A 288,358-nucleotide genomic window follows, 5' to 3' on the forward strand; every position below is an offset into this window, starting at 1 on the left:
AGTCTTTTTCTCAGACCCGACTTGGATCAATATTGGACTCGACTCAAAATTTTCTTTAATGACTTGGACTTGACTCGGACTTGAACACTGGGGACTCGAGACTGGACTCGGACTCGAGGTTTAGTGACTTGACTACAACACTGTCTGGTGGTGGTGCTTGTCGTACCTTGTCACACTTTGTTTCAGGGTAACTCAGACATCATTGGTCCCCATCTGCACTCAGTTCTTACCTGTGGCTCCAAGTAGCTGTTTCCATGCAACAGCAGCCACACCCTGGGCAACAGCTTCGACAGGCTTGCTAAACCAGGTGAGGGTAGCCGACGGGTCTTCAACCTGCGGTGAGTTAGGGTCTTGCTCATCCTAGTATGTGAAGACTGTTTCAGTATATTGAGCGGAAGAAATCAGCTGATTTAACGGTCAAGATGGTGTAACTGGAGTGCATAGGGCATGTCAGAGCACAAAAGAAGACCTGGCCATCCACTGCAGCCAAAGAAGTTTCCAGTTGTAACGTTTCATCATGCCACTGGACCTTTGACTTCTGTGGTCAAGAGGGTGGTGTTGCTCCAGTGCAACAGTTTCCCCACCTGGAAAGAAGTTCTAATGTCTCATTGTGCCACTGGACCTTTGACTTCTGCAGTTGAGAGAGTGGGGTGGCTCCAGTGCAATAGTTTCCCCACCATAAACCAACTCATGGGCAGCATGATGGTGTAGTGGTTAGCACTGTCGCCTCACAGCAAAGAAGTTCTGGGTTCGAGCCCAGTGGCCAACAGGAGACTTTCTGCGTGGAGTTTGCATGTTCTCTTTGTGTCTGCGTGGGTTTCCTCCGGGTGCTCCAGTTAGCTCACTGTCCAAAGATATGCAGCTAGGTTAACTGGGTACTCTAAATTGTCCATAGTTGTGAATGGTTGAGAGGAGCAAACCTCTATACAGTAAATAATCCAGTAGAAGGCAATGGGAAACCACTACTGTTATCCTTCCCTAGAAACTTGGACCTGCCATCAGGCAGAACCTGAAAAAAAACCCCTCACACATAGGTTATTGTTGTGCTTTACCTTTCACTTCTGCCCCTGAGTGTGCGGTTCCTGTCACACCCAGTCACACCGATCACATTAGCAAAAGCAGCACAACTGGCATTATCGGACCTGATAGTCATGATGTACAATATTTATGTTTTCTTAAAGTAGAGGTGACAAAGTATGATACAAGCAGAAAAAAATTTTATTTGGCAAATTTTTTGGTGGTGTGACAAAGTTCTGCAACATGCAGCTGACAGTTGATAAATATTATTTCATTATGTTATCCTCTCGAGACCCAAACTTTCCAGTAATGTTGTGTGCCCTTTAATATTTCGTCATTATTTCAGGTTATTAGGGCCTGACAACTTTGAAAATTACTCAATGTCTCCACCCAGGAAAAAGTTTGTGAAAAGAGTAATACCAGGAGTAAATCTTGAATACTTTGGATAGAGTTCAGCCAGTACAGACTACTGGGAAGTGAGACTATGAATCTATGGGCTCAGAGTGGCATAATAGCCTTTCTGCCCATCATCAGTTCCACTGACTCATCACATTCACTAGTGCTCAGGGAGCCTTGGGGGCAGTTTATAAGTCCTTCCAATCTTAATGAGCGGAAGTGCAATATATGCTGAGGCCTTCCTGAGCACAGAAGATGAGATAACATGCTTTCACCTGGGACTTTGCTACAGCGGGAGTAAATGATCCAGTCAAAGAGGGTTCTTAAGAAGCTGTCTAGCTAGATCAGGGCAGGGCTTAATTTGAGCCGGAACATGACGGAACAAGATCCGTAACCTCCGTCGTCGGATCCGACAGCTATTTTCATTTCATTCGGTGTTCCGGCAGCTATTTAAATGGATCAGATCACCTCCGTGACCATCACAAAGGGAAAAAAAATCAAACAATAAATTAAATAAATAAGTAAATAAAAATTTGTTTAGTGTTCGGTTTTGATTTTGATATCTGTTGTTGATTTCTCTCCTATGACATCCACAAAATCTATGCGAAAGGGGAAGGGGGGGGACATGGGGTGTATACTTCCACTCAATAGAACACCGGGTTTTTTGTAGCCGTTAGCTTGTGCTGTGGAAAAAATGGCAAAAAAACAAGAAAGCTTACTAAAATTTTTCAAAGTCCCAGGACAGCTGGATCCTAAACGACCTAAAATGGACGACGTTGGACACAGTGACGCTGCACCAGCACCTGCTGCAAGTGTACCAGTCCGCAGGAACGATCAAAAAGAAGACGAGAATAATGATGATGGCGGTGAAGCTAGAAGTGTTAGCGCACCGACCGCAAAGCAAAGCCTTTTCACAAAGAACATGGCAAAAAGGGAAAAAAGGTGACTGGTAGGCTACCGTACATTTCAGCAGGAATGGACAGAGGAATTCGCCTTTGTGGGGTGAGAGGGTTCTGCTTTGTGTCCAATAAGCCTATACAATGACAAGATTGCATCGATGAAACAATGAAATAAAGTGGCACTTCGAAACACGCCAAGCTACGTTTGCGTCAAAATATTCAGCGGGGGACAGGAGGAAGACGGCATGTCAAGAGCCTCTTCATTATGAAAAAGAATATATTACACTCAAATTGTTGGTCATATGTAAAAATGCATTTTAGTTGTATTCAGCGTCACTTTTTATATATGGCTCTCATGAAAATGTATTTGAAAATATGTGGCTTTCATGGCTCTCTCGGCCAAAAAGGTTCCCGACCCCTGCCTTAACGTATGTGTGGAGAGCGAGAGTGAACTTGAGTGCCTGTTTGGAGAACATTCTGAGCGTTGTCCATTGTTGTCCAGGATTTGATAACTGGTGCTGTTGCAATACATGTCATGCAATAGGCATGTGTGTGTAAAGTTATAGTAAACCGGCCCCCGCTTTTTTTTTTTTGAGTCGCCAGACCCACCCACCTCCTGCGTTCTGGGACCTCCCACTTCACAAATTAAGCACTGGATCAGGGGTATTCAGCTAAAACATGTGAAGGTCCAGTTTCATAAAATTAGTTTCTTACAAGAGTGTGGAGAAGCAACTCTCACCCTGTGTCAGCTGAAATTGGCTCCAGTTCATCCGCAACCCACAATGGATAAGCAGTATAGAAAATATGTATGGATGAATGACTCATCAATTTGAAGTGGTATTTCACAGCTGAGATACATCACTTTTGCACTTGAAATAGGGAAACTAATCTTTTCTATCCTTTGTCTTTAAACATGCTGTTTTCATTGTTGACTCTCTCTCCCTCTCTCTTTCTCTTAAACAAACCATATTATCCATCCATTATCCATAACCGCTTATCCTATGCAGGGTCGCAGGCAAGCTGGAGCCTATCCCAGCTGACTACGGGCGAGAGGCTGGGTACACCCTGGACAAGTCGCCAGGTTATCGCAGGGCTGACACATAGAGACAAACAACCATTTACACTCACATTCACACCTATGGTGAATTTAGAGCCACCAGTTAGCCTAACCTGCATGTCTTTGGACTGTGGGGGAAAGCAGAGCACCCGGAGGAAACCTACGTGGACACGGGGAGAACATGCAAACTCCATACAGAAAGGCCCCCATCAGCCACTGGGCTCGAACCCGGACCTTCTTGCTGTAAGGCAACAGTGCTAAACACTACATTACCATGCCGCCCCAAACCATCTTATCACTTTACTAATCAGAGCAGAGAGCACAAATGAAATGAAAAATATATGAAAATCAGTGCAAATTTCATGCTGTTTTATGTTTAGAGAATTGGATTTGCTGAACTACAGTCAGTCTTTTTCTTACATCAGTTGATCAGATCTCCTACAGTACTTTTCAATATTTTTCAGGTCTGCTAAAATACTATGCTGGATCCACAAACCACCAGTTGACAACCCCTGGGTCAGACCATAGCTATAAAACAACCTAAATCTAATTTATGAACAGTTTTGCCCTCTTGGAGAGGCAATGTTTCTGATAAATGAATTCAGAGAGTCCAAAACGATTTTTGTGAAAATATCAGTGTGCAGAATTTGGATGTAAGAGTCATTTGACACTTCAAAGCAAGAGATCAGAGAATGACTTTTAATAGGAGGAAGCTCAGAGAATACCTGAGTATTCAGTACCAGGCAAAAGTTTGTACACCCCTACCCTACTCATTCATAGGTTTTTCTGTATGTTGACTATTTTCTACATTGTAGAAAATAGTCAACATCTATCCATCCATTATCTGTAACTGCTCATCCTGTCCTACAGGGTCGCAGACAAGCTGGAGCCTATCCAAGCTGATTATGGGCAAGAGGCGGGGTACACCCTGGAAAGTCACCAGGTTATTGCAAGGCTGACACATAGAGACAAACAACCATTCACACTCATGGTCAATTTAGAGCCAGCAATTAGCCTAACCTGCATGTTTTTTGGGGAAACCGGAGCACCCAGACACGAGGAGAACATGTAAGCTACACACAGAAAGGCCCCCGTCACCGTCCACTGGACTCGAACCCAGGACCTTCTAGCTGTGAGGTGACAGAGCTAACCAACTGCACCATCGTGCCGCCCCCATTGTAGAACAATGCTGAAGATATCAAAACTATGAAATAACAAATGGAACATATATGGCATTATGTGGTAAACAAAAAAAAAGTATTTAAAAAACCCCAAAGTGTTTGATGTTTTCTTCAAGGTAGCCACCGTTTCCCTTGATGACACTTTGCACACTATTGGCAGTATCTTAACCAGCTTCATGAGGTAGTCACCTGGAATGCTTTTCAATTAACAGGTGTGTCTCATCAAAAGTTAATTAGTGCAATTTCTTGCCTTTTTAATGCATCTGAGATTCAATAGTGAATAATAAAAATACAGTAAATAGCTCTTTTCAACACCACAACTGTAGTAATCCATATTATGTCAAGAACCACTCAACTAAGTAAAGAGACACAACATCCATCATTACTTTAAGACAAAGTGTTTTTTATAAATAAAAATAAAGAAAAAACATTGAATTAGAAGATGTATCCAAAATTTTGTCTCATACTGTCTGTCTGTTTTTATTTTATGAGGGATTTATCAGGGGCTTGTTAGTTACAGTGGTGCTTGAAAGTTTGTGAACCCTTTAGAATTTTCTATGTTTCTGCATAAATATGACCTAAAACATCATCAGATTTTCCCACAAGTCCTAAAAGTAGATAAAGAGAACCCAGTTAAACAACTGAGACAAAATATTATACTTGATCATTTCTTTATTGAGGAAAATGATCCAATATTACATATCTGTGAGTGGCAAAAGTATGTGAACCTTTGCTTTCAGTATCTGGTGTGACCCCCTTGTGCAGCAATAACTGCAACTAAACATTTCCAGTAACTGTTGATCAGTCCTGCACACCGGCTTGGAGGAATTTTAGCCCATTCCTCCGTACAGAACAGCTTCAACTCTGGGATGTTGGTGGGTTTCCTCATATGAACTGCTCACTTCAGGTCCTTCCACAACATTTCAATTGGATTAAGGTCAGGACTTTGACTTGGCCATTCCAAAACCTTAACTTTATTCTTCTTTAACCATTCTTTGTTTGAACAACTTGTGTGCGTTGGGTCATTGTCTTGCTGCATGATCCACCTTCTCTTGAGATTCAGTTCATGGACAGATATCCTGACATTTTCCTTTAGAATTTTCTGGTATAATTCAAAATTCATTGTTCCATCAATAATGGCAAGCCGTCCTGGCCCAGATGCAGCAAAACAGGCCCAAACCATGATACTACCACCACCATGTTTCACAGATGGAAAAACACTGGAATGCAGTGTTTTCCTTTCTCCAAACACAATGCTTCTCATTTAAACCAAAAAGTTCTATTTTGGTCTCATCCATCCACAAAACATTTTTCCAATAGTCTTCTGGTTTGTCCACGTGCTCTTTAGCAAACTGCAGGTGAGGAGCAATGTTCTTTTTGGAGAGTAGTGGCTTGTGCCATGCCATGCACACCATTGTTGTTCAGTGTTCTCCTGATGGTGGACTCGTGAACATTACCATTAGCCAATGTGAGAGAGGCCTTCAGTTGCTTAGAAGTTACCCTGGGGTCCTTTGTGACCTTGCTGACTATTACATGCCTTGCTCTTGGAGTGATCTTTGTTGGTCGACCACTCCTGGGGAGGATAACAATGATCTTGAATTTCATCCATTTGTACACAATCTGTCTGACTGTGGATTGGTGGAGTCCAAACTCTTTAGAGATGGTTTTGTAACCTTTTCCAGCCTGATGAGCATCAACAATGCTTTTTCTGAGGTCCTCAGAAATCTCCTTTGTTCGTGCCATGATACACTTCCACAAACGTGTTGTGCAGATCAGACTTTGATAGATCCCTGTTCTTTAAATAAAACAGGGTGCCCACTCACATATCCCATTGATTGAAAACACCTGACTCTAATTTCATCTTCAAATTACCTGCTAATCCTAGAGGTTCACATACTTTTGCCACTCACAGATATCAGGAGATATTGGATCATTTTCCTCAATAAATAAATGACCAAGTATAATATTTTTGTCTCATTTGTTTAATTGGGTTCTCTTTATCTACTTTTAGGACTTGTGTGAAAATCTGATGGTGTTATAGGTCATATTTATGCAGAAATATAGAAAATTCTAAAGGATTCACAAACTTTCAAGCACCACTGTAAACCTGTTGAAGATACAGTATAACAAGTTACAGCTGAGTTTATCCGCTCCATAACCATAAACATGCATGAGCTTATGATCGATTCTAGCGCCTGCTAATGTGACGGTGACTTTGATGTATGAATGTGGATAATGTGCCATCTACATTTCCTATATCTATGGGTTAGATATCACAGACAGCAGCCATAAGGCTCATTCATAAGACAGAGTGAAAGTATTTACTTAAAGTCACAAATCTACCAGAAAGAAAAATGTGCTGCCTGAAAACAGTGATGGAGTCGAAATGGCATATGACCAAGCCAGTTTTCTGACATTTTCCCCCGAGAGGCCAAATTGTCATGGATGATAAATGAGTAGTTGTAATGTATTTTCTGATGTTAAAGGGCCCGCCTGTAACCCTGGCCGCAAGAGCACAAAACCTGCAAGGCATAAGGGACATTTCAACCCTACCGTGTGCTCTGCGTTTCTATAAGCAGCTCTGGCCTCTGACCGAGAGCTTTTAGAGATTGAGAAGTGTCACTGCACTGCTGCACCTCACTGTCAGCACAGTCACTTAACAGATACAGATGTATTGCAGTGAGCAGTGAAGGACTGTCTGAGGTAGTTTAGTGCTACTTCGAAGTGCCCAGATTTATCACTCAGTCATGAGATGAAGAGAAAGATAGAGAGAGTGAGAGAGAAGGTGAGAGAGAGCAAGAAAAGTGAGAGAGGAAGAGAGAATGACTCTTGTGCTAGGCATGTATATTTAGAGCTGCCACGTTGAATTTTTATCTGAGATTATGATGAGGTTTACTGGGAATACTGATGGCACATCACTGTCAAAAAGAAGCAAAGCGTTCCCAGGTCTTCAGCTAGGGAAAAATGCTTAAGGGTTATAAAGACAATGTGAGATGGAAATGGTGGCACTTTGGGTTAAACAGGCTCAGCATTTTTACTCCATAAAAACATGACATGATGTTATTCCCAGTGACTTCTGACCTGAGACGTCCATGGATGCCCATTACTGTACCTGACCCAAGCTGGATCATGTTATGGGTCTTTCTTTGGTCAATCTTGGTCCACCTTGATTTGGTGAAATCTAGATTGTACGTCTTCCTCTGCATCTTTCTGAATAAATGAAGAGAGTAATTACATCCCTAATTTTGCTCTCTCTGACTCCCAGCCATAGATGGCTGTGAAATCATTAGGATTCAAACCTGAATCTTCAGATGACAAGATGAGCACTTTTCTACAGATATATAGTGCTGTGCAAAAGTCTTAGGCACCCTATTTTTCATACAAACTTTGTTATAGATTTCTATTTTATGATTGTCGAGTCAGTACAAAAATATTTTAGAGTCCAAACGTTCGTTTTCCAGCACAAAATTAAATGTTACAAAAAAAAGTTTGTATCTGAGCAGCATATTACATAAGAGGCCACTTTTTAGATTAAAAAAGAAAACATAATGAAGGCTGCTGGGTTTTGGTGCAAAATGAAGAAGTGAGTGCGACAGTCAAAGTGTCCAGAAGAACTGCGGCTGGTTCTGTAAGATGCTCAGTAAACCCTACAGCTCATTTCCGCATAAAACTGCACTCATTGTACCTGAGACTCATCTCATCTCATCTCATTATCTCTAGCCGCTTTATCCTTCTACAGGGTCGCAGGCAAGCTGGAGCCTATCCCAGCTGACTACGGGCGAAAGGCGGGGTACACCCTGGACAAGTCGCCAGGTCATCACAGGGCTGACACATAGACACAGACAACCATTCACACTCACATTCACACCTACGGTCAATTTAGAGTCACCAGTTAACCTAACCTGCATGTCTTTGGACTGTGGGGGAAACCGGAGCACCCGGAGGAAACCCACGCGGACACGGGGAGAACATGCAAACTCCGCACAGAAAGGCCCTCGCCGGCCCCGGGGCTCGAACCCAGGACCTTCTTGCTGTGAGGCGACAGCGCTAACCACTACACCACCGTGCCGCCCCGTACCTGAGACTACAATTTTTAATTTTTTTAAGCAAAGGGTCGACTCGTCTCACACCAAATATTGACTTTGTTTCATTTATTATGGCTTACTGCTTATAGTATTTTTTTAAATGTTGAAACATTTAATTTCATTATTTTTAAGCCATTTTGGGTCTACAGCATTTCTTTCCGTGTGCCTAAGACTTTTGCACAGTACCGTATTTTTAAACATCTTGGTATTCACTGGTTTGGCTAATCGTATTAATTTCTCCACTAATGTGTGAATTGCGACTCAAAAATCAGAATATGTTTCAAGGTGAGGAAATATTGCGAAATCAATATAACACTAATAAAAGATGATGAAAAATCTCTCTATAACTATGTGTGTTGCCTCCGGACTTTCCGATTTTTTCCCCACCTCCCAAAAACATGCAGGAATGTAGATATCAGAGGGGAACCGTCAGGGCCTTCTAGGCCTTCAGAAAAGGCCCAAACATATGAGCATTTCAAATGTTATATTTAATTTCTTTCATTCTTTAATTGTTTTCATTCTTTCATCATTTCATGATAATTATTCTCTTCTAATTCTAATTTGGTCTCATTTTCTAGCAGATTTGCTTCAGAAATGAAAGGGTCACTGTCCTGAAAACATTAAAATCGAGTTATCCAATGAGTTTTTTTTGTTTCTTGTGTCTAGGCTGAGAAGAGTTTAGAGCTGCAAACTCATTGGTTAGGACTTCATTGCCGGGACAGAAGGCCATGGCGGTATATGTTTATGTAGGAAGTGACAGATGAATTGACCAATGAGATTTTGATTTATAGTGGGAGGGACCAAAAATTGATCACCCTAGGCCTTCTCGAAGGCCAACGCTAGTTTAACCATGACTTGGCGCAGTCAGCGCAGCAATGAAGTCACCTTCCAGCTGGTGTAGCATTCATCAGTAGCGTTAGCAAATGCTAACAAAGCGGTCAAGCCAGTGCTATCGAGAGCAAGTAGCACAGGCTAACGACTGAGGAACTAAGATTTCTGTCTCCAGACTCTTCTTCCACGCTGCACGCTTGCTACAGTATTTTTCATTCAGACTCAAGTATTCATTTCCCTGTGTAATTTAATTAGTTACTTTTTAAATTAACATTGACAGCTACACACAAAGTGGTTAGCGGTGTCGCTTCACAGCAACAACGTCCGGGTTCGAGCCCTGTGGCCGGCGAGGGCCTTTCTGTGTGGAGTTTGCATGTTCTCCCCGTGTCCGTGTGGGTTTCCTCCGGGTGCTCCGGTTTCCCCCACAGTCCAAAGACATGCAGGTTAGGTTAACTGGTGAATTGACTGTAGGTGTGAATGTGAGTGTGAATGGTTGTCTGTGTCTATGTGTCAGCCCTGTGATGACCTGGCGACTTGTCCAGGGTGTACCCCGCCTTTCGCCCGTAGTCAGCTGGGATAGGCTCCAGCTTGCCTGCGACCCTGTAGAACAGGACAAAGCGGCTAGAGATAATGAGATGAGATGAGCTACACACAAGAGTGGCACGGTGGTGTAGTGGTTAGCGCTGTCGCCTCACAGCAAGAAGGTCCGGGTTCGAGACCCGTGGCCGGCGAGGGCCTTTCTGTGTGGAGTTTGCATGTTCTCCCAGTGTCCGCGTGGGTTTCCTCCGGGTGCTCCAGTTTCCCCCACAGTCCAAAGACATGCAGGTTAGGTTAACTGGTGACTCTAAATTGACCGTAGGTGTGAATGTGAGTGTGAATGGTTGTCTGTGTCTATGTGTCAGTCCTGTGATGACCTGGTGACTTGTCCAGGGTGTACCCCGCCTCTCGCCCGTAGTCAGCTGGGATAGGCTCCAGCTTGCCTGCGACCCTGTAGAACAGGATAAAGTGGCTAGAGATAATGAGATGAGATGAGCTACACACAACGGCGCAACCTGGCAGCCTGCCGCTAATCCCTTGCAAAATCCTTTGCCCTGTTGCTTTTTTGGTGGGCCTGGCTCAGTTTTGGCTGAGCTCAAGTCCCAGCTCTAATAGTAACAGTTTGCCACTGGTAGATATGCTATGCTAATTTGCCCTGAAGTGTGAACGAGTGTGTGTGCATGGTGCCCTGTGATGGATAGGTGATTAATCCAGGATGCATTCCCACCTTACACCCAGTGTTCCCAGGATAGGCTCTGAATCCACTGTGGCCATGACCAAGATGAGATGGTTAACAAAGATACATGATGATACTATATCCTAAAATCTCAAGGGCAAATGATCATTCATAATGATTTTCTAACCAGGTAATACAGTATAATAGGATTATTTTTTAATTCCTGATTTATTTTTTTTTACATTTCAGCTGATGGTATAGATGGTAAAGGTATGATTACACATGAAGTGAGCTGTTTATTAAAAGGAAAGCAAGCGAACTGGATAAAACTGGGGGAAAAAGAGCAGCATCCCTCATTCCTACTCTGAGATGGGGCGAGACACCTCTGAGGCGTCTTTATGTGGAATTACAATTAGATGCAGGCAAACATGCACACATCAAAGCTGTGATGGAGTTAGACTGGTCCACAGGAGATAAGCGAGCTAAACAGAGCTGGTCCAGCTTTCACAAACATGTAGTGAGTAATGTAATCATGTTACTGGTTTTATGTGTAAAAACTGAGCATGGTGTTATCTACAGAAATAATAAGCTATGTATTCAATTATTTTCATACAAGCTATAAACGCACGATGTATACACGTACATATTGCGTTAGATATTTCATTTTTACTAACACAGCATTTTAATGCACCTTGGTGTGCATTTAGAGTCCATAACAATGTCCTGTCCTTGTATAGTAGCCAGAAAATAATAGACGCAGATCTGATTTTTGCCCTGTACAATAAACAAGCTCATTTAGTACACAGTCTATTTGTTGTAGACTGATGTTATATGTGGCCTAATTTTCTGGTCTACATTCCTATTCACCAGTGAAGGCGTTTCCCTGAAGGAAACAAGAACACTCCATGGAAATCATTGGAAATCCGGAGGGAATTGGAGCAGATTAATCATTTCACAAATCTGTTTAGTGTTGATGTCATTGTGGGTGGTTTTCTAATTGTGCAAGCTAATCAGCCCTAACCCATGGCACGGATAAGAGGAGGGTGATTACTGCTTTGGTTTTGTCACTTTCCTGACCCCGCCCCTCTTTCTTTCTTTTCTTAAAAGCAACAAAAATAGATGAGCTCCTGAGGCATGGAGGCAGCTGGCTCGTAGGTGTGTTTGTGTCTGCGTGTCCTATATTTAGGTTTCTCTGCATATGTTCCTATTCAGACAGCTGTGTGTGTGTGTGTGTGTGTGTGTGTGTGTGTGTGTGTGTGAGAGAGAGAGAGAGTTTTCAGGGGAATTGAATGCAAGCCCCTATAAGGCCAGGATATTTTATGCCTCCTATTTCGTCACTACACCTCATGGACCAGACTTCCAGATGCTGATTAAGGCTTGAACTATCCATCCATCCATCCATTATCTGTAACCGCTTATCCTGTACAGGGTCACAGGCAAGCTGGAGCCTATCCCAGCTGACTACGGGCGAAAGGCAGGGTACACCCTGGACAAGTCGCCAGGTCATCACAGAGCCGACACAGAGACACAGACAACCATTCACACTCACATTCACACCTACGGTCAATTTAGAGTCACCAGTTAACCTAACCTGCATGTCTTTGGACTGTGGGGGAAACCGGAGCACCCGGAGGAAACCCATGCGGACACGGGGAGAACATGCAAACTCCGCACAGAAAAGCCCTCGTCGGCCGCTGGGCTCAAACCCAGAAACTTCTTGCTGTGAGGCGACAGTGCTAACCACTACACCACCGTGCCGCCCGGCTTGAACTATAAAGGCATAATTTAGCTTCAGGCTAAACTACTCTGTAAATCCTGCTCAGCTCAAGATCAGGTTTTAATCAGTGCCCATAAAAAAGAGCTGTTGGGTAATTTTTCCAGGCTAAGTTCAATCTCAGATGATGGCGATCACAAATAAAAGAACAGATGGATTACTAAAAGTTCATTTTCAAATATGGAGAGGAAGGGGAAAAGTTTTTTTATTAAAGATTGATTCAGCATTTCTTCTGACTCTCAAGTGCATAAAATAGAATAAAGGAAAGTAATAAAGAAAGAGTGATGGCAGAGCTCATATTAAAGCCTCAGTGGTCATAGGAAGCACTGGGAGCAGTGATTAAGCAGATTTATCAGATCTCAATTCTTAACACAGAACAACATGCTGTAATTATGCAATTAAATTAGATTAGAATTGAATGCAAATGAGATTAAATTGGAGACAATTGCTCCAGTAGCTTCCAAAAAGTTGCTATACAGTGAACAGCTACAGTAGTATATTGAAATAAAATTCTGCTTTCATTCATCTTCAGTAACTGGTTTATTCTGGTCAGGGTCAGGGTGGTGGATCTGCAGAGTGGACAGATGGATACATTCACACCTAGGAGAAATTTAGTATAGCCGATACAGGGTTCTACGGTAACTAGGCCTTTTTAGCGTATCGGGCCGATACGTAATGTTTTCTTACCGCTACACCCACAATATTGTCGACACGCCTGTAAAAGTTGCTGCTACATTAATAAAAGACTTGTCAATCTTGAAAATGTGGTCTTCTGTTTAATTTTCTCTTGTTATCCACACGCAGCAGTGACGGCGCGCTGCCATGTGAATGTTTGGCATGCAGACATACTCCACTCCCCATCCATGTAAGCGCCCAGTGCAGAGCTGCCTGAGTAGTTCTGTGTGGAGATTGTCACTGATCATCCTTGTCCGGTTTACCTCCTTCCTTATGCTGTGTTTGCGGTAAAGTGCCATCCGTGTTAAGAGGTGCTTACGCGCCATACACGTAATACGTGCCGATCCCTGAGTTAGATCTGGATAGTCATGTATTGTAATTGAATGGCTGAAGCTGAAAATAAAGCTGACACTTGGTGAACATCAACTGGTTGTTTCATTCTTATTCCATAAATATGTCATTAATGTAGTTGAATATTAATTATAATAAGTCTTCAATCAATCACAGCAACTTTTGGCAAAAAAAAAAACCTCATTAATATTACCAAAAAAGAGTGAATTTCAGGGAGGCCTGCAAGTACCAGGAAATGCACTAGAATGCATCTCTGAGCATGTAGAACCCGTGAACTTTCGGGGGCCTAAGGCAGCCCCTGAACCCCCGGCTATTATGACTGGTGCCACTACGCTGATATTTTCCTCTAGTTAGAACCCTGCCGATCTACCTACTGGCGCATTTGAGAGGAAACCAGAGAACCCAGAGGAAGCCCACATGTACATGGGGAGAACATGCAAACCCTGGCACTAGCAACTTCAGTGCAAAATGGTTTCACTTTTGCATATTTATCCGACACAATTTTGCATGAAAATGAAGTTTTATTTAAAAAGCATATTTGAACCACAGTGTTGTAAATACAACTGCAGCAAGCATAAAAAAAAAAAAAACACTATGAGTTTGAGATATAATTTAAAAATTGTACCAGTGGGAGCAAACATAATGCTAAGCTCTTCTACAGTCTCAGGACAGTGAGTATTGGACTGAACCACCAAACAACCTATAAAGCATGAAGATCTCAGAGATGTGAGGGCAAAATACTGTATCAGTGATGTAGAGAAGGCTTTAAAAACAAATAAAAGAATCCTAAACTGGATCCTGTGATGGACAGGCCATTTCTTTTTATGGTGGTTAGGGTTATGGGACAGGACAGCATTTGTACCTTTTTGAAAAGGCGCAAATGTAAACCCTGCATCCAACTTACCTGTATAGTCTCCTCCAAATGTATTGGAGCAGAAAAGGCCAATTCTTTTATTTTTTGCTACATATTAAAAGACATTTGGGTTTGAGATCAAAAGATGAATATGAGATGATAGATCAGGATTACAGCTTTCATATTTTTACATCTAGATGTGTCAAACAACTTACAACATGGCGCCTTTGGTGCAAGACCACACAAACTTTAGGTGAGCAAAAGTATTGAAACAGATATTCTTAAAGTAAATTAAATAACACTTAATATTTGGTATATCCTTTTCTTGCAAAAACTGCATGAAGCCGGTGATGAACATCACCAAACTGTTGCATTCTTCTTTTGTGGTGCTTTCCCAGGCTTGTACTACAGGTTCTTTCAGTTTTTGTTTGTTTTAGGGAGTTTCTCCCTTCAGTCTCCTCTTCAGGAGATAAAATACATGCTCAAATTGACTTAAGGTCTGGTGATTGACTTGGCCAGTCTAAAACCTTCCACATTTTCCCCTTGTGTTGTCAATGTGTTGTGTCATTGTCTTGCTACATGATGAAGTTCCTCCCAATTAGTTTGGATGCATTTTTCTGCAAATAGGAATACAGAATGTTTCTGTTGACTTCTGAATTCATTCTGCTGCTACCTTCATCAATAAAGATTAGTGAACCTGATCCAGAAGGAACCGTGCAAGTCCAAGCCATTACACTACTGCCATCAGGCTTGACCAATGAGCTTGGCCTTTCCATCACTTTGGTTGAAGTTAATCTTGGTTCAGAACTTTTGTTGCTCATCTCTGTATTTCTTTGTGAATTCAAATCTGGCCTTTGGATTCCTACTATTGTTGAGTGGTTTGCATCTTGTGGTATGGCCTCGATAGGTCTGTTCTTGTAGACTTCTTCGAAGGTTGTTGATGATGACACTGACTGTTGTTTTTGGGATTTTCTTCACCACTGTCACAATGTTTCTGTCATCAACTGCTGTTATTTTCCTTGCTTGACCTGTTCAATGTCTGGTTGTTAGTACACTTCTTTTTCTTTTTCAGGACATTCCATATTGCTCTATTGGCTATGCCCAAAGTTTGTACAATGACTCTGATTTAATTTTCCCTCTTTTCTCAGCATCAAAATGGCTTGTTTTTCTCCCATAGGCAACTCTCTGGTCTTCCTGTTGGTTTTCCCTTTTTAATAACAAATTCAGTCTTTACAGGCAAAACCCACAGCAGAAAAAACAACAGTACACATTCAGAGCTATTAAATGTTGGGCAACAAAACAACACCAGTCAGTCATGCTCCAGTATTTTTGATCACTTGAAAAATGGGTGGGTTCAAACATGAGGCACCATGTTCTAAGTCATTTAACCCCTGTAGATGTAAATATCAGGAAATGAAAGCTGAAATTCTGATCTATCATCTCATAGACATATTTTGATCTCAAAACCAAAATGTCTTCAGTAGATAGCAAAAATAACAGAACTGGCTTTGCTGTTCCAATACTTTTGTATGTAACTGTATTATAACAAATTGTGTCTTGTTAATTGTAATGGGAAAGGTTCATTCATATCAAATTGAAACACACACACAAGGAAGATACTGTTGTATCCTGTGCATTGCTCATGCTAACTACTGTTGAGTGTTCTGCATGGTGTATCAAGTATCTAGTGCACGTCCTTCTGTGATGTATTGTTAATGCACTAGCACAGGTGGAAGAATGCATTGAAATGCATATTGCTATAGATCTTTATGATCTTTATCTTATCTTATCTGTAAAGTTCAGCACCATCCCTCATTCCAAGGTGCACATTTGGGCTTCAAAGGAATGTCACAAAGACACAAAAACCCAAAAGAAATAAAGTTGTGTGGAGATGTGTGAAGATAATGGTGAATATACTAAAGTATATTCATGCATATACCCCAGTGCTGTTGACGTCTTGATTCTGATTGATGCTGATTAATTTTTTTTTTTATGACAGCAGCTCTGAAAGTAGGGATCTACTGTATATTAATGCACTTGTGCTTCTAGTGCTTTATTGTTTCTTGAGTAAACAACTTACACTGGAATATATGTAGTGGACATAGCACATTTTATTTTCACTTTGTAACAGTCAGGGGTAAATCTGTCTCTGCTGACAGAGGATATTGCACTTTACAGTTTCTTTATAACATGACAAGCTACTTTTTTGTTTTATTAAATTAAAGAGAAAAATGGTAGTGCAGTGGTTAGCACTGCTGCCTCATAGCAAAAAGGTTCTAGGTTCAAACCTCACGGCCAGTGGGGACCTTTCTGTATGGAGTTTGCATGTTCTCCCTGTGTCTGCGTGGGTTTCCTCTGAGTGGTCTAGTTTCCTTCACAGTTCAAATATATGCAGATTAGGTAAAATACTCAGCCATTGGGGTTGCACAAGCCAGTGCATAGCCAGTGTTGGTCCCAAGCCTGGATAGATTGTGGAAGGTTGCGTCAGGAAGGGCATCCGGTGTAAAACCTATGCCAAATCAAAGATGCGGGAAAAAGATCCACTGTGGCAACTCCTAACGGGAGCAGCTGAAAGTAGAAGAAAAAAAATTAAGAGAGAAACGAGAACTAACTTCCACAACATTACATGTAACGATCCAACCACTTACACTGGTCAACAATTTTTCAGAAGTTGTCTGGTTCAGAGATGAAATTGGCTGTTTGTTATGAAATTTGGCATTTTGAATTCAAATATGACAATTAAAACAGCTGATTGGCTATGGTTCCAGGATATTTAAGATTTTACATTTTATACTTATGTACATTATGTAGATAGTAATTTTTAAGTATAAATTGTAAACCTAGGTCTCTTTCTGTGTTTATGGTTGGTTTACATGATATTTCACCTGTTCTCTTTATGTAACACTAGAAAATCAGCAAAAACGTTTATATAAATAAAATGTATTATGAACCAAATGGGCTGCACGGTGGTGTAGTGGTTAGCACTGTCGCCTCACAGCAAGAAGGTCCTGGGTTCGAGCCCCGGGGCTGGCGAGGGCCTTTCTGTGTGGAGTTTGCATGTTCTCCCCGTGTCCGCGTGGGTTTCCTCCGGGTGCTCCGGTTTCCCCCACAGTCCAAAGACATGCAGGTTAGGTTAACTGGTGACTCTAAATTGAGCGTAGGTGTGAATGTGAGTGTGAATGGTTGTCTGTGTCTATGTGTCAGCCCTGTGATGACCTGGCGACTTGTCCAGGGTGTACCCCGCCTTTCGCCCGTAGTCAGCTGGGATAGGCTCCAGCTTGCCTGCGACCCTGTAGAAGGATAAAGCGGCATGAGATAATGAACCAAATGGCAAAAAACAATTATGTATAAGTACTGAATAGGTTTAGTCCTTATTCAGTGTGTACTCAGTGCTTTTTGGCAGCTTGTCTCTTGTATTCATGAAACGGAGCCTCTCTTGTCAAGCTTCTATGGATCACCTTCCATGAGGAGAATGGGGCAAGATCCTTTTGACAGTCACAGAACATGAAAACACTAACATCGCCTACCAGGAGATTCCATTGTTGTAATCTGAAGCTCAGAAGCTCTGCCTTACTCTTGGGTAGTTTTGAATTCCTGACAAGGTCATTCAATTCATGCTGTGTTGTCAGGTGTGGTTCAGAGGAGGAGGATGGGAGAAAATCTGGATCATGTGACGTTGATGGTTCAGGACCAGAAGTTTCACACTCTTCTTCTTCATCTGACTCAAGTAAGAATGATTATGGTGCATTAAGAACAGACGTGCTTTTCTGGCGTACTGGGCGTATAGCTGATGGAATGTTTGGATACTCTACAGTTCACTTTTTCTTCTTTGACAAACCTTTCCCAACTGGGGCAAATTGTTGATATGATCAGTTGGTTCTATCCTAGACACTGGCCCTGTAGAAGGCATGGATTTCCTTTTCCTGTTCAACCACTGGCAAAGATTTTTTGCACAGGTGTTACAGCATGCGTGTGGGGGCCCAACTCTTGTCCTGATCTCCAGTTTTGTAACCAAAATATAAAAGTGGTAGGCTTTCTTGATTACAGCAGTTCTACTGTACTTTTGTGATGCAAAAGTCACTTTGCCACAAACATAGCAGAAGTTATCTGCATTGTTCATATAATTATGAGGCATCCCTGCTCACTTTGCCGAAACAGATAAATCAACGAGTTAATCTCAAGTGCATAGCACTGTATGATTTTTTTTTTAGCTTATATAGGGCAATTTGTTCAGCGGAGTGATGTAAGTTGACTTATGATTGCCTCATCAGTGACGTCTAGGAATAACTTGATATCATGTGTGATGCAATACTGGCTTCAGATTGCATCATTCATTGTTTTGTCAAAAAAGTAAGTACTATCCAAACCCAAACTTAGATTTCTTCATAGAGCCAATCTTGAAAACTAGAGCCAATGAACAATTTTAAGTTTCATTTTCATTCTCAGCAACCCAGAATTAGTAAAGTTTGACTATATTTATTTCGGAAGCATTTTGGCTGTAGACCAGTGTTATCTAACATAGAGATGAACAAACATTAACACTCACATTCATTCACACCTATGGGAAATTAAGGCCAAGTTTACATTAGACCGTATCTGTCTCGTTTTCTTTGCGGATGCACTGTCCGTTTACATTAAACCGCCTGGAAACGCCGGGAAACGGGAATCCGCCAGGGTCCACGTATTCAATCCAGATCGTGTCAGCTCCAGTGCTGTGTAAACATTGAGATACGTGGATACGCTGTGCTGAGCTCTAGCTGGTGTCGTCATTGGACAACGTCACTGTGACATCCACCTTCCTGATTCGCTGGCGTTGGTCATGTGACGCGACTGCTGAAAAACGGCGCGGACTTCCGCCTTGTATCACCTTTCATTAAAGAGTATAAAAGTATGAAAATACTGCAAATACTGATGCAAATACTGCCCATTGTGTAGTTATGATTGTCTTTAGGCTTGCCATCCTTCCACTTGCAAGTGGTAAGTGATATGCACTGGGATCACACACACAGCGGCTCAGTCCCGAATCACAGCTCGTGCACTCCACTCGCACGCTCTGTGAGCTGCGCAGGGCCGGAGTGCGCACCCTCCAGAGGGCACTCGCTGTTCAGGGCGGAGTGATTTGGAGTGCAGGATGCCTGCGGAGCCGAGCATATCCGTGTATTGGCGTTGCTGTGTGCACGCAAATCGTGTATTGGTGTTGCTGTGTGCACACTAATTGTTTTAAAAACGTTAATCTGATGATCCGCTGATACGGTCTAATGTAAACATGGGCTTAGAGTAGCCAGTTGACCTAATCCACATGTCTTTGGATGGTAGGAGGAAACCGGAGCACCCCGAGGAAACCCATGTAGGCATCGGGACAATGTGTCAGCCACTCAGCCTCAAGGTATGAATCCATAACTTTCTTCCTGTGTGGTGACCATGCTAACCACTGCACAACCATGCAGTGCCGCTCTACATGTAACTAAGAATGGATAAAACACATGCCATGTTGGCCTTTAATCAATAAAATTTGCTATCATTGGTAAATTTCTGGTGGCACGGTGGTGTAGTGGTTGCCTCACAGCAAGAAGGCTCTGGGTTTGAGCCCAGTGGCTGATGGGGGCCTTTCTGTGTGGAGTTTGCATGTTCTCCCCGTATCTGCACAGGTTTCCTCTGGGTGCGCCGGTTTCCCCCACAGTCCAAAGACATGCAGGTTAGGCTAATTGGTGTCTCTAAATTGACCGTAGGTGTGAATGTGAGTGTGAATTCAGCCAAAGTTTTTCTGGAAGAGTTTGGTGAATTGTTGTCAGTCATTTGCTTAGAGTTTGACTGTCTTATTATATCTGGGGATTTTAACTTGCATGTAGATAATCCTGAAAACACTTATGCCAGAGAACTACTTGCACTTATTGACAACTTCAACCTAGTACAACATGTACAGGGGCTGACCAACTCTCGTGGTCATACCCTTGACCTCGTCATCACAAAGGGTCTTACTGTTTCTACTACTGTTGTTGACCTGGCCTTATCTGATAATTTCTGTGTTTTCTCTGATGTTTCTATGTCTCCTCACATTCAGAACAGCTCAACGACTATGGGTAGGAGAGTCATAAACAACAACACGTGTTCTCTTTGAGCAAGCTCTCTCTCGGATCTCAACTAAAATGTCAGACTCTGTAGACGACTTACTGGAAATATTTAATTTAAATATGACCCAAATTATGGATGATATTGCTCCATTCAAAATCAAAAGAGTCAATGACAAGCAGAAAGCACCATGGAAGCAATACCCAGCTGTTAAATTGCTAAAGAGAGAATGTAGGAAGACTGAAAGAAAATGGCGCAAATCTAAACTTCACATCCATTATCAAATCCATAAAGAGATGCTTTGTAAATATAATTATGCAATTGGTAAAGCAAGACAGTCTTTCTTCTCCAACATCATCAACAGGAATATGAACAATGCCTGTGTGCTATTTTCAACAGTAGAGAAGCTAACTAATCCCCCACCACAATTAGCACCTGAACTTCTCTCAGTTAATAAATGCAATGAGTTTGCATCCTTCTTCAAAGGTAAAATTTATAAAATACGGCAGAATATTGCTCATAATATATCTCAGTTGCAAATAACTGAAAAGCTGCAATCACCAGTGACACAGACAGACAATTTCAACACAATGTCAGAATTTTGTTTGATTGATTATGAGATTCTTGAAACAACTGTACAAAATCTCAGTTCCTCAACATCTGAATTGGACATTCTGCCCACCAACTTTTTTAAGTCTGTTCTTCACCTCATAATTACAGATGTGCTTCAAATCATAAATACATCCCTAGAGACTGGCATTGTTCTTGTGTCCCTGAAAAAAGCCGTTGTAAAGCCCCTACTTAAAAAGAATAATCTGGATGCTTCAGTATTGAACAACTACAGGCCAATATCAAATCTACCATTCATCGGGAAAATCCTTGAAAAAGTTGTCTTCAATCAATTAACTGCCTTCTTGATATCAAACAGCTGTTTTGATAACTTTCAGTCAGGATTTCGTGCCAATCATAGCACTGAAACAGCGCTGATTAAAGTTATAAATGACATACGTCTTAATACTGATGCAGGCAAAACATCGGTCCTGGTGTTACTGGATCTCAGTGCAGCTTTTGATACTGTTGATCACAACATACTGCTATATCGACTTGAACACTGGGTTGGGTTGACTGGTAAAATTATCAATTGGTTAAAATCATACTTAAAAGATAGAAGCTTCTTTGTTACCATGGGAAATTGTACCTCAAGATCAATGTCCTTGACCTGTGGTGTCCCCCAGGGGTCGATCCTTGGACCATTACTATTCAACCTTTATATGCTTCCACTTGGACAAATGATCAAGAACAACTCAATTTTGTATCACTGCTATGCAGATGACACCCAAATTTATTTTGCTCTATCACCTAATGATTATGCCCCCCTTGAATGTCTCTACCAGTGTATCGACCAAATCAACAACTGGATGTCACAGAATTTTCTTCAGCTGAACACAGATAAAACAGAAGTAATTCTATTTGGGAAAAAAGATGAAAGACTCAGGATTACCACTATTCTTGACACAAAGGGGATTAAAACAAAAGATATGGTTAAAAATCTTGGTGTTTTCATTGACAGCGAGCTAAACTTTGACAGTCACATGAAAGCAATCACTAAATCGGCATTTTATCACCTAAAAAACATTTCCAAACTAAGAGGACTTATGTCAAAAAATGATCTGGAAAAACTTATACATGCCTTCATCTCTAGTAGGGTTGATTACTGCAATGGCCTTTTCACAGGCCTGCCAAAAATGACCATCAAACGACTTCAGGTGATTCAAAATGCAGCGGCAAGGGTTCTCACACGAACAAAAAGAACAGAGCACATTACTCCAATTCTAAGGTCCCTTCACTGGCTTCCAGTAAGCTACAGAATTGACTTTAAAGTATTGCTGCTGGTGTACAAATCTCTAAATGGTACAGGGCCCAATTACCTCTCTGATATGTTGCAGCTGCCTAACCCAATCAGATCTACCAGATCGCAGCAGCAAAATTTACTGGTAAAACCTGTTGTTAAAACAAAGTGTGGTGAAGCAGCTTTTAACTACTATGCAGTGCAGCTATGGAACCAACTGCCAGAGGACATCAAAAATGCTCCTGCTGTTGGCAGCTTCAAATCTAGATTAAAGACCAAGCTGTTCTCAGATGCTTTCTGCTAACTGATAAATATTATCTTTACATGTTTTAAACTTTACTTAACTTTTACAGTCTCTGCATGTTTTGAACTTTACTTAACATTTATTCTATTTTATTCTACTGTTTTTTTACTGAACTTTTACTTCATTTTATTATTTTATTTCTACTATTGTTTAATTCTTATTATTTTTTTCTCTCTTCTTCCCCCTTTATTTTATGTAATTATATTTTCTATTGTTTACTGTTTTGCTTTTACCTCTGTAAAGCACATTGAACTGCCACGGTGTATGAAATGCGCTATATAAATAAACTCGCCTTGCCTTGCCTTGAATGTCTATGTGTCAGCCCTGCGATGATCTGGTAACTTGTCCAGGGTGTACCTCGCCTCTCACCCATAGTCATCTGGGATAGGCTCCAGCTTGCCCGTGACCCTGCACAAGATAAGCAGTTACGGATAATGGATGGGTGGTGAATTTCTGTGGTATAAGAGAAATAAAACTCTTCAGGACCCTGTTGTTTACTATTTTCCAATAACCGAATATCCTAAAGTGTTTAATTCCTTACTTACTGTATGATAACATTAATGGACATCAGGAACAAATTAACAAATGAAAGTATTTTCACACTTCAAAACTCTCACATTTGTTCTGTTGGTGTGGAAGTTAGACATGGTTAGGTGGTCCACTCATACTTACAGCCAGCACATATCAGATCGTGTTTGTGTGAATAACCAGGATGGAGGTAGTTGAGGGTTATGTGTGATGATGGCCTGTCAGTACCAGAGAGGCAGCTATGGGCACAGTAGAGCAGCCCAGTGTTCACAGGGAGTGTCATCACAGTCTCACAGCCATGACCATGACAGTTGAATAAGAGCCACCATGCAGGATTCCCTTCAGGCTGAAGCACACAAGCTCCTTGGTGCATAGAACTTCATAGACATCCATTTTGGCATAAGTGTCATCCTGGTGCATATATAATCCAGATTGATATTCTTATAAAAAGAGGGCTGTTGTAAGGTTGTCATGTAGAAACACTACAACCCATTCAGCATGTTGTGGCTGGTTTACTAAAAATACAAGGAAAGCTATTTTGCCAATATTAAATGGGTACGTGAGCCAATAATTGTTCAAGGTGCTTGTCATTCAATAATGAGACTGTCAATGACGATGTAGCTCACTCCGGCCCCGTCTAGTCCAGAAGGAACAATCTAAAGCGGGCCACCTTGCACAATAAATGTTGCAAGCTATATACACTATATACAAGCTATATATATATAGAAGCTGTATACACCCTAGGAATACTGACCTATTTGCCAGAAAGAATCCAAAACGGCAAGGAATTGATCGAGAAGAAGCGATTTGTGTGGAAACTGCTCATTAGGGCTTAATTACTCCATATCTTCATTATTAGTTGTAATTATGCAAATTTGGGTAGAAGCTATATGCACTGTCAGACCTACAGTGGTGCTTGAAAGTTTGTGAACCCTTTAGAATTTTCTATGTTTCTGTATAAATATGACCTAAAACGTCATCAGATTTTCACACAAGTCCTAAAAGTAGATAAAGAGAACCCAGTTAAACAAATGAGACAAAAATATTATACTTGGCCATTTATTTATTGAGGAAAATGATCCAATATTACATATCTGTGAGTGGCAAAAGTATGTGAACCTTTGCTTTCAGTATCTGGTGTGACCCCCTTGTGCAGCAATAACTGCAACTAAACGTTTCTGGTAACTGTTGATCAGTCCTGCACACCGGCTTGGAGGAATTTTAGCCCATTCCTCCGTACAGAACAACTTCAGCTCTGGGATGTTGGTGGGTTTCCTCACATGAACTGCTCGCTTCAGGTCCTTCCACAACATTTCCATTGGATTAAGGTCAGGACTTTGACTTGGCCATTCCAAAACATTGACTTTATTCTTCTTTAACCATTCTTTGGTAGAACGACTTGTGTGCTTAGGGTCGTTGTCTTGCTGCATGACCCACCTTCTCTTGAGATTCAGTTCATGGACAGATGTCCTGACATTTTCCTTTAGAATTCACTGGTATAATTCAAAATTCATTGTTCCATCAATGATGGGAAGCTGTCCTAGCCCAGATGCAGCAAAACAGGCCCAAACCATGATACTACCACCACCATGTTTCACAGATGGGATAAGGTTCTTATGCTGGAATGCAGTGCTTTCCTTTCTCCAAACATAATGCTTCTCATTTAAACCAAAAAAGTTCTATTTTGGTCTCATCCATCCACAAAACATTTTTCCAATAGCCTTCTGGCTTGTCCACGTGATCTTTAGCAAACTGCAGACGAGGAGCAATGTTCTTTTTGGAGAGCAGTGGCTCTCTCTTTGCGACCCTGCCATGCACACCATTGTTGTTCACTGTTCTCCTGATGGTGGACTCATGAACATTGTAGGACTTTGAGCTGGTGGGTGGAGCACAGAAGTACGGCAGGCCAGAACTAAGTTACCAAAACTCTTTATTGTGACACTTTTCAGTCGACCACAAACTCCCAGCCACACAGACACGCACACACACATCAGTCGTCTGGTTGGGGAGAGAACTCTCTTCCTCTGCTCTCTCTCTCCTTTTATAGGGCGCGGTCACTGGGGAAGACACACCAACTCAGGTTAACTAACATCAGGTGTAGTGATTCTGCCACTTACCTTCCCTGACTCCGCCCTCCGTTCACAGACCGATGCTTGACCACGCCCCCGCTGCCACAAACATTAACATTAGCCAATGTGAGAGAGGCCTTCAGTTGCTTAGAAGTTACCCTGGGGTCCTTTGTGACCTCGCCGACTATTACACGCCTTGCTCTTGGAGTGATCTTTGTTGGTTGACCACTCCTGGGGAGGGTAACAATGGTCTTGAATTTCCTCCATTTGTACACAATCTGTCTGACTGTGGATTGGTGGAGTCCAAACTCTTTAGAGATGGTTTTGTTACCTTTTCCAGCCTGCTGAGCATCAACAATGCTTTTTCTGAGGTCTTCAGAAATCTCCTTTGTTCATGCCATGATACACTTCCACAAATATGTGTTGTGAAGATCAGACTTTGATAGATCTCTGTTCTTTAAATAAAACAGGGTGCCCACTCACACCTGATTGTCATCCCATTGATTGAAAACACCTGACTCTAATTTCACCTTCAAATGAACTGCTAATCATAGAGGTTCACATACTTTTGCAACTCACAGATATGTAATATTGGTTCATTTTCCTCAATAAATAACTGACCAAGTATAATATTTTTGTCTCATTTGTTTAACTGGGTTCTCTTTATCTACTTTTAGGACTTGTGTGAAAATCTGATGATGTTTTGGGTAATATTTATGCAGAAATATAGAAAATTCTAAAGGGTTCACAAACTTTCAGGCACCACTGTACCTTCTTGCCAAAAAGAATAAAAACTGGTGAAGAATTGAGAGAGAAGAAGCAATTTTCATGAAATGTGGAGGATGCCAGACGGACACCGGACGACGGACCGACAATAGACAAAACATGATGGCATAAGCTCATCGCCCATTGGCTGGAGGAGCTAATAATTAATTAAAATACCGGAATTTCTCTGGTGACCTGTAGAGAACAACCCAGGTGCAGGTTGAATTAGAAAGCAGGTCTTCTGCAAATGGATGTTAAAGATGTTTGGCAGGAGACCACCTGCTGTGAAGCCTGCTAACATTTGGATTCCAAATTAGATTCATAGCTTTTGGACAAGGAACAGTGAGTTGATAGAATATGACATTGTTTTGTCAAACAGCAGCTGTGTTTTCCCCCCCAAGAGCTACAGAATAAGTTAAAAATGCTGATATTCAGGTGGGTTTTGCTCTCCTGGTTCTTGTTGAATCAAGAAGCACAAGGGCGAAAAACCTCTTTAAATGGAGAGATGATATTTATGGGACTATTGCTCTCACTCTAATGGGTTTTTAATAAATAAAGATAAATTAGCATCATCTGGGATACACATACAAACTTACTAAAATGGAAACTTTGGAAAAGGTCCTCCCAAGACAGATGAGGTCCTTTTGACACAGCAGGATAATTAAATAGAGTTGCTGTACATAAAATACAATTAGATTTGCTGTTAATCTTTGCACAAACAGGATATTCACCATAAAAGCCTGCACTGACAAGTTTAATACGCTTAATTGTTATTGGTTACAGCCAGAGAAGAAAATGGACGCATATGCTTTTGATAAACAGCCAAGGAATAATGACAGGAAGTAATGATAGGCATATATAATAAGCTCGTGAATAATTGATAGGCTGTAATGGAAAACCACAAAAAAGCATTTTCACAGAACACACTTTAGATTGGGTATTTTAAGTGACCAGTGTGGTTACTATTAAATCAAACAACACAGTTAGGAAGCAGGGTGATACAGTGGTGCAATCGGTCCCCAGTTTGATCCCGAGCTCTGGTTACTGGTTTTGTGGAGTTTCACAATGCGTATTCTTTTTTGCCGGCTGCATGGGCTGCACGGTGGTCGCCTCACAGCAAGAAGGTTCTGGGTTCAGGCCCAGTGGCTGACGGAGGCCTTTCTGTGTGGAGTTTGCATGTTCTCCCTGTGTCTGTATGGGTTTCCTCTGGGTGCTCTCGTTTCCTCCACAGTCCAAAGACATGCAGGTTAGGCTAATTGGTGGCTCTAAATTGACCGTAGGTGTGAATGTGAGTGTGAATGGTTGTTTGTCTCTATGTGTCAGCCCTGCGATGACCTGGCGACTTGTCCAGGGTGTACCCCACCTCTCGCCCGTAGTCAGCTGGGATAGGCTCCAGCTCGCCTGTGACCCTGCACAGGATAAGTGGTTACAGATCATGGATGGATATTCTTTTTTGCGTGGGTTTCCTGAGTTTTCTGATTCCCTCTTAACTCTCCAAAACGTACCACTAGGTGGGATTGACAATATTAAATTGCCGCTAGACGTGCAAGTGTGTATGTTCAGGATTCTCCACCATGAACCAACATTCCACCCAGGGGGTATTCCTGCCTCATGGCCAGTGTCCCTGAGTGGGTGGTAAGAAATACTCTTTGCCATTAGTTTTTATGAAGAAATGCAAACTGCACCATCTGCTGGACAGATTTCTCTCTCTCTCTCTCTCTCTCTCTCTCTCTCTCTCTCTTTTAGAGCCTTAATGAGTGCTCAGGCCTCTCCCTGATCCAGTAAAATTTCACTCAGTGTCAAGCTCACATTCATCGCTCCTGGCTTCCACAGAAATACGGTGTCTAGACTTGGCTATAAGTCGAACACATGATAGCAGCAGATGAGAAAGTACTCAAATGGAGGCAGGATTGCAGATTCCAGTCATCAAATATTCAGCACCGAGTTTGTAGACTCCATTAACCTATAACTATTTAAAGAATCGTACTGTACAGTCATACTATTAAAAAGCTATTAGGCTTTCTCCTATCATCCACTGATCCTAAAAATCATTTTGAAAGTTAGATAATAATAATAATAATAATAATAATAATAATACACTTTACATAATAATCAAAATCAAATCAAATCAAGTTTATTTGTATAGCGCTTTTAACAATAAACACTGTCGCAAAGCAGCTTTACAGAATTTGAACGACTTAAAACATGAGCTAATTTTATCCCCAATGAGCAAGCCTGTGGTGATGGTGGCAAGGAAAAATTCCCTCAGACGACATGAGGAAGAAACCTCGAGAGGAACCAGACTCAAAAGGGAACCCATCCTCATTTGGGCAACAACAGACAGCCTGACTATAATATTAACAGTTTTAACAGGTATAACCCTCAACTGTCCTCATGGGGGCGTCCTTCACAGGAGCGGTGCGATAAAACTCCGACCAGACACAGGGCACCAGGATGGATCAAGCAGGTCCGAGGGGCAGAAGAGGCCAGCATCTCAATCCCAGGACCAACATGTAACTCAGAGGGACAGATTGGGGGGGGGGAAGAGAGAGAGAAAGAAAACACATGTTGTTAGGTATGCTCTAAAAATGACGAGTATTAAATCTGTGTGGTAGGCTCGCAGAGACGAGAGTCTTTACATCAGGCATAACACACAACAATGGCATGTTAATATGGTAAAAAATATCATGACCTGCTCTGGCTGGATGCTTGATTGGGTGATGGGAGCACACTCCTCAGCAATGATGAGATACAGATGGGACCCTTAGGGCTGGCCAAGACAATTCAGTTACATAATAATAATAATAATAATAACAACAACAACAACAACAACACATAATTATTTTGTAGATGAAAGCATACAGTTGTAAATAATTTCCTTAACAGTCATCACAAAAAGCCCATATTCGGCAGACATGCATTTAAAAGTTTTATGTTTGCTTTGAAAAATTGAAATGAATGTCCTCAGCTTGTGGAGAAGGGAGAGGCAATTCAAATAAATTATTCAACTCTGAGATGTCTGAGGAATGTTGTGCTTTTGAGGCGTACGAAACCAAAATCCAGGAATGGATTTAAGGCGTGTCAGATGACTAAGAGCTCAAAATATCTGTCAGAGTAGCCGATATGTGATTTTATATTATGCAGTACTGTGCAAAAGTCTTAGGCATGTGCAATGAAAGGCTTTAGAACAAAGATGCCTCCAAAAATAATGAAATGTTTCTAGATTTTAAAAATACCATAAAGGTCAGTGAGCAGTAATGCATGAAAAAAGTCAACGTTTGATCTGACAACCCTTTGCTTAAAAAATAAAGTACAGTGAGTGCAGTTTTATAAGAAATGAGCTGTAGGTTTTACTGAGCACCTTATAGAACCAGCCACGGTTCTTCTGGACACTTTGACTGTCACACTCGCTTCTTCATTTTGCACCAAAACCCAGAAGCCTTCATTATGTTTTCTTTTTTAATCTGAGGCGTGTAGCACTGAGTTGGTTATAAACCATGTATGATGAGATTGAATGGAATAATTGTTTTATTCTATCCACATTCACTGGATTTTGAGAAACAGGGCATTTTTATTTTTTTGCAAATTCGACAAATAAAAGCTTTTTCAAAATGTCTGACAAAATCATTTCCACTTAGAATGTAAACAATTTGTGAAAAATGCTATAATCATTCTTGAAAATTTAAAAAAATATACGTTCTTACCATCAACTACTTTTATTCTGTATTTTGTTGCTTTTTTTAATTTGCTGGGGTTTTGTTTTCGAGTAGAGTTTTTATTTCGTCCTTGGTTGGTTCAGCAACATGCGCCGCCATTTTGTTTTTGTCTACTCACAGTATATGAGCTGATAGCCTAGTAGTAGAGTAACCAATCAGAGCGTGTGACTGCTCATATCCAATGAATGTGGATAGAGAAATAGCTATTATCTGATTAGCTTGTCACTTGAATTGTATGTGTTTAATCCAAACCTTGATAACTCAGAAACTAGTAAACTAATAAATAATTTAACTTGTCCCTAAAGTGTTCTGTTCATGGAAAGTTCAGGACAACAAAGCTCTATGGGTCCAATAAATAACCAAAAATATTACTGTACTGTATTCCACAGGTAATACACTGTATTAGCACTGTTGCCTCACAGCAAGAAGGTTCTGGGTTCGAACCTTGTGCTGACTGGGGCCCTATTGTGTGGAGTTTGCATGTTCTTCCAATGCCTGTATGGTGCTTTGGTTTCCTCTGACAGTCCATAAACATACAGATTAGGTCAACTGGCTACTCTAAATTGCCCCTAGGTGTGAATGTGAGTGTGAATGGTTGTTTGTCTCTGTGTTATCCCTGAGATAGACCGGTGACTTGCTCAGGATGTACGGTACCCTGCCTCTCACCTGAAGTCAACTGGAATTGTCTGACCCTGTGACCCTGACAGATAAGATATAGTGTATGGATAGATTAATGTACACATTTAAATAATTGGCTCGAAAATATTTATGAACCACTCTTTCCATCCATCCATTATCTGTAGCTGCTTATCCTGTTCTACAGGGTCGCAGGCAAGCTGGAGCCTATCCCAGCTGACTATGGGTGAGAGGCGGGGTACACCCTGGACAAGTCACCAGGTTATCGCAGGGCTGACACATACAGACAAACAACCATTCATGCTCACATTCACACCTATGGTTCATTTAGAGCCATCAGTTAGCCTAACCTGCATGTCTCTGGACTGTAGGGGAAACCGGAGCACCCGGAGGAAACCCGCGTGGACATGGGGAGAACATGCAAACTCCACACAGAAAGGCCTTTGCCAGCTGCTGGGCTCAAACCCAGGACTTTCTTGCTGTGGGGCGACAGTGCTAACCACTACACCACTGTGCTGCCTGAACCACTCTTTTATGGTACTAATTAATATAATTTTTATAGTATGGATCATAGATATCTGTTATTACAGGCAGCATACCATTTTGAAATGTGGTTTAGTGGTAGATGGTTTGGGGGGAAAAGTCGATACCAATCAAGGAGTGGATATATATATATATATATATATATATATATATATATACACACAACGAACCCTTCAGGAAGTCATTTCCTCCCCATGTGAGCCTATGAGCCTCTATTATATAGGACTGTTGAATTATTAATTTTTGTTGAGCAAGATTTCATTACCTAGCTATTTGCAATTACTGCATTTTCCCAGCAAAGTAACACAATTATCTTCAGTACCATCATTTCGAGTAGGCAGCGGAAAAGCATGACTGTACTACACATTTTACTATCATGTCATATTTAAGGGTAGGTGGACTACTTATTTGACGTGGCTGGACAATGTGAGCTGATTCATTAGTACACCACTAGAGGGAAATCTTATTCCATTATTAGGCAAAAGGGCAGGAGCACAACTTGTATAAATCAGCTAGTGTGTGTGTGAGAGAGAGAGAACTATGAATGGTATTACCTTTCAAATTAAAATTCAGATAAATGTATTTAATGTGAATAAAATATTTCAAAATACAGTGCAATTGTAAAATATATCCTACTGTGCTATTTTGGGATTAAGCACGGCTAGATAAACAGTGTTGAGTCAACTCATAGCATTGAATTTATCTCATCTCATTATCTCTAGCCGCTTTATCCTTCTACAGGGTCGCAGGCGAGCTGGAGCCTATCCCAGCTGACTACGGGCGAAAGGCGGGGTACACCCTGGACAAGTCGCCAGGTCATCACAGGGCTGACACATAGACACAGACAACCATTCACACTCACACCTACAGTCAATTTAGAGTCACCAGTTAACCTAACCTGCATGTCTTTGGACTGTGGGGGAAACCGGAGCACCCGGAGGAAACCCACGCGGACACGGGGAGAACATGCAAACTCCACACAGAAAGGCCCTCGCCGGCCCCGGGGCTCGAACCCAGGACCTTCTTGCTGTGAGGCGACAGTGCTAACCACTACACCACCGTGCCGCCAGCATTGAATTTGTCTGGGGAAAAAAATGTGGAATTGCACATACTGATTGATTGATTGCTGAATACTTGCATTACAGTGGTGCTTGAAAGTTTGTGAACCCTTTAGAATTTTCTATATTTCTGCATAAATATGACCTAAAACATCATCAGATTTTCACACAAGTCCTAAAAGTAGATAAAGAGAACCCAGTTAAACAAATGAGACAAAAATATTATACTTGGTCATTTATTTATTGAGGAAAATGATCTAATATTATGTATCTGTGAGTGGCAAAAGTATGTGAACCTTTGCTTTCAGTATCTGGTGTGACCCCTTTGTGCAGCAATAACTGCAACTGAACGTTTGCGGTAACTGTTGATCAGTCCTGCACACCGGCTTGGAGGAATTTTAGCCCATTCCTCCGTACAGAACAGCTTCAACTCTGGGATGATGGTGGGTTTCAGCACATGAACTGCTCGCTTCAGGTCCTTCCACAACATTTCGATTGGATTAAGGTCAGGACTTTGACTTGGCCATTCCAAAACATTCACTTTATTCTTCTTTAACCATTCTTTGGTAGAACGACTTGTGTGCTTAGGGTCGCTGTCTTGCTGCATGACCCACCTTCTCTTGAGATTCAGTTCATGGACAGATGTCCTGACATTTTCCTTTAGAATTCACTGGTATAATTCAGAATTCATTGTTCCATCAATAATGGCAAGCCTTGCTCTTGGAGTGATCTTTGTTGGTCGACCACTCCTGGGGAGGGTAACAATGATCTTGAATTTCCTCCATTTGCACACAATCTGTCTGACTGTGGATTGGTGGAGTCCAAACTCTTTAGAGATGGTTTTGTAACCTTTTCCAGCCTGATGAGCATCAACATCGCTTTTTCTGAGGTCCTCAGAAATCTCCTTTGTTCGTGCCATGATACACTTCCACAAACATGTGTTGTGAAGATCAGACTTTGATAGATCCCTGTTCTTTAAATAAAACAGGGTGCCCACTCACACCTGATTGTCATCCCATTGATTGAAAACACCTGACTCTAATTTCACCTTCAAATTTACTGCTAATGCTAGAGGTTCACATACTTTTGCCACTCACAGATGTGTAATATTGGTTCATTTTCCTCAATAAATAAATGGCCAAGTATAATATTTTTGTCTCATTTGTTTAACTGGGTTCTCTTTATCTACTTTTAGGACTTGTGTGAAAATCTGATGATGTTTAAGGTCATATTTATGCAGAAATATAGAACCCTGTAGTCTGTGAACCCTTTAGAATTTTCTATATTTCTTAGACTTAGACAAAACTTTATTTATCCCCGAAGGGCAATTAGAAGGGCGAAGAGCGGTACATTAAAAGAGCAAGAAAATAAAATCACAAAAAGAATAAAATCACAAAAATGGGTGGGGAAAAAAACAGCATATTATGTGCAATGTACAATGGCAGGCCTGTTGCCAGTAACAAAGTAAAAAAAAAAAAAAGATGGCAAATAAATAAAATGACATGTGGATAAAATTAAAATGACAATATGATTAGAGTGACATTGTAGTTAAAGTGCAAGTGCAAGCAGTGCTGCGAGTCTCAGCGAGAATGAGCAGTGAGTCTCAGCGAGAGTGAGTCACAGTGAGAGCGAGCAGTGCCGCGAGTCTCAGCGAGAGTGAGAAGTGAGTCTCAGAAAGAGCAAGCCATGAGTCGCAGCGAGAGCAAGCAGTGAGTCACAGTGAGAGCGAGCAGTGCTGTGAGTGTCAGTGAGAGCGAGCAGTATCATGAGTCTCAATGAGGCTTAATCTCATCTCATCATCTCTAGCCGCTTTATCCTGTACTACAGGGTCGCAGGCAAGCTGGAGCCTATCCCAGCTGACTACGGGCGAAAGGCGGGGTACACCCTGGACAAGTCGCCAGGTCATCACAGGGCTGACACATAGACACAGACAACCATTCACACTCACATTCACACCTACGGTCAATTTAGAGCCACCAGTTAACCTAACCTGCATGTCTTTGGACTGTGGGGGAAACCGGAGCACCCGGAGGAAACCCACGCGGACACGGGGAGAACATGCAAACTCCGCACAGAAAGGCCCTCGTCGGCCACGGGGCTCGAACCCGGACCTTCTTGCTGTGAGGCGACAGCGCTAACCACTACACCACCATGCCGCCGAGGCTTAATCTTAGGTAGTTACTTGCTGAATCTTAGTGAGTGTGAACAGTGCAGTGAGTCTCAGTGAAAATGCTGGTGAACCGTGTAGTGAATCCCAGTCAGAGTGAATTCTTAGGTATCTTGGTGAGTAAACTGTGCACTGAATTATTCAGTTATGTTGGTGAGTGTAAAATAATGCCATGAATCCCAGTGAGAGTGCAGTGTGCAGTGAGTGAGAGTGCAGTGTGACACTGAGCATGACCCCTGCCGGCTGAAAGCTGAGCCGTGTCACTGCACCACACTATCGTGCGATCAGGAACTAGTTTGGTCTGTTCAGAGCTGCTATGTTTCCCTTATTCTCGGTTGGACTATATGGAAATTAAGGTACGTAAATAAGATTTTTAAGTTTCAGAATTGATTTGCTGTAACCATTCCGGCTTCTACAGCTCTGAGTGTGGAATATAAGCGCAGTAGCGTGTGTTTAGTGAGGCGCTGTGTGTTTGTTCCGCACTTCCTGATTGCGCCAGGTGCTCGGGGGAGGTTTCACTCCCTCTCTGCTGTCGGGCTCCTCTTCAGAGCCCCGCAAACACAGCACAGAGCCGGCAGAGCCACGCAGCTCGGGCTTTCTCACCCAGGAACAGAGAGACACCAGCAAAGCACAAACTAACGAGGGGTGTCTTTAAGGGACCGTCTACAAAGTGCACACCCAGGACTAGGGTGTTTATTATTATTATTATTATTATTATTATTATATAACCCCATGTATCTAAAGATGGAAATAAGTGTCAGTAGAGTATATATCTCGGACAAGCCACATATTATCAACATCATAATCAAATCACTTGAACTTAGGATAATACTAAAGCTATACACCAAATTTCATCCAAATTTGAATCAATTGCTCCTTGGTGGTGTAGTGGTTAGCGCTGTTGTCTCACAGCAAGAAGGTCCGGGTTCGAGCCCCGGGGCCGGCGAGGGCCTTTCTGTGTGGAGTTTGCATGTTCTCCCCGTGTCTGCGTGGGTTTCCTCCGGGTGCTCCGGTTTCCCCCACAGTCCAAAGACATGCAGGTTAGGTTAACTGGTGACTCTAAATTGAGCGTAGGTGTGAATGTGAGTGTGAATGGTTGTCTGTGTCTATGTGTCAGCCCTGTGATGACCTGGCGACTTGTCCAGGGTGTACCCCACCTTTTGCCCGTAGTCAGCTGGGATAGGCTCCAGCTTGCCTGCGACCCTGTAGAACAGGATAAAGCGGCTGCAGATAATGGATGGATGTATCTAAAGATGAAAATAAGTGTCAGTAGAGTATATACCTCGGACAAGCTACATATTATCAACATCATAATCAAATCACTTGAACTTAGGATAATACTAAAGCTATACACCAAATTTCATCCAAATCTGTTCACTATTTTTTGAGTTACGTTGGGAACAGACAAAAAAAAGTCCTGGATCCACATACATATCCAGATTTGAATCAATTGCTCCTTGGAGGCAACACAGTGGTGTAGTGGTTAGCACTGTCGCCTCACAGCAAGAAGGTCCTGGGTTCGAGCCCCGTGGCCGGCGAGGGCCTTTCTATGTGGAGTTTGCATGTTCTTCCCGTGTCTGCATGGGTTTCCTCCGGGTGCTCCGGTTTCCCCCACAGTCCAAAGACATGCAGGTTAGGTTAATTGGTGGCTCTAAATTGACCATAGGTGTGAGTGTGAATGGTTGTTTGTCTCTGTGTCAGTCCTGCGATAACCTGGTGACTTGTCCAGGGTGTACCCCACCTCTCACCCATAGTCATCTGGGATAGGCTGCAGCCTGCCGGAGACCCTGTAGAACAGGATAAGCGGCTACAGATAATGGATGGATTGTTCCTTGGCCCATGGCCCACCTTTCCTCAAAATCCATTCACTACTTTTTGAGTTACGTTTAGAACGGGTAAAAAAAAAAAAAATCCTGGGTCCTCATGCATATCTGGATCCTGTGTCTATATACATATCTGGATCTGCATACATATCCAGATTTGCATCAAAATCTAATCATTTGTTCCTTGGGCCATGGCTCATCTTTCCTCTAAATTTCATTGAAATCTGTTCACAACATTTTGAGTTATGTTTAGAACGGGTAAAAAAAAAATCCTGGCTCCGCATGCATATCTGGATCTGCATACATATCCGGATTTGCATCAAAACGTAATCCATTGTTCCTTGGCCCATGGCTCACCTTTCCTCCAAATTTCATCAAAATCTGTTCACTACATTTTGAGTTACATTTAGAATGGGTAAAAAAGAAAATCCTGGATCTGCATGCATATCTGGATCCTGGATCTGTGTACATATCTGGATTTGAATCAAAATCTAATCAATTGTTCCTTGGCCCATGGCCCACCTTTCCTCACAGTTTCATCAAAATCCACTTACTATTTTTTGAGTTACGTTTAGAACAGGCAAAAAAAAAAAAAACATGGGTCTGCATGCATATCTGGATCCTGGGTCTACATAGATATCCTGATTTGAATCAAAATCTAATCAATTGTTCCGTGGCCCATGCCTGAGCTTTCCTCCAAATTTCATCACAATCCTTTCACTATTTGAGTTACGTTGGGAACAAACAAACAAACAAATGGAGGCGACAACATAACCTCCTCCAACAAATTTGGCGGAGGTAAACATTGCTTTTAGTGAAGTGTGGCTATTTTTTAATATACCGTAATTTTAATTTCCAAATGTTGTCATGTGGGTTACTCTTACAAGTATAAAACCTGTTTCTGTTATCTTGGAAATGAATGATATCCGAGGGTCAGATTGACCTGTCGGATTCATTCATTCATTCATTCATTCATTCAATCGTTTTCTATACTGCTATTCCATTACGGGCCACAAGTGAGTTGGAGTCAATCCCAGGTGACATCAGGCAAGAGGCAGGGTACGTCCTGGACAGGTCGCCAATGTATCATGGGACTAACACAGACAGACAGACAGACAGCTATTCACACCTATGGGTGATTTCAGGTAGCCAATTAATCTTAATCAAATCCGCATGTCTTTGGACTGTAGAAGAAAACCTGGAATACCTCGAGGTATTCTCCATGCAAGCACAGGGAAAACATGCAAACTCTATACAGAAAGGGCCTGGGCAAATGGCAGATTTGACTTGTACAGTTTAATACATTTAACAACAAGCAAAAAATGACTTCAAAACAGCAATAGAAAATATCATTTGATCTGAAACACAGCAGATAACAAGGATACATTAGATAACGCAGTAGATAATATATTTCCTTTGTAATTTCTCTCACTGGATCTATATACACACACTCACCGGCAACTTTATTCGGACCACTCATACCCCTGCTGTTTTATGCAGTTCTCTAATCAGCCAATCCCTTGACAGCAGCACAATGCATCAAATCATGCAGATACAAATCAAGAGCTTCAATAATGTTCACTTCAAACATCAGAATGGGAAAAATTGTGATCTCAAAGTGTGACTTTCACTTGGTGCCAGACAGACTGGTTTGAGTGTTTCAGAAACTGCTGATCTCCTGGGGTTTTCACACACAACAGTCTCTAGAGTTTACACAGAATGGTACGAAAAACAAAAAAAAACATTGAGTGAGGGACAGTTCTGTGGGTGGAAACAAACACCTTGTTGGTCAGAGGAAAATGGCCAGATTGGTTCGAACTGCCAGGAAGGATATAGCAAGTCTGTACGACCGTTGTGAGCAGAAAAGCATCTCAGCATGCAACAGCAGAAGACCACATTGGGTTCCACTCCTGCCAGCCAAGAACAGGAATCTTAGAATCAAGAACAAGTTCCTATTAAAGTGGCCGGTGAATGTATATCTATCACTGGGAACATCTTGTACAGGGGATCTTTTCCTTTTCTTGCCGTCATCAATGTCTATCAGATCCAGTGCTGGTTTGCTGGTTGTGGCCTGGATACTCCGACCTGAATATTCTAAAAAACAGGTAGAGCTGCTTGGGCTCGAGGTGGATGGGTTCATCTTTGGAACTTGAGAGTGTAGACCCTGGATATATTTTGATTATATTGGAGGTTGATAGTCTGCTTCAGACTGTTTTGATGCAATACATTTTCACGGCCCTGAGGATGGTTACTGTGTCCCATCATTTCAAGGATGCTGTGGCAAACAATTCCTCTGAATTCTTTTCATCTGAAGATTCAGAATCTGGATTGTCCAATTGCTTGTCCTCTGTCTCAGAAACATCTCCTTTAATTTTGCTATTGTGGTCTAAAAACTGGGCGGCACGGTGGTGTAGTGGTTAGCGCTGTCGCCTCACAGCAAGAAGGTCCGGGTTCGAGCCCCGTGGCCGGCGAGGGCCTTTCTGTGCGGAGTTTGCATGTTCTCCCCGTGTCCGCGTGGGTTTCCTCCGGGTGCTCCGGTTTCACCCACAGTCCAAAGACATGCAGGTTAGGTTAACTGGTGACTCTAAATTGACCGTAGGTGTGAATGTGAGTGTGAGTGGTTGTCTGTGTCTATGTGTCAGCCCTGTGATGACCTGGCGACTTGTCCAGGGTGTACCCCGCCTTTCGGCTGTAGTCAGCTGGGATAGGCTCCAGCTTGCCTGCGACCCTGTAGAACAGGATAAAGCGGCTAGAGATGGTCTAAAAGCTGTGATAGGAACTCTTTGTCAGTCTTTAGCCTCTAAGACTGAGAAGGTCTGTTGCAGTCGAAAAAAGCTTTGGAAAGCTCTTTTTTACCCCCTGAGCAGGTCTAGTCAGACTCAGTCAAAACAATGAAATCAGTGAAAATATTAGTTTCCATCAAAGACCGGTTGATTTTGGGTCTGTTCAGTTATCTTTGTACTTGAACGCATCTTCTTCTTCTTCTTTTGGCTGCTTCCAATTATGGGTCGCCACAGCGGATCTTTCATCTCCATTGCTCCCTGTCTTCCGCATCCTTCTCTACCACACCTGCCACTTTCATGCCCTCTCTCACCACATCCATGTATCTCCTCTTTGGCCTTCCTCGTTTTCGTGTGCCTGGCAGCTCCATCCTCAACATTCTCCTTCCAACATGCTCTGCACCTCTTCTCAGGATGTGCCCAGACCATCTCAGTCTCATCTCTCTTAGCTTCATTCCCAAGCTCTCCACATGTGCTGTCCCTCTGATGTGCTCGTTTCTTATCCTGTCCAACCTCCCGTCGCAAACCTTAACATCCTCAACTCCGCCACCTCCAACTTTGCCTCCTGTCTCTTCGTTAAGCGTACGGTCTCCAATCCGTACATCACAGCTGGACTCACTACTGTCTTATACATCTTACCTTTCATCTTACCTTTGTACTTGAACGCATATGGGTCAAAATTACCCACATCATCATTTATGTATACAAATTGTGTACAGACTTTTCATAACACATTAGTGTGTTTACATTTCATTTTGCACACGAGGCATAATGTGCAAAATGAGGAAAAGAGAACCAGTTTCTCTGACAACTCAGAAATAGCTATCCACAACAAAACAGGAATCATTTATAATAAATGAGAGTGATCTTTTAGAGGCTGTTAAATCTTTCAGCTATTCAAAAATGTTCACTGTTTAATTTTAATGAACATTTTATTCGTCATCTCAGTGTTATTGTGCCTTAGACATTAGACTTGGAAAGGAAGCAACTGAAATGATGAATCTTAAAAATATGAAAGACAGTGGCATCCTATAAGACATCCTCTGAGACAATTACAGCTTTCAGTTTTCTAAAGGTTTACAGTAATACAGTATGTGGAACATTGCACACAGCGCACGTGTGTATATAAGCCTCGGTCACAACTGGCCGTACGTGCTCCTACGGCCGGTCTACGTGCAAAAAACACAAGAAACGCACGGAGGGAGCACGTGAAACGCACGGAGGGCGCGTGTGTGACGTGCTGATTTTCGAGCCGTAGACTGGCCGCAGAGGTTCTTTGTCATGTCAAACAAACTCTACGGGCACTTACGTTTTTTTCAGGCTGCAAGACAAACTGACGGCCAACATGCGTCTTTCTCCACGAACAAAAAAAACACAGCGATTTGGGAAATGCCAAAAATCGCACAGCCAAAAAATTGTATATCCGGTTGTGACCTAGGCTATATACTGTATATTTTTGTCCTTTTTTTCTCTATTACCATAGCACTATTCCTCCCCCACAATCTGCATTATTATCATGTACCATGTCACATGCTGCACCACTATAGTTACAGTTCCACCTCACTTCACTGTCTAACTTTATCTGGCTCTACGCCACTAGTTTACGCACACCACTAGTGGATGTAGTGCCGTGACCAATTCTTGTTGTTTGTTGCTGTCTTTTGTGAGCAATTATCCATATTTAGCTCTGTCTTTATTCTATTTTATTTTATATCCCGGCGGCATGGTGGTGTAGTGGTTAGCGCTGTCGCCTCACAGCAAGAAGGTCCTGGGTTCGAGCCCCGTGGCCGGCGAGGGCCTTTCTGTGTGGAGTTTGCATGTTCTCCCCGTGTCTGCGTGGGTTTCCTCCGGGTGCTCTGGTTTCCCCCACAGTCCAAAGACATGCAGGTTAGGTTAACTGCGCTACGTTCACACTGCAAGGCTTAATGCTCAATTCCGATTTTTTTGTGAAATCCGATTTTTTTGTGAGGTCGTTCACATTAACAAATATATGCGACTTGTATGTGATCCTCAGTATGAATGAAAAGCGACCTAAAAGTGTTCCGCATGCGCATTGCAGGATACGACGACGTCACACGCAGTGAGCATGGCCAGTGTTTACGGAAGTAAAACCGCCCGGTTGCGGTATGACTCATCCAATCTAGCTTGAATAGCTGCATCCCCCCAAATGGAAATCAGCTCCCTAACCTCTGCGTCCTTCCATTGAGAAGATTCAGAACCTTCACAGCCCGAAGCGTCCCTCGCATTGATGTCATGCGCAGGGGCGCAGATACGTTTTTTGAACTGGGGGGGGACAAAAAACTGGGGGGGGGGGGCAAAGCTGCCAGCAAACCAACCCCAACCCCGATATGCCTGTCAAACTTGTTGTGGGTTACTATAGCAACCAAGCTCGAGCTCGCAACCTGTGCAGTCTGCGCAGCTCAACCAACCGAATATCAGTCTTTGTTTTGTTTTATGTGAGTTGTTGCAACTATGTATACACTGCTGTGCACCTCAATAAACCGAATGGATAATTAGTCTTTTGATTTTTCCGTGAGGTTTGCCTTATGCAAAGTGGGGGGGACCGAACGAAGTGAATTTAAATCTGGGTGGGACGAATCCCACCCGTCCCACCCTCTATCTGCGCCCGTGATTATGCGCCATGTTGTTGTAACTTTTTTTGAGAGACCCGCCGCCTACTTCAGCGCAGAATAGTGACGTTTGTGGCTTGTTGATGACGTGTAAGTCGGATGAATGCGACCTGGCGGTTCAGACTGAAGTCGCATATGAAAAGAGCGGATAGGAATCGGAATTAGGACCACATATCCAAACGGCCTGGGTCGGATTTGAAAAAATCGGATCTGTGTCGTTCATATTGTCAATAAAAGATCGGATACAGGTCACATATGGGCGAAAAGATCGGATTTGAGTCACTTCAGCCTGCAGTGTGAACGTAGCCCAGGTGACTCTAAATTGACTGTAGGTGTGAGTGTGAATGGTTGTCTGTGTCTATGTGTCAGCCCTGTGATGACCTGGCGACTTGTCCAGGGTGTACCCCGCCTTTCGCCCGTAGTCAGCTGGGATAGGCTCCAGCTTGCCTGCGACCCTGTAGAAGGATAAAGCGGCTAGAGATAATGAGATGAGATGAGATTTTATATCCTTCATCAAAAAAATTCCCATGCAGTGATTGGCCAAGGATGGCTCACGTGACATAAAATAATTCCACCATTGATTAAGCAATGTATCTCATGATGTCAAAAATAAATAAATAAAAAAATGGATATGGTGTGAGCCAGTCATGGTATATCCTGGATATACCATGAACTGACGTCACAATTTCAAGCTATACGGCTGACTCGAGTCACAGCTGTACCGCCGCGAGCATTTCTATGTGTGTAGCTCTACGTATCGTGATCAGGCAAGGCAGGTGATAGCATGGTACATTGCACATGTGCAGGTCGAAGGTCGCTCTGATGTAAACAAGAAAACATGGCTGACTCCAGTGAGTTTACGGCGAGATTCAATCTTAACACTTTTAGTTTGGAATTTTTTGATGAGGGATATAAATCAAATATACCATGTACTGGAGGCTCCGGTAATTATGGATTCTCTTCTGTTACTGGTATCGTACTATTTTCTTTGGGGCTGCAACCCTCAATTACCTCAGAGAATCCGTAATTTCAACCAGAGCCTCTCGGTGCATGGTATATTTGATTACTATTCTATTTTATTATATTCTATTATACAGTGGTGTTTGAAAGTTTGTGAACCCTTTAGAATTTTCTATATTTCTGTATAAATATGACCTTAAACATCATCAGATTTTCACACAAGTCCTAAAAGTAGATAAAGAGAACTCAGTTAAACAAATGAGACAAAAATATTATACTTGGTCATTTATTTATTGAGGAAAATGATCCAATATTACATATCTGTGAGTGGCAAAAGTATGTGAACCTTTGCTTTCAGTATCTGGTGTGACCCCTTTGTGCAGCAATAACTGCAACTAAACGTTTCTGGTAACTATTGATCAGTCCTGCACACCGGCTTGGAGGAATTTTAGCCCATTCCTCCGTACAGAACAGCTTCAACTTTGGGATGTTGGTGGGTTTCCTCACATGAACTGCTCGCTTCAGGTCCTTCTACAACATTTCAATTGGATTAAGGTCAGGACTTTGACTTGGCCATTCCAAAACATTAACTTTATTCTTCTTTAACCATTCTTTGGTTGAATGACTTCTGTGCTTTGGGTCGTTGTCTTGCTGCATGACCCGCCTTCTCTTGAGATTCAGTTCATGGACAGATGTCCTGACATTTTCCTTTAGAATTCGCTGGTATAATTCAGAATTCAATGTTCCATCAATGATGGCAAGCCGTCCTGGCCCAGATGCAGCAAAACAGGCCCAAACCATGATACGACCACCACCATGTTTCACAGATGGGGTAAGGTTCTTATGCTGGAATGCAGTGTTTTCTTTTCTCCAAACATAACGCTTCTCATTTAAACCAGAAAGTTCTATTCTGGTCTCATCCGTCCACAAAACATTTTTCCAATAGCCTTCTGGCTTGTCCACGTGATCTTTAGCAAACTGCAGACGAGCAGCAATGTTCTTTTTGGAGAGCAGTGGCTCTCTCCTTGCAACCCTGCCATGCACACCATTGTTGTTCAGTGTTCTCCTGATGGTGGACTCATGAACATTAACATTAGCCAATGTGAGAGATGCCGTCAGTTGCTTAGAAGTTACCCTGGGGTGCTTTGTGACTTCACTGACTATTACACGCCTTGCTCTTGGAGTGATCTTTGTTGGTCGACCACTCCTGGGGAGGGTAACAATGGTCTTGAATTTCCTCCATTTGTACACAATCGGTCTGACTGTGGATTGGTGGAGTCCAAACTCTTTAGAGATGGTTTTGTTACCTTTTCCAGCCTGATGGGCATCAACAACACTTTTTCTGAGGTCCTCAGAAATCTCCTTTATTCGTGCCATGATACACTTCCACAAACATGTGTTGTGAAGATCAGACTTTGATAGATCCCTGTTCTTTAAATAAAACAGGGTGCCCACTCACACCTGATTGTCGTCCCATTGATTGAAAACACCTGACTCTAATTTCACCCTCAAATTAACTGTTAATGCTAGAGGTTCACTTACTTTTGCCACTCACAGATATGTAATATTGGATCATTTTCCTCAATAAATAAATGACCAAGTATAATATTTTTGTCTCGTTTGTTTAACTGGGTTCTCTTTATCTACTTTTAGGACTTGTGTGAAAATCTGATGATGCTTTAGGTCATATTTTTGCAGAAATATAGACAATTCTAAAGGGTTCAGAAACTTTCAAGCACCACTGTATCTGTCTTCATTCTACTATATTTTGTTCTTTTTTCCAACTTATTCTACTCTGTACTTGAGCTGCTGCAGCACCTGAGTTTCCCCTCATGGGGATCAATAAAGGAATATCTTATCTCATCTCATTATCTGTAGCCGCTTTATCCTGTTCTACAGGGTCGCAGGCAAGCTGGAGCCTATCCCAGCTGACTACGGGCGAAAGGCGGGGTACACCCTGGACAAGTCGCCAGGTCATCACAGGGCTGACACATAGACACAGACAACCATTCACACTCACATCTACGGTCAATTTAGAGTCACCAGTTAACCTAACCTGCATGTCTTTGGACTGTGGGGGAAACCGGAGAACCTGGAGGAAACCCACGCGGACACGGGGAGAACATGCAAACTCCACACAGAAAGGCCCTCGCCGGCCACTGGGCTCGAACCCAGACCTTCTTGCTGTGAGGCGACAGCGCTAACCACTACACCACCGTGCCGTCTATCTTATCTTAACAGAATTGTATTTAACATTATTCATTTACATTAACTTCTGTACCTTATTCAGGCTTGCATTAGGTCTGGAGCCAGTCTAGTTAACACTCGGTGGAAAGCGGGAAAATTCACCCCAAATGGGATGCTAATCCATTTCAGGGCACCATTTAGATGTACGTTCATACCTGGGGCAACTTACTCTCATGTCGCTTGTTGTTTGTCTCTTGTGAGCGTGGACTAATTGCTGTTGTCTCTCATGGGCATAAATCATCCATCCAGAGATTTTAGCTCTGATGAGAGAGAGTAGAGGCCAAAATGTAGCTTAGAGTACGATTTACTATTGAATACAATATATTTGTCTGTAAAATGTATTTAAAATTTATTCCATTTTTTTTAAAGTGTGAAAATTTGTTCTTTGATGTATGTTACTTGCCAGTAGGGCTGAACGATATATCGTTATCGCATCTATATCTAGATATGAACATTCAAGATATTAATATCAAAAAAGCAACGATATAGACGATATAGATTTCCCCTCCCCGCGCTCGCCCTGCATGTGCAGCTCTGCCAGTCACAACAAACATCATTTTTATGATTGCCCTTGAATGCACCGCTAAGGCCAGCCAACCACAAACCTTATTTCATGCTTGCTGTGGATCGACAGCTGAAGCCAACCAATGACAAACATATGAGGGCGGGAGTGAGGGAGACGGAGACCGATGCGCACACACACTACAGACACAGTGGAGAAATTAAAAAGAAAGAAAGAAAATGAGTGCGGAAGATAATGCAGCCGGTGGAGGCGCAGAATCTGACTTGGTGCCAAAACATAAATCATCCTCCATTATTTGGAGGTATTTTGGATTCAAAAAGGACGATGTTAACCAGAGTGAGGTGCTGTGCAGGTCGTGCTTAGCAAAAATTGTGACGGAGCAAGGTAGCACAACAAACGTTTCACCACCTGAAACAACACCATCGCGTGCTGCACGAACAGTGTATGACAATGAGAGAAACACCGGGGACTTCTCAGTCATCCCAAAATAAGCCAAAGCAAAGTTTGATTGCTGATGCGTTCAGTAGCGTTACACCATACGAGTCGACGTCCACCAGACATAAAGAAATTACAGACGCTATAACATACCACATTGCAAAAGACATGGTACCTGTGTACACAGTCTCGAAAGAGGGCTTTAAAAAAATGGTTCGGATGCTGGACAAGCGTTATAAAATACCATCCCGAACACGTTTTAATCAAGTGTCCATTCCGAAACTTTATAATGAGTGTAAAATGAATGTTGAATCCGAGCTCCGTGAAATTGATCATTTTGCCACAACCACGGACCTACTGTTAAAGCAGAGCTGCAGTAAAATGTTTGATTTGTAATTTATTTATTCATAATTTATGTTAATGTTGATGACTGGCAGTGAGTTCTTAAAAATAAAACTGCATTTTCCACATTTTTTTGTATTATGATGTTTTTATTTTTCTGAAAAATGCTTGGTTTTCACCGAACCCGTAGTCATATCGTATCGATATCGAGATATCTATGGAATCAATTTTGTGCCAAAATGTTCATACAATACTTTTGAAATATCAAACAAAAACGACAAATCAAAATACAAAAAAAAGTCAATTTTTTTAGACTGGCAAACAAATTGTGTAATCGTGCAAAATATCAGTCTAATGCCGCTTTTCCACTACCAACGCGGCTGAGTCGGGCTGAGCCGTGCCGTGCTGAGTCGAGCTGAGCGGGGCTGTTGGAGTTGCATTTCGACTACAACCGCGCTGAACCGTGCTGGCTGGAAGTGGGTGGACACATTGGGTGGAGTTAGCGAAAGTGGGTGGACGTCACGTGATGTCATTAGGCGGCGCAAACAGTGACATCAGTGACCTTTTAAGCGGTAGTCTGACGACCCGGATAGTAAACAATAAACATGGAGGACATGGAGTCGTTAGTGTTGCTGGTCTTGGTGCTGTGGCTTGTTGTCACCGACAACGCCAACAGATACTGGCAAGAGCGTATAGATGAGGCGAGGCACATAAGGCTTCAGAAATTCTCGTAATTCGTAATTCTTCTTCCGGGTTTACGGTGTTTACAGATCCCAGCGTGCTCGCGGGGCGTGTGTGGGCATGTGAGGACACTCCTCCTCACCAATCAGTGCACAGGGGAGTGTATCCTCATGCCCCTAGCCCCACTCTGCTCGGTTTGGCTCGCTTCAGCCCCACTCCAAAACCGTGCGAGTTTTGGGTGCTGAGTAGGGCTGAAGCGAGCTGAGTCGTGCTGCTCTAAGGTAGTCAAAACGCGAGCCGTGTCGGGCTGAAGTGAGCTGAAAAAGGGTAGTGGTAAAGGGCCATAATGCTCTTCAGAAACCTTTTATTTTTGTTCCGCGTCTTTCTCAGTTTTGTTTGACGTAATTTATTTTGGTTGCGATTCCAGCTTTCTGGTTTGCGCTCCCTGACTTTTTGCTTGCAGTTTTGGCACAAACTTCACGTGTGGGTGGGCTGTCCAGGAATGCATTCCCATTGGCTAACTTGTGTTTGACTGACAGCTACGCTCAGCCATTCCCTACTCGGATTCTGGCGGACTGTTTGACGAGTGACCGATCCATTGACAGTAAACAAGGATCGAGTGGACTTCAGTGGCGACTATGATATTGAATTTACACTTTGTTGAATTAATTCAATATCATAGTCGCCACTGAAGTCCACTCGATCCTTGTTTACCGTCAATGGATCGGTCACTCGTCAAACAGTCCGCCAGAATCTGAGTAGGAAATGGCCGCAACAGCCTCCGGGGGAATCGCTGAGCGTAGCTGTCAGTCAAACACAAGTTAGCCAATGGGAATGCATTTCTGGACAGCCCACCCACACGTGAAGTTTGTGCCAAAACTGCAAGCAAAAAGTCAGGGAGCGCAAACGAGAAAGCTGGAATCGCAACCAAAATAAATTACGTCAAACAAAACTGAGAAAGACGCGGAACAAAAATAAAAGGTTTCTGAAGAGTAATAGACTGATATTTTGCACGATTACACGAATAATTTGTTTTCCAGTCTAAAAAAATTGACTTTTTTTTTTTTTTTGTATTTTGATTTGTCGTTTTTGTTTGATATTTCAAAAGTATTGTATGAACATTTTGGCACAAAATTGATTCCATACATATCTGGCATGAATATCGAGATATGAAATTTTGTCCATATCGTTCAGCCCTGCTTGTCAGGCTTCGCATTAGCCTTGTTAGCAGCGCAAGCTAAACGTAGTAGCGACATACACTCACCACAGGCACCACTAAATGACTGTCTATTTATATCTTCTTTTAATTACTAAAACACAAATTAAAATAATACGCTAATCAGTGTGAAAATTGGTTGTTTGATTGACATGTTTATGAAGCACGCACCAGGCTTCGGATTAGCATTGGAAGCTAGTTGTACTAACACTCTCCAGAGATACCAGTGATCTCTACTATTTCATTCAAAGCTTTATTTTCTAACTTTTTTCCAAGTCAAGCAGTACATATGAACTATTGCAAGCAGGAAGTAAAGTTGTGAGAGGGAAATGGAAAAAATGTTCTACCATGTGTGCCATAGGATTGAGCCAAGGAATCTTTTGAGCCAATGTTTTGGATTTGTCGCTTAATCACCTCACAGCTAATTTGCATAAAGTTTATAAAACCTCAACTGGCAGGTTGTCTGTCTTCTGTTGTTTGCAGCTGTTGCTGAAATCGTAGCTCTGTGTCACACATTTGCATAAAAATAAATGGCTACCTGTCACTTTGTCACTCACGAATGTGAACATTCCTTTAGTGTAGCCAATCTGCCCATCTGCATGTTTTTGGACAATGGGAGGAAACTGAAGAAACCGAAGTGCAAACGCCAGAAACAACATGCTCTGCCCAAGTAACCGGGGCTCAGGAAATAACTCATGAACGGTGAGGTAGTAACGCTACCCACTGCATGGCCATGCTTCCAATAATAATAAATCATCATCAAGGGGAGAGCGGGCAGACTCGGAACAAATTTTCAGCTTTTGTAGATTGTGTGAAATTCTCTGCAGGTAGCATCACATTCATATTGCGTTAGAGAATATTTACTATACCCTCTTACCGCAATATTCATTTCTCAGCTTGTCACATATGCTGCTTTTCCACTACCAACGCGGCTGAGTCGGGCTGAGCCGTGCGGTGCTGAGTTGAGCTGAGTCGAGCTGAGCGGGGCTGTTGGAGTTGCATTTCGACTACAACCGTGCTGAACCGTGCTGGCTGGAAGTGGGTGGACACATTGGGTGGAGTTAGCGAAAGTGGGTGGACGTCACGTGATGTCGTTAGGCGGCGCAAACAGTGACATCAGTGACCTTTTAAGCGGTAGTCTCACGACCCGGATAGTAAACAATAAACATGGAGTCGTTAGTGTTGCTGGTCTTGGTGCTGTGGCTTGTTGTCACCGACAACGCCAACAGATACTGGCAAGAGCGTATAGATGAGGCGAGGCGCATAAGGCTTCAGAAATTCTCGTAATTCTTAATTCTTCTTCTTCCAGGTTTACGGTGTTTACAGATCCCAGTGTGCTCGCGGGGCGTGTGTGGGCATGTGAGGACACTCCTCCTCACCAATCAGTGCACAGGGGAGTGTCTGCTCACGCCCCTAGCCCCACTCGGCTTGGTTTGGCTCGCTTCAGCCCCACTCCAAAACCGTGTGAGTTTTGGGGGCTGAGTAGGGCTGAAGCGAGCTGAGTCGTGCTGTTCTGAGGTAGTCGAAACGCGAGCTGTGTCGGGCTGAAGTGAGCTGAAGTGAGCTGAAAAAGGGTAGTGGAAAAGGGCCAATATACTGTCCTTCAGGCCAGTGGTTTTCAAAGTGGGGGCTGCGGCCCCCTGGGGGGCTGCCAGGGGGGCCTCAGAAAGTTGGAGGGACGATAACAAAAAAAATTGCGAAAAAAAATACTTTTTTAAAATAATTATTAAATATATTGTAATTAGTTTTTTAATCCTTATTATAAAATATAATTATTAATAATAATACATCATACGTTGTTTGCCATGCTCATCTCTCCGATTGCCTGTGACGTTGCGGTTTGCGCCATTTATCAAGCTGCTTTGCTCCTCAAGCTAGCGTATTGCTAGCACAAAATGGACAGGTTTTTGAAGAAGAGACCGAAGGAACAAACCAACAGCCCTGCTGTGGAGGACACTGCTGCGAAAAAAACTAAGAAGTCCTGGCCAACTAAAATCCGAAAATATGAGGCAGCATACATTAAGTATGGCTTTACAGCCATACAGAAAAATGGCCATGATTGCCCGAAATGCGTCCTCTGTCTGGAGACCCTGTCAAACGAGTGCTTAAAACCTTCGAAACTTCAGCGTCACTTGGTACAAAAACATCCGACAGATGCTGAAAAAAACAGTAGATTTCTTCAGACGCAAAGAAGAGCATTTGGTCAGGCAATCTGCTGCATTCACCCAGCAAGCTACTGTCCCCGAGCGGGCCCTGAAGGCATCATTTTTAGCCTCGTACCACATTGCTCGTGCTAAAAAAACCTCACTCAATTGGAGAAGATTTGATTTTACCAGCCACCAAAGACATTGTCCGAGAATTGCTTGGTGAGGATGCTGCCAAAAAAATCGATGCTGTCCCACTCTCTGATAATACCGTGAGCCGACGGATTGGTGACATGGCTCAAGACGTATCTGCTCAGCTGTTGGAGCAGGTGAGAGCCAGCGAATACTTCGCACTTCAGCTGGATGAGAGCACAGATTTATCCAATGAGGCCCAACTGCTTGTGTACATCAGATTTATTTCACAGGAAAGATTTGTGGAGGAAATACTATTTTGTAAAGCACTTGAAAGAAGAACTACTGGGAAAGACATTTTTCAAGTTTTGGACGATTACATCGAGCCTAACGGATTGGACTGGACCCGTTGTGTGGGGGTGTGTTCGGACGGAGCCGCGGCAATGACCGGGAAGATCAGTGGAGTGACCGCACTCATTAAGCAGAAGGCCCCGCATGTAGTGGCCACACACTGCAGGCTCCATCGCGAGGCACTGGTCGCAAAAAGGATGGGTAACGAGTTGAATCAGGTACTACAGGAGGTTATACAGTTTATTGTTCAGTGCAAAAATATTTGTGTTGAAAACATGTTAGTTAATAATATTCTTATGCTAAACAAATGTAACAATTATTGACTATTGAATAAAAGTAAGAGAAAACATTCTAAAAGTTGATCTTTCTTTACATATTTTGTAGCATTGTCTGTGGGTTTGCAAAGGGGGCCCCTGGCCAGAAGCTAATGCTGTTTGGGGGGCCTTGGCATGGAAAAGTTTGGGAACCCCTGCTTCAGGCTTCACTTTTTCTGTCATTATTTTTTGCAGGGAGACATGAGACATGATGTTGGGAGATTTGGGACATAGTGGGGAGACATGGAACAAAAATAAAATACCTTGGCCTACATGTTTTAATTTTTATTAATCATCAAAACATAACATATGAATACACAATGCTGGTACAGCGATAGAAAAATGTCAGTTTACACAAAACCTGACTCAATAAAACAGTTCCATTCTGAAGAAGGAATGAAATAAGCTTCATCCTCATGCAGGGACACGCCCACATTTTTAACAACAATCTTTAAAGAATTTTATATTTGTAAACCACAAGAAAAAAACTGGAACGTGAACTGTCCCAACTCTCCCAATCTGGCCATTTTGGAGAAAAAAAAATTAAATGTTTTTTTTTCTACCCAGAATGTAAGTTTAATAAATAATACTATTTATTTTTTTCGCGGTCCGGTTTCCATCAAATCCTGCGCTCTGATTGGCTGGCGAGTTACGGACCTCTGGCGACTTGCTCGTTCACAACAACAAACATAGTAGCAATTTTTGTTAAAGGTCCCATGGCATGAAATTTTCACTTTCTGAGGTTTTTTAATGTTAAAATGAGTTCCTCTGACCTTCTTAAGTCACCCCAGTGGCTAGAAATGTCATAATGTGTAAACCAAACTATGCCCACCCTTTGTCAACATTTGAGAATGGCGCGTCAAAATGGCGCGTTGATAGGCTCTTCCCTTTACTACGTCAGCAAGGGAGATGATCCCCACGCCCCCCCCTCTGGATTCCCACCCACTGTATGGATTGCCCGCCCAGCTCAAAAGTTGCCACCATAGATACGTCACTTCAATTTTGTAGTGAAGAGACCATAGAGGACACAACAACATGGCACCACCTAAGCGAGCGAAACATGGAAATTGCGCTGTACATGGATGTGACAACACAGAAAGGAGTCTGTTTTTACTGCTGACGGGAGAGCCCCTGAAGACGCAGTGGCTTAATTTTATTTACTCCAATAATACGCCATCGAGTCTACCTAAGACGGTGTATGTTTGTCGGAAGCATTTTCCTGAGGAATGTTTCCACAACTTGGCACAGTACAGGGCAGGTTTTGCACATCAACTGTCACTGAAGCCTGGGTCCGTACCAAGCATCCCTGCCACATCAGCCACAAACACCGAACAAGTAAGTGTATAACTGTTAAGTCGTTTTGCCGTGTTTTAAAATCGGTGCGTTAGCCTTGCAATGGCTACATTAGCTGTGCAGCTAACCGCTTCCTGCAGTTAGCCAGGTACTCTGCGCTACAAAACCAAAAAGCATGCAGCATGCTCTGTTAAACTGAGTTTAGTCTGGAAATTGACTGTAACTTATGAGCTTATGTTTGACTATTGCTCTGCAATGCATGTCTTCTGTTGGATAAGCGATATGTTGCTGTAGTTGCTGCTTCTATCCTCTTTGGTTATGGAGTGCGTGTTCAAGCCTAGGGTATTATACGTTCGTAAACTACCACTCCGAAAACTCTCACACTCTGTTCTCTGTCACGTTGAGTTTACGAAAGGAGTCCGAGGGAGAACGGGGTTTTGTCTTAGCAGCGTGGCTACAGGCGCTGATAGCAGCGAGTATGTGTGTGCGCAGCTTGGTCAAGCCCCTCCCCCTCCCCCCATGGCCCGCCCCACCCTCTACCCTTCCCCGCCTCCTGCTTCTCATTAGCAAAACGACGCACTGGGAAAAGCGCTGAAATGGGGCTTTCTCCCAGGAGGCTATATTTACGTGCCGAGGGTTCATTTCGAGAAAGGCTGCGGATATAACATCCGGAAACCTCCACGAGCCCGTTTAAAGCATCAGCAAACCACCATGCCATGGGACCTTTAATGTTTATCTTTTTTTTAATAAGATTTATTTATAAGATTTTTATCAAAAATCTTATAAATTTTTGCCAGCATTTCAGGAGAATAGCATTAATTTTACAGCATGGATAAAGATGACAGTGTTCACAGCGAAAGCGAGTTTTACTACCCTGAGAAAGAAGCAATAAAAGAAAACATTTCAGGAGAAAGCTAAAAACCTCTAACTGTTGCTAACGCCGAGCAAAAACATGGCTGAATCCTGAATGACTCAATTTTGTATAAATAGGGGACTACATAGGTGGCAAAATGTAGTTTTTTTTCTGCCATGGAAGTGCACTTGTATACCGAGGAGGAAGCAATTTGCATTACAGCCGTGAACGAGGATTCAAAATGGCGGCTCGGCTCGGTTTTCCCTTTCGGGTGCTCTCATTTTCTGTTAGAATTTGGTAAAGAAAAAATAAATATATTATTTACCAGCTTAAGGTCGGTCTGTATGGTGAAATACCGTGACCTCGGCCTTGAATACTGACCTCGGCCCAGAGGGCCTCGCTCAGTACTTTCAAGACCTCGGTCACGGTATTTCACGATGCAGACCTCCCAGCTAGTAAATAACATATATAGTATTATATAGAGTCTTTTACTGGGAAATACACCACTCCATATTTTTTCATATGAACTACATCCAGGACATTGAGTCACATATATTTTCCATTATCGTCACTTGTAAGGAAATCGATTCATTGTTTTGATTAACTTGTGTAGATTGTTAGTGAATGTGTCTATACACTATAAAGAAAAATCACACGTTGGCTTGAAGATATGAAGTTTATCTTCTTGTGTTGAAAAACTTGCATTTTTCATATGAAATATGTCATGGATCTGAGTGACATATTTTCCGATATCTTCACTCCTGAGGATATCAATGACGTCACTCCCAGTGTTTTCCTGTTGACTAGACGTGTGTTGTCAAAATGGCGAACCGGTTGAAAATTAAAATTCTTTTTATTAACTTGCATATTTTTTGTGGATGTGTCCATATAATATAAAGAACATTACATGGTGGTGCGAATATATGAAGTTTATCTTCTTGTGTTGAAAATGTTTCACTTATTCCCTTCGCTCACTCGTGAAATATATTCACCCCTTGAAGATAAACTTCACATCTTTGCGCAACCGTGTAGTATCCTCTATATATTGTAACTCTGGGCTATATACTTTAATTGCTAACAAATCCTGACTTCACCAGCGAACATTACACCATAGAATGGAGATGGAGGCGACGTATCCATTATCTGTAGCCGCTTATCCTGTTCTACAGGGTCGCAGGCAAGCTGGAGCCTATCCCAGCTGACTATGGGTGAGAGGCGGGGTACACCCTGGACAAGTCGCCAGGTCATCACAGGGCTGACACATAGACACAGACAACCATTCACACTCACATTCACACCTACGGTCAATTTAGAGTCACCAATTAACCTAACCTGCATGTCTTTGGACTGTGGGGGAAACCGGAGCACCCGGAGAGAACATGCAAACTCCATACAGAAAGGCCCCCGCCAGCCGCTGGGCTCGAACCCAGAACCTTCTAGCTGTGAGGCAACCATGCTAACTACTTACACCACCATTCCGCCTAAGGGTAGTATCTTACTGGGCTGTGACAGCCTGTGACTAGTTGGAGACACAACAATTGCGAGAAAATATGCAATGAAACCCGAGTACACCTGGGCGGACACGCAAGCTCCACACAGAAAGGTCGTTGCTGGGCTCGAACCCAGGACCTTCTTGCTGTGAGGCAACAGTGCTAACCACTACACCACTGTACCGCCTAAGGGACAACATCTAATTTCTGATGTCAAGTCAAGTTTATTTGTATAGCGCTTTTAACAATAAACATTGTCGCAAAGCAGCTTTACAGAATTTGAACGACTTAAAACATGAGCTAATTTTGTCCCTAATCTATCCCCAATGAGCAAGCCTGTAGCGACGGTGGCAAGGAAAAACTCCCTCAGATGACATGAGGAAGAAACCTCGAGAGGAACCAGACTCAAAAGGGAACCCATCCTCATCCGGGCAACAACAGACAACATGACTATAACATTAACAATTTTAACATAAAGTCAGCTTCGTTGATGCTATAAACCCCCCCGCTGATGGAAACCTGAGCGCAAAACCGTTCACGACAACCGCAGTCCCAAAGTCAGCAAGTCAACCGCAGTCCCAAAGTCAGCAAGTCAACTGCAGTCCCCAGCCACAAAAGCACCACTGCAAGAGTCCAGAGCGTCCTCCAGGCGCGACCCCCAACTGTCCACATGGGGCCGCCCTCCACAGGAGCGACGCGATGAGACTCCAACCAGACACAGGGCACCAGGATGGATCAGGAAGGTCCGAGGAGCATTGATTTAGACAATGTCATCTGAAAGCTGATTGGTTGAAATTAATTTATGGGAATACAAACTGTCCCAGGTCTCCCCCATCCCAAGTTTCCCCGCTCTCCCTTGATCATTATACGTTGAAAAAAGGCGTAGCAATAAAAATATTCCTTATAATTTAGTAAGGCCCATTTTAAAAAAAGGAATATTTAGGAGGATTAATGAATGGCATTTCTTAGCTTGGCGGCACGGTGGTGTAGTGGTTAGTGCTGTCGCTTCACAGCAAGAAGGTCCGGGTTCGAGCCCCGTGGCCGGCAAGGGTCTTTCTGTGTGGAGTTTGCATGTTGTCCGTGTGGGTTTCCTCCGGGTGCTCCGGTTTCCCCCACAGTCCAAAGACATGCAGGTTAGGTTAACTGGTGACTCTAAATTGACCGTAGGTGTGAATGTGAGTGTGAATGGTTGTCTGTGTCTATGTGTCAGCCCTGTGATGACCTGGCGACTTGTCCAGGGTGTACCCCGCCTTTCGCCCGTAGTCAGCTGGGATAGGCTCCAACTCGCCTGCGACCCTGTAGAACAAGATAAAGCGGCTAGAGATAATGAGATGAGATGTAGTTTGTCTAACAAACTGTGGAAAAGCTGTTGAAAGTGTATTTTGTGCACTTTTTAGATGCTCCCTTAATGTCTCCCTGACAATTCAAGTGTCTTTTCTAAATTATTATCTTCACAAAACAGTTGTTAAAAACAACAGCATGAAATATACGCCTTTGAGCAGTTTTGGACTTGTGTAATAGGAGGAGAAAAAGAAGAGGCAACTCTTTGAGCCTGTGTTTGTTGTGTTAAAGAGGCGGAGTGACTGATAATCCGGTTGCGCCAGCTGTTTAGTGCCAGAGTTACCTGTGAGAAAGCCGGAAGGGCGTCATCCTTTACCTGAGCAGGCTGAAACATAACAGCAGGGCGGGTTTATTTTCATATATATATATATATATATATATATATATATATATATATATAATATATAATATAATATATATATATAATATAAAAGTAAATATATTTGTCTGAAGTTTTTATGAACACGCAGTGTTGCCTTTTTAAAGAGTAGCAAAACAACAGCACTGAAGAGGAAAGTATGAGGAGCGGGTGGACACCGAGGACTTCCTCGCTGTAAAGAGGGACATGGACAGGTCTGGAGGGGTGAGACATTTGGAAAACCGTAAAATATCACGATACTGGAAGGTTTTTCCACGGTACGCCTGATGATATTAAGGTTTACTCACAAGTCCATACTTGCCAACTTTTCAAAATTCTCCTGGGGGAGAAAAGTGCATGAAGGACATTTTCAACTGGATGAGGGTCTGATGCAAAGTTGAAATAATAAAAACAGTGGATCCCAGTTAATTGCAAACCATTTGAAATGTATACAATTAAAGCGTTTTTGAATTGTTGATGATGTTCTATCAGTTACTCTCAGTTATGGGATTCACGTATCAGGCATGAGCGAGCTCAGAGTGAAAAATCTGAAATAATACTCTTGTCATGAATTTTAATATAATAACAATGAACGGGAAGTCTTAAATCTGATTTTTAGCTGAAAAAAATCTCATGCCTGAATATTGTCTACATACAGAGACCCACAGAAAATAACACAAGTGATGCTTTAGGAGAATGTTTGTCATTTCTTAAAGGTGCCCTTCCACCAAAAACGTTTAATACTGGCTCTTTTTGAAATACCATAGTTCACGCCGAGTTGCATATGCATGCTGCATGTGAAAATGTAATTCTACTCCCATTCCCTGTATTAGCTTATGAAAGAAAATAGTCGGAAAAACGAGCGAATCTGAAAAAGCCCTACGAACTTGCGTAAGTTCGAAAATTAGTATTCATGGCCTCGCCCACCTTGGCTTGTGACCGCCCACAGGAAGAAAGTTCGGATTTAAGCGCGAGGAGAGATAGCAGAGTCCATCTTGTTAGTAGCTAACGAAGAGGACCTAACAGCAAGTTGAAAACATGGCTGAACAAGTTCGTGCCTGTGTTATTTGTGGCAGTAACACATCAACGTTGCATTTCTTGCCCAAGATAGAAGAGCTGAAGAAGAAATGGTTGGAATTTATGTTTGGAACACCACTAGTGAAGTATAATGCAGCGTTAGTACTGTGTTCTGATCATTTCAACCACAGTGACCTTTCAAACTTCGGTGCCTTCAGTAGTGGTTTTGCTTCGAGGTTGTATTTAATACCTGGATCTGTACCGTCAAGACGATCGACCACCAGCTCACAAGCTGTAAGTAAAACATGAACTTTTTGTTCGAAGGTTTTTGTTACAAAATAGCATGTTCATATTCTCCACGTTAGCATGCCTGACATGGTCACAAGCTAGGCAGGGATGAGAGTTTTCCGCTTTTCGGCGGATTTCCGCTTTTTCTGAGTAAAAAACGACCTTTTTATATTATGCCAAATCCGTTGAGAATTTTTTTTTATCAATTTCGGGGGGTTGGGGTATGTTCCTTCATGCTGTTCAAACTTTATTAACTCCAACGATGTTTACACATTTATTTGTAAGTCGCCATCTTTAGTCTCGTTTAAATCTTGTTGAATGTGATGTAAAATTCGTGTTATCTACATTGTTATTGGTCAAAACATCGATGTCGAGACCATAATAGCCAATCAAAACAGTTTTTACAAAGACGCCCACATCCGCTTGTTCTGACCCACTGGAGGTAGCGTCACAGTACTGTTAGCCAATCAGAGGTAACACGTTTACATGCCATGAATATTAATAAGTAAGAGCTGAAATCCTGTCATTCTCCCGCCACCCACTCCTCCACCAAACTAGAACAGCCTGAAACAGGAGAACCACAGCATTTTTTTCACCAAAACCGGCTCACGGCATTCATTCATACTAGAGACCACCGCACAATTACTGAAAAAACGATGCAAGGAGACCTTTAAAATAGTCCCAGTGAATGAAAGTATTATTGGATTGCATCAAATGTGTTTTCCTTCTGTAAGCTCATATAAAAATACACAACTATAATATCATATATAAATTAAATTTAAGGGCGGCACGGTGGTGTAGTGGTTAGCACTGTTGCCTCACAGCAAGAAGGTCTGGGTTCGAGCCCCGTGGCCGGCGAGGGCCTTTCTGTGCGGAGTTTGCATGTTCTCCCCGTGTCCGCGTGGGTTTCCTCCGGGTGCTCTGGTTTCCCCCACAGTCCAAAGACATGCAGGTTAGGTTAACTGGTGACTCTAAATTGAGCGTAGGTGTGAATGTGAGTGTGAATGGTTGTCTGTGTCTATGTGTCAGCCCTGTGATGACCTGGCGACTTGTCCAGGGTGTACCCCGCCTTTCGCCCGTAGTCAGCTGGGATAGGCTCCAGCTTGCCTGCGACCCTGTAGAACAGGATAAAGCGGCTACAGATAATGAGATGAGAGAGACTAGAAATATGATCCAAATCCTATCAGAATGCATCAAAGGAATTCTCTCATTTGCAAACTTTGACTGAAAGTTCTCATCTCATTATCTCTAGCCGCTTTATCCTGTTCTACAGGGTCGCAGGCAAGCTGGAGCCTATCCCAGCTGACTACGGGCGAAAGGCGGGGTACACCCTGGACAAGTCGCCAGGTCATCACAGGGCTGACACATAGACACAGACAACCATTCACACTCACATTCACACCTACGGTCAATTTAGAGTCACCAGTTAACCTAACCTGCATGTCTTTGGACTGTGGGGGAAACCGGAGCACCCGGAGGAAACCCACGCGGACACGCGGACAACATGCAAACTCCACACAGAAAGGCCCTCGCCGGCCGCTGGGCTCGAACCCAGGACCTTCTTGCTACTGTATGAGGCAACAGCGCTAACCACTACACCACCGTGCCGCCCCTTGACTGAATTTTAACAATGGCACTACAAATACTACCATACTACCAAAATACACTCACTAGCAATCTTTCACTTAAAACCTCAAAACTCTGTCAAAATCAGTCACTTTCCAGATAATTCACTTGTAAACTTTCACTTAAAACTTTCAAACATAAATTCAAAATAGCACTAAGACACTACCACACTATTCAAATACGCTCATCAAACAAATTCTCTGCATGCAAAATTTCACTAAACACTTTAGAAGTTGTACAGTTTGTTTCTGAAATGGTATGGAAGACTAGTTTAATTTCACACTCAAATGCCAATTATATTCTGATTTAAGGTATCTCATCTCATCTCATCTCATCTCATCTCATTATCTCTAGCCGCTTTATCCTGTTCTACAGGGTCGCAGGTAAGCTGGAGCCTATCCCAGCTGACTACGGGCGAAAGGCGGGGTACACCCTGGACAAGTCGCCAGGTCATCACAGGGCTGACACATAGACACAGACAACCATTCACACTCACATTCACACCTACGCTCAATTTAGAGTCACCAGTTAACCTAACCTGCATGTCTTTGGACTGTGGGGGAAACCGGAGCACCCGGAGGAAACCCACGCAGACACGCGGACAACATGCAAACTCCACACAGAAAGGCCCTCGCCGGCCCTGGGGCTCGAACCCAGGACCTTCTTGCTGTGAGGCGACAGCGCTAGATTTAAGGTATCTTTACCTTAAAATGTGTAACTGGCTGGTCGAACATTTGCTTATCCATGGAAATTCATTCTCCCATGCAACCTGGTATTTGCATTCATATTTTTGCCATTTGGTATTGGGTTTAGTGGCAATGATGAATGACTGCTTGTAAAAAATGTCGGACAGCCTGGGTGAATCCTACATTACGGAAGCGACTGTCGTTCTGTTCGTTGATTGGTTAAAAATCAGTTGACGTCAGCAGTGTTTCTCATACCATTCTGATTGGACACAATCGGGAGTATTTTTAACTTGGTGGTAGGGATTTCCCAAAACTGGGCGATTATCCAGTTTTTAACAAATACGATCGGGAGATGGGAGACGGAGGCTAAAATCGAGAGCCTCCCGCCGAAATCGGGAGGGTTGGCAAGTATGCAAGTCAAGGAAAAGAAACAATGAAAAAGTAGTGTCACAGGTTATACATGATTAGGACTGAAGTGTTTTTGTTCTTACAAAAAGTAACAAAGTTAATATCCAGTCTGCTGCTGCTTTTAGTTTTAATTTGACTACTACAGTTTATTATAGTCCAGCAGGGATAAACCCCCTGTCTTTCAAATATTGAAAAAAGACATCCGACAGATTTTGATATTCAAGGATTTATCCATCCATCCATTATCCGTAACCGCTTATCCTGTTCTACAGGGTCGCAGGCAAGCTGGAGCCTATCCCAGCTGACTATGGGCGAAAGGCGGGGTACACCCTGGACAAGTCGCCAGGTCATCACAGGGCTGACACATAGACACAGACAACCATTCACACTCACATTCACACCTACGGTCAATTTAGAGTCACCAGTTAACCTAACCTGCATGTCTTTGGACTGTGGGGGAAACCGGAGCACCCGGAGGAAACCCACGCGGACACGGGGAGAACATGCAAACTCCGCACAGAAAGGCCTCCGTCAGCCACTGGGCTTGAATCCAGAACCTTCTTGCTGTGAGGCAGCCGTGCTAACAACTTCACCACTGTGCCACTGTGTTGAGCGGTATATCACAGTGTTTTCCCCAGAAAAAAATTTAAAGCCCTAAATTCTGGCATGATAATACACAGACAATTGAGCGCAAACGGCACGAAAGCGAGCACCAAAGGCGCAAAGCGAAACTAGGACGAAATTTTTTTGAAAATCGATGCATTTTCAGGGTCTCTGAGAGGTTTTAGATCCATGATTATAGGATAGATTTTACCAGTGTTTCAATGATTTCTGACCTAAATAGTATTAATGTATACACATTAGAAATTTCACCTTAAAGTTCAACATGCAAGTTACACTGTTTTGTTATAGATTACTGAGGTATATGATCGATGGAAAATCTACAAGGATCCCTTAATTATCTATCATCAAGTAGTGTTGTAACAAAAACGTGCATGAAAATATGACCAGTGGTTTGCTCCGTCTTCTGCAGTCCAATGAAGAGAATCGATCATCATGACCTCCTGTTGATCACAAAGGGATCTGAACTTAAGAACTGCCACCTTAAAATAAGTCGCTGTATTACTGTAACTGTAATGATTTAGAATGTTTCTGATGCAATTACCGTAATATATGTAGAACTAAGATGCACTGAAAAGAAAAGTAAGGCGACTGCATATTATAAAGTTTAAATTTTGGCACTTTATTAAATGGACTAGATTAAGATTAAAACATATTTAAAGGAAAAGAAAACTTAATTCATACATTTAAGTTTGCAGAAAGATTATGTACTTATAAATACATCTCATCTCATTATCTCTAGCCACTTTATCCTGTCCTACAGGGTCGCAGGCAAGCTGGAGCCTATCCCAGCTGACTACGGGCGAAAGGCGGGGTACACCCTGGACAAGTCGCCAGGTCATCACAGGGCTGACACATAGACACAGACAACCATTCACACTCACATTCATACCTACGGTCAATTTAGAGTCACCAGTTAACCTAACCTGCATGTCTTTGGACTGTGAGGGAAACCGGAGCACCCGGAGGAAACCCACGCGGACACGGGGAGAACATGCAAACTCCGCACAGAAAGGCCCTCGCCGGGCACAGGGCTCGAACCCGGACCTTCTTGCTGTGAGGCAACAGCGCTAACCACTACACCACCGTGCCGCCCTATAAATACATTCATGAAGAACATTTATTGTCAAATGTAGCATAATTTTGAATAATAACGATAAGCATATTTGGCAGTGTGAGGTCACTGTGAGCCTTTAACAAAAGAATAATCCGGAGCCGCCTTTTGTTAAATGGATCCCAGTGACATCACACTGCCAAAAATGCTTATGATTATTATTTGAAATTATGCTGTATTTGACACATTTGGACAACTTCACTTGGTTAGTGTGTTTATAAGTACATAATCTTTCTGCAAACCCAAACTAATGAATTAAGTTTTCTACTCCTTTAAAGCAGATTAATTCTCCTCGGCTTTTGCTTGGCCCAATGTTGGGCAACCCTCTCATAGTCCGTCTTGCTGTCATCCATGCTGATGTGGATCAAATTGTCCAGCGAGTGCTTTTTGAGCCAGTCGCTGTGATCAGAATTGACATTTTCGTTGTCATGACAGTTGTCTGGTTTTGTGTGTCATCACTCACGTGGGTTTGCTGATGTTTAGTCGACCAATCTTTGATCGAAGCCATAATGATAATAGACTAGGTCAAACTTTTGTGATTAAAATCAGTCGGCTTTGTCCGTCTGATTGGGGACGACATCGGCAGCCAATGAAATCGCTTATAATGAATCGGAAAATTCTGGGATGTCTGACGTTTTCTTTCGATATTTTTATTGGACGGTTTGAACACGTGATCTTGACACAGCCAACAGATTACAGTTTGTTTACATCATACCACGCGGACATATTACTTTGAGAGAATCAACACAAACATTGGAAAAAAGACCGCTTGTTTAACACAAATATCAATCAATATGTAAATGGATCTGTTATTTGCTCTCCTATGTGTAGGTGCAATTTGTAATTAAGTGGTCAATCTCATTAAATCAGTCTCATTTAAATCATTAAATCAGTCTCATTAATTAATCTCATTAAATCAGTCTCATTGAATCAGTCTCATTAATTAATACCATTAATTTTGGTGCTTAATAATAAATTACCAAACAGCTAAATTATGGTATATTCCAAATTATTATGATCACTTACCGTATTACACAACTCATATGCACCTTGGAATTCTTTGAGATTGGGTACTTCAAAAATATCGGTACAACAAATAAACACACAGTTTCAATAATAATTGAATTTATTATAACAAAGATAAAAATGAATAATAGCAGTTGGAATCATTATATACAAATATGATATGGTCATATACTTGAGCGTGTGTGTGCGTGCGTGATAAAAAATTAAATATTAGCAATTGAAATACATTCAAATATGATATGGTCATATACTTGAGGAGCGTGTGTTTGTGTGTGGGGGAGGTGACCACGTGTTTCTAAGTAGTACAAAAGAGTTAGCTTTGGTTGCTAGCTAAGATGTGTTTGTGTGTGTGTGGCCACGTGTGGAGATAAAGATTAGCCTTGTGTTGCTAGCCAAGATGTGTTTGTGTGTATGTGGCCACGTGTGGAGATAAAGATTAGCCTTGTGTTGCTAGCTAAGATGTGTTTGTGTGTGTGTGGCCACGTGTGGAGATAAAGATTAGCCTTGTGTTGCTAGCCAAGATGTGTTTGTGTGTATGTGGCCACGTGTGGAGATAAAGATTAGCCTTGTGTTGCTAGCTAAGATGTGTTTGTGTGTGTGTGGCCACGTGTGGAGATAAAGATTAGCCTTGTGTTGCTAGCCAAGATGTGTTTGTGTGTATGTGGCCACGTGTGGAGATAAAGATTAGCCTTGTGTTGCTAGCTAAGATGTGTTTGTGTGTGGTGTGTGTGGCCACGTGTGGAGATAAAGATTAGCCTTGTGTTGCTAGCTAAGATGTGTTTGTGTGTGTGTGGCCACGTGTGGAGATAAAGATTAGCCTTGTGTTGCTAGCTAAGATGTGTTTGTGTGTGTGTGGCCACGTGTGGAGATAAAGATTAGCCTTGTGTTGCTAGCTAAGATGTGTTTGTGTGTGTGTGGCCACGTGTGGAGATAAAGATTAGCCTTGTGTTGTTAGCTAAGATGTGTTTGTGTGTGTGTGGCCACGTGTGGAGATAAAGATTAGCCTTGTGTTGCTAGCTAAGGTGTGTTTGTGTGTGTGTGGCCACGTGTGGAGATAAAGATTAGCCTTGTGTTGCTAGCTAAGACAAAGGAATGCTAGCTAAGGTGTGTTTGTGAGGCCTGTGGCCTAAACAAAAAGAATTAACTCTGGATGAGTGTGACCACGTGGTGGGAACAAAATAATTAGCTCTGGTTTGCTAGCTAAGGTGTGTTGTGAGGCCTGTGGCCTAAACAAAAAGAATTAACTCTAGGTGAGTGTGACCACGTGTTCCTAGGTAGGACAAAGAATTAGCCGATAGCTAACCCACTAGCTCATAACATTACTAAATCCACTGAAATCTTGATGAGGTCAAAATATGTGTAAGAATGAAATTAAGAGTGTTAGGAAGGAATAGAAGAAGCATGCAAAACCTATCTATTAAACACAACTGAGAGATCAAAACAAAATAGAACTATCATCAATTCAACACCCTAAGTGTTTACAGTGTACACAGTTAAACCGTTCCTGAGTTTAAATTCACACTGCTTCATAAAACTAATTCCTAAGACTAGTCTTTTTGCCCAAAAATGCCAGTCTTACTTCAGTATCTCGCTTATAGTGCAAGATTATGGAGATATGTTCCGAGACTTTTGGAGTTTCACAGTTGTGGAGGCCTCCGTGAAGCGCAGAGAATTTCTTGGTCCGACGCGTGGTCGCTCGTGATGAAAAGAAGTCTCTGATCAAACAATGTGCACAGCGCTTTAATTAGAAGGAATCCGGTCGCTTCTAACTTTAAATTAACTGCTTTGGGCTGCAGTCGTGCGTACTTATAATGAACAAATGAAACCGGTTGTATTTCAATCTGAGTTAGAATCACACGATTCTAGAGTTTACCGTGGCCAAAGGTAAGTAAAAGAAAAGCGCTAAATTCTCATTCTTGCCAGAAAGACGTCTTTATCTGGGTTGCTCGGCCGAGCGGATCTTTTTGTGCCTGCAGACGGCTGGTCCAGACAGGAGAGAGACAGCCTCTTTATGTCAGTGTGACCTGAGTCACATCCGCGCCAAAAGAAGGAGAACGGAAGTTTGCTCAGTTACTTATGGCTTCCTGGAGGATGTGACGTAGGTGATCCCGCCCAGGCGTGACGTAGGTCAACGCGGAAGTTGGTTGATGGGAAATGTAGTCCTTAGACGGACTGACTGTGTGCCTACATATGTATCTAGTTACTTGTGGGTAGGAAATTTAACGTATCGGTATAAATCTAAGCGTATCGGATTTTAACTAAAGCGACTAAGCGTATCGGCAGGCAGAGCAAGCGTATCGGGCCCGATACGCTAAAACGCTTTGGGGAAAACCATGTATCGGATATATGCCATTCCTGAATGAAATGTCTGATATTGCAAAAATATTCAGCCATTATTATTATTATTATTATTATTATTATTATTATACATTCCTTTCGGATGTTCAGCGCGTCTTTCTCCTTCAAAATTCTCTCAAAAGCTTCCGTATTTAACAAATCAAACCTGGCGGCCATTTTTGTTTACAAATTGCCACAGTCGCTTTGCTAGCACAGAAGTTTTACATCTCCAACGTGTGATGTCATGTTGTCTTGACAACCATGCAATATTGTAAACCATATTCAATGCTCATTCTCCATTGGGTAGAGTGGCGTAACACACGTAGGTTAAGCGATATGCTAACAACATTGCATGCTATCAAACCAAATGAATGAAACCTGCTAGAAGGGAATAGAACACATGTTTTTATTCCATCGGAATAGTGTTCTGTATGGATAATAATGACTGATATTACACAACAAAAACAAAGATTTTTCCTAACATTTGTTATGTGTAGTTATTTAAGAGATCTCACCAGGATAACACGACATGATGCAGTTTAAAAATAAACTTGATTTGGACGTGTCAAGTTCCTCCTGCGGCATGTATGAAAGCTTCTGGGGAATCTGGCGAGCCCAGGACTCAGAAGCCTGACGGACGAAGATAAGATCAATACCAGGGTTAGAAGAAGTTTACAAGCGAACAGAGTCAGTCTCTCTCTGTCCTAATCATCGATCGTCAACTACGCATCCTTGGCCATGCCCTGCGGAGACCCACAAAAGATTTGGTGTCAAAGTATGCTTTATACTCTCCAACTCATGGGACCACATCAAGAGAAAGACCAAAGTTGGAGTTCAACATATCTCACCTGCTGCGTAATGAACATGAGATGAGTTCAGAAGAGATCAGGAATGCTGCCCAAGATCGTGTTGGTTGGAGAAGATTCACCAAGGCTGCTTGCTGTTGTTCGCCCAAAGAATGACGCAACTGACATAGTTTTATCATCATAAATGGTACGATACAACCCTGCTATCTATAACGGACTCTTTGGGGGATGTCCAAATTGTTTGTTATACCAAAAAGTTCGTAATACTAAATTGGACCCACTTGACCCACCAAACACTCACTCTTACGTAAAGCAAGGCCAACTGTGTTTAATTTATATTTACGCTTAATTCGCTTCCATAAAGGGATCAATAAAGCTTTATCTAATCTAATCTAATCTAATCTAATCTAATCTAATCTAATCTAATCTAATCTATATTTACGAAGTAAAGGAAATAAGTCACTCTTGCCATCATTTGCTTGCTGGATCTTCTTTCTTTTCAGCCCATCCTGCTGATGGCAGTTATGGACAAATTCTTGGAGCTCTTTTTCTTTAAAAATTGAAACTGAATTTTTCGGGATACCATATTCTTTAGACAAATTCGCTGCTTTCTCACCACGCTGTAGATGGTCCAGGATAGGAAGTCTGTCCTTGACGGATAGTATCTTACGTTTACGAGTGTCATGTAATGGATGCAGATGACAGATATAATTGCAGGAAGAGTGTTTGTTTAAAAACTGGCAGGCAAAGAGTTCAAAAACAGAAGACAAAGGCAGGGTTATGGAACAGGCAATGGTTGAGTAAGGCACAAACAGAATATCAGGTAATCACAAAGGCAAAGTCCAAAATAGCAAAGCGATTCAAAACCAGTAAAGCAATACACAGTACAAAGGCTTGGTAATACGAGACACCAGGTACAGCATGTATACTTCGCAAAGTCTGTGTGTTTAGGGAGTCCTGATAAACGCGCTGTGATTGCGCTCTAATCCAGAACAGGTGCATGGTAATTAGTCCTAATGGCACTGTGCGCTCAAAGTGTGTGGACGTGATGATGAGTAGCCATGACAACAGTGCTTACAGGGTAAAGACTTGAGTAAAACTGCTTTTAGCTGAAAATAATTGTTTGAAGTCTATGATTGCCATTCTCGATAATTGTTAGTGATCGACACCTAAGCGAGACTAGTTAAGCTTTTGTTTTATGGCGTTAACGCGTATTGTTAACTTGACTGCGGACTCGATAACTTATTGTTTGTCTCTGCTGGGAAGAGAAGCATATGCCTCATTTTTTTTAAAGACTCTGATTCATTGTTATTAAAGGAGAACTGAAGGCAAATTTTTTATAATCAAAATTCTGTTTATCTCATTTTATTAAATACAGGAATGCATTTTTGATCGCTATTTTGTTGCTGCTACAGCAAGTTCTGATGTTTGAAATATGCTCTGTAATATATCAGTCCATGTGTCAAAGCGATGGCCGTAAACGAGATTCGTTGAGACCTGTGCGAGACATCGTAGGACGGAAGTAAAACGTACAGCGGAAATCAAAGCGACCGACATCTGCCAACGTCGTCAAAAGACACGCGCGCCCTCTTTCGAATGCTGATGTGATCAAGCCGGAAGTTTTGTTTGTTTTGATAGCAAAGTTTGTAGGCAGTAATCGTCATTTAAACTTGTTTTTGTGCAATATTTTGTTTGGAAAACAGTTTTCAAAATGGCGGCACTGACACCTGGCTGACACTTCTTTACGTTTCGAAGTCTCACACAAGTCTCGTGAAAATCGCGCGGATAAGCGACGCCTGCCGCGGACCAAACGAACTAAATTCAACACAGCTAAAAAACGAATAGGCCGATAAGTATAATATTTAATTGCAATTAGCTGCCAATATGAGTCACGATATAAGGTTACTAAAAGCGAAAACGTAATTGAATAACGCGTTAATTAAGAAATAAAGCAAGTTTAAAAATGACTTTGGTTCTCCTTTAAAGGCTGGGGGGACAAGCTTAGTTCGTTATATGTGAACATTTGTCGTAAGAGTTCATTATAGCGGTGTTTCAGTGTACTTTGAACAAAAGTAAAGCAAAATATATTGAAGTTTTGATGAAAAAAAAAAGATTCTGCTCGATTCTGCTTGGGTCGGCTGATTGTTGTGATTTATGGCATTCCAAACACGTGTGTTGCCAATAGTGAAGGTGCACTCTCCCCTCTGGTGGACAAACTACACAACAGCAACACTCATGGTTGAAGGATCCATCTTCTGTCTCTCCGTTTCTTTTTTTTGGCATCTCAGCCGTTACAAATGCACATACTGATTTATCAGCAATTAGCTCATATCGGCATGATGGTTTATCGGATGGGCTCTAGTATCCACGTTAGATTATCCCCCCTTTTTTTAAAGATGTGTATGGAACCAGTAATGAATGAATGGTATGAAAAAGTGTTTGGGGCTGATCTCTTTTCTAGATTCATTCAGGTGATTGAACAGAGAGAAACACCCCTTAGATGTGAGCTTCTTTTGGGCAGATAGTTTTCATCTTGCTTCACTGACACATCAGCGACCCATTAATAGCAGTGATTTGAGAAGGCAAAAGCGAAATACAGTTGCAGGTGCACTGATTGCGAACATGGTGAATTATTAGCTTATCCGGCTGACAGGCGAGAAGCTTATGCCATCATGTGATATCTGTCCGGCGTCGTCCACATTTCACGAAAATCGCTTCTTCTCTCTCAATTCTTCACCGAATTTTATTCTTTTTGGCAGGAAGGTAGGTCTGCCTGGGGTGCATATAGCATTGACCCAAATTTGCATAATTGCAATTAATAATGAAGATATGGAGTAATTAAGCCCTAACGAGCAGTTTCCACACAACTCGCTTCTTCTCCCTCAATTCTTCACTGATTTTGATTCTTTCTGGCATGAAGGTAGGGGTACCTAGGGTGCATGTACCTTCTACCCAGATTTACTTACAATTATTAATGAAGTTCTGGACTAATTAAGGCTTAATGAGCAGTTCAACAAAAATCACTTCTTCTCGATCAATTCCTCACTGTTTTGGATTCTTTCTGGCAAATAGATCGGTATTCCTAGGGTGTATATAGCTTGTGTGTGTGTATAGCTTGCAACATTTATTGCGCAAGGTGGCCCACTTTAGATCGTTCCTTCTGGACTAGACGGGACCAGAGTGAGCTACGCTGTCATTGACGGTCTCATTTATTCTGTCATACTTTTTTTTGTGCGAATGCCTTTGGAGAAGAAACTGAAATAAATGGACACTTGTTCAAATTATACAAAACGACACATGATAGATCTGTCGATTTAGGAATTTTGGTGTGAATGAAAGGGTTACAGCTTTGTTTATCATGTTTGTTATTCAGAAAAAAACATGATAAACACAGTGAAGCATTACAGAATTAGAAAAAAATAGAAATGATTTCTATCTTTCTGTAAATGCATGTGTATGTGTGTGCGCACCAAATCTTATTATGCCATTAGTGAGACCTCATCATAGCATGCATTGCTCCACGCTAATAGTTTAATTATTAAGTTATTTATAAATATTGGATATTAGCCCTGTTCTCACAACCAGACGCTTAATCTGTATTTCGTGAGAGTTGCAGCCTGGTAATGATTTAGATCAGTTGTTCCAACCCTGATCCTGATGTATTGTTTTTCTTTCTCAAACACACCCATGTTGATTCAGCAGTGGCCTTTTATTTATCTGGGCTGAGTTTCCAAAATGCATCAACAGCCATTGTAAAATGGTGCAAGCTTTACCCTAACATCTGAGTCTCTCTCTCTCTCTCTCGTTGGACAAAAATTAAACATTTCTAAAAGCACGTCCTAGGAGATTGAGTGTTTGAATCCCACTGCCACCTGTGGACGGAAGTCTGTGAGGTCGTAACTGGGTTAGCTGGGCAGGAAGAAAGGCGTCTACACACATACAATACCTGTCAAAAGTTTGGACACACCTTCTAGTTCAATGTTGTTGTTTTTTTCTTTTCTTTATTTTTTATGAATTAAAAGACACTTCATGTCTTAAAGTAATGATGGATGCCATTTCTCTTTACTTAGTTGAGCGGTTCTTGACATAATATGGATTATTAGAGTTGTGGAATAGGGCTATTTACTGTATATCGTTTACTATTTACTGTTTGATCTCAAATGCATTAAGAAGGGAAGAAATTGCACTAATTAACTTTTGACGAGGCACACCTGTTAACCCCGATGACTTCCTCATGAAGCTGGTGACACACCCCGGCGACTTCCTCATGAAGCTGGTGACACACCCCGGCGACTTCCTCATGAAGCTGGTTAAGAGAATGCCAGTAGCGTGCAAAGCGTCAAGGGAAACGCTGGCTATTTTGAAGAATCTAAATCTCAATATGAAACCCATTTTAACACTTTTGTTTCCTACATAATTACATATATGTTCTATATGGTAATTCATAGTTTTGATGTCTTCAATATTGAAAATAGTCAAAATACAGAAAGATCATTTGAATGTGTCCTTCAAGTGTGTTTAGCTGACCTGTTTATCTCATCTCATTATCTCTAGCCGCTTTATCCTTCTACAGGGTCGCAGGCGAGCTGGAGCCTATCCCAGCTGACTACGGGCGAAAGGCGGGGTACACCCTGGACAAGTCGCCAGGTCATCACAGGGCTGACACATAGACACAGACAACCATTCACACTCACATTCACACCTACGGTCAATTTAGAGTCACCAGTTAACCTAACCTGCATGTCTTTGGACTGTGGGGGAAACCAGAGCACCCGGAGGAAACCCACGCGGACACGGGGAGAACATGCAAACTCCACACAGAAAGGCCCTCGCCGGCCCCGGGGCTCGAACCCAGGACCTTCTTACTGTGAGGCGACAGCGCTAACCACTACACCACCGTGCCGCCTGACCTGTTTATATTTATAAATAATAAAAAAAAGGGTAGCTTCATGAGTCTCATAGGACGTACATCGGCCTTTATACTTAATGTAATGCAATAGGGAAGAACTACTAGTGCATCTCAAAAAATTAGAATATTGTGAAAAAGTTCAATATTTTCCATCAGTTATTTAAGAAAGTGAAAATGTTATATATTATCGACTCATTACACATAAACTAAAATGTTTCAAGCATTTTTCTATTTTAATTTTAATCAATATGGCATACAGTACAAAAACATAAAAAAACCCATCTCAAAATATTAGAATATTTCATTTCGAGTTTGAGTAAAACAGTATGAACACAGTGTATCTCTCGGTCTAGTTCAGTACACACAACCACAATCATGGGGAAGACTGCTGACTTGACTGTTGTCCAGAAGATGATCACTGATGCCCTCCACAAGGAGAGTAAGCCACAAAAGGTCATTGCTGAAAAGGGTGGCTGGAAAAGGTGCACAAGCAACAGGGATGGCCGCAGTCTTGAGAGGATTGTCAAGAAAAGTTGATTCAAGAACTTGGGAGAGCTTCACAAGGAGTGGACTGAGACTGGTGTCAGTGTATCAAGACCCATCACGAACAGACATCTTCAAGAAAGGGGATACAACTTTCGCATTCCTAATATCAAGCTACTCCTGAGCCAGAGGCAATGTCAGAAGTGTCTTATCTGGGCTAAGGAGAGAAAGAAATGGACTGTTGCTCAGTGGTCCAAAGTCCTCTTTTCAGTTGAAAGTACATTTTGCATTTAATTTGGAAATCACGGTTCTAGAGTCTGGAGGAAGAGTGGAGAGGCACAGAATCCAAGGTGTTTGAAGTCCAGTGTGAAGTTTCCACAGTCTGTGATGATTTGGGGTGCCATGTCATCTGCTGGTGTTGGTCCACTGTATTTTATCAAGTCCAAAGTCAACACAGCCATCTACCAGGAGATTTTAGAGCACTGCATGCTTCCATCTGCTGACGAGCTTTTTGGAGATGCTGATTTCCTTTTCCAGCAGGACTTAGCACCTACCCACAGTGCCAAAACTACTACCAAATTGTTTGCTGACCATGATATTACTGTGTTTGATTGGCCAGCCAACTTGCCTGACCTGAATCCCATAGAGAATCTATGGGGTATTGTCAAGAGGAAGATGAGAAACACCCGACCCAAAAATACAGATACGCTGAAGGCCACTATCAAAGCAACCTGGGCTTCAATAACACCTCAGCAGTGTCACAGACTGATCACCTCCATACCACACCGCATTGATACAGTAATTCATGGTAAAGGAGCCCCAACCAAGTATTGAGTGTATAAATGAATATACTTTTCAGAAGTTGGACATTTCTGTATTGTAAATCCTTTTTTTGATTGATCTTAGGGAATATTCTAATAATTTGAGATACTGGATTTCTGATTTTCATGAGCTATAAGCCATAATCATCAAAATTAAAACAAAAAAGGCTTTAAATATTTCACTTTACATGTAATGAATATAGAATATATGAAAGCTTACCTTTTTGAATTAAATTATGAAAAAAGGAACTTTTTCATGGTATTCTAATTTTTTGAGATGCACTAGTATATAGTCTTGTCTATAACAACTTTTTTTGTGAGGTACAATCTCTCAATAATCATGTACAAATATAGATATAACAAAAATGATTAGACATGCCACCACACCCAGTTTAAATGTTGGGGCAAGACAGTTCATGTGTAGTGCCTGAGGTTAGCTGCCTTTTTTTTTTGGAAGCTAGCCCATTGCATCCTTTCAAACTGCTGCTCATGTCAGGGGTGGCATGTTGGAGGAAAGCGCTATCCGCCCACCTCCGCACACACGCCCACGTTTGGCTAACGTCACTGTAATTGACAGGTAAAAGCACTTGGGCTGTTTCACAGTCAGAGGACTAAAGTGGATTATATGGAATGGATCAAGTATTACTGAAGTACAATAAGTACTTGTGAAGTGAGGATTAGGTCTGCACGAAGAACTAATACCATCCCACCTGCAAATTAGCAATTCATTTAAGCACATGCACATGCCAGCCTGACATACTGTTAAGTAACCCCATTTTTGACCATTTTTTTTATGTTTCAGCTTTATTTGGTCTAGTTTGAAGAGGTTGCCAATCCTAATATGAAGCTTTCTTGCGGCCCCTGAATAGTTTAGTTGGAGCGTCATTTCGTACTTGAAGAATTATTGCCAACAAAGTTGACTACAAATGGATTTAATAAGGTAACTTGTCTGTCAGAAATGTCCTCTCCGGTAATGTGGTCCTTATTAAAGTTAAAAAAAAAAAAGTTCTTGGACAAGTAGTTTATGATTCTGAAAGTCCAGGTCCGTATAAGTACTGGCACCTAAGGCTTCTTAAAATGATCTACAATGGTTACCAACAACAACAACAAAAAAAAACTATGATGTTTGTCTGTCAAAAAAATGTCCTCTCCGGAAAAAGAATGATGCTCTCAGCGTTAGTATAGATAATCGTATGGGGCCGAATAAAATTAAGGATTAATTTCACGAGTTATTTCAAAGTTTTTCGCAACTCGAGCAATTTCAAAACTTTGAAATCAACAAGTGAAATTGATCCTTAATTTAACGAGGAACCATACGATTACTTGTTTATAATATACAGGGCCAAAGTCATACTTCGGAAGCCATTCAAGTTCACAACGTTTTGTCATTCACGTTTTCTGAATCAATCGGGGCGTGAGACTATCTTGCACATTTGAATCAGTTTCTAAAGCGTCTTTCATCATGACACGGCGACACGACACGAGGATTTTGAAAGCGGTTTACAACATTTTACTGGACCTTCTTTACAAAAGCCATTTTGTTGACAAAATTTGCTCATTTTTGTAACCGTAACCAAGCAACGAACTAGCCAATAGCATTTCAGAAATACGGCCCCGTGTTAAGGAAAAAAGCCCTCCTTGATTGACCAATCAGAATTGAGTAATTTGGCACTATGTATTATAAGCCAGGTAACAACACGATGCTGTTTGTATTCTCGCTACAAATTCTTGCCACTGACAGCATTCAGCAGAAAATAAATTTCCATCAAGGGCCTCATTTAGTTCAGAAACTGTGCCAAAAAAATTTACTTGATTTTTTAAAAAATATTAATTACACAAACTGAGGCGGCACGGTGGTGTAGTGGTTAGCGCTGTCGCCTCACAGCAAGAAGGTCTGGGTTCGAGCCCCGTGGCCGGTGAGGGCCTTTCTGTGTGGAGTTTGCATGTTCTCCCCGTGTCCGCGTGGGTTTCCTCCGGGTGCTCCGGTTTCCCCCACAGTCCAAAGACATGCAGGTTAGGTTAACTGGTGACTCTAAATTGACTGTAGGTGTGAATGTGAGTGTGAATGGTTGTCTGTGTCTATGTGTCAGCCCTGTGATGACCTGGCGACTTGTCCAGGGTGTACCCCGCCTTTTGCCCGTAGTCAGCTGGGATAGGCGCCAGCTTGCCTGCGACCCTGTAGAACAGGATAAAGCGGCTAGAGATAATGAGATGAGATACTTGTGCTATGGTTTAATCCTTTGTATTTCATCACATTTTACATTTATTTGTACCAGAAAATAAAAAAAAATTGACCATTTGCTTTTTTTTTTTTAAATTGACTTCCAAATATCTCTGTTGAGACAAGAAATCAACAGTGGTGAACAGGGCAAAGGATTTTGCAAGGGATTAGCGGCAGGTTTCCAGGTCGCTCCGTTGTGTGTAGTTATTGATGTTGATTTTAAAAGTAACTCAGTAAGTTACACAGGGAAATGAATACTTGAGTCTGAGTGAAAAATACTGTAGCGAGCGTGCAGAGTCTGGAGACAGAAATCTTAGTTTCTCGGTCGTTAGCCTGTACTACTTGCTCTCGATAGCACTGGCTTGACCGCTTTATTAGCATCCGTTAACACTACTGATGAACGCTACACCGGCTGGAAGGTGACTTCGCTGCTGCGCTGACAGTGCTGACTCGTGGTTAACCCTGTAGGGTTGAGAGCTTCGCCAGCGAAGCTTGGCAGGTTTAGAATGAGTAGGTCATGTACTGAGAGAAAAAACTCGAAGATTTTTATCATACAAGCATGATAAACATATAGACAGAAACTTTACATTCCTATGTGCCCACTGGCAAATAATATTATAGTTTTTAAATTGCCTAAATTAGATGAAACATAAAACTTGTCTCCTTCGTCAGTCACACTGGAGTTGGAACGCTGAGCACACACGCATTCATAAAAGACTATTCACATGGTAACGCCATGATAATCACTTTCACTCTTTCGGTTTCCATTGGTCTCTCTTTTGTGGTGGGATTGCCAGTCGTAAACAGGATAAAATCTGTCAGACATAGTTTAGCTTATTTGGAGGTAAAACTTGTTGCGAGATGGCATGTGGATTTTATGCGCTTTGGATGATTCAGTACAGTGAATCAATTCACGATTCGTTTCACAATTCAGGACAGCAATTCAGTTCATGATTCAGGACAGCGATTCGGTTCAATCTTGAGAACTGCAACACTGATGATGAACGTGCCTCCCCCCCAACCCCAAACCCTTGACTCGATCCAGCCAAAGATCAACTTGAGTAAGTGTAAATATATCTTCTATTTCTGATGAGCAGATTGGTTGATGTGCGTGCGCTATAGTGCATACACAGGAAAAATGGCAGCAATTTTATCCAGAGTTTAAAGTATTTTCCTCAAAATGGTTAATTTTGCTCTGTTTTAAGTTTAGAGAGTAAAATTTGGAGTTGGAGTGGGAGCAAAATTACAGAGTAATTGTGTAAGAGTTGATTGTGACTCTGAACTGAGTAAAATAGTACAAGAGTTAATTTCAAGACACACTGAATAGAGTCAAATGCCAAAATAAAGTCAAAGAATGGATAAATGAAGGTGTTGTAAAAATCAGTTTTAGAACCGTTGGAATGTGTGAAAAACATGACCTTACCCATTGTGACTTGACCTGATGGGATTAAGAGTTGGCAGTGGGTGGGGTTTTCACTCTTCTCATTGAATGAATGGAAATTTGTTAAACTTCTCATTAAATACCCCTCCCACTGCCAACCCTTTATCCCAGAACAATAGGACATACATTTTTTCGATGGCCAGTTACTTGTGCAAATCAGTGGAACAGATTTAAGTTTTTGTGTTTGATCCATTCCTCAGACTGAACAGAATCGCCTCAAGTGACCAGAACGTTCCGACAGAATGTTTCGCACATCTCATCTCATCATCTCTAGCCACTTTATCCTGTTCTACAGGGTCGTAGGCAAGCTGGAGCCTATCCCAGCTGACTATGGGCGAAAGGCGGGGTACACCCTGGACAAGTCGCCAGGTCATCACAGGGCTGACACATAGACACAGACAACCATTCACACTCACATTCACACCTACCTGTACGGTCAATTTAGAGTCACCAGTTAGCCTAACCTGCATGTCTTTGGACTGTGGGGGAAACCGGAGCACCCGGAGGAAACCCACGCGGACACGGGGAGAACATGCAAACTCCGCACAGAAAGGCCCTCGCCGGCCACGGGGCTCGAACCCGGACCTTCTTGCTGTGAGGCGACAGCGCTAACCACTACACCACCGTGCCGCCCAGTTTAGTAATTTGAGTAGGGAAAAATGTAATTCCACAAACCCAACTAAACATGATGATAATAATAATCAGTTGAATTTATATCGCGTCTTTCTGATACCCAAGATCGCTTTACAGTTGGGGGGGGAGTCCAACAAAAGGAGGTCAGGATGTCATTCCAGTGGTGTAGCTGCCACAGTCCCACGAAGATAAGTCCCACACCGCCTGCACAGCTGCCATGACTCCGCCAGGCAACATTTCTCGGAACACCACGCCATGGATCCACAAAGCGAGCACAGACGCACCGCCATGCAGAGCGCTGGTATGTCCCAAATCAGCTGCCGCGATGCCACCGAGCAACATCGCTCGGAACACCACGCCAAGCACTAAAACACCGCCGCACAGAGCGCTGGACAACCATGATGTTAAAAGAGCAGCGAGCTCACTGCAGTCCATAGCGAGGAGCACAGGCATCACCCACGGCGAACCAAGGCCTGGAGGGAACTGACGCCCAAAACCGGGTCCGGAGCTACACCACAACCGGCGGACAAAACACCCAAACAAACATCAAACTACACAAAAACAAAAAGGGAAAAAAAAATAAATAAATAAAAAGCTCCGGTGAGAAGCAGCAGCCAGAATGCATACAGCGTACTCTCAACCGGAAACAGGAAAGAGAAAAAAAAATGATGACCCCACTGCAAACCCCAAGCCTTAACCACACTAAAATTGTATTTGTAGGACTTTTTGTAATGTTTGAACATGCTATTATCTTAGTAATATGCGTACATGTAATATACAGTTAGGTCCATAAATATTTGGACAGAGGCAACATTTTTCTAATTTTGGTTCTGTACATTACCACAATGAATTTTGAACAAAACAATTCAGATGCAGTTGAAGTTCAGACTTTCAGCTTTAATTCAGTGGGTTGAACAAAATGATTGCATAAAAATGTGAGGAACTAAAGCATTTTTTAAACACAATCCCTTCATTTCTGGGGCTCAAAAGTAATTGGACAAATTAAATAATTGTAAATCAAATGTTCATTTCTAATACTTGGTTGAAAACCCTTTGTTGGCAATGACTGCCTGAAGTCTTGAACTCATGGACATCACCAGACGCTGTGTTTCCTCCTTTTTAATGCTCTGCCAGGCCTTTACTGCAGCGGTTTTCAGTTGCTGTTTGTTTGTGGGCCTTTCTGTCTGAAGTTTGGTCTTTAACAAGTGAAATGCATGCTCAACTGGGTTGATCAGGTGACTGACTTGGCCATTCAAGAATATTCCACTTCTTTGCTTTAATAAACTCCTGGGTTGCTTTGGCTTTATGTTTTGGGTCATTGTCCATCTGTATTATGAAACGCCGACCAATCAGTTTGGCTGGATTTGAGCACACAGTATGTCTCTGAATACCTCAGAATTCATCCGGCTGCTTCTGTCCTGTGTCACATCATCAATAAACACTAGTGACCCAGTGCCACTGGCAGCCATGCATGCCCAAGCCATCACACTGCCTCCGCCGTGTTTTACAGATGATGTGGTATGCTTTGGATCATGAGCTGTACCACACCTTCGCCATACTTTTTTCTTTCCATCATTCTGGTAGAGGTTGATCTTGGTTTCATCTGTCCAAAGAATGTTCTTGCAGAACTGTGCTGGCTTTTTTAGATGTTTTTTAGCAAAGTCCAATCTAGCCTTTTTATTCTTGAGGCTTATGAGTGGCTTTCACCGTGCAGTGAACCCTCTGTATTTACTTTCATGCAGTCTTCTCTTTATGGTAGATTTGGATATTGATACACCTACCTCCTGGAGAGTGTTGTTCACTTGGTTGGCTGTTGTGAAGGGGTTTCTCTTCACCATGGAAATTATTCTGTGATCATCCACCACTGTTGTCTTCTGTGGGCGTCCAGGTCTTTTTGCATTGATGAGTTCACCAGTGCTTTCTTTCTTTCTCAGGATGTAACAAACTGTAGATTTTGCCACTCCTAATATTATAGCAATTTCTCAGATGGGTTTTTTTTTTCGCAGCTTAAGGATGGCTTGTTTCACCTGCATGGAGAGCTCCTTTGATTGCATGTTTTCTTCACAGCAAAATCTTCCAAATGCAAGCACCACACCTCAAATCAACTCCAGGCCTTTTATCTGCTTAATTGAGAATGACATAACGAAGGAATTGCCCACACCTGCTCATGAAATAGCCTTTGAGTCAATTGTCCAATTACTTTTGGTCCCTTTAAAAACAGGGTGGCACATGTTAAGGAGCTGAAACTCCTAAACCCTTCATCCAATTTTAATGTGGATACCCTCAAATGGAAGCTGAAAGTCTGGACTTTATATCCATGCCCATTATATAACTATAACTTGAATATGTTTCAGTAAACAGGTAAAAAAACAAAATTTGTGTCAGTGTCCAAATATATATGGACCCAACTGTAAGTAACTAAACACTAGAAAACAAGACTAGATGTCCATCAGGTTTCCAAGTTGAACTGTAAAATGTTTCGTGATTTCATGCACAGTGATGTTAATAAACACACTGCTGAGCACTGGCTTTCTAAAACTTTCCACCATTATCGTAATTGTTTTCATGGGCTGGTAGGCAAAACAGAGCTCTCGTTTGAAGGTTTTTAACATTCAAATATTAACTGTAATAGGAAAACTAGTTAGTGTTAGTACACAGTGAAGGTCTAGAATAACACATAAGTATGCGATTTGAGACACGTCTCTAGTTAATGTTGTTGTAAGTTTGTAAATTGCCGCTGTATAAAAGGAATAAAACACTTAACGATGTGCTGTTATTGGAAAATTATCAACTTCAGACGGACCTCATCCTTTAACCGCATGTCCTGTCTTTACATCAAGCTGTTTTCCAGCCTCACCTGTGAATAGTTGTGTGAAGTCTGTTTTTATTCATTTCAGTCCTCAGATTTTATACAACTTTGATACAACTAATTAGCAACTCATATCATTAATGCTGAAGGTTCTTGTATCTTTGCAAATAATAAATAATCATTGATTATTAACAGTATTAAATGAATAAAGAGTAAGCATTATCTATACAGAACAGCAGCGACAGGGTGCTCCAGGCAGTGTAACAGACTGTTTGTGTCTGAGCAAAATAAAAAATAGGAGTACATAAGGAATATGCGTAAGAAAACACAGCACCTGGAAAGATGGATGTTAATGCTAAATTATGTAAATATGAAATATTGTTTCACAAAAATGGAAGAAATGCTTGATTATGTCGCTCAATTTTCCAGTCGCAATCAGGAAATTTAGCAACTAAATACACATGAAACAACCTTTTCACACTGAACATTATAAGCCTGTGATATCTAAATCTTTGAATCCAAAAATACTGCTCTGTGATGATTTTACTGTTAAATATATATATTATTTACCAGCTGGGAGGTCCGTATTAGGGCTGGGTATCACCAGATACCTCACGATACGATACTATGGCGATATTTTGCCCACGATAACGATAATATCACAGTACAGCGATTCTGCGATAATCGATATATTGCAAGAAATTTCAACCACATCACAATATCTGTGTCACTGAAGAAAATCAGAATTTATTGACCACTGTAAAATTACATTTCACATACATAACTACACACTCTTGCCAGACATATATTTGTCTCTGTTCTACTGCTGGCAAAACCAAGAGTTGCTTCACTACAACATACAGAAAATTCCCATTTCTGTGCTAGTATTATCAACTTTTCTGTAAGCATGGACACATCAGTGCTGCTTAACAAGCAGAATCAAATTGTTTTATGAAAACTTAAAACTTGCACTGCAGACTGCACATACATTTCAGTGCTAACACTAATATCAGTTTGTTCTTTGTAAACTTGAGAACATATACCGGAGAACATTTAACTTGTGCTTATTTTGCAGGAACAATACACTGTCTGAAACACATTGAAAAGTGCAGTGGGCATCTTAATTGGAGCATCTTAATTTAATTGGAGCGAAACAGGTTTTGCAAAGTGCATTCTCTTTGTCCGTCTCACTGTTTTTTTTCTCCTTTCCTTTGGAATCCAAAGTGCCTCCAAACATCTGCCTTAAAGTTCGGCGGCGTCTCAAGGTTTATGTTAACAGCCATACTTGCCTGTTTTTTTTTCCTCAATGCAACCGCCGGGGAAAAAAGAGAAGACGAAGAGTGCCTTGCAGTGAGGTAGCGGCACAGCGACACCTCGCGGAGCGGAGGTGCGGAAGTCGTACTGGATTTACAACCCGTCTGAAACATGATTTTATTATTTGAAAAAATATCGATATTCAAATTTTGAGTATCGATATTGAATCGGAAGACAAAGTATCGCGATATATCGCCGTATCGATATTTTTGCACACCCCTAGTCCATATGGTGAAATACTGTGACCGAGGTCTTGAAAGTACTGAGCGAGGTCTTCTGGGCCGAGGTCAGTATTCAAGGCCGAGGTCACGGTATTTCACCATATGGACCGACCTTAAGATGGTAAATAATATATTTAAATATATTTATTTTTTTCTTTACCAAATTCTAACAGAAAACGAGAGCGCCCGGAAGGGAAAACCGAGCCGAGCCGCTATTTTGAATCCTCATTCACGGCTGTAATGCAAATTGCTTCCTCCTCGGTATACAAGTGCACTTCCATGGCAGGAAAAAAAACCCCTACATTTTGCCGCCTATGTAGTCCCCTATTTATACAAAATTGAGTCATTCAGGATTCAGCCATGTTTTTGCTTGGTTTTAGCAAATTACAGGTTTTTAGCTTTCTCTTGAAATGTTTTCTTTTATTCCTTCTTCCTCAGGGGAGCAAAACTCGCTTTCGCTGTGAACACTGTTGTTATCGCTATCCATGCTGTAAAATTAATGCTATTCTCCTGAGAAATGCTGGCAAAAATTTATAAGATTTTTGATAATCTCATCTCATCTCATCTCATTATCTCTAGCCGCTTTATCCTTCTACAGGGTCGCAGGCAAGCTGGAGCCTATCCCAGCTGACTACGGGCGAAAGGCGGGGTACACCCTGGACAAGTCGCCAGGTCATCACAGGGCTCACACATAGACACAGACAACCATTCACACTCACATTCACACCTACGGTCAATTTAGAGTCACCAGTTAACCTAACCTGCATGTCTTTGGACTGTGGGGGAAACCGGAGCACCTGGAGGAAACCCACGCGGACACGGGGAGAACATGCAAACTCCACACAGAAAGGCCCTCGCCGGCCCTGGGGCTCGAACCCAGGACCTTCTTGCTGTGAGGCGACAGCGCTAACCACTACACCACCGTGCCACCCCTTTTTGATAATCTTATAAATAAATCTTATAAAAAAAGATAAATGTTGACAAAAAATGCTGCTATGTTTGTTGTTGTTGTGAACGAGCGAGTCGCCAGAGGTCCATAACTGGGGTCCATACCGTAGGATACGGACCCGCTCGCCAGCCAATCAGAGCACAGGATTTGGACCACGAAAAAAATAAATATATATGTTATTTCCCAGCTGGGAGGTCCGTATGGTGAAATACTGTGACCGAGGTCTTGAAAGTACTGAGCGAGGCCCTCTGGGCCGAGGTCAGTATTCAAGGCCGAGGTCACGGTATTTCACCATACGGACCGACCTTAAGCTGGTAAATAATATATTTATTTTTTTCTTTACCAAATTCTAACAGAAAACGAGAGCACCCGAAAGGGAAAACCGAGCCGAGCCGCCATTTTGAATCCTCATTCACGGCTGTAATGCAAATTGCTTCCTCCTCGGTATACAAGTGCACTTCCATGGCAGGAAAAAACCTACATTTTGCCGCCTGTGTAGTCCCCTATTTATACAAAATTGAGTCATTCAGGATTCAGCCATGTTTTTGCTTGGTTTTAGCAAATTACAGGTTTTTAGCTTTCTCCTGAAATGTTTTATTTCTTCTTCCTCAGGGTAGTAAAACTCACTTTTGCTGTGAACACTGTCGTTATCGCTGTCCATGATGTAAAATTAATGCTATTCTCCTGAGAAATGCGAAAATAAATGTTAACAAAAATTGCTACAGTGTTTGTTATTGTGAACGAGCAAGTCGCCAGAGGTCCGTAACTGTGGTCCATATCATAGGATACGGACCTGCTCACCAGCCATTCAGAGTGCAGGATTTGATGGAAACCAGACCACGAAAAAAATAATTAAGTTATTCCATGAAATTGAGTCATACATGAGCTGATAGCCGATGAGGCTTGTAGCGCCGAGTTGGCTATAAGCCATGTATGACAAGATTGAGTGGAATAATTGTTTTATTATATCCACATTCACTGGGTTTTGAGAAATGGAGCATTTTTATTTTTTGCAAATTCGATAAATAAAAACTTTATACAAAACGTCCGACAAAATCATTTCCACTTCGGCGGACTTCTTATAAACCTATCTGGCAGCACGAATTGACTTTAATGTTTTTTTTTTTGTAGAAAGTGCCATCTTGCTGTCGTGCCAAGGTATAGAATAGCTTTCGACACTTATTTAACTCTTCCTTGAACATTTCAGTTCTGTAATTTTCAAACTTCTTTGAGCTTTTCTCATCTCATTATCTCTAGCCGCTTTATCCTGTTCTACAGGGTCGCAGGCAAGCTGGAGCCTATCCCAGCTGACTACGGGTGAAAGGCGGGGTACACCCTGGACAAGTCGCCAGGTCATCACTGGGCTGACACATAGACACAGACAACCATTCACATTCACTTTAGAGTCACCAGTTAACCTAACCTGCATGTCTTTGGACTGTGGGGGAAACCGGAGCACCCGGAGGAAACCCACGCGGACACGGGGAGAACATGCAGACTCCACACAGAAAGGCCCTCGCCGGCCACGGGGCTCGAACCCGGACCTTCTTGCTGTGAGGCGACAGCGCTAACCACTACACCACCATACTGCCCCTCTTTATGCAGCGATATATGTTAAAATATACAGTATATCATAGTGTGGTGTGGAAGCCGCTCTGCTTGGGACAGGAAGGCTCTCCAGTGGGTGATTAAATCTGCACAATTCATCTCTGGAACAGTCTTCTCTTCACTCCAGGATATTTACACCACCAGGGTCATCAGGAGGACCCACAGTGTTATTAAGGACAGTACACATCCACAATATGGTCTCTTCACACATCTGCCGTCAGGGAGACGCTACAGGAGTGTGAAATCAAGGACAAGAAGACTCAAACAGCTTCTACCCACAGGCCATCAGACTCATGAACAATACGTTCAACACTGTCCCTCCACTCTCCATCACTCTCATTGATTGTTGCCTTATCTGTAGCATGAGACACAGAACACTTAACTTTTTAAACTCAGGTTCAACTCGGGTGTTTGTATTGTAAGGTTTTTTTTTTTTAATATTATTGTGTGTTGTTTTTCTGTAAAGGAAGAACGGCAAAGTAAGAATTTAATTCCATTGTCTGAACTGCTGTGCATATGACAATAAATGTCTTGAATCTATATAAATGAGAAACATGTAGTCAACTAGAAGGGCACTTGGTAGAGTGCATACCTCTGCCAAGCCACGTAATCGGATTTGCATCAAAATCAAATCAACTCTTTCTTGGACCATGGCCCATCTTTCCTCAAAATTTCATCAAAATCCGTTCACTTCTTTTTGAATTACATGGGGGAAAGACAAAAGAAAATCCTCGATCTGCATACATATCCGTATTTGCATCAAGATCTAATCAGTCGTTCCTTGGACCATGGCCCACCTTTCTCACAATTGCATCAAAAGCCGTTCACTACTTTTTGAGTTACAGTGAGGACAAACAAACAAAGGCGAAAACATAACCTCCTCCAACAAAGTTGGCAGAGGTAATAACTCGTATATAATTTTAGCCAGTTAAAAGAGAACTGAAGTCATTTTAAAACTTGGTTTACTTCTTAATTAACGTGTTCTTCAATTAAGTTTTCGGTTTTAGTAACCTTATATCATGACTCGTATTGGCAACTAATTGCAATTAAATATTATATTTATCGGCCTATTCGGTTTTTAGCCGTGTTGAATTGAGTTCGTTTGGTCCACGGCAGGCGTCGCTTATCCACGCGATCTTCACGAGACTTGTGCGAGACTTCGAAATGTGACGTGTCAGCCAGGTGTCAGTGCCGCCATTTTGAAAATTGTTTTCCAAACGAAGTATTGCACAAAAACGAGTTTAAATGACGATTACTGCCTACTTTTTTCAAACTTTCCTGATTGCTATCAAAACAAACAAAACTTCCATCTTGACTACGTCAGCATTCGAAAGAGGGCGCGCACGTCTTTTGACAACGTTGGCGGATGTCGGTCGCTTTGATTTCCGCTGTATGTTTTACTTCTGTCCTACGATGTCTCGCACAGGTCTCAACGAATCTCGTTTACAGCCATTGCTTTGACATATGGACTGATATATTACAGAGCATATTTCAAACACTCAGAACTTGCTATAGCAGCGACAAAATAGCGATCAAAAATGCGTTCCTATATTTAATAAAACGAGAGAAATAGAATTTTGATGATTAAAAAAAAATTGCCTTCAGTTCTCCTTTAAATCCAGCCAGTCAGTAAAGTCAAACAATACTTGTACAGAATGTTTTATTAATGGTTTTTCTTTTTCATAATATACTACTCATGTTTCTTGACTTTTTCTTGCCCTTCATTCATCTGTCTTATCTGTATTATCTATATTTGTTTTTCCAGCTGCTGGCTAAAGCTTTGTACGATTACCAGGGCAATGGACCCGGAGAGCTCACCATGAAATCCGGCGATATGGTTGGCCTGCGCTGGAGAGTGGATGACAATTGGTATTATGGTGATATTAAAGGGAGCAGTGGACTTGTACCCGTCAGCATGGTGCAGGTCCTTGGCGATCAAACGCAGCCTGTGCCTTTGTGCCGCGCTCTCTACGACTTCAACCTGAACAGGCTGGATCCAGATGACAGGAAGGAGTGTCTGGCTTTTATGAAGGTCTGTGTGCATGATTTTCTCAACAATACCCAACAGGGGTGAAAAATATTTGATGAACTCCACTTCATTACGATACTAAAGAATTGAGTGTTTTTGAAGTTGAATATGCTTGCTTAATTACATCTCCAAGAAAACCATACTTTGTATGTATAACTGTATGCTATACGTGAATAGAATGGGGCCCTGCTTGCAATTTCAACTTATATAGATGAAAGTCTTCTGGATTTACCCGGAAATCCGGATATTTGTCAAAACTCTTGAAAAACTCTGGTTTTCCGAATGGAGAAATTTATTTTTCGGATTTTTCACGTTCCTAGACGCGGTGTAATACTTCGCATCATCCTTGCATGGGCGCGGTCCTTAAATAGCCCAAACATAGTTCATTGATTAAAGACAGGTGTTCTTTGTTAACGGCATGCATGCCGGAGCTCATTAGGCGCACATGCTAAGGTGCGCAGGACTGACACCGTTCTGCGCAAGCGCAACACAATCGCACTAGAAAGCATGTTCAAGCTGCCAGTGTAGCTGCAGTCTTTTTAGTTGCGAATTACAAGTATTTCCTCTTGTTAATAATTCGCCATGTCAAAACAAGCAAAACTTTCCTCCTCCTTTCGACGTGAAGAGAGGTAAGCAATTTATTATATAGTTTTTCCATCAAAGTTGCATTTTGTGGCTTCGAAGCTAAGGTTTAGTGCCGTTTCTAGAACACAACATCAAGAAAACGTGGAAGAAACAGCAATAATGGAAGAGCCGGTTTCTATGCTGCCTAAAACTAGCAATGGTAATTTATTTTTTGTTACATAATGTACTCAGGCTGCCAGTCAGTGTGTGACACCCTGAAAAATCCTAGCGACGCCCCTGATTTACATGAGAAATTTGGTATTCATTGGTGTGTTTAAATTTACAGACAATACAAACTAATGCAAACAATTGGCTTCAACTCGCATAAATATGCCTTGTCTCGTCTTCATCCGCTTATCCGGGGCCGGGTCGCGGAGGCAGCAGTCTGAGCATGGAAGCCCAAACTTCCCTTTCCCCAGACACCTCAGACAGCTCCTCAGGAAGAACGCCGAGGCGTTCCCAGGCCAGCCAAGAGACATAGTCCCTCCAGCGTGTCCTGGGTCTTCCCCAGGGCCTCCTCCTGGGGGGATATGCCTGGAACACCTCCCCAGGGAGACGTCCAGGAGGCATCCGAAAGAGATGCCCGAGCCACCTCAGCTGATTCCTCTCGATGTGGAGGAGCAGCGGCTCTACTCTGAGCTCCTCCCGAGTGACTGTGCTTCTCACCCTATCTCTAAGGGAGCGCCCAGCCACCCTGCGAAGGAAACTCATTTCGGCTGCTTGTATCTGCGATCTTGTTCTTTCGGTCATTACCCAAAGCTCATGACCATAGGTGAGAGTCAGAACGTAGATCGACCGGTAAATCAAGAGCTTCGCCTTTTGGCTCAGCTCCTCCTTCACCACGACGGACTGGTAAAGCGACCACATCACTGCGGAGGCCGCACCGATCCGCCTGTCAATCTCACACGCTATCCTTCCCTCACTCGTGAACAAGATCCCGAGATACTTAAACTCCTCCACTTGAGGCAGGACTTCTCCACCAACCTGGAGAGGGCAAGCCACCCTTTTCCGGTCGAGAACCATGGCCTCGGACTTGGAGGTGCTGATTCTCATCCCAGCCGCTTCACACTCGACTGCAAACTGCCCCAGTGCATGCTGAAGGTCCTGGTTTGAAGCCAACAGGACAACATCATCTGCAAAAAGCAGAGATGAAATCCTGTGGTTCCCAAACAGGATTCCTTCCGGCCCCTGGCTGCGCCTAGAAATTCTGTCCATAAAAATTATGACCGGAACCGGTGACAAAGGGCAGCCCTGCCGGAGTCCAACATGCGCTGGGAACAGGTCTGACTTACTGCCGGCAATGCGAACCAGACTCCTGCTCCGTTCGTACAGGGACCGGACAGCCCTTAGCAAAGAGCCCCGAACCCCATCCTCCCAAAGCACCCCCCACAGAATACCATGAGGGACACGGTCGAATGCCTTCTCCAGATCCACAAGGCACATGTGGACTGGTTGGGCAAACTCCCATGAACCCTCGAGCACCCTATGAAGGGTATAGAGCTGGTCCAGTGTTCCGCGGCCAGGACAAAAACCACATTGTTCTTCCTGGAGCCGAGCTTCGACTATTGGCCGGGTTCTCCTCTCCAGTACCCTGGAGTAAACCTTCCCGGGGAGGCGGAGAAGTATGATTCCCCTATAATTGGAGCACACGCTCTGGTCCCCTTTCTTAAAAAGAGGGACCACCACCCCAGTCTGCCACTCCAGAGGCACGCATAAATATGAATTGGAAATTTTTAGTTCACGTTAGCTTCTGCAAACACACAACTCTACTAAAAGATTGATAAACGAGGCTCAATGTCCCCAACAGTGAAACCTGAAAGCTTTAGAAACTCTAACAGACCTTTACTTTTTAACAGTGCTGTTTTGGGATTTTGCTGAATTTACCTTCAACTGTCTGTCTGATATTTTTCAAAGTAATGAACTGTGTAGCAGGAAAATCACCGCGTTTTCTGAATGCACTCTTGAAAATTACTCATTAACTATGGGAATTAAATTTGATATTTTTGACATGTTAATCATTAATGTACATGAAAGAAAAAGGCTTAAAAGTTATAACTTGTTTTAGTGAAAATAAGTACTAAAATGCACTAGAATGCAGGGTTTTGCGTGTTATATTAAAATTTTTTCGGGGGACATTGCCCCCCCCCCCCCCCCCCCCCCATCTTAGTTTGACTTTCAAAAGTTCAGGATTTTTTTCTTTGCTCTACTTTCATCTCTAAATTTAGCATCCAATCAAATGTTCGTCAGTGTAGAAAAAGCTATCAATAATCTCGAGGTGACGTTCTCATGCTACACAATGTAGTTATCACACACTACAGCTATCTCTGTGTCTGAATATGGCTATATGGACTGCATTTTTGAAAATGAGGACGAGTGCCTTGGCTCTACTTCAGGAACATGTTTTGGTAAGTAAAGACTGGGGTAAATAAAATGAGGTGTCATCTTTGACTCCCTATAAAGCATGATGAACTGCATCTAAAGGAAAGTTTCAAATTTGCCAGTCTTAGCTAGCTATCGTAACGAAGTTAGCCTGGTTTCTTTGCTAACGCCAGGTTAGACTAACACCAGTTCTTGGAGTGAACATAAGCTAGTTAGACAGGAAGTTTAATTCTATCTCATGGTAAATATTGCTTATTTGCATGATATTTAGCTGCTGATTAATTTATTAACAAATTATGTAGCATTAGTTAAAAGTAGACGGCCTTTCGATTTCATAAAACCGGTGAAATTTAGTTCCCTCTGAAATTTGGTCATTGTGATGTATGTTTATTTCTGTAATATCTTTAAAAAAAAAAAAGGCCATTCTGTGGCTGCGAAGTTATTTAATCTGAGGGGATTTGGTTGCAAATAATGTGCATGAAATCATGTGCTTCGTGCAGTCAAGCAGACAGAGGAAGTCCGTGTGTGTGTGCACGCATGTGTAGGTTTACCTTTGACGTGCACTGACGGTTACATCATCCCGTTGTTAAACGAACAGCTAATCACACCGAAGTGCTCGCTGACCGCCGATATTTAGTTTGGTCCTGCGTTTCCTTTCCTTCACAACATAACATCTGTTTCTTCTCTCTTTCCATTACTGTAGTCAGTCTTTCACGTGTCATTCGCACACTCACATCCGCCATTGTTCTCTCCTGTTTCAAATTTGCATCCCATAATGCTTTGCGCGAATGGGGAAAGCCCACCACGTCATGCATGACATAGTATCTTGTATTGTGTCATGGTGAAGCAAGAAAAAATAGCAGAGAATTTAGGGCCATGTGGCCTTAAATTCATTAATTGTTCTATTTAAAAAAAAAAAACGAATGAAATCGAAAGCCTGTGATTTGAATTCAGTAGTTTTCGGTCCGCTAAACAAAAATAATCGTGCGTCAGGGAAACTTCTTTTTATGACCTCCACTTGAAAAATCTGAAAGGCAGTCTAGCTTTAAGTACATGAACAACAAATGTACAGAGATTGAATGATGTTTTCAGGCAAAACGGAATAGTTTTAGATCAACGAGAGAACTTAATTTTGCGAGAGGAACCAAGTTCAAATCCCGGATGAGCCCCCGTTATTTTACGACCCGACTCAAGACCGTAACAGAAGAGGAGGGGACACGCCTTTTAAATTAGAAAACTCAAGGATTTATTGAAATAAACAAAACTTAAACTGAAAAAAAGAGTTAAAGGCAAGCAAAATAAGCAAACGGGTCAGTACGGATCGTCAGCAATCCGTCGTGGAAGGAAAGTGTCTGAATGTGTGGAACATAAGGTGCGGTGCCATGTAAAAATACACTACCGTTCAAAAGTTTGGGGTCACCCAGACAATTTTGTGTTTTTCCATGAAAAGTCACACTTTTATTTCCCACCATAAGTTGTAAAATGAATAGAAAATATAGTCGAGACATTTTTCTGGCCATTTTGAGCATTTAATCGACCCCACAAATGTGATGCTCCAGAAACTCAATCTGCTCAAAGGAAGGTCAGTTTTATAGCTTCTCTAAAGAGCTCAACTGTTGTCAGCTGTGCTAACATGATTGTACAAGGGTTTTCTAATCATCCATTAGCCTTCTGAGGCAATGAGCAAACACATTGTACCATTAGAACACTGGAGTGAGAGTTGCTGGAAATGGGCCTCTATACACCTATGGAGATATTGCACCAAAAACCAGACATTTGCAGCTAGAATAGTCATTTACCACATTAGCAATGTATAGAGTGGATTTCTGATTAGTTTAAAGTGATCTTCATTGAAAAGAACAGTGCTTTTCTTTCAAAAATAAGGACATTTCAAAGTGACCCCAAACTTTTGAACGGTAGTGTAATGCAACAAAAAAAACCCCACAAACCAAGAAGGTCCAAAAAGGACAGCAGCCACCGTTTCTCTGTGCCTCTGGTGTCTGCCAAACTGATCTTACATAGAGGCTGACCCAGGTGAGACCGGCCTCAGGTGGGAGGAAGCAGATTCTACCGTAACTGGATCCATTAACCACTTGCCCACAAAATAAGAAATTTTTCTTGTCCTTTTTTCAGTGAGGTAATATTTTCAAGATTGAAAATATGGTCGGGCGGCACGGTGGTGTAGTGGTTAGCGCTGTCGCCTCACAGCAAGAAGGTCCTGGGTTCGAGCCCCGTGGCCGGCGAGGGCCTTTCTGTGCGGAGTTTGCATGTTCTCCCCGTGTCCGCGTGGGTTTCCTCCGGGTGCTCCGGTTTCCCCCACAGTCCAAAGACATGCAGGTTAGGTTAACTGGTGGCTCTAAATTGACCGTAGGTGTGAATGTGAGTGTGAATGGTTGTCTGTGTCTATGTGTCAGCCCTGTGATGACCTGGCGACTTGTCCAGGGTGTACCCCGCCTTTCGCCCGTAGTCAGCTGGGATAGGCTCCAGCTTGCCTGCGACCCTGTAGAAGGATAAAGCGGCTAGAGATAATGTGATGTGTGTGTGTGTGTGTGAAAATATGGTATTTGGTCTTCTAAAACAGCACGTCATTTAAAAATACACTGAGTATATCAATAAAAGATTTTTAAAGAATAAAGTTCTATTTCTTTGACATATCTGACAGACATAACTCCCATTTTAAAAATCACTTTCATTATCCCTGTTCCTATCGTCAGTGAATTTCTGTCAGATGACCTGACGATAGACTCGGCCATTATGGATCTTTGGTAGTTATCGTGTGGAAGCAGGCTTTATCATTTTTGGGTGTCAACAGATAGAGTTGAAATAGATTAACAGTGAAAAAACTATTTCGTTCACGAAAGAAGCCCACAGTTATTTTTAAAAAATGCTATCGTCAGTCTGTCAGTCAAATGCACCTGACGATAGCAAAATTCAAGCCCTCACCACGCACATGTTGACTGACGCAAAGAGGAAATTCTACTGCGCATGATTTTTGTGACAGCAGACATTTACTTCCGGGCAAGACTTGGAGTTCTGACAGCTAGATTTCATCAAATAAATCAAGGTAAGATTTTCAGTCAGCTATCCTGACGATAGAAATTTTTGACGATAGAAACATTGAGAATATATTTGTGCATTCGTATTTAAATTTTTCTGGAGGAAAACTATCGTAAGTTGAGATAAATCAGAGCCACTTGCGACCCTTTCAGCCGACAGGCCATTTCAAAGTGTTATTTCCCCGCGAAAGTGACACAGTCGTGTCTTTCGTCACTGTTCTGACAGACTATGAGATTGCTATCGTTAGTATATGACCGACAGGTGTGTGCTATCGTCACAAAAATGACAGACCTTGTAAAGTGTGATAGCACACACCTGTCGGTCATATACTAACGATAGCAATCTCAGGTGGGGTTTACATTAGACCGTATCAGCGGATCATCAGATTAACGTTTTTAAAACAATTAGTGTGCACACAGCAACACCAATACACGATTTGCGTGCACACAGCAACACCAATACACGGATACGCTCGGCTCCGCAGGCATCCTGCGCTCCAAATCACTCCGCCCTGAACAGCAAGTGCCCTCTGGAGGGTGCGCACTCCGGCCCTGCGCAGCTCACAGAGCGCGCGAGTGAAGTGCACGAGCAGTGATTCGGGACTGAGCCGCTGTGTGTGTGATCCCAGCGCATATCACTTACCACTTGCAAGTGGAAGGATGGCAAGCCTAAAGACAATCATAACTACACAGTGGACAGTATTTGCATCAGTATTTGCAGTATTTTCATACTTTTATACTCTTTAATGAAAGGTGATACAAGGCGGAAGTCCGCGCCGTTTTTCAGCAGTCGCGTCACATGACCAACGCCAGCGAATCAGGAAGGTGGATGTCACAGTGACGTTGTCCAATGACGACGCCAGCTAGAGCTCAGCTCAGTGTATCCGCGTATTCTCAATGTTTACACAGCACCGGACCAGACACGATCTAGATTGAATACATGGACCCTGGCGGATTCCCGTTTCCCGGCGTTTCCAGGCGTTTTAATGTAAATGGACAGTGCATCCGCGAAGAAAACGAGACAGATACGGTCTAATGTAAACTTGGCCTCATAGTCTGTCAGAACAGTGATGATAGACACGACTGTGTCACTTTCGCGGGGAAATAACACATTGAAATGGCCTGTCGGCTGAAAGGGTTGCCAACCGTCCCGATTTGCCTGGGACGTCCCGAATTTTAGGTGAATTTAATTAGTCCCGCAAGGAACAGCTCCCGTCCCGTATTCCAATCGCAGTCGCAGTTTTTGATGAAATATGGATGAAATATTTTGTCCAATAGTAGCAGACTGGTGATTGATGACACATTGAACCCTTCAACTAAACCGTCCGTTTGTGGGTGATACACGCTGGTGCGGATCGGCTTAATCCCTAATAACCTATACAGTTCGTTCAGTGTCCGTGACATAAACGAGGTGCCTTGATCAGTCAGAATCTCTTTTGATAATCAGTAGAGTTACCCACATTAAATATCCAAAACGAGAAAAGAATTTCAAAGGAAGAAGGAATGGTTGGAAATTTAATTTAGCCACATTTTGTATGAATGAATTCTGTTATGTATAATAATATAGCCTTGTTTAAGGCCTGTATTTTTATGCTACAAACATAATTTCTGATTGAAAAGAATATATGTATAATGTAATGTTATTTCATGTAATTTCCACAATACTGGTATTTTACAATTATTGTTGATATTTCAATTTTGAAAATAAATTTTATCTTTTTTATTTCAATATTTTATTTTATTATTTGGTTCTAGTGATGAGGTATTTAATATTATTACTAAATTTGTCAGATTAATAATGTAAGAAACAGTTTTGTTGCTATTGTCATCTAGAGTGTCTGTCAGAATATGATGGTAGACGTTAGTTTGTCTGTCAGATTTTGATGATAGAAACCGATGTGTTTCTATTGCCATTTTGCATGTCTGTCAGAAATGACAATAGAAATGGTGGTTTTCAAAGAGATAAACTTTTTTTTTTAAATTGTGGAACATATATTTGCTTCATATGATTATACGTATCATACTCTGGCAGACATTCTATATGATTTTCATGACTTTCCTCCATGAAAAAGATTCAAAATTGTGGGAGAGTGTCTGTCAGATAAAGACTGATTTTGTCTGTCAGAATGATGGTAGAGGGCGGCACGGTGGTGTAGTGGTTAGCGCTGTCGCCTCACAGCAAGAAGGTCCTGGGTTCGAGCCCCGGGGCCGGCGAGGGCCTTTCTGTGTGGAGTTTGCATGTTCTCCCCGTGTCCGCGTGGGTTTCCTCCGGGTGCTGCGGTTTCCCCCACAGTCCAAAGACATGCAGGTTAGCTTAACTGGTGACTCTAAATTGACCGTAGGTGTGAATGTGAGTGTGAATGGTTGTCTGTGTCTATGTGTCAGCCCTGTGATGACCTGGCGACTTGTCCAGGGTGTACCCCGCCTTTCGCCCGTAGTCAGCTGGGATAGGCTCCAGCTTGCCTGCGACCCTGTAGAAGGATAAAGCGGCTAGAGATAATGAGATGAGAATGAGAATGATGGTAGAAACACGGGTTAATTAAAACGGCTTTTATTAATTAGTTACCAGGACTACTGTCCTAAAATTTACTATGAATGTCCAAGACCCCAAATGCTACTAGAAAAACTTAATAGAATGATCAAAATAATCAATTCAGCAATTTAAGGAGATGGGATTTAACTGGCCTCTGTTATGGTAGAATCTGCCAGGAGCCAACACAAAACGGGCAAACCAAACGAGCCCAGGGATCGATACGCACGTGAAAAAATGATATTAACATAATTTCATCATTTAAAACGTTTAATTTTTACATTGTGATACTCGAGTACATTTAAAAGTAGCAACTTTTTTTTTTTACTTGCACTTTTCGCTCAAGTTCCACTTTTAATTAATTGAGTAAGATTTCGGCACATTATCACTCAAGTATACTGTAATTTCTCGGTACTTCTTCCACCCCCCGGTACCAGATCACTGCACTGCTGTACCGTTTGTATTTATTCACACAGAAAACTTGGCTCTTGTTCTTGGTAATCAGTCGAAAGCTAATTTCTGATGCATATGTATGGATGTAGTGGGATTTACCAAGGTACTGGTAAAACTTCTAATTGAACACAAGCGTATTAAATCACCTCAGTAATAATGCATGATGCTTTTATACACCGCTGACTTGTGCCTTATAAATGAGTAAGGTTTTGGCAGTAATGGGATTTGGCCTTAGTTTCCCTACAGTCACACACGCCGAGACTGTTTCAGAGGATGTTATGTAACAGCTGTGACTCTGTGGAGTCCATTAAAGAGCTTCCATGTGTGTGTGTGTATGTGGGTGTTTTTTTTTTTTTTTTTTGTGAGACCAGATGGGTTAAATGGGTTTTGAATAGAGTTCAAGGAAAGGAGTTTGGGGCCTGCAGACACATGTCTTCAGCTCAGTAATTACAGCTAAGTAAAGCTGTTCAGGGACACCCCTGCATCACATTCGCCTCACATACTGCTTGTCTCACGCTGTCTCTGTGTGTCTTTTTCCTTGTCTCATTTGCATTCAGGGAGACGTCATTACCGTGATTAAGCGAGTGGATGAGAACTGGGGTGAAGGGAAGCTGGGAGACAAGATTGGAATCTTTCCTTTGCACTTTACAGAGGTGAGTCTGTTTCACGTTTACAAGGCAAAACATCGGAGAACTTTGTTGAAGGTTTCTGCAGGTTTATTCAATAGTGCTTTTGCATGTGGGATGATTATTTTGGTCTTTTAAGGTGTAACGAGTGAGTTTGCGTAGCCACTCTTCCCTCCCTGAGAGAGCAGGCCAGTTTTGCTCTCCTGGGCTCCCAGCTATGGATGGCTGTGGCATTATTGGGATTCGAATTAAGAATCTCTGGATGATTGAGCAAACACTTTTTTTTTTTTCTATTTCCAGCATAGAACACTTAAATAATATTGGTTGGCGTTGAGTGGTATATCGGATATATTCCATTCAGCTCGCATAATACTGAACGAGTTGAAGACGAGTATATATCTGATATACCGTGAAAAAAAGGCCAATATTATTATTATTGTTATTATTAGACATTCCTTTTGACTGTTCAACATGTCTTTCTTTTTCAAAATTCTCTCAAAATCTTCCATATTTAATGCCGCAAACCTGGCAGCCATGTTTGTTTGCAAATTGTCACAGTCGCTCGCTAGTGCGGAAGTTTTACATCTCTGATGTGTGACGTCGTCTTGACAACCATGTAATATCGTAAACCATATTCAGCGCTCATTCTCCATTGGGTAGAGTGACGTAATACACATAGGATAAGCGATACGCTAACAATATTACATGCTATCAAACCAAAGGAATGAAACCCACTAGAAGGGAATAGAACACATTTTTATTCCATCGCAAAAGTGTCCTGTATGGATAATAATTAAAGGATAGCGTACTGTAAAAAGAGTGGCTTCTTGAGACGCTTCCTTGTACCTCCTTGGTGTGGTCCAAATTATTTGTTTTTTTCCCCCCCTCTATTTACAAATCCGGCGGGAACATCATGACTGCTGTGTACAGAGCTTTTAGATTCTGTGTAGAGATAGTCTGGAAGTATTTCTCAATTGACTGAAGCAAAGCTACTCTATGAAAATATCACAAGCATCTTCTTGCACTCCAGCAGGCCTGATACAGTTAGGTCCATATATATTTGGACACTGACACAAATATTGTTTTTTTGCCTGTTTCCTGAAACATATTCAAGTTATAGTTATATAATGGACATGGACATAAAGTCCAGACTTTCAGCTTTCATTTGAGGGTATCCACATTAAAACTGGATGAAGGGTTTAGGAGTTTCAGCTCCTTAACATGTGCCACCCTGTTTTTAAAAGGACCAAAAGTAATTGGACAATTGACTCAAAGGCTATTTCATGGGCAGGTGTGGGCAATTCCTTCGTTATGTCATTCTCAATTAAGCAGATAAAAGGCCTGGAGTTGATTTGAGGTGTGGTGCTTGCATTTGGAAGATTCTGCTGTGAAGAAAACATGCAGTCAAAGGAGCTCTCCATGCAGGTGAAACAAGCCATCCTTAAGCTGCGAAAACAGAAAAAACCCCATCCGAGAAATTGCTACAATATTAGGAGTGGCAAAATCTACAGTTTGGTACATCCTGAGAAAGAAAGAAAGCACTGGTGAACTCATCAATGCAAAAAGACCTGGACGCCCACAGAAGACAACAGTGGTGGATGATCGCAGAATAATTTCCATGGTGAAGAGAAACCCCTTCACAACAGCCAACCAAGTGAACAACACTCTCCAGGAGGTAGGCGTATCAATATCCAAATCTACCATAAAGAGAAGACTGCATGAAAGTAAATACAGAGGGTTCACTGCACGGTGCAAGCCACTCATAAGCCTCAAGAATAAAAAGGCTAGATTGGACTTTGCTAAAAAAACATCTAAAAAAGCCAGCACAGTTCTGGAAGAACATTCTTTGGACAGATGAAACCAAGATCAACCTCTACCAGAATGATGGAAAGAAAAAAAGTATGGTGAAGGCGTGGTACAGCTCATGATCCAAAGCATAGCACATCATCTGTAAAACACGGCGGAGGCAGTGTGATGGCTTGGGCATGCATAGCTGCCAGTGGCACTGGGTCACTAGTGTTTATTGATGATGTGACACAGGACAGAAGCAGCCGGATGAATTCTGAGGTATTCAGAGACATACTGTGTGCTCAAATCCAGCCAAACTGATTGGTCGGCATTTCATAATACAGATGGACAATGACCCAAAACATAAAGCCAAAGCAACCCAGGAGTTTATTAAAGCAAAGAAGTGGAATATTCTTGAATGGCCAAGTCAGTCACCTGATCTCAACCCAATTGAGCATGCATTTCACTTGTTAAAGACTAAACTTCAGACAGAAAGGCCCACAAACAAACAGCAACTGAAAACCGCTGCAGTAAAGGCCTGGCAGAGCATTAAAAAGGAGGAAACACAGCGTCTGGTGATGCCCATAAGTTCAAGACTTCAGGCAGTCATTGCCAACAAAGGGTTTTCAACCGAGTATTAGAAATGAACATTTTATTTACAATTATTTAATTTGTCCAATTACTTTTGAGCCCCTGAAATGAAGGGATTGTGTTTAAAAAATGCTTTAGTTCCTCACATTTTTATGCAATCATTTTGTTCAACCCACTGAATTAAAGCTGAAAGTCTGAACTTCAACTGCATCTGAATTGTTTTGTTCAAAATTCATTGTGGTAATGTACAGAACCAAAATTAGAAAAATGTTGTCTCTGTCCAAATATTTATGGACCTAACTGTAAAACATCTTACAGCATTTAAAAAGTATCTTTAATACAGAGTATAAGGATGACTATCCTGAGCACCTAGGACAGTTTCTGAGACTGCAGCCATGCCATGAACGCTAGATGCCATGACTTGCTTGCCCACTAAGGTATCCATGAGCACAGAGCAGTGAAGTGAGCATCCGGAGAAACTATTACTCTTGAGAACACCAGTTCTATGAACACTAAGCATCAAGACTTTGGCCAGTCACCAGGAGTAGGAACACAAGGAGTTACCAACATAAACAGAGCTAAATAAAACATTAACAAAGTGTTACAGATTGATCGATTAATACTAAGCAGATTACTCATTTCAGCATCAAGATCGTTAACAGCGAGTACCATAATTAGTCTGAAAACAATGACACTGACGCATCCCAACTTCTGAGCTAATGTTTTATTCACAGTTGCAAAAAGTATTCGCACTTACAAATGTCTAACCCCTGGTCTACGTTATAAATAAAATAATATCTCGTGAAACAGGGAATGCATTTGCTTTGTTTGTTTGTTTTCTTCTTCTTCTATTTTTATTGTAAACTTTGTAATGGAATTATGGGAGGTTGCCTGTGGGAGTCAACCAGGCCAAAATAATAAAACAAAGTCAAAACTATGGGGATGTGTAAACAGAACTACGTCAGCTTCCTTAATGGAATATTCCAGCCTTTTTTTTTCTTCTAGGCTAGATGTTGGGAAAGTGAACAAGTGCCTGTCCCCCCCCCACTACCGGGAAATATCAATTCCTGTCGGTTGTAACCACACATACACTCCAACTATTCTTTTACAAATGTTTGTCTCCTCTCATCTCATCATCTCTAGCCACTTTATCCTGTCCTACAGGGTCGCAGGCAAGCTGGAGCCTATCCCAGCTGACTACGGGCGAAAGGCGGGGTACACCCTGGACAAGTCGCCAGGTCATCACAGGGCTGACACATAGACACAGACAACCATTCACACTCACATTCACACCTACGGTCAATTTAGAGTCACCAGTTAACCTAACCTGCATGTCTTTGGCCTGTGGGGGAAACCGGAGCACCCGGAGGAAACCCACGCGGACACGGGGAGAACATGCAAACTCCGCACAGAAAGGCCCTCGCCGGCCACGGGTCTCGAACCCAGACCTTCTTGCTGTGAAGCGACAGCGCTAACCACTACACCACCGTGCCGCCCCTACAAATGTTTGTATGTTTTGCAAATATATTTAGCTTATAGACAAGTTATATACAGTACAGAGTTAAAGCGAGAGTAGGCAATTTTTAGAAACATTTTTGTGATAGTTCTTGAAATTCTCTTTACATCCTGAGAGAAATGAATACATCAAATGCTCTGACGAGAGAAAGGAAAAAAAAAATCCATCATCTGTGGCAGTCACAGGACTGTAAAAAGCCCATCCAATCATTTCATTCAGACCTGCCTGTCTTACATGTGAATGAGACATGAGGTAGTTGGAAATGCGCCCCTCGCAAACCCCCAATGCTTGGACGTGTCCTGCAGCCATAATCAGGCACTGCATGTTCAGGCGTTTTGGAGCATCGGCTTTGGAGAGATTTTTTGCTTGGATGCTTTCAAAATCTAGCTTCCTCTTGCTGGTTTCTCCAAAATTATTTACCCTAGCTTTAACCAGAGTCAACAGTAGTAGTAGTGGTAGGTAAACATGTCAAAATGGAGGGCATGCAGAGGGTCATTTGATAAAAATAGGAACAAGAACAATTCAAAGAAATCGAAATAGTGAAAGCCCAATATTGCCATGACTTTCATGTCCATGATGACATTCATGCTGATATTTGTAAAAGTCTGACAGCAACTGTACATAATTGAGTAACATGTAGAACCCCCTTTTCTCTAGGAGTTAATTAGTCTCAAAGTTTTGACACATTCTTCTGAACAACGTTGCTTCAGTTCACTGATGTTTGAAGGCACTCATTTATGCACAGCTCTTTTAAGATCCCACCACAGCATCTCGATGGGATTGAGGTCTGGACTTTGACTTGCCCATTCCAATACCTTGATTTTTCTTCTACTTTAGCCATTCAGATGTCCATTCGCTGGTGTGCTTAGGATCATTCCCAGATCCTGTGGCTGCAAAACAAGTCCAAATCACCACCATGCTTGATAGTCAGTTTTGGTTTTTGCCAAGAATGGTGCTGTGAATGATGTCCAAACATCTCCACTTTGGTCTGAACAGCCTCAGGATATTGTTCCAGAATTGTTGTGGTTTGTTCAGATATAATTTTACAAAACTAAGTTGTGCTCCCGGTGGTATAGTGGTTAGCGCCGTCGCCTCACAGCAAAAAGGTTCGGGTTCGAGCCCCGTGGCCGGCGAGGGCCTTTCTGTGCGGAGTTTCCATGTTCTCCCCATGTCCGCGTGGGTTTCCTCCGGGTGCTCCGGTTTCCCCCACAGTCCAAAGACATGCAGGTTAGGTTAACTGGTGACTCTAAATTGACCGTAGGTGTGAATGTGAGTGTGAATGGTTGTCTGTGTCTATGTGTCAGCCCTGTGATGACCTGGCGACTTGTCCAGGGTGTATCCCGCCTTTTGCCCGTAGTCAGCTGGGATAGGCTCCAGCTTGCCTGCGACCCTGTAGAACAGGATAAAGTGGCTAGAGATAATGAGATGAGATGAGAAGTTGTGCTCCATTGCTCCATATTCTTTTCGGAGAGAAAGGTCTCTTTCCTAGCCACCCTTCCATGAAAGCCTTCAGTCTTTTTCTGATTGTGCTGTCAGAAACATAAAAATTTAATGTCCTTGCAGAGGCCTGTAGGTCACATTACATTACATTAATGGCCTTTAGCAGATGCTCTTATCCAGAGTGACGTACAACATATCCAGAGCAGTCACAGGAGAAGTTGGGGGTTAGGTGCCTTGCCATTAGGTTAGGGCACTTCAGCCATTTCTGCTGGTCCAGGGAATAAAACCAGTGACCTGTTGGTCCCAAAGCTGCTTATCTAATCATTAGGTCACATGAGCTCTTTGGGTTTTCTTTATATCTCTGAGTGTTAAATGGTCTTAGGTTGGACTGAATTTCCTCAGACAACCACTCCTGGGAAGATTGGCGACTGTCTTGAAGGCTCTTCAATTGTAAACAGTCCCTCTCACTGTAGAATGGTGAATTTCAAATTGTTTGGAGATGGCCTTATAACCCTTCCCAAAACGATTAGCAGCACAAGTTCATGATTGTTGTCCTTTCTTCTTGGCATGATGTAAACACACACCTGAATGCCACGGAACACCGATCTGACAATGATTTTATAGAGGAAGTCACACATCTTGATGATTAACCAATCTTGTGCATTTCATGAGAAACCCCTGGCTACTACTTACTTTCTTAATGATTGTAGATGTTGGAAGGGTGTACTTATTTCTCCCCACTTGGTTTCTGAATGTCGCTTTGCGTTTTGGGGAGAATGACGACATTGTGGAGGATGTTAAGGTTTGCAATGGGAGTGACAAGGTTGGACAGGATAAGGAACGAGCACATCAGAGGGACAGCACATGTGGAGAGCTCGGGAATGAAGCTAAGAGAGATGAGACTGAGATGGTGAGAATGTTGAGGATGGAGCTGCCAGGCACACGAAAACGAGGAAGGCCAAAGAGGAGATTCAACCCCGATTCCAAAAAAGTTGGGACAAAGTACAAATTGTAAATAAAAACGGAATGCAATAATTTACAAATCTCAAAAACTGATATTGTATTCACAATAGAACATAGACAACATATCAAATGTCGAAAGTGAGACATTTTGAAATTTCATGCCAAATATTGGCTCATTTGAAATTTCATGACAGGAAAACATCTCAAAAAAGTTGGGACAGGGGCAATAAGAGGCTGGAAAAGTTAAAGGTACAAAAAAGGAACAGCTGGAGGACCAAATTGAAACTCATTAGGTCAATTGGCAATAGGTCATTAACATGACTGGGTATAAAAAGAGCATCTTGGAGTGGCAGCGGCTCTCAGAAGTAAAGATGGGAAGAGGATCACCAATCCCCCTAATTCTGCACCGACAAATAGTGGAGCAATATCAGAAAGGAGTTCGACAGTGTAAAATTGCAAAGAGTTTGAACATATCATCATCTACAGTGCATAATATCATCAAAAGATTCAGAGAATCTGGAAGAATCTCTGTGCGTAAGGGTCAAGGCCGGAAAACTATACTGGGTGCCCGTGATCTTCGGGCCCTTAGACGGCACTGCGTCACATACAGGCATGCTTCTGTATTGGAAATCACAAAATGGGCTCAGGAATATTTCCAGAGAACATTATCTGTGAACACAATTCACCGTGCCATCCGCCGTTGCCAGCTAAAACTCTATAGTTCAAAGAAGAAGCCGTATCTAAACATGATCCAGAAGCGCAGACGTCTTCTCTGGGCCGAGGCTCATTTAAAATGGACTGTGGCAAAGTGGAAAACTGTTCTGTGGTCAGACGAATCAAAATTTGAAGTTCTTTATGGAAATCAGGGACGCCGTGTCATTCGGACTAAAGAGGAGAAGGACGACCCAAGCTGTTATCAGCGCTCAGTTCAGAAGCCTGCATCTCTGATGGTATGGGGTTGCATTAGTGCGTGTGGCATGGGCAGTTTACACATCTGGAAAGACACCATCAGTGCTGAAAGGTACCGTATATCCAGGTTCTAGAGCAGCATATGCTCCCATCCAGACGACGTCTCTTTCAGGGAAGACCTTGCATTTTCCATCATGACAATGCCAAACCACATACTGCATCAATTACAGCATCATGGCTGTGTAGAAGAAGGGTCCGGGTACTGAACTGGCCAGCCTGCAGTCCAGATCTTTCACCCATAGAAAACATTTGGCGCATCATAAAACGGAAGATACGACAAAAAAGCCCTAAGACAGTTGAGCAACTAGAATCCTACATTAGACAAGAATGGGTTAACATTCCTATCCCTAAACTTGAGCAACTTGTCTCCTCAGTCCCCAGACGTTTACAGACTGTTGTAAAGAGAAAAGGGGATGTCTCACAGTGGGAAACATGGCCTTGTCCCAACTTTTTTGAGATGTGTTGCTGTCATGAAATTTAAAATCACCTAATTTTTCTCTTTAAATGATACATTTTCTCAGTTTAAACATTTGATATGTCATCTATGTTCTATTCTGAATAAAATATGGAATTTTGAAACTTCCACATCATTGCATTCCGTTTTTATTTACAATTTGTACTTTGTCCCAACTTTTTTGGAATCGGGGTTGTACATGGATGTGGTGAGAGAGGACATGAAAGTGGCAGGTGTGGTAGAGAAGGATGCGGAAGACAGGGAGCAATGGAGACGAAAGATCCGCTGTAGCGACCCCTAATCGGGAGCAGCCAAAAGAAGAAGAAGATTGAACTACATTGTGGGTTTTTTTTTGTCCTCTGAGGTTATTTGTTTGTTTATAGAAGTTGGTGAGGACCACACTATATTGTTATTTAGACCATGGTTAATAAAAAACTAGAGCTGAAGGAGGGTATGCTTTCCGTTTCCCATGACTGTATAATTTAAAACCAAATCAACTTTTGTGAGTGTCTCACAAGCTTTGGTGTGTGTGTACTAGTTTTCTAGTAAATGTTTTCACCACAAACACAGTGCCTTGTTTTGTATGCTCTCTGTGGTTTAAATTGGCTTCTGATAGCGATGGATATTTTCATTACTCTCTTGTTGGGACAGTATGAAGAGAGATAAATATAAACACTGTCCCTGTCTGTTGTACAGGATTTATTTAGTTTATAAGTGTCACTATAATTGGACAGTGACACAACTTTTATTCTTTTGGCTCCAGGACGGTGAATGTGAAATGAACCAGCTGTATGGGGGTGAGCCAGCCAGGAATCAAAGCTTGTTTTCTACACAGAAGTTAATGGCCAGTTGTGTTTTTTGTTGGTTTTGGCCAGCTGTGTGTTGTTGCTTCATTAGGTTTAGAGTTGATTCTAAATGTGGCATTAAGACCTGGAGTCTGTTATCATTGTCTGTCCGCAAGAGAAATAACAAAGCGATGATGCCAGTAAAGGAAGCTCTTATGATGCTGATAAAATTAGAAAGAAATCAATTGCACACATGGCAAAAAAAAAAGAATCAGCATTTACCGTTTATGATGCAAGAAGGGACCAGTAAGCTGAGTAATAGTCTAGTCTAGTTGAGAATCTTTTTTTAAAAACTCATCATTGTATTGTTGCATACAGTGTGACCGTGTGGGAAATAAGGAATTTTAAGCAGACTGTCACAGGACAGACAAGTCTGAAATGTTGTCTGTCCGTCCAAATTTCAGCCTGTCTGAATGACTGGCCAAAAACAATGTGGCTGGGGGTCCGGGGCCCGCCTTAGGGCCCCAGAAGCTGAAGGGCTTTAGGTGCCTGGAGATGCTTCTCAGCTATTTCCAGGCACGTTTTTGTGATCTTCAAAGGCCAAATTACACTACAAATTGAATATAATTTACAAGAAAATGTCAGAAGATTCAAGAAAAACATGTTTAACCCTTTGATGCAAAGCATATGCATACCCCTTCTAATGCACAACATGGGTCAAAAATGACCCGCATTCATTTTCCAGGTTATTTCATGCTGACTGAGTTTTTCTTTGCTCTATCTTTTGAAATCAATTTATTTTATGATTGAATATTCCAAGTATTCTTTAAATATCTTGTTTATAATTACCACAAATCATTAATTTAATTTTTTCTTTCCTACTTTATGAACAAAAATACTTTTTTATATTACTACACATGGGTCATCCAAGTGTGATTTAAAATTAAATGTCTTAATACGGGTGGCACGGTGGTGTAGTGGTTAGCGCTGTCGCCTCACAATAAGAAGGTCCAGGTTCGAGTCCCGTGGCCGGCGAGGGCCTTTCTGTGCAGAGTTTGCATGTTCTCCCCGTGTCCGCGTGGGTTTCCTCTGGGTGCTCCGGTTTCCCCCACAGTCCAAAGACATGCAGGTTAGGTTAACTGGTGACTCTAAATTGAGCGTAGGTGTGAATGTGAGTGTGAATGGTTGTCTGTGTCTATGTGTCAGCCCTGTGATGACCTGGCGACTTGTCCAGGGTGTACCCCGCCTTTCACCCGTAGTCAGCTGGGATAGGCTCCAGCTTGCCTGCGACCCTGTAGAACAGGATAAAGCGGCTAGAGATAATGAGATGAGATGAGATGTCTTAATACTATAATAATAATTTGTTTCAAGTAATTACTTTAGCAGTGAATGGGGCCAGTTATTTATTAACTATGTAGTTAGCTAAGCCAACTACAATAAAATTAGCTAACTAAAGTAGAATATGTCAACAGCTCGGTAGCTAATAGTAATTACTTATAACTTTCTGACAAGTAATCTACTCACTCTCAAGGTAACCTAAACATAATCAATTTTTTTCTAAGGTAATGTTAGAACAATTGAAACGTTACTTCCATGTATTAGATGGGCAAAGGGCGCTGTGCTGAGCTGTGAAATGTCTGACACAAGCACAATTCACAGTTCCCACCAAACTCTGGAGTAAATGCATGCGGGTCGGTTCTGACCCATGCGTGTAAACTTGATGTATAATTACAAAAGCAGTGCTTGTTCATAACTTAAGAAAGGAAAAATAAAAATGATGATTTGTGCTAAACAAAAACAAGATATTTACTGCATATTTGGAAAAGTAAATGACAAAATGAATTGATTTCAAAAGTATATCATAGAAACACTCAGCCATACATGAAATAACCTGGAAAATGAATGCAGGTCGTTTTTGACCCACGTTGTGCATTAGAAGGGTAGTGATACAAAAAGGGTTTTTATTCAAAAAGTAAGAAAGGAAAAAAATAAAATAAGGATGTATGATGATCAAAAACAAGTTAATTGAGGAATACCTTGAATACTGAATGATGGAATTAATTTATTGCAAAGATATAGAAGATAAAAACTCAGCCGGGTCACTTTTGACCCATGTTTTGCATCAAAGGGTTAAAGTTCTACCCAAGAACAAGGTCGGTTCCATGTCTAGAAAAAAGTATGGGGGGACCAAAGATGTTCCAGTTGGTTACAACTTACTGGTACTCGTACTGTATATAAGTACTATAATAACACACGAAACATTGTCAACCATGACTATTTTTATACTATGTTTATAATAAGTCTATAAGAAATTTAGTAATTAACAATACAACTATTCTTACATAGAGTTAAAATTTTGAGTATGAGATTCCAGGTAACTTGTAACAAAATGACTTTTTAAATGACTCAAAACGAGACACGGTAATATCGTTTGGCATTCAGACTAAAATCTGCTGCACTAGAGCTGAGAAAATAGAAGAAAATAAAAACTCTATTCAAGTATAAATCTAAAGCATATGACTATGACTGCCATTCTTATTATGAATTAAAAAAAATGCACATCATAACATAACCATTGATTGGCAGCTTGACACTTAGAATACTGTACTGCAAAGTTTCATGTAAACTGAACTCTTAATCATCTGACTGGATCAATCAGATACCGTCAACCCTAAAACACTAGTTCAACTGCATCGTGCAATAAAAACAGTGAATACTGAGTGTATTATTATTGCCTTATTTAGTGTGCCACTCGGTGAGAGGGCGGTGCCTGTAAATTTTGGCGGGGCTAGGACCGTCGGTGGCCAAGTTATGAATTTTTAAATGCCCCCGCACACGCGAGCAGCTGGAGCCAGGGCTTATGCTAAAGCTTTCCGCAAGCCACGCTCACTCCTGATGTCGGATCGGGCCGTGCCTGGACTCGTTTGAAAGGGCTCAGAGAGAGGGAGGCACCTGTGAAGTTTGGCAGGGCTGGGCCATTCGGTGGCTGAGTTATGAATTTTTAAATGCTGTCTCCAGCCAGGGCTCATATTAAAGTTTTTGGCGAGCAGCGCTTGCATGGGGGTTTCACGGGCGAATAACGGGCCAAGGCAGTGTCATAGCGAGGATGTTCCTGGGCTGGTTCGAAAGGGCTCGGGGCAAGGGAGGTGCCTGTAAATTTTGGCAGGGCTAGGCCCTTCGGTGGCCGAGTTATGAATTTTTAAAGTCGCGACCGCGGGGCTATCGTTTCACAGGCCGTGTTGTGACATAATGCATTCGCCTGGTGTAACATTTGGAATACAATTGGAAGTAGATTAGACCCATATCTTTACAGTTTTCATGGGCCATCCGGTTTGAAGCTTTTGAAATACAGACGGACACACTCGAATTATTTATTTTTTATCGGCCATCTGGTCCGATGCTTTTGAAATACAGATGGACAAATGCGAAAATTACCTCCGGTCCGGCCTTATTTCCCACGCTGGTGTGACATAATATATAGACACACCCCAGGATCACACGGCTACACAACATGGCAAAAAGTGCAAAACTACACTTCTAATCTATTGCACAGTGCAATAAACACAGAACAGTGTAGAAAACTGTAAAGAACACCGCTAGTACAGCAGAACAATCATTAAAATAAGCTAAGCAGCATAATTATACTGACGGTTTATTCTAGAGGGTAAAACGTTTTCTCAAAATCATAATTGAATCACTGAAGTCAGGACACGGCAGCGCAAAGCTTTAACACTGGCATGCATATGCATGTTAAAAGAGAGAGAGAGAGTGAGAGAGAGTGTCTGTAATCTATCCAACAGTGCACAGAACCAGAACCGTTCCCTGTACAGTACTTTGTGCTGGCTCGTGCTGAAACAGGATGCCGCACCGCTCTGATTTAGAGTACCTGTGTTGTAGAAAGCGGATCGGGCACCTTCTTTTAAACAAAATGATATTTTAAAAAAAAATGTAATTTTAACAAATGATCCTTCTTCATGCGTCACGCCTGGCTCATTTCCCTGATGACCAGTTGGTCGCTAGTATTCATAATATCACAGGGCCTGAATTTCATTTTTCAGAATGGGGGGGAATTCTCCCCCTCAGTGACTCAAATGGGGGGGATTTACACAGTTTGTGGGGAATGCTACTTGTGGGCTTAAATAGCTTAGGTCTTACCTTCTGCCACTACTCAGATTGAAGATCTCTACAGTATGTAACCTTTTGTCACCATTTGAGGTATGCTTTTTAGTAGACTGTTCATTTTGATATCTCCAAATTTGGATAGCATTGTCAGACAAAGGGTGGATAAACGCAAGTATTATTCCCACCAGCCGTCTAAGATATGGACTGTTCAGTTTCGGGTGGAGGGTAGAAAACCACCACAAAATGAAAGAGATCCTTTACAGCATGACATTGCTGACTGACTGTATTATGCCATCAAACACCAATAGCCTTTTTCTAGCAGTGCGAGTAAGGCTCTAGGAAGAGTTTGGAAGGTTGTGTGCCTTTTAGTTAAGCTCATTTTACAACCCCCTTAGTGTTGCTTTACACAGCTGCTTCTTCCTCATCGTCATGCACTATTCTTTAAGTGTCACTGCTTCGTTTAATTACAAAAAAAGAAAAAATTAGTCTGTTCTTAATAGCACTCAATGAATTTATTGACACAACAAGTCTAACTCAAACCAGTCTGCTGACTTTTCAGGATTCTCTTAACTATGTTTGTGTTATTTGTCTCTTCTTTTAGTGGCCATCTCTTTAATCAGTGGCCTTTGCTTTTTCCTTTTATAACATTTTTTATATCATCTTTTTTTATCAACTTTTATATCATTTTTCTACAACCCCGATTCCAAAAAAGTTGGGACAAAGTACAAATTGTAAATAAAAACGGAATGCAATGATGTGGAAGTTTCAAAATTCCATATTTTATTCAGAATAGAACATAGATGACATATCAAATGTTTAAACTGAGAAAATGTATCATTTAAAGAGAAAAATTAGGTGATTTTAAATTTCATGACAACAACACATCTTAAAAAAGTTGGGACAAGGCCATGTTTGCCACTGTGAGACATCCCCTTTTCTCTTTACAACAGTCTGTAAACGTCTGGGGACTGAGGAGACAAGTTGCTCAAGTTTAGGGATAGGAATGTTAACCTAATGTAGGATTCTAGTTGCTCAACTGTCTTAGGTCTTTTTTGTCGTATCTTCCGTTTTATGATGTGCCAAATGTTTTCTATGGGTGAAAGATCAGGACTGCAGGCTGGCCAGTTCAGTACCCGGACCCTTCTTCTACGCAGCCATGATGATGTAATTGATGCAGTATGTGGTTTGGCATTGTCATGTTGGAAAATGCAAGGTCTTCCCTGAAAGAGACGTCGTCTGGATGGGAGCATATGTTGCTCTAGAACCTGGATATACCTTTCAGCATTGATGGTGTCTTTCCAGATGTGTAAGCTGCCCATGCCACACGCACTAATGCAACCCCATACCATCAGAGATGCAGGCTTCTGAACTGAGCGCTGATAACAACTTGGGTCGTCCTTCTCCTCTTTAGTCCGAATGACACGGCGTCCCTGATTTCCATAAAGAACTTCACATTTTGATTCATCTGACCACAGAAGAGTTTTCCACTTTGCCACAGTCCATTTTAAATGAGCCTTGGCCCAGAGAAGACGTCTGCGCTTCTGGATCATGTTTAGATACGGCTTCTTCTTTGAACTATAGAGTTTTAGCTGGCAACGGCGGATGGCACGGTGAATTGTGTTCACAGATAATGTTCTCTGGAAATATTCCTGAGCCCATTTTGTGATTTCCAATACAGAAGCATGCCTGTATGTGACGCAGTGCCGTCTAAGGGCCCGAAGATCACGGGCACCCAGTATGGTTTTCCGGCCTTGACCCTTACGCACAGAGATTCTTCCAGATTCTCTGAATCTTTTGATGATATTATGCACTGTAGATGATGATATGTTCAAACTCTTTGCAATTTTACACTGTCGAACTCCTTTCTGATATTGCTCCACTATTTGTCGGCACAGAATTAGGGGGATTGGTGATCCTCTTCCCATCTTTACTTCTGAGAGCCACTGCCACTCCAAGATGCTCTTTTTATACCCAGTCATGTTAATGACCTATTGCCAATTGACCTAATGAGTTGCAATTTGGTCCTCTGGCTGTTCCTTTTTTGTACCTTTAACTTTTCCAGCCTCTTATTGCCCCTGTCCCAACTTTTTTGAGATGTGTTGCTGTCATGAAATTTCAAATGAGCCAATATTTGGCATGAAATTTCAAAATGTCTCACTTTCGACATTTGATATGTTGTCTATGTTCTATTGTGAATACAATATCAGTTTTTGAGATTTGTAAATTATTGCATTCCGTTTTTATTTACAATTTGTACTTTGTCCCAACTGTTTTGGAATCGGGGTTGTATTCTCATGTCTGATCTGATCATCCCTGTCCTCTGTTTAATGTCTACAATTAAAATAAGAAAACACTATCAAACTGTTCTTAACACTGAATGAATTTACAAACTTTGTTTCAGTCCACATATAGAACGTTAACATGACAACAGTCTTTGTTGACTTTTCAGGATTCTCTTATACCATATAGCCCTGTCTCCTGTGTCATATGCCATCTTTAATTTAAAAAAAAATCTAATTGTTCTCAACACTGAACAATTCATCTTTGCTGAGTGCAGGATTCTTGTACATATGTAAGTCTTTCCTACTCTTTCTCCTAGTGGTCATCCCTTTTGTCAGCATCAGCGTCCTTTGCTTTTCCTTGTAAATACTTTTTTCTTATAGCCATGCTCTGATCTAATCACCTTCGCAATGTCGACGTTAACATTAGCTGTCTCATCCTGTGTATTCTCAACGGTATCACTCACACTGCTATTACCACCATCGGATTCAGGAGTTTTCCTCTTAGCAGGGGAAACTTCTGCCACTGCACTTGTACGTTTTAGCCAGCGGTCCAGGTTTGTTTTACAACTAAAGTCCGAGAGAGGAAGAGTGCGCGCGCTGTATCTGTGTGTGTGTGAACTGTCTGTGTCTGCTGTTTTTTTTTCTGAGTAGGCTACGGGGGGAGAGGGGGGTCAGTCAGTAAAAGAAGGGTTCAATTCAAGTAACCTTGAGAACAGAAGGTAGTCGCGCATTCACACTGATCCATTATTAGATTGACGTTGTCAGGCAATGCAGTAATGTGTGCGGGAATCTCTCGCATTAGAATCGTTAAAGGTGCGGGAATTTAAAAAAATATGCGCGATACCCGCAATCCCGCGCCCAAATTACGGCCCTGTATCAGCACGTTATCAGTTCCATGTGCTTACACAGCATGGATATGATGTAAAAAGGCAGCGGACTTTGTTGTCTATTCTTAAAGAAGTAAGCAAAAGTGACAAGACAGACCATTCTCATCTCATCTCAATATCTCTAGCCGCTTTATCCTGTTCTACAGGGTCGCAGGCAAGCTGGAGCCTATCCCAGCTGACTACGGGCGAAAGGCGGGGTACACCCTGGACAAGTCGCCAGGTCATCACAGGGCTGACACATAGACACAGACAACCATTCACACTCACATTCACACCTACGGTCAATTTAGAGTCACCAGTTAACCTAACCTGCATGTCTTTGGACTGTGGGGGAAACCGGAGCACCCGGAGGAAACCCACGCGGACACGGGGAGAACATGCAAACTCCACACAGAAAGGCCCTCGCCGGCCACGGGGCTCGAACCCAGGACCTTCTTGCTGTGAGGCGACAGCGCTAACCACTACACCACCGTGCCGCCACGAGACAGACCAAGATGCTAAAAATAAAACGTAGGCGTTTTTGTTTCACTCACAAAATTCAACCTTATGCCAGATACTTTTGGGCTTCTTAAAGACGTAAAATTGCCACGGATGAGCAGAACGAATCGAGACATTGGAAGAAAACCGTAAGTTTCATCTCTGTGTTGTGGAGTAATTTAAAGAATTAGGCAAGATATGAAAGTATTTTTGCAATGATGGTTTTCATGTTAATGTACAGTACTGTGCAAAAGTCTTTGGCACCTCATACAAACTTTTATAGATTTCGATTTGATGACTTCTACATTATCGAGTCAGGACAAAAACATTTTAGAGTCCAAACGTTCGTTTTCCAGCACAAAATTAAATGTTACAGAAAAAAAAAGTTTGTATCTGAGCAGCATATTACATAAGAGGCCACTTTTCAGATTAAAAAAGAAAACATAATGAAGGCTGCTGGGTTTTGGTGCAAAATGAAGACGCGAGTGTGACAGTCAAAGTGTCCAGAAGAACTGTTGCTTGTTCTGGAAGATGCTCAGTAAAACCGACAGCTCATTTCCACATAAAACTGCACTCGCTGTACCGGAGACTACTAGTTTTTTTTTGTTGTTGTTGTTTACTGTTGTACCGTTGTACACGGTGGTGTAGTGGTTAGCACGGTTGCCTCATAGCAAGAAGGTTCCGGGTTTGAGCCCAGCGGCCGGCGAGGGCCTTTCTGTGTGGAGTTTGCATGTTCTCTCCGTGTCTGTGTGGGTTTCCTCCGGGTGCTCCAGTTTCCCCCACAGTCCAAAGACATGCAGTTAGGGTAACGTGGGGCGGCCTTGGGCTGAGGTGCCCTTGAGCAAGGTACCGAACCCCTGACTGCTCCCCAGGCGCTCTGGTGTGGCTGCCCACTGCTCTGGGTGTGTGTGCGCGTGTTCGCTGCTTCAGATGGGTTAAATGCAGAGGATGAATTTCACTGCTTGAAGTGTGCATGTGACGAATTTACTAAGGCTTACTGTTTTGTTTCATTTCATTATTTTTTTAACCTAGTTTTTGTCTTCAGCCAGGGGTCGAAATTAAGTATGTACCGACGGACATGGGCAAGTCATTCTCATACTCGGGCAACAATAAAATCATCACTAGTTGTCCGTCGGACAACTGTGTTTGAATGTCTATTTTACCAAGAAAAATTAAGTTGTTGTGATTCCTAACAGAAACAGAACGAAAACTTTATTTTTCCCGTCTTCTCTTTCGTTTGTCCTTGACTTCGGTTCGTTGCAGTAGTTGACGCTTACATTCGCGAGATGGCGCTATATGATATTATGATTATTCACACGAGGCGCCACCGTCACGTAGGCTAGAACGAACGAAGCGTCTCAAACACGTGGCTGCTTCAAACAACTGCGAGGATGTTGAGGTACTTGATAGACAAGAAATCACAAAAAAAAGACCCCAAAAGCAGCACCAGTGAAGGTATGCTGGATAGGTTAACAACAGTAACAAATATTTATCTTATAAATTCTCAACAATAGCAATAAATTGACCATGATGACATGATGTTTTCTGACTGTTTAACATGTTTAATAGAAGATACTAGTAGTTGTACCTACACTGCCGTTCAAAAGTTTGGGGTCACTTTGAAATGTCCTTATTTTTGAAAGAAAAGCACTGTTCTTTTCAATGAAGATCACTTTAAACTAATCAGAAATCCACTCTATACATTGCTAATGTGGTAAATGACTATTCTAGCTGCAAATGTCTGGTTTTTGGTGCAATATCTCCATAGGTGTATAGAGGCCCATTTCCAGCAACTCTCACTCCAGTGTTCTAATGGTACAATGTGTTTGCTCATTGCCTCAGAAGGCTAATGGATGATTAGAAAACCCTTGTACAATCATGTTAGCACAGCTGAAAACAGTTGAGCTCTTTAGAGAAGCTATAAAACTGACCTTCCTTTGAGCAGATTGAGGCTACATCCACACGACAACGGCAACGAGATGTTATTTAAAAAAAATATCGCGTCCAAATTGGCAACGATCAGTAAAATATCAGGTCCATATGGCAATGCAACGCTTGCTGAAAACGATGCAATACACATGCCACACCTCTACGGGCGCTGTAAGACGGTCCCTTCGGAGACACCAGAACAATAGAAGAAGTAAGGACGCATGCACATAAACTATTATGCGCGAGACTTCATATTAGCCACAAAGTCAGAAAAATCTGTTCGTAAAATTACATTATAATGACCAAATACAATGAAAAGTATTTTTCCAGTCTCACCTGTGAAAGGTAATCCCATGTGATCTCGTTTGGACGGCAAACCTGTTGGTACAGTTAAACGCAGCACATGAATGAGGCATCTTTATTCTCTGCTTTGACCTATCCAATATGGCGGCGAGGATGACGTATGACTCTACGCGGAAGGCGGCGTCTTTAATGGTCCGGAATAAATTGAATGCTGCACGTTGATGGATTAATTTGTTCTTCTATGCCCTTTTTGAGGAATGTATTGTAGGACTTAAACCAACATCTGAAGAGGTGAGATCGCTCCTTTTTTTCCCTATTTTTGCTGGCGGGATTGACTCTGCCCTAAGAGCTATTCTCTCTCTCTCTCTCTCTCTCTCTCTCTCACTTTGCACCATTACACAATAAATATTCACAGTGAAAATATTTTGTAAGCGCGTTTCATGAACCAAGTTATAGGATTTGTTGACAACTCGGATCGAGTTCGTTACACTTCTACCCGGCGTGAAGCACTCACAGTCATGTGGTTGTGACGTCATCGTAAACAAATCCGTTCTACTCATCCAGACGACTTCGCAACGGCAACGTTGCCAGATCTTTCCACTCTGGAACCCGTTCTCAAAAGATTTCGTTTTGGGGCACCCAAAACGCCAGTGCCGAGTGGACGCCAGGCCAAAATGATAAACAATTGTATCGGATTCACCTGAATCCATTGCCGTGTGGACAGGGCCTGAGTTTCTGGAGCATCACATTTTTGGGGTCGATTAAATGCTCAAAATGGCCAGAAAAATGTCTTGACTATATTTTCTATTCATTTTACAACTTATGGTGGTAAATAAAAGTGTGACTTTTCATGGAAAACACAAAATTGTCTGCGTGACCCCAAACTTTTGAATGGTAGTGTAGTTGTTTTACTGTTCATCATGATGAAATAAACACCAAACACATATGAGTGTTATAACTTTATTTCTATCAATCAGTAATCAAACAATAGCAAAACAAGTTGAAATATTTTATTGCATACTCTTTAATATACATCCAGATTGCTTTTTATGCAAATTACTTACCCAGTCAACCTGCAAAAAAGTAGGGCAACTGATACATGCATGCGGGCAAGTAAATTTTTGGGGTTGGTTGCCCTGAGGGCAAGTACATTCAAAAGTTAATTTCGACCCCTGTTCAGCTTTTCTTTACACGTACCTAAGACATTTTTGCACAGGACTGTATTTGTGTTATGTTGTTTAAAGGGCATAATGCACTTTTATAGACCCAGTGTTCCGAGCCAAATGTTTAGTTGATGTTTAGTCCAGTTCTCCGACAGTATCACTGAAATGTTAGGTGCAATCTCTCATTGTACTGCAGTCATCACGTGTATGCTATTGGCCTGAAGTCTATGGCAACATTCCACATTACTGCATTACATGAAGCATTTGAAATGCTGTTATCTGTATATTCTGGGAACTTTCCCTCCCTGTACACTCGTCTCAACTCTCTCTGTGGGAGCCTGAGTGTACAGGGTGTATCGCTTCTTAATTCGTAATCTTATTTTGCAAACTGGGGGAAAAACATGTTACCATCCTCCACTCATCCAGTTCTGTCATTTATTTTCTTTTTATTCATCGACGAAGTCTCATCTATTTTGAGAATTATCATTTAGTTATATTTTAGATTTTGTCGACATTTTTCAGATTAGTTGTCATCAATAAAATAAACACTGATTCAACCCAAGCATATTGCGTCAACTCATCATAGGGCAAGGATGTTTTTCCGAGCCAAAAAGTGGAATGTTGCTGATTAGCACATCCTGAAACCAGTATTTTACACTACAACCTTGCTATCTATAATGAACTCCTTGAGGAGCGTCCAAATAGTTTGTTATACTGAAAAGTACATGATTCTGAAATTCTCCTTATCACAAATTTCTCCTTCTGACTCAGTCTATCGCAGTTCATTGACTGAGTTAAAGGATCACGAACGGATGCGATTTCTTTGTCTGTTATGGAAATGACGGAGGTTACCGGTGTATCGTTGTCAATGTCCACCCAATGATTTCTAAATATTCACCATTCAGCTCATTCATGTGTTGCAAATCACCAATGTCAGGCTGCAGGGCGGGGCTGGGCTGGGTGGGGGGTATAAAAACACTGTTGGTACGTTTTAACTAGGTGTTATCAGCACTCGTTTTGTCCTTTTTATTGATCCTTTGATCACTGTTCTCGATAATTGTTAATGATTGATACCGTGTTTGATGGCATTAACACACATTGATAACTTGACTGCGGACTTGATAACTTATTGTTTGTCTCTGGTGGGAAGACGAACGCATGGCTCAGCACATCATGTAAGCAGGCGAATGACGGATGTAATTGCAGGAAGTGTTTGTTTGTTTGCCTGCCTGTTTTGTAAATAGTTCAAAAAAGTAAGACAAAGGCAAGGTCATGAAACGAGCAATGGTCAAGCGAGGCACAAACAGAATAACGGCAGCAAAGATGAAAGGCACAAATACACAAAACAAAGTCAAAACCAGAAAGGCAGTACACAGATACAAGACTGGGTAATGCGAGACGCTAGGTACAACTCGGACCAAGTCCGTGTGTTTAGAGAGTCTTTATACCGTAAGCACACGCTGTGATTGCACACCAATCTAGAACAGGTGCATGTAATGAAATTAGTCCTAATGATGCTGCATACTCCGAGTGTCAACATGCGTAGACATGACATGGTGATGTTTTTTTTTTTAAATTATTTATTTTTTTCCTGAAGACTCCGATTCATTGTCACTAAAGGTGGGGGGACAAACTTGGTTCGTTATATGCGAAAGTTCGTAGGAAAAGAGTTCGTTATAACGGGGTTGTAGCGTATGCATTTTATGAAATCGGTGCATCACCAGTAAAGTTCGCAATCATCTCCAGACGTATATGAGAAATGGACACATGGCTATCAGAAATGCGACCGATGTTAAGTGCCATTTCTAAGCCGTTTCCATATCATATCATTTATCATTTCAAAGATACCTTATATTACCTTGGTGATTTTCAGTATAGCCATGATTGCTTGTTGTTTGGCGGCACGGTGGTGTAGTGGTTATCACTGTTGCCTCACAGCAAGAAGGTTCCGGGTTCGAACCTCGTGGCCGACAGAGGCTTTTCTGTGTGGAGTTTGCATGTTGTGCGGGTGCTCCGGTGCTTTTGCCCATTCTTCTTTGCAAAATAGCTGAAGATCAGCCAGATTGGATGGAGAGCATCTGTGAACAGCAATTTTCAAGTCTTGCCACAGATGCTCAATGGGATTTAGGTCTGGACTTTGACTGGGCCATTCTAACACATGAATATTCTTTGATCTAAACCATTCCATTGTAGCTCTGGCTGTATGTTTAGGGTCATTGTCTTGCTGGAAGGTGAATCTCCTTCCCAGTCTCAAGTCTTTTGCAGCCTCCAACAGGTTTTCTTCCAGGATTGCCCTGTATTTAGCTCCATCCATCTTCCCATCAACACTGACCAGCTTCCCTGTCCCTGCTGAAGAAAAGCATCCCCACAGCATGATGCTGCCACCACCATGTTTCACAGTGGTTATGGTGTGTGCAGGGTGATGAGCAGTGTTAGTTTTCCGCCACACATAGCGCTTTGCATTTAGGCCAAAAAGTTCAACTTTGGTCTCATCTGACCAAAGCACCTTCTTCCACATGTTTGTTTGCTGTGTCCCCTACATGGCTTCTTATGCCTGTCTTTCAACAATGGCTTTCTTCTTGCCACTCTTCCAAAAAGGCCAGATTTGTGGAGTGTACGACTTATAGTTGTCCTGTGCACAGATTCTCCCACCTGAGCTGTGGATTTCTGCAGCTCCTCCAGAGTGATCATGGGCCTCTCGGCTGCTTCTCTGACCAGTGCTCTCCTTGCTCGCTCTGTCAGTTTAGGTGGACGGCCATGTCTTGGTAGGTTTGCAGTTGTGCCATACTTTTCCCATTTTTGAATGATGGATTGAACAGTGCTTCTTGAGATGTTCAGAGCTTGGGATATTTTTTTATAACCTAACCCTGCTTTAAACTTCTCCAGAACTTTATCCCTGACCTGTCTGGTGAGTTCTTTGGTCTTCATGATGCTGTTTGTTCTTCAGTGTTCTCTAACAAACCACTGAGGCCTTCACAGAACAAGTGTATTTATGCTGAGAGTACCGTAAATTACACACAGTAGGACTCTATTAACTAATTAGATGACTTCTGAAGGCAATTGATTGCACTGGATTGTATTTAGAGGTATCAGAGTACAGGGGACCGAATACTAATGCACACCACATTTTTCAGATTTTTATTTGTTTAAAATTTTGAAGACCATTTATCATTTTCGTTTCACTTCGCAATTATGTGCTACTCTGTGTTGGTCTATCACATAAAATCTCAATAAAAAACTTTTAAGTTCGTGGTTGTAAGGTGGAAAAATGTGAAAAAGTTCAAGGGGTATGAATACTTTTTCAAGGCACTGTATATATAAAAAAACAGCTGTGACCTTTATATGGTTTACACCTCCTAGTCGTGATTTCATTCTCATGGTTTTTAAAATCACTTATTTACCGTTTTCGCTGTTAGTCAAATAAGTTTTTAGTCTTCTTGCACTCTGTCCTCCTGGCAAACTTTGTCTTGGTGCTGACCAGTCAGCCGTGAAGGCGCAGTAATGTTTCCTTTGCTTTGGTGGCTTAACAGCACATCACTGTAGGGGGAGAGGGAACATCAATCGTAGCTGTGTAGTGCTGCAGCTCTCTCTCTCTCTCCCTCTCTCTCTCTTTCTCTCTCTCTCTCGTGCTCACACACATACTCTCTTCTGAAACTCGGAGCAGCTCACAGCAGGGCACATCAGAAAGAGCAGGGCACTCACCCAGACGTGACTAATGGCTTTGTGCTGTCGTCTTACTTATTGAAAGAAAACTTCATGCTGGATAGAGATTTTAGCAGGTGAACCAGCCTGGGCAGAAACTCAGTACTGTATCTCAGCACATTCACTTCCATCCCCTCTCTCTCTCTCTCTCTCTCTCTCTCTCTCTCTCTCCACTCCCACCCCCCCACCTGCTTTTAACATTTCTGCTTCTTTTTTTTCCTCCTCAAGCCAAATCCGACTGCGATCAAACTCCTGGCGAGTGATTTGGCAGAATTTCATCCACGGAACGTGAGAGAGAGCAGCAGGAGGGTGAGCCTAGATGCAGGCAGCCACAGACGGCTCTCCAGGACGCAGGCGAGCGCGGCCAGGCCTCCCGATGTCAACGTCCTGAACACTCTGAACCACGGTCAGATCCAGAGCTCAACAGCTCCTAGTGCTCCTCTAAAGCCCGGCCGAACCTCCACCGTCTCCAAACTGCGCTCTGGAAACACTCGGAGAAGCCTGTCAAAGGTGAGGAAGCAGCGTGTGAGCGAGTTTGCGTGGGAATGCATGCGCCACCTGTTTGTTTTTGTTTCAGATCAGTTTGAACGTTTAAATCTTATTTTCGGCATGTAGTTCATTTCAGAGTGGTAGTGTCTTCCGTTAGATTGAACACATCTGTGAAAGGCGATCGAGCATGGTCAAATATCATGATAATGAGTTGTTACACGGTGCCAAGTAAATGGTGCACGAGTAGTGGGTTGTTTATTAAAAGTCTTTGAATTTGGCTCATTAAATCTATTTTATAGCCAAAATCACATTAAGTAGATCATTTTCAAAAGCGTAATTTTTACATTGTAGTAAGTCTGTTTTATCGACTGGAGCTATGATTTATGACATCTGATTTTATGTTGGATTGAAATTCAGATCCAGGCCAGGTGCTTTAAACAGTGTGTGTCCTTTTAACTTGCTTTAAAGATAAGTCCTGAGCTGTTGATGATTCAGCTCGTGCTCAGCGTTTGAAACCAGTTTCATGCTTTCGCTGTTATTTTTTCTCGCATGATGCCTAAAAAAATTTTACTGTATGAAATGTGCCACTGTTTTGTTATATTTTTTTCTAGTTATAGAGCCAAAAAAAATCCCCTTTTCTCTCTTGCTACTTTGTAATCTCATGACTCATGTGGTTACGTAACACCCCCTTCTTATCTGGTTGAAAGGCTTATTTCTCCCGCCTGAGCAGTGACTCCCTCCTCTCGCCCCTTCTTCCTTGTACTTTCCTTCCCTCCCTCCTTCATCTCGTGCATGGGGCGCTCCATTAATAGATGATCGTGCAATTACAGAGCTCATCATCACACATAGAGGACTCAATCTGCCTCCAACTTTGACGTGCACGTAGGCTGAGTCATGCTTACTTGAATCTCTCTCTGAAACATCTCCTGGTCTTTGTCTTTTCTGATTGTTGGAACTCAGGCTGCTCAATTAGAATTTAAAGGAGCAGTCTGGCTTTTTATTTTTTATTTTTTTTATTTTTTTAAGTTCTTTGCTTGCCACTGAAGTCAGATCCCACCTTTTATGTATGCCTCAAGCAAAACAGTGCCAGGCCTAATGAGCGGGTGCATCTGATTTCTGGCCCAGAAAAATGTAAATAGAAGTTTTGGTTAAAAGCAAATCTAGGCAGAGGCCTTTGCATGGTGATGTTGTAAGGTGCATTTGAAACAGCGTAATTGATGTATTTAGGTTCCGGAAGAATTTTAAATATTACAAACTGTACCTTTAAAATTGTATAGATTCCTATCATTCATCTAGATATTTTTAGGGTTGGATTGTATGACAATAGGATACCAATGTTGGTACTGTAATCTTAAAACAGTCATGAGAGAACTGTGGGAGTATTATGGTTTATTTTTGTACAAATATATATATATATATATATATATATATATATATATATATATATATATATATATATATATATATTTCACTTTTAATTTTTGCAATTGCAAAAGGAAACATTGCAATAACGAAATATTATGGTAGGTATGATGCCTAAACACTTTTTCATGATACATACAGTCATGCAGTAATGATGATGATGATGATGATGATGATGATTATTTTCATTTATTTTTGTTTCCTCAACTCAAATGTTTCCCATTTTAGTCATCTTCTCACCTACCTCCTGACTCTCATGGAGTGCGTGTCAGCTGTAGCAGAGTAGGAGGCTGAAGGTTGCACACGCCTCCTCTAATGCAAATTCTACTTCAGGCCTCACACAGAGATAAAAAAAAGAGAGAGAGAGAGAGAGCGCATTCAGCAGACCTGGTCATGATCTCTACATAACACAGCTGAGATTCCGTTGTGAAAGCAGTGGCAGGGCTTCATTTCTGCACCACTAAGCTGTGAAATTATCAATTGAGTCACTGAAACTCTTCAAAATACGCCTTAAAGCATACCTGTTTTCCCAGGGCTTTTAACTATTGTAGTGTAAAAATAACCACTGCGTGTTCACTCAAAACGGCATTAAATGACAGCCGTCTAACAGGAGCCAAGCAAATGAAAATAAGATAAAATCCGCACCTTGTTAGGCACTCATTAACCCCTTATTATGTAGTAGTTCTTCTCAAAGTGCGTTATTGAGTAACTAGAGTAAAGATGATAAGAATGGTATGTTATTACCAAAGTGAAGTGATCAGTCCTGTGAGTTTAATATTTGCCCATTCTTGACAGTTTCAGACCTGTTTTTTAGCTTTTAATCATCTTTTAACTCATACCAACCAAGAGTTAGCCATAAACCGCCAGATATCACACAATAACGCCCGTCAGGACCGAAACTATCGCGTAGTTCCCCGATATGTACAGCGTAGTTCCTCGATATGCACACAAAATCATGCAGATACAAATCAGTTAATGTTCACGTCTTCAAATATCAGAATGGGGAAAAATTGTGGTCTCAAAGTGTGACTTTCACTTGGCGCCGGATGGACCGGTTCGAGCATTTCAGAAACTGCTGATCTCCTGGGGTTTTCACACACAACCGTGTCGAGTTCACACAGAATGGTGTGAAAAACAAAAAACATCAAGTGAGCGACAGTTCTGTGGCTGGAAACAAACGCCTTGTTGATAAGAGCGGTCAGAAGAAAATGGCAATTGGTTCGAGCTGCTATGAAGAATATAGCAACTCATATAATCACTCTTTACAACCACGGTGAACAGAAAAGCATCTCAGCATGCAACAGAAGACGACCACATTGGGTTCCACTCCTGCCAGTCAAGAACAGGAATCTTAGAATCAAGAACAAGTTCCTATTAAAGTGGCCGGTGAGTGTATATTGTACAACAGGACTGTTAAATGCTCAACTCTGATTGGTCAGAAGGCGTTGATTTAATTTTCTATAACAGAAGCTTTGTCAGGGCGGCACGGTGGTGTAGTGGTTAGCGCTGTCGCCTCACAGCAAGAAGGTCCTGGGTTCGAGCCCCGGGGCCGGCGAGGGCCTTTCTGTGTGGAGTTTGCATGTTCTCCCCGTGTCCGCGTGGGTTTCCTCCGGGTGCTCCGGTTTCCCCCACAGTCCAAAGACATGCAGGTTAGGTTAACTGGTGACTCTAAATTGACCGTAGGTGTGAATGTGAGTGTGAATGGTTGTCTGTGTCTATGTGTCAGCCCTGTGATGACCTGGCGACTTGTCCAGGGTGTACCCCGCCTTTCGCCCGTAGTCAGCTGGGATAGGCTCCAGCTTGCCTGCGACCCTGTAGAAGGATAAAGCGGCTTGAGATAATGAGATGAGATGAGAAGCTTTGTCAGTAGTTCAGGCTCATTATGATACTTTGTTTCTCTAACGGTTAACAGCTTACACAGGGACTCGGATGGCAGACACAACACATAAACAAATACGTAAATCTGTGTATAAATATACCTTTAATTTAACCTTGAGGAAAGGAGTCTCCAGCGTCAGAACTTTTGTAATAGTGCGTTCAGACCAAATCTGACGAGAGCGTCAAAATTCACTCTGGCTGCCCTGCCAATGACGCTGTCGAAATTCATCGACGCTCTGTGATGTACACTACCGTTCAAAAGTTTGGGGTCACCCAGACAATTTTGTGTTTTCCATGAAAAGTCACACTTTTATTTACCACCATAAGTTGTAAAATGAATAGAAAATATAGTCAAGACATTTTTCTGACCATTTTGAGCATTTAATCAACCCTGTTTTTTAGCTTTTAATCATCTTTTAACTCATACCAACCAAGAGTTAGCCATAAACCGCCAGATATCACACAATAACGCCCATCAGGACCGAAACTATCGCGTAGTTCCCCAATATGTACAGCGTAGTTCCTCGATATGCACACACAATCATGCAGATACAAATCAGTTAATGTTCACGTCTTCAAATATCAGAATGGGGAAAAATTGTGGTCTCAAAGTGTGACTTTCACTTGGCGCCGGATGGACCGGTTCGAGCATTTCAGAAACTGCTGATCTCCTGGGGTTTTCACACACAACCGTATCGAGTTCACACAGAATGGTGTGAAAAACAAAAAACATTGAGTGAGCGACAGTTCTGTGGGTGGAAACAAACGCCTTGTTGATAAGAGAGGTCAGAAGAAAATGGCAATTGGTTCGAGCTGCTATGAAGAATATAGCAACTCATATAATCACTCTTTACAACCACGGTGAACAGAAAAGCATCTCAGCATGCAACAGAAGACGACCACATTGGGTTCCACTCCTGCCAGTCAAGAACAGGAATCTTAGAATCAAGAACAAGTTCCTATTAAAGTGGCCGGTGAGTGTATATTGTACAACAGGACTGTTGAATGCTCAACTCTGATTGGTCAGAAGGCGTTGATTTAATTTTCTATAACAGAAGCTTTGTCAGTAGTTCGGGCTCATTATGATACTTTGTTTCTCTAACGGTTAACAGCTTACACGGGGACTCGGATGGCAGACACAACACATAAACAAATACGTAAATCTGTGTATAAATATACCTTTAATTTAACCTTGAGGAAAGGAGTCTCCAGCGTCAGAACTTTTGTAATAGTGCGTTCAGACCAAATCTGACGAGAGCGTCAAAATTCACTCTGGCTGCCCTGCCAATGACGCTGTCGAAATTCATCGACGCTCTGTGATGTACACTACCGTTCAAAAGTTTGGGGTCACCCAGACAATTTTGTGTTTTCCATGAAAAGTCACACTTTTATTTACCACCATAAGTTGTAAAATGAATAGAAAATATAGTCAAGACATTTTTCTGGCCGTTTTGAGCATTTAATCGACCCCACAAATGTGATGCTCCAGAAACTCAATCTGCTCAAAGGAAGGTCAGTTTTATAGCTTCTCTAAAGAGCTCAACTGTTTTCAGCTGTGCTAACATGATTGTACAAGGGTTTTCTAATCATCCATTAGCCTTCTGAGGCAATGAGCAAACACATTGTACCATTAGAACACTGGAGTGAGAGTTGCTGGAAATGGGCCTCTATACACCTATGGAGATATTGCACCAAAAACCAGACATTTGCAGCTAGAATAGTCATTTACCACATTAGCAATGTATAGAGTGGATTTCTGATTAGTTTAAAGTGATCTTCATTGAAAAGAACAGTGCTTTTCTTTCAAAAATAAGGACATTTCAAAGTGACCCAAACTTTTGAACGGTAGTATAGATGAAATGGACACCTATGAGTTCATTCAGAACGCTTGGTCTTGCAAACCTTATTTAAAGGAGCCACAAAGCAAACAAACATCAGCCGTCATCTTGGTACCAACTGGTCATTAATATAAAGGTAAGAAATCGAGCGATGAAGGAAAATAATGAACAATTCTGAAGACACGTTTGGTAAGAGAAACTAATTAAAAGCCATTTGTGTGGTGTGACTTTTGTGTTGGTGCTAGGTGCGAAGTTATATTTCAACATGCAGTTTATGGGACATGTTTACTAGCCTTGGTCTTTAATTAACACTAATGTTACTTGGTGTGTAGACTGCATTAAAGTAACTGTGGTCCTGCTGCTGGTGGAAGGGTAGTGGCTAATTACTGTAATTTTGTCAAATTGGTGGTGTTTTGAGCCAATTAATTGTCCTGGTCTGTCCTGGTTCCCCGTTGGTGGAATGACCTTCCCATTGAGGTCAGAACTGCCGACTTTCTGACCACCTTCAAACGCAGATTGAAGACTCTCACGTTTTCAGGCTGCGCCTCTCCGCTGCTTCCCTGCCCACTGTACAACTGCGTATTGGTCTCACCCAACCCAGGCTGTGTACAGTCTAGCCTGGGGTTAACCATTTGGGTTCTCTATTTAGTTGAACTTTTTTTACACAAAGTATTATTCTGTCACTTGTTCAGTTGACACTAGAACTTTCTTGTCTAGAAGTTCAGCACCTTGTGTACCTGACTTTTGCACTCGTTGTAAGTCACTAAATGCTATATAATGTAATGTAATTGTATTCCTGCTTCAAAATAAGTGTTCTAGAGCCTGTAAATAGCATTGCAAACAGGAACACATCATAAATAATTGGGAAACCCACCACCACGGTTATTAATTTCTCCTCCATTGTACTTGAACAGTTTGAACGGAACCAAAATTTACATAATTTATTCTTTCGAGCTGAGCACTTCACAACTCCAACTGGTTTTCGCCAAACTGCATCATAGGCCATTATCCTAAATTTGCCTAGACTTCAACTTTACTCTGACGCCCCTACGTACCACCCAACAATACTCAAGCCATCCTGGCTTACATAGAAAATGAAAGACTTGTGGTCACTTTGACGCTCTTGATACTTTTGGTTTGAACATACCATAAGAGTCAGAGTTAAAGCCATAAGATTAAGTTTTCCAAAACAGGAAAGATTTTAGGTCAGAGGACTTTGCACTTTGAGGTTTATCACGAACATGACAAGTAATTTTGTAGTAATAAATAGAATGAAATATGAGAGGCTGAAAAGTGAATAGATGTTTTTATTCTATACACATTCACTGGATATGAGCAATCGTGCGCTCTGATTGGCTACTCTACTACTAGGCTGTCGGCTCATATACCGGGAGTAGAAAAGAAACAAAATGTTGGAGCGCGTTGCTCAATCAGCCGAGGATGAAATAAAAACTCTACTTGAAAACAACCCCCCCCCAAAAAAAATACAAAAAAAAGCAACAAAATATGTAATAAAAATATTTGATGGTAAGAACGTATCTTTAAAAAAAAATCAAGAATTATTATTATTATTATACATAGGGCTAAATTACTCAATTCTGATTGGTCAATCAAAGAGGGCTTTTTTCCTTAACACGGGGCCGTATTTCTGAAATGCTATTGGCTAGTTCGTTGCTTGGTTACGGTTACAAAAACGAGCAAATTTTGTCAACAAAATGGCTTTTGTAAAGAAGGTCCAGTAAAATGTTGTAAACCGCTTTCAAAATCCTCGTGTCGTGTCGCCGTGTCATGATGAAAGATGCTTTAGAAACTGATTCAAACGTGCAAGATAGTCTCACGCCCTGATTGGTTCAGAAAACGTGAAATGACAAATGTTGTGAACTTGAATGGCTTCCGAAGTATGACTTTGGCCCTGTATATTATAAACAAGTAATCGTATGGTTCCTCGTAAAATTAAGGATCAATTTCACGTGTGATTTCAAAGTTTTGAATTTTCAAAACTTCGAAATCACTTGTGAAATTAATCCTTAATTTTACTCGGCCCCATATGATTACCTATACTTTATTATTATAAACTCATTCATCTCATTATCTCTAGTCGCTTTATCCTGTTCTACAGGGTCGCAGGCAAGCTGGAGCCTATCCCAGCTGACTACGGGCGAAAGGCGGGGTACACCCTGGACAAGTCGCCAGGTCATCACGGGGCAAAATGTACAACCCCGATTCCAAAAAAGTTGGGACAAAGTACAAATTGTAAATAAAAACGGAATGCAATGATGTGGAAGTTTCAAAATTCCATATTTTATTCAGAATAGAACATAGATGACATATCAAATGTTTAAACTGAGAAAATGTATCATTTAAAGAGAAAAATTAGGTGATTTTAAATTTCATGACAACAACACATCTCAAAAAAGTTGGGACAAGGCCATGTTTACCACTGTGAGACATCCCCTTTTCTCTTTACAACAGTCTGTAAACGTCTGGGGACTGAGGAGACAAGTTGCTCAAGTTTAGGGATAGGAATGTTAACCCATTCTTGTCTAATGTAGGATTCTAGTTGCTCAACTGTCTTAGGGCTTTTTTGTCGTATCTTCCGTTTTATGATGCGCCAAATGTTTTCTATGGGTGAAAGATCTGGACTGCAGGCTGGCCAGTTCAGTACCCGGACCCTTCTTCTACGCAGCCATGATCATACATGAAAATCCCTCACCTTTCGGCGAAATTCGCCGTTTTGAAACCAAAATGGGTGACCTACGTGAATTGTGTAGATCCGATGAGAAAAAAAAAATTTGGGGGGGGGGGGGGGGGTGATATTGACCCAAAGGGCAAGGAGGTCGCGTCGCACCCATAGACAGTTCGTGCCGGTTTGCGCCTCCTCCTCCTGCTTTGATATTGACGCCATAGTGACGAGTACATCTCGCTGCGAAGGGCAAGCAGCATCATTTCGCGCCTCTTCTCCTGCTGGCCAGAGCGTGCACACATCAGTCAGAGTGCAAACCAGACCGCTGGAAGCTGGATTGAGTCATCGGACTGAATTTCCTACTTTTTTCAAACTTTCCTGATCGCTATCAAAACAAACAAAACTTCCGGCTTGATTACGTCAGCATTCGAAAGAGGGCGCGTGCGTCTTTTGACAATCCCTGTGTCCGAAATTGCTCGCTACTCACTATATAGGGCACTGTATAGTGGAGACACCATTTTGTAGTGCTGTCCGTGCTGAAAGAAATCAAATTAAAAGTCTCAAATTTGATTTAATAAAAGACAGCAGCAAAGAAGAAAGTATTCAGCCTTGATTTAAAAAGAACTGAAAGCTGCAGGTACTTCCATATCTCGGCAGGCTGAGTGGTATGCTGGGGCACCTCTTGCCAGCAGACCAGGATATCCAGAGGGAACTTGTGCGGTTCAGTGTTGACCTGACCATCCCCAGCTTCAAGGAGGGAGAGAGCATCGTGGAGTGGTGGGGTCATGTCTTCGACAAACCAGACAAGTGCCCCTCCCTGGGTGCACTGGTTAAGTGTTGCCTCTCCATCTTTCATGGACCTAGAGTCAAGTCCTCATTTAGTCTGATGAATGATGTAACTGATCAGAGGAGTGACAACATGAATGTGGAAACATTTAATGCAATACAGACGGTCAAGTACACGCTGACGTCCAGGGGGAAGACAGCTATGCAGCTCTTTAGAAGGGAGGACGTGAAGTTTGGGGAAGTGGACAGAACATTGTGCAAGAACATTAACTCTGCAGCAGCCACATACAAACACCAGCAGAGGGTGAACAAGGAGGAAAAGCAGCAGCAGCAGAGCAAGTATGGCTCTCAAGCAACTTGCAGTGCTCAGCAGGCAAAGAAACAGACTGCTGAAGCAGAGAAGCAGGCAAGGCTGAAACATGTGGCAACTCAGCGAAAACGGGCCATGGAGACACTGGTGGTCCAGGCAAATAAAAGGAAAAAATTACTGTATCACTATTCCTTGTGTGTTCTCCACTTTCTTCGTTCTATTATTCACATTTTTTTCCAGGGCATAATTTCACTATAACTACATGTATTTGAATTTGTATTTGTACTGTATGTCCTTGTGCAAATGTCAATACAGTATACTTAGTAAGGAGGCTATAATATTTATTCTGGGGGAGGACCCCCCAAACAAAATAAAACAACACCAGAACCCACGTCACCACTCGTGCACCCTTCTCACCTTTTTCACCCCTGACCCATTTTCATGCCTGCATGATGCTGTAATTGATGCAGTATGTGGTTTGGCATTGTCACGTTGGAAAATGCAAGGTCTTCCCTGAAAGAGACGTCGTCTGGATGGGAGCATATGTTGCTCTAGAACCTGGATATACTTTTCAGCATTGATGGTGTCTTTCCAGATGTGTAAGCTGCCCATGCCACAAGCACTAATGCAACCCCATACCATCAGAGATGCAGGCTTCTGAACTGAGCGCTGATAACAACTTGGGTCGTCCTCCTCCTCTTTAGTCCGAATGACACGGCATCCCTGATTTCCATAAAGAACTTCAAATTTTGATTCGTCTGACCACAGAACAGTTTTCCACTTTGCCACAGTCCATTTTAAACGAGCCTTGGCCCAGAGAAGACGTCTGCGCTTCTGGATCATGTTTAGATACGGCTTCTTCTTTGAACTATAGAGTTTTAGCTGGCAACGGCGGATGGCACGGTGAATTGTATTCACAGATAATGTTCTCTGGAAATATTCCTGAGCCCATTTTGTGATTTCCAATACAGAAGAACTGTAAAGTACTTTTGCCGAGTACGAGTATTATACGAGTAATACGAGTCAATATCTGTGCTCGGACTGAATGAAAATCCTCACACAGCATCACAGCGCCCCTCCCCTACACACACCGCTCTGCTCACTCACACAGAGAACAGCTCTCTGTCTCTACCTTAGTCACTCAGGTGACGTTTCGGGTTTCTTCAGCTTCAAGTTTGTTTTTATTTCAGTTTGTACTTACTTATAACCAGTAGAGTTCTGGTAAACGTGGGTTTGTTCAGACGTGGTGCATGGTAGAAAGCGACTCGCTTTGCGTCTCTGCCTGTCGGAGATTTTTTTTTCTTTTTTTAACTGTTGGTTAAAAACAGTTTTTTTTACTTCACGCATTGAGTGTCTGACAGTTTCTTGCTGTAATTCATGTAAAAATAAATGTAGTAGTGGTATAAGTATTACAAATTAAGCTACACACACTCTCTCTCTCTCTCTCTCTCTCTCTCTCTCTCTGCCGGTTGTCGGAGTTTTTTTTTTTTAAACCATCAGTTGGCTCTAACCAGTTTTATTTTATTTCACGCACTGAGTGTCTGACACTTTCTAGGTAGTAGTGGTATAAATAATATTACAAATTAAGCTACACACACACACACACACACACACACACACACACACACACACACACACACCTGGTGTGGAAATAAAAAAAAGAAAAAAGAACCAAAAAAAATTAAAAAATCACACTGATCATAAAAAAAATTAAAAGTTAAAAAAAGAAAGTTATGTTGAGTATGAAAACTCTTGTTCATTACATTACATTTCATTTCATAATTGCAACCGCGTGTGTGATCATTGTTGCAAAACTTGTTCTGTAAATAGTTCGTTTGCGATCGTGATCAAAACCATTGATCTGAAGCTCAATGCTGATGCTGTCCTGTAAATAGTTTTCTAATCAGCAATAAATATAACAATTTCTGATCAACCCATATCACTTGCATGCTTAAAATAACATACTGGTTAAAGCCCCGCCCGTTTCAAGACAACCAGACCCACTTCCGGGTTAGGCCCCGCCCACTCCGAGTACGGATACGGATACAGATAATTCATATGGTTAACAGATACAGATCATGCTGTACTCGCTCATCCATAGTGAATACAATATCAGTTTTTGAGATTTGTAAATTATTGCGTTCCGTTTTTATTGACAATTTGTACTTTGTCCCAACTTTTTTGGAATCGGGGTTGTACAATATGTCATTCTTTAATAAATTAAAAACATTTCTCATTGGCAAATTGGAAAAATAAAACACTTCCCGCTGTGAAGTTATTGAAAAATTATTAACTTTTGGGTGGTTACAGTAACTTGGCTTCACACTGGGCCACATCTTACCACTGTGTTGTTTATTTTTTTTCCTATAACAGCATGCCCTGTTTTGTTCCTCAGGCAGAGATACACCATGGATGATCGATCACAGGGCAACACTCAGTCACGTACCCATTCACACCTAGTGCCAGTTGAGAGTCCCCAATCCACTGTGTGCCAGCATGCCACCCAATCCAGTTTTATAATTATTATGAATCGTTATGAATGTCATCACACCACTAATGTATCAGGAACATGCACAGCATGCTGCTGCTGTTAATGAAGAGCACGCATTAAAGTCACAAACATCTTCACATATTCTCAGCTGGGTTTGAGGATGAACGTCAACAGTCAAAGTACAAACAGCAGCAGGTCTGACGGCTCATCTGAATAAGACAGTGTATGATTAACAGGGTCGTCTGTGTCTGTTCAGATTATACTGTAACCACGTTACACTCTGTCACTCATTTCTGATCATAACATCAGTCATTTTTCTTAACAAGGTGAGCTCTGGGTACAGGCTGAATTGGCATTATTGTCTCCAAACACAAAGAACGGTGTGTTCAAGATCACTCCTAGAGTCTGTATTTCTAGTTTCTCTGAAACAAAGTCAAGTAACCTCATTATCATTCCTTCCGCTTTCACAATTGTCATTTCTTTCCAGCATAGGAAGCTCTGTGTTCCACTGCGATTACTTCAGGTCTGTTGAACTTTTACACTTTTGCTCTTTAAGCCATTTCACGTCGTGAGCCATTACTGGACGAACCGCTTGCAAATTGTACAAGCAATAATGCATAATGACATGATGCAAGAGCTTGTGAAAGGCCCAGACAGGCTATCAGATTAGCTCCTGCTTGCATCAGGAACACAGCAGTGATCATTCTCGAGTTGGGTTCTGTGGAAATATGCAGCTCAGATCTGAGTCACTAAAAAATACCCATGACTCAAACACTGTTTTTAACCCTGATGAGAGTTTACACCTCAGGAGAGGCCACACTCTGGGTTGTTCCCTGGTTGAGTCAGAGCTGTCACTGACATGCTAAGTGTTTTCTTATGTAACTAAACAGTTCCTCTTGAGAATGAAACATCATAGGTTACAAATAAAGCAGTGCATGGATGGAAACTATTTTGCCAGTGATGTATTAGACAACGAAGCATCGATTTGCTCTTTATTACTACAACTCCGATTCCAAAAAAGTTGGGACAAAGTACAAATTGTAAATAAAAACGGAATGCAGTGATGTGGAAGTTTCAAAATTCCATATTTTATTCAGAATAGAACATAGATGACATATCAAATGTTTAAACTGAGAAAATGTATCATTTAAAGAGAAAAATTAGGTGATTTTAAATTTCATGACAACAACACATCTCAAAAAAGTTGGGACAAGGCCATGTTTACCACTGTGAGACATCCCCTTTTCTCTTTACAACAGTCTGTAAACGTCTGGGGACTGAGGAGACAAGTTGCTCAAGTTTAGGGATAGGAATGTTAACCCATTCTTGTCTAATGTAGGATTCTAGTTGCTCAACTGTCTTAGGGCTTTTTTGTCGTATCTTCCGTTTTATGATGCGCCAAATGTTTTCTATGGGTGAAAGATCTGGACTGCAGGCTGGCCAGTTCAGTACCCGGACCCTTCTTCTACGCAGCCATGATGCTGTAATTGATGCAGTATGTGGTTTGGCATTGTCATGTTGGAAAATGCAAGGCCTTCCCTGAAAGAGATGTCGTCTGGATGGGAGCATATGTTGCTCTAGAACCTGGATATACCTTTTAGCATTGATGGTGTCTTTCCAGATGTGTAAGCTGCCCATGCCACACGCACTAATGCAACCCCATACCATCAGAGATGCAGGCTTCTGAACTGAGCGCTGATAACAACTTGGGTCGTCCTTCTCCTCTTTAGTCCGAATGACACAGCGTCCCTGATTTCCATAAAGAACTTCACATTTTGATTCGTCTGACCACAGAACAGTTTTCCACTTTGCCACAGTCCATTTTAAATGAGCCTTGGCCCAGAGAAGACGTCTGCGCTTCTGGATCATGTTTAGATACGGCTTCTTCTTTGAACTATAGAGTTTTAGCTGGCAACGGCGGATGGCACGGTGAATTGTGTTCACAGATAATGTTCTCTGGAAATATTCCTGAGCCCATTTTGTGATTTCCAATACAGAAGCATGCCTGTATGTGATGCAGTGCCGTCTAAGGGCCCGAAGATCACGGGCACCCAGTATGGTTTTCCGGCCTTGACCCTTACGCACAGAGATTCTTCCAGATTCTCTGAATCTTTTGATGATATTATGCACTGTAGATGATGATATGTTCAAACTCTTTGCAATTTTACACTGTGGAACTCCTTTCTGATATTGCTCCACTATTTGTCGGCGCAGAATTAGGGGGATTGGTGATCCTCTTCCCATCTTTACTTCTGAGAGCCGCTGCCACTCCAAGATGCTCTTTTTATACCCAGTCATGTTAATGACCTATTGCCAATTGACCTAATGAGTTGCAATTTGGTCCTCCAGCTGTTCCTTTTTTGTACCTTTAACTTTTCCAGACTCTTATTGCCCCTGTCCCAACTTTTTTGAGATGTGTTGCTGTCATGAAATTACAAATGAGCCAATATTTGGCATGAAATTTCAAAACGTCTCACTTTCGACATTTGATATGATGTCTGTGTTCTATTGTGAATACAATATCAGTTTTTGAGATTTGTAAATTATTGCATTCTGTTTTTATTTACAATTTGTACTTTGTCCCAACTTTTTTGGAATCGGGGTTGTAAGAATTCGAATAGGATGGTGATTTCTGCCTGATAATAGCACTGTTGTTTCATGCGATACTGGAAGGGATGGTGTGGTTTAGAAAGTGTTTTCAAGCTACAGAGGTCATACAACTCATCAGAAACATGTCTGTGAAGATTCTCAGTCATTCAGGTCATAGTAACTGTGGGTGGTAAAAGAGAACAACTGGACTTGCTTGAAGATTCGTGAAGACGCTTCACCTCTCATCTGAAAGGCTTCTTCAGTTCTGTCTAACTAATAGGGAGTATCAGGTATTTATCCTCTCATGTCCCTTTTCCACCAAAGCAGTTCCAGGGCTGGTTCGGGGCCAGTGCTTAGTTTGGAACCGGGTTTTCTGTTTCCACTGACAAAGAACTGGCTATGGGGCCAGAAAAACCGGTTCCAGGCTAGCACCAACTCTCTACTGGGCCAGAGGAAAGAACCGCTTACGTCAGCGGGGGGGCGGAGTTGTTAAGACCAACAACAATAACAAGACCGCGAAAGATTGCCATTTTTAAGCGACAAGAAGCAGCAGCTGTACAAACGCGAAGTCATCCATTATTATTGTTGTTGTTGTTGCTGCTGCTGCTGCTTCTTCCGTGTTGTTTTTGCTTCGATATTCGCGCCAAGGTTTATGCAAACCTTGATAAGATGAAGATAGATGAAGATTAAGATGAAGATAGACAGCAGAGTCCAGGCCTGAGGAACTGGCTCTCCTGTGCTGAGCCATGCGCCTGTGAAGCGGTTGTTTTGTTTCCCCAATATACGAGTCCGCGCATTCCTGACTGCACTGAATTGCATACACTACGTTGTCCTGTTTGTGTCTTCTGTCCTTAGGGTGGACCAGTTTCTGCTTCAGGGTGTTACTGGGTCTGAAATGTACCAGAATGTTGTGTTTGTAGAAGATCCTCCTGAGTTTCTCAGATAGACCAGAAATGTAGGGAATGACAATGTTCTTGTGTTTGTTCCTGTTGTCCTCCTTGTCCGTTATGTTCCTTTTTCTGCTCTTGAAGAAAGCCCAGTTGGAATACCCGCAGTTCTGAAGTGCTTTCTTGATGTGATTCTGCTCCTTCTCTTTTCCCTCTACCATTGTAGGAATGTTCTGAGCCCTGTGTTGCAAGGTCCTAATGCAACCGCTTCACAGGCGCATGGCTGAACACAGGAGAGCCAGTTCCTCACGCCAGGACTCTGCTGTCTATCTTCGTCTTAACAACAAAGGACATTCATTTCAGGATTACAACGTACGCATTTTAGCCAGAGAGGATCGCTGGTATGAGCGAGGAGTTAAAGAAGCCATTTTTGTCAACCTGGAACGGCCATCACTGAACAGAGGTGGTGGTCTAAGACATAATTTATCAGCCACCTACAATGCAGTCCTTGGCACACTTCCCAGACAACTGAATGCACACCAAAACCCAGCTGTTTTCAGTGACTCACAAGAGGACAGAGAGAACCAGCAATCCATTGATCACCCCAACAACTCTCTAGGCCGTTCACACCCGGCCCCCAGTGACCCGCACCAACAGGATGACTCAACGACACCTTAGGATTGCTTTTCATCCATGAGAGGATAAATACCTGAATACTCCCTATTAGTCAGACAGAACTGAAGAAGCCTTTTGGATGAGAGGTGAAACGTCTTCAAAAGCAAGTCCAGTTGCTCTCTTTTACCACCCACAACTCATCAGAAAACTATACAAGAGATGATCGAATCTATCCATCCATCTCATTATCTGTAGCCGGTTATCCTGACCTACAGGGTCGCAGGCAAGCTGGAGCCTATCCCAGCTGACTACGGGCGAAAGGCGGGGTACACCCTGGACAAGTCGCCAGGTCATCACAGGGCTGACACAGAGATAAACAACCATTCACACTCACATTCACACCTACGGTCAATTTAGAGTCACCAGTTAGCCTAACCTGCATGTCTTTGGACTGTGGGGGAAACCGGAGCACCCGGAGGAAACCCACGCGGACACGGGGAGAACATGCAAACTCCACACAGAAAGGCCCTCGCCGGCCACGGGGCTCGAACCCAGACCTTCTTGCTGTGAGGCAACTGGGCTAACCACTACACCCTGTGATCGAGTCTAGACTTGATTAATATGTTAAATATGAAAAGTAGTGCTTATGCAGCACTTCTGAGTAATTAAAAAATAATTACAATGCTTCTACACATTAAACATTTATGTCTTGTTCTCCCATCTGGCCATAAGGCCGACGAGCTGTTGCCATGGCGTGGTGTCCGTCGTCCACAATTCGGTTAAACAGTATCTCCTCCGTCAGTTCTCCACAGATTCCCATCCTGATTGTTTTGTTTGAAAGAAGTCATCACTCCGCACAAAACTTGGTCATTGTTTTTTGTCGAATGTTTTGCTAATTAGGCCAAATTAACGAATTTTCCAGGCCTCTGACTAGAATTGTATCTCCTCTCGCAGTTCTCACCCAATTCCAGTTCTGATTGATATTTTTGGTAGATCTTCCCTTGCGGAACAAAACTTGGTTGTTTTGTTTATTGATTTTTCCTGTTGTAAACAATTTGTTGACAACTTTGTTTATTTTCAGTTAAATCGTATCTCCGCCCTCAATTCTGAGTGGATTTCAGTTCTGATTGTTTTGGTTGAAAGAACTAGTCCTTCTGAACAGCACTTGGTCATTGTATTGACAATTTTTTTATTTATTATTTTTTTATACCCCCGCTCCGGGGGTGGGGTGGGGGATACTGTTTTTTTTGTTTTGCTTTGTGTTTTTAACCTCTGTCCGTATCTTTGTCTGTCCAAAACACCCTTTTTCTCAGCAACCACAAATCATACCCTCTTGGTACCAAACTTCAGCTTGGGGTTCTATACCCTGTATACCATTTTCAGGTCTGTTGTACATCAACTTCCTGTTTACCGACTGAATATGTTTACGAAACCTATAGCATGGATTTTGATGCTATTTTAAGAAGCAAAATGCTATTTCAAAATGCCAGTTTAGCAGAATGCTATTTGAAATCCCTGGGGAGAGACACTGCTCTTTACTTACTTGTTTCAGGGTTCATTATTTGTTGAAGTCAACATTCATAATAAGTGTCCTATTCCTTCGATCGCTTGCATTCTGATATAAGCGAGAGCGGTGGGGGGATACGTAAGTAAGCAGTAACTCTTAGTTGATCTTGTTTGCTAACAAATTAGTAATTAGGTCAACTTAACACATTTTCTTCTGACTAGAATCTTATCTCCTCCCTCATTTCCCATCTGATTCCAGTTCCGATCGATGTTTTGGGTAGATCTTCTCTTGGGGAATAAAATTTAGTCCTTTGTTGATTTTCCTGTTGTAAACAGTTTGTCGTGGAGGTTGGTCCTCTCTCACATTGTCACATTTCAGTTCTGTTTGATCTTTTGGTCGTCATGGTCGTTTTGATGGCAGGTCAGATGAACTACTACGGTACATCCTTGACATTCCAGTTTACATACATCTCAATCACAAGTATAGTTCTGGCATTTCAAAAACGCGTTTCAAAACACCAATTTGTCTAAAAGCGATTTATATTTATTGGTTATATTTACATTTAATTTAAAATCATAATAAATTTATACAAAATGGAACGGAGGCCATGAAAACTATCTCGATCATTACAGCAGCCATAAGCTCTTTTATGAGGCCTTAATAATGCTGATGTCATCTCTGTATTATTTAATTTGGAATTATTAATCTGCTTTAATATTAGATTAGATATTAGATCTACACTTGTACCTGAATCTACTTATGGGAAAAAAAAAAACGACAATGCTGTGGAACTGTTGATTCAACTAAGAATGATACGATTACAATGGGAAATTAGTTCTCACTTTAGTTATCAGCATCATCCACATCAGTCTCCGTTTCATCACCTGCGGTAAAAGTCACTCATGGATTTTAAAGTGCATATCCTGGACCAATTTCGTGTTTTTTTTTTATATGAAAGTATGTCCCTTTACACACTCATCCAGAAGGGTAATTTTGCACAAGGCCATCTGTCTACAGCAGAAAAAAATAAAATAACAAAACGCGTCTGGAAAAATCCCAAGGGAGTCTGGAGTCAGATTCGTGACGTCACGTGCGGAAGCGCCAGCAGGCTGTGCGAGCTTGAACGGTTTCAGTGCACAGCCTGTGTAGACCAAGTTTAGCAGCTAGCGATTTTGCATTGAAATATGGAATTGTCACCTGAGCTTCTAAACCCATGGATTCATGTATCAGTGCTCATCTATCTATTGTTACATAAATCATATTTTTTCTAATCACTATTATGTATTTATATATTTCTTCATTTAGAAGAGTACTGGCTACTGTAGGAGAAAGATTTCATAAGCTACACACATGGAATCGGCTAAGCAGGGTTGTAGATACATTTAATGTGTTTGGCAGGTCCCAAGATCTCAAGCCCTGACACGCATATCCCTTGATGCATGTGAAGTAAAATGTAAAGAAAATGTGACCTTGGGCGCTGTGTGAGACGGCTGCCTCTCCAGTAGCTCTGTAGTTTTTAGCTCTTTAAACCTCTTTTTTCCACCTTTTTACTTTTCTGCTCTTCTTATGAAGACACAGTGTGTTTTTCTTCATATCCCATGGATATTTTTAACTTTAACACGCAACCAGGAGCCAGTTTTCTCGCTTATTCGAGAGGAGCTGCTGGCCCTGGAAACAATGAGACAAGCCGGGATACGACACCCCAATCCCGGCTGAGCTGAGGAGGAAACCCAGGGGCTGCAAAGCCGGGGCTAAGCTAAAGGCTAGGCTAGTGGTGCTACAAACCATCCATTCCCTCCATTATCATGGGGAATTTGAACTCACTGCTGAATAAGGTGGACGAGCTATCCGCACTGAACAACCGGCGGATTTACCGGGAGAGCAGCTTATTTATTTTTACGGAGACATGGCTAACACACCTTGTACTGGATGCTAACGTGGACTGCTAGCTGCTAGCATCACCATCTGTGTTTACATCCCTCCGAGGGCAAACGCAGCCACTGCATGTGAGGGGATTCACTCTGTCACAGCAAGGCTACTTATACCCCTTTTCCACCAAATCAGTTCCAGGGCTGGTTCGGAGTCAGTGCTGGTGCTGGTTCACAACTCGTTCAACTCGCGAGCCAGCTGAGAACCGGTTTGCTTTTCCCTCGCTCGCAGTGCTAAGAGAAGACACGTCATTACGTCGCTGTATACGTCAGTTGCGTCGTTGTATACGTCATTACGTCGCTGTATACATCAGTTACGTCGCTACGTTTGCATAAACCTTGGCGCGAATATCAAAGCAAAAACAACGCGGAAGAAGCAGCAGCAGCAACAACAACAACAATAATAATGGATGACTTCGCGTTTGTACAGCTGCTGCTTCTCGTCGCTTAAAAATGGCGATCTTTCGCGGTCTTGTTATTGTTGTTGGTCTTAACAACTCTGCCCCCCCCCCCCGACGTAAGCGGTTCTTTCCTCTGGCCCAGCAGAGAGTTGGTGCTAGCCTGGAACCGGTTTTTCTGGCCCCATAGCCAGTTCTTTGTCAGTGGAAACAGAAAACCCGGTTCCAAACTAAGCACTGGCCCCGAACCAGCCCTGGAACTGCTTTGGTGGAAAAGGGGCACCAGATACTTTGGCTGCTTTTTACCAGGCTGTGGACAGTATCTTTTTAATTTCCCTGAGGGAACCCTCCCAAAGGGATCAATAAAGTTCCATCTAATCTAATCTAATCTAATCTAATCTAATCTAATCTAATCTAAGTAAGTGCATTATCGCCCAGCACTTTTGTGGTGTTTACTTTTGTGTGTGTCAATAAATAACATTATCCGTGTACCACACAAACACAGGAACACCTAATTTAGAGTACAGTCTCTCTTATTTCTTACCCTGGCAACAGTCAACTTGTGAATCGCCGATTTTGTTGGTCATCGGCTGCTTCCGGGCGCCTCGCACGAAGCGCTCCCATTTCTCTCTCGTTGTCCGGTCTTTTGGAAAACGATGAGTACTAATCCCATGAAGATTGGTGTTGCTACCGTACACCCTCCTACGATACATCTGTTAACCGTTTTAATAATTACGCGATAACGTTGAAGAAATTTGCAGAAAACCACCAGGTCGTTTTCTCATAAACAAACCAGCGCTGAGATAGGATTCAGAAGGAGGCGTCCCGCATGTGACATCACGAAAATCAATGTTTCCCAGGAAATCCAAATGCCAAGTTTTTTCAGAGGCGGACCAATTCGCCTCAAATGGCTTGATTGCAACTGAATTTTTCTGGTATTGCACAAGGTAAAAAAAAATGCACAAAATGCAAAATGTGACAGATATTTGACCAAAGTTTAATATAAAATAGGAGAATTGCATTGATCTTGCTCCTGAATTTACCTGTGATATGCACTTTAAACACAAGCCTCGCCATCGTATCTTTGACTTGACTTATCTATGCCAATGATAACATCAATGGGGAAATAATCACTGATTCATAAAGTCAGCTGTTCTTGCAACATGTTTTATTAGGTTATTTAAACATTAAAAAAAATTCTGTCGACAGGGTGTTTCTCTGTTTTGATAATGTGACAGAGCAGGAGAGTCACAGTCATGCTGACAGCTATTGTCTGTCCTCAGTTTTAGTCAAACCAGTTTTTTTGGTTTTTCATTTTTGGTTCTTTTCCAAAAAGCAACATTGACGCATAACATTTTTTCCCCCAAGCTGCCAGACATGATATGTTTCTATATATGTTTATTTATTTTTTTTCCAACAGGGTGAAAGAAAGATGAACGGTGAAGCTCCTCCAACAATCACCATGGCTCTCATCAACCCACAGGCTCCTCCACCACAAGCCGAGAACAAACAGTCCCCCATTCAACAACTTTCCATCAGTGTGTGAGTCTCTCCGAGTCTCCTGTTTTCCTGATTGCTTCATATTCCAGATTTGGTTTGTAATTTCTAGAAGACTGGTTCCCAATTCTGTTCTTCTGGAGCTCTGTAAATGAGATTAGCTTCAATCCGGTTACATCCAGTCTAACTCAGATGTGATATCATGAAGATATTGCGCTTGGTTTTTTTGTTTTATACAAAATTAACTATTTTTATTAGTCCGCCTGTCCGTCCATCCACAACTCACAAACTCCTCCTTGAGTTTTCACTGGATTTTGATTGTTTAGAAAGAAAGAAAGAAAGAAAGAAAGAAAGAAAGAAAGAAAGAAAGAAAGAACTTTATTCATCACACACTTGTGAAATTCCTCTCTGCATTTAACCCATCTGAAGCAGTGAACACACACACATACATACCCAGAGCAGTGGGCAGCCATGCTAACAGCGCCCGGGGAGCAGTTGGGAGTTAGGTGCCTCACTCAAGGGCACCTCAGCCCAAGGCCGTCCCATATTAACCTAACCGCATGTCTTTGGACTGTGGGGGAAACCGGAGCACCCGGAGGAAACCCACGCGGACACGGGGAGAACATGCAAACTCCACACAGAAAGGCCTTCGCCGGCCACAGGGCCCGAACCCAGAACCTTCTTGCTGTGAGGCGACAGCGCTAACCACTACACCACCGTTTGGAAGATCTAATCAGTCTGCACAAAAATTACTCCCTGGTTTTGTGATTTCTCATTAAGAAATCACTAATTAGGCCGATTAACGAACTTTCAGGAAAATTGCTACGAGTCCCTCAGTTTTCAATGAATTTTGATTCTGGTTGTTTTGTTTGGAAGATCAAATTGTTCTAATTGTTCTCAAGAAGAGCAGCTTGGCTAATTATAAACAGTCTGGTTTCTCATGGTACGGCCGTGCGAGTTACCGCGTCGCTGATGCTCTGGTTTGATTTGTTATGGTCCAAATTACTTAAAATCAGCGTTATTATTAAGTAACTAGGTTTCTAGATTGATGGGTATTTGGAATGATCTAGTTAAGTGATCTTTGGAATTTTTTAACTGATATTTTTTGCTTAATATCATATTGATTTTAGTTTTTTAATACTGTAGCTTTATTAGAAGGCCCAGTGTGAGATTTAGCATGAGCTAAACTGGTTAATTAACCTTCTGAAAATAAAGTCTTCTCATATTAAAGATTTTAACAAATTAATGCCTTATAATGAGGTCGTCCTTCAGGCCTGTATTTTGATTGTCGGCCAGTGGGGTGCTAGTCTGTGAGTTGGACATTACGTAATTTTTCAGGTAAGTGAAGTTGAGCAGAATTGTTATTGCTAGTGATGTAAAGTTTAATGCAGTTCCCCATATCGTTTTTGACTGGAGGGAAAAGAAAAACTGTCCACCTGTGTAACAATTTACCTGCAAAGAAAATGATTTAAAGTTTAAAAAAAAATAAAAGAAGTGGGGGGTAGTCCTGCAATCCAAAACGAGGCAAAACCAACAGGCAACAGTATCTCATCAGCAGAAGGATTTCTTATCTGCCAGAGCATCTTCTTTCATTCTGAGCTCTGAGCGGGTATTTACATGCTGTGGTTTTGCTGGATGACGGACCTCATGTCACTTAGTGGAAATCGGTTATCTGCAAATCAGTCTAGGGGAAGCAACGAAAGTGCTGAGATGCGAATGTTTCTCCTTTCTCTAGGTGTGCTGCCCTGTATTCATACACTCCCCATCGTGCTGAGGAGCTGGAACTGAGCAAAGGTGAGATGGTAGGGGTTTACGGGAAGTTTAAAGAGGGCTGGTTACGCGGTCTCTCTCTTAAGTCTGGCAAAGTGGGCATCCTGCCTGCCAACTACGTCACACCTGTTCTAAGGTAAGATAGTGTTTGCGCACTGTTCCATGCATTGTATCCACAATCACACCTAACTCCGACATCCAAGCAACAGCCAATCATCTTAAAGATTATAATACACTCATTTGTTTTGGTGTGGTGTGTTGTTTTACCTGATGCGTTCTGCTCAAAAATGGCCTTTTGTGAAATAAATAAATAAATAAATAAAACAACAGAAAACACCATACGCAGTATAATAAATGTCTTGATTCACAACTGCATAAATTCCAGTTGAAATGAAATGCTCTCATCTCATCTCATTATCTCTAGCCGCTTTATCCTGTTCTATAGGGTCGCAGGCAAGCTGGAGCCTATCCCAGCTGACTACGGGCGAAAGGCGGGGTACACCCTGGACAAGTCGCCAGGTCATCACAGGGCTGACACATAGACACAGACAACCATTCACACTCACATTCACACCTACGGTCAATTTAGAGTCACCAGTTAACCTAACCTGCATGTCTTTGGACTGTGGGGGAAACCGGAGCACCCGGAGGAAACCCATGCAGACACGGGGAGAACATGCAAACTCCACACAGAAAGGCCCTCGCCGGCCACGGGGCTCGAACCCAGACCTTCTTGCTGTGAGGCGACAGCACTAACCACTACACCACCGTGCCGCCTATTGAAATGCTAATTTTCTCTTTTGATTAACCAATTATTTCAAATGTATATTTCTATTTACAAGATTTAAGCTGATGTTCCATTGATTTGCTCACCTTTCTAGTTGCCCATTTATGTTGCAACATGCTCACATCCTCATTTGTTCATAGAGTTATTATTGTACCTCATGGTCAAACAAGCACTAATAGAGGCCCTTTGTGACAGGAATCACGCTGCCCCATGCTGCTCTATGAACATTTTCAGTGGAGAATGATCAGCAAATAGGACGGATAATGAGGGGTTGGCAAATTGGGCTAGTTTAAAAATACTCCTCAGCCACCAAGGTCTTGTTTTATAGCGAAGAATTGGAATAAAATGCAATTTAATTAACACAAAAAGTGCAGATCGTGCATCTGTGATTTATAGAACTATTTCTTTTCTATTCTATTTTGTATTGCAAAGATTGTGAGAAGGAACGAGGACTCTGAAGGGTGTAACATCCATACATTAGAAATGTGTGCACGCCACGGCGACCTTGTTTCCCATGCAAAGACTGACAAAAACAAGAAAAAATGTGTTGCCATTTTCCACCGCCTTAAGTTTTAGGTCTTTTGTGTCGATTTTGAGATGCAGTAAGGCTGGTAATTTTGCTGAAGCCTGGCGGCCTGGTTAATGATGATATCAGCTTCCCCCATGTTCTGACAGGAAAAGCACCTTTTGTATCGAACACACACTGTTGTATGTCTAAAACTGCTTAAAATGAGCTGCTAGACTCTATAGACTCCTAGGTCTCCATTACAGGGTTACACTGAAGATTTAATAGATGGTAGCATAGCCTCAGACAAAATGAATGTGAACAGCTATCACACTTGATTTATGCTGTGTTCTTATTATTAATGTCGTCCTGCCTCACCAAAATCAGTGGTCATGAGGCAGTGCTGCTGACGTGCTTATTTTTTTGTGCTCAGAAATGTTCCTCTAATAATTTATATAAAAACTGAAGTAAGGATGACAGATATGAAGCACAATGGTGATTTTAATTGGTCTAACATTCCCTCCATTCCTTATTTACATTCATGCTTATGCATACGTGAAGAGAAGATATATTGGTGATTACAATTACATACTGTATTTTTTGTGTTATAAACTCAAAAGAGGAATCCTGGGTAAATGTAAACAGTGCTGAATCATGGAAAGAAAGGAGGCTTGGTTGTGAATTTGGTTGTGAAGTTGGTTGGGGGTTTAGTTGTGGGTTTGGTTGTGAATTTGGTTGGGTTTGGTTGTGAACTTGGTTGTGAGCTTGGTTGTGAAGTTGATTTGTGGACTTAACTGTGAATTTGGTTGGGGGTTTGGTTGTGAAGTTGGTCGGGGGTTTAGTTGTGGGCTTGGTTGTGAATTTGGTTGGGGGTTTGGTTGTGAAGTTGGTTGGGGGTTTGGTTGTGGGCTTGGTTGTGAAGTTGATTGGGGTTTAGTTGTGGGCTTGGTTGTGAATTTGGTTGGGGGTTTGGTTGTGGGCTTGGCTGTAAATTTGGTTGTGGACCTAGTTGTAGGGCGGCACGGTGGTGTAGTGGTTAACGCTGTCGCCTCACAGCAAGAAGGTCCGGGTTCGAGCCCCGTGGCCGGCGAGGGCCTTTCTGTGTGGAGTTTGCATGTTCTCCCCGTGTTCGCGTGGGTTTCCTCCAGGTGCTCCGGTTTCCCCCACAGTCCAAAGACATGCAGGTTAGGTTAACTGGTGACTCTAAATTGACCGTAGGTGTGAATGTGAGTGTGAATGGTTGTCTGTGTCTATGTGTCAGCCCTGTGATGACCTGGCGACTTGTCCAGGGTGTACCCCGCCTTTCACCCGTAGTCAGCTGGGATAGGCTCCAGCTTGCCTGCGACCCTGTAGAACAGGATAAAGCGGCTAGAGATAATGAGATGAGATGAGACTTAGTTGTGCAGTTGGTTGTGGGCTTGGTTGTAAATTTAGTTGGGGGTTTGGTTGGGGGTTTGGTTGTGAAGTTGGTTGTGCAGTTGGTTGGGGGCTTGGTTGTGGGGTGGGTTGTGATATCATTTGTGGGGAAGGTGAATTCCTATCAGTGTTATATTGCAATTTCCCTTATAGACAGCAGAGGGCTCTACATATTATAAAATGTACTTTTATGGTCTTTTATTCTGTACCTGGTTTCACATTTATTGTCAAATTACTGCTTACACGGTGACTAAGTAAAGTATAAAAGGCAAGTGAAATTTGCCATTGTGTAGAGACCCAAAAACAATGCATAAAACTTGTGTTTTCATATATTAAAACACACATTTTCTCACACACACACACACACACACACACACACACACACACACACACACACACAAAATACGCACACAGTGTATGTGCGTATAAATGTATTAAACACAGTAAATGCTTATTATGGTGTTTGTTCTTCTCACAGAACTTCTGCAGTGTTTCTTGAGCAGCCGAAGCTTGCTGTTCCCAGTGCACCCATAGCATCAGCAAAGAGATACACACCCCAGAATCCCCAGGCAGCATCACTGCCTCTGGACAAAGTAAAGGTTGAAGTTGCTGCTCCAGTCGGTGCCATGCCCCCACAGGCAGCTGTACCATCTGGCAGTGCAGCAAAAGCTCCTCAGGCAGGAGGAAAACAGGGCTGGGACACGGTCAGACGAGCCTTCCAGACTCCACATAGAGGTGAGAAATATCAGCATGCTGCAGCCATTTGGGTCACTGGAAAACAGCTCTGTTTACAACTAATGCTTCAGCTTTAGTAGGGGTTTACACTCATGGAATACATAGAAATGTGTTATAGACATTATAGTTGAGTGCACATTTAATGTATGTGGTTTTACAAATGCTTCTTCATCATTGCAAAAAATTATCATGTAGTGTAAAATTTATCAGTATGATATTTCTGAATGTGAAATACATGTGAACTTCCACTTGCATCTGTCAACATCTTTAAAGTTCTGTTTTCCTCATTCCTGTCAGTTTTAATAGATATTTTCATTGACTGTTTGGTTTTGTCATAGCTGTCACAGTCGGCAATGGCATCTCTAAACACTCCGATATCTTCTTTATCTCTTCTTGCAGATTAGTAATTATGAAAGCTGTGTATTTTCTGTTTTAGGTCTTGTGATGGCTATGTTTCTGATCCTGCTGACTCTTAACTTGACTTCAGCTTTAAATACCTGAATAAGGAACATTCAAACTAAAAATCATGTCTGCAAACTTTTGAGCTTGCTCATGAAAATCACTCGAGAATCAACTCAATTGCTATAATATTTAAGTTTTGAACAAAGGATTTTGGAGATGACCTGTAAAACATGGGTAGATATTTCAACTAGAAATGTAGGGGGATGCAAACTTTTGCACTCAACTCTAGATTTTGGCCTAGTGAAGAATCCACTTTCACTAATATAAGTGCAAAAATTGAACTGACCTCTAGATGGCATGGTGGAGCTATATCCATACATCGAATTCAGTTAGTATTTAAAAATAAAATATGTGAATCAATTAAAAAAAAAAAGAATAACTACACAAACAAATGTATAGGTTGAGCATGATATTCAGATATATTACAGTCTTCTGCAAGAATATTTCAAACCGCTAAATACTTCACTTTTAAACGACTGCTTAAAAAAAGTAATTTTGATGGTTAAATCGTCCTGAGTGGTTGATTATTAATTAAATTGAGTGATATTGGGTTAAATCTATTTTATATAAGGGCAATTCCATGTAAATGTCAACCTCACAGGAGATCCCAAATTTCAAACTAAACAAATAAATAAATACATACATAAATAAATATTTTGATCACCTAATATGTCACTGTCAGTCTTTCTTTCTTATAATGTAAAACCCAAGCTAAAATCAACTTTGATCATGTGCAATTCTATATTATTGCCACAAGCCACAGAAATGTATGCTAAAATCCACAAAACAGCAAAACAATAGCCATCCTAAATATTATTTAAGAACTTTGATAGTTTTAGCTGATATTTAGAGAGTTTTTCAAAGGGTTATGGTGGTTAAATTGCTGATTTTCTAAATTTATGCCATGTCTATTTCAGACGCGTCACATCCATAACGGAATTTCGTCACATCCATAACGCTGACTTTTCCTTCCGAAACTCTGCATGAAATACAAAATATTTTAAACAAAGATTTTTTAATATTCACCTTGGACCCCTCTATCAAATGGATATCTCCATTTCGACATTAGGTTTACAATTTCACAGAGTTTGATAAAAATGTACAGTCACCCAAGAAAAGCGATACTTTTTCTGTCACATCCATAACGCATCTTTTATTGGCGTTTTCTGGCATGCCCTAGATGTACTATGGGAATTGTTCTTGCTCTATCACTTCTCCAGTATGGTACAGCCTTAAAATATGCAACACCTGTTTAAATACTGGGAGACAATAAAACATGCACTGGGTCATTTGTTGCCATTTTGAGTTCAAGCGTCACGTCCATAACGCTGGAATTGCTCTCAATGCAGTCTGTAACCTTTAGCAACAGAACATGTTGGAAAACCAGCCAAGATGGTCATTTTGCTAATAGTAGTGAAAAGGTTTTAGTTGTTACATGGGTTATTTTAACAGGTTTGACTGTTGTTAAATAAATCTTTTTTGAGAATAGGACGTAAATTGTGACTATGAAACTGAAATCGCACTTGTGCGCAATTTTTCTAGCTGTTAAGCGTATTAAACTGACTTTTTCGACATGATTGCTTTTAATAATTTAGAATTAGATGTTGATGTACAGTACTGTGCAGAAATCTTAAGCACATGTACAGAAATGCTGTAGACCAAAAAAGACTTTAAAAAATAATGAAATGTTTCAACATTAAAAATACTATAAACAGTAAGCAGTAAGCCATAATGAATGAAACAAAGTCAATATTTGGTGTGAGATGACCTTTGCTTTAAAAAATCAAATAAAATAGTAGTCTCAGGTACAGTGAGTGCAGTTTTATGTGGAAATTTTAGGGTTTACTGAGCATCTTACAGAACCAGCCGCAGTTCTTCTGGACACTTGGACTGTCACACTCGCTTCTTCATTTTGCACCAAAACTCAGCAGCCTTCATTATGTTTTCTTTTTTAATCTGAAAAGTGCTCTCTTATGTAATATGCTGCTCAGATACAAATATCTCATCTCATTATCTGTAGCCGCTTTATCCTGTTCTACAGGGTCGCAGGCAAGCTGGAGCCTATCCCAGCTGACTACGGGCGAAAGGCGGGGTACACCCTGGACAAGTCGCCAGGTCATCACAGGGCTGACACATAGACACAGACAACCATTCACACTCACATTCACACCTACGGTCAATTTAGAGCCACCAGTTAATCTAACCTGCATGTCTTTGGACTGTGGGGGAAACCGGAGCAGCCGGAGGAAACCCACGCGGACACGGGGAGAACATGCAAACTCCGCACAGAAAGGCCCTCGCCAGCCACAGAGCTCGAACCCGGACCTTCTTGCTGTGAGGCGACAGCGCTAACCACTACACCACCGTGCCGCCCCAGATACAAACATTTTTTGTAATATTTAATTGTGTGCTGGAAAACGAACGTTTGGAACTCTAAAATGTTTTTGTACTGATCATGTAGAAGTCATAAAATGGAACTCTATTACAAAGTTTGTATGAAAAAAAAGACTTTTGCACAGTACTGTAGAACAGCCTTTCTCAACCGGGGTGCCGTCAAAAAATTATATATTCTAACATTGAAATAAATAAAATGAATTAAAATTCCAAAAAATGATAGTTACACTAATGCAGATCATCGCCGCTTCATGCATCATCAAAATTTGTCTCACGGCCCCCTTTCCCATGTCACAACGTCACTGCCGGGGTCAACGTGACTGCGTATATTTTATATGGGGGTACCTTGAGAATTTGCATACTTCTGAAGGGTGCCGTGACTGAAAAAAGGTTGAGAAATGCTGCTGTAGAATATCTAAGGGTATTTGTTAAGAAATTTTGTTAACTGAGTAACAACAGATTTTTTTTTTGGGGGGGAGAAATGATACTAAAAAAAGGGTATATTAAGCTGGAATGTTTCTTGATGAATATTTTAAAGTCATTAAAATTGAAAGCGGTTTGTTCAGTTTTTCATGGACTATTTATCCAATTATATTTTTAGGTTCATTCCGGCATAAGAGCTACCATCCCCCAAATCCAGGTTCAAGCCTTCATCCTCCACCTCAGGATTTGGGACAGATCTATGGCTTTGGTCGCTCTCCCGTCCTTCCCAGGAGGAGAAATGGTTTGTTTACGAATCCCATCAGGTCACAGCACTGGACTTATGAAGGAACAACACCCTCTGGTGGTGCATACCAGGCAATGGATGCCAGATATCCAGTTCTGAAAGAGACTTCCATGGCTCCTCAGTCTATTCTGATAAAACCAGATACTCACAGGCACAACATGGAAAAGGTAACCAGAATTACCTCATCTCATCTCATTATCTCTAGCCGCTTTATCCTGTTCTACAGGGTCGCAGGCAAGCTGGAGCCTATCCCAGCTGACTACGGGTGAAAGGCGGGATACACCCTGGACAAGTCGCCAGGTCATCACAGGGCTGACACATAGACACAGACAACCATTCACACTCACATTCACACCTACGGTCAATTTAGAGTCACCAGTTAACCTAACCTGCATGTCTTTGGACTGTGGGGGAAACCGGAGCACCCGGAGGAAACCCACGTGAACACGGGGAGAACATGCAAACTCCACACAGAAAGGCCCTCGCCAGCCACGGGACTTGAACCCGGACCTTCTTGCTGTGAGGCGACAGCATTAACCACTACACCACCGTGCCGCCCTACAACTAAGTCCACAACCAAATTTACAGCCAAGCCCACAACCAAACCCCCAACCAAATTCACAACCAAGCCCACAACTAAACCCCAATCGACTTCACAACCAAGCCCACAACCAAACCCCCAACCAACTTCACAACCAAACCCCCAACCAAATTCACAACCAAGCCCATAACCAAACCCCCAACCAAATTCACAACCAAACCCCCAACCAAGCCCACAACCAAGCCCCCAACCAAGCCCACAACCAAACCCCCGACCAACTTCACAACCAAACCGACAGCGCTAACCACTACACCACCGTGCTGCCCCTACATCATCATTCATGAGAAAAAAAAAGAATTCTATGAAATGATCTATGTCAAAAATAATTGTTAACATAAATAGTTGAATAAATAATTTACATACATATGGAATCACAACAATTGAAGAAAAATATTAAGTGGATGGTGTGTGAACAGGATACTGAGATGTATTTCAGTTGATATAGCTCCTGGTTCTGGTCCACTGATTTGAATGGTTGAGCAGCATTTCATCAGTGGTTATGTTTCAAGTGACTGCGCTGGGGCGTTATGGTTCACTCCACTTGTCTGTGTTCGCCATATAAAGTTACTACAGTAGTGTTAACAATATCATCAGCAGACATGGCAAATGAAAAAATACATTTTTCACGAATCTAACTTTGGACTTGAAATCTGGAAGCTCGTCCAATGAAGATAAAAAGGGGGATAAGAAGGGAAGCGAATTTTTAACATGAATGTACAGCTCAATGTGAGCTCACTAGCCACCCAAGTGATGTGCTATACTGTAAAGTGAGCGTGGCTTCTTTGGAGTCTACAGTCCTGTGCAAAAGTCTTAGGCATATGTACAGTGGTGCTTGAAAGTTTGTGAACCTTTAGAATTTTCTATATTTCTGCATAAATATGACCTAAAACATCATCAGATTTTCACACAAGTCCTAAAAGTAGATAAAGAGAACCCAGTTAAACACATGAGACAAAAACATATTCAGTCATTTATTTATTGAGGAAAATGATCCAGTATTACATATTTGTGAGTGGCAAAAGTATGTAAACCTTTGCTTTCAGTATCTGGTGTGACCCCCTTGTGCAGCAATAACTGCAACTAAATATTTACGGTAACTGTTGATCAGTCCTGCACACCGGCTTGGAGGAATTTTAGCCCATTCCTCCATACAGAACAGCTTCAACTCTGGGATGTTGGTGGGTTTCCTCACATGAACTGCTCGCTTCAGGTCCTTCCACAACATTTCCATTGGATTAAGGTCAGGACTTTGACTTGGCCATTCCAAAACATTAACTTTATTCTTCTTTAACCATTCTTTGGTAGAACAACTTGTGTGCTTTGGGTCGTTGTCTTGCTGCATGACCCACCTTCTCTTGAGATTCAGTTCATGGACAGATGTCCTGACATTTTCCTTTAGAATTCGCTGGTATAATTCAGAATTCATTGCTCCATCAATGATGGCAAGCCGTCCTGGCCCAGATGCAGCAAGACAGGCCCAAACCATGATACTACCACCACCATGTTTCACAGATGGGATAAGGTTCTTATGCTGGAATGCAGTGTTTTTCCTTTCTGCAAACATAACGCTTCTCATTTAAACCCAAAAGTTCTATTTTGGTCTCATCCGTCCACAAAATATTTTTCCAATAGCCTTCTGGCTTGTCCACGTGATCTTTAGCAAACTGCAGATGAGCAGCAATGTTCTTTTTGGAGAGCAGTGGCTTTCTCCTTGCAACCCTGCCATGCACACCATTGTTGTTCAGTGTTCTCCTGATGGTGGACTCATGAACATTAACATTAGCCAATGTGAGAGAGGCCTTCAGTTGCTTAGACATTACCCTGGGGTCCTTTGTGACCTCGCCGACTATTACACACCTTGCTCTTGGAGTGATCTTTGTTGGTCGACCACTCCTGGGGAGGGTAACAATGGTCGTGAATTTCCTCCATTTGTACACAATCTGTCTGACTGTGGATTGGTGGAGTCCAAACTCTTTAGAGATGGTTTTGTAACCTTTTCCAGCCTGATGAGCATCAACAACGCTTTTTCTGAGGTCCTCAGAAATCTCCTTTGTTCGTGCCATGATACACTTCCACAAACATGTGTTGTGAAGATCAGACTTTGATAGATCCCTGTTCTTTAAATAAAACAGGGTGCCCACTCACACCTGATTGTCGTCCCATTGATTGAAAACACCTGACTCTAATTTCACCTTCAAATTAACTGCTAATCCTAGAGGTTCATATACTTTTGCCACTCACAGATATGTAATATTGAATCATTTTCCTCAATAAATAAATGACAGTATAATATTTTTGTCTCATTTGTTTAGCTGGGTTCTCTTTATCTACTTTTAGGACTTGTGTGAAAATCTGATGATGTTTTAGGTCATATTTATGCAGAAATATAGAAAATTCTAAAGGGTTCACAAACTTTCAAGCACCACTGTAAAGAGATGCTGTAGACTAAAACTGACTTAATGAAATGTTTCAACATTAAAAAAAATACTATAAACAGCAGTAAGCCATAATAAATGAAATAAAGTCAGTATTTGGTTCTAAAAAAAAAAACAGTAGTCTCAGGTACAGTGAGTGCAGTTTGATAAGGAAATGAGCTGTAGGTTTTACTGAGCATCTTGCAGAACTAGCCACAGTTCTTCTGGACACTTTGACTGTCACACTTGTTTTTTAATTTTGCACCAAAACCCAGCAGCCTTCATTATGTTTCCTTTTTTAATCTGAAAAGTGCTCTCTTATGTAATATGCTGCTCAGATACAAACTTTTTTTTTTCCTTGTAACATTTAATTTTGTGCGGAAAATGAACGTTTGGACTCTAAAATGTTTTTTACTGACTCGATAATGTAGAAGTCATAAAATGGAAATCCATAACAAAATTTGTATGAAAAAATAGGGTGCCTAAGACATTTGCACAGCACTGTATTTCTGATAGAGGAACAAAAATAAACAGAACATTTGGCCATATTGTATCCGAAATGTCACTTGATATTTGTCAAGTCAAGTCAACTTCTCATCTCATCTCATTATCTCTAGCCGCTTTATCCTTCTACAGGGTCGCAGGCAAGCTGGAGCCTATCCCAGCTGACTACGGGCGAAAGGCGGGGTACACCCTGGACAAGTCGCCAGGTCATCACAGGGCTGACACATAGACACAGACAACCATTCACACTCACATTCACACCTACGGTCAATTTAGAGCCACCAGTTAACCTAACCTGCATGTCTTTGGACTGTGGGGGAAACCGGAGCACCCGGAGGAAACCCACGCGGACACGGGGAGAACATGCAAACTCCACACAGAAAGGCCCTCGCCGGCCCCGGGGCTTGAACCCAGGACCTTCTTGCTGTGAGGCGACAGCTCTAACCACTACACCACCGTGCCGCCCCAAGTCAACTTTATTGTCAAATATGCTATACATGCTCAACATAGAGCACAGATGAAATTTCAGTCCTCTCTGACCCACGGTGCAAACAGGCAATGCAATAAATAAAAATAGAATAATTGAAATAAACAATATAAAAACAGTATAAACACTCTAGATAAGAAATAGACTATATATATATATATATATATATATATATATATATATATATATATATATAAAACACATAAATTGGAGCAAAAGGACATAAAATAAACAGTCAAGGGCACTTGAGGTATGGCAGGTAAACATGAAATAAACAGTATAAACAATAAACTAATAGCTGTTAAGGTGAGGTAGTGCAGAATAGTGCAAATGAGCGAGGTAAAGTGAAATGTGCCGACCCTGAGTTCAGTGTGTTAATGAATGTTGAGAGTGTGTGTGTTTGTTGGGGGGGAACTGTGAGAGTGACATGATGTCAGATACTGAATGGGGGGACAGGGGGTGTGTGGGCAGAATCTGTGGCAGGGGGCAGAGGGGGAAGGAGGGGCAGAACAGGGAGGGAGTTGAACCTCCTGACCGCCTGGTGAAAGAAACTGTTCTTGAGCCTGCTGGTTTTGGCCCAGAGACTCCGCAGTCTCCTCCCCGACGGAAGCAGACTGAAGAGGCTGCAAGATGGGTGGGTGGGGTCACCTGCAATCCTGATGGCTTTGCGGGTGAGGCGGGAGTTATAGATGTCCATAAGAGAAGGGAGAGAGACACCAATGATCCTCTCAGCTGCTCTCACGATGCGCTGCAGAGTCTTGCAGCAGGACACGGTGCAGGCGCCGTACCACACGGTGATGCAGCTGGTCAGGATGTTCTCGATGGTGCCTCTGTAGAATGTGTGCATGAAGGGGGCCGGGGCTCTTGCTCTCTTCAGTTTGCGGAGGAAGTACAGACGCTGTTGGGCTTTTTTGGCCAGTGATGCGGTGTTGTTGCTCCAGGACAGGTCTTCAGAGATGTGCACACCCAGAAACTTGGTGCTGCTCACCCTCTCCACTGCAGCACCGTCGATAGTTAGTGGAGCATGCTGGGTGTGCGCTCTCCTGAAGTCCACAACAATCTCCTTCGTCTTCTCCACGTTCAGGCAGAGATTGTTGTCCTCGCACCACATGGCCAGGCAGCTCACCTCACTCCTGTAGATTGTCTCATTGCCATTGTTGATGAGACCCACCACAGTCGTGTCATCCGCAAACTTAATGAAGAGATTAGAGTTGGATGTTGGTGTGCAGTCATGGGTCAACAGAGTGAAGAGGAGGGGGCTCAGCACACATCCTTGGGGGGCCCCCTGTGTTCAATGTGATGGTGCTGGAGGAGTTGCTGCTGACCTGTACAGACTGTGGTCTCCCCGTCAGGAAGTCCAGCAGCCAGTTGCACAGGGAGGTGTTGAGTCCCAGCTGGTCCAGTTTATGAATGAGCTGCTGAGGAATGATTGTGTTGAATGTTGAGCTAAAGTCTTTGAACAGCATTCTGACGTACGAGTCTTTTTGACTTTCATTTCATTTCTTGTTTTCAGGATTGGAAACATCAGTAACATCAATATGGCGCTCCTAATGTTGTGATTCATACTGAATATTGGCACAGCTGTGATTTGACCTAAAATGAATCACAGCTGCATAGACATTCAGTATAACCGTCCTCTACCTTGATACAAACATTTTCTCAATTTTATTCGTTTTTTTTTCTTGATAGTGGACCGTTTTATGTTGAAATGACCTGTTTGTGCCACTAAAGTTATTGCTCATTGTTGATCACTTGAGTCTAGGTGAAATATTCTCCAGGTTTGTACAACAGAAACATGTTTGCCTTGTTCTCAGGAGATAAGTTTAAATCCTAACAATACCGCAGGCGTCTTTGGCTGGAAGTCCAAGAGAGCAAAATTGGCCGTGCTGATTGGATGAGAGGGATGGTTTTACTCTCTGGATGTCCGTGTGTTCATGTGTAAGAGGAAATCACTTAGAATGTTACTCCGTGTACATTTGCCCTGTGATGTAACATGAGCAGCAGTTTGAAATGATGCAGTGACTGGCTTCATGTGTTTCAGAGCAAGCACGTGCTACTTGTGCAATAGGGGAGAGCTAGCTAGTAGGTTGAAATTGGCAAAAATGAGTGAAAATAAATAGAGTAAAAGTTGAAAAATTTGGTAAAGAAAGAAATGTTGCTGTATTATGATTCTGAGGATCTGATCCAGGGCTTTTTTTTTTTTAAAGCCTGTGAAGTCCGTGAGGTTCTTGACTGAAGAAGTCCCCCAAACCACAATGAGGTTGGCGTCCGTGTCGTCTGGAACACAGGTCATGGGTAACTCTCAGAGTGGTTCTGCGGCTCTGGAGCACTGGAACCCATCAGCCATAATAGGTCGGGATGGAAGTGCCTCAGTTCTTAAAGACACAAAGACGATCATGCAAAGAAAAGGTCCTGGTCAGAATAATGTCACTGGCGATGGTCTGCCTTTAAGTACAAAACTGTACACCGTCAACAACCAGTCCAGTCCCATCAGGTGAGTGCAACCTACAAACCTAGAAATCCATTCAATTTTTCATTATTTAACTCACATCTCAGCCATCCAGTCAACAGCCAGTAATGAGAACAAATGAAAAAGCATTTCGCTGTTAGACATGTTTGCATTTTTACAAAAAGTGGAGTGATATTCCTCCAACATCTCACTTTCTTCTGATGACCACGGGGGGAAAATAAAAAGATTATGAAGATCATGTTCAAATAATTTTGACCCAAGAGTAACAACATGAGATGTTTTTATGGTGGCTGAATGAAATTATTTCAAGAAATTTTGAACATATGCTCAAGTAAATGTCCATCTTTTGGATAATAATGTAATTTGATCTTTTGTATTGTACTTGAATGAAAAATAGATGGGATGTAGGCTTTTGGATTTAGTCTTATTATTATTATTACTTTATTTCACAAAATATGGTCTGAAAAGACTTATTTATATAATTAAAAATATATACCAAATGAATCATTCCTATTCCTCTTGTAGTTAATAGCTAAGCAATAATTACAAATTTGCTTAGTCCCTTAAAAATGACTAATTATTTACTAAAAAATGATTATCATCAACAACAACATTAATAATGTATGAATTTATTTAGTTATTTTATTCAAACATGAGAAAAATTATTCAAAACAGACCCTATGAGATTATTACATAACTTGCATCATGAGAAATTGTGAATTTGGATATATTTGTGATAAATTTCCTGTATTGGGTTTCACTCGCTAAGATGGTGGTTTCAGGTAGCAGTTTTCAGACTTGTGAAGTAAGAAAAACTTACCTAAAAAAGTGTGTGTGTGTGTGTGTGTGTAGATTATTATTATTTTTTTAAACAACCACTTCAATTTTTTTCTTAAATCCGCATCACTATATACAGTTAGGTTCATATATATTTGGACACTGACACAAGTTTTGTTTTTTTTTACCTGTTTACTGAAACATATTCAAGTTATAGTTATATAATGGACATGGACATAAAGTCCAGACTTTCAGCTTTCATTTGAGGGTATCCACATTTAAAATTGGATGAAGGGTTTAGGAGTTTCAGCTCCTTAACATGTGCAACCCTGTTTTTAAAGGGACCAAAAGTAATTGGACAATTGACTCAAAGGCTATTTCATGGGCAGGTGTGGGCAATTCCTTCATTATGCCATTCTCAATTAAGCAGATAAAAGGCCTGGAGTTGATTTGAGGTGTGGTGCTTGCATTTGGAAGATTTTGCTGTGAAGAAAACATGTGGTCAAAGGAGCTCTCCATGCAGGTGAAACAAGCCATCCTTAAGCTGCGAAAACAGAAAAAACCCATCCGAGAAATTGCTACAATATTAGGAGTGGCAAAATCTACAGTTTGGTACATCCTGAGAAAGAAAGAAAGCACTGGTGAACTCATCAATGCAAAAAGACCTGGACGCCCACAGAAGACAACAGTGGTGGATGATCGCAGAATAATTTCCATGGTGAAGAGAAACCCCTTCACAACAGCCAACCAAGTGAACAACACTCTCCAAGAGGTAGGCGTATCAATATCCAAATCTACCATAAAGAGAAGACTGCATGAAAGTAAATACAGAGGGTTCACTGCACGGTGCAAGCCACTCATAAGCCTCAAGAATAAAAAGGCTAGATTGGACTTTGCTAAAAAACATCTAAAAAAGCCAGCACAGTTCTGGAAGAACATTCTTTGGACAGATGAAACCAAGATCAACCTCTACCAGAATGATGGAAAGAAAAAAGTATGGCGAAGGCGTGGTACAGCTCATGATCCAAAGCATACCACATCATCTGTAAAACACGACGGAGGCAGTGTGATGGCTTGGGCATGCATGGCTGCCAGTGGCACTGGGTCACTAGTGTTTATTGATGATGTGACACAGGACAGAAGCAGCCGGATGAATTCTGAGGTATTCAGAGACATACTGTGTGCTCAAATGCAGCCAAACTGATTGGTCGGCGTTTCATAATACAGATGGACAATGACCCAAAACATAAAGCCAAAGCAACCCAGGAGTTTATTAAAGCAAAGAAGTGGAATATTCTTGAATGGCCAAGTCAGTCACCTGATCTCAACCCAATTGAGCATGCATTTCACTTGTTAAAGACTAAACTTCAGACAGAAAGGCCCACAAACAAACAGCAACTGAAAACCACTGCAGTAAAGGCCTGGCAGAGCATTAAAAAGGAGGAAACACAGCATCTGGTGATGTCCATGAGTTCAAGACTTCAGGCAGTCATTGCCAACAAAGGGTTTTCAACCAAGTATTAGAAATGAACATTTTATTTACAATTATTTAATTTGTCCAATTACTTTTGAACCCCTGAAATGAAGGGATTGTGTTTAAAAAATGCTTTAGTTCCTCCCATTTTTATGCAATCATTTTGTTCAACCCACTGAATTAAAGCTGAAAGTCTGAACTTCAACTGCATCTGAATTGTTTTGTTCAAAATTCATTGTGGTAATGTACAGAACCAAAATTAGAAAAATGTTGTCTCTGTCCAAATATTTATGGACCTAACTGTATGGCAGCCATTTCATTTCAGTGTCTGTGCTAGAATTCCAACACAAGCACACCTCATGTTACTTCTTGAAGTACTGATTAGGTGATCACCTGAAGCAAATCTTATTTAAGGAGGAAAAGCATAAAAACGCTGCTGTGGTCATCACTATACTTTTGCAATAGGACCAGTTTGGAAGGCAAAAACAGTGCTAGTGGTACCTTAAATTTAATTGGAATACAAAAAAAATCTATTCATCATACCAAGAGAGATGAAAAGAAAAGCTTTGAGTGAGAAAAAGAAGGGTTCAGTTCTGGCTTTACTGGTAGAGGGATACAGTGAGCATCAGGTTGTTTCTGTCCTCAAAATTTCAAAGATGGCAGTTCATAAGAACAAGATCAAGCAGCAGACATTGGCGACAATGAATTTACAGACTGGCAGAGGGCAAAAACTACTCTCCAATAACCGGGATGATCGTCAACTCCTTTGAATGTCACTCGGCAACTGTAGGATGGCATCAAGTGACCTACAAAAAGAATGGCAAATGGCAGCTGAGGTTAAGTGCATGACAAGGACGGTTTGAAACAGGCTCCTCTGGGCAGGGTTGAAGTCATGCAAAGCTAGAAAAAAGCCTTTCATCAATGAGAAGCAAAGAAGAGTCAGGCTGAGGTTTGCTAAAGACCATAAGGATTGGACCGTAGAGGACTGGAGTAAGGTCATCTTCTCTGATGAGTCCAATTTTCAGCTTTTCCCATCACCTGGTTGTCTAATGGTTAGACGGCGACCCGGAGAGGCCTACAAGCCACAGTGTCCCGCACCCATCATGAAATTTGGTGGAGGATCGATGATGATCTGGGAGTGCTTCAGCAAGGCTGGAATGGGGCAGATTTTTGTTTGTGAAGGACACATGAATCAAGCCATGTATGAGGTTATCCTGGAAGAAAACTTGCTTCTTTCTGCTCTGGCAATGTTCCCTAACTCTGAGGATTGGGTTTTCCAGCAGGACAATGCTCCAGGCCACACAGCCAGGTCAATCAAGGTGTGGATGAAGGATGACAAGATCAAGACCCTGTTATGTCCAGCCCAATCTCCAGACCTGAATCCTCTGGAATGTGATCAAGAGGAAGATGGATGGTTACAAGCCATCAGACAAAGCTGAGCTGATTGAATTTTTGCACCAGGAGGAGCATAAAATCGCCCACGAGCAACGTGAAATTGAGATTGCCAAGATGCATGAAAGCTGCGATTTAAATGTCAGGGTTATTCCACCAAATATTGATTTGTGAACTCATCCGAAGTTCAAACATTAGTACTGTGTTGTTTGAAATTGAATACGCTCTTGATTTCTATGCATTATTCAAGGTCTGAAGACACTTCATATTTTTTGTTATTTTAACCAGTTGTCATTTTCTGCAGTGAAATGCTCCAAGTGACAGGATTTTATGTGGAATTTGGGAGAAATGTTGTTCGTAGTTTATGGAATGAAACAAAAATATTCATGTTCCTCAAACATGTACCTATAAATAGTAAAACCAGAGAAACTGATCATTTTGCAATCGTGTCTTAATTTTTTCCAGAGCTGTGTGTATATATAATGTATGTATGTGTGTGCAGCACAAACAATACTGTATAACTGTATGTGCAATCTTGCATTTGGATGGTGAATGCTGATGATATGTATACACATCTATTGTTTTAGACACAAGGTGTTGATGGCATATAATGCAAAGACTGACGCGGAGCTAAACCTGCTGGAGGGAGAGCTAGTCCTGGTCCAAAAGCCTCGGCCAGATGGGAGAGTTCTGGTGAAACAGGAGATCACTGGTGTAACTGGCCTCTTCCAAAACAGTATTCTGGACATATTGGACAAAGTTGCTTGAGTGTGTGTTTGTGTTCACAATCTGCTATCAAACAGAACACCCTAAGTGTTGCTTTTGGAACCATGTAGAACAAGTCATCCGCGTAAGAAAAGCAATATGCTCTTTGTCTATTTGAGTGTGTTTTAGTGTACGGCATGCCTCATCTAACTACAAACACACATCCCAGATCCTCCTCAAATTCACCCTGTGTGATTGGTCACTTCTGGGACATACCACTGCCTTTACTTGGGGTTATGAAGGTCACGTGCACATTAGGATAAAGGCTTTTTAATACACTGATATGGACAAGGGCAGCCGTTTCAGACTCCCATCCTAAAGGGCCAGAGTTTAATTCCTTTTTACCTGATTGAACTTATCAGGTAGTAGGCATGAATTGAGTGTGTTTGTAAAAGACAAGCACACATGTCTATAAGGTGATGGTTATTGAAGGTTTGTGTTTGACACTGCTGAGCTGTCTCAGATCATGTACATGACATTGTATTTAAATTATACACTACTAGTGTATTAGTACTAGTCTGTAGGACTTTGTTGGTTTGTACGTGAAAAATTTGCACTTATTAAAAATGCACCATGTGGTACTGCGATGAGTTGCTATCTAATGATTGCTATCTGTCCATCATTTGTGTTTGTACAGCTCACTAACAATTGCACTTTTGAAATGAAGACAAACCTGCTGTCCTGTTGGAATACGGTAGCCATTTTGATTCTATCCAGTAGCTGATACATGCCCTATTTTCTGTTTTATGGTGCTTGATGGGACAGGTTGGTGTAAAAATGTTCATCAGTGCAGACATAATTTATTTAGCAAATATTATCCGTCACCCAATTGTTTTATAGCACTTCATTTATTTGTATTTCTCTGTGTGAACACACTACACTGTTTATAATTATTATTATTATTATTATTAACAACTCTAAAAGGATGGTGGTGGGATGTAGGGGACGTCCACAGCTCTTCTTTTTTTTTTCTACTTTTTTGGGGGTGGCTTTGGATGAAGAGTCTTGTGCTGATAGAGATTTTATTTTATTTTATTTTAGATGTAGTCCATTTATAGTTAAGATTTAACACTGAAACTCCCAGGAGCTGCTTACAAATCCAAATGCACACTAATGCCTTTCCTATGGATTGGATTGGAAACAGCCCAATCTGGCAACCTGGATTTCTATATAACCACGCACTTTACATTCTACCTTTACTGCTTTATTAAGTACATGCAAAAGAGATTTGTTGCTAATTTTATTATTTTATTTAAACCGGGGGAATGCCATCCTTCAAATCCTTCTTCATACCAAGACTTGAGTGCATACTTGTATGTATGTGATTTGAGATTGTCTCAGAGCAGAAGATCCTGTTGTTTAAATGCAGTACATGTGGGATACTTTTGTCAATATAACACTGTAAATCCTGTGAAACTGGCACAATTTAATTGACAGCAACCCCTGCTCGTTTATTTTTTTAGTAAAGAAATAAATTATCTATGATTAAAACAATGTGGTGGTTAATTTTCTTGCCTTTTTTGCTTTAATGGAATACTTATGTATGGTGTGTTGTGCTGATTAATTAAGTTTAAAGCCATGTAGGAGATACAGTTATAGCACAACTTCATCAGCACTGCTCTGCACAATGGAAGACAGCAGGAAAGCCAGCTACACACCACAGTAGATAACCTACTTAATAACTAACCCTCAGTAGGAATTAACCCTCAGTGTAGGACGCTGACGATATAGCGGCCCTGGCAAACACCACCCAGGAGCTCCAACATCTAGTGGATAACATTAGTAGATACGCAGGAAACATTGGCCTTGTCATCAGTGCCAAAAAAACTAAGAATATGTTAAGTGGAGAACACCAGTCTCCAACAGATGTCTTCATTGACCAGAAAAAAGTGGATGAAGTAGAGAACTTCACCTATTTAGCCAGTTCCATCAATGGCCTAAATAGCATAGACCACAAACTGAAGTGTCGTACTGGGAAGGCATCAGCAGCTTTCAACCAGCTGAACAAAATATGGAGCAACAAGAAATTCTCCCTTAAAACCAAACTGCAGTTCTACAACTCAAATGTTCTATCCACATTGCTATGCAGATGCGAAACCTGGCAACTGAAAACCAGCCAAAAGAGAAAACTGGATGCGTTTGACACCAAATGCCTCAAAAAAATCCTAGGCATCAAATGGAACAACTTTTGTGTCAAACAAGGAGATAAGAAACAGATGTCAACAACTATCTGCAAGCGACACCTCCACTGGCTAGGACATGAATTGAGACTCCCCGCGACAAGACCTGCACACCAGGCCGTCGATTGGGTCCCAACAGGCAAGAGAAAAAGAGGGCGACCCAAAATGAGTTGCCAACAAACGGTGGAGAGGGGCCTACATCTCATTATCTCTAGCCGCTTTATCCTGTTCTACAGGGTTGCAGGCAAGCTGGAGCCTATCCCAGCTGACTACGGGCGAAAGGCAGGGTACACCCTGGACAAGTCGCCAGGTCATCACAGGGCTGACACATAGACACAGACAACCATTCACACTCACATTCACACCAACAGGCAATTTAGAGTCACCAGTTAACCTAACCTGCATGTCTTTGGACTGTGGGAGAAACCGGAGCACCCGGAGGAAACCCACGCGGACACGGGGAGAACATGCAAACTCCGCACAGAAAGGCCCTCGCCGGCCATGGGGCTCGAACCCTCCCAAAGGGATAAATAAAGTTCTATCTAATCTAGGAACACCTGTAACTCTTACTCGTTCACAAACTTATCTAATCAGCAGCAGAGCAGTGCATCAGATTATGTAGATACAGACCAAAAGCTTCAGTTAATGTTCATATCAAATATCAGTATGGAGAAAAAATATATATATCTGATCTCATTGAATTTGACCATAAGATAATTGTTCATGCAAAATGGGCTGGTTTTAGTACAACCCTATTTCCAGAAAAGTTGGGATATTTTCCAAAATGCAATAAAAACAAATATGTGATTTGTTAATTCATGTGAACCTTTATTTATTTGACAAAAATACAAAGAAAAGATTTTCAATAGTTGTACTGACCAACTTAATTGTAATTTGTAAATACAAATAAAGTTAGAATTTGATGCTTGCAACACACTCAAAAAAAAAAAGTGAGACCAAGGCAAAATAAGACTGAAAAGTTCATAGGATACTCTACTCAAGTAAAACCATTCTGGAAGATTCCACAATAAGCAGGTTCATTGCTATCATGATTGGGTATAAAAGAGCAGCACCAAAGGCTCTGTCTTTGCAAGCATGGATGGGTTGTGGTTCATTCCTTTGCGCCAAAATTTATGAGAGAATTGTTAGTCAATTCAAAAAACATTTCTCAGTGCAAGATTTAAGGTCTTTCAAAATCTACTGTACATAATATTATGAAAAGATTCAGAGATATCTCAGTGTGTAAAGGGCAAGGTCAGAAACCACTGTTGAGTGTTGAATTTTAAGCCCTTAGGCAGCACTGCCTGAGAAACTCATGCTAATGTGATAAATATAGCCATATGGGCTCGGGAGTACTTTGGAAAACTGTTGTCATTTGACACAGTCTGCCACTGCATCCAGAAATCTCATCTCATCTCATTATCTCTAGCCGCTTTATCCTGTTCTACAGGGTCGCAGGCAAGCTGGAGCCTATCCCAGCTGACTACGGGCGAAAGGCGGGGTACACCCTGGACAAGTTGCCAGGTCATCACAGGGCTGACACATAGACACAGACAACCATTCACACCTACGGTCAATTTAGAGTCACCAGTTAACCTAACCTGCATGTCTTTGGACTGTGGGGGAAACCGGAGCACCCGGAGGAAACCCACGCGGACACGGGGAGAACATGCAAACTCCACACAGAAAAGCCCTCGCCGGCCACGGGGCTCGAACCCGGACCTTCTTGCTGTGAGGCGACAGTGCTAACCACTACACCACCGTGCTGCCCGCATCCAGAAATGCAACATGAAACTGTTTTATGCAAGGAGGAAGCCATTCATCAATTCTATGTAGAAAGAATGCCAATTTCTCTGGGTCCGAACTCATCTCAGATGGACCAAAAGACAGTGGAAATGTGTGCTGTGGTCAGATGAGTCCACATTTCAGCTTATTTTTGGGAAAACAAGACACTGAGTTCTCTGGGCCAAAGGTAAACATGAACATCTAGTTTGTTATCAGAGAAAGGTGCAAAAGCCAGTATCTGTGATGGTATGGAGGGCATCAGTGCCTACGGCACAGTGTGAGCTGCATTGATATATTGGGCCATATATTGGGATTTTAAAGAGACATATTCATCAAGGCAACATCTCTTCCCTGGAAGTCCATGCTTATTTCAGCAGGACAATGCCAGGCCTCATTTTGCACTGGCTACAGCAGCGTGGCTTCATAGACACAAAGTGCGTGTGCTTAACTGGCCTGCTGCCAGTCCAGATCTGTCTTCTATTGAGAATGTACGTAGCATCATGAAGAGGAGAATCAGACAATGGTGACCACAGACTGTTGAGCAGCTGAAGTCTTGTATCAAGCAAGAATGAACAAAAATTTCAATTGCAAAACTGCAACAATTAGGATCCTCAGATCTCATATGATTAAAAAGTGTTATTAAAGGAAAGGTGATGTAATACAATGGTAATAATGCTTCTGTCCCAACTTTTTTGAGAGTGTTGCAGGCATCAAATTCTAACTTTGTTTATATTTACAAAATACAATGAAGTTGGTCAGTAAAATTATTGAAAATCTTTTCTTTGTACTTTTGTCAGTTAAATAAAGGTTCACACAAATTAACAAATCACACATTTTTGTTTTTATTGCATTTTGGAAAGTATCCCAACTTTGCTGGAAATGGGGGTGTATTTAATAAACTGCTGATCTGGAATTTTTTTTACACACAACACACTCTAGAGCAGAGGTGGGCAAACTATGGCCCGCGGGCCACATCCGGCCCGCGGAAGACAATCATATAAACACGATTGAGCAGATCTATAAACTATAAGCGTCAGTGTTATCACGTAGACAGGTGTTCTAGAGATCCGTCTTTCCAGTCAGTCGTATTCACGCGAGATTACATTTGCAGAGTGGTGCAGCGCGTGCCATGGAAGTCATTCTGGCGCCCGTGCCACTGATGATCTCGAGAACACAGGATAAAACTTTACAATGAGTGGTCCTAAAAAAAGAAATGTGGACAGTGAGTGCAGGGTGTTCAATAAAGAATGGACAACTAAATATTTTTTTGCTGAAGTCCGATCAAAGGCTGTATGCCTTATTTGCAAAGAAACCGTTGCAGTTTTATAACATCAAACGGCACTTTTCCTCCAAGCATGCTAATTATGCTAACAACCAGTCAGCGCAAGCACGGACGAATACAGCTCAGCGGTTGCTGAGTGAATGTGAGTATTAACACTTTCTCTTTTTAAAACTATGTTGGAGCTGTAATAAGATGGTAGTCACATGTTTACAGACATAATAATATAAAAAGTATAACTCTTAGTAATTTTGGTTGTCGTGGGTGGCTGCTGTAGCGCTGGTGTTTGTTTTTTAGTACCGTGTGCTTTTGGGTGTCTGCTCCGCCCCTCATTTATGTCCCTGTCTACTATTATAGGTGTATTATGAGCAGCTGACCTTGCTTCTGCTTGTATCTGTTCCTGGACTTTTGCCTGTGGAGGTTATTCTGATCTATGAGTGGCCTTTTGGAATATGAAAACCTGTTTGGAACCTGTGTTTTGATTTTTTGAGGACTGGAAATATTTCAGTGAGTGACTTTGAACCTGAAAACCAGTTTGGAGTTTTTTGCTTTCTTGAGCTGTTTTGTTTGATTTTGTGGGCTGGATGGATCCAGTGCCAAACCATTGAACTACAAACATGTTGGCATGGTGTAGTACCCAAACTGTTGAACTGCAAACATTTTGGAATGGTGTGGTACCTCTCCTACTAATGGTGGTTGGTTGTACTGGCAGGCTGGAAGTGGATGGTTAAAAAAAAACACTCAGGTGTAAATCTACGAGTTCAGTGAAATGTACAAAAATGATATGTACTGATATGTAATTTAGTTCAATTTAATGATATGCAATTTAGTTGTATGTATAAAATGATACAAATATACAAATACACTGGCATCCTACTCATCCTGGCAGCTCAAAGATGTAATTTAAGAATTAAGTGTGCTACTTTTCTTACTGTCACATGTGTGTGTGTGTGTGTGTGTGTGTGTGTGTGTGTGTGTGTGTGTGTGTGTTACTTTTCTGGATGGATCCAGTCCCAATCTATTGAACTGCAAGCATTTTTCTGCTCTGTCTTTGTTGACTGAGAACTAAAATAAATGTCAATCTGATCTGCATTTGGGTCTCTGTCAGTGAAGGCCTTACAATAACACTAAAGCTTTTCCGGTTTATGTTCGATATGTATGAATTTGGTGTTGGCCCGCCTGGCAAATTTCAAAAGTCATTGTGGTCCCTGAGCCAAAAAGTTTGCCCACCCCTGCTCTAGAGGTTAGACAGAGTAGTGTGTGTGTGTGTGTGTGTGCTGGGGGTGGGAGGCATGACATCTATGAGTGGCAGTCCTGCAGGCAGAAACGCCTTATGGAGGAGAGATCAGAAATGAATGGTTAGACTGATTCTAACTGACAGGAAGTCTACTGTAACTCAAATAACCACTCTTTACAACCATGGTGAGCAGAAAAGCATCTCAGAACCCACAACATATCAACTGTTGTAGCAGATGGGCTACAACAGCAGCAGACCCCATCGGGTTCACCTCTTTTCAACCAAGAACAGGAGTCTGAGTCTACCATGGGCCCAGGCTTACTGAAACTGGGCAAGTGAAGACTGCAAAAACATTGCATGGCCTTTTTTATAATCTGTCCAGGTTCAGTGAGTTCAGAATGCAGAAGCCCACAGCCTTACGAAGAAAAACACAACACATTTTCATTCATTCATCTGCAGTATTATGCTTTATTTATTATGCTATTTATCAACCCAGTGACAAGCCATTGTACCCCTACAGGTATAATAATTAAATAATATTGGCTGAAGTACTGAAGGGGTCTATCAGATATATTCGATTCAGCTAGCCTGATACTGAATGAGTTGAAGATAAGTTCAGTATTATGCTAGCTGAATCGAATATATCTGATAGACCACAAAAAAGCCAATAGTCTTATTATTATTATTATTATTATTATTATTATACACATTTGATGGAACAATTATAGATTTTACACAAAGTGAAGAACAGAGTTTACAAATTGTCAGTTGCTCGCTAGTGTGGAAGTTTTACGTGTATTGAGTGTCTTATGGCATTTTCAGTTCACTGCGACAGTTTACTGTGGGCGCCATCAGCGAACAAAGAAATACTTCTGCACATGCACAGCAGGAAACTTTCTCGTTGGATAGTCGCATCAGCTCCGACGTGTGAGGTCATGTTGTCTTGACAACCATGCAATATCATAAACCATATTCAATGCTCATTCTCCATTGTGTAGAGTGACAATACACGTAGGATAAGCGATATGCTAACCATATTCACTCAAAAAAATAACTTGCTCAGTGAACATAATAAAATTATGGAAAGTATTTCCACCCAAGTAAAATGCGTTAACTTAACCAGAAACAATTTTGTTGAGTGACCTAAATGTCAACCGTTACATGTTAGACTTAGGTTCATGTAACAGACACCCATGTTGGTTTTTTTGAGTGTTGCATGCTATCAAACCAAATGAATGAAACCTGCTAGAAGGGAAAAGAATACGTTTTTATTCCATCGAAAAAGTGTCCTGTATGTATAATAATTAAATGATATTGGCTGGCGTTGAGTGGTATATCAAATATCTTCCATTCAGCGAGCATGATGTTGAACAAGTTGAAGACAAATGGAAAAAAGCCAGCCAATATTATTATGATACATACACATTCGATGGAACAATTATAGATTTTATAAAAAGTTAAGAGCAGGGTTTACAAATTGTCACAGTCGCTCGCTAGCGCAGAAGTTTTACGTCTCTGATGTGTGACGTCATGTTGTCTTGACAACCATGCAATTTCGTAAACCATATTCAATGCTCATTCTCCATTAGGTAGAGTGGCGTAATCCACGTAGGATAAGCGATATGCTAAGAATATTGCATGCTGTCAGTCCTGCGTGCTGTGGCGTGTGCACCAAAAGGCACGCCTCGGGCTGCGCGCATGCCGAGTGAGCTCCAGCACGTGCGCCATGAACAAGGCACACCTGTTCTCAATTAGTGAATGAAGTGTTGGGCTATTTAAGGACTGCGCTGATGCAAAAACATTGCGAAGTTTTACGCCACGTTCAGTGCGCATTACTGAGCCTTGTTTCCCGTGTTTGTGGTTTTCCTGGTTTCTCGACTCCTGTTCCTTATTCTAGTTCTCGTTCTGCCTCCGACATCCTGTTTGCACCTCGACTGACCTATTGCCTGTTTTCTTGTTTATGACCTTGCCTGCCAATTTGGACTGTTTGCTTTAGTGTATGTTTGATGCACTTTAAAGGAACAGTCCACCGTACTTCCATAATGAAATATGCTCTTATCTGAATTGAGACGAGCTGCTCCGTACCTCTCCGAGCTTTGCGCGACCTCCCAGTCAGTCAGACGCAGTCAGACGCGCTGTCACTCCTGTTAGCAATGTAGCTAGGCTCAGTATGGCCAATGGTATTTTTGGGGGCTGTAGTTAGATGCAACCAAACTCTTCTGCGTTTTTCCTGTTTACATAGGTTTATATGACCAGTGATATGAAACAAGTTCAGTTACACAAATTGAAACGTAGCGATTTTCTATGCTATGGAAAGTCCGCACTATAATGACAGGCGTACTAACACCTTCTGCGTGCTTCGGCAGTGCATTGATATCTGAGCTCCGTATCAATGCGCTGCTGAAGCGCGCAGAAGGTGTTAGTACGCCTGTCATTATAGTGCGGACTTTCCATAGGATAGAAAATCGCTACGTTTCAATTTGTGTAGCTGAACTTGTTTCATATCACTGGTCATATAAACCTATGTAAACAGGAAAAACGTGGAAGAGTTTGGTCGCATCTAACTACAGCCCCAAAAAATACCATTGGCCATACTGAGCCTAGCTACATTGCTAACAGGAGTGACAGCGCGTCTGACTGCGTCTGACTGACTGGGAGGTCGCGCAAAGCTCGGAGAGGTACGGAGCAGCTCGTCTCAATTCAGATAAGAGCATATTTCATTATGGAAGTACGGTGGACTGTTCCTTTAAGTATAGATTGCACTGTATTATAATAAACACTTCTGCACATACATCCGCCTCTCTCACGCATCTGACAGAATACTTCACCCAAAATGGATGTAGCGGAAATGTTTCAATGCGCAATCCCACGCCGCTTCCGGGTTTCCCTGCCCCTGCCACTCACCTCGTATTTTCATCTGAAGACTGACTGGAGTCCCCCGGCAGTCTACTACGGGATATATCACCCTATGGGATTCAAGCTGCAGTGTGATCTCTTCTACGAGAACCTCCAAGAACCCAAGCCACCTGAACCCATCTGGGTAAGCTTTGTACTGATATTCATTGCTGGACGAGCACGCAACTTCGTAACTCACAGAATTTCTTTGCCATGCTAAAGTTTATTTTTGAATATTTAGTAAGGGAAGAACGCCATGAAAATTGTGGGGGAGGGGCAATCATGCCAGAGGCCAACCCAGCTGAGGAGGCCGGCGCTCCAGAGCCCCCTCCTGTGGTCGACGCAGTTGAGGGGGCTGTTGCTCTAGAGCGCTTCCTAAAGGCAACCACTCCAGTGGCCGACTCGGATGAGGAGGCCATCGCTCCAGAGCTCTCCCTAGTGGCTGAAGTAGAGACAGCAGAGGAGGCTGTCTCTTTTGAGCTGGTTTCACCTGTTCCCGTGCCAGCACCTGTTCTCATGCCAGCACCTGTTCCCGTGCCAGCGTCTGCCCCAGAGGCGGAGCCTGCTCCAGAGGCAGAGCCAGAGTCAGCTCCAGCATCTGCTCCTGCATCAGGGCCTGCTCCAGGGCCAGAGCCTGTGTCAGGGCCCGCTCCAGGGCCAGACTCTACTCCAGAGCCAGTGCTGGAGCCCTCTACAGAGCCTGAGCCCAGTCCAGAGCTGTCTCCAGAGCCTGAGCCCAGTCTAGCATTGTCTCCAGAGCTCAAACCAGATTCCATGCCATCTCCAGAGCTCAAGTCCAGTCCAGAGCCATCTCCAGAGCTTGAGCCCAAATCCAGTCCAGAGTCACCTTCAGAGCTTGAGTCCAGTCCAGAGTCCACGTCAAGTCTCGCGATCAAGCTTACTCCTAGCCAAGAACCCAAGTCTTGTCCAGAGCCTGAGCCCGAACCCCCCCACTAGGGCCAAGTATTATGGATTTTCACTCCCGGAGGGAGCTCTTTGGGAGGGGGTTCTGTCAGTTCTGCATGCTGTGGCGCGTGTACCAAAAGGCGCACCTTGGGCTGCGCGAGTGCTGAGTGAGCTCCAGCACGCGCGCCGTGAAAAAGGCGCACCTGTTCTCAATTAGTGAACGAAGTGTTGGGCTATTTAAGGACTGTGCTGATGCAAAGACATTGCGAAGTATTACGCCACGTTCAGTACCGAGCCTTGTTTCCCGTGTTTGTGATTTTCCTGGTTTCTCGACTCCTGTTCCTGGTTCTCGTTCTTGTTTTGCCTCCGACATCCTATTTGCACCTCGACTGACCCATTGCCTGTGTTCTTGTTTATGACCTTGCCTGCCGATTTGGACTGTTTGCTTTTGTGTGTGTTTGATGCACTTTATGTATAGATCGCACTGTATTATAATAAACACTTCTGCACATACATCCGCCTCTCTTGCGCATCTGACACATGCTATCAAACCAAATGAATGAAACCTGCTAGAAGGGAATGGAATACATATTTTTATTTCATGGAAAAAAGTGTCCTGTATGTATAATAATGTACTTTATTTTCTGAGAGTGTAGGAACCCTGTTTTACACTTCAACCTTGGGCAACCATGTGATGGAGTTTACTTTGTGCACAGGTGCATTGTCATCAGGGGTGCCACTAGAAATTTTGAGCCCTCTGAAAGAATATAATATTGTGCCCCCCCCCCCCCCCCCCCCCCAAAAAAAAAGACCCTTAGTTTATTAGTGTAATTAGTGTAATTTTCTAACAAAAACACACATGAATTCAAAAGTCTGAGTCTGTCAAACACCAGTAATGACCCACTGGATCTGAACACCTCTCTAGTGGATTGATCACAGAAGACACAGACCTTGTTTATACCCTGATATTACTTTTCACCACTAGCTGTCTGTATTTAATTAGAGAGAACTACCCAGGCTGTAGCTAGTAGATAAGCATGAACTTAGCATAGGCTGCCCATGCTGTCGCAAAGATACTTCCAAATTCATCCTTATGTTTCCTTCATGTACTGACTCATTATATGCAGTTAAATTTCTAGGATGATGACTAACTATTTAATTGATAGAAGATTGCACGGTGCACTGCAAGAAATTCATTGAACATTTTTTTTCTGTGCCAATTTAATAGAAAATACAGTGATCAGCAATCCAGAGAAAAACTCAACATTCAAGTCAAGTCAAGTCAACTTTATTGTCAAATATGCTATACATGCTCGACATACAGCACAGATGAAATTTCAGTCCTCTCTGACCCAACATTCTGACCCAACATTCATCAACTTATTAAATAAAGACTTGAACAATAACAACAAATATAAATGTGAACAATGGCAAAACACCTAAACATACAAAAGAGGTCAAATGGCAGAGAATAAATCCCTCGACCTGAAACTTTTAGTATCTTAATGTTCAACAGTCCCAAATGAGCTAGATAACCACTGTACTGTATATACTCTATATACAGTTTTAAAGTGACATGGGTTTTGTTGTGCATAATTCAGCATCTGTCATATAATCATACTAACACAGTGTGTTGTGAGAACTATGTGTATGTACAACACCTACAGTTGTATGTTAGTAGTTGTATTAACTACTAACATTTGGATGGGATCAGCTGCATGTTTGGTTAGAAACATTAGTTGATCATAAAGGGAAATGGATATCTTAACAGGGTGATCTTAAAAATGGCAGTGGCATTATCTCCTTTACATCTTAAGTCAAGCCAGCTAACAATCTTTTTAGCCAGTTTTTGTCCATTTCATATGCCAGTTGTCCATTTCACGACTGGAATGTCTATTTAAACATTATCAGCTAAAATTGTACTTCAAGTCAAGTCAAGTTTATTTGTATAGCGCTTTTAACAATAAACATTGTCACAAAGCAGCTTTACAGAATTTGAACAACTTAAAACATGAGCTAATTTTATCCCTAATCTATCCCCAATGATAAGCCTGTGGCGACGGTGGCAAGGAAAAACTCCCTCAGACGACATGAGGAAGAAACCTCGAGAGGAACCAGACTCAAAAGGGAACCCATCCTCATTTGGGCAACAACAGACAACATGATTATAACTATATACTTGCTTGTAATAACTAGCTGCTCACATGGTTAATGAAGCATAAATACTAAAAATCAGTCTGCATGGGCCTTAACCCCAAAGCCATTTATTCACAGATTGCACTGTAAATACCGTACATTATCAACAAAATACTGCTCACCTCCTTCTGCTTCAACTGGGAGGGGGGTTGAGGCAGGGTTTCCTAATCCTGAAGCTGCATCTGTGCATGTTGAGGGCAGACCTCATGAGTGAACAAGCTAGTTAAAGCATGCATCTTAACCTAGCTGGTGCACTAACTGTATAGTGGACTTATAAATTCACTGAGCTCTCTGCCAACCAAAGTTACATTCATTATTCCTTTACTCCTTTTCATTACTGCCTCTCTTTACATTTCTGGCAGCCCAACTTCCTCATGATGATGTCAATTTACCATCAGTTCTGCTTCTACAGTGTGCAGCTGACGTTAGTGTTGGATTGGAAAGCAACGAACCTAATGTGGTGTCGCGCTCTGGCTCCACCTACACAAGACTATACCATGTAATGAATAGGGTGAAGGGTGAAAATAAAGACTATCTATTCTAATAATTTTGCAGAAAAGCAGAAGGCTGTTGTATTTTCAGTGTTCTGAAATTTGCTGATGACACCAAAGTATTGAGAAGAGCTGCTACTGTGGAGGAAGCCTTTATTCTCCAGGAAGACCTTCATAAGCCGTACAAGCGGAGTTTGGAGTGGCAGATGATGTTTAATACTCAGAAATATAAGGTGATGCACATCGGTGTCAGAAATTCAAGATATGACTACTTCATGGGCGACGAACTCATCGATGTAACATTTGAAGAGAAAGACTTAGAAGTTTATATAAATGAGACATTGAAATCTAGCAGACATGTGGGTTGTATAGTAAAGAAGGCAAATCAAATACTAGGAATAATAAGAAGGACGTATGAGGATAAGAGTATGGAAAACATACTGGGGCTGTATACTGTAAAATCCTAGTGCGACCCCACTTAGACTACTATGCTCAAGTATGGGGACCCTTTCTACAGCAGGATGGAGATAATATAGAGGATGTCCAAAGGAGAGCTACTAGGATGATAGAAGGATTGAATAATATGGATTATCAAGATAGACTAAAAGCTACAGGTCTTTATGTCACTCAAAGCCAGGAGGTACAGGGCTGACATACTAGAGGTTTACATGATTATGCACGACATTGATAAGTTGTATTTCTACAAACTCAAGCAAGGGGACGGATTGAGAACAAGAGGCCATAGCAAGAGCATAATTAAGCAGAGGCATAATTTGATGCTTAGGAGATATTGTTTCTCCCAATGAGCTGTTACCCACTGGAATGGTCTGTCTGAAGAAGCAGTGAATGCCAATACATTAAATGAATTTAAAAGCCACACTGACCCAATTTTGAAGCAGAGGGCTAACCATAAGTCAGAGAAGACTTCCTGGCCCCGTGACATGGTCCACCGATGACTACGTGTACTTTACGTGATCATTAGTGGATACAAGGTAAATTCAAGGTAAGGTAAAAGTATTTGCTCATTTTAAGAGAGAAAATTATTTACAAATATTTTATTAAATTTACACATGGTAATAATATGAATAGACTTGTCCAGGGTGTACCCCGCCTTTCGCCCGTAGTCAGCTGGGATAGGCTCCAGCTTGCCTGCGACCCTGTAGAAAGATAAAGCGGCTAGAGATAATGAGATGAGATGAATAATATGAATACAGGGTGTTTCAAAAATTTTATATCATTTTACAATCTAATAACTTTGCCAGTTTTCGTTCAATTGACCTCAAATTTTAACAGCCTGTGTGGAAACAGGTCAAAATTTTATGATTAATGTTTTTTGTAGACGGCATGGTGGTGTAGTGGTTAGCGCTGTCGCCTCACAGCAAGAAGGTCCGGGTTCGAGCCCCGTGGCCGGCGAGGGCCTTTCTGTGCGGAGTTTGCATGTTCTCCCCGTGTCCGCGTGGGTTTCCTCCGGGTGCTCCGGTTTCCCCCACAGTCCAAAGACATGCAGGTTAGGTTAACTGGTGACTCTAAATTGACCGTAGGTGTGAATGTGAGTGTGAATGGTTGTCTGTGTCTATGTGTCAGCCCTGTGATGACCTGGAGACTTGTCCAGGGTGTACCCCGCCTTTCGCCCGTAGTCAGCTGGGATAGGCTCCAGCTTGCCTGCGACCCTGTAGAAGGATAAAGCGGCTAGAGATAATGAGATGAGATGAGATGTTTTTTGTTTTTATCTTTTTAGGTACTGTATAGAAATGCCATTCACTGGAAAAGAAAAGGCGTTTTGTGTGTTAGAGTACGCTCGAATAAGACTGTGCAGTGTGCATTTATGAGGGAATTCTGTAAAAATGCACCAACTGCAATGCAGATTTGGACACGGCACAAAAAGTTCAAAGAGGAAGGCTGTCTGTGTGTTTGCGTCTCAGACAGTGCGCATATTGAAAATTTGTGAAATAGTTAATGGAATCCACATCCACATTTGAATTTCTCATTCAGATTTTGAGATATAAATCTTATATTGCTCAACATTAAGCCTGTTCAATTTGATTTGCCTAGACTATGTAGTTTCTGGGATATTTCCATCTCAGGTAACAGCAGATTTTTTGAAACACTCTGTACACTGCAAAAAGCTGAAAACTGAATTTGAGGAGAAATTTCCTTAACACTAGTGAAATCATCTTGCTGCATGGACAGATCATTTACTTGGTTACAATCTAGAACTAGTTTTAATAATCTCAGAGTTGGTGTCTTGTATTCTTCTAATAGGAAATGCTAGATCTTTTCAACTGTCCATCCATCCATTATCTGTAGCCACTTATTCTGTTCTACAGGGTTGCAGGCAAGCTGGAGCCTATCCCAGCTGACTATGGGCGAGAGGCGGGGTACACCCTGGACAAGTCGCCAGGTCATCACAGGGCTGACACAGAGACAAACAATCATTCACACTCGCATTCACACCTACGGTCAATTTAGAGCCACCAGTGAACCTAACCTGCATGTCTTTGGACTGTGGGGAAAACCGGAGCACCCGGAGGAAACCCATGCAGACACGGGGAGAACATGCAAACTCCACACAGAAAGGCCCTCGCCGGCCATGGGGCTCAAACCCGGACCTTCTTGCTGTGAGGCGACACTGCTAACCACTACACCACCGTGCTGGCCCGGTTTCAACTATATTCAAGCTATTCTAACTTGTTAAGATATCATTTTTGCAGTGTAGAAGAAGACAAGACACCAACTCTGAGATTATTAAAACTAGTTCTAGATTGTAACAAACTTATTCCAAGATGTCTTGCCAAGTAAAATTATCTGTCCATGCAGCAAGATAATTTCACAAGTGTTAAGGAATTTTCTCCTCAAATTTTCAGCAGTGTATTGTCCTCTGACAGTGGTGGGGCGGGGGGACTGTCCCCCCTAAAATTATGTTAAGTTACGATGGGAGTCCTTTGACTATTTACAAGGAAGAAAAGGAGAGAGTAGTGTGAATAAACAGCCTGCTGTGCCCCTTTGTTTTCCCTTATTAAATCCCGCTGCGTCCCTTCATCCTGGCGGTTGGTACTGTAGGTTGGTAGCACCCATTCGTATCAAAACCAGTGAAATTAGCCTGGCCCTGTCATCACCAATTGCCTCCGCTTTCTGGGATTTTCCTTATTTGTCTTATGCAGAACTGCAAAACCCATCACTTTTAGTAGACAAGCTGATTTATGAATATTCTGTGGACTAATTAACCCATTGCTGTGGCAACTGTCTAGACATGTCTGGTCTCCTTGGGTATTCACACCAAAGTGGGGACCCTGTGACAGCAAGGCTATGACAGTGTTACTACTGTACATTTGTATCTGACTGATAACTTGTGTGGGCGGCACGGTAGTGTAGTGGTTAGCGCTGTTGCCTCACAGCAAGAAGGTCCGGGTTCGAGCCCCGTGGCCGGCGAGGGCCTTTCTGTGCGGAGTTTGCATGTTCTCCGTGTGGGTTTCCTCCGGGTGCTCCGGTTTCCCCCACAGTCCAAAGACATGCAGGTTAGGTTAACTGGTGACTCTAAATTGACCGTAGGTGTGAATGTGAGTGTGAATGGTTGTCTGTGTCTATGTGTCGGCCCTGTGATGACCTGGCGACTTGTCCAGGGTGTACCCCGCCTTTCGCCCGTAGTCAGCTGGGATAGGCTCCAGCTTGCCTGCGACCCTATAGAACAGGATAAAGCAGCTAGAGATAATGATAATGAGATGAGAATAGTTACACTAATGCAGATCATCGCTGCATCATCAAAATTTGTCTCACAGCCCCCTTTCCCATGTCACAACGTCACTGCCGGGGTCAGCGTGACTGCATATATTTTATATGGGGGTGCCTTGAGAATTTGCATACTTCTGAACGGTGCCGTGACTGAAAAAAGGTTGAGAAACACTGCACTATATAAATAAACTTCTCATCTCATCTCATTATCTCTAGCCGCTTTATCCTGTTCTACAGGGTCGCAGGCAAGCTGGAGCTGACTACGGGTGAAAGGCGGGGTACACCCTGGACAAGTCGCCAGGTCATCACAGGGCTGACACAAAGACACAGACAACCATTCACACTCACATTCACACCTACGCTCAATTTAGAGTCACCAGTTAACCTAACCTGCATGTCTTTGGACTGTGGGGGAAACCGGAGCACCCGGAGGAAACCCACGCGGACACGAGGAGAACATGCAAACTCTGCACAGAAAGGCCCTCGCCGGCCCCGGGGCTCGAACCCGGACCTTCTTGCTGTGAGGCGACAGCGCTAACCACTACACCACCGTGCCGCCTCACAAATAAACTTGACTTGACTAATTCTATGGTTTACAGAGACATTCTATATAATTGTGTGCTTCAGACTGACTTTGTGGGTATGATGGTCAGGTGTCCACATACTTTTAGCCATAGAGTGTATGTTGTGAGCTTCCATGGTAGATGCAGTGTATTGATTTGTGGCTGTGCAGAGATACAGTGCTGATGTAGCTCTCGCTCTCTCTCTGTCAGTGCGCAGCCGCAGTGTATCCCTGTGATAAACTCCTCCAGGGCCGCTGTTTGGGATGGGCGTCTGACTGAGCATGGAGAAATAATACCGGAAAACCTCCCATACATTGTTCACCCCATCAGGAAGCGAATCGTTTCTCTTTGTTTGATTAACAACATAGCGAAGGTTCAGAAATGCCGGTAAAATGATCCTCTTTCTCGCGCTGTGTGTGTTCACCCCGGGGTTCCTCCCTTCATCTGTTTGCCTATTAGCTTGCTAGCTTCCATGCTAAATATGTGTATACACACACCGATAAATGTCAGACAGTTAGCATGTTTTGGTGTTAGTCACTGAACTTCTTTATATATTTACTGGTTTCTGTTGCAGTGGCGTTTTGAGAGTGTCCTTAATCCTATAGAGAGAGAGTGTTTTGCTTTGGTTTAACTAGCCAGGTAGCTAACCAGCTCGCAAAATACCGATGGTTGTCTAGACAACTAACTTCATCTTAATTGTAGCTACTGACCTCAGCATAGCATAGAATAGCTTAGCTTAGCATAGTTTAGCTTAGCTTAGCTTGTCAGCCGCTTAACAGGCAACAATTCTAAATTCTAATTCTAATTCTGATAATAATTTTAAAGAAATAGTCGAAGCTCCAGATGAACAACTAAATGTCATCCGCTAATGTGTACATTGTTTAGCGACCCTTGTTAGTTCCCTCATGGTAGGTATTGAACTCACTTTAGCATAGATATCCCTCAGAAATTGTAGTAATAATAATAATAATAATAATAATTATTATTATTATGCATGTAACTTACTGTCAGTTAACCTCAGTTTTATTTTGTAGCCATCACTAATTTGGTCAAATTATTATTATTATTATTATTATTATGCATGTACTTACTGTCAGTTAACCTCAGTTTTATTTTCTAGCTGTCACTAATTTGGTCAAATTATTATTATTATTATTATGCATGTACTTAACTTACTGTCAGTTAACCTCAGTTTTATTTTCTAGCCGTCACTAATTTGGTCAAATTATTATTATTATTATTATTATTATTATTATTATTATGCATGTACTTAACTTACTGTCAGTTAACCTCAGTTTTATTTTCTAGCCGTCACTAATTTGGTCAAATTATTATTATTATTATGCATGTACTTACTGTCAGTTAACCTCAGTTTTATTTTCTAGCCGTCACTAATTTGGTCAAATTTATTATTATTATTATTATTATTATTATTATTATTATTATTATTATTATGCATGTACTTACTGTCAGTTAACCTCAGTTTTATTTTCTAGCCGTCACTAATTTGGTCAAATTTATTATTATTATTATTATTATTATTATGCATGTACTTACTGTCAGTTAACCTCAGTTTTATTTTGTAGCCATAATTAATTTTGTCAAATTTATTATTATTATTATTATTATTATTATTATTATGCATGTACTTACTGTCAGTTAACCTCAGTTTTATTTTGTAGCCGTCACTAATTTGGTCAAATTATTATTATTATTATTATTATTATTATTATGCATGTACTTAACTTACTGTCAGTTAACCTTAGTTTTATTTTGTAGCCGTCACTAATTTGGTCAAATTATTATTATTATTATTATGATGCATGTACTTAACTTACTGTCAGTTAACCTCAGTTTTATTTTCTAGCTGTCACTAATTTGGTCAAATTATTATTATTATTATTATTATTATTATTATTATGCATGTACTTAACTTACTGTCAGTTAACCTCAGTTTTATTTTCTAGCCGTCACTAATTTGGTCAAATTATTATTATTATTATTATTATTATTATTATTATTATTATTATGCATGTACTTACTGTCAGTTAACTCAGTTTTATTTTGTAGCCATAATTAATTTGGTCAAATTTATTATTATTATTATTATTATTATTATGCATGTACTTACTGTCAGTTAACCTCAGTTTTATTTTCTAGCCGTCACTAATTTGGTCAAATTATTATTATTATTATTATTATTATTATTATTATTATTATGATGCATGTACTTAACTTACTGTCAGTTAACCTCAGTTTTATTTTGTAGCCATCACTAATTTGGTCAAATTATTATTATTATTATTATTATTATTATTATTATTATTATTATTATGCATGTACTTAACTTACTGTCAGTTAACCTCAGTTTTATTTTGTAGCTGTCACTAATTGTTGTAATAATAATAATAATTATTATTATTATTACACCAAATTAGTGTAATAATAATAATAATTATTATTATTATTTTATTTTATTTTATTTTTGAACATCACGCCACTGTTAAATGTGAATCAAATCCTGTAACTAATGGTTTGGTCATTTATGTGACGTGCTCTTCCAAATTACAACCATCTCTGTTGTGCTTTCTTGCAGACCAACAAACTTGATAAACCAGAAAAGTCTGAGGTGAGCAACAACGTCAAGGTGGTGGTCCGATGTCGACCTCTCAACCCAAAAGAGATCATGATGGGATACAAGCAGTCGGTCGCCGTGGACGAAATCCGAGGAACCATCACCGTGAACAAACTCGAGACGCCCAATGAGCCGCCAAAGACCTTCACTTTTGACACGGTGTTTGGTCCCGACAGCAAACAGCTAGATGTGTACAATTTAACAGCCCGGCCTATTATCGATTCGGTGTTAGAGGGATACAATGGTATGTGATGTCCTGGAAGAGTGCTCGTCACGTGCAATCTTTGCCCTACCCTTATTATGTGAAAGTGGTATTGTTTGATAATCAGTATTGGTTTTTATACCATAGTGGTGTTAAATTTTCAAATTTGTTGGGTTAGAAGGTGATTTAATTTTCTATAAAAGCAGATCTGGCAGTAGTACAGCTGCAAATCATAGACTTATATTAATGCCCTTGCTGTAATAAGTTATCGTTTCTATAGTCACAGCTCATTCAAAGGGGTTAGGATGGTGGGTGCTGGATATTAATCAAATATACCCTGCACTGAGAGGCTCCGGTTGAAATTATGGATTCTCTGAGGTGACTGAGGGGTGCAGCTCTGAAGAAAATAGTACTGTACCAGTCATCGAAGAGAATCCATAATTCCTGGTGCCTCTCATTGCATGATATATTAGATTTATATTCCTTATCAAAAAATTCCAAACTAAAAGTCTTAAGATTGAATGTTTGTTGTTTACGTCGGCGTGACCTTTGACCTGCGCATGTGCAATGTACCATGCTATCGCCTGCCTCGCTAGGCATGATCATGATACATAGATATATGCACACAGAAATGCTCGCGGAGCCACAGCTGTGACTCGAGTCGGCCGTACAGCTTGAAATTCTGACATCAGTTCATTGTATATCCAGGATATACCATGACTGACTCACACCATATCCGTTTTTTTTTTGACGTCATGAGATACATTGCTTCATCAATGGTGGAACTATTTTATTTCATGTGAGCCATCCTTGGCCAATCCCTGCATGGGAATGTTTTGATGAGGGATATAAAGACATTAAAGCTCATAGGCAACGGTTTTAATTTTATGCACATTTGAAACTTTATATGTTAAAAAACCCTCTGTAATTTTCTTCTGGTCCCAAGAAGTATTGTTAATAAGTAATAATTAAAATAAGTTAGCATGGATCGTGGCGAATTTCTGTTCGGCTATTTTCGTGGCCAATCGGCACGTGACGTAATTTAAGCCAAACAAACCGCTTGAGTTGAGTCCACTTCCGTTTACTTACATTGCCGTTCGGCTTGAGTGCTGACGTGTATTCGGGAATTTCTAAAGAAAAACCATGCCTTATTGTTGTGCAGTGAACTGTAACAACGGGACCGGTTCAGGAAGAAGTTTTTACCTTTTTCCGGAAGAGGAGAAGAAGCGGAACGAGAGGATTGGCTTTTTCTGAAAAAGAAGAAGAGGCGGAGTGAGAGGGCTGGCTTTTTCCGAAAAAGGAGAAGAGGCGGAGCGAGAGGGCTGGCTTTTTCCGAAAAAGAAGAGGCGGAGCGAGAGGGCTGGCTTTTTCCGAAAAAGAAGAGGCGGAGCGAGAGGGCTGGCTTTTTCCGAAAAAGGAGAAGAGGCGGAGCGAGAGGGTTGGCTTTTTCCGAAAAAGGAGAGGAGGTGGAACGAGAGGGTTGGCTTTTTCTGAAAAAGGAAAAGAGGCGGAGCAAGTGGGTTGGCTTTTTCCGAAAGAGGAGACGTGGCAGAGAGAGTGGATTGTGTGCGTGAAGCCAGAGGGTTGTTTTTTTCCGGAAGAGTAGACGAGGCAGAGAGAGTGGATTGTGCACGTGAAGCCAGAGGGTTGGCTTTTTCTGGAAGAGGAGAAGAGGCGGAGAGAGTGGATTGTGGGCGTGAAACAAAATCAAGCAGTCAAAGAAGAAACGGAGCAGCAATGCTCAAGCAAAAAGGAGAAGATTGGAGGTAAACATTTTTACTTTTGCTTGCAATTGACAAGTCAAGAATCCTGAGGGATCCTGTACAATCATTGTGGAAATGAGACAAAGGGATATTTCCTCACTCAGAGTAGGCTATAAATAGTATAATGCCGCGGATGGCAGGCTAATGTGGCCTACCGGCGCACTGTCCAGTAATCGTTCCCTATATCCACTAGGGAGGGCGGTTTAATTATTCTTCAAAAGGGCTCTTATTCAGTATTACGACGAAAGTAGGAATTTATCATAACTACCAGGATAAATCGTTTGGGCGCGAGTCTTGTTGAGGTCCGGGGTCACCGCGATCAGAGTCGGCCGAGTCACTGTCTGATTCCGAGGCTGCACGGTCAAACCAGTGAGCCGCGTTCACCGATTGCCTCGCAACGGCCATAGGCTCATACAGATATGGTTTGACCTCTTGATATTTAATTTGGAGAGTTCCTACTTCAAAATCGCTATCGCTTTCAGACATTTTACACAACCTCTCACGACCAAAGTCCGTACACGTGTGCTTGGTTCGCAAGTAAAGCCTCGGTCACAACCGGCCGTACGTGCTCCTACGGCCAGTCTACGTGCAAAAAACGTAAGAAACGCACGGAGGGCGCGCGTGTGACATGCTGATTTTTGAGCCATAGACTGGCCGCAGACTGGCCGCAGAGGTTCTTTGTCATGTCAAACAAACTCTACGGGCGCTTACGTTTTTTTCAGGTTGCAAGACAAACTTATGGCCAATGTGCGTCTTTCTCCACGAACAAAAAAAAAACGCAGCGATTTGGGAAACGCCAAAAATCGCACGGCCAGAACAATCATACGCCCGGTTGTGACCTAGGCTTAAACACAGAGCTGCTCCCGGTCTGTTTGGCTTAAATGACGTCACACGACGGTCCCCTGGCGGTGAAAGTGCGCATAAGTGAGATGTAAACAGACCTTCGGAAATTGGGCAAAACGGTATATTTTAACCAGGAAGATTGAATTCGCTTTTTGGGTCGTTCTTCTAGACAATAAAGTTTATATTCTACATTTCACCTCTGACCGTTGTCTATCACCTTTAAATAAAAGCTGAATTATTGCTGTGGTAAATTTTTCTGTAAGGAGACATTTCGTATGGAAGGAGTCACCAATGTTAGTGTTTTGTAACAGTCAGAGATAAAGCTGTTACATTTTTCTGACCTGGGAAATTCTTCAGGGCTCCGTAGTTTCACAGGAAGAATCAGAACCAGAACCGAGTTTATTGCCAAGTCCATTTTGACATACGAGGAATTTGCTTTGGTGATTGAACAGTTAAGATAAAAGTAGTTATATAAATGGAATAAAAAAAGAACTTTAAAGTATGCAAATGTTTAAAAATGGACATATTTAAGGAGTATGTGCATGGGTTGTTTTGAAGTCCAATCTGTACAGTCTGACCCAGAATGTGTGTAGAAAAAAAAAAAAAGGTCACAGGATCAAGATGAAGAAGAAGGTAGTCATGGCATGAATGTGCGAGAAAGAGAATATGTGCACTGGGTTAGATAAATAACCAAGCTGTACAGTGAGTGCCGGAATGTGCGGTAAAGGATCACAGAATAAAGATGCATGACATGACCACGAAGATGCAAAATCTCAGTTCAGTGAGGAAGTGCATTAATGTTACAGATGGAAGTGTGAGGTTGGAGCCAGTGGGGGTCTCTGACCTTATTGATGAGGCCGGCTGCAGTGGGGAAAAAGCTGGCTTTATGGTGTGAGATTTTGGTTCTAATGGACAGCAACCTCCTACCAGAGGGAAGTGTCTCAAAAAGTTTGTGCCTGGGGTGAGAGGGGTTGGCTACAGTCCTTAGTACTCTCCTCAGGATCCTGGACTTGTACAGGTCCTGAAGAGATGCAGTCTGCCCTTGTCCCTGGCAGTGGCAGCAGCATATCAGATGGTGATGGAGGAGGTGAGGATGGCGGTGTAAAAATGCACCATCATTGTCTTTGGCAGGAAGAACATCCTCTGCTGTGCTTTCTTGGTGAGAGAACAGATATTCATCTCCCACTTGAGGTCCTGAGGGATTGTAGTGCCCAAGAAGCGGAAATACTCCACAGAGGTTACTGGGGAGTCAAACGGTCAAATTATAGATGGGGGGGGTAGGGTGTGGCAGAGCTCCTCCTGAAGACTACAGTCATCTCCACTGTCTTTAGAGCAGGGGTGGGGAACGTCCGGTCTCCAGGCCGTTTCCGGCCCGTGAGACCGTTTGATCTGGCCCGCAAGATGATTTCATAATCACTCTCTCAAAAAAAAAAATTTATATATAAAAATTAAATCAGAAAAAATGAGGCTGCAGTTAATAAAATAGGGGAGTGGTTGTCTTTCCGGGCCAAGGTCAGGGTCCTGAACCCCACATGAGCAGATCGTGATCATGCGCAGTCACGTCGCGTCATTTAGCAGGCATAGACAGTCTGTTTAACGATTTCAACAAAACGCACCATGGCGAGTATGAAGAAGAGAAAGGTAGATGCAAAATGTCATGCTTTTCAGGAAAGATGGACAAATGATTATTTTTTCGTAGAAGTAAAAGGCAAGCCAGTTTGCTTAGTTTGTGGGGAAGCACTTGCAGTGATGAAAACTGCTAATCTGGAGCATCATTACAGCACCAAACATGCCAAGCTGGACAAGCTGAAAGGACAAGTGCGTGTCGATAAAATTAATGGTCTTTGGTGGAGTTTGGGCGCCCAACAAGCAACATTCACAAGACCTCAAGGTAACCAAGAAAATGTTACACAGGCTAGTTTTGTGGTAAGTGAGCTAATCGCTAAGAAACTGAAACCACATTCAGAAGGGGAGTTTGTGAAGGAGTGCCGTGTCGCTGCCGCGGAACTGCTCGCACTGGACAAAATGAAACTATTCCAAAGTGTCAGTTTGTCTCGAAGAACTGCCTCCGATCGGATTACTGACATGGCACAAGACATTGAGAAAACACTGAAGGATACCGCGAGGGATTTTCAGTTTTTCTCATTAGCCTGCGACTAGACAACAGACATCACAAATATCGCCCAACTCGCCATTTTTGTGCGTGGGATTACAGCCTCACCAAAGGTGAGGATTTGTTTGAGCAAGTTGTTTTGGCTATGAACAAATTCGACCTGCAGTTTGACAAGCTAAGTGGACTGGCTACAGACGGAGCCCCAGCCATGGTTGGCGCGCAGAAAGGATTGACTGCGTTGGTTAAAAAAGAAATGAGTCGTTTCAGTCTGGATCCAAATGAGTTGGTTGTGTGCCACTGTATCATACACCAAGAGAGTCTGTGTGCACATTCCCTGAAGCTCAGTAATGTGAGGACTACTGTTGTTTCCACCATCAACTTCATTAAAAGCAGAGGAATTAACAGCCGCTAGTTTAAAGAGCTACTGAGTGAGCTTGAGTCAGAGTATGGAGACCTGGTGTACCATTGCGAGGTGCGGTGGCCGAGTCACGCAGATATGCTTACACACTTCTGCAGCTTGAGGGAAGAAGTAAAGCAGTTCATGGAGATGAAGAGCAAACCAGTCACTAAACTCAGTGATAGCAAGTGGCTGTGTGATTTGGCCTTCATGGTGGACATTACCAAGTACCTCTCAGAGCTGAATGTAGAGGTCTGCGCGGGTCGGATTTTTCAGTCCCGCCCGCGTCCGCATTGTGCAGTCCTGCTCCTGCCCGCGCCCGCAAAGAATTATGATTTTCAGTCCCGCTCCCGCCCGCGCCTGCCATATTTTGTCCCGCTCCCGCCCGCAAATCCCGCATGATGCAGATGTTCGCGTTATTTCTCAGGAAAGTTCTTGTCTTGACACAGCGTGATGGTGCCCCGCCCCCTACTTTGAGTGGATTTGAGCATAGATATCTACAGCTCACGTTCACGTTTGTTATTATTTACCTTGTTTCTGAATTCAGCATGTAGTGTCTCTAATAATAATAATTAGTGCTGTCAAGCGATTAAAATATTTAATCACGAATCGCACATTTTTATCACATGAGAAACCATTGTAATTCTCTGATCAGCATAAAAAAGTGAATGGGCTTGCTTTGTACCAATGGTGTTTTTTTTTTTTTTTTAATTGCAAAGCAGAGCTAGTAAAAGAAGTGAATTGATTTACTGCTTGAGTTAGTCTACAACTCTAATCAGAGAGACAGGTTACACAGTGACGGTAGGCTTGACTCAATGCTATCCCAGAAATCCTTCCTGTAATATGCAAATTTGGCCGCCTCTGATTGGACAGCCACATTTGCATATTGCAGGAAGGATTTCTGGGATAGCATTGAGTCAAGCCTACCGTCACTGTGTAACCTGTCTCTCTGATTAGAGTTGTAGACTAACGCAAGCATTAAATCACTTTACTCATGGTTCTCTTGCTAGCTGGGTGTGAACTGCGAGTCATTAGAGTGATCAAAGGATTTCCCGTTAGGGTGATCAATGGCAAATTTAAGATGCCATTCCTCACTCAATCTGGCAATCTGACTCTCTCTGCAAATTTAGGCATCTTAAAATGTTTTTATTAATGCCAAATAAAATATCCAGCACAAATTATATATGATAGACATAAATTAATAATTTATAAATTTTATTTCAAACACGTTTTTAGTTAGCGGGACTGCAGCTTATCACCGCTCCCGCCCGCGCCGCATATGTGCACTTCTGGTCCCGCCCGTGCCCGTAATGAGCTTTCAAAATTTGTCCCGCGCCGCACTGCTTTGCGGCGGGTCCCGCGAGTCCCGCGGGACTCCCGTGGGAGTGCAGGGCTCTAGCTGAATGTTAAGCTCCAAGGTCCCAACCAACTTTTCAGCTCACTGTTTTCAAATGTGAAATCATTTGAACCTAAACTGAAGCTGTGGCAAGTGCAACTGGAAAGGGGAAACACTGTGCATTTTCCTACTCTGCAAGAGCAAAAGCCTGCTGTGACATCTGAATATGCTGGGGAGTGTGCAAAACTACTCCAGGCCTTTGGAGAGAGGTTTCAGCTGATGAGAAGTTATGAGAAGGACCTGAACATATTTGCAACACCATTCAGTGTGGAACCAGCTGATGTGCCTGACAACCTACAGCACGAAATCATTGAGCTGCAAAGCAACAATGAGCTCAAAGCTAGGTACAACAACCTTCCTCTGCTTGAGTTCTACAGACTGTATGCGCGTCCTGAGGATTTTCCCACTCTGAGGAGACATGCACTGAAGTTTGCATCACTGTTTGGGACAACCTACTGCTGTGAGCAGTTCCTCTCAGAACTGACCCTTGCAAAGAATCGGTTCCGCTCAAGACTGACTGACCCAAACCTGGAAAACCAGCTGTGAGTAGCATCGTCATCTGTACCATCTGATATCAGACGCCTCGCCAAAGAGAAGCAGTTCCAGCCTTCACATTAGGTCGGCCAGATATAATAATAAAAATTGGTAAAATATTATATTGTGGCGGCACGGTGGTGTAGTGGTTAGCGCTGTCGCCTCACAGCAAGAAGGTCCATGTTCGAGCCCTGTAGCCGGCGAGGGCCTTTCTGTGCAGAGTTTGCATGTTCTCCCCGTGTCCGTGTGGGTTTCCTCCGGGTGCTCCGGTTTCCCCCACAGTCCAAAGACATGCAGGTTAGGTTAATTGGTGACTCTAAATTGAGCGTAGGTGTGAATGTGAGTGTGAATGGTTGTCTGTGTCTATGTGTCAGCCCTGTGATGACCTGGCGACTTGTCCAGGGTGTACCCCGCCTTTCGCCCGTAGTCAGCTGGGATAGGCTCCAGCTTGCCTGCGACCCTGTAGAACAGGATAAAGCGGCTACAGATAATGAGATGAGATTATTATATTGTGGCATCTTCATTACATAAAATGCTCAAAGTGCTTTACATCAGTACATATAAAATCAATAAGAACACGACTAAAAACAGAGCATTAAAACAATATGAGGTGGATAAAATTTAAAAAGAAAATGGGAAGATTAAAAAGGGATAAAACAGAAAGTTACACCAATAAAGTTGCTTTATTTGAATAGCATGAAAGAAAGCTAAAATAAATGGGCTGCATCTTAAAATTTTCAGCAGAGGTTATGGGTTAAAAAATTTAGTTTGGCCCCCACAGGATGTTATAAAACTCGAAATGGCCCTTGATAAGAAAAAGGTCCCCCACCCCTGCTTTAGAGCATTGAGCTCCAAGTTGTTCCACCTGCACCAGGACACCAGACTCATCCTCATCAGAGATGAGTCCAGCGAGGGTGGTGTCATCTGTGAACTTTAGGAGCTTCACAGGCTGATGACTTGAGGTGTAGCTGTTGGTGTACAGAGAGAAGAGTAGAGGAGAGAGGATACAGCCTTGGGTGGGTGGGGTCCAGTGCTCATGGTTTGGGAGTCAGAAATGTGTTTCCCCAGTTTCATGTGCTGCTTCCCTTCAGACAGGAAGTCAGTGATCCATTTGCAACTGGAGTCAGGCACGCTCAGCTGGGAGAGCTTGTCCTGCAGAAGAGCCAGGATGATGGTGTTGAAGGCGGAACTGAAATCCACAAACAGGATCCTAGCATAGGTTCATGGGGAGTCCAGGTGCTGGAGGATGAAATGAAGAACCATGTTGACCACATGGTCTACAGATCTGTTGGGTCTGTAGTCAAACTGCATGGGGTCCAGAAGCGGGTCAGTGATGTCTTTAAGGTGGTAAAGCTCGAAGGATTTTATACCCAGAGGTCAGGGCAATGGGTCTGTAGTCATTTAATCCTGTGATCCTTGGCTGTTTTGGGGACGGGGATAATGGTGGAGGCCTTGAAGCTGGCTGGCATGTGGCATGTCTCCAGTGAGGTGTTGAAGATGTCTGTGAACACTGGAGACAGCTGATCAGTACAGTGCTTCAGGGTAAGTAGTGAGACTGAGTCAGGACCTGGTGCTTTGCGGGGGTTCAACTTCTTAAAGAGCTTGTTCATGTTCCTCTCTAGAATGGAGAGAGTTGAGGTTGTGGTAGTGATATGGGGTGGGCCCCCAGGGTGAGAGGTTGTTGAGAGGCCCTGGCAGAAGTCGAAGCAGGAGTGATGGGCAGGAGCTGGAGTGTGGCGTTACGGGGGATGATATCAGGATAGTCCCATTGTCTTTCAAAGTGCCAGTTGAACTCCTTCAGTTGGCTGGCCGGGCACAAGTTGTTAAATTGAATGTAATGCCTTCTTGTAATGCTTTAAAATGAATATCATTAGTAACGACCAAAATGAATTAATAAAGTGGGGGGGGGGAATACTATTAATTATTTAGTTTTGTGCTCGATAATAAATTATCGATAAATCATGGCGTCCAGATCCTGAGAAAAGGCAGCCTTGCCCCAGGGCTAATCTCGCGTGATGTCACACGTGGAACCCCGGTTACATGGGTCATTTCCGTTCATCTGACTCCGTGCTTGTGTACTCGCTGAAATTGGATATTGTTGCTGGAATCTTACAAAAATAACGATGGGAAGCACTGCGTGTTGTTTGTATGTTCAAATCCATATATAACAGGACATCCAGTTCACGAATTTCCAAGAAATGGCACTAATCTAAAGCGACAGTGGGTGAGGTTTGCGCAAACGAAGCGGGCAGATTTCGTGTCGCCTACTAATAATAAATCTGATTCATCAAGTGTTCACCATCACAAGAACGACCACATGGGAATTACTGGAGCAAAAAAACCCATTGATTTAATAAATGACATTTGATCTGACATTTGATCAGTTCGTCAATTCCCCTATTAAGGCCCACTTCATATTTTCTTTCAATAATTACACTGAATAAGTGTACGTTTTAAAGATTATATTTCTGTTTATTGAGGTATGTGTAAATATTTTCCAATGTTTTGCAGCGGCCAGCTTCGGATAAAAATCCACAAACCAATCTGTGTTTCCAGTTTTCTCTGGCTGGTGGTGCGCTATCGGCCATGAGCGGGACTGTCGTGAATTGAGTGAACTGGCATCTGTTTCTCATCCTAAGGGCTTGAAAAGAACCGTTTACCCCGAAATATCCTTGATAATCTTCTGCTCCTTCATCCGACATATAAGAATCCCAATCACTATCAGAATTCTCTCCGAAATGTAATTCCGTATAGAGATGACTATTGCTCACATGGACAAAATTGATATCTGGATCTTTGTTATACATGTGACGTCACACACCCCTTTGGGATCTTCCGGATCAGTCTCAGCAGATTCCGTGAAAATTGACTGATTTTATTGATTTTTCAATCAACTCGTGGCCTTTTGGATCAGCTATGGTTTGAAAACACATGGTCAGTCAACATAATGATTGTTGCTTTGTACAAGGAAAAAAAGTGCGACATTAAATTCACTTTAAGAGTGGAGGACTGAAGGTTTGTAGTTACTGATCTGTCTGAGCCCTTTCCAGACAGACGCAGAGCATGTTGGCTGAGAACTAGCGTTGGGGTTTCTCATACCCCTTTTCCACCAAATCAGTTCCAGGGCTGGTTCGGAGCCGGTGCTGGTTCACAACTCGTTCAACTTGCGAGACAGCTGAGAACCAGTTTGGTTTTCCATAGCTCGCGGTGCTAAGGGAAGCCATGTCATTACGTCGTTGTATACGTCATTACGTCGCTGTATACGTCAGTTACGTCGCTACGTTTGCATAAACCTTGGCGCGAATATCGAAGCAAAAACAACACGGAAGAAGCAGCAGCAGCAACAACAGCAATAATAATAATGGATGACTTCACGTTTGTACAGCTGCTGCTTCTCGTCGCTTAAAAATGGCGATCTTTCGCGGTCTTGTTATTGTTGTTGGTCTTAACAACTCCGCCCCCCCCGCTGACGTAAGCAGTTCTTTCCTCTGGCCCAGCAGAGAGTTGGTGCTAGCCTGGAACCGGTTTTTCTGGCCCAGAGCCAGTTTTTTGTCAGTGGAAACAGAAAACCCGGTTCCAAACTAAGCACTGGCCCCGAACCAGCCCTGGAACTGCTTTGGTGGAGAAGGGACATCAGAGTACAGTCGTTTAGCTTCTCTCACTGCCTTGCTAAACCTGTTCCTGTCCCCACTTCTGAATGCTTCTTCCTTTTGCAGCTTTAGCTGTCTGAGCTTATCAGTGAACCAGGGTTTTTCACTATTTTAAGTCACCCTGGTGCATGATGGAACGCAGCAGTCCTCACAGAAGCTGATGTAGGATGTCTCAGCCTCTGTGTGCTCATCCACATTTGGTATTGGTAACAGTCCTGAACACATCCCAGTTTGTACAGTCCAAGCACGCTTGAAGGTTCTTCGCAGCCTCATACCTCTGTTTCTTTGATGTCCTCACTACACGTTTCCTCAGCTTTAATTTCTGCCTGTATGCAGGAATCAGGCGGACCATGACATGGCCAGTGGCCCAGTGCAGTGTGGGGAACGGCGTGATGGACGTTGTTGACTGTAGTGTAACAGTGATCCAAAATATTCTCCTTCCTGGTCGGACATTTTAATAAACGGTTTGTTTGTATTTGGGTAGTTCGTGGCTGAGGCTCCCTTTGTTAAAGTCGCTGAGGACAATAATTAGGGAGTCCGGGTTAGTCTGCTCCATACCCAGTATCTGATTGGCCAGCATGCGCTGTGCGTCCTGCACGTTGGCCTGCGGTGGAACTTAAACACCGACCAGAATGAATGGAGCAACTTGCGTGGGAAGTAGAAGTGGTTACAATTTACGAAAAATGATTCCAGATCGGGAGAGCAGTGCTGCAGGATCACTGAACCATCTACTGTTTACATAAAAACAGATTTCGCTGCCCCTTCGTTTTGACGGAGAGATCCGTGTTACGGTCCGCTCTGAAAAGTTGGAAGCTGGCCAGCTGCAGCACGGAGTCCGGTATGAGTCCGCATAGCCACGTCTCCGTGAAACATAAAATGGAAGATGAAGAAAAGTCCCTGCTTCTCCCCATCAGCAGCTTGAGTTCGTCCAGTCAATTGCACAATGAGCGCACGTTGAAGAGAAATATCACCGGTGGCAGAGAGCGAAGTTCGTGCCGGCGGAGGTGCATGAGTGCACTAGTGCGTTTCCCTGTCCTCCGGCGTCTCACTGAGTGAACAAAGGTCAGAGCACCTTTGACCAGAATGTCCAATAAATCCACGGATGACACCAGAAAAGTTGGTCATAAGTCCGCTGGAGTTGTTCATGAGCTCTTCCCTGGTGAAAGAGCTTCGAGTATTGCAGAAGTGAACTGAGTTTACAAACAAAAGGCAAAACAGTGTGCACCAACACACCGAGGCAGCCTTCTTGGTAAGAAGAATGACAAACTGGTTTTTAATTTATTTTTAACTGCAAGAAAGGGGGGGAAATGAGAGGCTGGAGATGGTACCCAGCCCATTACTTGTAATCTCATCTCATCATCTCATTATCTCTAGCCGCTTGATCCTGTTCTACAGGGTCGCAGGCAAGCTGGAGTCTATCCCAGCTGACTACGGGCAAAAGGCGGGGTACACCCTGGACAAGTCGCCAGGTCATCACAGGGCTGACACATACACACAGACAACCATTCACACTCACATTCACACCTACGCTCAATTTAGAGTCACCAGTTAACCTAACCTGCATGTCTTTGGACTGTGGGGGAAACCGGAGCACCCGGAGGAAACCCACGCGGACACGGGGAGAACATGCAAACTCTGCACAGAAAGGCCCTCGCCGGCCACGGGGCTTGAACCCGGACCTTCTTGCTGTGAGGCGACAGCGCTAACCACTACACCACTGTGCCGCCCCCCATTACTTGTAATGTAAATGATATTTCACAGCGTTGAAGCAAAATAAAAATAGATAAAATTTTACTTGATGGCATGAGTCATCATGACTCGTAATCATCTCACCTCCCCAGAAGAGGGTGGTTGCCTATTCGAATCTGGTTTCTCTTAGGTTTCTTCCTCACATCATGTCTGGGATTTATTTATTTATTTATTTATTTATTTTTCTTGTCACTGTCGCCATCTTGCTTATTACACAATTGTAGTATAAGACGAATACAACACTGCAGGATGTGTCGTTATTAGAAAATAATCAACCTTGGTGTGGTAACTGTAAACTTGTTTCATCACACCACCCAGTTGTTGATTATTTTCCAATAACAGCATGGCCCGTGGTGTGTTACTCCTTACTTCCAATTGTGATATTGCAGATGCCTGCAACGCGCAAAAGACTACTGTGATTATTACTGCCTTCCTAATTTAATAAGTTTTAGTGACTTGAGCACAGGCGAGTCTTTAACTGTGACCCAACAGTGCATCGGTACTTAAAATGTTGCACTCTTGCACAGTGTGTAGCAATATAAAAGCAGTATGCTATTTTTGCAGCTTCACTATTTGATTGCACATGGGAAAGCCCCCCCAGTTTCTGCGAAAACTTTATCGCTAATCTTTAGCTGTAAATGTCACACACGTTCACCACAGGGTGGTTATTCTTTAGGTATCCAATATACAAGCGCTTTTCATTAAAAACGGGTGCTTAAGGTACTCGAACAAGGAAAGTTGGTATAATTAAAGGACGGGTAATAAAATAACGAGTTACAGCTCCGTGTTAGTCAGTGTTGTCGTAATGTCCACAGTTGCTCTTCAGCAGATTCTTTAATATTTATGGTGCATCAGTTTGAGTAACTGCAATGGTGCCACATTTGTAGTTGAATTGGCGATATGGGAGAAACCTAAATAACTAAGTATGAATAAAACTTGCCAACAAGCCAATTTGCTGATGTGTAACATGAAAATGCCTCATTTTGACCTCGTGCTGATTTTATCTAGTTGAGCATGAACCTGTAAATTCACAATTCTTGGTCTTGTGAGCCAAAAAGAAAGGAAAAGGCAGGACTGTAGTCTGGGCTCATGACTAAGGCCATAAACCTTCCTCAGTTCGGGTCAATGCTTATATTTTGCTTCCTTTATATTTTGTTTTGGATAAAAGTCTCTCTGCCAAATGAGTCAATTCTGGAGCATGAAAAATAGAAACAAAAATGCAGACCTGTGCAATCGTAGGCACAGGATATAAGGCAAGGTCCTATGTTTTTAATATTGACATTTAAAAGGTGTTTCCTGCTGCTTTGCACTTGGTATTTGCTTACTAGTTGATTCTGATGTTTACCGCAAGTTGGCCTAGTGGTTAGCGTGTCTGCCTCTCGATCGGGAGATCGCGAGTTCTATTCACGGTCGGGTCATACCAAAGACCATCATAAAAATGGTACCTACTGCCGTCTGGCAAGGCACGCTACAATACAGATGCGAGTGGGGAGTCAAACTCTCGCGGTTACCAGAGGACCCGCCCCCCACTGTAACCCTAGCTATGTAATAGGCGAAAGGCAGAGGGCTACGGAAACGGAGATTGGCACCGCCCTATGCGCCACATATCGTGGGAAGGACTTTGATTCTGATGTTGAATTATATAAAAGAACATGGATATTAGGCTGGCAGTATGGTGGTGTAGTGGTTAGTGCTGTCGCCTCACAGCAAGAAGGTTCTGGGTTTCAGCCCAGCAGCCGATGGGGGCCTTTCTGTGCGGAGTTTGCATGTTCTCCCCGTGTCTGCGTGGGTTTCCTCCGGGTGCTCCGGTTTCCCCCACAGTCCAAAGACATGCAGGTTAGACTAATTGGTGGCTCTAAATTGACCGCAGGTGTGAAATGTGAGTGTGAATGGTTGTTTGTCTCTGTTGCCCCTTTTCCACCAAAGCAGTTCCAGGGTTGGTTCGGGGCCAGTGCTTAGTTTGGAACCGGGTTTTCTGTTTCCACTGACAAAGAACAGGCTCTGGGGCCAGAAAAACTGGTTCCAGGCTAGCACCAACTCTCTGCTGGGCCAGAGGAAAGAACCGCTTACGTCAGCGGGGGGGCGGAGTTGTTAAGACCAACAACAACAACAAGACCGCGAAAGATCGCCGTTTTTAAGCGACGAGAAGCAGCAGCTGTACAAACGCGAAGTCATCCATTATTATTATTATTGTTGTTGCTGCTGCTGCTTCTTCCGTGTTGTTTTTGCTTCGATGTTCGCACCAAGGTTTATGCAAACGTAGCGACGTAACTGACGTATACAACGACGTAACTGACGTATACAGCGACATAATGACGTGGCTTCCCTTAGCACCGCGAGGTATGGAAAAGCAAACTGATTCTCAGCTGGCTCGCAAGTTGAACGAGTTGTGAATCAGCACCAGCACTGGCTCCGAACCAGCCCTGGAACTGATTTGGTGGAAAAGGGGTATGTGTGTCTAGTCTGGCTAACGCGACTTCAAAGCTCTGCGAGCATTTGGTCTGGCAAAGATATTAAGCCCAACCGTTTCCCAAAGTGCGTGGTTGACCCGCCTCCCTGAAATGCTTCAGTTTGCTACTGGTCGAAGCCAGAAAAGGCTGTGACGAAGCTTAAACCAATCACGTCACTCCTCTGACGTATGTGACGCGACGGGGCTAACTGGTAGATTAAACTCTTACCGAAGCCGGTCGGGAGCAAGGTGAAAACGTCCTTCCTTTCAATAAATACCTCCAGGGCTGCTCTTTGCTCCGTTTTCAATGAGAGCTTGCTCCATGTTCGTAATGTTTCTAGTGAATGAAGCGCTTCCGGCATAGATTCTGTAAACAATCTATGGCTTCCGGTCGCAGTTCTACTACGTCACTGCCTTGAACACGCCTCTACCCAGGGCCGTTGGAGATGCTCAAAGTTGATTGGCTCCCGATTTTTTTGGGAGCTTGGAAGAGCTGTAGATAGCTTGCTTGGCCAGACTAAGCTCGCAACAGGCCCTCCTGTTGCGTCACGCTTAGGATGGGCGGGCCCAGGCTAATGTGCGTCAGCCCTGTGATGACCTGGCGACTTGTCCAGGGTGTACCCCGCCTCTCGCCCATAGTCAACTGGGATAGGCTCCAGCTTGCCTGCGACCCTGCATAGGATAAGTGGTTACGGATAATGGATGGATAATAGGCCTCATCTGTCAATCTTTTTGTAATTTTGTGTGTTTGTGTTCTCCAAATCAAACTGCATTTTTTTTTGGTTTGGATTTACGAAAGTCAGGCTTATTTTCTTCATGCTCGTATGTGTGTGTTGGTCAACCCTAAAGTGTAAAGCATGTACTCGATGCAGCTCATTTACATGTAGCAATGTAGCTTTATTATTATTATTCGTAGTAGTAGTATTCATCTCCCCCCCCCCCCCCCCAAAAAAAAATATTCTTTAGTTAATGCCAATAATATAAAATGACTAGTTTTCGCAACATGTTCTTGATGGTATTCCTAGTCGCTGACCTAGCGAGCTAACATGAGGATGTGTTTTTGATAAAGACTCCAACACACTTCTATATGTTGATATGGGTAATGACATCTGCTATACACTGTAAATGTGATTAGAAATAAGCTATTTAAACTTGACAGTATAATCCCTGTGTGTATATATAAAGTGGAGCAATCCATGCAAACTGTATAAGCACAAGCGGGGTACAAACTTTTTTCCAAATTTACAGGATTTTTATGAATTTCTTGTGTAAATAATCATCGTTTCCCTTTTGGCTCGTGCTCGGCCTTGGGGCGCATCTGCTCTGAAAACCGCTGCTCAAGCAGATGCCTAAATTCTGTTTTCTTCATCATTGCTTTCCTAGCCTGCTACCAATCCATCCCCAATAACTCCTCAACCTTAGACCAGATCCTCTCTGGTGTTCTTTTGTCAAACAGGACTTGTTTCTGCAGTGCATCATTTTCCACGCGGCAGACATGGCCCATGTACCGAAGGACCTGCACATGGCAAAATTCCTTTATCGAGCTGGATTTTGTAATCTTGCATAGTCTTTGGTTTGGTATCTTGTAAGCCCAGTCTAACTGTTCTTCAGCTTGACCTGCTGTGTCCACACCCTTTTTACGCTCATTGCAGGACGGAGCATTCTTTCTGGCATAACCACCTGACACCATCTTCCGCAAGAAACCATTCCAAACAGTTTTGATCTTTTGGAGATCTGCAGCCGACAGATCATACGCCTGGATCCCATATAGTAAGCGGGATCTCGTGCACACTGTTAAGATCTTCATACGCGTACTCTGGTAGATTTCCCTATCGGTCAAACATTGAGTTTGTCCCACTTTTTAAAGGCAGATGCAATTCTCGAGTGCACTGCTGAAGACTTTGTTGTGTTGGTTATCACATGCCCCAGGTACCGAAACTCCCTGACGTTCTTGATATCTAAGTGTGTTGATAGAGATTATTGATTTCCGAGCTTTGGTTGTTTCATCCACATTAAATGCCATGATCTTGGTGTAGGACATCTGTAGTCCGAATCTAGTAAAGGTGTTGTCATATACGCCTTTTCCACCAAATCAGTTCCAGGGCTGGTTCGGGGCCAGTGCTGGTGCTGGTTCACAACTCGTTCAACTTGCGAGCCAGCTGAGAACCAGTTTGCTTTTCCATAGCTCGTGGTGGTAAGGGAAGCCACGTCATTACATCGCTGTATACGTCAGTTACATCGTTGTATACGTCAGTTACGTCGCTGTATACGTCAGTTACTTCGCTACGTTTGCTTAAACCTTGGCGCGAATATCGAAGCAAAAACAACACGGAAGAAGCAGCAGCAACAATAATAATAATAATGAATGGCTTCGCGTTTGTACAGCTGCGGCTTCTCGTCGCTTAAAAATGGCGATCTTTCGCGGTCTTATTGTTGTTGGTCTTAACAACTCCGCCCCCCCGCTGACATAAGCGGTTCTTTCCTCTGGCCCAGCAGAGAGTTGGTGCTAGCCTGGAACTGGTTTTTCTGGCCCCAGAGCCAGTTCTTTGTCAGTGGAAACAGAAAACCTGGTTCCAAACTAAGCACTGGCCCCGAACCAGCCCTGGAACTGCTTTGGTGGAAAAGGGGCAATATATGGTTAGGATCTGGCTTAGCTCTTCTTTACTTTTCAAGGATATTACAACATCGTCTGCATAGAGTAGTTCTGTAACTCTTGTTTGGCCAGCAGCTACTGCTCTTCTTCACAGCTCACGTGGCGAGGCTTCATTCGGTATTTGGAATTCTACCAGAACATCAGTGCTGGGGAACTGTTCAAGCATCTCCTGCCTTGCACGTCACGTTACGAAGTCCATGTAGACTTATAAATGCTCATATGACGGATTTACAAATGGATCTGCTTGTATTTAATGTGATAAACAAGGCTTGATGTTTGTACGTGGAATAACAGTGGAAATTTTTTACTTTTGTCTTTGTTTTGTTTCCAGGAACCATATTTGCTTATGGACAAACCGGCACTGGGAAAACCTTCACCATGGAGGGAGTGAGAGCTGTTCCTGAGCTCAGAGGCATTATACCAAATTCGTTTGCTCACATTTTTGGTCACATTGCTAAAGCAGAGGGAGACACTAGGTGAGCACATCATCAGTGCCTGCTGTTTATTGTTGTACTATTCAGGTTTAATGTGTTAGGGTGTTTTTTTTTTTTTTTTAAAATAGGCTTAAAGCTGAAGTGACACGACTCTACTGTAGCTCGTTTTCCTGTGACACAGATTTTTGAGATCTATACCAACAGTGGGGGGAAAAGCATTATCGGGCTAGCTGCCGAACCTTGTTCTATGTGAGCGGTTCAGAAGTGTAAACTGACCTTTGTTTTGGGTTGTCGGTCACCCGGATATTTCAAAAGGTTTTGGAAATTATCGGTACAGAATGATGTTTTTGTCAGGCTACAATAAATTCAATAATAATACAGTCCCATTTCCAAAAAAGTTAGCAGGCTGTGTAAAGTGTACATTAAGACAGAATGCAATAATTTGAAAATCATGGAAACCCTATATTTCATTGAAAATGGTACAAAAACATCAAATATCGAACCTTTTTTTTTAAAGTTTATATGCTCATTTTGAATTTAATGCCAGCAACACGCTTCCAAAAAAGTTGGGACAGGGGCAGCAAAAGACTGGAAAAGTTGCACAATGCTTAAAAAAACAAACAAACACCTGTGGAACATCACAACTAAATAGGTTAACTGGCAACAGGTCAATAACATGATTTGGACATAAAAAGAGCATCCCAGAGAGGCGGAATCTCTAAGAAGTAAAGATGGGGAGGGGTTCACCGTTCTGTGAAAGACTGCGTGGGCAAACAGTGCAACAGTTTAAGAATAACATTCCTCAATGTAAAACTGCAAAGAATTTGTGGATCACATCATCTATGGTATATAATATCATTAAAAGATTCAGAGAATCTGGGGAAATCTCTGTATGCAAGAGACAAGGCTGAAAACTGACACTGGATGCCTGTGATCTTCAGGCTCTCAGGCGACACTGCATTAAAAGCAGACATGTGTCTGTAGTGGAAATCACTGTATGGGCTCAGGAACACTTCAGAAAACCATCGTCTGTGAAGACAGTTCATTACTGCATCTACAAATGCAAGTTAAAATTTTACCATGCAAAGAAGAAATCATATACTATATTCAGAAACACAACCACCTCCTCTGGGCCTGAGCTCTTTTATGATGGACTGAGGCGAAGTGGAAAACTGTCCTGTGGTCTGACGAATCAAAATTTGAAATTCTTTTTTGGGAAATCATGGACACTGAATCCTCCAGGCTAAAGAGGAGAGGGACCATCCGGCTTATCATCAGTGCACAGTTCAAAAGCCAGCATCTGTGATGGTATGAGGGTGCATTAGTGCACATGGTATGGGTAGCTTGGACATGTGGGAAGGCACCATTAATGCTGAATGATGTATACAGGTTTTGAAGAGCCTTTATTTTTGTAACATGTACACTCAGGCACAGTGGGACCAACATGCTGCCATCGAGATGACCTCTTTTTCAGGGAAGGCCTTGCTTATTTCAGCAAGACACATATTGTACACATTAAAACTGCATGGCTCCGTAACAAGAGTCCAGGTGCTAAACTGGCCTGCCTGCAGTCCAGACCTATCTCCCATAGATATCATTTGGCGCATTATGAATCGCAAAATACGACAAAGGAGACCCTGAACTGTTGAGTAATTGAAGTCCTATATCAGGCAAGAATAAGAAACTTTATTCATCCCTCGGTGGGGAAATTTACAGTAGGACAACATTTCAGTTTCAAAACTACAGCAATTGGTCTCCTCAGTTCCCAAACATTTACAGTGTGTTGTTAAAAGTAGAGGCGATGCAACACAGTGGTAAACATGCCCCTGTCCCACCTTTTTTTGAAATGTGTTGCTGGCATTAAATTAAAAATGAGCATTTATTTTTCAAACAACATTTGACAAGTTGTCTTTATACTGTGTTCAATGAAAAATACGGTTTCCATGATTTTTACAAATCAATCCTTGCATTCTGTTTTTATTTATTAGTGTCCCAACTTTTTTGCAAATGGGATTTGTAAGATGACATATATTTTCCGTTAGATTAAATGTATTTACCTATGTATGTCCATACACACATTTTTCCATCTCCTTAGTCTCACACCAAAAAAAACCAAGAACTGTTGCTTATTTTAAAACTTTGCAGGTTCTTGGTTAGAGTTTCATACTTGGAAATATATAATGAGGAAGTGAGAGACTTGTTGGGGAAGGACCAGATGCAGAGATTAGAGGTGAGAAACAGAAATTCACACATTTTTTCAATTTGCATGCATGCTGATGGAAAATATTAATTTTTCACACACAGCACACCCTGCCCTAATCTTTATCATTATACATACGGGCCACTTTTTCCATGGAATAAAAACATGTATTCTGTTCCCTTCATGGCATGCAATATTATATCGCTTATCCTCCGTGTATTACGCCACTCTCTCCAATGGAGAATGATCATGCAGTGTTGTTATAATATTGCACATTGTCAAGACAACACGACGTCACACATCGGCGCTCATGCAAAGTTCCAATGACAGCTTTTCTGCTGCGCATGCGTAGAATCATTTCTTTGTCGGCCAGGAAAGAGAGAAGATGAGGCTATTCCAGTGCTACGTTTAAGCACTAAATAAATAAACTGAAACTAAAGACGTGTTGAACACCCGAGAAGCTATCAAAACTTCATTATATAGTCTTCATGCATATTTACAAGAGGGAAAAACATACCAACGGACATGGAAAAACTGGAAGAGAGACACGTCGGAGATGTAAAATTTCCATGCTAGCGAGTGACTGACAGTTTGTAAACAAACATGGCCGCGAGGTTTGCCTTGTTAAAAGCTGAAGATTTTGAGAGAATTTTGGCTGTCAGGTCGCTCTGTTGTGTGTAGTCGTCAATGTTGATTTTAAAAGTAACTAAGTAAATTGCACAGGAATATTAATAATATTCGGCTTGACTGCGCTAGCATTGGCCTTCACCAGGGGTCACCAAACTTTTTTCTCTGGGGGCCACATTGTCGTTTCTGACTGTGATGGGGGGCCGGGGTCGGGTCAGCTATCTCATCTCATCTCATTATCTCTAGCCGCTTTATCCTTCTACAGGGTCGCAGGCAAGCTGGAGCCTATCCCAGCTGACTACGGGCGAAAGGCGGGGTACACCCTGGACAAGTCGCCAGGTCATCACAGGGCTGACACATAGACACAGACAACCATTCACACTCACGTTCACACCTACGGTCAATTTAGAGTCACCAGTTAACCTAACCTGCATGTCTTTGGACTGTGGGGGAAACCGGAGCACCCGGAGGAAACCCACGCGGACACGGGGAGAACATGCAAACTCCGCACAGAAAGGCCCTCGCCGGCCCCGGGGCTCGAACCCAGGACCTTCTTGCTGTGAGGCGACAGCGCTAACCACTACACCACCGTGCCGCCCCGGGTCAGCTATATAACATAGAATTGTATGACCCAGACAAATATGACCACCAGCAGGCCTCATTGTGTAGTAGAGATTACTAGCCTGGCACAGCCATCCCCACTACTATATCAACACTACTATATCCACACTACTATATCAACACTTGATTCCTGGCACGTATTTGTTTATCTTTACTAGTGGTTTGCAAAAGTAGCAATCGAGTCTTCACACTTTGTTTTAATTTGAAATATCACAGATATTCCATTTATTTATTTTCTAATAAAAATAACATCAAAGCTGTCAAGGTAAGAAACATCTGCCTATTTGAGGTGATTGACACTGGCAAAGGTGAGTGGAAAATTATAAGTTGTAGGTAGGCCTGTTGATATTATTAATAATATTAATAATAATTGTGTGCAGCACTTAATAAAGGTCAAATAAATAGGCCTATAAAATAAATACATTAAAAAACAGTGAAATTATAATAATATGAGCAATAGATCACAGCAGTTGTGCTGTGTCCTGCACGTCATTGCTCTCATCCATGGTCAAAGCAAAAAACTCGAATTCTGATGCTTTCTCATTCAGCTGGTCAGACACGTTGTCCCCCAAATCTTTGGTTCGCCTGGTCATAGTAGGTGTGGAGAGACTCACCGCGTTGAGCGCATCCTTCTTGTCGGGACACACCTCCTCGGCCACAGCAAGCATGCATACTTTAACAAAGTCCCCATCAGTAAATGGCTTTCCATGGGTAGCTAGTAGGTGAGCTACCTTATAGCTCGCTCGGACAGCAGCCTGGTTGATCTGGGTTTGGTGAAGGAATACATTCTGTTGTGCAGCCAGTCCGCATTTCATCCTCCGCATCCTGTCTTCTCTTGTTTGCCCTCGCAAACTAGCATACTCTTTGTGGCGGGTTTCGTAGTGACGACGCAGATTATATTCTTTGAAAACCGACACACTTTCTTTACATACAAGATAAACTGCACGGTCCTTACACTGAACGAAAAAATAATCGGTGGTCCACTGTTCTTTAAAAACTCTGCACTCTATGTCAGCTTTTCACTTACCGCTAGCCATTTTGCTGTCCTGAACACTGACAGTTCTCTGCGCGTGTGCTGCCTGTCACTGCTTGATCGCGAGCATATGACAAAAATTCGGAAAATATGAATAGTTCATTTTATAACTAAATATCAATTTTAATGGATAAAATCAACAAAATACAAGATGCAGACATGTTATTATTTGCCAAAAAGCAATTTAAAAAAAAATAGGCCATGATCACTTTTGGGGATTGCCTCATAGTTCAAGTGGTGGGGGGCAGAGGGGCTGGGGGGGGCTGGTCAAAGGTGGGTGGCGGGCCGGAGTCGGCCCGCGGGCCGTAGTTTGATGACCCCTGGCCTTCACTAACACTACACCAGCTAGAAGGTAACTGGACTGCCGCGCTAACAGCACCGAGCCGCGGGTAAGCTCGTGTTGGCCTTCGAGAATGCTGATATGGAGTGTGTGTATAATAATAATAATAACATTGGCTGGCTTTTTTTCGTGGTCGAGCCAATATATTCCATTCAGCTAGCATTGATTGATTGATTGATTGATTTGATTGATTGATTGCTTTATTCCGAACAGTAAAGAAGATATAAAAACAAACAAAAAATACAAATAAAAAATGCAATCATCAAAACATCATCATAAACAGAATAGTGTAGCCACAAGGCAATAACATAATAATGTTCGGAAAGGATTAGGAAGAAGTAAATAACATCCCATCCTAACCCTCTATACCACCGCTAATCAAACGTCACTTTCCACCATAATAAACTATATATACAAAAGAAAGCAAAATCAAAAAAAAAAAAATAACATAGCAACATACCAAGACATACCAACATGGTAGAATATCGCCCAAATCAAATCATATATATACAAATACTTATGCTATGCATATATACACACATACAGTACATATATACAGTACATAATATACACATACCTATAACTATACACATCCATATGTACATAGACGCCCATATCATAATTATGCATATTATGCTTATATATTATATACAATTATGCACTATACATACATACATACATACATACATATACACACACACAAATACTCACTTTTTATATAATATATCCGAATGTACCCATACCCACATATATACACTTATATTATCAATAGCATGTTATTGTAATTCCTCCTCCCTATACCTCATAAAGATCTGTTCCTTATACCTTTTTTTGAACTGGTTTATAGTTGTACATTTCATGAGCTCCACATTCAAACTGTTCCATAGCTTTACTCCACAAATAGAGATACTGAACATTTTTAATGTTGTCCTAGCACTGCGAATTTTAAATTTCAATTTCCCCCTAAAATTATAGCCCCCCTCTCTATCCGAGAACATTATTTGGATATTCCTTGGTACTTTATAATTCCGTACTTTGTACATTACTAAGGCAGGTTTATATTCTATAATATCCCTGAATTTTAAACATTTTGAATTTAAGAATAGTGAATTAGTATGATCTCGGTAACCAGCACTATGAATTATTCTTATAGCTCTTTTGTGAAGTATAGTTATTGCATGAAGTGAACATTTATATGTAATTCCCCACACCACTGAGCAGTAATTTAAGTACGGTAAAACCAGGGAACAGTAAAGAATGCGGAGTGAATTATAGTCCAGGACGTGCTTAGCTTTACTCAGCACAGGTATGCTTCTTGATAGTTTCATTAGTATATATTTTATATGTGATTTCCAATTAATTCCATCATCTATTATTACCCCAATAAATTTATTATTAGAAACTCTTTCAATATCAACACCATCTACCTATACATTTATTGCCCTATTTATTTTATAATTATTAAATAACATGATTTTTGTTTTAGACAGATTTAATGATAATTTATTTCGATCAAACGAACTTTTTAACCTGCACAATTCTGAAGAGACTGTTTTCTAACTCATGTAAATTTGTTCCAGAACAAAACATATTTGTGTCATCTGCAAATAATACCATCTTAAATATCTTTGATACATTGCACATATCATTTATATAAAGAATAAACAGTTTAGGACCCAATACTGACCCCTGAGGGACACCACAATCAATATTCAAACAAGTTGAGACAGAGTCACCCAACTTCACAAATTGTGCCCTGTTGCTCAAATAACTTTTTTATCCAATTTAATACAACTCCCCTTATCCCATATTGTTCCATCTTATTAATTAATATATCATGATTAATAGTATCAAAGCTTTTTGAAGATCAATAAATATCCCAGCGACATATTTCTTATCATCTATAGAGTTACTGATTTCTTCAACTGATTCCATTAGTGCCATCTCTGTTGATCCATTTGCTGTAAATCCATATTGACTATCACTGAGTAGTTTGTATTTTTCAATGAATTTATCTAATATGTTATTGAATAGTTTTTCAAGAATTTTGGAGAATTGAGGAAGTAAGGAAACAGGTCTGTAATTTGTGAAGTTGTGTTTGTCCCCAGATTTATACAATGGAATTACTTTTGCTATTTTCATATTGCTTGGAAATGTACCGGTTTGAAATTACAAGTTACAGATGTATGTTAATGGTTTAGAAATCCCCCCAATAATAGTTTTCACTAGTTTCATATCAATATCATTACAATCTGTGGATATTTTATTACTACATTTATTAACTATATCAATAATTTCCTTCTCATCTACTGGTGTAAGAAACATAGAACAAGAATTCCTCTTTATAATATTATCAATACAATCATCATTTGTGACTGGATCAGAGATATTTAGAGCTAATCTTGGTCCAACATTAACAAAAAAAATGATTAAAACTATTAGCAACTACATCCATGTTGTAATTTTCGATACCTTTGTCATTAAAGTATTTAGGGTAATGTATTTGTCCAGAACCATCTTTAATAATACTATTTAATATATTCCATATTCCTTTAATATTATTTTTGTTATTATATATTAATTTACCATAATAATCCTTCCTACATCTCCTTGTGATACTTGTTCACTTGTTTTTATATTTTTTATATTTATTTTCTGCCTCTTTGGTTCTTAATTTAATAAATTCTCTATATAGAGTGTTTTTCTTCTTACAGGCATTTTGTCAAGTCAAGTTTATTTGTATAGCGCTTTTAACAATAAACATTGTCGCAAAGCAGCTTTACAGAATTTGAACGACTTAAAACATGAGCTAATTTTATTCCTAATCTATCCCCAATGAGCAAGCCTGTGGCGACGGTGGCAAGGAAAAACTCCCTCAGACGACATGAGGAAGAAACCTCGAGAGGAACCAGACTCAAAAGGGAACCCATCCTCATTTGGGCAACAACAGACAGCATGACTATAACATTAACAGTTTTAACATGAAGACAGTTTCGTTGATGTTATAACTCTTCATTGATGGAAACTTGAGTACAAAACTGTTCATGGTAACTGCAGTCCTAAAGTTAGCAAGTCAACTGTAGTCCTCAGCCATAAAAGCATTACTGTAAGAGTCCAGAGCATCCTCCAGGTATAACCCTCAACTGTCCTCATGGGGCCGTCCTCCACAGGAGCGATGCGATAAAACTCCGACCAGACACAGGGCACCAGGATGGATCAAGCAGGTCCGAGGGGCAGAAGAGGCCAGCATCTCAATCCCAGGACCAACATGTAACTCAGAGGGACAGATTGGGGGTGTGGGGGGAGAGAGAAAAGAAAGAAAACACATGTTGTTAGGTATGCCCTAAAAATGACAAGTATTAAATCTGTGTGGTAGGCTCGCAGAGACGAGAGTCTTGACATCAGGCATAACACACAACAATGGCATGTTAATATGGTTAAAAAAATATCATGACCTGCTCTGGCTGGATGTTTGACTGGGTGATGGGAGCACACTCCTCAGCAATGATGAGATGCAGATGGGACCCTTAGGGCTGGCCAAGACAATTCAGTTACATTTCACCGGGTCTGGGACATGCGACAGAATGTCTGACGGCTGATTCCCTGCAGGCTACAATAGCCAGTCGAGGTCTCCACCCTCTCCACCAAAAGATTTCCTGTTGACTCCATGTAACTCAGAGGGACAGATTGGGGGGGGGGGGGGGGGGGAGAAAACACAGGTTGTTAGGTATGCCCAATGTCACCTGAATAAGTAGGAACAGTATACATATTGCACCGAGTACAAGCAGGGACTCCGGCAACTAACTATGACAGCATAACTAAAAGAAGAGAGCCAGAAGGTAACACAGGCATGAGGGAGCTTCGGGACATAAAGCAGCAGCCACTACACTGTCAACAAACTCGAGTGAGCAAACGAGTGGGGACTGACAGCATCCATACATCCCAGTTTACCAAAACACACTATGTCTGAGGACCCTCCAGATCTACACCTTTACCTCATAAACACCATTAACAAAAGGCTTGACTAAACAGATATGTTTTCAGCCTAGACTTAAACACTGAGACTGTGTCTGATTCCCGAACACTACTTGGAAGGCTGTTCCATAACTGTGGGGCTTTGTAAGAAAAGGCTCTGCCCCCTGATGTAGCCTTCACTATACAAGGTACCAGCAGATAGCCTGCGCCTTTTGATCTAAGTAGGCATGGCGGGTCATAGAGGAGCAGAAGTTCACTCAGGTACTGTGGTGCGAGACCATTTAGTGCTTTAAAGGTCAATAGTAGTATTTTATAATCAGTACGAAATTTGATTGGGAGCCAATGCAGTGTGGATAAGACAGGCGTGATGAAGTCATATTTTCTAGTTCTAGTAAGGACTCTTGCTGCTGCATTTTGAACTAACTGGAGCTTGTTTATGCACTTATTGGAACATCCAGACAGTAAGGCATTACAATAATCCAACCTGGAGGTAACGAAAGCATGGACTAGTTTTTCTGCGTCATGCAATGACATTAAATTTCTTATCTTTGCAATATTTCTGAGATGAAAGAAAGCTATCCAGGTGATGTTATCAATGTGAGTTTTGAATGAAAGACGAATCAATAATCACTCCGAGGTCTTTTACTGCTGCACGTGAAGAAACAGAAAGGCCATCCAGAGTCACTGTGTAATCAGAAAACTTACTTCTAGCTGTATGTGGTCCTAGCACAAGTACTTCAGTCTTGTCAGAGTTAAGCAGAAGGAAATTAATAAGCATCCAGTGTCTAATGTCCTTTACACATTCCTCAATTCTATTAAGCTGGTGTCTCTCATCAGGTTTTGCAGAGACATACAACTGTGTGTCATCAGTATAACAGTGGAAACTAATACAATGTTTACGAATAATATCACCCAGAGGTAACATATATAGAGAAAAAAGCAGTGGACCCAAGACAGAACCTTGTGGAACACCAAACTTTATCTGAGACGATGACCTATGCTGCAGGAAATGAGAGCAGCACCTTCCCGAGTGGGATGGATACCGTCCCGCCCTAACAGGCCAGCAGTGCCCTCAAAATTAGCCCAATTATCTATAAAGCCCACACTGTTTTCAGAGCACCACCTGGACAACCAGCAGTTCAGCGACCATAACCTGCTGTAAGCTACATCGCCATGCCGCATTGGGATGGGGCCAGAGCATACTACAGCATCGGACGTCGCCTTCGCTAATTTAAACACCTCTACAAAGTTACTCTTAGTAACCTCAGACTGACGAAAGGCGTATATTAGCTCCTGCATGGATAACTATCTTTGAGAACCTGTGCTTGCGTAGGACCCTAAGATTACCTGCTATGTCCGGCACCCTGGCTCCCAGTATACACCTGACTAAAGCTGCTGGTGCCCCTAAAGGCTGAGCTAATTTCACATGCCGTATGATAGAGTCCCCTATAACCAGAGCTCTTTCAGGTTTCTCAGTGGGTGCATCACTAAGGAGAGCAAACCTGTTCGGCACGTGACGCGGAGAGGAGTGGTGCTCCCATGGGCGAGCCTCAGTGGTAGCTTTGGCTCTACGCTTATGCCGCCGAGCCGTCACCCATTCGCCCCGCTGTAAGGGCTCTAATGCCGGAGTTGGGGGATTACTAACTCCACCTAGGGCATCCAGACTTTCCCCTACAGAAACTACACTGTTCTCACGCTCACTAACCTGCTCTAAAGCCTGGACACGCACTTCTAGCACTGCAGTCTTCTCCGTCAGAGAGCTAACTAATCTGCACTTATCACAAATAAAGCTAATAAAGCTATCGCTAGTGACGGAGGAAGAATGACTAAACATCCTGCACTCAGCACACTGAACAGGCTGAAGGTGTGTAGTCTGGCTAACGCGACTTCAAAGCTCTGTGAGCATTTGGTCTGGCAAAGATATTAAGCCCAACCGTTTCCCAAAGGCGTGGTTGACCCGCCTCCCTGAAATGCCTCAGTTTGCTACTGGTCGAAGCCAGAAAAGGCTGTGACGAAGCTTAAACCAATCACATCACTCTTTCCTCTGACGTATGTGATGCGACGGAAACTGCTTGAGTAACAGGAAGAACATAAATACCTCCAGGGCTGCTCTTTGCTCCGTTTTCAATGAGAACTTCCCATTGAATGCTTTCAATGACACAGCATCTACCGCTGTGTCAAAGGCTTGCCGCTGCTCCATGTTCATAATGTTTCTAGTGAATGAAGCGCTTCCGGCATAGATTCTGTAAACAATCTATGGCTTCCGGTCGCAGTTCTACTACGTCACTGCCTTGAACACGCCTCTACCCAGGGCCGTTGGAGATGCTCAAAGTTGATTGGCTCCCGATTTTTCGGGAGCTTGGAAGAGCTGTAGATAGCTTGCCTTGCCAGACTAAGCTCGCAACAGGCCCTTGTGTTGCGTCACGCTTAGGATGGGCGGGCCCAGGCTAGAAGGTGTGCCATGATGAAAAGATTCACGTACCTTAAACGAAGATCTGTTGATATTAAAGCAGATCCGATGTGGATGGCCTCCGCTTGTGGTCTTTACACAGGAGGAGAGAAAAAGAAAGCTTCCGGTCTCGGCGTTCTTCCGAAAAAAGAAAGAGAGAAAGGGAAAAAAAAAACGGAAAAAGGAAAGCGAAAGTGAAAAGTACAAAAAGGAAAGCGACAGTACAATAAAAATGAAGAGGATACTGGAAATTTATTTGTAGAAAAAAGTTAAAGGATTAGTAATTAACGCCGGCACTCGCGGGAAAAAAAGGACTCGGCGCAAACAACTCAGGAACCAGGAAGTGCGTAAACCAGGAAGTCTGAAAGTGGTTTATTTTGTAATCCCTTAGTAATCCAAGGTTGGTCATTATAGTTTTGTTTAGTACTATATTGCTTCAGTGGGCAATTTTTATCATATAATAATTTGAATATACTTAAAAAGTTATCATAAGCTCTATCAATGCTATTCTCTTTATAAACTGATTCCCAGTCTTCTCATCTCATTCATCTCATTATCTCTAGCCGCTTTATCCTTCTACAGGGTCGCAGGCAAGCTGGAGCCTATCTCAGCTGACTACGGGCGAAAGGCGGGGTACACCCTGGACAAGTCTCCAGGTCATCACAGGGCTGACACATAGACACAGACAACCATTCACACCTACGGTCAATTTAGAGTCACCAGTTAACCTAACCTGCATGTCTTTGGACTGTGGGGGAAACCGGAGCACCCGGAGGAAACCCACATGGACACGGGGAGAACATGCAAACTTCGCACAGAAAGGCCCTCGCCGGCCCCGGGGCTCGAACCCGGACCTTCTTGCTGTGAGGCGACAGCGCTAACCACTACACCACCGTGCCGCCCCGATTCCCAGTCTTGTATTAATAAATCATTATTTAATGCAAACATGGCTTCCTCAGTCCTAACTCTTCTATACTTAAGTTTATGGTCTCGTTCACTATCATGCTAGCTGAATGAAATATATCTGATTAGACCACTCAAAACCAGCCAATATTTATTTAATTGTTGCATGACCTGCCTGTTAATACAGAAATTCAAAATATGATGTAATGTTTTTCTCCTTCATTAAAAAAAAAGCGATGTGAAAAGTCTGCTATTTCATAATTCGCAGTGCTGCCCTTTTTCATGGACCAAAGAGGCCTTTTTGTTTTAAGGTAGTCAGTAGTATACCATTCGCATTTGGAGAGGTTCTCAGAAACGTGGGTGTTTTTTTTTTTTTTTTTAAATAAAAAACAGGAGAAATCTGATTTTTAATTTCCCACCCTATTTTGTGTCCCTCCACCCATATGAGTGTAGCTTGTTATCTTATGACTATGCAGAAATCCGACTAAAATAGCAAGACTTTCATTAACCAGTAATATTTATTCTTATGGCATGATAGTAACTGTGCAGCTTGATACTGACCTGTGCTTTGCCTGACGTGGTGTGATTTTTCGTTTTAAAACAATCTTAGCACACTGAAATGCGTGGAGGCGTGGGTTTCCTTTTATTTTTTTTAAACAAATGCTCTCACATCTGATGAGTTTCCAAGAAGTGATTTTAGTAATTTGTGGTTATGACCTTGATGGTTTGATAAAATGTCATTTTTGTTGTGTCTTGATATCTCGTCAACTTCTCATTTCCTTCACCTTTTTTCCTATATATTTAGTACGTTCGTAATTTCCATTAACGTTTATGCATTTTTGAAAATCCCTGAAACAGGTGAAAGAAAGGCCAGATGTGGGAGTCTACATTAAAGACCTAGTTGGCTTTGTTGTGAAAAATGCTGACGATATGGACCAAATTATGACTCTGGGACACAAGAACCGTAAGCCTGTATTATTGTTGTTTGCATGTTTCTGGTCGCGCTTGCTATAAACGGCAGCAATATCTGTAGGTTGGATCTGGGCTTCTAATGGACCCGTCTTATGTGCAGGTCCTCTGGTTATCAAATATTCTCAAATTTTGCTTTTATATATTTACTCACCCAGCCACTTTAATAGGAACACCAGTACACCTGCTCATTCATTGTTCTCCAATCAGCCAGTCATATGGCATCGGGGCAAGGAATAAAGTTATACAGATACAGGTCAAGAGATCTCTGTGATCTTGGTGCCTTTCACAGTGGTATGGTTGTTGGTACAAATGAGCTGGTTCAAGTATTTCAGAAACTGCTCACACACAACAGTCTCTAGAATTGACTCATAATGGTGTGAGAAACTAAAAACCATCACTTGAGTGGTAGTTCTGCAGGTGGAAATGCCTTGATGAGCGAGGTCAGAGGAGAATAGTTGGCATTCGAGCTGCCCCGCTGAGCCAGCCAGCCCTGAGCGCGTGACGTCACAGTGGTAACCGGCTTTAAGTCCAAGGCCTTTTACGGCTATAGACCAGTCATATAAATAAAACTTTATGGTGAAAGTAAGAAATCCCGTTACTGACTTGCTCAACTAAGACTGATTTGACTTCACTGATTGTGGGTTGACTCTCATTAAAACAGGATGGGTGTTATAACTTGTGCAACATACATATACTGTACATGCATGCATTTTCACTGATAAAACGTAAAAGGCGAATTAAATAATCAGATGAACTGAGACGATCACATTCTGAAGCAAATTAAATAATCTTATACCGGTAACTTAAACACACAATACAAGTTACATGTATTAATCTAAATGCAGGTCAACAACAAGTGTTGTTTTGTATCCAAATGAGAGTCGGAGCTTACCCGTCTGTGTTCTCGCTTCTTGAAGGCCGATCTTGTGGCCGATTGTTTTGAAACAATCTGACTTTCAGTTGTTCGTTCAGTTCTCCATTCATTCGCTTCTTCCACGTAAGGGCGAGATGGCAGCAATATCCAGCACAGAAATAAGACGGCTGCTCCACTCATTCTCCATTTTCTCCATTACTGAGTACTCCGCCATTACTGCTCGGCTCAGGCAATTACTAAAACCCGGGATGGAACGGGACGTCCTGGGTCTTAGCAACAACCCTCAGCTCACTCCGGGAGGACTGGTGCAACTGAACTCACTTTCCTTTAAAAAAATAACTTTCCTTTTCTTGTTTTCTATTTCTTTAATTGTTGGTACTGCACCCTCTTTCAATACGGGCTTATAGCCAACGCTCCTCAACAGATCAGAGGTTTCGTACGAGTCCTCAGTAAAATGTGCAGAGCAGAGGAGAGACCACTTCGTAGGCACCCAATGTGCCCGTGAACTTCTCGCAAAACGCGTCCAAATCTTTTCAGTTTAAACATTCTTGGTCCATGAATGCAACATAAATCCACCTTCTGTCGTGTTGCTGCACCCGCCAGCAACACATCTACGTGGCATGGCGATAAATTAGCTCAAAATGGAGGATCGGAGTTGCAGTCAGCTGTGTGTTTTAGTATAGCGGAAATGGCAATGAGACCGATAGACTTCATGCTGTGACATTACGGACGTCAAGGTCATTCATTCGGACCGCTACCTGTATAAATCACTTTAATTGTAAAAATTACTATATTAGATTTATTGTTAACGCTTAAAACTATTTCTGTGCCGTTGAGATCTCAAGGCATTTATAAACGAAAGTGAGGCCATGGCTCTGCATATATGCTTTAAATAGTAGAGCGAGCAGCACAACGAACGCTCTTTCTCCTAGTTAAGATGTTCTTAATGTTAAGAGGCTTTTGGGAAACCCACCCCAGACTGAATCTAGTTGACAGGAAGGCTGTGGCAACTCGGATATCTGCTCTTTACAACGGTGGTGAGCAGAAAAGCATCTTTGAATGCACAGCCTTGAGGCAGGGCTAGAACACCACAGCCTCAGATCAAGAATCTGAGGCTACAGTAGGCACAGGCTCACCCAAACTGGACAGTGCAAGATAGGAAAAACACGACATGGTCTTGTTTTAAACCAGCAACCATACCACAATCAAAGCCACAGAGAGCATTTTTTTCCCCCCATTCTGATGTTTGATGTGAACATGATCTGAAGCTCTTGACCTGTATCGGCATGATGTAATTCATTGTGCTGCTGCTGCTGCCACCACACGATTGGCTGATTTAGATAATTACATGAATGTGCAGGGTTACAGGTGTGATTATTTTTTTTTCTTAGCATTTCTCATGTGTGTGTGTAGACAAATGCATGCATGCTTTTATTGATTTCATATGAATATAAACACAAAAATGACAGTAACAATTTTAATTTTGGGGAATCAATTACAGGAACTCAGGGTCCGCTGCGTTCTAATAAATGTTTCTACTTTTGACATGCTGCCCACAGGTTCTGTTGGTGCTACCAACATGAACGAGCACAGCTCCCGGTCTCACGCCATCTTTACCATCACCATTGAGTGCAGTGAGAAGGGCATCGATGGAAACCAGCATGTGCGCATGGGTAAACTGCACCTGGTGGACCTTGCGGTGAGGAGAACAAGCCAAAAATTAAGCAAGGCATTAATAATGTTCTTTTAATGAAATGAAGTGCTGTGATGGATGACGGATGCTTCTTGCTTGTCAGGGATCTGAGAGGCAGGGTAAGACAGGAGCCACTGGGCAGCGTCTTAAAGAGGCCACAAAGATCAACTTGTCCCTGTCCACTCTGGGGAATGTGATCTCTGCTTTAGTGGATGGGAAGAGCACACACGTGCCCTACAGGAATTCCAAACTCACGCGCCTGCTGCAGGACTCTCTGGGAGGAAACTCTAAAACCATGATGGTACAGGCGCACACACGATTAAATGAATAGCTCAAGAGTTTTTTTTTTTCGTTTTGGAGCTGCAGAACCAGTAAAATAGAAATCTGCCTTGTTTATAGGCTAACTTGAATAGTTGCTTCTTCTTTAGTGTGCAAACATCGGACCAGCGGACTACAACTATGATGAGACCATCAGCACTTTGCGCTATGCTAACCGTGCAAAGAACATCAAGAATAAAGCGAGAATCAATGAAGACCCCAAAGATGCACTCTTGCGCAAGTTTCAGAAGGAGATCGAAGAGCTTAAGAGAAAGTTAGAAGAAGGTACAGAAAAAATAACCAACAGATTTACGCCATTTCATTACAATGATAAATGAGTGTTGTAATCATGGTGGTGCAGTGGTTTACACCGTCGCCTCACAGCAAGAAGGTTCCAGGTTCGAACCTCACGGAGTTTGCATGTTCTCCCCATATCTGCATGGATTCCCTCCGGGTGCTCTGTTTTCCCCCGCAGTCCAAAGACATGCATTTGGGTTAAATGACTACTCGAAATTGTCCATAGGTGTGAATGTGTGTGTGTGTGTGAATGGTTGAGAAGAGAAAACCTCTATAATAATCCAGTAGAAGGTACCGCTATTGTAATTCTTCCCAAGAAACTTTGATGGCCGGAGCCGTCAGAGCGGCCACGTCACTGTAGTGATATATCAGATAGATGGATAGATTCTAATCAGAGTATTGTATAGATATTATTTTTTTCTTTTTTCAACCAGCTTTAGTTTCATCATTTTCAGCCAAATTTATAGACTAGTATGCAAACAAAGCTGCAGTTCTCACCCTTGGTGTGCTTAAAGGTCCCATGGCATGGTGGTTTGTTGATGCTTTAAACGGGCTCGTGGAGGTTTCCAGATGTTATATCCGCAGCCTTTCTCGAAATGAACCCTCAGCACGTAGATATAGCCTCCTGGGAGAAAGCCCCATTTCAGCGCTTTTCCCAGTGCGTCGTTTTGCTAATGAGAAGCAGGAGGCGGGGAAGGGTAGAGGGTGGGGGCGGGTCTTGTCATTAATATTCATGACATGTAAACGTGTTACCTCTGATTGGCTAACAGCACTGTGACGCTACCTCCAGTGGGTCAGAACAAGCGGATGTGGGTGTCTTACTATGGCGAGAGAGAAGGAACAAACCGCGAAGGGAAAAATACCGCGCGCTGACGTCATTAAGGTGCGACGCGAGGAAATAAAATAAATTCAACAAATGTTTGGGTTTTTACTGAACAAACAAACAAATAAAATGAACGAGTGACTTAAAAAAAAGAATGTGGGTGTCTTTGTAAAAACTGTTTTGATTGGCTATTATAACAGAGCATGCTGCATGCTTTTTGGTTTTGTAGCGCAGATTACCTGGCTAACTGCAGGAAGCGGTTAGCTGCACAGCTAATGTAGCCATTGCAAGGCTAACGTGGCACCGATTTTAAAACACGGCAAAACGACTTAACAGTTATACACTTACTTGTTCGGTGTTTGTTGCTGATGCGGCAGGGATGCTTGGTACGGACCCAGGCTTCAGTGACAGTTGATGTGCAAAACCTGCCCTGTACTGTCCCAAGTTGTGGAAACATTCATCAGGAAAATGCTTCCGACAAACATACACCGTCTTAGGTAGACTCGACGGCGTATTATTGGAGTAAATAAAATTAAGCCACTGCGTCTTCAGGGGCTCTCCCGTCAGCAGTAAAAACAGACTCTTTTCTGTGTTGTCACATCCATGTACAGCGCAATTTCCATGTTTCGCTCGCTTAGGTGGTGCCATGTTGTGTCCTCCCTCTATGGTCTCCTCACTACAACTGGGCGGGCAATTCATACAGTGGGTGGGAATCCAGAGGGGGGCGTGGGGATCATCTCCCTTGCTGACGTAGTAAAGGGAAGAGTTTATCAATGCGCCGTTTTGACGCGCCATTCTCAAATGTTGGGCATAGTTTGGTTTACACATTATGAAATTTCTAGCCACTGGGGTGACTTAAGAAGGTCAGAGGAACTCATTTTAACGTTAAAAAACCTCAGAAAGTGAAAATTTCATGCCATGGGACCTTTAATCTGCATCTGAAATGGCATATTATGCACTATATTTTGCACTGCTTGGTGCAAAAACGTGTTTAATGCATCATTCAGGTATGCACTATATCTTGCTGCATTTGCACACTATTTGCAATAAATACCATGCACCATTTGAGATGTCACTCCAGACGTTTCACCAGAAGGAGTGGGGTTTGGTGTTCCTTGCCTTTTCCTTGACGTTTTACTTCTTGGGCAAAATTACAAACTACCCTTTTTAATATCAGTATTTTTAAATATAAAGATAAGTAGATATAATAAGGACCAGTAGTCATTCTCACGTATGGCCCATTCTGTAATTGCGGGTACATTTTCAAGTGTTGACTCTATTAGTCGTCGTTAAACTGGGCAACCCGTTAACGGAACTGGCGACAACAGAGTTGACATTTTCCACCATTTTGTGTCTTAAAGTGCATATCACGGGTAAATTCAGGAGCAAGATCAATGTAATTCTCCTATTTTATATTAAACTTTGGTCAAATATCTGTCACATTTTGCATTCTCTGCAATTTTTTTACCTTGCGCAATACCAGAAAAATTCAGTTGAAATCGAGCCATTTGAGGCGAATTGGTCCGCCTCTGAAAAAACTTTTGCATTTGAATTTCCTGGGAAACATTGATTTTCGTGACGTCGCGTGCGGGACGCCTCCCTCTGAATCCTACGCCAGCACTGGTTTGTTTATGAGAAAACGACCTGGTGGTTTTCTGCAAATTTCTTCAACGTTATCGCGTAATTATTAAAATGGTTAACAGATGTATCGTAGGAGGGGGTAGCAACACCAATCTTGATGGGATTAGTACTCATCGTTTCCCAAAAGACCGGACAATGAGAGAGAAATGGGAGCACTTGGTCTACACAGGCTGTGCACTGAAACCGTGTAAAGCTCGCGCAGCCTGCTGGTGCTTCCGCAGGTGACGTCACGAATCTGGCTCCAGAGTCCCTTGGGATTTTTCCAGACGCGTTTTGTTGTTTTTTTTTTTCTGCTGTAGACAGATGGCCTTGTGCAAAATTACCCTTCTGGATGAGTGTGTAAAGGGACATGCTTTCATATAAAAAAAACCCAAATTGGTCCAGAATATGCCCTTTAACTCCCACACGCTAACCTCAAACTAGCTACCACGTGGCATGTGTAAAAATTTTATGGATTTTAATCATATTATTGGTTTTCTTTTTTGAAAAAAAATGAGTGAGAGATTCACTCCAGTATCACAATAACAGATTTGACGAATAATTAATGTACCGTTGGTGTAAAATCCTCAACATTTTGTTCAAATTAACGAGAGAAGAAACGTAACATACCTCACTGCCTTTCTGAAGTTTCCCACCAGACAAAGTGACCATCTCTCGGCGCAGTTGTCATGCGTATTTTATACATTTGAATTATTGCCATCAGGCAATAGATTCCGTTACCCTGCCCTCTCCAAGAATAGGACCAAGCAGTCATTCATTCCACAAGCCATTAGCCTTTTTAATAAACAAAACCCCAGATCTTAATTTTGATTTTAATTTTAATTTTAATTGTGCAGGAACTGTTCAGCGGGCCTGATCAGGGAAGCCACATTTTATCATCATTTTATTTTATTGAGTGTACACTTTTAACTTCTAACGTTTTTATTGTTTTTTAGGATGTATTTATTTCCTCCTTGCTGTTTGCACATTTTTCCAGTATATACTTTTATCTAGGACACTTTGGTGCTATTATTTCCCCTCCCTACTGTACCTGCACAGCCAGCGTTTTTGCACAACCAGTGCATTTTGGCCATTATGCACTTATGCCAGAGAAGTAGAAACTGTGAGTGGGACTGTTGAATAGTTTGTCCTGTCCTGTCTAATGTCCAATGTTTTTTTTTTTTTTTTGTTAATATCTGGGTAAATGTGTAATGTAAATGTGTTAGACTTTGTTCCTTCGTGTCATAGGCAAATACAACATGCCTGGTGTACCTCACTTGCTGACCAAAATTTCCCCATGGGGACAAAGTTTCTAACTAACTAACTATTATGAAAAGTCTTTGCGGGTTTTATGCGGTTTTATAACGGAGTTGACAAGAACGTTGGGATGGATAAAATATATAATGACTGAAATTTCACATAAGACAGAAAATGGACTTTTGATGCAGTTGATTTTATAACGGTTAATAGAATAAGCCCCCAAAAACAGATTGTTAGACTGAATCACTGTGCAGTCTTTTCAAGCTGAATGTATGAATCAGGATGTGGGGGACGGGGTGGGAGTCATTTTAGTTAATGTTTTATGGATAAATTGACTAAAATGTACATCAAGCATTGCTGTTGGTGAAAGTTTGTCATCATTTGCATTATTGTTCAAAACTGATTCAACGAAGAGTTCTTTTGTGGAAAATAACAAAAGGTTTACCTTGGAGATGTGAAATATAACCCAAATTCTAGAATGATGTATAACAGGATGAAAACTAAAAACTGTCTCATAGTCAGTGTTATTAATATTGAATGTCTTATTTCTAGGAGAAGAAATCTCGGGGTCAGAGGGCAGCGGGTCTGAAGAGATGGACGAGGGGGAGGACGAGGCTGCAGATGGTGGAGAGAGACGCAGGAAACGACGAGGTTCGAGTCTCCTTCTGTCATACATGGAGAGTTAGCTGGGTTCCATTGATAACATGTCGAGTTAATGATGCAGTTCGTGGTTGATCAGAGTGATGATGTGCACCTACGCTCTTACTCATATACCAGTAAAGTGCACGGGGGATTTCTTAACACACTTCATTACCACTGAACTAATTAGTGGGGTAGCGATAAATAAATGTTGACCTAGATATTCCAGTATTGTTCTGATGCAAAGTTTTTACTTTTTTTCCCATGATTGATTTGATTTGGTGTTCCTTTTATACAAGTACTGGACATATTAAGAAATTAGTTTTCAGTCATCCTGAGGTCCACGAATGCAGAAAAAATGTACAGTGAAATGTTCAACGTAGCATTTGGCTGAGTTACGCTTACAGGTGGAAGTGGGTAATAGATGTGGCTTTGATTGTCTTCCTTTTGCCATTTCTGACTGAGTTTCTAAAGCGATAAGAAGCCCAGTAGTTTCTGCTTGGCAGTCAACATCTTGTGGTGTTCTGTGATTGCTCTGCCAACTTTTGTAATTTAGAGACGAGGCAGCTCTGCGAGTTACGCAGCTTAATCCACTCTGCTCTGTTTTATTCTCACTTGTGCATTCAAATCACATTCACCCACTTTCTATAGCTTTTACTGATTCATACGCTACTTAAAATCCTAAGCTATGATGAAATCATCTGCAAAATATTTTGATCGAGTGCTGCAGAGTTTTGCAGAACTGATGCCCATTACACTAACATGGGGGAACCTTATTTGTGTAGCACTTTTAACAAACGACATTATCATGTGCTATTCACAGTCCTGTTATGTTTTCTAACCTTGAAATTAAATTGCACAGCTGTTTCTAAACATCATGATCCACCGGTGGTGTTGTATAGATGCCTATTATTGTTTATAAAGGTTTTTGGTTCCCATCAGTAGTGTTTTACGTAATAAAAGTGAGTTGCAAGCAGTGTGGACTGGATGGAAGGTCATTTACGCTTCATAGCCAGTGTAAATTCTGTTACAGGCACATTGGCACACAGTCCTCCCATATGGTCATGATAACTCTCCCTGTCTTTCAAATTGTGCACCAACTTCAGGGCACTGCCAATGCACAGAGCAAGGGCAAAGAGAGAAATGGGGATATGGAGAATAGAGGTGCAGAGAAAGAGTTAACAGCAAACCAGTGAAGGTACATAGCTGAATGAATGTATTTTAGTCAAGACCACAGAGCCAGCATCACATCACTGCCAGGCATCAAAAATTTCACCCTGTCAGTAACTGTAACAGTTTCCACCTTTCATCTGCCAATTGCTGAGTCACACTGGCACCACAGACTGACTGTTGCATACATGCAAGCTCTTCTTTACGTCATAGGTTTAGTGCTGTACACATAAAAGCGCTATGTGAGTGACTTGCGTTTTTTTTTTTTTTAATTCGTCACATGCACACTTCAAGCACTTCCTCTGCATTTAACCCATCTGAAGCAGTGATCACACACACACCCAGAGCAGTGGGCAGCCCAGAGCGCCTGGGGAGCAATCAGGGGTCAGGTACCTTGCTCAAGGGCACCTCAGCCCAAGGCCACCCCATGTCAACCTAACTGCATGTCTTTGGATTGTGGGGGAAACCGGAGCACCCGGAGGAAACCCACACAGACACGGGGAGAAACACACGCAGACACGGGGAGAACCCTCGCCGGCCGCTGGGTTCGAACACGGAACCTTCTTGCTGTGAGGCGACCGTGCTAACCGCTACACCACCGTGCCGCCCAAGTTTTGAATCCAAAGTTGCTTGATCCAAGTTAACAGTGTTCAAGATAACATATATTTATATATATCCAGTGCTGAGCGTAAATGAGTGCACCCCCTTTGAAAAGTAACATTTTAAACAATATCTCAGTGAACACAATTTCCAAAATATGTTGACAAGACAAAGTTTAATATAACATCTGTTTAACTTATAACGTGAAAGTAAGGTTAATAATATAAACTTAGATTGCACATTTTTTTCAGTTTTACTCAAATTAGGGTGGTGCAAAAATGAGTACACCCCACAACAAAAACTACTACATCTAGTAGCCTCCATGATTTTTAATGACAGCACCAAGTCTTCTAGGCATGGAATGAACAAGTTGGCGACATTTTGCAACATCAATCTTTTTCCATTCTTCAACAATGACCTCTTTTAGTGACTGGATGCTGGATGGAGAGTGATGCTCAACTTGCCTCTTCAGAATTCCCCAAAGAAAATAATTTCTTTACACCACAAACGTGAAGGCTACAAGATCATCAGCAAAGCTTTACTTATCAGTCAGAATACTGTAGCAAATGTGGTGCAAAAATTTAAGAAAGCTGGAACTACAACCATCTCACAGAGACGTCCAGGTCGTCCACGGAAGTTAACAGCTCGACAGGAGCATCTTCTGATGAGAAGGGTTGAAGAAAATCGGCATGCAAGCTCACTGCAGTTATCTAAAGAAGTAGAAAGCCAAACTGGGGTGACTATTTCCCGTGACACAATACAGCGTACACTGCAGAGGAATGGCATGCATGGATGCCATCCACGAAAGAAGCCTCTCCTAAAGCCCAGGCACAAAAAAGCCCGCCTAGAGTTTGCCAGGGCCCATGCTGACAAAGATGAAGACTACTGGGACTCTAGACTCTGGAGTGATGAGACCAAGATAAATGTTTTTGGAACTGATGGCTTCAAAACTGTATGGTGTCGCAAAGGTGAGGAATACAAAGAAAACTACATGGTGCCTACAGTGAAACATGGTGGTGGCAGTGTTCTTATGTGGGGCTGCATGAGTGCTGCTGGTGTCGGGGAGCTGCATTTCATTGATGGCATCATGAATTCACAGATGTATTGCTCTATACTGAAAGAGAAGATGCTACCATCACTCCGTGCCCTTGGTCGTCGTGCACTTTTCCAACATGACTAAACACACATCTAAGGCCACTGTTAGATTTCTGAAGAAGAACAGGGTGAAAGTGATTCATTGGCCAAGTATGTCTCCTGATCTGAACCCAATTGAACACCTATGGGGAATTCTGAAGAGACAAGTTGAACATCACTCTCCATCCAGCATCCAGTCACTAAAAGAGGTCATTGTTGAAGAATGGAAAAAGACTGATGTTGCACAATGTCGCCAACTTGTTCATTCCATGCCTAGAAGACTTGGTGCTGTCATTAAAAATCATGGAGGCCATACAAAGTACTAGATGTAGTTTTTGTTGTGGGGTGTACTCATTTTTGCACCACCCTGATTTGAGTAAAACTGAAAAAATGTGTAATCTAAGTTATATTATTAACCTTACTTTCACGTTATAAGTTAAACCCAGCCACGTTTCATCTTCAATGCCCTTGCTGATGGAAGGAGGTTTTCACTCAAAATCTCACGATACATGGCCCCATTCATTCTTTCCTTTACACGGATCAGTCGTCCTGGTCCCTTTGCAGAAAAACAGCCCCAAAGCATGATGTTTCCACCCCCATGCTTCACAGTAGGTATGGTGTTCTTTGGATGCAACTCAGCATTCTTTCTCCTCCAAACACGACAAGTTGAGTTTTTACCAAAAAGTTCTATTTTGGTTTCATCTGACCATATGACATTCTCCCAAGCCTCTTCTGGATCATCCAATTGCTCTCTAGCAAACTTCAGACGGGCCTGGACATGTACTGGCTTAAGCAGGGGGACACGTCTGGCACTGCAGGATTTGAGTCCCTGGCGGCGTAGTGTGTTACTGATGGTAGCCTTTGTTACTTTGGTCCCAGCTCTCTGCAGGTCATTCACTAGGTCCCCCGTGTGGTTCTGGGATTTTTGCTCACCGTTCTTGTGATCATTTTGACCCAACGGGGTGAGATCTTGCGTGGAGCCCCAGATCGAGGGAGATTATCAGTGGTCTTGTATTTCCATTTTCTAATAATTGCTTCCACAGTTGATTTCTTCACACCAAGCTGCTTACCTATTGCAGATTCAGTCTTCCCAGCCTGGTGCAGGTCTACAGTTTTGTTTCTGGTGTCCTTTGACAGCTCTTTGGTCTTGGCCATAGTGGAGTTTGGAGTGTGACTGTTTGAGGTTGTGGACAGGTGTCTTTTATACTGATAACGAGTTCAAACAGGTGCCATTAATACAGGTAACAAGTGGAGGACAGAGGGGCCTCTTAAAGAAGTTGTTACAGGTCTGTGAGAGCCAGAAATCTTGCTTGTTTGTAGGTGACCAAATACTTATTTTACCGAGGAATTTACCAATTAATTCATTAAAATCCTACAATGTGATTTCCTGGATTCTTTCCCCCCATTTTGTCTCTCATAGTTGAAGTATACCTATGATGAAAATTACAGGCCTCTCTCATCTTTTTAAGTGGGAGAACTTGCACAATTGGTGTCTGACTAAATACTTTTTTGCCCTGCTGTATCATTATGCTAATATGCAAAGGTAATGGTACAACTACTACAGCAAGCTTTAAGACCCATTTTTGGTCATTACACATTATATCCAGCTAGGAAGGTCATCGATTTGAGCCCTCATTTTAAAGCTAATTTTGTGATCAAGAGTTCTGAGTAATCTGCGAGTTATGAGTAATGTTAAACGTTTTGGTGTACTTCTAAATTTCATGAATAATTTCGTGCACCTTTCTCTCCCTGTGCCCTCATGAATCAGCACGGGCCCGGCCCGGTAGGACCGTGCCTCGGGACGTTATTCGCCCCGGCGCAAGCTCACCTCCGTGTCTTAAGTTTCCATATGATTCACTGATCCAGTCGGCCTTTAAAAATTCATAACTTGGCTACCGGAGGTCCCAGCGAAGCCAAATTTCGCCTGCACCTCCCTCTACACAATCCCCTGTGAATCGGCACAGGCATGGCCTGCTAGAACTGCGCCTCAAGACATTATTCACCACCACGCAAGCCAGGGCTCCAGGTGGACTTTAAAAATTCATACCTCACCCAGGGAAGCTCACAGTTGGCCAACTTTTTGCATTGCATTTCTGTGTGGTACACTGGGGAAACTGATTTGCAGTTCTTCAAAATTGGGTCACTTTTTGCGATGCAATACCGTCTATCTTGAACGCTGCAAGTTAATCTAGGTGTTTTTTTTTTTTTTTTTAAAGCTTTAAGTAAATTGTAATTATTAAACAGTAGTCCTATTGACTACACGCTGTCTTTCTTTGCCCTGCGACCTTCATGTCCTATGTCTTCTGCAGCTGGTTTGCATGGCCAATAGCAAACTTCTCTTCAAGTGCTAGTAAACTTCAGTTTAAAACAAACAACAACAAAAAAAAATTCTTTCAGTTATTGGTCAGTGCTAGGAATTGTACCTGCATAGTATAGTAGGGGTGTAACACGATGCACTTATCCATGTCTGTATCTGTTGATTGGTCAATTTATTTTTAAAGCAAAACAAAAGCTAATACTGTGCCGCCTTTTTTTTTTTTTTTTTTAGAAGAGGAAGCCTTTATGTACACTCGAGCACAGTGAAATTCCTCGTCTGCATTTAACCCATCTGAAGCAGTGAGCAACAAGCACACACACATACCCAGAGCAGTGGGCAGCTATGCTACAGAACCCGGGGGAGCAGTTGGGGTTCGGTGCCTTGTTCAAGGGCCATGATACAGAGGGAGGGGAAAGTGTTATCCATTCACTCAACTCCCCTCACATTTTTCTTGCCGGTCCTGGGAATCAAACCGGTGACCCTTTGGGCCCAAGGCTGCTTCTCTAACCTTCAGGCCATGGCTGTTCCATATTAGTTATTAAACTGATAAGAACAGACACTGCATACCTGTGTGGGGTATTTTTGTATCTGTTGAGGACCTGTTTGGTTCAATCTGAATCATGTTCAGTTACACCCCTGTTGCACTGACACAAAACGGGTATCCCTGTAACACCATGGACTGAGTGGACAGTCAACTAAAATGAGAACACTTAACATATTATCAGATGAATCTTTAAATCTGGGTCAGTTGCAGCCATTATTAGGGGGTAGTGGTTTTCTGTAATCGCAGAAAGCGAACGGAATTGGCGGAATCCGCTCACTCAAGCGGAAATGCCTGTTTTTGATCCTTCCTAAATCTAACACCCCTTATTTTGGGGGAAAAATACACAACAACAAAATCAATATTGTTTGTTCTGTTTTGGACAACCAATAACTAATTTACATCGTATTTTTAAGTTTCATGCGTACATAGTGGGATCTCAATGCTCTTCTGGTCTTTTTACATTGAGTTAAAATCGTGTGGACACTTGGACATCTCTCTTTTTACAGTATTTGTGCATATTCTCAATTTACTTAGTAATTGCAGCAACTGGAAACATCAGATGTAAGTGATTTAATCACAACTTTATGCATATCAGGTGTCCTACTTTCATTTTGACAGTGGTAATTTGCGTCGCAACTATTACGGCTGTTCCGTTCACCCCCAAAGTAAAATGTAAAACTCGAACGAAAACTTCAAATTCTTCTCATGTCCTTCTCTAAAAAGCAAACATCATCGATATTTGGTAGATTAGCCTAATTAGGCTCTTGTAAACATAACCTCTGTATCAATCAAAGATTTCTTTCTAGAAATTGATGCAGTCTTGGCAGCTACTCACATCACGCGATCGTGACATTATGTTATGTTTTTCACCCTGTTTATCAGTCGGATTAAAACAGTTTGATGGAAAGTGTGAAATAGAAACCCAATAGATCTATACTGATATGAAAAGTGCAGTGGCACTAGTCAGCCTGGAAATGGAAGATTTGTCATTATTGTGCTCCGAACAATTCTGCAGTGGTTGGCTTTTCTCTTATGTAGGGGAGGGGTTTTAATTGGAACATTCGTAGTTCGGCTACCTTATAGTGAATGCCATTGAAATTTGTGTAACTTAATTTTGGGGAAAAAAAAAATACAGCAATAGCTTATCAATAGGGCGGCACGGTGGTGTAGTGGTTAGCGCTGTCGCCTCACAGCAAGAAGGTCCTGGGTTCGAGCCCCGGGGCCGGCGAGGGCCTTTCTGTGTGGAGTTTGCATGTTCTCCCCGTGTCCGCGTGGGTTTCCTCCGGGTGCTCCGGTTTCCCCCACAGTCCAAAGACATGCAGGTTAGGTTAACTGGTGACTCTAAATTGACCGTAGGTGTGAATGTGAGTGCGAATGGTTGTCTGTGTCTATGTGTCAGCCCTGTGATGACCTGGCGACTTGTCCAGGGTGTACCCCGCCTTTCGCCCGTAGTCAGTTGGGATAGGCTCCAGCTTGCCTGCGACCCTGTAGAAGGATAAAGCGGCTAGAGATAATGAGATGAGATGAGATGAGCTTATCAATAGAATTCACAGGCCTAAATAGTATTAATAGAAAGAGTTTTGTAGAATAATATCAGAAAGTTTCAGAGAGCCGTGTCACGCACCGGTTGTCAAAGTGCTTTGTACCATGAACTAGCTCCAACAGACACTTTCAAACGCCGACTGCAAAACTCCCTTTTGATTTAGGGTGTTTTCACACCTGGTCCCCTTTAAAGGAACCAGACTCATGCCATGTACACACGTAGCCGGGTATTTTTAAAACCGAACATTTTCCCCCCCCTCCGTTTATAAAAATGTTTTATCCACACCACCTCGTCTTCGAAAAAAATCCCTTCCACACATAACCGAACATCTGCGTTTTCAATCACATTCATAAGCATTCCAAACCTGTAGATGGTTATTTCCCCAAATCCTACCCCCTAATCACATCGCCTGTGCTCTTGGAGCAGTAGTTGGGCTTCTAAAATTAAACATGTAAATAGCACCTGCACAATAATTAACGCTTTCAAGGCACTCCTCCGATCCATTACTCTTTAGCTAGCCGCACACTACACCGATTTTCAGCGTACCGAGCCAACTGAAGTCGCGAGTCAGGCGTAAAGACTAGTTTTCGATGGTACCGACTCATCTCACAGCCGATTCGAAAAACTAATCGGGAGCCAGACTGATCGGCGAGAGTCGCTAGCAATAGCCAATCATATCTTTCGCATATAACACGTGACATCATTAAACACAATTTCTAGCGCAAGAAATACGTGTTGGTAGCACCTAATGCAGGTATATACTGTAATTCCATAGACTGAAGCTTTATCCATAGACACAGTGGGCTGGAAAGCCACTCTGCTCAAGTTGTGTGGCTGAATTCCAAATCGCTTTAACTCCCCTATATAAGTGCACTATTTAAGGTTGGGAATAATAGCTCATGCAGCCTAGATAGTGCGCTACATATTCCGTGTTGTGTCATTTGTAATTCAGCCTGTAGCATCTTCAAGTGTTGGATTTAACAGTAACTATATCCAATAGCCAATCACAAAGCTATTAAGTTGTCACGTGTCGCTTCAATCGCGACTGCACTCGTCAACAGTCGGGGGATATGTGCGTGCCCTGTCGGGAGTCGGCTCTGAAATGGGTCGGTTCGGTACCGCGTGGATCGCCGTGGTGTGCGGCTAGCTTAAGTCCATGCTTAATCTGGCTTCTGCAGTAAACAAAGGTCACACGTTTGACGTCAGGGCAGATTTGTTGTCATTTTTTTGGCGCAGATTGTGACGTTCTAAAACGCAAAACTCCGGTTATCTCTGTCTACACGAAAAGGCATACACGGAGTTTTCAAAAATCTTCACTTTGCCCGGAGTTTTTTTTAAATATTCGTTTTTGATGTGTTTTCATGTGGATGACAGGCCAAAACGTAGAAAAATATCTTCGATTTAGCAGATACCCGGCTACGTGTGGACGGGGTCTCAGTCCTCTTTAAGTGGACCAAAAAGTGGACCAGCAGAAAAAGAACTCAGTTCTTTTTGTGTTCACACTGTGAATTTATTACAAAGAGGACTGGGTTCTCTTTCTGGTCCAGTTAAGCTTTGATGGGGCCTCAGTCCTCTTTCTGTTCACACCAGGTCCTTTAGAGCCCCCAGACCCCCAGTGCACGGAATTCTGGGTAGTTTTCTCTTGAATCAAAATGTCTGCTGCCATGCTTGCCCTGCTGTATTCTTTGATCAAAATAGTGCGGATTAAGGAAAATAAATTTATTATATTTTATATATATATATATATATATATATATATATATATATATATATATATATAGGGCGGCACGGTGGTGTAGTGGTTAGCGCTGTCGCCTCACAGCAAGAAGGTCCTGGGTTTGAGCCCTGTGGCCGGCGAGGGCCTTTCTGTGCGGAGTTTGCATGTTCTCCCCGTGTCCGCGTGGGTTTCCTCCGGGTGCTCCGGTTTCCCCCACAGTCCAAAGACATGCAGGTTAGGTTAACTGGTGACTCTAAATTGACCGTAGGTGTGAATGTGAGTGTGAATGGTTGTCTGTGTCTATGTGTCAGCCCTGTGATGACCTGGCGACTTGTCCAGGGTGTACCCTGCCTTTCGCCCATAGTCAGCTGGGATAGGCTCCAGCTTGCCTGCGACCCTGTAGAAGGATAAAGCGGCTAGAGATAATGAGATGAGATATATATATATATATATATATATATATATATATATATATATATATAAATATAGTTATATTATTGTGGCCGACTCATCAGTCAGTAAGTTCAGAGAACTGTAAAGCGGCTGTGGTAAGTTCCAAAAGGAAGTTGAGTTTCCCTGTTACAGTCACGTGACCAACTACGGCAAACGAAGAAGGTTAAACTGCAGTGAAAAAGGCGAAGTGAACCCGGTGCGCTTTTTGTTCACAATGCGCAGATTAGGCGAACCGTACCGTTGATTTTTAGCGAACCGTACTGAGACCACCTCCTGAGGTGGTCTCAGTTCGGTTCGCTTTAAAGGGGTCTGGGTACGGTTGGAGTGTTCACATATGCGCAAAAAATGCTGAGTCATCGATCTGAGTTCGGTTAGATGGCTGAAAGGGACCAAGTGTGAAAACACCCTTAGATGGGCTTTAGGCCTGTTGTTTTAAAGCTGTGAGACTTTTAATTGTTTTCCCCATGTCGTACAATAACTGACAATTTCATAATTTTAATTCTTGTGCGTAAATCCTATTTCCTTTGTTGTGCGATAACTGGAGTGTTAAATTTATTGAATGCTGTCTATTAGCTTGTGTGTGGTTTTTTTTTAAGAAGCAGAATTAGCCATTTTACGAAGCAGAAAATCACCACCCCGACATTGAAAAAAATCCTTTCAATTATTTTTGCTCTATCATGCATCTACTCTTTTTCGCTCCTCTCTGAGTTTCTGCCTTTTCTGCAGACGCAACGCGTGTGTGTTTTGCAATCATGCTTGTCCCTGATTTAGCATCTACACTTTTAAAAAGACCTCTTTAATATACATTTGAGGCCAGATGTTTACCTACACCTAGGTTAAAGACATGCATCTCAATTTTTCACAACTCCAGACATTTCACGTTACTGTTCATTTCTTATGTTATGCCAACTAGCGCATCTGCTTTCTTTCCAGGGCTCGACATTAGCACTTGCCCGATGGCCCGCCGGTGTTTATGTCTTTCGGGCCAGTTCAGGCCACTACATTTGGCCAAACAGTGGCCCGGGCGGGCCAGTATGTTTTCGATACAAATTAAATTTTATTACTCATATTTTACCTAGAATTGTGAAGAAATTGTTCGTAAAATGCACCTTTTCGATACGAGGTCCGCTGTCTTTGTTTACGTCACGCTCCGCTCCGCGGCAGGAGTGTGTCGTCTTCGTGCATCGTCGGAGATGTTCGGCGCTGTTCGGAAGCGTCATTTTGGTCGAGCGCCAGATCGAGGAGAGAAGGGCTGAGTTTACCAAAGTCTCAGATGACCATCGGGACACACTTAGTGACACCATTGCAGCAGGATGTGCACGCATTCAGGGCTCGACATTAACGGTTGTCCGCTTGTCCGGGACAAGTGAGACTTTATGTCGGACAAGTTCATCGTCTCCGTTACATATCATCGTTCGGGTTACATATCAAATTTATCCGTTTATTCACATGATTTCCGAAGCATCTCACTTGACATATTGTTTTGATGAATCGCCGGATGTTTCTATTCGGAAAGAGCGATGTGCGCATGCGCAATATTCCACTTGCGAAACCGGCCAATACCGCTTCATGTATTTGAGCTGAAAAGTAAACGGTTGTTTATGATTGGTTTTAATCGTGTCATACACGTGGATTTGTTGACATTTCTGTTGGCGGGATCATTATTCAACTGTATATTTACGTTGAGTATGTGGTAATTTCCAAATCTTTGAATTGTTGTCGATGGTGTTTGTTATATAGTCGAGCATGTGGCGGGGTGTGCTGGGATTGGAATGTGTGCCTGCATGCGTGTGGATTGACAGGGAGTGAGGTAGGAGCGGGGAAAATTATCTATGAAATACCAAGCTGTCAAATGGCTGCTAATTAGGTTACCGACTGTATTAATTAACTAATTAGTAATGGGAGTTTAGGGATTTGAAACAGGGCTCTATAATTTAGATATAAATTATGGATTATTTGAAATTATATTTTTTTGACCATTAAATACCATACAGGAGCTACACTGAATAATTAGACAACAACAATTAATCAGTGGAGGATATATATTCAAAATTAATAATTTAAAAATGAAAAAAAAAAATATATATATATATATATATATATATATATATATATATATATATATAATTTTAATTTTTTGGTTTTCAATTTCTCAAAATAAATTAATGATTGATGGAGTCCAATTGATGGAGCAGAACTCAAGGGTTGATAGATGAAGATGAATAGAAACTTTATTTGTATCCATTCATCTGTGAGTCAATAGAGGTGTGGAGGTTTTCATAACAAGATGTATTATCTTGTCATTTGATAACTAGATTTCAGTGTATAATAATCAGTGATTTACAGTATTAATCAGTCAATTTTGTTATCAGTTGTTTTTATTTGTAGCATTGTTATTTGTTTCTCTTGTCCAAACTAGTGATATCTCATCAAGTCATACATTTTATGATATTACGTTTTGTGATATTTGTTACTGAACTGCAGAGTACTGATCTGTGTATATATAATGGTTAGTGTTTCTGGATCTCATAGTATAGTTATTTTGTTCTTAATTTTATGTTCATAATTTCTATTCTATTGGGATATATTGCTTCTGGACTTCAGCATAATAATTGGTGAATTATGGTATCAATCAGTCTGTTTTACTATATTTTTGAACTTTTGCCTCAGTATATCAAGTATTGATTACTTTTGATTCATATATATTATGCATATGTTGTGAATTCGGAAACAAATGCCATAAAGATTGGGTTACAGATAGTTTGTGGGTTTTTTTTTTCCTCAAATATTAATTCGGACAAGTCAACTTCACATTCGGACAAGTAAATTTCCTTTCAACTTGCCCGACAGGACAAGTGGTTTCAAAAGTTAACGTAGAGCCCTGGCATTTTAGATGAGAGTGTGGAAGAGGAAAGCTATTGCACTAAACTATAAACCTTAAATTGACTTTATTGCTATTCCAGTGCAGTGCACATTTTCAGAAGCAAAAACATTCTATATATTTATTTCAATTTGATTTGACTGTTTTTGAGTCCAAATCAAGTTTATTTGTATAGCGCTTTTAACAATAAACATTGTCGCAAAGCAGCTTTACAGAATTTGAACGACTTAAAACATGAGCTAATTTTATCCCTAATCTATCCCCAATGAGTAAGCCTGTGGCGACGGTGGCAAGGAAAAACTCCCTCAGACGACATGAGGAAGAAACCTCGAGAGGAACCAGACTCAAAAGGGAACCCATCCTCATTTGGGCAACAACAGACAGCCTGACTATAATATTAACAGTTTTAACAGGTATAACCCTCAACTGTCCTCATGGGGCCGTCCTTCACAGGAGCGGTGTGATAAAACTCCGACCAGACACAGGGCACCAGGATGGATCAAGCAGGTCCGAGGGGCAGAAGAGGCCAGCATCTCAATCCCAGGATCAACATGTAACTCAGAGGGACAGATTGGGGGGGGGAGAGAGAGAAAGAAAACACATGTTGTTAGGTATGCCCTAAAAATGACAAATATTAAATCTGTGTGGTAGGCTCGCAGAGACGAGAGTCTTTACATCAGGCATAACACACAACAATGGCATGTTAATATGGTAAAAAATATCATGACCTGCTCTGGCTGGATGCTTGATTGGGTGATGGGAGCACACTCCTCAGCAATGATGAGATGCAGATGGGACCCTTAGGGCTGGCCAAGACAATTCAGTTACATTTCACCGGGTCTGGGACATGCGACAGAATGTCTGACGGCCGATTCCCTGCAGGCTACGATAGCCAGTCGAGGTCTCCACCCTCTCCACCAAAAGATTTCCTGTTGACTCCATGTAACTCAGAGGGACAGATTTGGGGTGGGGGGGAGGGAAAGAAAACACAAGTTGTTAGGTATGCCCAATGTCACCTGAATAAGTAGGAGCAGTATACATATTGCACCGAGTACAAGCAGGGACTCCGGCAACTAACTATGACAGCATAACTAAAAGAAGAGAGCCAGAAGGTAACACAGGCATGAGGGAGCCCCGGGACATAAAGCAGCCAGCCACTACACCGTCAACAAACTCGAGTGAGCAAGCGAGTGGGGACTGACAGCATCCATACATCCCAGTTTACCAAAACACTCTATGTCTGAGGACCCTCCAGATCTACTCCTTTACCTCATAAACACCATTAACACAAGGCTTGACTAAACAGATATGTTTTCAGCCTAGACTTAAACGCTGAGACTGTGTCTGATTCCCGAACATTACTTGGAAGGCTGTTCCATAACTGTGGGGCTTTGTAAGAAAAGGCTCCGCCCCCTGATGTAGCCTTCACTATACGCGGTACCAGCAGATAGCCTGCACCTTTTGATCTAAGTAGGCGTGGCAGGTCATAGAGGAGCAGAAGTTCACTCAGGTACTGTGGTGCGAGACCATTCAGTGCTTTAAAGGTCAATAGTAGTATTTTATAATCAATACGAAATTTGATTGGGAGCCAATGCAGTGTGGATAAGACAGGGGTGATGTGGTCATATTTTCTAGTTCTAGTAAGGACTCTTGCTGCTGCATTTTGAACTAACTGGAGCTTGTTTATGCACTTATTGGAACATCCAGACAGTAAGGCATTACAATAATCCAACCTGGAGGTAACGAAAGCATGGACTAGTTTTTCTGCATCATGCAATGACATTAAATTTCTTATCTTTGCAATATTTCTGAGATGAAAGAAAGCTATCCGGGTGATGTTATCAATGTGAGTTTCGAATGAAAGACTGGGGTCAATAATCACTCCGAGGTCTTTTACTGCTGCACGTGAAGAAACAGAAAGGCCATCCAGAGTCACTGTGTAATCAGAAAACTTCTAGCTGTATGTGGTCCTAGCACAAGTACTTCAGTCTTGTCAGAGTTAAGCAGAAGGAAATTAATAAGCATCCAGTGTCTAATGTCCTTAACACATTCCTCAATTCTATTAAGCTGGTGTCTCTCATCAGGTTTTGCAGAGACATACAACTGTGTGTCATCAGCATAACAGTGGAAACTAATACAATGTTTACGAATAATATCGCCCAGAGGTAACATATATAGAGAAAAAAAGCAGTGGACCCAAGACAGAACCTTGTGGAACACCAAACTTTACCTCGGTACATCTAGAAATATCACCATTTATATCAACATACTGATAACGATCAGTTAGATAAGACCTGAGCCAGGAGAGGGCCGTTCCCTTAACTCCCACAACATTTTCTAGTCTATCCAGAAGAATGGAATGATCAATGGTATCAAATGCTGCACTAAGGTCAAGCAACACAAGTAGCGAGACACAGCCCTGATCAGATGCCAACAGTAGGTCGTTTACTACTTTAACCAGTGCTGTCTCTGTGCTGTGATGAGGTCTAAATCCTGACTGATACATTTCATGGATGTTATTCCTATGTAAATATGAGCATAACTGCTGTGCCACAGCTTTTTCAAGGATTTTGGAGATAAAGGGGAGGTTTGATATTGGCCGATAATTGGACAGCTGACAGGGATCAATATCAGATTTTTTAATCAGGGGTTTGATAACTGCTAGTTTAAAGGATTTGGGTACATAGCCAATCATAAGAGAAGAATTCATTTTTAGAAGCGGTTCAATTACTCCAGGCATTATCTGTTTGAATAGATGTGTCGGTAAGGGATCTAGTACGCAAGTTGAGGCTTTTGATGTAGAGATTAATGAAAGTAATTCAGTTTCTTTTAGGGGAGTAAAACATTTTAACTGATGATCTGATAGTTATGTTGTTAACTACAAGGTCACTTTCATCACTTTCATTGTCTAACCTTAAATTAGTAGTTTGAATTTTTTGTCGGATATTCTCAATTTTGTCATTAAAAAAATTCATGAAGTCGTTGCTACTACATACTGCAGGTGTGCATGTGTTGATAGTGGACTTCTTCCTTGTTAATTTTGCTACAGTATTAAATAGGAATCTAGGATTATTTTTGTTATCTTCTATTAGGGAGGAGAAATATGTTGCTCTCGCAGCACTAAGAGCTTTTCTATACTTCAGGAAGCTCTCCTTCCAAGCTAATTTGAACACTACCAATTTTGTTTGACGCCATTTACGTTCCAATTTTCGAGTGGTCTGTTTTAATGTGCGAGTGTCATCATTATACCAGGGTGCTAATTTTTTGTCTCTGACCATTTTCCTTTTTAGAGGAGCTACATTATCTAAGGTATGGCGGAATGTTGACTCTAAGCATTCAGTTGCCTGATCAAGTTCTGCAGGGGCTGATAGTAACCCAATCAAAGTTGACAACTCTGGGAGATCATTTATAAAGCTCTGAGCAGTAGTTGACGTGAAAGTACGTTTAATACAGTAGCATGGTGAGGTGCATATATTATTACTCAGACATATCTTGAATGAGATGAGACAATGATCTGAGATAACTTCAGACTGTGGAAGTATGACTATATTATCTACGTTTAATCTGAATGTTAGTATTAGATCAAGGGTGTGACCACTATTATGGGTCAGTCCTATGACATTCTGCTTAATCCCGACTGAGTCTAAGATGGACACAAACGCTGTTTTTAAAGGGTCTTCTGGGTTATCGAAGTGAATATTAAAATCTCCGATAACTAAATCTTTGTCTAAGGAAATAACCAGATCTGAGATAAAATCGGCAAATTCAGAAAGAAACTCAGAATATGGCCCCGGGGGCCTGTAAATAATAAGCAATGGAATTAACTGGGTAGACTTATTTTTCGAGGCTACATACATTATATGAGTATGAAGAACTTCAAATGTATTAAATTTATAACCAGGTTTTTGTGTTACACCTAGATAATCGTTATAAATAACCACAACCCCTCCTCCTCTGCCAGTTAGACGAGGCTGGTGTATATAACTGTGTCCAGGAGGACTCGCTTCATTTAATGCTATATATTCATTTGGCTTAATCCATGTTTCTGTTAAACAAAGTACATTAAACTCCTGATCAGTAATGAGTTCATTAACCATTAGCGCTTTAGATGTAAGAGATCTAATATTTAATAGCCCCACCTTTAGATCAAAGGTGCTGGCAGCAGCTGTACAGTCAGTATGATCTAATTTTATATTGATTAGGTTACTGGAACAAACTCTGAAAATTTCTACCTTTTTGTTGAGCTCGGGGAACAGACACAGTCTCGATGTAGTGGACCCTGAGTGACGACTCTGTGCAGCTAGCAGACAGTCGGTTTAGCCTGTTCGTCTGCTCTCTGGATTGTCAGAAATTAACTAGGCCTGTTCTGAGACTATGACCTATGCTGCAGGAAATGAGAGCAGCACCTTCCCGAGTGGGATGGATACCGTCCCGCCCTAACAGGCCAGCAGTGCCCTCAAAATTAGCCCAATTATCTATAAAGCCCACACTGTTTTCAGAGCACCACCTGGACAGCCAGCAGTTCAGCGACCATAACCTGCTGTAAGCTACATCGCCACGCCGCATTGGGATGGGGCCAGAGCATACTACAGCATCGGACATCGCCTTCGCTAATTTAAACACCTCTACAAAGTTACTCTTAGTAACCTCAGACTGACGAAGGCGTACATCATTAGCTCCTGCATGGATAACTATCTTTGAGAATCTGTGCTTGCCTAGGACCCTAAGATTACCTGCTATGTCCGGCACCCTGGCTCCCGGTATACACCTGACTAAAGCTGCTGGTGCCCCTAAAGGCTGAGCTAATTTCACGTGCCGTATGATAGAGTCCCCTATAACCAGAGCTCTTTCAGGTTTCTCAGTGGGTGCATCACTAAGGAGAGCAAACCTGTTCGACACGTGATGCGGAGAGGAGTGGTGCTCCCGTGGGCAAGCCTCAGTGGTAGCTTTGGCTCTACGCTTATGCCGCCGAGCCGTCACCCATTCGCCCCGCTGTAAGGGCTCTAATGCCGGAGTTGGGGGATTGCTAACTCCACCTAGGGTGTCCAGACTTTCCCTAACAGAAACTACACTGTTCTCACGCTCACTAACCTGCTCTAAAGCCTGGACACGCGCTTCTAGCACTGTAATCTTCTCCGTCAGAGAGCTAACTAATCTGCACTTATCACAAGTAAAGCTAATAAAGCTATCGCTAGTGACGGAGGAAGAATGACTAAACATCCTGCACTCAGCACACTGAACAGGCTGAAGGTGTGCCATGATGAAAAGATTCACGTACCTTAAATGAAGATCTGTTGATATTAAAGCAGATCAGATGTGGATGGCCTCCGCTTGTGGTCTTTACACAGGAGGAGAGAAAAAGAAAGCTTCCGGTCTTGGCGTTCTTCCGAAAAAAGAAAGAGAAAAAAACGGGAAAAAAAAAACGGAAAAAGGAAAGCGAAAGTGAAAAGTACAAAAATGAAAGCGACAGTACAATAAAAATGAAGAGGATACTGGAAATTTATTTGTAGGAAAAAAGTTAAAAAAGGATTAGTAATTAACGCCGGCACTCGCGGGAAAAAAGGACTCGGCACGAACAACTCAGGAAGCAGGAAGTGCGTAAACCAGGAAGTCCTGACTTCCATTGCTGGTAATGTGGACTGAGTTACTGTCTTTTGTCAGTATTGTTTTCAGGTACAAAATCAAAATATAAGTTGTAATAATCTTGAGAAGGCTCTTTTTAATTTTAGGGGGCGGTCATTATTTATGGGGGATGGGGGGCTATGAATTTATGGGGGGGTCATGAAAAAGTGACACTACTTTGTACAGAGATGAGGAGATTATTGCCTCCTACAATGATGTGGCTTGGGGATATTCTGCAAAAATTTTCAGCCTCGCTGCGCTCGGCAACAACATATACCCCTAAAATCTACTTTTCTAGCCAAAAATCAATGACATAGTGTATTATGAACTGTATGAAATGTGGTGGCCTGAATGTGGGTACTGCACGCATTCGGGCCACCACATTTTCCATTTGGGCCAGTAACTTTTCAATTCCACTGGCCCAGTGGGCCACCAGTGGTAAATGCTTAATGTCTAGGCCTGCTTTCCATAAGGGATAATTTAAAAATAATAGCTAGGAGGCTGGGCGGCACGGTGGTGTAGTGGTTAGCGCTGTCGCCTCACAGCAAGAAGGTCCTGGGTTCGAGCCCCGGGGCCGGCGAGGACCTTTCTGTGTGGAGTTTGCATGTTCTCCCCGTGTCCGCGTGGGTTTCCTCTGGGTGCTCCGGTTTCCCCCACAGTCCAAAGACATGCAGGTTAGGTTAACTGGTGACTCTAAATTGACCGTAGGTGTGAATGTGAGTGTGAATGGTTGTCTGTGTCTATGTGTTAGCCCTGTGATGACCTGGCGACTTGTCCAGGGTGTACCCCGCCTTTCGCCCGTAGTCAGCTGGGATAGGCTCCAGCTTGCCTGCGACCCTGTAGAAGGATAAAGCGGCTAGAGATAATGAGATGAGATGAGATGAGCTAGGAGGCTCATTTATTTCAGGTTCTATTTACTAGATCAGATTTTCAGTGGGTCAAAGGATTACATATATATATTTTGGCCCCTGAACTTGAATCAAATGCTTAGTTTAGTCTTCAGTACTTTGCGGGACATTAGTGCTCATTCCTCCTGACAGAACTGGTGTAACTCAGTCAGGTTTTTGGGCCTCCTGAGCTTTTTACAGTTCAGTCAACACATTTACTATGGGATTCAGGTCTGTGCTTTATGATGGCCACTCTACTATTTTCACTTTGTCTTTAAGCCATTTTATTACAACTTTGACAGTATGCTGGAAGACCCAGTTGGAAGCAGTTAAACATTCTGGTTGGTCTCATAAAGTGTGATGTGGCTTCAGTGTTTCTAGCTCATTCGCCATACTGGTGATGCTATAAAGGCACCCCACAACGTGGTGATGCCACTTCTATGCTTCAGTTGGGTTGGCGTTCTTCAGATTAAAAGCCTCACCTTTTTTCTTCTCTACATAGCACTGATTATTATGTCCAGTCAATTCAGTTTTTGTTTTGTCTGACCAGAGAAAAGTCCTCCAAAAGGCTGCTGATTGCATCAGTCTGGGGTGTTTATTTATTTATTTATTAAATTTAATTCAGGTCTTCTGAGTAGTGGCTTCTTAATTGCAAAACAGCTTTTCAGGCCATGGGGATGTAGGACTCTCTTATTTGGTACATGATGCCTCCAACTCCTTCAACAGATTCTTTGTTGTTGTCTGGGGGTTTGATTGAATTGTTTGAACCAAGGTTCTTTTATCCCTGAGAGTTAATTTGTGCCTCCTTCCTGAATGACGCAGTGTCTGTGTGGTCCCAAGAGTTATATATTTGCATTAGGGATGTTAACCGATGACCGTTTGACCAATGGTTGACCGAATCAACGTCAACCGATTTAATTTTTTTTTGGTTGTCGGTTAAAAAAAAAAAAATCAATCGTTTTGAAGCTGCCGATTTTGGAGCGGAGAACCTGGAATTCTGTGTTGTAAATGCTTGGGGCATGCCATGCGGTGTAAGGACGACAGCTGACAAATCAGAAACACCCATTAAGTCATGTCCCGCCCTCCCGTCCCAGTTGAAGACAGCTGCCACTCGGCGAAAGAAAAGTGTAGGCACAGGCTTTTTAGCTTACAAATTTCAGGGATGTAAACGGCGCGCCTTTTGGCGGATGCCGCCTTTTTCATGGCTGAATCGCGCAGATCCGATTTTTTTTTTTTTTTTTTTTTTAGGGGGGCGTTGGAGTGTCTGATTATCATTTCAAAGTAAATTCTGTATTAAAATTACTAAATAAGCAAATGCTGTTACAGTTCATGAAACATAGGAAGTATAAGTATGAGAAGAAAACAGTAAATCAGAAAGCTGCGCACGTTTGCGCGAAAGCTGCGCAAATGTGCGCAGCTTTCTGATTTACTGTTTTCTTCTCATACTTATACTACCTATGTTTCATGGACTGTAACGGCATTTGCTTATATACAGAATTTACTTTGCTGAAATTATAATCAGACACTCCAACGCCCCCCCCCCCCCCCCCCCCCCCCAAAAAAAAAATTGGATCTGCGTGATTCAGCCATGAAAAAGGCGGCATCTGCCAAAAGGCGCGCTGTTCTGTTTTTTTTAAATTATTATTAGAAGGCACATCGAGTTTAGTCCGGCCAGTGCATTCTGAAAGTATGTTTCGGTCTGTAGCCAACAATGCATGTTATTGCAGATCATATCTCTCCACACAAACTAAAGGCGCAGATGCCGACTTTTGGAGGGAAGGGGAGAGAATGAAATGACAGCGGTGTCTGGAGGGGGAGTGACAAACGCAGCTTTTATGTCTGTGAGCCAAGTCGGTGACGGCTTCAGAGCAACTTCAATACCATGCAGTAATGGCGTGTTAATATTGGTAACGGCATTATAACGATTGTAGCTAATTAATTAGATTACCCGGCGTTATAACAGCCTTTATTTTAACGCCATTATTCCCATCACTGAATGTTATGTACTTCTTCTAGCACTTGACTTTATTTTCAACGCCAACTGAAACTGTCTCTAAGCTGGAGCCATTTGTCCTCCGCTCCAATACAAACCCCTCGACATCAGTGCCGCGTTTGACTAAATGTTTCGCGCTGTAGAAAAGGTAATGTGAGTGGAGGGCAGTGAATGGGACTGAATGTGCAGATGCTCGTGGTTAGATTTAGAATAGATTCTAATAATTCCAATTCTAGAATTTTAAACTCATAGGTTAACCGACTGTAACCGGCTAATGAGGCTCGGTGGTCGGTCAAGATTTTTTTTAGTTTTCGCCATCCCTAATTTGCATACAGTTGTTTGTACAGAGGCTCATGGTAGTTTCAATTGTTTGGAAAATGCTCCTCAGGAGAAACCAGACTTGTGGAAGTCCACAAAGGTTTGGGTGAGTTGCTTGGATTTTCCTCCGGTATCAAAGACACTTAATTCCTGATTATGACAAATGGACAATATCAGAAGCTTCTAAAAGTTCATACAATTTCTGAGTCTTGGGCAATGTAAATCCACCTTGAATTCTGATCTAGTGAATTAAACCTGAAATAAATCGGGTTATTTATTTATTTATTTATTTTTAATTACGTCTGACAAAACACTGCTCAAAGGAAGGTCAGTTTTATAGCTTCTCTAAAGAGCTAAACTGTTTTCAGCTGTGCTAACATGATTGTACAAGGGTTTTCTAATCATCCATTAGCCTTCTGAGGCAATGAGCAAACACATTGTACCATTAGAACACTGGAGTGAGAGTTGCTGGAAATGGGTCTGGTTTTTGGGCCACCAAAAACCAGACATTTAGTAGAATTTAGCTAGAAGAGTCATTTACCACATTAGCAATGTATAGAGTGTATTTCTAATTAGTTTAAAGTGATCTTCATTGAAAAGAACAGTGCTTTTCTTTCCAAAATAAGGAAATTTCAAAGTGACCCCAAACTTTTGAACGGTAGTGTATGAGGCGAGTATAATTGATAACATGTATATATGCGATATTTACTGTATGGGCATGGTATCAGAAAGCAATTTTATTATAAGCAGTAGCCACATGTACCCATAGGGTACCGATTTTTTTTTTTTTTGAGATGCACTAGACTGCCCTAATTAACTTGCCAAAAGAAATGTATGGTAACATGAAATGTATAGATTGAATATTTTCAGCCTAGCTGTATACTTTTGGCTTTTTCTTTCCTCCTCAGTGCTGCCTGAATTTCTTTTTGACTCTAAATTCAAGATGGCTTTGGTGTGAAAGTCTTGTCAGCAACCCAACCTCCTCTCCTCTGTTAATCTAATGCACTGTGCATGTGATTGTGTATGTGCAGCCCCACACTTTTGACTTGTGACATTTATTAGATCATAGATCAAAAGTATTCTCAAACAGCCAAAACTGCTGTGCTGTCATTAACTATTAGGCTGAAAATGTGCTGAGGCCACATGTCAGTATGGAAGAATTATTGCTGAAAAGTTGACACATCTCAGTCCCATGAAATGCCAAGCAGCAGTGGCTTCTTAAATAGACTGTGCATTTGAGACTAATTTCAGTAAGGGCTATTTTTTGTGATACATACTCAAGTACTTATGTCAAGACATGAATAGATTTTTCCTGAATTTCATTTGGCTCCCCCCCCGTGGCTAAAGATGACAATTGCCATGCAGTGGAGGAATGCAGGTCTAGTATTGTTTGTTTTTAAAATGAAAAATCTCAATGAATGTAAAAATTTTCCACTTAAAGTTGGGATGCGTTATAAATTATTTTCAAGCTTTACAATCAGCATTAATTACTTGTGTGAGAGAGATATGGAGCAGTGGGTGAAAGGATAAGTGTGTCCAAGAGTTAGGAGTATGGATGTGAAGTTCACTTGGGGGGGGCGGACAACGTGGCCATGCTGTAGCGCAGGGGTGGACAATTATTTTTTCCATGGCACCACATGAGAAACAGAAAATTTTGTGGAGGGCCGGACCAAAAGGCTGAACTAAATTCTGCATAATATTAATTGTATTTCTTTATATAAAGCAATAAATAACATTTGTTTTTACAAGCTGCTAAGACTGGTAAGAGTCTGGAAAAAACGAGGTTGCCTTACAAAAAATGTCATTTATTCAATCAAATTTCCCAAAACAATGGTTAACAAAATGTGAACGTTTGTACCATTTTTTTCCAGTCACATTCACCCCAAAACACAATAAAGACATCACAATATTGTCTTTCTACTCCAAATATCAAGCAAGATACATCATATTATAATAATGATGCCCACATTTGTAGTCTAATCACCTCATTTGGTGTTTTTCAGTTTTTTATTTGTTCAGTGAGAGAAATCTAGTCTCTGTTGGTCTTTAACGAGTGCATCAAAGTCAGGTTGAATGTCTGAGGTGGAGATGCGAAGCACAGATGATCATCAGTCGATTCGGTGTAGGTATCAGATCTACAGATCGGCTCGGGCTCTGGCGCCTGCTGGTGACGTCACACTATGTGATTGGCTGGACCGTTTGAAGGATGACGTACAAGTTTGTGGTTGGTCTGGACAAATTACGGAAGTAGTTATCGCGGGATTAGGTTTCGTGGGATTTCATGTCATGTTCATGTCACGCGCATTGCGTTTTTGTTGAACACAACTTCAAAATAAAAGCAATGCACATTCAGTCCATGCATGAGGTAAAATTAGAAAATACGTTTATTTTGTAATTTCTAATTAACCTTACGCGGGCCGGTCAGAATGAACCAAAGGGCCAGATGCGGCCCGTGCGCAGTAAAATGCCCAGGTCTGCTGTAGCGTATGTAGTTATGTTACAGAGCCAGGCAGCATACTACAGAGGGTGACTGAGAAAGCCAAGCACACATACATCTGGAGGGAAATTTCATACATATTTTGCAGGGAAATGGTTAATTTATTAGCTGAGAATGCACCAGAAGGCATGTAAGTTTCAAAATTTTCTGGGGGGGGCATGCCTCCAGACTCCCCGCACATTAGCATTAGCCGCCTCCTACTTTTTTTTGAATTAATTAATAAATTTTTTAAGCCGGCTATTTCAGATTTTCTGGAGAACCTTGTTGTGTACCATTTTTGTGATATGGTGTAAGATTTTTTGCCTTAAAATTCCATTGCTAATAAGCTTTACTATGTTTGTGTTGTTGTTGAGATTATTATTATTATTTTTTCTTCCCCCCCGGTTCTGACAGGAAAGAAGAAGGTGTCCCCAGACAAGATGGCAGAGATGCAGGCAAAGATCGAGGAGGAGCGGAAGGCCCTGGAGGCCAAGCTGGACATGGAGGAGGAGGAGCGCAACAAAGCACGCGCAGAGCTGGAGAAGAGGGAGAAAGACCTGCTCAAAGCCCAGTGAGTCCTAGCCGAGCCAGTTTTCAAACAACCTTGCTTCTACTAACCCTAACCCTAGAAGCCTTATTTTTCAGTACTTCTGGGTTGCGACTTGTAAATACTGTTTACACACAATTACTTTTCTGAAACTTATTGTCTAACATGGTCATTCATGCTGCGTTCAACTTAACTGAGTAGGAAGTGGGAATTTAGAACTGGGGTTCATGTAATTTTTGACCGTCATGTGCTTGAGTTACAAAGTGGTCAAATAACATGGACATCTTTTGTCAGCAGCAATCTATATAGTCACTGTTAGAGTTTTAACAAGCTAATATTGCTATGTTAAAATGCTAGTATGTAAAGAATTTTTTATTTTATTTTTTTTAAGGAAAGCAGTAATGCTTTGTTTATTGTTGATTAATGTGAGCAGCCATGTTGGTTTGACGTCACCTGCTGAACTTGATGTTGAGGAGATCTCCATGACTTTCCAAGTAGGAATTCCAAGTCGTTTTGGGTTTTTAATTTTTCGGAGGGCAGAAATTTTTGGTTGTAAGCTTCATGTGAAGGAAAACTGAATTTATAGAACCTGATCTTGAAGGTTTTAAGTAGGTTATTAGGTTTAAATAAAATCCCCTATTAGGTTTGTGCTTCATTTCTGCTTGCTTGCCAGTACTTTAACACTCGACGGCACGGTGGTGCAGTGGTTTCTCCCACAGCCCAAGGACATGCAGTTAGGTTAAATAACCACTCTAAAGTGCCCATAGGTGTGAACGTGTGTGAGAACGGTTGTTTGATCCAGTAGAAGATAACAGGAAACCACTACTGTAAATGTCACTAGAAACTCTGATGGAAGTCAGAGCGGCTACGTCACTGTAGTGATATGCCAAATGGAGAGAGAGAGAGAGACTTTAACACTAATTTGGTTTTCAGGCAGGAACACCACCTTTTACTTGAGAAGCTGTCTGGTTTAGAGAAGAAGGTGATTGTTGGAGGAGTTGACTTGCTGGCCAAGGCAGAGGAGCAGGAGAAGCTTCTAGAAGAATCCAACAATGAGCTGGAGGAGCGACGGAAAAGAGCCGAGCAGCTCCGCAGAGAACTGGAAGAGAAGGAGGTAGGCATTCTTACTTGGCTTCAATTTAGCACTATGGATACACTGAGCACTAATGAAATCTGAGCAGGTCAGTCAGTCTTATGTACAACTCTGATCAAGATTAGTTCATATGAAGAATGGTTTTGTTCTGGAATGTCCTAGGCTACTCAGTATCTCAGCATGTGTTCCTGTTGTGTCTCACAATAGCAAGAGCGTTTGGACATTGAGGAAAAATACACCAGTTTGCAGGAGGAGGCCCAAGGGAAGACCAAGAAATTGAAAAAAGTCTGGACCATGTTGATGGCCGCAAAGTCCGAGGTATGCGAAAATGTTTAAAGTGCATATCCTGGACCAATTTTTTTTTCTATGAAAGTATATCCCTTTACACACTCATCCAGAAGGGTAATTTTGCACAAGGCCATCTGTCTACAGCAGAAAAAAATAAAATAACAAAACGCGTCTGGAAAAATCCCAAGGGAGTCTGGAGCCAGATTCGTGACGTCACATGCGGAAGCGCCAGCAGTCTGCGAGAGCTTTGCATGGTTTCAGTGCACAGCCTGTATAGACCAAGCGCTCCCATTTCTCTCTCATTGTCCGGTCTTTTGGGAAACGATGAGTACTAATCCCATCAAGATTGGTGTTGCTACACCCTCCTACGATACATCTGTTAACCATTTCAATAATTACGCGATAACGTTGAAGAAATTTGTAGAAAACCACCAGGTCGTTTTCTCATAAACAAACCAGCGCTGGCGTAGGATTCAGAGGGAGGCGTCCCGCACGCGACGTCATGAAAATCACTGTTTGCCGGGAAATCCAAATGCAAAGTTTTTTCAGAGGCGGACCAATTCGCCTCAAATGGCTTGATTTCAACTGAATTTTTCTGGTATTGTGCAAGGTAAAAAAATTGCAGAGAATGCAGAATGTGACATATATTTGACCAAAGTTTCCAAAAAAGTTGGGACAAAGTGCAAATTGTAAATAACGGAATGCAATGATGTGGAAGTTTCAAAATTCCATATTTTATTCAGAATAGAACATAGATGAGGGCGGCACGGTGGTGTAGTGGTTAGCGCTGTCGCCTCACAGCAAGAAGGTCCTGGGTTTGAGCCCCGGGGCCGGCGAGGGCCTTTCTGTGTGGAGTTTGCATGTTCTCCCCGTGTCCGCGTGGGTTTCCTCCGGGTGCTCCGGTTTCCCCCACAGTCCAAAGACATGCAGGTTAGGTTAACTGGTGACTCTAAATTGAGCGTAGGTGTGAGTGTGAATGGTTGTCTGTGTCTATGTGTCAGCCCTGTGATGACCTGGCGACTTGTCCAGGGTGTACCCCGCCTTTCGCCCGTAGTCAGCTGGGATAGGCTCCAGCTTGCCTGCGACCCTGTAGAAGGATAAAGCGGCTAGAGATAATGAGATGAGATGAGAACATAGATGACATATCAAATATTTAAACTGAGAAAATGTATCATTTAAAGAGAAAAATTAGGTGATTTTAAATTTCATGACAACAACACATCTCAAAGTTGGGACAAGGCCATGTTTACCACTGTGAGACATCCCCTTTTCTCTTTACAACAGTCTGTAAACGTCTGGGGACTGAGGAGACAAGTTGCTCAAGTTTAGGGATAGGAATGTTAACCCATTCTTGTCTAATGTAGAATTCTAGTTGCTCAACTGTCTTAGGTCTTTTTTGTCGTATCTTCCATTTTATGATGCGCCAAATGTTTTGTATGGGTGAAAGATCTGGACTGCAGGCTGGCCAGTTCAGTACCCGGACCCTTCTTCTACACAGCCATGATGCTGTAATTGATGCAGTATGTGGTTTGGCATTGTCATGTTGGAAAATGCAAGGTCTTCCCTGAAAGAGACGTCGTCTGGATGGGAGCATATGTTGCTCTAGAACCTGGATATACCTTTCAGCATTGATGGTGTCTTTCCAGATGTGTAAGCTGCCCATGCCACACGCACTAATGCAACCCCATACCATCAGAGATGCAGGCTTCTGAACTGAGCGCTGATAACAACTCGGGTCGTCCTTCTCCTCTTTAGTCCGAATGACACGGCGTCCCTGATTTCCATAAAGAACTTCAAATTTTGATTCGTCTGACCACAGAACAGTTTTCCACTTTGCCACAGTCCATTTTAAATGAGCCTTGGCCCAGAGAAGACGTCTGCGCTTCTGGATCATGTTTAGATACGGCTTCTTCTTTGAACCATAGAGTTTTAGCTGGCAGCGGCGGATGGCACGGTGAATTGTGTTCACAGATAATGTTCTCTGGAAATATTCCTGAGCCCATTTTGTGATTTCCAATACAGAAGCATGCCTGTATGTGATGCAGTGCCGTCTAAGGGCCCGAAGATCACGGGCACCCAGTATGGTTTTCCGTCCTTGACCCTTACGCACAGAGATTCTTCCAGATTCTCTGAATCTTTTGATGATATTATGCACTGTAGATGATGATATGTTCAAACTCTTTGCAATTTTACACTGTCGAACTCCTTTCTGATATTGCTCCACTATTTGTCGGCGCAGAATTAGGGGGATTGGTGATCCTCTTCCCATCTTTACTTCTGAGAGCCGCTGCCACTCCAAGATGCTCTTTTTATACCCAGTCATGTTAATGACCTATTGCCAATTGACCTAATGAGTTGCAGTTTGGTCCTCCAGCTGTTCCTTTTTTGTACCTTTAACTTTTCCAGCCTCTTATTGCCCCTGTCCCAACTTTTTTGAGATGTGTTGCTGTCATGAAATTTCAAATGAGCCAATATTTGGCATGAAATTTCAAAATGTCTCGCTTTCGACATTTGATATGTTGTCTATGTTCTATTGTGAATACAGTATCAGTTTTTGAGATTTGTAAATTATTGCATTCCGTTTTTATTTACAATTTGTACTTTGTCCCAACTTTTTTGGAATTGGGGTTGTAATATAAAATAGGAGAATTACATTGAATATGTTCCAGTTCATCCCAAAGGTGTTCAGTGGGGTTGAGTTCAGGACACTCGAGTTCTTCCGCTCCAGCCTTAACATACAGTACCATGCCTTCATGGAACTTGCTTTGTGCACAGAGACATTGTCATGCTGGAACAGGTTTTGGCCTCTTGGTTCCATCCAGCCGCTTATCCTGTTCTACAGGGTCGCAGGCAAGCTGGAGCCTATCCCAGCTGACGATGGGCAAGAAGCGGGGTACACCCTGGCCGAGTCGCCAGGTCATCACAGGGCTAACATAGAGACAAACAACTATTCACACCTAAGGTCAGTTTAGAGCCTAACCTGCATGTCTTTGGACTGGGGGGGAAACCGGAGCACCCGGAGGAAACCCATGCAGACGCAGGGAGAACATGCAAACTCCGCACAGAAAGGCCCTCGCCGGCTGCTGGGCTCAAACCCAGGACCTTCTTGCTGTGAAGTGACAGCGCTAACCACTACACCACCGTGCCGCCCCTCTTGGTTCCAGTGAAGTGGAATTGTGATGCTGCAGCACACAAAGGTGTTCTATACAACTTTGTGCTTCGGACTTTGTGGGAACAGTTTCAGGAAGAACCACATATCTTAGACCAGGGGTCCCCAAACTTTTTCCTGTGAGGGCCAAATAACTTTTCCCTTCTCTGACGGCCGGCCGGGGCCAGTTTGTAACAAAAAGTGTGACGATCGCAGAGGTGTCTAAACGTAAACATTTATTGTTTTCCAGAAAACCACACATAACCAAAAATTAACCCTTTCTGGGATCTTGACAGGAAAAAAAAATCAGAAAATAAATGACATTATTAATGAAATAAATAACACTATTTATGAAATAAATAAATAACCAAATAACCCTTCAAGTTTTTCACAGAAAAAAAGACCATGGAACATTTAACTTTCTTGTAGACACAACTGTTTGCAGCTCTCTCTCATCAACTTCACTCTGAAAACCAGAAAGCAAGCAGGCTATGAAACCGAACTGATACCAACACCTACCAACACAATACATTTCACTACCAGTATGGTTGTAGAACGGATTTTATCTCAGTAGATTTCATTATGATTATATTTGTTTGTACTCAGAATGGCTTGTTCAAGTCAGAAAAGTAAGCTTACCTATATATGTTCATCAGTGTGAACATGTATAGGTAAGTAGCTGCAAGTTAAGGCTGTTCAGTATTTCTGTCACGTCTGTTAAAAATGCTAGGTGCCATTTCCATTCTGGGTCGATCAGCTCGGGGACCGTTTTGTCTTTTGAATGAAGAAATGCGTTTATCTCAGGTAGCAGCTCGTAAAAACGCCTCAAAACACTGCCGCGGCTCAACCATCTGACCTCTGTGTAGTAAAGCACATTGCCATGCACAGACTCCAGTTCAGACAGGAATTGTTGGAACTGCCTGTGTTTAAGTCCCTTTGCCCTGATGAAGTTTATGCATGACGCCACAACCTTCATGACAGAATCCCACTTCAACACTTTGCAGCACAGTGCTTGCTGGTGAATTAGGCAGTGGACTTGTAGCGGGGCGGTAAGACCCCGTTCTTCCATCTCCCGGTTCACGAGCCCGATCAGACCCCGAGACGCGCCCACCATACTAGGAGCTCCGTCAGTCCTGATGCTAACAAGCTTTGACCAGTCCAGGTTCAAGTCTTCCATGGTTTGGCATACTTTGCCAAAAATATCCTCCCCCGTCGTAGTCCCTTTGAGACTTTGGAGGGCTGCCAGATCCTCGCACATTTCAAAGTTTGCGCTAACTCCACGAATAAAAATTAGCAGCTGCGCTGTGTCCTGCACATCCATGCTCTCATCCAGTGCTAATGAAAAAAAGTCATATTCTTTCGTCTTCTGCTGCAGCTGGGCATATACATTACCCCCAAGTTCTTCAATGTGTCTTGTGATTGTAGTCGCCGACAGACTCGCGGCATTAAAGACATCTTTCTTCTCGGGACACACCTCCTCCACGACAGCATTCAAACATTTCTTGACAAATTCTCCATCAGTGAAAGGTTTACCGCTGCTAGCTATCAGTTGAGCAACCCGAAAGCTCGCTCGAACAGACGACTGGTTCAGCTGAGCTTGGCGTACAAATGTATTCTGCTGAGCTAACAGTATACTTTTTAGCTTTGAGAGTTTGTCTGCTCGCATTTAGCCTTGCAAGCTATCATACTTGTCTTTGTGACGGGATTCATAGTGTCAGCGCAGATTGTATTCTTTGAATACAGCCACTGTCTCTTGACAGATGAGACAAACAGCCTTTTCTTTGCACTGAACAAAAAAATAATCGTTTGTCCACTGCAGGTTAAATACCCTGCATTCTGAATCTATTTTTCTCTTACCTAATCTTTTCGCCATTATTCCGTGTTATTTGACAGTGGTGTGTCCAGGATTTTTTTTTTTTTTTTGAGGGAGGGGTTTCAGATATGGCACAGACTGCAGAAGGGTGGAATAGAATGTTACGTTCTATGCATGTACAAGTCGCGATCACGCGGCCAGACTGAAAAAAAAAAATCATAATGCGTCTCTGGTATTGTTCAGGGGGCCGGGCAAAATGTGGAGGCGGGCCGTAGTTTGGGGACCACTATCTTAGACTGTCCTTCCCACCCTCTACATGAGGAGCTGATCAGCCACAGGAGCACATTCAGTAAACAGCTGATTCTTCCACGCTGCACAACTGAGAGACACAGGAAATCATTCCTACCTGCTGCAGTCAAGCTGTACAATGCCACTGTATAACTGTAGTACATTGTCTTACCATGTATCCTGTATCCTTAACTCAGGTGCAGTATATGTATATAGGAATCATTGTATATAAAACCACTTAATTTTGATTTTACTTAAGTTATTGAACTTATTTAAATGTTATTTTATTTTTATTTATTCTTTTTTCAGATGATTTTATCTTCTATTTTTAGACATGTTTACTACTTCTTTGATTCAGGAGCTTGGTAGCAAATTTGAATTTCCCTCCGGGGATTAATAAAGTGATTCTGATATGGGTGTGATGGTTAGGTGTCTCCAAAATTTGGCCATATACTGCATCTTAGCAGGCCTTTTGATGCTAAATTATACTTAAGCAATTTAAGCAAGGAATAAATACATTTTTGACACAAGTGATAATCTGAAAATAAGGATTTAATAGAGTAGTTTAAAACATGCTTTGTAACAGTTTTCTAAGAAAGGTTTTAAAATTACTTGCAGTCTAATCTAGTTCAGTTCTCTTTTATCTGAATAACACTTTAGATACTAAATGTTACCAGAAAGCAGATTTACAGAACTCTAGATGTAGATTTAGATCTTTAACCCAAGGTAACAGGGGCCCCCCCAAAAAAACCCTCTCTGAGACAACATGAAGAAACCTTGAGCGGAACCAGTCTCAAAAGGGAACCCATCCTCTTCTGAGTGATAGTGTGATTATAAATTATTAGTTTAGTCTTAGAGAGGAAAGAGAGGTCGTTGAAAGGGTGTTCAGTATGTGCATGTTAAGAGTAAAGGCCAATTTATGCTGACAACCCAGTCCTTGCAGATGGTGTCGCAGATGGCGTCTACGTAGCCCCCCCACCTTCGCAGACGCTCTGCGCGCACCTCCCAAAAATTGTGACCACCGCAGAAGCCTCGCAGACAGCGTCGCAGACAAGAGGGCTCTGATGGGTCCACTCTACATCCACTGTACACGCACTTCCGCTTCCCTACTTTCCCGGTTTGGTTTGTTTTCACGACCGCCATTTTTAAAAACACGAGCGAAGATGGAGCAGCACGAAGAGCGGTTGATCGAGGAAGTGAGGAAGTACGTACATCTATACGACTCCAGTTCTAGTCATTATAAGTAACTGGAGGATAAACACTCCACTAACCACACCTACCAACTACTCCTAGCGACTTCGCGCCCCCTTGCGTTGTGGCGGTGAATAACATCGCGCACGCCTATTACTCCCCGCTCAACGATAAATTACAACTGTCTGCGAAAAGCTATCTGCGAAAGCCTTGTCGCAAGAGCATGCAGAGGCCCTAAGAGTCCTGGGATGAGCACTAGGGTGCATCAGTTGTTTTCACTTTCATAAAATCTGATGCATTTTTGTTTGGGTGTTCCTTTTCACCAATAAAGACATCCTGTAAAATGTTTTGACCATATTCAAAAGTCTAATGGTGGCACCATGAGGTTCATTTTTTGCCAAAAAATGCTTATTTTATGTTTTCGTGTAAGGTTTGAATCACAATGTTGGACTCCATTTATTGATTTCTTGTGTGCCAGAGATCATGTTAAGAACCTTTGCAAGGGATTGAGAAGCATTAATGTGATTCATAATACATTTGTATTGTTTAAAAGTAGTCGAACAATGATTCAATGAACAGCTAAAACTCAAACTGTGCTTGACAATATATTTAGAATATGTACTAAAAATGTGTATCTAAGATATTTGGTATACTCTATAAGGTGCCATAATGTTTCATGAAAAGTGATCGAAATTGTGTCATAAAAGTCATAAAAATAGCAGCTTTTTCCATAACTTTGAGCTCCTGGTGCCACCATTAAACTTTAGAATTTTGTCAAAATATTTCACCCAGTGTGTTTTCTTACCAAAAGGAACATAAAAACAAAAATGCATCATGATCGGAGGAACTTTTCATTTTTAGGGGGCAACTGATGCACCCTACTGCGGCACTGAACAGTCTTTATACCGGCAGTTCTTGGGTGCAAATCTACAGGTATCCTAGCAAGAGGCTCAAACTGTGCTTTTGTGTGTGTTCTAGATGGCGGATCTGCAACAGGAGCATCACAGAGAGATCGAGGGTCTGCTGGAGAACATACGCCAGCTCAGCAGAGAACTCCGCCTACAAATGCTCATCATCGACAATTTTATCCCTCAGGAATACCAGGTTCGATTATACGCAAGAGTGTGTGTGTGTATTAGTATCGCTAGAATCATTATTAAATGTTTAATATACTGTACAGGGATCATATAGAAGCTTGAACGTCTCAAAATACCAAACATTTCTCAGTGTTTTGAAACAAAGTTTGATAAATGACTGGAATACTTGATTGTCCTTACAACTACTATCATTTTGAAGTGTATAACGACTGCTGATATGGCACTGTATGCATTCCATAAACTAAATTTGGTTTGATCCTAAGATCTAATCAGTCTAACACTTATGTTCCCTAGGAAATGATTGAGAATTACGTCCACTGGAATGAAGATATCGGGGAATGGCAACTGGTGTGTGCTCAGAATATTGTTTCACTCCATGTGGCTGTATTGTGAGTGTATTATATTGCACTAAACTAAAATCTCTCTTTCTTTCCTTAGAAATGCGTGGCTTACACAGGGAACAACATGAGAAAACAAACCCCTGTGCCAGACAAGAAGGAAAAGGATGTAAATGTCACTTGGATTCGTAGTGCAGTTCTGTAGTGTGCTTTATACAGTTTAAGTCCATTATTGATTAGATTAGTCTTACCGAGTGTGCTGTCTGAATTTGTTTCAGCCGTTCGAGGTGGATCTGTCCCACGTGTATCTCGCATATACGGAAGAGAGCATGCGCCAGTCCTTGATGAGGCTGGAGAGGCCTAGGACCTCAAAGAGTGGCAAAGCCAGACCCAAGACTGGACGCAGGTTAGATTTTTATGTCTTCTCTGCTGCTTTTCTTCGAGAATAAATTGCACTGTTGCCTTTACCGTTTCATACTAAGCACTTTCTCAATCGCCAGCACACATTTTACACGCAATCGTACAGGCAGCGGCCACAAGGCTTTTCTTTTGGATCACAAAAGTTCAACTTTTCTGAAAAGTAGCGCAGCGTGACAACAAGCTCTTGACCTGGTCGCAGCAGGAGCATTGATTTCATCAAAGCACGACAAGCAGACAGATTTTCACAGTTCTGTGCAAATTAGGTGTGACACAATAAAGTCACAAATCCAAATTATTGGCCCAAGTTCCTTTGACCAGTCTTATGGCACATCTGGTCTGACTTTTCAGTTCTTCACTCACTATGTTGGTTCTCATTTACTGTTTGATGCACAAGACTCCTAACTATGTTTTTTTTTTTAATCCTGTCATATATGATCTCTCATGAAATGTGTCGATGCATTATCATAGCTGCCAACTACTACGAATAAATCGTATTTATTACGATTTGTCGTTTTGATTACGAAAATACGAATTTACTACAATAAAATACGATTTTGCCAATTTTCATGGGTCATTTTCAAAGTCTATCACCGGTGGGATTCGTATTTGATAAAACACCGCTTCGTTCCAAGCGGCAGATACTACGCCAAATTTCATTGGCTATTGCTTGTTCTCTCAGCCAGTCAATGATGCTATTAGATCATCCATGGCTTGCTATCGTCTGGCCTTCGTTCACGAAGTTTCTGAGCAAAGCATGGCGTTTCAAGCCTTTGTTATGAAGATGTAGCGTAGTACTAATCTCTAAAGAAAGCACGGCTAAGGGGAAGGGCCAGCGCTTCAAGGACTCGTACTGAGAGGAGTTTCCCTTCATTTCTAAGTCAAGTAAGGGCGATAATTCATTTTTGTTTGTGACTAATGAATGAATGGTGTTAGATATTGCCAAGTTTATGTGGTGCAATAACATCAACTGTTGACTGAGTAAGCTCTAGTCTATTTCTCTAATGTGTACTTTGTCAAAAGTTATATGTGCCAATTGCATTGTTTGAAGTTTTTGCCTGATTCACTGACTATTTTCATACATTGTTGAAAAGAACTTTGCAAATTAATGTAAGATGATAGTTTAGTTTGTAGAATAAATTTTGTCAAACTATTTTGTTTTAGTGTGATTTTTCAGGGTAGTTTTGCTAGAAAGCTTTGGCGGCGGGGGGGGCTTCGCCCCCCTGATCCCCCACCAAGACTCAGTACCCAACCTTGCATTACTATTTACAATTTCGGAATGTTGGCAGCTATGCATTATTAAAAAAAAAAACAATTAAAAAAAATAAAGCTCGGAAGGAAGTAGTAGAGATCGTTGGACCTTAGTGAGTGTACATTGCTGGTCAAGTTAGCTTGCATCACTAATCTGCCAAAGAAACCAGCAATTAATCAAATGATCAGTTTTCACATAGATTGGTGAGTTAATTAATTTGTGTAACTTGTAAGTTTTAAGGCTGATTTTGTACTTGCTGTTAAGTATATGTACACAAGATCGCCGCTGCACATATCCTACAATTATTTGGAGCATTGTTTTTCATGAACTCGGAAATTAACGCAACGTCTCTACACGGTGCAGCAATACCAATGTAAATAGTGTCGCATGGTGCTATACTGTCTCCACGACTGATAAACTATTATTGTGTCTCGAATTGCATCCATTTGTACTATTTTAGACTGTTACTGAGTAATAACCGTTTTCCAATTACACTAAGTGTGACAACAGTCATGCACACGGCAGGCAGTTAAAATAAATAAAAGAGCTTGTCTGTTTAACACCACTGTGCATGAAATCACCAAACGTTACATAAGAGATGTGAGTATATGACTAATGCAGTTCATATAGCAGTGAAACTGAAGTATGTGTGCGACTTCAGAAGTGATGTAATAGCTACTCCTGTTTCTTAGTGCAGGGCTTTTCAAAGTGTGGGGCGCGCCTCCCCTAGGGGGTGCCAGAGTTCTTTAGGGGGGGCGCAACGTGAGGAAAAATAAACCAGAATGAGTTACTATTGCGGACATTTAGCAAACTTCAGCTAGCCTTTGCCAGAGACAAAATGGATCGATTTTTAGTACCTAAAGCTACAGTGAGTGAGGAGACAGAGTCTGGGCCAAGCAAAAAAAGAAGGAAGTATGACCACGATTATTTAAAGTTTGGATTTTCATGGACTGGATCTGAAGATGCTCCACTGCCACAGTGTGTTGTCTGCCAAGAGGTGCTAGCTAACGATGCTATGAGATGTTTAAAATGTGTAAAACAAGATGTTTTAAAAAAAAAAGCACAGATGTTTAAAATGTGTAAAACAAAAAAATAAAAATGTGTACAACAACCATTTTTTTTTAAATATGAATGGAACATTAAGTATAGCAACAACAAAAATTGTAAGGGGGGTGCTGTTGTTTATTTACTCTCTGAGGGGGGCTGACTCTCCCACACTTTCAAAACCCCTGTCTTAGTGGAACTAAAAAAAAAAAGTGTTGCCAGGCAAAACAAACTTCGCTTGGTAGCACTCATGATGAATATGAAGGAAGATATCACGAAAAAAAAAATAGGTACTCTATGGGTCCATGTGGCTACTGCTTATAAATAAAATAGTCGTCTGATCCCATGTCCATACAGTAAATACAGCATATATATTTACTCTGTGAGGCAGTAGCTACAGAAATGAAGCGTGATCCAAAAATGAACAATTTAAAAATCGCAGAAGCAAAATATACTAAGTGTCTGTACTTTATATTATTCTACTCTTACCTCTTACAGTTTTCGAAACTGAAACTTCCGAACCGAGGCTGACACACACACGCTGTCGCCATGACCCAAACTCTTATTTGCCGGAAATGGCCCGGCGCTAGAGCTCAGTGGAACGCACTTTCCCTCTGTAATAAGCATAAACATGTCTGAAAGCGATTTCTTTAGTCTAGTCCGTAGTGGGCGAGGTAATAATAATAAGTCAACAGAGCGGGGAAGTTTTTATCAGTGGGGTTTAAAAGTGGGCATGGCCAAAACCCCTTCCTTTGCAGATGTGCCGTAAATGAACCAAGAAACCATCCAATGACAGCACAGTGTGTGCCAATGAGGCAGGTAGTGATCCAATCAGCGTTTGTGGGAGGAGTCTTTCCGAGGCAGCGCTCCTGCAGTCTGAGCTCAGAGCTGCCTTTTTTTTTTTAACTTTTTGGTGACCTTGACCAGATGACTCTCAAAATGTTGGAGGTTCTATTTGAGACCAATGCCTATCTATCCTGAAAGTTTCATGAAGATTGGTCAAGCCACTTTCCTGTAATGTTGCTAACAAAAAAAAAACAACAAAGAAACCCGACCAAAAACAATACCTCACCCCGCTTACTCCGTAGCGGGCGAGGTAAAAAATAAAACAAAACACACAGGCCACTCCCACAAGTGACAACAGTAATCGGTCACTACCAGCCCACAAAAGACAAACTACGAACACCTTTGTTGCTTGTTAGTGTGAACATAAGGCGAGACTACCGTGTTTTTGTAACGTTTGTGTTGGGTGTTTACATTTAGTTTAAAACAATTGAGTTGATCTGATGAATCTTACAACGTGTAGAATTGTAATTATTTCTCTCAAAAGTTCAAGAGTAACTGTAGCCACAACAAAATAGCTGGATTAGTGCTCATGTGGTCTCAGCACTTGTTTTATGTCCCTGGTCTGTGTTTCATTTTCTTTTTAAGGGTAAAATCAAATGTGTTCTAAAAGTGTTCCATTTAAATAATACTGGCTGGCGTTGAGTGGTATATCAGAGATATTCCATTCAGCTAGCATGATACTGAAACAGTCAAAGACGAGTTCATTATCATGCGAGCTGAATGGACTGTATCTGATATACCACGAAAAACCCCATTATTATTATCATTATACATTCACACTCCTTTCGGGTGTTCAACACATCTTTCTCTCTTTTAAATTCTACCAAATCTTAAATCTTCCATATTTAATGACGCAAACCTGGCGGCCATGTTTGTTTACAAATTGCCACAGTCGCTCGCTAACGCGGAAGTTTTACATCTCCGCCGTGTGACGTCCTGTTGTCTTGACAACCATGTAATATTGCAAACCACATTCAATGCTCATTCGCCACTGTGTAGAGTGACGTAATACACGTAGGATAAGCGATATGCTAACAGTATTGCATGCTATCAGTCCAAATGAATGAAACCTGCTAGAAGGGAACAGAACGTGTTTTTATTCCATCAAAAAAGTGTCCTGTACATATAATAATTGCTAATATTGACTTGATGTTTGTAGGAAGCGTTCATCCAGGCCAGAGACAGCGATCGAGTCCCTGCTACAGTGATCATCGTTCCTTTCTGACTGCAGGGTCCAGGCCAGTCATTTGCATAAGAATGAATTGATGTTTGATGTGTAAAGATGTAAGCATCTGGACTAAAGTATACTGAAGATTTTGGTGAGGAAACAGGTATTCAGTGTACACATGCTGGGTTCTTTATGCTTGTTGTAAAACCACCTATTCGATTCAGAATGTACATTCAGCAAATGATGAAAATTTCTTCTTTAACCACAAAACAAAAAGTGTTACTTGAGCTTTGAAGCAGGATATGGCTCCTCAGGCGTAGGCTGTTACTACACTGATACCCTATCTGATTAGCTTGTAATGTTAAGTAAGCTACTTCAGGTATGAATCACATGCTCGATGCTTCTATTACTGACCTTTTGCAGTTACTTTTTAGTCTTTGAACTTGATGTATGTAATGTGTGCTCCTAACCTGATTTGGTGAGGGATTTGGCCTGAGAACCTGCATGCTACTTAACAGCCACTGCATAACACTAGCTTAATGTTTCTGTTCCATGAGCTTCCACATGTGCACTGTAGTCAAAAACGAGACTTTTTATTTGCCATAAAATTGTTTACGCTGATTATGCTGTACTATGTATACTTGTTAATTTATTAAATTATTTACCTCATATTTACATGCCCTGATTGATTTTTTTTTTTTTTGGTCTGTGTCAATTAAAAATGTACAAGTAATACAGCCTGATATTATGATTGTCCTTTTGAAAAATTATTTCTAAATGTTATGGTGATGTGTAAGTAAATTTATCAATTTATAAGCAACATTCACCCAAAAATAAGCGCCACTACACAGATTACTAATGAACAGCATTTATTAATCCTAATACTTTTGAGGAGTGTGAGCAAGTGCAATAAATGAACGTTGGAGCATTTCTACTGGACACTGTCCAGCATTCTTCTCATCCTCTCTCTGCAAGCTAGCCAAGGACGACAGTAACAAGGGAAAGTTTCACACGGTGCACAAAACTTTTCAAGGTGTTCCAAGATTTTTGGAGATCATGAATTAAGTGAGCAGTTTTCAGGAGGTTCTCTTGAACGATAAGAGAACTGGGCATTACTTGTGTGCATTTTGTGGCAGATTTTCACTATCTTCCCAGCTCTACCTGTGAACTGAATGTAGAAAAGGAAGCTGATTTGGATAAATTAGTTAAAGATGGATTCATGATTATGGTGGTAATGTCCAGGCGTAGAAAACAAAATTATGGGAGGTAAGAGAGGTGGTGGTGGGTGGGTTTTTATTTTTTTATTTTTAAAAAAAAGAATAGAGCATAATGGGGCATGCAGTTATCAGAAAATAATCAACAGCGGGGTGGTGTGATGCAGCCTTACCCAGAGAGGCATGTTTTATTCTACAGCAATGTAATGAAGAACATGCCATACTTTTATCCATTTATAGGTACATTTGATGTGAAACTTCTGTAAGAAAAGTTAGTTCCTGTTTTCACTTTCAGTATAACTGCTACAACAGTTCACTTGCTGGCCTCTTTTTTTTTTTCTCTATCTGATGGGTAATAAAGGAAGAAGGGAAAAAAAACCTGAGCTCATCATGTTACAGGGAACCTCCATCCATTTTGGCATATTATTACAGTGATGTGGCTGCTGTAAGGGCTTCAGCCATCAAAGTCTCTAGGGAACATTACAGTAGTGGTTTACAGGGAAACTAGGAAGTGTAAATCCTGAATACCTTCCAGTGTCCATTGGGGGCACCTTCCTTAAATATTAAATGCTTTCTTGCAGAAGGTTTTGTCATATCACTGATTTATACATTTTTCTGTTCAATAACAACCAATGTGTTTATTGGTTGGCTTGGATTACTCATCTCTGTTCTTCTGGATCAGTTTTTCCTAAAGATCTTGGACGCTTGGATTGGTTTTGCTTGTAAGTCACTTTGGATAAAAGCATCTTTCAAATGAAATGTAAATGTTAAAGCAGTGTAAAACATGTCAAGGCTAAAATTATGCATAGTTTTGGTTTAAATGAACAACCACCAAAGGGATATACCAATCGATAACAAGTTAATGGGAAAACTACAAGTAAATTATTTGTCTGCAAAACCAATTTGAGTGCACTTCGGTAAAGGTTATATACAGTGGGGCAAAAAAGTATTTAGTCAGTCACCAATTGTGCAGGTTCTCCCACTTAAGATGAGAGAGGCCTGCAATTTTCATCATAGATACACTTCAACTATGAGAGACAAAATGGGGGGAAAGAATCCAGGAAATCACATTGTAGGATTTTTAATGAATTAATTGGTAAATTCCTCGGTAAAATAAATATTTGGTCACCTACAAACAAGCATGATTTCTGGCTCTCACAGACCTGTAACAACTTCTTTAAGAGGCTCCTCTGTCCTCCACTCGTTACCTGTATTAATGGCACCTGTTTGAACTCGTTATCAGTATAAAAGACACCTGTCCACAACCTCAAACAGTCACACTCCAAACTCCACTATGGCCAAGACCAAAGAGCTGTCAAAGGACACCAGAAACAAAATTGTAGACCTGCACCAGGCTGGGAAGACTGAATCTGCAATAGGTAAGCAGCTTGGTGTGAAGAAATCAACTGTGGGAGCAATTATTAGAAAATGGAAGACATACAAGACCACTGATAATCTCCCTCGATCTGGGGCTCCACGCAAGATCTCACCCCGTGGGGTCAAAATGATCACAAGAACGGTGAGCAAAAGTCCCAGAACCGCACGGGGGGACCTAGTGAATGACCTGCAGAGAGCTGGGACCAAAGTAACAAAGGCTACCGTCAGTAACACACTACGCCGCCAGGGACTCAAATCCTGCAGTGCCAGACGTGTCCCCCTGCTTAAGCCAGTACATGTCCAGGCCCATCTGAAGTTTGCTAGAGAGCATTTGGATGATCCAGAAGAGGCTTGGGAGACTATCATATGGTCAGATGAAAACAAAATAGAACTTTTTGGTAAAAACTCAACTTGTCGTGTTTGGAGGAGAAAGAATGCTGAGTTGCATCCAAAGAACACCATACCTACTGTGAGGCATGGGGGTGGAAACATCATGCTTTGGGGCTGTTTTTCTGCAAAGGGACCAGGACGACTGATCCATGTAAAGGAAAGAATGAATGGGGCCATGTATCGTGAGATTTTGAGTGAAAACCTCCTTCCATCAGCAAGGGCATTGAAGATGAAACGTGGCTGGGTCTTTCAGCATGACAATGATCCCAAACACACCACCCGGGCAACGAAGGAGTGGCTTCGTAAGAAGCATTTCAAGGTCCTGGAGTGGCCTAGCCAGTCTCCAGATCTCAACCCCATAGAAAATCTTTGGAGGGAGTTGAAAGTCCGTGTTGCCCAGCAACAGCCCCAAAACATCACTGCTCTAGAGGAGATCTGCATGGAGGAATGGGCCAAAATACCAGCAACAGTGTGTGAAAACCTCGTGAAGACTTACAGAAAACGTTTGACCTCTGTTATTGCCAACAAAGGGTATATAACAAAGTATTGCGATGAACTTTTGTTATTGACCAAATACTTATTTTCCACCATAATTTGCAAATAAATTCTTTAAAAATCAGACAATGTGATTTTCTGGAATTTTTTTTCCTCATTCTGTCTCTCATAGTTGAGGTATACCTATGATGAAAATTACAGGCCTCTCTCATCGTTTTAAGTGGGAGAACTTGCACAATTGGTGACTGACTAAATACTTTTTTGCCCCACTGTAAGTCTCTGGAATTTTATTGGAGCAATGAACCCTGTAATTCAAAAAGATATTTCCGGAGTTGGTGTTTTGGTGATGGTCTTGAAGAGTGCTGTCTAACACATTGCTTCAGAATCTTCCACAGATGCTCTACAGAGATGTGAATCTCTTCAGTAGGAGGTACAGCTCAAAATATATGGGGCTAGCTCCAAACGAGCTAGCATGTCTCTGTAGAGGAGGATCACCCCATGTGTAGCCCATATGGAGTTGACTCCGGGTATACATATTTGGTTTAACTAGGTTGAGATCAAGTGAGTGCAAACTCCATTAAACCATTCAACGAGCCTTTGTGCTGTACGTCTGGGGGCATGGTCATCCTGGAAGAGACCACTCATTACATTTATGGCATTTAGCAGATGCTCTTATCCAGAGCGATGTACAACATACCCAGAGCAGCCTGGGGAGCAGTTGGGGGGTTAGGTGCCTTGCTCAAGGGCACTTCAACCATTCCTGCTGGTCCAGGGACTTGAACCAGCAACCTTTTTTTCCCCAAACCATTAGGCCACAGCATCCCCACCAAGATAGAAATGTTTCATTATTTTTGGATAAAGGTGATCAATCTGAAGAACTTAGCCATTTTCATTTTATTTTGTCTCCTGTCTGTATTTAAATATCTGTAAGAGTGTGTTGAAATATAAATCCCTTACTTGCTGTGTGTCTTGTATGGAATTTTGGCTGTTTGGATGGTGAAACTGCATGGTGACTGATTTTGAAAACAAACAACCACAAAATTCATGCAATGCACATAAATATTTTATTCTTAAATATTACATATTACATGAATTTCCAAATAAATTAGTAATGCATAAATAACAACTGATGTATAAATACATAAAAATAATTTTAATATTCACAAGGTTTTGCAAACGCCTTCCGGGAACAGTTCTGTATTTTATGCAAAAGCTGCTGAAGTGGAATGCTGTCTCGCTCGCCTGTGTTTGTGCAATTCTGCAGCTGAAACATACAGAGATGTTAGAGTTGCTGTGCATCTATAGTCCTCTAATCAAATTTTTTGCAAAATTAGGTGAATTACCTTGGCACATTAGCAATACAAACAAGCAAATCCATGTAAATGATCACAGCACATCCCAGTGTTTTATTTCTTTTACACCACACCAATTTGGAAAAGACTGAATTTTTTTTTTAAATAATGACACATCATACATGTTTTATCTGTTTGTAGTTACATTTAACATTGTGGAATGTCTGCAAAATAGGTCCTGTTATCACTCATTCAGCAGCTATAAACAGTTCTTTCCTTATATCCTCCTGATGTTAGAAATCACAAACAAATCCTTCTGTCTTGAACACTTTCCCATGTAGGAAATCTTAACGTTTAAGCTCTGACTATTACTGCTGACACTTGAAACTTCATATTATGCTAAATAAACATCTCTTTATGGAAAATTTTCACTATATAATGAAAATGTATTAGAACAAGTGCACTGTAATTTAGTTTACAGCTGGAGAAACTGTCCAGATCGTGTGATTAAAGAATAACACCTTATGACCAATCAGAATTGAGCAGTCAACAGGGTCACTTACTTTTGAGTAAGCTAGAAGCATCCTAGGCAGCCTCCAGTGCCGGCCCTGCGTTAGTTCAAGGTCCAACGGCTTGTATGCTGAGAGAATTTTCCCTGCTTTGCATAAGGTCTCACGCTAGATTACACACATAAAAGGGTGCATATCATCAGGTTTTATAATGTTTAATATAATTTTAATGCTATGTTAATTGTACTATACAGTACCGTTCAAAAGTTTGGGGTCACTTTGAAATGTCCTTATTTTTGAAAGAAAAGCACTGTTCTTTTCAATGAAGATCACTTTAAACTAATCAGAAATCCACTCTATACATTGCTAATGTGGTAAATGACTATTCTAGCTGCAAATGTCTGGTTTTTGGTGCAATATCTCCATAGGTGTATAGAGGCCCATTTCCAGCAACTCTCACTCCAGTGTTCTAATGGTACAATGTGTTTGCTCATTGCCTCAGAAGGCTAATGGATGATTAGAAAACCCTTGTACAATCATGTTAGCACAGCTGAAAACAGTTGAGCTCTTTAGAGAAGCTATAAAACTGACCTTCCTTTGAGCAGATTGAGTTTCTGGAGCATCACATTTGTGGGGTCGATTAAATGCTCAAAATGGCCAGAAAAATGTCTTGACTCTATTTTCTATTCATTTTACAACTTATGGTGGTAAATAAAAGTGTGACTTTTCATGGAAAACACAAAATTGTCTGGGTGACCCCAAACTTTTGAACGGTAGTGTATATGCTGATGTTTACTTACATTGCATTCTGCTTCCATAAAAACATTCTGGACTTCCTTCTGAAGTATCTGATTCAAAAACAAATGGGTATCTTGTGAGATCAAGTTTATAATCACTGCTGGTCTGCAATTCTACTAATCTTACATTTAATATGAATCTTACCGTATTTGTTAGGTTCTTTTTCAACATTTCTACCGCCTCGATGATGTGTTTTAAAACTGCTTCTGGTTTCTGGTTGCATTTATGGTTGGTGAAGTTGACTGGTTTTCCATTTTTATGCTGATATTTGTCTGATGTAGATATCGTACGAGGTGCTGCAGTAACCATTGCAGTGGTCAGAAAGAAAAATGTGAAGAGGTTCATGTCGTTGTGCCTGGTTCCAGTCTAGCTGCCTGGCTCTGAGTTTCTGACTTCAGTTTTTGAGCTCAGTGCTGTGTCTCTATCATCGATCTCTATCGCTCTTCTTTTATAGCAGTGTAAGAGAGGATGTGACAGTACAGCTTACGTGTCTGGGAATCCCTTTTGATATCTTGGTTAAGATGTGACTGACAGTCACATATCTTCACCAAGCAAACTTCTCACTACTTGTGGTTTTTTTGTTGTTTTTTTTTAGGTCAAGATTTTGTGAAGTGATGGTCGAAAAACGATTGAGGAAATGTTCAGAGTCTTTAATTAATAAAAGTTACATGTAAAATTGTGTCATTTCTGATTTTAGTTGTTCAGTGGATGTGGATGCAGATACAGTACAACTAGTTTGTTGTCTATTATTAAATATGTATGTACATTTAATTTGATTTACTCACTTGTCAGATGCTTTTATCCAAAGTGACTTAGTGAGGTAGAATCCTATCTATTTTTCTTTAACATGCCATCAGTAATATAAACGACCAGAACAAGTGCATGGATGGATGTAGAAAGGACATAGACTTGCTGAGTAACACATGACGAGCAGCAGAATTAAATATAGCTATGCTTACATGTAATTTAATTAATTAATTCATTCTTTCTTTCTCTTTTGGCACTTTATCCTGCAGTGGATACAGAACCTATCCCAGAAAAAAGTGGACACAAGGTGGGAATAGGGCGGCACGCTGGTGTAGTGGTTAGCGCTGTCGCCTCACAGCAAGAAGGTCCGGGTTCGAGCCCTGTGGCCGGCGAGGGCCTTTCTGTGCGGAGTTTGCATGTTCTCCCCGTGTCTGCGTGGGTTTCCTCTGGGTGCTCCGGTTTCCCCCACAGTCCAAAGACATGCAGGTTAGGTTAACTGGTGACTCTAAATTGACCGTAGGTGTGAATGTGAGTGTGAATGGTTGTCTGTGTCTATGTGTCAGCCCTGTGATGACCTGGCGACTTGTCCAGGGTGTACCCCGCCTTTCGCCCGTAATCAGCTGGGATAGGCTCCAGCTTGCCTGCGACCCTGTAGAACAGGATAAAGTGGCTAGAGATAATGAGATGAGATGAGACAAGGTGGGAATACACACCCTGGAAGTGATGCCAGCCAGTATGTCACTGAATATGATGATATACTTAGTACTTACTTACTTAATGTCAGTCGGTGACGATATGAAATCCTTTCGCCAGCAACTTTGATCCTTCATAGCCACCAACAGCTCCTCACCATCAAGGTCAGAATAATTTTTAAGGACATCCTTCAGAGATAGTCGGGGACGACCAATCCTTCGTTTATCCTCGGGTTCCCAGAAGAGGACAGAAGTTGCAGGTTCCAAATGTCTCATCACATGGCCTGTGAGGGCAAGGCAATGCTGCCTGATTATAGTGGTTAATCTTGGTAAGTTCTCATAGAGTTGGCTGTTGGTCAAATGGTCACACCAGGACACATTCTATACCACCCTGAGCATTCTTGTGTAAGTATCATCAAGAGATTTCTCAAGTGACTTTGTGAGAGTCCATGATTCAGCACTGTAGAGGAGGATGGTTTCAGCTGACTGTTTGAAGATGTGAACATTGGTCTCAGTATGGATTGGGGATGCCCACACCTTTGAGAGTGTATTTAGAGCACCCCAAACTTGTGCTTTCCTCACTTCAATATCGTTTGCTGTATCTGTCTAACTGCCCAAATACTTGAAGTCAGTGACTTTTTCAATTTCTGAGCCATCAAGAGCATGAAGAGGCTTTTCATAGGAGGGATTGTAATGGATGTATTTTGTTTTTGAGGCATTAAGGTGGAGCCCAATGGCTTGTTGCTATTTCTACTTTGTGGAGGAGGGCCTCTGCATGCCGAATCAGGTTTCCATTAAGGCTGTGTCATCGGCATAATCAAGATCAGCTAGATGGTGAGCTGGGTGACAAGATCTGCGACAGTGCCTGAAGATGATGCCATCTGAGAACAAGATGACTATGCTCTGCGTCAATCTAAGGACAATGATGAACAGAAAAGGAGCTAGAGGGTCCCCCTGGAGAACACCAGAGTTAATTGTAAATGGTGTAGTTTCGCCCTCAGGGGTTAGTACTATTGCTGCAGTATTCATGTACATTGTTTTGGTAGCGTTGACGATAGCAGGAGGTATTCCATATGCTTCAAGAATCTCGAACATCATCTCTCTGTTGATGGAGTTGAAAGCCTTCTTGAAGTCAATAAATATAATGGCTACTTCTTTGTCATGATTATGCAGCTCCTCGACGATACGACATAAAGTGAGAATATGTGATGATGTTGAACACTGTGGATAGAATACATTTTGATTGGAATGCCACAGCTTGTCAGTGGCAGGTCTGATCCAATTTAGCAGAAGCCGGTTGTAGAGCTTGGCAGCTACCTGAGTAAGACGAATGCCTCGATAGTTATCTGTGAATTGTAGATCACCTTTCTTTGGAATAGACACGATGCCAGAAGTTCCCCATTCCTTTGGTCTGTTTCCTACAAATGTGTCACTGCAAAATTTCATATACTCAGAATGAACATATAATGTCTTCAAAGATAATGTGATCTGAATGTCGGGGGTTCAAACCCCAGCACCGCTACGCTTACCCATGTTGGGCCCTTGAGCAAAGCCTTTAACCTTCTCTTTTCCAGGCATGCTGTATCATGGCTGACCCTGCGCTCTGACCCCAGCTTCCTATCAAGCTGAGATATGCGATGAAAAGAATTTCACTGTGCTGTAATGTATATGTGACAAATAATTGGACATTAAATAGATAAAATACAGATACAAAAAGTTTTTTTTTCTTTTGTTCTTGAGACTAGACTCATGCATTGGGACTCCACAGGATGCACCAGGGGACAGTCATGCATACAAAAAGAAAAAAAAGACTATATGTACCAAAATGAGAGTGTATATGGTACTCGCAAGGTGCTCTGTATTTATAGAATCCTTAGTAACTGCTTGTTCAGAGTCATGATGGTATAAATTAAGGTCATTTATAAAACTCGAATGCTGCAGCTGAGGATGAGAAACTGTCAGAACCAGATTTCATACACCTTGCTGACAGTAGTGCTATTGTTATCTCTGGTTTTTTTCTGTGTTTTCCAATCTTTTCATTTGTAGGGGGAAAAAAACAAAACCACCTTTTCACTTTAGGCCATGCCGACTTGGGTTTAAATACGAATAGAGATAGATATCTGCCATGCCAGGTGTTGTGTTACACCCCATTGCACACACGTTCACACACTGATTTATACCTAGTGGCAGTGTTGTATTTGAGTCACTAAACCTTTAGTCCGAGTCCAGTCTTGAGTCCCCAGTATTCAAGTCTGAGTCAAATCCAAGTCTCATCTCATCTCATATCATCTCTAGCCACTTTATCCTGTTCTACAGGGTCGCAGGCAAGCTGGAGCCTATCCCAGCTGACTACGGGCGAAAGGCGGGGTACACCCTGGACAAGTCGCCAGGTCATCACAGGGCTGACACATAGACACAGACAACCATTCACACTCGCATTCACACACTGATTTATACCTAGCGGCAGTGTTGTATTTGAGTCACTAAACCACAAGTCCAAGTCCAGTCTCGAGTCCCCAGTGTTCAAGTCTGAGTCAAATCCAAGTCATTAAAAAAAATTTTGAGTCGAGTCCAAGAACAAGACTCAAACCGCACCATTTGACGGTGGCTGTTTCAGCACCATTAACATTAGTTTGTTCCTGAACATGACGTATGAACAGGTGAATGTGCTTCTCTTTGTCAGAGAGCATGAAGTATTCTGTCAGAGATGGTTGGGAGACAGATGTAAGTGCAGAAGGTGTGTTTATTAATACAAGTGAAGACGGTAAACAATCCAGAACGGCAGGCAAAATCGTAAAACAGTGAAACAGGCAATAGGTCGAGTGAGGCATAAACAGGCTATCGTAGACTACAGGGGCGGATCCAGGAAAATGGGAAGGGGGCGTCAACCCAGTGAGGCCAGGGGTCTGGGGGCCAGCAGAGGCCCCCGGAAACGCTGCAGGTTTTAAATGCCTGCATGCATTTTGAGCTGTCAGAGACATGTTCATTTCATTTAATCTCTTAAAGAAAATTACCATATCAAAACTGTTTTAAAACTAGGAACTTTCAAAACCATTTTATTAGTCACGGAAAATGATATTGTCAGAGTTGCAGGTATATGCGTAGAACATAATTACAACTGATATATGGTAATATTTATGAAAGTTGCATATATAAAAGTTGCCTATATATGAAAGTCATATAATGCATTATCACATGACAAACTACAGTGAATAGAATAGTAATACTCTAGCATATGAACCATCAAATTGTGTAGTGTAGTGCATTTTGTGTCAATAAATTGCTGCATTGTCTTGTGACAGTGATACTAATAATGAGATACACATCACAGTTCATCTCATCTCATTAGCCGCTTTATCCTTCTACAGGGTCACAGGCAAGCTGGAGCCTATCCCAGCTGACTACGGGCGAAAGGCGGGGTACACCCTGGACAAGTCGCCAGGTCATCACAGGGCTGACACATAGACACAGACAACCATTCACACTCACATTCACACCTACGGTCAATTTAGAGTCACCAGTTAACCTAACCTGCATGTCTTTGGACTGTGGGGGAAACCGGAGCACCCGGAGGAAACCCACGCGGACACGGGGAGAACATGCAAACTCCGCACAGAAAGGCCCTCGCCGGCCACGGGGCTCGAACCCAGGACCTTCTTGCTGTGAGGCGACAGCGCTAACCACTACACCACCGTGCCGCCCTCACATCACAGTTATGAATACATATTTATTCCTTTCTTGGACACTGCATGCCATGTACCAGAAACAACACCACAACATTTATTACGGTGCGACTCTGCTGGGTGTCTGGTGGACAGCAGTGAACCAGCACTTTGACTTTACATCATTTCTATTTAGTTACCATCAAATATCAAACTTGATATGTCAAACAGTTGTCTGTTTACTAAGGCTTGTTCAAAAGGCTTTTGATACTTTAGACTGTAACATCATGCTAAATAAGTTATCATTTCTCTGCCTAAATCGCTCTGCCATCCAGTGGTTTAGATCCTATGAGACATACTCAAAGTGTTTGTATTAATGGGGTGGTATCAGAACCCCAGTCAATATCTTTTGGAGTTCCCCAGGGTAGTGTTTTAGGGCTGCTATTATTTATCATCTATATAAATGACTTGCCCCAGATAGTTTGTGGATGTAGCATCAAGCTTTATGCTGATGGTACTCTAATTTATTTTGCCAGAAATTCAGTCAGTGACATTCAGTCTCACCTTACTGCTGATTTAAATAATGTTATGGGCTGGCTTTATGTCAACTTCCTGATACTCAATCTTGATAAAACTAAGATCATGCTAGTTGGCACGCACTAGAAAATTGCTGCCATTGAAAATTTTGAGGTCAAAGCCAACAACATTTGTTTAGACAAGGTTGATCATTTTAAATACCTTGGGGTCCTCGTTGACCATACTTTATCCTGGAATAAGATCACCTCTAGATTAGCCATGTTGCAAAGTCCTTCCTAAAGCTATTTAACACTTTACAACACCATGATTTTATTGTTATTCGATTATTGTTCCCCTGTCTGGGACAGCTGCGGTCTTGGAAACAAGGCTTATCTGGACAAGCTGAACAGATGAGCTGCTTGTATCATCGAGGCTGATGTGTTGATTCTGATGAGCTGAAGTCAATACTTGGTTGGCTCAGTCTATAGGCACACCAGGAATATCTCAAATGTCTGCTAGTTTACAAATCACTCCATGGTTTGGCACCATCATAGCTCCTGTCAGAATGTAAGCACCCACATTAAATTCATACTTATAATACCAGGGGTCGTGATCTGTTGCACATACCTCTTTGTAAAGCCACTAAACACCAGGGTAGTTTTAGATGCAATGACAAACTAGCATTTAATTCCCTGCCTCACGATATTAGAAATATACAGGTGCTGTGTGAGTTTAAGATTAAATTAAAACGGCATCTTAAGAAGTAACTTTGTGTTTTAAGCTATTTTGATACTGTGCTTTATTGTTTCCTTTTAGAATGAATTAGGCTTGCAAGTCTTAACTTTTTCTTTTCTTTTTTTGTTATATTTAGATTATGTTATATCAGGATTCCATTTAAACTAGCAATGCTAAACTTCCTGTATAAATACTGGAACATTTATACAATTATTTTAAAAAAAAAAGGTTACAACTGTCACTTGTACAGTAAGCTGGTAGACTAATAAAACTAGTCCACTAATAATTTTAACTAGTTTTATATGAAACTGTCATGAATATTTTCTGTAAAATTTGAAGGTGAATAATCCCATTTTATTTTTTAAAAAGCAAATTAAAGATAAGTGCTCGATAAAAACCCATCTATGTAAATAAAGATACAAAGTTCATTGTCTGTTGGTCAAGTGTTTATGAGATATGCTGCCTTGCACTTATGATCAGGTTTCCTGTGGTATGTATCTATGTACATACATACCGACATCATACAGTTGCAAAAGTCATCAAAAATCAGGATGATGCATTACCGTATTTTCTTAAGTATGGCGTTTCACTTGCAGGGAGCCCCACTATGATATTTGTCGTAATTTGTTGTATTTTAATATATTTAATGATTATAAATTGTTTTAATTAATTTAATTAATTAAATTAATTAATTAATTAATTAATTAATTTTTTTAATTAATTAATTACATATTCGATATAAATATAAATATACATTATTATTATCCCCTCCTAGAACTGCCACCTTATTGTGGTGGAGGGGTTTGTGTGCTTGAATGATCCTAGGAGCTATGTTGTCGGGGGCATTATGCCCCTGTTAGGGTTTCCCAAGGCAGACAGGTCCTAGGTGACAGGCCAGACCAAGAGCAGTTCACCAAAAAAACCCCTATGGAGAAAAAATCCAGGACCGTGACGTCGCCCGGTAGGACGCAGCCGGGGCCCCACCCTGGAGCCAGGCCCGGGGTTGGGGCTCGTATGCGAGCGCTTGGTGGTCGGGCCTTTGCCCATGGGGCCCGGCCGGGCTCAGCCCGAAGAGGCGACGTGGGCCCGACCTCCTGTGGGTTCACCACCCACAGAGGTAGCAGTAGGGGTTTGGTGCAGTGTGGATTGGGTGGCAGTCGAAGGCAGGGGCCTCGACGACCTGACCCCCGGACACAGCGGCTGGCTGTTGGGACATGGAATGTCACTTCGCTGGGGGGGAAGGAGCCTGAGCTTGTGCGGGAGGTTGAGAGGTACCGGCTAGAGATAGTCGGGCTCACCTCCACGCACAGCTTGGGCTCTGGAACCCAGCTCCTCGAGAGGGGCTGGACTTTCCACTTCTCTGGAGTCGCCCATGGTGAGCGGCGGCGGGCTGGTGTGGGCTTCCTTATAGCTCCCCAGCTCAGCCGCCATGTGTTGGAGTTTACCCCAGTGAACGAGAGGGTCGCCTCTCTGCGCCTTCGGATTGGGGAGAGGGCTCTTGCTGTTGTTTGTGCCTACGGGCCAAATAGCAGTATAGAGTATCCGGCCTTCTTGGAGTCCCTGGGAGAGGTACTGAGGGGTGCTCAGACTGGGGACTCCATTGTGCTACTGGGGGACTTCAATGCTCACGTGGGCGATGACAGTGACACCTGGAGGGGCGTGGTTGGGAGGAACGGCCTCCCCGATCTGAACCCGAGTGGTGTTTTGTTATTGGACTTCTGTGCTAGTCACAGTTTGTCCATAACGAACACCATGTTCGAGCATAGGGGTGTCCATAAGTGCACGTGGCACCAGGACACCTTAGGTCGGAGGTCGATGATCGACTTTGTAGTCGTGTCATCTGATCTCCGACCCTATGTCTTGGACACTCGGGTGAAGAGAGGGGCTGAGTTGTCAACTGATCACCACCTGGTGGTGAGTTGGATCCGCTGGCGGAGGAGGAAGCTGGACAGACCTGGCAGGCCCAAACGTATGGTGAGGGTCTGCTGGGAACGTCTGGCCGAGCACTCTGTTGGGGAGGTCTTTAACTCCCACCTCCGGGAGAGCTTTTCCCAGCTTCCGAGGGAGGCGGGGGACATTGAGTCTGAGTGGACCATGTTCTCTACCTCCATTGTGGACGCAGCTGTTCGGAGCTGTGGCCGCAAGGTCTCCGGTGCCTGTCGTGGCGGCAATCCCCGAACCCGGTGGTGGACACCGGAAGTAAGGGATGCCGTCAAGCTGAAGAAGGAGTCCTATCGGGCCATGTTGACCTCCGGGACTCCTGAGGCAGCCGACGGGTATCGGCAGGCCAGGCGTGCTGCAGCTCGGGCAGTTGCGGAGGCAAAAACTCGGAACTGGGAGGAGTTCGGGGAGGCCATGGAGAAGGACTATCGGTCGGCCTCGAAGAAATTCTGGCAAACCGTCCGGCGCCTCAGGAGGGGGAAGCAGTACTCTGCCAACACTGTTTACAGTGCGGGTGGGGAGCTGTTGACCTCGACTGGGGACATTGTCGGGCGGTGGAAGGAATACTTTGAGGATCTCCTCAATCCCACCGTCATGTCTTCCACTGAGGAGACTGAGGCTGATGACTCAGAGGTGGACTCGTCCATTACCCAAGCCGAAGTCACTGAGGTGGTTTGCAAGCTCCTCGGTGGCAAGGCACCGGGGGTGGATGAGATCCGCCCTGAGTATCTCAAGTCTCTGGATGTTGTGGGGCTGTCTTGGTTGACACGCCTCTGCAACATCGCGTGGCGGTCGGGGACAGTGCCTCTGGAGTGGCAGACTGGGGTGGTGGTCCCTCTTTTTAAGAAAGGGGACCGGAGAGTGTGCTCCAATTATAGGGGAATCACACTTCTCAGCCTCCCAGGGAAAGTTTACTCCAGGGTACTGGAGAGGAGAATTCGACCGATAGTCGAACCTCGGATCCAGGAGGAACAATGCGGTTTTCGTCCTGGTCGCGGAACACTGGACCAGCTCTATACCCTTCATAGGGTGCTCGAGGGTTCATGGGAGTTTGCCCAACCAGTCCACATGTGCTTTGTGGATCTGGAGAAGGCATTCGACCGTGTCCCCCGTGGTATTCTGTGGGGGGTGCTTCGGGAGTATGGGGTTCGGGGCTCTTTGCTAAGGGCTGTCCGGTCCCTGTACGAACGGAGCAGGAGTCTGGTTCGCATTGCCGGCAGTAAGTCAGACCTGTTCCCAGTGCATGTTGGACTCCGTCAGGGCTGCCCTTTGTCACCGGTTCTGTTCATAATTTTTATGGACAGAATTTCTAGGCGCAGCCAGGGGCCGGAAGGAATCCTGTTTGGGAACCACAGGATTTCATCTCTGCTTTTTGCGGATGATGTTGTCCTGTTGGCTTCTTCAAACCAGGACCTTCAGCATGCACTGGGGCGGTTTGCAGTCGAGTGTGAAGCGGCTGGGATGAGAATCAGCACCCCCAAGTCCGAGGCCATGGTTCTCGACCGGAAAAGGGTGGCTTGCCCTCTCCAGGTTGGTGGAGAAGTCCTGCCTCAAGTGGAGGAGTTTAAGTATCTCGGGATCTTGTTCACGAGTGAGGGAAGGATGGAGCGTGAGATCGACAGGCGGATCGGTGCAGCCTCCGCAGTGATGCGGTCGCTTTACCGGTCCGTCGTGGTGAAGAAGGAGCTGAGCCAAAAGGCGAAGCTCTCAATTTACCGGTCGATCTACGTTCCGACTCTCACCTATGGTCATGAGCTTTGGGTAATGACAGAAAGAACAAGATCGCGGATACAAGCGGCTGAAATGAGTTTCCTTCGCAGGGTGGCTGGGCGCTCCCTTAGAGATAGGGTGAGAAGCACAGTCACTCGGGAGGAGCTCGGAGTAGAGCCGCTGCTCCTCCACATCGAGAGGAACCAGCTGAGGTGGCTCGGGCATCTTTTTCGGATGCCTCCTGGACGCCTCCCTGGGGAGGTGTTCCAGGCATGTCCCCCCGGGAGGAGGCCCCGGGGAAGACCCAGGACACGCTGGAGGGACTATGTCTCTCGGCTGGCCTGGGAACGCCTCGGTGTTCTTCCCGAGGAGCTGGCCGAGGTGTCTGGGGAAAGGGAAGTTTGGGCTTCCATGCTTAGACTGCTGCCTCCGCGACCCGGTCCTGGATAAGCGGAAGAAGACGAGACATTATTATTATTATTATTATTATTATTATTATTATTATTTGGATTGCACTTAGTAAAATCAGCACACTTATAAAACCTTGCAATATGACGTAATACAGCGAGCCAGTATAGAGATCTTGCATGTGACGTCACAGCCGATCCAGATTGTGACAGACGCCATCATGTCGGTCAAACGCCATATTCCGCCTTCTACTTCTACTTCTGCTTTTACTTCTACCTTTTCTTCTGGAAAACCCTACTATATACAATTCTACTACAACGGCTGCGGCTACAAGCTCTCCCTACCTGTGCACGTTTTTTATGTTTTTTGTGTGTATTTTTGCGTGTTGTTCGTCTGTACCGGACTTCAATATCCACTACAACCGTATGGACTTACTGGACATTGGTTTCCAGCAGAAAATGAAGGTTTGTAGCGATTTCCATCGCATGCACAACATTCCGGACGAGAAAAAAAAAAAAACATTCCGGACGAGACAGCGAGGTCTCCGTAGATTGTCATTGGAAGCAAAGCGAAGGAGGCAGCGCCGGGAGCCGAAGCAAAAGCGAGGCTACAGGCAGAGCCGGCCTGTTGACTAAGCTCAGAAAACAGCTACTCAAACCTCCACTGCCAAGCCTCTACCTCTCCAACGCCAGATCCATGTAAACAAGACGGACGATTTGGAATTACCTTATTCTATTCTATAATCGGCTGGTCAGTGCTATACTCAATACTTAAGTGACTTACCCATCCAATGAGGATTATTTTCTTGTTTACAAGATGCCACATCTGAGTCGCTGACAAATCCTGAATTTCTGTAGAAATAACTGTCCAGAGATTTATAAACACGCAGTGCTTCACCACTGAACAGCGAGGGAAAGTCTCATCTCATCTCATTATCTCTAGCCGCTTTATCCTTCTACAGGGTCGCAGGCAAGCTGGAGCCTATCCCAGCTGACTACGGGCGAAAGGCGGGGTACACCCTGGACAAGTCGCCAGGTCATCACAGGGCCGACACATAGACACAGACAACCATTCACACTCACATTCACACCTACGGTCAATTTAGAGTCACCAGTTAACCTAACCTGCATGTCTTTGGACTGTGGGGGAAACCGGAGCACCCGGAGGAAACCCACGCGGACACGGGGAGAACATGCAAACTCCACACAGAAAGGCCCTCGCCGGCCCCGGGGCTCGAACCCAGGACCTTCTTGCTGTGAGGCGACAGCGCTAACCACTACACCACCGTGCCGCCGCGAGGGAAAGTTAATGAGGTAATCATACACGTCCGGGTATTCCGCTGGCAGTTCAAAATCCGGTCGTGAAAACTCCGTCCGGAAAGCCATAAGGGTCACAAATCTGTAGATCGTTTATTTTAGACATATATCTAGTTATCTGTTCATTAGAAAAATGAGCCGTGTAGTCCATTGGTTGAAATTGATCCATTCTGTACACGAGTGCAGCAGTATTCAGCGGTGTTTTTGACCGACAAGATGGGGCTTGTGTACTTTCCGGTCATGTGACTGCAAGATCTCTATAGGTAGGTCAATGCAGCACAAACCCTCAGTAGCAGGATGTTACTTAAGAGATGTGTTTGTCATTTTGGAAAAAAAAAATCAGTAAATGAATCACTGGCAAATTCTACAATAACATTCCCATGAGCATAGTGTTCTCCATCAAATGTAGCAACAGTTCACACCAGTGTTGCCAGATATACGATAATTGTTGTATTTGTACGATAATTTTGCCCTCTGTACGACGTACTATCAATAATGGGAAAAAATCCGAAATGTACGATAATTTCAAAGTTTTCAGTTGGTTGTCCAAACATACATCCCTCTCTCTCTCTCTGACCCCCAAGAATCATTTCGCAGGCTTTCCACTCAGGCGCCATCAACACGTACACGTAGCCATAGAAATGTATGCATCGTTACCACACACAACTTTTGAGCCTCGCAGCTAAGCGAGAAGAGAGAAACTGTCGACAAAGAGACGTAAAAAGAAAAGTGCCTAAATGAGTTCAGAAAATGAAGGGGAGGATGAAAGTGGAGGAGCAAAGAGAAAGGCAGCATCCGAAGAGCAACGGAAGAGTAAGCACAGGCCACAGACTTACTGGACAGACTGGGAGAAAGATCCTAAATTTTCCAGATGGCTAAAACCTGTGCTGGGAAATGATGCTAAGGCATATTGCCGTTGTTGCAACATTCAAATGGTAGCAGAGAGCACAGTTTTGAGAAACCACGAAAAGTCGAAGAAGCATTCAGAAAAAAAGAAAAATCTTGCACCATCTCAGAAGTCAATAGCACCTGCCTACAAAAACCACCTGAAAAACAAAAATTAGATGAGGCTGTGAAGAGTGCAGAGATCAAGCTTGCAGGCTTCATGGCAGAACACAATGTGGCTGTGAGAAATTCCGACCATTTGGTCTTAGTCTTAAAGGACGTTTTCAAAGATTCACAAATTGCCCAAAACATGACCCTTGGACGCACGAAAACGACTGCCATAACAAAACATGATTGGTGATTGTTATGCCGAGAGCCTTGCTGAAATTCTGAAAACTAAGAAATTTAGTGTGTTGATTGATGAGTCAACTGACATTGGCAATGTGAAAACACTGTGTGTCATCGTGCGTTTTTTTGATGAGGGACCACAGAGAATTCAGACAAGGTTTTGGAAACTGGTGCAGCTCTTCTCCAACACAGACGACAGCAGACTTGCAAGAGAGGGAGCCACTGCAGAACGACTATACACGGAGATGATCAAGTCATTCACGGATGCAGGTGTACCACTCGAAAACATTGTGGGCTTCGGGTCAGATGGCTGCAACACAATGATGGGGAAACATAACTCTGTCTCTAGCTGCCTCAGGAGTGATTTTCCAGGCATCACAGTGCAGCGCTGTGTGTGCCATTCGCTGCACCTTTGCGCAAGCGAGGCATGCAAACAACTCCCTCGCAGGTGTGAGGATTTAGCTAGAGACATTTATGGGTACTTCAGAAACAGCGCAAAACATCGTGCAGCTACGAGAGTTTCAAGACTTCTGCCATGTTCAGCCCCACAAAATGCTCAAGCCCTCACAGACTCGGTGGCTGTCACTGAACGACGTAGTGAAATATGTGTCTGCGCAATGGGATGCTGTCCGCCTTTTCTTTACAGATCAGTGGCTTGAGGCCAAACTTACTTCTGCGGAGACAATTTTCCACTCACTAAATGACCAGTCTCTGCGCCTCTTCCATTATTTCCTTGAATGGGTGCTACCAAAATTCACAGACCTCAATCAGTATTTTCAGAGTGAAAAGGTGGTGATCACTTCTTTGAGAAGCAAGGTCTGCGAGACTTACAAAGATCTGTTGCTGACTTTCATGGATAGGGACTATGTGATGCGCACTCCACTGAAAGACATCGATATCAAAGATGGCCCAAAGCTCACACTGAGCTCAATGTACTTGGGCATAAAAGTGATGCAGCATGTGCAGCAGGCAAACATTTCACCATCAAACCTGACAGATTTCTTTGTGCGCTGTCAGAATTTTCTTCAGATTGCCTGCGGGGAAATCAAGAAAAGGTTTGATTTTGATGATGCCCTCTTGACCCACCTTGCATGCCTGGCTCCTGCCACTGCAACAGATGCAAACTCACGAGCTCAGCATCCGTCTCTGCTCCCCCTTATGCAGCAGGTGCCACGCTTGATTGACATTTGAGACACCGATCGTCTTCAAGCCATTGATGACCAATGGAGACGATTGCCCCTCGTGGCATTGAGTGAAGACACAAAAGCAATGGATGTCGATGAATTCTGGAATCATGTTCCTAAGGTGGAGAATTTACAGGGGATTGCCGTGTTCAGTGAACTGGGAAAGTTTGCCCTGGATGTGCTTGTGTTTCCCCACTCCAATGCATCATGCAAGCGAGTTTTTTCCAAAGTCAATCTCATAAAAACAAAATCACGAAACCGGCTCATTACAGACACTCTGAATGGACTTGTGCACACATCAGAGTGTGTGAGGAATGCTGGTGGGTGCCATGCCTTCAAACCGACGAACACCATGCTGCGGTCCATGACGGCATCCAATCTCTACCGTGACAGGATTACCCAACCAACAACATCTGCACAAGTGAGTGTGGCATCGGATGACGACAGCGACCTGGAGGTTGAATTCGAATCTTTCTAGTCTTAAGGTAATTGTGCATTTACTTTCTCTTTGTGTCATAGCTTTCCTTCTACTACGGGAATATTGCAAATTACTGTTTAAAAATTTAAGTAATATTCTTTGGAAATTAAAATACAGCTAAAATAACTATATTGTATGCATTTTGTTTGTGTACGATAATTTCTCACAAAAAATGATAATTTTGAGGTTTTGGTACGATACTTGCATATTTCCTATTTGGCAACACTGGTTCACACCAATCAATTTTCTATATTTCTGCATGAAATATAAGATTCATTTATTGCCACACAGTGTCATGCAGTGTCATGTCATAATCACAGTGTCTTGAGTATTGAGTATTCCAGTTATACCATCGTGATTTGCCAATGATGACAAAGTTTAATTTATTACCAAACTACATGTCAGGCATTTTAAGAATTTGTAGTTAGAGCTATTATCCATCCATCCATCCATCCATCCATTGTCTGTAACCGCTTATCCTGTACAGGGTCACAGGCAAGCTGGAGCCTATCCCAACTGACTATGGGTGAGAGGCGGGGTACACGCTGGACAAGTCGCCAGATTATCACAGGGCTGACACACAGAGACAAACAACCGTTTACACTCACATTTACACTTAAGGTCAATTTAGAGCCACCAGTTAACCTAACTTGCATGTCTTTGGACTGTGGGGGAAACCGGAGCACCCGGAGGAAACCCACGCAGACACAGGGAGAACATGCAAATGCCACACAGAAAGGCCCTCGTTGGCCACTTGGCTCAAATCCAGATCCTTCTTGCTGTGAGGAGACAGTGCTAACCACTACACCACCATGCCGCCCTAGATCTACTAGTGCATCTTAAACAATGGGAATATTGTGAAAAAGTTCAATATTTTCCATTAATTGTTATTTAAGAAAGTGAAAATTTAATATATTCTAGACTAATTACACATAAACTAAAATGTTTCAAGCATTTTTTCTATTTTAATTTGAATAATTATGGCCTACAGCACAAAAAATAAAAAAATATATATATCTAAAAAAATTAGACTATTTCATATTAAGTTTGAGTAAAACAGTATAAATACTGTGTATCTCTCAGTCTAGTTCAGTAAACACAACCACAATCATGGGGAAGACTGCTGACTTGACAGTTGTCCAGAAGACGATCATCGACACCCTCCACAAGGAGCGTAAGCCACAGAAGGTCATTACTGAAAAGACTGGATGGAAAAGGTGCACAAGTGACAGGGATGACTGCAGCCTTGAGAGGCTTGTCAAGAAAAATCAATTCAAGAACTTAGGAGAGCTTCACAAGGAGTGGACTGAGGCTGGTGTCAGTGCATCAAGAGCCACCACACACAGACATCTTCGTGAAAGGGGCTACAACTGTCCCATTCCTAATATCAAGCTACTCCTGAACCAGAGACAACGTCAGAAGCATTTTACCTGGGCTAAGGAGAGAAAGAACTAGACTGTTGCTCAGTGGTCCAAAGTCCTCTTTTCAGATGAAAGTACATTTTGCATTTCATTTGGAAATCAAGGTCTGAGAGTCTGGAGGAAGAGTGGAGAGGCACAGAATCCAAGGTGTTTGAAGTCCAGTGTGAAGTTTCCGCAGTCTGTGATAATTTGCAGCCATGTCATCTACTGGTGTTGGTCCACTGCATTTTTATCAAGTCCAAAGTCAACACAGCCATCTACCAGGAGATTTTAGAGCACTTCATGCTTCCATCTGCTAACAAGCTTTATGGAGATGACAATTTCCTTTTCCAGCAAGACTTAGCACCTGTCCACAGTGCCAAAACTATGACCAAATGGTTTGCTGACCATGATATTACTGTGCTTGATTGGCCAGCCAACTCAGCTGACCTGAAGCCCACAGAGAATATATGGAGTATCATCAAAACAAAGATGAGAAACAACCGACCCAAAAATACCAATGAGTTGAAGGCTGCTATCAAAGCAACCTGGGCTTCAATAACACCTCAGCAGTGCCACAGACTGATCACCTCCATGCCACACCACACCGATGCAGTAATTCATGGTAAAGGAACCCCAACCAAGCACTGAGTGTATAAATGAACATACTGTTCAGAAGTTGGACATTTCTGTATTGTAAATCCTTCTTTTGATTGATCTTAGGAAATAGTTGAATAATTTGAAATACTGTATTTCTGATTTTCCTGAGCTATAAGCCATAATAATCAAAATTAAAACAAAAAAGGCTTGAAGTATTTCACTTTACATGTAATGAATATCAAATATGTGAAAGTTTACTTTTTGGAATTAAATTTAAAAAAATAACTTTTTGATGATAATTTTAAATGTTTTTGAGATGCACTAGTACTGTTGTGGAATGTCCACAAGACAAGTTAATTCCTGTTATCACGTACATTATAGCAATGATACACTGCTGTTGTCTCACCAGCATTCTCTCTCTCTCTCTCTCTCTCTCTCTCTCTCTCTCTCTCTCTCTCTCTCATTTTAGAAACTAGAAAGTGTAAACTCCTTTGTCCTGAAAACTTTCCCTTGGTTTTATACTTACAAAGCACCAACACCCAGCATTCCTTCCATACATAATGTCTCAACTTACCCCAAATCAACTATTACATGTTTTATTTAAACACCACAATTTAAAGTGCTTTTTTTTAAATGAATAATAAAACAGTTTAATTGTTTAAACAATTATTATACAAAAATAATGCACACCTTCTGACCTATAAGATTCAAAAATTCCACCATACTGTAGTTTCAATTCAAATATCTCACACATTTTTTCTTTAAATTTTGCAAATATTTTAATCAGTGACTAATTTATTATCGTATGACAAAACAGTGTTATGGAAAAACAAATGGAGAAAGAAGAGCACTAATGCAACTTAAATGTTAAAAACATCTTTATTAATTCTAATTTAATACATAACATTGAATAAACTTGAATATACTAAGCATTTATAAATATCAGACCATATTCATATTAATATTCATAAATATTAAGGTTTTGAGTGACCTGTTTGATTACAGTGTTGTCGGTACTTCTTCTGAGCACAATATTTTATGTTTTCCAGAAGTTGGAGAAATTGAACTTGTTCAGCTGATGCCGTGATATTGCAGGAAGTGTCCTGTGAGGAACAAATATAGTCACAGTAAAATAATGAGAAACGTTATCAAACTAAGAACCATTGTATGTCTTATCAGATATGATTCAGCATTAAAGAGAATTGTTCCAGATTAGGATGTGTATGCTGCATGCTCAAACATTCAAACGTGTAATAGACTTTGAGTGTTTAATAGTCTTTCATACTTTTGTTTAATTAATTATATTTAATATTCTTTAATATTTCAGCCTTATATTTGATTGCATTATGTCTGCAGCAATAATGATAAAATTTCAATTATTTTAGGCAATCCTTTTTTTTCTTTTACTTTTTTAAAAATAAATTATTAAGGCAAATTTTGTAATTTGCTTTGCCTCATGCCACCCCATAGTTACTCACCCTGGTGTAGGCTATCAACCGCCTGGGCAGCAGCCAGTCTTCTTCCTTTAATCTAAGTTTTTCTGCCTTCACTGCTGACAGAACTATCCCTGCTTTGCAGAAGTTCTCATGCTAGAATATTACATAGAGTCAGATGTAATCACAGAAATTCTAATATGACATTTAATGTATGAATTTTATTTGTTAAATATAAACTTGCAAGGTATGTTCTTGCAAGGTATGTTCTTAGAGATAATGAAAAATATAAACCTTGCATTTGTTAAAGCAAAAAAACCCTCCAAAATAAAACAGTAACTTACAGTGCAGTTCTGAGGTGTTATCACATTTTCAACACGAACCTGGGGATATATCATTGTTAGATCACTGACAATGTGTATAAGTTTTACTCATGTTTAAACCTTTCAGCACTGGAAAATACAACACAATGAATATGTTTTTACCTTCTTTACCCTCATGCCATTCACATCATCTATGATTTCTTTTAAAAGTATGCGCTGAAGTTCACATTTTTTGAATGCAGCTGGTACATGATATGCAGCAGTAACCACCAAGATTGTCAGAAGAAACAGCAAGAAGATCTTCATGGTGATGATGGTTTGTTAGTTCTCGGAATTCAGTGGGTACACTGCTGTATGTCTGTCTTCTATATCCGTCTCTTCTTATAGAACTGAGCGAGGATGTGACGTCAAAACTTACTCCTTGTGTGGGAAACCATCCTGGTATCTTTATCAAGATGCCCTTGATTACTCATCAAAGAGTAATTGGAGCCTACCTCACATCACATATTACAGTTATCTGGTGGTTAAAATGTTGATAAAGTTTTTGAAGGAAGTCTGTCTTCATGCTTGGATTGTATTCTCACTTAATAATTTATTCATCTTCAGTAACCCTGTCATCAAACCAACTGGATGTTTTTTGGAGGAAACCAGAGAACTGTCATATAGACATGAGGAGAACATGCACAGACACTCCACACACTCGATGCCCAGAGCTCAGGGTTAAACCAGGGACCCTAAAGCTATGTGGCAGCAATGCTACCTGTTGCATCACCATGCCACATTTGCCTGATTTGTAAGTGCCTTTAAATAACAGTGTCTGCCTAATGCATATAAATAGCTTTTAAAGTTGATTATAGGATGATTTACTCAAAATGTCTTTACAATCACAGATGACCATATTCACAATAAGAAGCTGTTTTGTAATTTGCTTGTAAGTTACATGCTTCCCTAGTGTAGTCAGATGCCTGTAAGTACACCATTCGGATACATAATAAGGGCAGCATAGTAGTGTAGTGGGTAGCATTCCCACCAGACAGCTTGAGGATACTTGGTTCAGTTCCTTTCTGTGCATGGTCTCATCGTTCGGAAAAAAAAAAAAATACCAGTGTGGCATCTGGGTATATTAAATTGCACTAGTTATGAATGAGTGTCTGCACATTGCTGTGTAATGGACTGGTATACCATCAAAGGTGTATTTTTGCCTCATGCCACAACCCTGTTCAGGATAAGGCACTTATTGAAGATGAATGAATGAGACTTTTGTTTGTGTGAAGGAATGTGCAAAGTGAACCAACCAACCAACCAACCAAGGAATAAGAAAAGATAGATTTTATTAATGATATTATATTATACTCAGTGCAGTCCCTTTGGTGTTTCACAAATTTTATGATTATAACTGAACAGTGGAAGAAACTAAAAATCACTGACAGCAACATCACCTCATTCAACAACAACAACAACAACAACAACAACAACAACAAGTTAAATTTATTTTGTGGGCAACACGGTGGTGTAGTAGTTAGCACTGTCACCTCACAGAAAGAAGGTTCTGGGTTTGAGCCCAGCAGCCAACGGGGGCCTTTCTGTGTGGAGTTTGCATGTTCTCCCCGTGTCTGTGTGGGTTTCATCTGGGTGCTCCGGTTTCCCCCACATTCCAAAGACGTGGTCAGGTTAACATGGGGCAGCCTTGAGCTGAAGTGCCCTTGAGCAAGGCACCTAAACCCCAACTGCTCCCTGGGAGCTGTAGCATAGCTGCCAACTGCTCTGGGTATGTGTGTGCGCTCATTGCTCGTGTGTGTGTGTGTGTGTGTGTGTGTGTGTGTGTGTGTGTGTGTTAAATGTAGATGGGTTAAATGCAGAGGACAAATTTCAGTGTGCATAGACCCCGAAGCCGCCGCCAGGCGCCGCTAAAACCGCCATTTAGAATTTGAGCCGCCGCCAGCCAATAATTTTGTAAGCCAATTTGAGCCGCTATCTAATAAAATTTGGCTGAGCCACTAAGAATTGTGTACATCAAATAATGGGTTTATCCACATCATGAGCTACAAGAAAAGTGACACAAACATGATCAACTGTACACACTAGTAGTAACACAATAGAGACGTATAGGCATACACTATAGAGATTTAGAACTGATATCACAGCACAGAGAGCCACCACAAGCTTGCCGTTGTGACTACCTGTCTGGCTTCCCGCCCCTCACACCGTTACCACGATACACTGGGGAACCCACCCAGAGCATCAATCGACTCCGATATCGACGAGATGGCTGCATTCTTTGCCGCTGCTGAGGGAAAGTGTAAAGGTATTTTTTTTTTTGTTTGTTTGTTTCACATACTTCGAGATTGATAAAAAAAAAAAGTACTCCACCACTCTACTTTCATCATAGTAAGATAGCTGCCAGTCCTTCACTGGTCATTGCTAGTGAGAGTAGATAGCTAGATGCCTTCCTCGAACAATCCAGATTAGCTTATTATTAGCATTGAACTACAATCTTGCTAGATTTATATTTACAATGAAGTAAGAGACCAGGGGACCTGTGGTAATTTGCTATTTATTCCCCCCATTTGTTTGATCCGTTCGCCCGGATATATGCCACACAGTGACGTCCAGTATCAGCCATTTGTAGCCATAAACATTTTGGTGGCTGCAGCAGCCATTAAGGTTTTGGCTGAGTCAGCTAGCCAGCCAATAATTTCATCAGCCAGCCATGATCCTGAAAACAAACGGCTTCGGGGTCCAAGTGTGCATGTGACAAATAAAGGCTTCTTCTTATTATTATATAGCGCCTTTCACCTACTACCGGACACTTTATACAGTAATGGCACTACCAAAAGACAAAACAGAAAAAGAAACAAATCAATTAAAAGAAAACATAACAGATAGGAGACACAGAAAAGGAAAACAACAAAAATGACAATTAATATGAGCATAAATTCTTAATTTCCCTGAGGGAACCCACATAAAGGGATCAATAAAGTTTTATCTAATCTAATCTAATCTAATCTAATCTAATCTAATCTAATCTAATCTAATCTAATCTAATCTAAAGACAGCAGACTAGCTGTATGGCACAAAAATGAAACCTCATTCCCCAGTTATCAGCAACTACAGCTGCTTGCAGCAGAAAAGCAATGATGAAAAAAATGATAAGGCATCTCTCACAATAACCGAAAATGACGACATGCTAATCACAAGGCTATGGCTCAGTGCCACATCTGATACATAACCTTTTAAGGCTGTTCCTGTTAGTGTTCAAATACTTTATACTCATGTGTTTGCATGATTATCCTATCAAGGACTGTGATCCTATATCAGTGATTTCATAAATTAGTTTCTCACTTCTCACTGTAATAACAGTCCTTCTTGCTCCAAAACTATACTTGTTTGGATCAGAATAAAAATCTGAAGATCACAATGTCATATTCTGATGTATTATTCCAGCATAAGCTTTTTTGTATATTTACTTTTTAATGACCAATTCTTTTTAATCTTCAGATATTCCATTCACTGCAAAAAATTGAAAACTGAATTTGAGGAGAAAATTACTTAATACTAGTGAAATTATCTTGCTGCATGGACAGATAATTTTACTTGACAAGACATCTTGGAATAAGTTGGTTACAATCTAGAACTAGTTTTAATAATCTCAGAGTTGGTGTCTTGTCTTCTCGTAATAGGAAATGCTAGATAATTTCAACGATATTCAAGATATTCTAACTTGCTAAGATATTGTTTTTTTGCAGTGTTCACAGGAAGACCATGCTTGGTGGTCTGAGGTTGGCTTCTTAGAAGCTAAACATGAAACTTCTTTGACATGTAATCAACGACTTCTAAATACCCCATCCACAAGGGATAAGCCTTGCAGTCACATCCTTCCTTAACACTATGAAAAAAGAGGGTTTATAGAAGACAGACATGGCATTAAACTCACTGAATGTTGAACACCACCATGTAGATCTTCTTGCTTTTACTTTTGAACATTGCAGTGGTTACAGCAGCATCTACATGAGATGAACAATAACTTTATTCTTGAAATGTAGCAAGAAAGCAAAGTGTCAATAACATAAAGGCAGTGGTAGTTGGTTAGTTGTGGCACAGAGGTTAAAACTTTAGGCTGTCCATGTGAGGTTATTCACAGTAGCAGTGACTGATTCTCAAGTAGAGGTTGTTCCAAGAAAAAGTAGGACATCAGAATGGATCAGGCAGGTCTAGAGGGCAGAAGTGTATCATGGAACAAACAAAGGAGATTTCTAAGGAGCTCAGAAAAAGTGTTGTTGATGCTCATCAGGCTGGAAAAGGTTACAAAACCATCTCTAAAGAGTTTGGACTCCACCAATCCACAGTCAGACAGATTGTGCACAAATGGTGGAAACTGAAGACCATTGTTACCTTTCCCAGGAGTGGTCAACCAACAAAGATCACTCCAAAAGCAAGGCGTGTAATAGTTGGCAAGGCCACAAAGGAGCGCATGGTAACTTCTAAGCAACTGAAGGCCTCTGTCACATTGACTAATGTTAATGTTCACGAGTCCACCATCAGGAGAACACTGAACAACAATGGTGTGCATGGCAGGGTTGCAAGGAGAAAGCCACTGCTCTCCAAAAAGAACATTGCTGCTCGTCTGCAATTTGCTAAAGATCACGTGGACAAGCCAGAAGGCTATTGGAAAAATGTTTTGTGCATGGATGAGACCAAAATAGAACTTTTTGGTTTAAATTAGAAGTGTTATGTTTGGAGAAAGGAAAAACTGCATTCCAGCATAAGAACCTTATCCCATCTGTGAAACATGGTGGTGGTAGTGTCATGGTTTGGGCCTGTTTTGCTGCATCCAGGACGGCTTGGCATCATTGATGGAACAATGAATTCTCAATTATACCAGCGAATTCTAAAGGAAAATGTCAGGACATCTGTCCATGAACTGAATCTCAAGAGAAGGTGAGTCATGCAGCAAGACAACAACCCTAAGCACATAAGTCATTCGACCAAAGAATGGTTAAAGAAGAATAAAGTTAATGCTTTGGGATGGCCAAGTCAAAGTCCTGACCTTAATCCAATCGAAATGTTGTGGAAGGACCTGAAGCACAAGCAGTTCATGTGAGGAAATCCACCAATATCCCAGAGTTGAAGCTGTTCTGTATGGAGGAATGGGCTAAAATTCCTCCAAGCTGGTGTGCAGCACTGATCAACTGTTACTGGAAATGTTTAGTTGCAGTTATTGCTGCATAAGGGGGTCACACCAGATACTGAAAGCAAAGGTTCACATACTTTCGCCACTCACAGATATGTAATATTGGATCATTTCCCTCAATAAATAAATAAATAAATAAATAACCAAGTATAATATTTTTTTGTCTCATTTGTTTAACTGGGTTCTCTTTATCTAATTTTAGTACTTGTGTGAAAATCTGATGATGTTTTAGGTCATATTTATGCAGTAATATAAAAAATTCTAAAGGGTTCACAAACTTTCAAGCACCACTGTACCAGCCCTCATCTCCTAGGTGCCACTGTGTAAGTGGAAGGCCGGCCAGTGAAAGCCCTTTTTGATGCAGGCAGCACCACCATGCTTGTTGATCCTGCCTATGGCTGTGGGGTGCAGCAGTACCATCTGTACTCGAGTTGAAGGGGGATGGGGGGGGATGCCATCCCCCCTGGAATAAAAAATGGTCAAAATCATCCCCCCTCTAAAACGGGCATCCCCCCTCCCTTCCCTTGAGCAATTTTATCAATAAATGTGGACATTACTTCTATTTAACATTGGAATTAGAAATGACATTCCACATAGCTTTGCTGAAACTGAGCATACAATAAGCTACCACGAGAGAGGGCACGCGCAAGCGAAGTGTTTGAGGAGGTGACATTCAGTTGGGGTTCCATTATTTTTTATTTCATTCGGCGTCAGTGACAGCAGCGGATTGCAGCATCATGGCCAAGCGGAGTGGACAGCAAGACCTAAACAAGTTCGGATTTAAGATCGCAAGAAAAAACATTTCAGGAGGTAAGTCAAGAGTTACGAATATCAGTCACACTTTCTGTGAGCCCACTATCATGCTGTAAAGTTACCGATATGTAGCCTAATTTGTGGGTGGCGGATAACAACACAGCTATCATAATGAATATTTGTTTGGAGCCTAGCCAGCTATCGATAGCTTACTCAGGTTCATGTTAGCTTTGATTTGAAAAAAAAAAAAAAAATCCATGATAAACTACAGTATTTTTCCTCATCTATGCTGATAATGAACTGTTTAAGGCCAACTAAAAAAGAAGTACTTAACATGTAGCATTATCTAACATAGGCTATGTTGGATAATGCTACATGTTAAGTACTTCTTTTTTAGTTGGCCTTAAACAGTTCATTATCAGCATAGATGAGGAAAAATACTGTAGTTTATCATGGATTTCTTGTTTTTATAGTGGAACGAGGAAGAGAGGAGGAAGCAGAAGCAGGGCAAGACAGTGATGCAGATGAGGGCCCAAGTTGTCAGGGAAATGAGCAAGATATCCCTGATTGCTGGACATCCGATATTTTCAGGCAGAAGAAACAACAATATCCATGGTTAATATGCCAAAGCAAAAAACTTGGCTGCCTAACCTGTCAGAAAGTTAAATCAGTTGGGCCAAATGCAGGTGGGAGCCAGACGCATGTTGTTAATGAGTGGTCCAAAGTTAAAGTTACAGTCTATGGTGCAACGAGAGCAGCACAGCTGCAAGCTCTCCATAAGAAGATACACAAGCACAGAATGTCAGACTATCATCAAGCAGCTGAGAAAAGCATGGAAAAGGCAAAAGAAAAGAGAATGGAAACACTGGCTTCCGATATGCAGAGGGATCACTTCTTAACTACTGATTGCGTATTTCGCACAGTTTATAAGATTGTGAAATCTGGAAGGCCTTTCACCGATCTACCAGTTGATATTGATCTGCAAGTCTTAAACGGATTAGACATGGGAAGAACTTTACATTCACACCATTCATGTGCAACAATCAGCCTCCACATTGCAAATGAGAGAGAGAGTAGTTGGACAGGTTCTTCAAAGTGGGACTAAATTTTCTATTCTGATAGATGAATCTACAACAGATAGTAAAAAATCTGTTTTAATCATTTACATTAGAGCAAGCATAGGGAAGACTGAAGATCCATTAACATTCTTCCTAGATTTAGTGGAACTTTCTGTTGTGTTTCTCACTTTCACAACATACATAATCCACAGGACACCCAAGTAAAGTTAATGTTGCCTTTACTGGGTACTTGGAAAATCATTACAATGCATGGTCATTGCTACTCTATTCTAATGGTATTATTACTCTAGGTAACCTGTAGGCTAAGTATCAATGCGCATAGCATAAAGTAGTCCCTGAAATATAACTAAAAGTAGTTCCCATATCTAATGTGAACATAACATTTCCTCCCTTGCAGCATTGATGTCTATCTAATATACTAAGGAAATAAATTCAATACCCTATACCTACAGACAATTATAGCTAAAGGTAATCACATAGGCCTAAACACCTTAACTTTAACCTTAGTGCTAAACTTAACACTAAAACACCTAACACACATCAAACATAAAGACAATGCATTCTTTTGTTAGGCTATAAGTCCAATCTTTGGGGAGGACGATGAGCTCTTTCAGGATAGCA

General features: G+C 42.0%; 2 protein-coding genes across 4 annotated transcripts; both read left to right on the forward strand.

Annotated features, from left to right (window-relative positions):
- The first annotated feature begins 34,300 nt into the window (after positions 1–34,300).
- sh3rf2 (SH3 domain containing ring finger 2) lies at positions 34,301–160,847 on the forward strand. 3 transcript variants are annotated; one of them, XM_060915232.1, is made up of 10 exons: positions 34,301–34,392; positions 85,053–85,319; positions 94,916–95,011; positions 118,584–118,865; positions 139,597–139,718; positions 141,409–141,579; positions 144,630–144,886; positions 148,344–148,636; positions 154,683–154,969; positions 159,176–160,847. In XM_060915232.1, exons 1-10 carry the CDS (start codon positions 34,381–34,383, stop codon positions 159,354–159,356), a joined length of 1,968 nt encoding a protein of 655 aa, XP_060771215.1. In that variant the 5' UTR covers positions 34,301–34,380; the 3' UTR covers positions 159,357–160,847. The 3 variants fall into 3 exon arrangements, with proteins under 3 accessions (XP_060771215.1, XP_060771214.1, XP_060771216.1); XM_060915231.1 differs by lacking the exon at positions 34,301–34,392 and adding an exon at positions 56,030–56,174; XM_060915233.1 differs by lacking the exon at positions 34,301–34,392 and adding an exon at positions 56,142–56,227.
- A 15,995-nt stretch (positions 160,848–176,842) lies between these two features.
- Positions 176,843–256,932, forward strand: kif3a (kinesin family member 3A). Its single transcript, XM_060915234.1, has 17 exons — positions 176,843–177,001; positions 179,211–179,493; positions 197,330–197,474; positions 199,578–199,662; positions 210,439–210,544; positions 212,986–213,125; positions 213,223–213,420; positions 213,548–213,722; positions 217,990–218,088; positions 242,146–242,302; positions 243,212–243,392; positions 243,579–243,689; positions 251,078–251,203; positions 251,491–251,544; positions 251,635–251,703; positions 251,813–251,940; positions 256,253–256,932. The coding sequence occupies exons 1-17, from the start codon at positions 176,996–176,998 to the stop codon at positions 256,299–256,301; spliced, it is 2,112 nt and encodes a 703-aa protein (XP_060771217.1). The 5' UTR covers positions 176,843–176,995; the 3' UTR covers positions 256,302–256,932.
- The last annotated feature ends 31,426 nt before the right edge of the window (positions 256,933–288,358 follow it).

Source organism: Neoarius graeffei, chromosome 2 (genome assembly GCF_027579695.1).
Source record: "Neoarius graeffei isolate fNeoGra1 chromosome 2, fNeoGra1.pri, whole genome shotgun sequence".
NCBI classification, from domain to species: Eukaryota; Metazoa; Chordata; class Actinopteri; order Siluriformes; family Ariidae; genus Neoarius; species Neoarius graeffei.

Excerpts from the sequence above, each read along its gene's own strand:
- sh3rf2 (XM_060915231.1), top strand. Across the intron at positions 85,320-94,915 it reads AGTGTCTGGCTTTTATGAAG|GGAGACGTCATTACCGTGAT; the intron begins GTCTGTGTGCAT and ends ATTTGCATTCAG. Across the intron at positions 154,970-159,175 it reads AACCAGTCCAGTCCCATCAG|ACACAAGGTGTTGATGGCAT; the intron begins GTGAGTGCAACC and ends CTATTGTTTTAG.
- kif3a (XM_060915234.1), top strand. Across the intron at positions 213,723-217,989 it reads TAAGAGAAAGTTAGAAGAAG|GAGAAGAAATCTCGGGGTCA; the intron begins GTACAGAAAAAA and ends TCTTATTTCTAG. Across the intron at positions 251,941-256,252 it reads AGACCCAAGACTGGACGCAG|GAAGCGTTCATCCAGGCCAG; the intron begins GTTAGATTTTTA and ends TGATGTTTGTAG.